The sequence below is a fragment of the Staurois parvus genome, unplaced genomic scaffold (assembly GCF_062004578.1).
Source record: "Staurois parvus isolate SC_StPar_1 unplaced genomic scaffold, SC_StPar_1.0 ptg000657l, whole genome shotgun sequence".
NCBI classification, from domain to species: domain Eukaryota; kingdom Metazoa; phylum Chordata; class Amphibia; order Anura; family Ranidae; genus Staurois; species Staurois parvus.
In genome coordinates this window covers 2,445,073-2,733,430 of record NW_028318453.1, presented here as the reverse complement: position 1 = coordinate 2,733,430, position 288,358 = coordinate 2,445,073, and the positions used below count along the sequence as shown (strand labels likewise).

The 288,358-nt window shown below is 41.6% G+C and overlaps 2 protein-coding genes across 4 annotated transcripts in view; both read left to right on the top strand.

Moving 5' to 3' along the window:
- The first annotated feature begins 53,723 nt into the window (after window positions 1–53,723).
- On the top strand, window positions 53,724–205,005 carry STRN (striatin). 3 transcript variants are annotated; one of them, XM_089694260.1, is made up of 19 exons: window positions 53,724–54,283; window positions 125,057–125,160; window positions 133,911–133,984; window positions 140,273–140,354; window positions 140,747–140,914; window positions 143,449–143,584; window positions 145,469–145,604; window positions 148,767–148,877; window positions 161,173–161,259; window positions 161,600–161,743; window positions 173,596–173,732; window positions 174,071–174,246; window positions 176,517–176,564; window positions 187,283–187,404; window positions 187,677–187,844; window positions 190,945–191,085; window positions 191,721–191,828; window positions 197,030–197,116; window positions 198,725–205,005. In XM_089694260.1, the coding sequence occupies exons 1-19, from the start codon at window positions 53,999–54,001 to the stop codon at window positions 198,892–198,894; spliced, it is 2,484 nt and encodes an 827-aa protein (XP_089550386.1). In that variant the 5' UTR covers window positions 53,724–53,998; the 3' UTR covers window positions 198,895–205,005. The 3 variants fall into 3 exon arrangements, with proteins under 3 accessions (XP_089550386.1, XP_089550388.1, XP_089550387.1); XM_089694261.1 differs by lacking the exon at window positions 161,173–161,259 and having other exon boundaries at window positions 53,725–54,283; XM_089694262.1 differs by lacking the exons at window positions 148,767–148,877; window positions 161,173–161,259.
- A 58,577-nt stretch (window positions 205,006–263,582) lies between these two features.
- PPP1R14C (protein phosphatase 1 regulatory inhibitor subunit 14C) overlaps window positions 263,583–288,358 on the top strand; it is a 91,601-nt gene continuing 66,825 nt past the window's right edge. The window contains exon 1 of the mRNA XM_089694259.1: window positions 263,583–264,036. Within this exon, the coding sequence (XP_089550385.1) occupies window positions 263,794–264,036 (243 nt within the window). The 5' untranslated portion in view covers window positions 263,583–263,793. The remainder of the gene's footprint in view (window positions 264,037–288,358) is intronic.

Sequence of the window (288,358 nt, the reverse complement as noted above, 5' to 3'; positions counted from 1 at the left end):
TGCACTAAAACGTGAGGATTGGACGCACATAGACAAAATATCCAGTGTGCAAGTAACCTAACTGAGAACTGCCGTATGGTTGTAGGACTCAGCTGTGAGTGGCAATGCACAAAAGCATCTAGAGCAGGAACATTACTTGCACACAGCAAAAAGCCTGTTGAATGAAAACAGGGACTTACTGCATGAGGATGAAACCAATTTGGTGCCTGGCATTTCATGTGTCAGCCAGCAGTTTGAAGGTAAAATATAAATGGCCTAATTGGTGCCATATCTGCTGTTGGTAAAGTAGAGAAGGAGGGTAGTGAAGTTGGCAGTTCTTCTTAGGAATATGTAAATCAAGTAAATTATGTTCTTGATCTCCCTTCAAACACTCAGGAACTTGATAGAGTTCAGTTATCCCAGTTCCCATTAATTTCTCATGACATTCTCTTCAAGCAAGGATCACATGAGGACTTGATCACTCCTGCAACCACAAACATGCAGAGTCCTAGTTAATCCTCCTCCTGCTATGAACATGTGGGGACCTAGTCTATCCATTCCTTCTTACAAACACATGCCGGCTCATTTATCCTCCTCCAAGCGCACATTCTCTGGTCTTGTCTATCCAATTACTTTGATGAAAACATGGGAGCATGTTCTTTCAATCTTACAAAACAAATACCCATTCTCCTCCTGACACAAATACACAGGGGTCTTGCATCTTTTTGGCCCTTCTCCAGTTGTGATGACACATGTTTCTGGTCTGTCATGTTTCAGCCACCAACACAAGGGCCTCATCCGTTATCCTCTTTTTCGTTCTGTGGGGGCTTCATCTGTTCTCCTTCTGATATTATTATTATACAGGATTTATATAGCATTAACAGTTTGCACAGCACTTTACAAAATGAGTACCATACAACTGCACCATATATTAACCTGCCTGAGCACATGGAGTTGTGGTGTATCTCTCTCCTGTCATAAACACACAGGGTAATGGCCACACATCCTACAGCTTCCTTTGTCCTTATCCTGCCACAAATGTGTTGGTGCTTGGTCCTTTCTCCTCCAGTCATAACCAGATTTCTTGTATGATCTATTCCTGCCTTGTCTGTCCTCCTGCTACAAACTTGTGGGTGCTTAGTCTATCATTTTAGTGCCATGAACATGTTGAGGCCTTGACTTTCCTTCTCATGACAAAAATAGGAATGGGCATTTTCCAACCCTTTTCCTGTCACAAACACGCAGTTATCTTGTCCACCCTTTTCCTGCCATGAATGCATGTAGACTTTGGTTTGTCCTCCTCAGGTCACAAATATCGGCTTCATTTATCTTCCTCTTGTCCTAAACAAGCAGTGGCCTTGTTTGTCCTCCTCCTGTCAGAAACATGTGGGGGACATGGCTGTTAATCTCCTGTCATGAATATGTGGAGTATTTTTTTTATCCTCACAAACAACCTCAGGAGGAGGATGGACCTCAGCCATCTTCCTCCTGCCATTACATGCAAGTTTGTCATCCACCCCCTCCTGCTGTGAATCCACAGTTGTCTCCACCATCCTCCTGCTTCCACAAACACACAGGTGCCTTATCTGTCCTCCACTTGCCATGCACACCTAGAGACCACATCCTTCCTCTTCCTGCTAGCAACATCCAGTTGTTTTGTTCTTCCTCCTGATACAAGTTTTGTTCATCATCCCATCACAAACCTGTGGTCTCTACCTCTGGTCTCTTCCTGTTCCAATTGGTGGTATGGTAATGCCATGTTAAGAGTAATGTTTTTGTTGTTCATTCCTAGTTTATTCATGAGCAAAGTCAGTGATGATTTCTCTCCTTTTCAAATTATAAATATACAGTATTGTCTAATAATCTTTTATAAAGTGCTAGCAGCCTTGGTTTTTGATTAAACCTGTTCTGCTTCCCATAAGGCTATAAAGCTATTTGCCACACTAGGTGCACAAGTGTGCAGGTTTTATATGGCTGTATCCGTTTTTGGTTCATTTGTTTTTTGCTCATTCAGGTTCATATCCCAAAGACACTGAAATGGTGAGTTCAATCTAAAATGTTTTGTGCTAAAAGATTTGAATAACAATCCCTCCCCCAGTAGAAGCCCAGGAGACCCAATAGAGGACCAAAAGATGGCACCATCGGGACCCCAGGCCAGTATTTGCTGTTATGACATACCACCGTAACCTGTCCACTTCTCCATCCTTTACTTCCTGTTTGGCCACTGCTTCCTTCTACCCTCAACTCCCCCCCCCCACCTTTCTCTTGCTTAAAGACACCTAAAAGCACATATGTCCCCCCAAAGCCTAGCCAGTCTAAATTATCTAAACATCAAGACACTAGACCAGCAACAGGAGGAAAGCAAGATCACTATCTGCTATTCCAAAGGTCAATACTTGCCAATAGTTCCCAATACTTCCCAATAGCAGCACACTTCATCCTCAAGAATTTTGTTTGCGTTTTGTTTTTTTTTGGGTTTTTTTGGGGACTGCTTGACTGGCAAGTCAGAGGACAGATCTACAGAATTTACCTTATCTGCCTACTCAGCACTCCTCTCTTTCCACCTTATCCAACTATAGCCAATAGCCAACAGCCAACTATATAACTATGGGCGGCACAGTGGCTTAGTGGTTAGCACATCTGCCTTGCAGTAAATGGGTCATGGGTTCGATTCCCACCCATGGCACCTCCTGCATGGAGTTTGCATGTTCTCCCTGTACTTGCATGGGTTTCATCCGGGTGCTCTGGTTTCCTCCCACACTCCAAAGACATGCTGGTAGGTTAATTGAATCCTGTCTAAAAAATTGGCCCTAATATGTGTATGTATGAATGTGAGTTAGGGACCTTAGATTGTACATATATATATATATATGTGTAAAAGCGCTGCATAAATTGACAGCGCAATATAAGTACCTGAAATAAATAAATAGCCGGACTATATTTTATTCTTGATGCAGTTTGTTCTACTGTTTTTGCTATGTTTCACTTTTTTGCATAACCCTAATAAAAACTACTTGAAAGTAAAGATCTGAATACACGATGACTTCCTTAGTATTAATTGACTTATACATTGGGGTCTCCAAGATGTCAGTCAAACATTTTTTTTAGGCACTGAGGGCTTGAATGCAGTTATTTAGGTTGCATACACAAGCTGGATTTGTCACTCTGCTGGTTATAAAGTATGACAGAGGTGTGTTTGACTCGCAAGCAGGGTGGATAAAAATCAATGATTTTTTTAAAAAAAATAAAAAAATCCGATTTTTTTTATTTAAATCGGATTTTTTAAAATAAAATGCTTTTTGAGGAAAATATATTACCATCCAAAGGTTATTCCATCATGAAATAAAGATTAGTTTTTTAATTATGTAGAATAAGGCTGTATATGTTTAATTTTTTTGGTAAATAAATTCCATTAATCCATTCACAATGTCATGCTCTTCCAGAGGTTTTTCTAAGATTATTGGGCAGTTTCTCTGCCTACAAGATATTATCACAGATGCTTGGTTTACTTTTGCAGTTCTCAAAACTGAATTTGACTCAGCGGAGATCACATGCCTCTTCTTCACACCAAAAATATTATAACATGAACAGAGTTAAGAAAAAGACCTTAATCCTAACTTCTACAAACCTATGAATACAGAATCAACCCCTTCAGTGCTAAGTTTCAAGAAGTTCAGTGAATAGAATAGAAACAATATTTTTCTGATTGTTTGGAGTGGAATAGATCTGCACAAGAAGAAAGTGAAACTAAGTGTGAGGAGGAAGGGGCTGACAGTCTAAGTTTCTTAAAATATATATATTTTGTTTAGCCAAATTAGTTACCAAACATGGATGTTTGTTTAAGCAAATAACATATGCTGTAATGTTATTGTTTCAGTTGAATAAATCTATTTAAATTGTTATTATTAAGGTAATGATTATTTTTCTCCTTCCTAAGTACAACAGAAAAGTTGTCCAAATATGAATGATTAACCTATTAAACTGGGGATAAAAAAAACTAATATGAAAAGTTGTTATTCTAAAAATCTTCATCTACTTGCATATTAAAGTTATACCAGCAAGAATTAGTCTTTATGTAGAAAACTAGGATTTAAATCAAGCCTTACTGACTAGTGATTTAAATCGTGATTTAAATCATGATTTAAATCAGTTTGATTTAAATCAAATCCACCCTGCTCGCAAGACTCTAAACCAAAGCACTACTGTTAACATTAATGATCCTTTTTTCTTTTCACCAGGTCATTTATTCTGAGGTTAATCCTAGAATGAACACATGGTCAACTGCTGTAAAGAGGGACCCCTGGGGACTCTGGTCAAGCAAGCTATGCAACCTCAGCATTTGCATAAAAAAGATTATAGGGAAGAGTTCCAGATCCGTCCATGGTAACTCTACAGCTTTATCCTCCGAAGGATGTTAGTATGAATACACAGTGCAACATCTGCATCTCTAACAACTGAAGACTAAATCTGGCTATACAATATACATTCAGATTGTACAATCTCCATTCAACTTCTTTAAGATACAATACGCTATACAATCACATTTTACATTCTCTACACAAGCTCCTTTTAGATTCACCAAAACTTTATAATATAAGGACATATCTAAACAATCTATTATATTTGTATCAAATCAAATAGGTTCTTGCACTACATAGGTGTTGGTAGATCTAAAGGAGATTGTACAATCAGATTGTAAAGTGTATGGCGAGCTTTAGGTTTATCATAATTATGTATAATAAGGGCAAATCTGCACAATCCAGTCAATTTGTATCCAATAAAGCAGAACCATGAACTACATAGATCTAAAGCTAAGCATATGCCTTATAAGTTGATTGTATAGTCTCTGTACAGTCTGCTTTTACTTTACCACAGTTATGTAACAGGAGGACAAATCTAAACAATCCATTCAATTAGCATTACATCAGACAGGCCGTATGTGATTCCAAGGAAAGCCTTATTGGATTGTTTACGTATGTCCTTATATTACATTTAAAAAAAGGATCAAACTATTTACCATATAGCTACACATTGGTTAAACTTCTATAGTTGAGAAGATACTTGAGAGTTTAATAAAAGACCAGAAGAATAGAAGAGAAGAGTTTGAAAAGAATAGAAGAGTTTTTGCTGGAAAATAATATTTTTGGCAACAGTCAGCATGGATTCACAAAAGGCCGAAGTTGTTAAACAAGTCTGATTTATTTTTATAAGGCAGTAAGTAATAACTTAGATAAAGGAGTGGCTGTTGATATCGTACTTTGGACTTTGCAAAAGTGTTGGACACAGTTCCCCACACATGGATGTGTAAAGTCTACGGGCTTGGAAAAGTTTGTAAATGGATACCAAACTGACTAAAAGATCGAATTCAGAGAGTAGTGATCAATGATTCATACTCTGGATGGTCTAGGGTTATTAGCTGTGTACCCCAAGGTTCAGTGTTGGGACCCTTACTTTTTAACCTATTTATAAATAATATAGGGTTTGGGAATAAAAGTACCATTTTAGTCTTTGCAGATGACACCAAGCTATGCCGTGGAATAACATCCTTTTAGGATGTCTCCAACTTACAAGCTGACATTAATGTACTGTTTAATAGGGCAAATATGTGCAAAGCAGGTTTAAAGTTAATGAATATAAATTTATGCACTTGAGGGCTAAAAATGCATGGATCAGAACTACGTTCTCAGAACTATATGCAAAACTATACTATATGGAAATCAGAACTATGCGCAAAAATTTTTTTTAGATTTTGGATAGAGTAAAAGGAGGGTTATAACCCCTGTGAGTTTTTTTGCCATCTGTGTCCCATTGGGGATATTTCCCACCACTTCCTATCCCATAGCCAAAACAGAAACTGAGAAGAAATCCCTGCAAATTAAGGGAATCCCTTGGGGAGTTCTGGGGAGATATAATCACCTTGTATAAATACATAGGTGATCCACATAGTGAACTTAGTGTTAAGTAATTCACATTCAGGTCATTACATTAGACAGGGGGGCACTTTTTAGGTCTGGAGGAAAAGAGATATAACCTGCACGTAGTGCAAAATAGGAGCTAAAGGCACCTGTGGGGAAAGGATTTGCAGGGCATATATCCAAATAATTATAGGTAAGCCACTTTGCATTGCTGCTGTATTCCCTGGGTTTAAACTTCAACACACATGCGCTCCTACCTGAAAGTAAGGAAAATAATGACCTGATGGTTTGTACTGGATTCCATTTGCATTAATACCAGCGGGGGTTTCTTTGACTTCTAGTTTCTTCTTTACCTATTTTCTCCATGATCTCCTCCTGATACGCTTTCAGCGATGGGAAGATGACATCAGCAATAGTAATTGAGAGACATCTTGTGGAGTGTTAGAGGTAGTGCAGTACCTTGTGGTGTATGGGAAGAATTGTGATCTCTAGTGGAGAGATGGAGGAAGTTCCAGTAAGAGAGAAGATACTAAGGTACCAAGAAGCGACCCAGAGGAGCTTTGTGCGTGCAAAGAAGCAAAGACTGTGCAGGTGAGGAATATCTGCATTCAGGGCATCCATCCTAGAACCCACAAAGCCCTAAACGTGAGTACCACTCGATACAGCTTTCAACCCCTTCCAGTCGCAGACTATTTCATCCTGCCATAGACTTTGACAGGCAGTGGGGCTGGACACTGCATCTGTGCCTTCCAGGTGCACCAAAACACCAGGATTGATCGTACAAGGGCTAAATGTCCAGTGCAGGGATTCTTAATAACACAACTCTAGACATCATATAGCATGGAAAGACATTCAGTGAATTCTGACCAGCTCAAATGTACAGAAAAACAGTTCTAAATAAAATGTATTCAGCCCTCTGACCTTTGAATTTTATCTTGACAATTCACCTCATTATTTGATTGTGATTGGTTGCTCCTGCCAAGAAGGATGGCATCATTGACATTAATTGTAACACATTATTGCTATTATTGGAAATGTGAGTTACAACATTTCAGCTGATATTACAACACTGGTTTTTTTTTTAAATGTCTTGTTCTTCAGTACAAAAACACTGAAACATTAACCCCTGATTCACATATATGCAGCCATGCGGGCCACTTTTGAATGGACTCCCGTGACACGCAGGGAAGAAGTCCCTGCACTTCTTCTGAAAACGCAGCCCACATGGGAACCTTGGTTCCCAGTACGATTGCGTTTTCCAGTGCGGGCGGCATGCCATTGGAACTGATGGCACCTGCCTGCGGGTCCACATTCCTCTGTGCGAGAGGTGCGGCTGCACAGATTTTCATGCGCATCCACTGCTGCACCACCCGCACATATGTGAACCTAGCCTAAATGTACCACTGCACCTTTGCAGAATCTTTTGTAACAATGTGTTTCTGGCAATGAATCATTACAAAAGTGAATGAATTATCCGTGGGATAATATTAGGGCTGAAACAGCTGACATACATTTTTTTATAATCGATTATGAAAATTGTTGTTAACTATTGTCATAATCGATTAGTTGGTTAACCGATTAATTGACCTGCATTCAGAATACATTATTTGTTCATATATCAGAAAATACAGTGCAGTGCACATACTGCTCAGTATACCATTCATACATATCAGTATATACAGTGCAGCACACATATAGCTCAATACACCCTCCATACATATCAGTAGGTGCTTGAGAAGTTGTGAATAGGAGAGGAGCAAAGTCTCATAGGACATGTAGTCCTGGAAAGGAGACGTAAGCAAGTGATTTCAAAGGCAGAAGGGTTTTTTTTTACCTTGCTATAAGGCAGTGATGGTGAACCTTTTTGAGCCCAAGTGCCCAAACTGCAACACAAAACCAACTTATTGATTTTAAAGTGCCAACACTGCAATTAAACCTGAATACTAAGGTTTTAGTTTAAAAATAACAACTCATACAGTTATCCGAACTAATTAACATCTTTTGTCTTAAAAGAAAAACACAACAGAGCTTTCAATTATACCATTTTTTATAGAAAAAAACATAATTTCTACAGTACATGTATGTCTGGATATGGGATACTCTACTTTTAATACGATTATATACCAGACTGAAGTTGTATGGGACAAGCCTTACTCTGGGTCATTTCCCTGCTCCTACAGGTGTTGGAATAATAAAAGTCAACCTGCATTAGGATGAGCAAGTTAACAAGAAAACTAAACTTGCTTAACCACTTGTCCTCTGCTCTATAACAGAAGTACTGCTACAGGGCAGCAGGGCTGCACAAAATCACTTATATATACATGATTTGCATTTCCGGGTAGGGGGTGCGCTGCCCTACCCACGCCGCTATTGGTGGCACTCAGAGATCATCAGGCAAAGCTGACAGGGGAGAGACCTATGTGTAAACAGCACAGATCTCTCTTCTGTCAGCATGGACATGCTGCTTTGTATCTCTCTGCAAAGCAGAGAGATACAAAACAGCATGTCTCCTTAGTAAACTCAACACAATGCACACAGTAAAACACACACAGCACACATTTAACCCTTTGATCACCCCAGATGTTAACCCCTTCTTGTCCAGTGTCATTAGTACAGTGTCAGTGCTTTTTATTAGCACTGATCACTGTATTAGTGTCACTGGAGATGTAAGTGGCAGTTAGTCAGTTCCCACCCAGTGTCAAAATGCCCTCCGCAGTCCCGCTATAAGTCACTGATCGCCGCCATTACTAGTATAAAAAAATGTTTTTAAAAATCCAATATTTACACGTACTGGGATTTTTTTTTAGCAAGACATGTAGCAGAATACATTTTGGCCTAAATTGATGCCGAAATTTGATTTTTAAAAATTTTTCTTGGATATGTTTTATAGCAAAATTTAAAAAATATTGTTTTTTTTGTCAAAATTTCAGTCTTTTCTTGTTTATAGTGCAAAAAAATAAAAACCGCACAGGCTATCAAATACCACCAAAAGACAGCTCTATTTGTGGGGAATATGGATGTAAATTTAATTTGGGTGTAGCATTGCACTCAGCTTGTTACCTGTATGAAAGACACCTGATAGCCAGAAATCCTGCTGAATGATAGGGGATCAAATACTTATTTCCCTCATGAACATACAAATCAGTGCATAATTTGTTAGACATGCATTTCTTTTGAATTTTATGTTGCTATTCTGTCTCTCAGTGTTACAATACACCTACCATTCGATTTTTAGACTGATAATTTCTTTGTGAGTGGCAAACATTCAAAATCAGCACGGGATCAAATACCTATTTGCATTACTGTATGTCCTCCTATAGTGGTAGTGCTGAAAAATGGAAGCAAATCAGATAACAAAACAGATTTTTTTTAAACGGCATAGTGTATGTAAACGTCTGTATGTAAAAATGCCTATTGATCCTGCCAGAAATCAAGTAAGCCCCTAACTTCCTGTGCATCCTGCCTGTGCTTACTGTTACTGTATTTATTGCATTGTTTTGAGCTCTCTGTGGACTACAGAACACCCCCCCCCTCTTATGTTATGGAGAAGAGGAGAGAGAGGAGGTGTTTTAAAGTCCTGCTAGGCTGACAAAGCTACTTTGCCACACGCACAATATGAGCCTTACACCCCGGTCACATCAAAGCCGATTTTGAAATCGTGCGACTTACAGTGAAGTCGCACGATTTCAAAATCGTGGGTGACCTGCTGATTTCATTGCGATTTGCAAGACATCTGACATAGATATCTAAGCAAATCGAAACAAAATTAGTGCACCCACTACTTTAGAAATCGGTGTGGCTCCTACCAAATCAGAACTTCACTGATATGACTGCTCTAATAGCAGACAATAGGGTGCAACTTGGCATACGATTTGTGAGTCACCTGGCATGCAAATCACATGACAAGTCGCACCCGATGTGACCGGGGGCTTAGCATACTAGGACAGGAAATGTGTTACTGGCAAGATCACCAGGTGAATTCAAAAGGAAGAATAAGCCTGAAAAAGAAAAACAAGTTTAGCCACCACATGGAAGGATGGGTAAACTGCAATATATTAGGTATTGTGCTCATACCTCCAGTAGCCTCCCAAACCTTCCCATCCTGACAAAATTTTGGGCCAATCTTGACACCTCTGGCATAGTGCTGAAGCATACCTGACCCTTTTCACCTTACATTGCTATTGCCGACGGAGGTTGGCCTTCATAGTAATAGATCAGTAGGAACATGGGGGAGGGTTTTAACAACTACAATACCCAAAAGTGTTGGAACGTCGCCTATCATTGAGCAGTAAGAGGAGGGTTTGAAAGCTGCTGTGGGTATGAGCACCAGGTACTTGCCCTTTAAGGCTATGGCAGTTTGCCCCTTTCTTCCCAGTGATAGAGACCATCTCAGTCCAGACTCATGAACTTTAGGATAGCTGTATTGCTGCACAGTCACCTCAACTGGCCAGCCATTCCAAAGGAAATTACTGTAGATGCTGATATGGTTTGTAACGGTTGTCATGCTGGTTGCTGTAGCCATGCACTTCCTGTGAAGGAGAACAAAATAAGCTAGGTGACTGGTCACATCAGTGCCCTTTAGTAGTTCTATGCAGGCAGCACTGATATCAGTGTTGCATGCAAGTAAACAGTACTTGAAAAGACAGGCGGTCTTTTCTTTCCTTCTACAAATAGTTCTGCCCTTTCCAGCAGTATTGCCTTTTCATATACATAAGCCCAATGCACGGCAGGTATTTCTAAACTGGTCTTTCACCGCTCATAGACTTATTCCCAGCAACACTGATACTCCAAGATCCAGCCCATGCACTTCCTGCCAATATACAGTTAAAAATTGGCTTCAAAATCAGAAATAGTGTCACACTCCACTGACAATTGCAAAGATTATGAGTGAATAAGTGTTAAATAAATAAATAACAGTCCCGCATCAAAAGCATATGTAACAATATCACTGCAATTATATTGCTACTACAAAGTAAAAACAAAGGAAAAAACAGCGCAAACCAATTAAAAGAAAAAACAAAAGACCAAATAGTCCCAAATAAAGAAAGTCTTGTGTTTCAAAAAAAACTTAATAAAATAATCTAAAACAATATAGTTCCCAAGTGTTCAAATCATCTAAACGGTACAAGTTTTAAACCACACTCCCGCAGTCAGGTGATTACCAAGTGGGAATTGACTTCAGGAATCAGACACACATTTTGGAGTTGAGATGAGATCTTCTCAATTGTATAATTCTGAGCGAATCTCCCGATTACTTCAGTATTTTCTTAATCTATGCCTCACGAATGGATAAAAGAAAAAAGAAAAAACAAATCATGTAATACTGCAGAGACAAAAAAAATTTAGCTGTTTACCATTACACTCACATTTAAAAAAATAAATTGCAAGCTCAGATGGACATAGATCCTCTCAAACGACCCTCAGCAATCCTTCCCTGGTAATCTGCACACTCTCGCTCATGGATGGATGGTGCATGCAAAGAAAAAAAGAAGGGGGAGAGCCTAATAGCATAATACTGTATAAAGCCTTTATTATAATTTTTTTTTTCAATATTACATTCACACTTTAATAGAATAAATCATGCCTTTTGATAGACACAATTTCCTTCATGCAAGCTGAAAATCCAGTTTAGCATGTATATAATCACAATGGCATGGAGAGAGATGAACTGGCAGCAATCAGGGAATTTAGCCTGACTTGCCCACATCAAAAATGGTTGCGGAATGCCGAACCAGCGCGAGTTCCACTCACCGGATGTGACGTCACACGCCGTGGATCGTAAACCGAAAATTACGTTAACGTGTTTCGCCCCTCCTCCAAGGCAGTATTACACGATTTGTTTTTTCTTGTATCCACTCGTGAGGCATTGGTTAAGAACATACTGAAGTAATCGGGTCATTCGCTCAGAATTATACAATTGAGAAGATCTCATCTCAACTACAAAATGTGTGTCTGATTCCTGAAGTCATTTCCCACTTGGTAATCACCTGACTGGGGGAGTGTGGGTGAAAACTTGCACCGTTTAGATGATTTTAACACGTTGGGAACTATATTGTTTTATATTACTTTATTAAAATTTTTTGAAACACGAGACTTTATTTGGGACTTATTTAGTCTTTTGTTTTTTCTTTTAATTGGTTTGCGCTGTTTTTTTCTTTGTTTTTACTTAGATTTTTTTTTCATCTTTTGAGCAGCAGCATTGTTTGATTGTGTGTTATTTCTTTGACACAGGTTATTTCACAAAATATTGCTACTACAATCTTGTCCTTAATGAGTCCATGCCTTTGGTACTTCTTCTATTGCTGTGTATGGATCAAATTACACCTTACCTGGATCAAGCTCATTTACTAACTACGAAAAAAATTATATATATATGTGACTTGCGAGCCAAACCTACTCAATTAATTTTAATGGATCGCCAACATTAAACACATAACGTCAACTGTGCAAATTAAATAATATACCTCTAAATGTAGCGCTCCTTATTATCAAAATACTAAAATGATATATCCCTCCTTTAATATACCACACCATTAAAAAATCAATAATAACTAGTGACAGTGTTATATATTTAAAATATTGTGACATAAAATCAATTTGAAATTTTTGTATATAAATCATTTTAGTCCCATCAATTCAAAGTAGTCCAATATTAGTGATAAGGTGATCATTAATCATCAACTTGTGACTTTCCGTGAATCCTCCAATTGATAAAGATACATGCTCACCTCCTTTAATGCCTACAATTAGGCTATACACACTTGTGGTTCACCCTCCTTGTTGAGTTATCTCTATAGTTGTAAGGTCCTTCCTTATGGATTAGTGCAGTTATCCTGTATCAGCTGCTTATCCCTGCAGGGATTGATCCCTCCTTCAGCTGTTAAATATCACCTACTAATCCTCTTTATTCGTTCCTCAGCATGCAAAAAGAGAATGGAAACATGGTGCTTTATCCTTAAAACAATTTATTCCCACAATCCAGGTAATACACTCACATTAAAAATGTATAAAAAGCACTCAGTATCATGAAAGCCTGTGCCAGCCGCCGCAGCATGTACTTGCCGTCTGCCGTTTGCTCTCTCTCTCCTTCCGAGTGATGTTGTAGCCCCACCCCTACGCGTTACGCCATAGGTCACGTGGCTTCATCAGGGGGTTGTGATAGCTATCACAACTAAGGGAGACTACTTGTTGATTAGAGATCGCAACCGCGATCCACGGCAAAATGGCGCCGATGACCCACGCATGCGCTGTGGTCCGGCAAGATGGCGCCGACGATCTGCGCATGTGCCGATAGCCGACAAAATGGCGGGCGCTTTAGGCGCGATTGTCATTAGAAAATATAAATAGCACCACTATAGATGTCCTTGCTGGAAGCCCTTATCCCTATGACTACGTGCATCGCACGAAACGCGTCAGGAGGGCTGCAGCAACAGGACATCCAACCACCGCAGGTGGACACTTTGGAATTTATGGTCAGTAACTTTTTGGAATTTCTTTGTTATTTACTATACACCCACTATCCTTGAATAAAGGTACCTTAAGCAGTATCACGTTATGTGGTCTCTTATTGGGCACTCTGTGTGAGTGCTATCATTCGCAGTGCCCATTTGGAGAAAAATATGACCCTGGTGGTGATACCTGGTAGCAGATCCTGGTGACCTTTTTCTGTGGAACTTGGATGGTGATCCGTGGGGTAACCCGACCCGAGATCTGATGACCTATCTATGGCCTGGTGACGCAGGATTATTTATTGCGTATCTTAAACGCACATCTGGTGAGTGCGTTTTTCATCCACTCGTTTGATTTGCACCAATTGTCACTCCTGGATCAGGACGTCCACTCACCTGGAATTGTGATCTCTATATGATCTACACAATCACATTGAACTAATTTTAACATTTAATGATCACCTTCAGAGTGATATCACGTATTCGCATAAGTTTGAAATAGCATATTATTGTGTGTATTAACGTGTATCATTACTTAGCACTGCACCATTTTATTTGGATATACACGGGCTATTTAAAGAGTGCCTCTGCCCATGTTAGGTGCTGACTGGTCTTCAGCTCCCCCGTGTCCTGCATATTCCTGTGTGATTCCTTTGTTTCTGACCCGGCTTGTTCCTGACCTGACTCAGATTGCTCTCCTGTTTGATACTGGTTTCTGACTTTGGCTCTGCTCCTGACTTTGGCTTTGCTTCTAATTCTGTACTGTGCTGTCCGCCTGTTGATGACCCTGGCTATTCCTATGACACTGCTCCTGTCTCTCACCCTCACTTCCTGTCTTGCTCTGGTGCACACCTGGCGATCTACAAAACCCGCTCTGCATGTTACTACTGTGCCTGAATCAGAAGATCATCAGTCTTCCAAGGTAATCATCTGCAAGAGCTGCAAACAACATCTACTGGCGCTCTTGTCCTCCTGGTCCCTAGACTCCCTCTGTTCCAACTCCAGTGGGGTCAGGGCTAGTGACACAAGTGAGGCTGACCTCGTCATTTCAGTCTCCCATCAGGTACGTGACACACAGCATGTTAGCCCCATAAAGGATGGTCGGGGTAGGATGGTTAAAAGTGACAGGGAGACGGCAAATGTATTGAATAAGTTCTTTTCCTCTGTATTCATTTCGGAAAAAGAGGATAATAATAAACAAGATGATAGTGTTAGCAACACAGCAAGCAGTGTACCCTTGTGGCTAACAAGAGCTAGTGTTCTTCAAATACTTGAAAAACTCAATGTGAATAAATCACCGGGGCCAGCTGGATTATACCGAAGAGTCCTCAAAGAACGTAGCCAGGTTATTGCTCGACCATTATTCCTAATCTTTAAGGACAGTTTACTGACTGGAATGGTAACAGTAAACTGGCAAGAAGCTAACATGGTACCAAGATTCAGAAAAAGGCAGCGATACATACCAGGAAACTAGATAAGATAGAAACGATAAGAAAGAAAGATAAGTGATATAACTATAATTCTACCATGCTACAAACTTTTAGTTCGGCTACATCTTGAGTATGCTGCTTAGTTCTGATCATCAGTCTTCAGGAAGGATCTGCTGGAATTGGAGAGTCCAGAGAGGGGCAACTAAACTAATAAGGGGATTGGAGGACCTCAGTTTTGAGGAAAGGCTACACACAAAGCTTATGTTTCCTAGAGAAGAGGCAATTAAGAGGAGATGTGATTGCAATATACAAATATATAAATGATAATGAAAGAAAAGGGAGAAAAATGTTTGGTTTCAGGTTGCTAAAGAGAATATGTGATCACTCAATGAAGTTGCATGAGAAGCTGTTTAACCTTAAACTGTGTAAGGGGTTCTTTACTGTTAGCATGGTAAGGATGTGGAACTCCCTTCCACAAACAGTGGTGTCAACAGGAAGTATCAACAATTTTAAAAAACATTTAGATTGGCATCTTAGCGTAACCAATATACAGGGATATGGGAAGTGTTAGATACATAAATGCATACACACACCCTTGCAGGTTGAACCGGATGGACTGATATTTTTATTCAACCTTACAAACTATGTAACTTCTGGTTACCTAATTTCCGGCCGTGAAACGCAGTAATGTCTCGAACACATGTTAATGCCTTATAGCTTGTGACTGACAAGCAATACTTCAGAAAAGAGGGGAGAGCAAATAAACAGCCCAAAGAGAACCCTAAAGGATAGGATCAGGAGAAGGAGCTGACTATAAAGCACAAATGACCCACTTATTTCATTTGTAAGAAAATAGGGAGGTGTATTGTAGTACAGAGTAATTTTTATTAGTTTCTGCACAATTGCACGTTGATTGGAGTTTAAATTATGCATGTACTTTATGATATTGGTTGCATAGCATAAGCACTTTTAATTATTGAACGGAGGTAAGTGTATTGCAGTTTAGAAAACATTTTAATTTTTTTATTTTTACAAAAGTTTTTACATTTCACCTAACAGCATTACCAGTTGTGGAAAATATAATGTTAATTGGTGCAGCGTTACCCCAACACTACACTACTCCCTCACTCTCTTATCCCAAAAATAGATGCAATAAACCAAAAAGCGACAAAAAGATGACGCAGGAGCTTTTGGGGGTTCCTTCAGTGGAGCTTTTGGGAAGTCGGGTGATATTGGATTTTTCGAGAACCACCTTGCTGTCGTACACTGCACAGCTGATAAAGCACTAGGAAGACTGCTGCACCTTGCAGCTTGTGCACAGTTGAGCCGACGTGCTTTATCAGTGCTTTATCAGCTGTGCAGTGTACGACAGCAAGGTGGTTCTCGAAAAATCCAATTTCACTCGACTTCCCAAATGCTCCACTGAAGGAACCCCCAAAAGTTCCTGCGTCATCTTTTTTTTTCGCTTTTTACGTCACCAGTGGCCACTACTGACTAGGAAATACCCAGACCTTTTGATGTGAGCTGGCTGTATTAAACCATAACATCCCTGTGGGGGATCCTGCTGCTTCGTTTACTAACCTGTGAAGGGGATACCACTGTTGTGGACCGATACTATCCGAGAAGGGTGGACCAGGCCATGGATGGTCATTCCTGTTATCTAACAGGTGTTTTGGCCCTTTGGGTCACTTCAAGGAGGTGAGGGGGCAATTAAGCCGTTTATGGATTATTTCCTTCTGGTTGTTATGCAAATATAACTATATCACCTGCACCTTCTGGGTCGTTGTATTATTTGGTGTTTTTCTAAGCACCATTGAACTTTATTTTTCTGGACAATTTTTATGTGACACAGGAACAGTGGTTTTTGAATATCACGTTTTGTTGTGATACCATATAATTGTTTTATTTTATTTATAATTTTATTTATTTAATTTTGGCCTTATAATCACTGCACATGTCACATTAGTGTGACATATTTAATCCCACATTCAGGGATTCATGGATTTTTTTCACTATATTTTTTTGGCTGATTTATGGTCACTATTAATATTAATGTATTTATTTATCCCACATTCAGGGATTCACTTTTTATGTTGAATATTAGTATCACTGCACTTGTCACAATTATGTGATATATTTGATCCCATATTCAGGAATTCACTATTTTTCACTAATTTTGGCTAATTTACAGCCTTTGTGGTCACCATTACTTTTAGTGCGAGTGTTGATCCCACATTTAGGGATTCACCTTTTATGATTATTATAGTTCATAAATATTGAAGTCCCATCAGGACTTTTTCTTTCACTGGCGTTTCTTTATCTACACATTATCTATTAAATTTTTGTTCCACTATGGATCACTTAGCAGATCAGCTCACTTTATGAACTGTGAAAGAATGGCTTGTTGTATTCACTGAACTGCACAGGTGGCATTGATTAGTCACTTATAAGGTTTGTATGAGTAATTTTGGATGATTCAAATTGTTTTTATGTGCATTCTATTCTATTTTACGTATTTATTGTACATCATTTATTGGTTTATTTCATCCATTTTTGGGATAAGACAGTAAGGGCTTAGTGTAGTGTTGGGGTAGCGCTGCACCAATTCACATTATATTTTGCACATTATCTATTTGGTATATGGTTGGGTGTCAGCAGCCTCCTCCCCATAATTGTTATTAGTCCATTTTTTGAGTAACACAGGAGGTTCCTATCATTTATTACCAGTTGTGGGTCATAGTGGTATATGTGATAGGGAGGGAGGTGCATTGTAGCGCTACACCTATAAAAGTCCGTTTTTTGCATCTTACATTCTATCTTGGGAATATATGGCAAGGAGCAGTGATGGGCTGAACACCCCCATGTTTGGTTCGCGGTCAAACGTTTGAATGGTTGATCGCGAACATCGAATTCAATACAAGTCTGTGGGACTCAAACTTGTAAATTCAAAAGTGCCCATTTTGAAGGCTTATATGCAAGTTATTGGCCATAAAAGGGGTATGGGGACACAGGTACTGCCCTGAGGGACATGAATCAGTGAACATTTTTTTTTCCAAAAAGTACTATTTTTAAAGGGGCAGTCATTTTGCATTGCTTAAAGTAAAAAAAATTCCTTTAAATAGCATGCCGGGGGGGGGGGGGGTCTTCTTAAACTACCTGCAAAGTTGCCCATCTGTACAATGTATAGCATCTGCTGCAGTAGGACTGACATTTGTTTAATAACATTTTTATAAAAAAAAAACAAAAAAAAAAAACAGCGTGTGGTCGCCCCCAATCCATCCTAGACCCTTTAGGTCTGATAGGAAGATTAGGAGGGACCCCACAGTATAAGATTTCTTTTTAAAAGTGTGTGGGGTTCCCCTAAAAGCCATACTGGCCCCTTAGGACAGGAATGGGCCTTGCTGTTAAAAATTAGAAAGACATTGTAATTAATTGAAATTACATGCACCTATCAAACAGGTGCAGAAAAATTAGGTCTTGGGTGTTGGTGGTGCCTGAACACTGTAACCCTTCACAGTTACTCTTGCTGGATGCAGGAATGGGCCATGTAATAAAAAATAGAAAACAATTGTAAAAAATTTAAATTGCATGCATCTGTCAAACAGGTGCAGAAAAATTGGCCCTTGGGTGTTGGTGGTGCTCTAAAACCAAAAACATTGTTGGAAGTTAGCATAATCAGGATTCAAAAATAGGATAGGCAGCATAGGCAGTCTTTAAGGGATCCCAGATCTCTAACAAATGTAATCAGTTACATCACATCAGGGGCTTGATAGCTGCTGTTGATCCAGGACTGATTCATTCTGATAAATGTCAGCCGGTCAACGAGTCTTTGGACAGACGCACTCTTTTATCCGTCACAAAACCTCCAGCAGCACTGAATGTACATTCGGAATGCACGCTGGCTGCAGGACAGGCCAGTATTGACTGCATATTGAGCAAGTTCTGGCAAGTGATCTATCTTCAAGACCCAGTAATCCAGTGGATTCTCAGTTGGAAAAGGTCTCCAAGTCTGCTCTTGCCCCCTAGAAAATTCTGCACCATATGATGCAGACGCTGCCGATGGGTGCTCAAATCTAACAGCCCTGGGCGCTGAGGACTAAAGAACTGTTTAAAGGCATCGGTGAGCTGGCCGCCTTCTCCACTGCTCTTCCTTTGACCAAATAAAGCCTCAAGAACATGTTGTCCAGGAATTGTTAACCTCCCAGTGTCTGGAAAGGTGTTACAGAAATTTTTCTTCAAGGCGTCCTGAAGATGTTTCACCCTCTGTTCCCTCTATGTAGGAAGGATGAGCTCTGCAACTTTACCTTTGTAACGTCGATCAAGAAGGGTTGCCAATGATTAATGATCCCTCTCCTTGATACCACGAATCCTTCGATCTTTTCACAGACCTTGCAGAATCAGGGAGCCCATGCAGCTCTGAGTCCACTGCGTCAATGAGGATGACACTGTCAGGAACTACCTGCCCCAGCTACGTACTACTCCTGGCTGGGTTTCTGGGGACTGAAAACCATCCCTTTAGACTGCTGTATGTTATCCTCTTCTTCCATACTGCCACAATATTCCTCCTTTGAGAACGTGCCATTGCACGAAACGCATCAGGGAGGAGCCTTGTTGCGCTGCCGCCGAGGCCGCATGTTGGTCCAGCGGCCATCTTATGCCTATTACATGTAAGCTGTATTTACATTTGCTCTATATTCTGGATATTGTGCCAAAGTCATATTAAAATATACTACACTATATTACCTATGTCTGGTGGCTTGATTACTGAGCCATTTAAGGTGGAGGATCACCATCTGGTATATTTTGGCAGAGTCTGATGTAAGGAGCTGTCCCTATATGCTGGATTGGTCCGACAGTGATGTCTGGAGTGCTTCCCTTGAGTGTGTGTGCCAGTGGAGCCCCCCTTTGTCCCTGACCAGATCCATGATGATTACCAGGGTCCCTATTGGAGATTATTATTACATGCGCATTTAACTTGCACTTCTGATAAGTGCAAGCACACCTCATTTCTCCACCATAAGAAGTGACGAGCGCAGGATTTTCATATTCAACGTTCTCGCTTCTTCTGAAAGTGTTGCTGTCAGCGAATGAGAAGATCGCCGCGGCGATCGAATCTGCACATGCGTAGAATCCTGACAAAACATACAGGCAGGCGGGCACTAGGACCCAGGCACGTCTGTCACCAATAACAGCGCCACGCAAGCACTAGGACCCAGGAGCGCCTGTCAGGAGTCAGGCAGGCTATTTAAACCCGGCTCTTGCAATGCTCAATTGCCATATGGTCTTATCTGTGTTCCTGAGTTCCTGAGAGTAGATTGTTTGTTGCTGACCCTGCCTGACCCTGATTTGCTGTCTGTCTCCTGTTCTGATCCCTGGCTTTGTTTGACCATTCTCCTGCTTAACCTCGCACGTTCTGACCTCCTGTTGACGAACCCGGCTTGTGACCTGTTTATCCCTCTGCCTGCTGGCTCTGTACTACACTGCCACCACTGTTACCGACCCGGCTTGCCCGACGCTGCTCTAGTTACCTCCTCACATCAGACTCTTACCCGCTAAACACCTTCTACGGTGCCTCTACCACAGCTGGGTGAACCCAGGGGCCGCGACCTGGTCTCGGCCTGCTCCAAGTCCATCCCCACCATCAGGGGCCCTGGTGAACAAGCAGGTCGGAGCTTAGATTCCGTGCCTTGGGGGATTCCGATCTGTGGAGTGCTAGAAGCTACCGCGGTTGGATTCCTGACAGAACCATACGGCGATGTCAGAGTCTGGAGGAGGACCTTCACCAAGGGAAGAGATCTGTGTGGCACACACACGGGCCGTGAAGACCCTGGAAGAGGGATACAAGCACCTGGAGGGACAGGTCCAGAGCCTGGCCGCACCAGCACCCACAACTCCAGGCTCAGTGGGTACGCCTCCAGCCACGGGTGCAGCGGGGTCTGCAGTTGGAGCAGCATTTACCATCCCTCCACCAGAGCCAAGAATACCGACCCCTGAGCGGTTCAGTGGGGACCGAGGGAAGTTCAGGGCCTTCCAAAATTCCTGCCAGTTGTACTTTGATCTGCAACCCCGGACCTTCTGTTCCAAATCAGTGAAGGTAGGATTTGTCATATCCTTGTTGCAGGGTGAGCCCCAGGGATGGGCTCATGGCCTGATGGAGGCCCACCACCCGCATTTAAGTACTGTCGCCACATTCTTTAAGGCGATGGCACAATTGTACGATGACCCACATCGAGCCGCCTCGGCCGAGGCAGCTCTCTACTCATTACAACAGGGACGCCAGGCAGCGGAGGATTATGCCGCTGAGTTCAGGCAATGGAGTGGAGACACACAGTGGAATGATGCAGCTTTACGCCACCAGTTCCGGTTGGGACTGTCAGAACCACTGAAGGACGAGTTGGCTAGAACAGGAATTCCAGACTCCTTGGAAGGTTTAATCGATCGGGCCATACAGATCGATCACCGACTGCGGGAAAGGAGACAGGAGAGGTCCAGCCAGGGGCAAAGAACTTCATAGACGATGCCTAGAGTACCTGTCATGCCAAGGGTCAGTGTCGGCAGTCGGAGCCCAGAGCCGTCCGAGGGGGCCGAGCCGATGCAACTCGGCCTGATGCGGCTTACTCTCTCTACTGAGGAACGACAGAGGCGTCGAGCCAATAACCTGTGTCTTTACTGCGGAGCAGTGGGTCATATGGTGCGTTCCTGTCTGGAGAAAGACTGTAAGTTCTCTGCTTTGTCTTATAATATATCTGCTGTGTGTGCAGGAAACCACACTCACTTGGCTGTACCTGTGCCTTTTCAGCTCCCTGGAGGAAGCACACAGGTGATGGCTATCATTGATTCTGGGGCCTGTAGTTGCTTTGTCGACCTCGGTTTCGCTACCCAGCACCAGATACCGTTGCTCGCCAAAGAACACAGGGTGAATATTTTTCTGGCGGATGGGTCTCGGATAAAATTGGGGACGGTAGACCGGGAGACCCCTCCTATACACACCACGGTGACGGGTTATCACCAGGAGTTTCTCCGCTTGGACGCCATCGCGTCCCCCCCTATTTCCAATTATTTTGGGGCTCCCTTGGCTACAAGCTCACGACCCCCAAATTGACTGGAAGACCGGGTCGGTCCAGTTCCACTCACAATACTGTCGGGAACATTGTCTACCTAGGGTATCACTAGATATCCCGGCCTTGTTAACTGTAAGTCCTGATGCCGAGTTAGCTCAAATGGTACCTGCAGCTTACCACCAATTCCTGGACGTGTTTAGTCCACGGGGGGCAGAGGTTCTTCCCCCACATCGGGCCTTTGATTGCCCCATCGATCTGCTCCCGGGCTCCGAGATTCCTTTCGGCCGCATTTTCCCATTATCTGAGCAGGAACTAAGGGTCTTAAGAGAATATATAGACGAGAGCCTCTGGAAGGGATTTATCCGCCCTTCCACATCCCCGGCCGGAGCAAGGATTTTCTTTGTTAAAAAGAAGGACGGATCCCTGAGACTGTGTGTTGATTACAGGGACCTCAATAAGATTACGGTCAAGAACCGCTACCCCCTTCCTTTGATCCCAGAATTGTATCAGAGGTTGAGGACGGCATCCATCTTCTCCAAGTTGGACCTCAGGGGTGCCTATAACTTGGTTCGGATACGTGAGGGGGACGAGTGGAAAACGGCGTTTCGCACTCGGTTTAGACATTTTGAATGTCTTGTCATGCCTTTTGGGCTATGTAATGCACCGGCAACCTTCCAGCACTTTGTCAATGACATTTTCAGGGACTTTCTGGATATCTTTGTCATTGTCTACTTGGACGATATCCTGATATTTTCCTCATCCCTGGAAGCACATCGGGGACATGTTAAGAGTGTGCTGGAACGCCTCCGTCAGCATGGCCTTTATACGAAAGCCGAGAAATGCTGATTTGAACAGGAAAGCATTTCATTTCTTGGTTTAATAATCTCCACTACTGGGATCGCTATGGACCCACAAAAGATCTCGGCCATGCTGGAATGGCCTGCCCCCACAGATAAGAAGGGAGTTCAGAGATTTATTGAGTTCACCAATTTTTACAGAAAATTCATAAAGAACTTCTCAGGCCTGGTAGCGCCCATTACCCAGCTCACCAAGGTAGGAGTTTGTTTCCAATGGACTCTAGCTGCACAAGCAGCTTTTGACGCATTGAAACCGCTATTCACAATGGCTCCCATTCTGAGCCACCCTGACGCATCCCTACCCTACATACTATAGGTAGACACATCGGAAGTGGCTGTAGGGGCAGTATTGTCACAGAGGGTGGGGGCCAAGGAGCTAATGCATACAGTGGCTTTTTTCTCCAGGAAGCTATCCCCGTCTGAAAGGAACTACGATATTTCGGATAGGGAGTTACTGGCCATTAAGACAGCTCTGGAGGAATGGCGATATCTGCTAGAGGGGGCCCTACACCCCATTCTGGTCTATGCTGACCACAAAAACCTGGAGTATTTAAAAACAGCCAAATGCCTCCGTCCACGCTAGGCCAGATGGGCACTGTTTTTCGCAAGATTTAGTCTTCACATAACGTATCGTCCTGGGTCAAAGAACACTAAGCCTGATGCCCTTTCTCGGATGTTTGAGGATCTTAGGGAAACGCCCCAGCCAGACACCATCCTGCCAGCAGGTAGCTTTCTATTGCTACAGTCAGAACTACTGTCTAAATTGCAGGCTGCCTCCAACCGGGTTCCTGACCTGCCTGAGGTCTCCCTACTGAACAAGGAGGGTCTTTTTTGGAGGGGGGAACAGGTCGTGGTACCCAAGGAGGTCCAATTCCTGGTGTTGGGGTTTTGTCATGACCATCCCCTAGCGGGACACTTCGGGATACATTAGATCTGACACAACGTACATTTTGGTGGACAAACATGGCCAAGGACTGTGAAGCATATGTGAAATCTTGCCCTGTCTGTAACCGAAACAAACCCACCAGAGACAAGGCCTGGGGCCTATTGAAACCTTTGCCAATACCTAACCGACCCTGGAGTATGATCTCGTTAGACTTTATTGTTGAATTGCCACCCACATGAGACCACACCATGATCTTTGTGGTGGTGGACCGCCTGTCTAAAATGGCCCATTTTCTTCCACTAGCCAAGACACCATCGGCCTCCGAAACAGCCCAAGTATTTATTAAGGAGATAGTGAGGCTGCACGGAGTGCCAAAAGAGATTGTCTCAGACCGTGGAGTACAGTTTACTTGCAGATTCTGGAAAGCATTATGTGAAGGGCTGGAGATTAAGTTATTTTTCTCATCAGCATATCACCCCCAGACAAACAGGCAGACAGAGTGTACTAATCAAACTTTGAGCAGTATCTGAGATGCTATACATCTTTCCTGCAGGATGACTGGCTGACACTTCTACCAATGGTGGAATTCGCATATAACAATGCTAATCATTCCGCCACCAACCAATCCCTTTTTTCGCTAATATGGGTTTCACCCTACCTTCCTGCCAGACCTGGTTCCTGAGAACTCAGTCCCGGCGGCTCAAGATACCTTAGAGTTCTTCACTACCAATAACAAGCTACTACAAGAGACAATGGCTAAGGTCCAAGAGGACAGTAAAAGGTTCAGGAGATTGGCTATACATCCTGGGGATTGGGTTTGGTTATCAACGGTCAACCTAAAACTGACTTGCCCATCCAGAAAATTGTCACCCAAGTTTGTGGGGCCCTTCCAGGTAGAACGTAAGATTAACGAAGTAGCGTTTAAGTTGGCTCTCCCTGAATCCCTCAAGATACACCCAGTCTTCCATGTATCATTGTTGAAGCCTGTGGTTCCAGACCCCTTTTTAGACCGCAGGTCTAGACCTCCAAAAGCCATAGATATCAATGGGAAGGAAGAATTTGAGGTGGAAGCAATTTTGGATTGTAGGAGGAGGGGTGGTCAGGTACAGTATTTAATCAAGTGGAAAGGCTATGGGCCGGAGGAAAATTCGTGGGAACCTGCCCAGAACGTCCATGCCCCCAGATTAATGTGGGAATTCCTTCACAACCAGCCTCAAAGGAGAAACCGGTTGGGCAGGCTGCCTATAAGGGGGGGGCCAAATTCAGGGAATAAGAAGATCTCCGCAGCGATCGAATCTGCACATGCATAGAATCCTGACAAAACATACAGGCAGGCGGACACTAGGACCCAGGCGCGCCTGTCACCAATGACGGCGCCGGGCAAGCACTAGGACCCAGGAGCGCCTGTCACGAGTCGGGCAAGCTATTTAAACCCGGCTCTTGCAATGCTCAATTGCCATATGGTCTTATCTGTGTTCCTGAGAGTAGATTGTTGTTGCCGACCCTGCCTGACCCTGATTTGTTGTCCATCTCCTGTTCTGATCCCTGGCTTTGTCTAACCATTCTCCTGCTTAACCCTTCACGTTCTGACCTCCTGTTGACGAACCCGGCTTGTGACCTGTTTATCCCTCTGCTTGCTGATTCTGTACTACACCGCCACCACTGTTACCGCTGCTCTAGTTACCTCCTCACATCAGACTCTTACCCGCTATACACCTTCTACGGTGCCTATACCACAGTTGGGTGAACCTAGGGGCCGTGACCTGGTCTTGGCCTGCTCCAAGTCCATCCCCACCATCAGGGGCCCTGGTGAACAAGCAGGTCGGAGCTTAGATTCCGTGCCTTGGGGGATTCCGGTCTGTGGAGTGCTAGAGGCTACCGCGGTTGGATTCCTGACAGTTGCTGCAATTTGGAGCATTGTACTGTTCACCATCTGATCTCATCCAGTCACAATTTTACTGGAGTTTTTGATTTAATAGCACTTTATTGTATTTATTATTTTTGGTATTCTATTCATATTATTCACCACTGGATTCATTTGTAGTGTATTGATTTACTTCATCCATTCACATTTTCACTTGTCACTTTGACTATATTTATACAGTCTCACTAATTTTGCGCAGTCATTTTTGCGTCTTTTGCACCAAGTCATTTTATTGTATAGCGCTGCATATTTGTTTTATGGTTTATTTGAGGATTAAGGGGTCCATCCTTTTATGCTAGCAGCTCATTTGTGGATTGTGCGCTCACCTATTTTGCCTATTTCTATCTTCCTCCTCCTGTCTGTTCTGTGGCCACACAGGAATGGTATCTGCATAAAGAAGGCCTTGAGAGGAAAGGAAGTCCTCTTCCTCCCACTGTTCTGCCTCAAGTGCCCTGTCCATGATTCCACGCAGCATGTGCTCCAGCAGGAAGACTAGAGGGATAGTGTCACTGATGCATACATTGTCACTGTTCCCCATCCTTGTGGTCTTTTCAAATGGTGACAGGACAGTGCATGCATCCTTTATCAGCAGCCACTAGTGTGGCAAAAAGAAGCCAAGCTCCCCTGAGCCTGTCCATGTGCCATACTCACACAGGTACTCATTGATGGCCCTCTTTTGCAGGATTGCCAATGTTGAGTTCCACCTGGTGGGCATGTCACAAATAAGGTGGTTGGTGGGAAGTGACTTCATCATCCCCTCCCTCCTCGTCACTGGAGCCAATTTGGCAGTGTTCTGCAGCTGGGGGAACATGACTGACTCTGTGACTCTGCTCTCTCCTGGTTCTCCTCTTACCTTTCTCAGCACACTTTCAGTGTCACATACAACTCCTCCGCTCCGCTTCCTCTTTCTGCTGGGGTACCCCAAGGTTCTGTCCTTGGCCCCTCCTTTTCACTCTCTATACCTCCTCCCTGGGCCAACTGATAACCTCCCATGGCTTCCAATACCACCTCTATGCTGATGACACCCAGATCTATCTCTCCACTCCCCAGCTCACCCCCTCAACCTGCTCACGTATCACAAATCTACTAAGCGACATATCAGCATGGATGTCACATCACTGCCTTAAACTCAATCTTTCAAAAACTGAGCTTGTAATATTTCCTCCTCCCCGATCCCCCACTCATGACTTTACCATTAAGATCAACAGCACAACCACTGGTCCTTCCCCTCATGCCAGGGTGCTAGGCGTAATCCTAGACTCTGACCTCTCCTTTGGGCCCCACATCCATTCACTGGCTAAATCCTGCCGCCTCAACCTCCGGAACATTTCCAAAATCCGCCCCTTCCTGACCAATGACTCCACAAAACAACTTATCCACGCCTTGGTTATATCCCACCTCGATTACTGCAACTCCCTCCTCACTGGACTACCGTTACACAGGCTATCCCCCCTTCAGTCTATTATGAATGCTGCTCCTAGACTCATACACCTTACTAACCGATCAGCGACTGCTGCCCCTCTCTGCCAATCCCTCCACTGGCTTCCACTAACCCAACGTAAAAAATTCAAAATACTAACCACAGTTTACAAAGCCATCCACAACACTGCCCCTAGCTACATCACCAACCTCATCCACAGATACCGCCCAAATCGCCCACTCCGCTTCTCCCATGAAATCCTCTTCTCTAGCTCCCTCATCACCTCCTCCCACGCTCGCCTCCAGGACTTCTCCAGAGCCTCTCCCATCCTTTGGAACTCCCTACCACAGCATGTCCGTTCAGCCCCCACCCTGTCTGCCTTTAGGCGATCTTTGAAAACTCACTTCTTCAGGGAAGCCTACCCCACCTCCACCTAAGAACTGTACTTGAATCACCTCCGCCAGATCATCCCCCGCAGTTATCACCTTTTGTATCACCTCCCCCTTCCTTTAGATTGTAAGCTCCACGAGCAGGGCCCTCCTATCCCTTCTGTGCTGAAATGTATTGTAATTGTACTGTCTCCCTTATATTGTAAAGCGCTGCGCAAACTGTTCTCGCTTTATAAATCCTGTATAATAATAATGACTGCCAATGTCTTGTCCGTCATTGGCACCCCCTCTCACTAGGCTCACGTCACTCCCTTACTCAACCTGGGAACCAACGTTCAAATTGCTGCGCATCCTTCAGCAGCATGGAACTGACACTGTGATCGAATAATTCAGGTGTCTCCTCCAAATAATTCAGGTGACTCCTCCGTGCATGATGGTGGGGTTACGGAAGGAGTATCTGTGGACAAGCAGCCTGTGGAATAGGCCACTTTGGCAGCTGCAGTGGAAGGCGAACTAGTATGAGCCTGGGTGATAGAGGATGAGGAGGATGAAGATAGGTTAGTTATCGACTCCACTACCTCTTCTGCATGTTGTGGCTCAATAACATGTCCAGAACCGGGAAAAAAAGGACAAGCGTGCCCTGCCTGCACAGTATACATCATGTCCAGGACCACCACTTTTCACTGTGGCTGCTTGCCCTTTTTTAGCTGCCTGTGAGTGTCTGCCGCTCCTTGTTAGCCTTTCGGACATGATGAGGATTTTTTTGGGGGGGGGTTTTTATAACTTTTTATTTTGTGTGGGATGGGTATTTGGTGTTTGGGTGCAATACTTTTGTGCTTGGTGCACTATAAACCATTTTACTCTTACTCCAAGCAGCAGGACCCTCCTAGCCCTCTTGTACTGAACTGTATCATTGCTGTATTATCTCCCTTTATATTTTAAAGTTCTGAGCCAACTTTTAGCGCTATATAAATCCTGTATAATAATAATAATATTTTTTCTTAATAAAGAAAATGGGGGGGGTACAGCAATTATGGAGAATTGTTTACTGCTGCTGCTCCTGCAAAAAATAAAAGTAAAATAAAATAAATGTAAAAAAATTAAGAAAGCCAAAAAAAACAAAAACAAACACTGGTGGCGCAGAAGGAAGAATACCTGCGACTCAGAAGGAGGAACAGCCATTATGGAGAAAATGTTTTTGCTGCTATTGGTAAAAAAAAAAATTCAGAAAGCCACATCCCAAAAAAAAAAATTAGGGAACCACTGCTGACGCAGGAGGAACACCTGTGATGCAGAAGAGGGAACGGCAATGATGCCGTAAATATATTTAGTGCTGCTGCTGCTGCAAAAAATAATACATAAAAAAAAGAAAAAGATTTAAAAATAAAATTAAAAAAGCAAAACAAAAAAAAACAAAGGAATGCAATTCTGACGCAGGAGGGGGAACAGTAATGATGCAGCAACGGAATCTGATCCTGCAAAAAAACACTGCTCTTTACAATGCCGCACTACACTGTCACTGACTACACTACACTGTCTCCTAACACACCACTAAATAAGCAGCCTTATATAGTGTGGGTTGTGGACTTAGCTCGTGAATCATGATTGACCAAAGTTGCCAAGACTTTGGCTAATCATGGCTCTCGCAGTGCATTGTGCTTTGATTGGCCAAATCATTGCACCTGACCTGTGGCCAGATGCACTGTTCTGGCCAATCATGGCCCTCAATGCACTGTGAGAGCAGAGCACATTGTGGACAGCCCGCCAAATGCCCTTACAGTTCGTGTATTCGACGAACACATGATGTTAGAGTCGAACTTATGTTCAATTCGAACATCAAGCCAAACACTACTTAAGAATGTTTCATTCATCCAGGGCTTGCATGGCCTCTCTTCAAAGCCTTCCTCACTAACAGGTACAGGCTGGTCCCCAGAAAAGGTCCTCAACTTTTTGCAGCCGAACCCTGTGTATGCCGTACTACTCTTCTGGCACTTTGCCACAAATTCTCCAAGAGCAGCAATGAATTCAGGAACTATCATAGCCATAGGAGCTGGTACAGGAGCCCCTTCTGTCAGTGCTGCCTGACTTGTGTTCTCTGAAGCTGAACTAGATGAGCCTTGACATCGTAATTGACTTTAGATTAGCTCCTGGAAGTAGGCTGGAATTCCTCTTCTCTACTCTGACCCTAGCTTAACACCTAAGCGGTTTCTGCACAGGGGCGGACTGACCATTTGGAAACTCGGGCACTGCCAGAGGGCCCGGGGTCAGTAGGGGGCCCCATGAGATGCCCCTGGTACCTTTTTCATAGGCTTTTTTGAGTTTGGGCAAGGACACAGGGGCCCCATGATCCCCTATTGCCCAGGGGCCCATGAGTTGTCAGTCCCGCCCCTGTTTCTGCAGTGTTTTTGCAGAAACGAAGTACAGTCCATTTAACATGATTTCCTATGTGACATGTTCACATATGTGTGTTTTTCACCCGGTGCGGTTTTTGGAAAGGGTCAGGGAATTTTTTCAATGCAAAAAGATGTGTTTTTGGTTCTATAGACTTCAATGGAAATGCTACAGAAAACCAGTATTGTGTTTTTTGCATTTTAAATCTGCCTAGCAAGAATAAAAATTAAAAAAAGCAAAACGCATAAAAAATGCGGCAAAAAAACACCGCAAAATGCAATGCAGAAACCGCTCAAACACAACCTGCATAGGTGTAAGGCTAGGTTCACACCTATGCAGTTTGCATTTGATCTGCGTGATGCAAAAACGTGGCAAAACCGCAAGTGCAAAAATGCAAAGCGCAATGCAGAAACAGCACAAACGCAACCTGACGATGTGTAAGGCTAGGTTCACAGCTATGCAGTTTGCGTTTGACCCGTTTCTACAGTGTGTTTTGCATTTTTGACACGCTTTTGATGCGTTTTGCTTCTTTTTTCAACTTGTTGCTGGGCAGAATAAATCACAAAACGAATAAAAAACACTACATGCTTTTCTGCAGCATCTCCATTGAAGTCTATAAAATCAAAAACGCAACGATTGAAAACGCGGAGATGTGAACCTGTCCCATAGGAAATAATGTTAAATGGACTGTAGTGTGTTTCTGCACAATGCAGTGGAAAATGCATAGGTGTGAACCTAGACTAAGGCTGCATTCACAATTGAGCGATTTGTAGCTTGAGTCTGGGTTCACACTTCTGCAGTGCAGCACAAGGCATTGCATTCCTGTGCAAACCATATGCGAATTCTGTGCGGTGTGAGCCATACATTTTGTATGGCTCAAATCGCACCACATATGCACTAAAAAGTTGCAGGACCGAACCGATTTCAGGGTGTTGTTAGTGTAAGAGGTGTAGAAAATAGGCAGCCCCATAGAATTTAAATCCAAAGCCTAATACCTAATATAAGAGTAATCTATCTTTGTCAATAGAAGATACTAGTGATTGCATTTTTATTGTACCATCACAAGAGGGCAGAACTACTTCCTGTGATAATAGGAAGACACAGAAGTAGGAACAAAAAGTCTAACACTTTGTTTCCTACAGGACAGTGATTACAGTGAACATATCCAGTCACATGTAATTAAGGGTTTTCTGTGTTTGTTACAGGTAAGCAGGAGGCTGTTTAACATGATAAATAGGACAAAATGACTTAACATGCCCTGGTGGTTAGTAAATGTCGCTGTTACTATTATACAATCAGATTACTTGTAGCATAAATGTGAATATATATTGCAGCTATGTGATTTGGCGCTAAGATACAGGGAATGTGATTTCTCTATTGTAATACGCTATTGTTATGCAGAATAGGTCACTAGCATATCTGCAGAGGTCTAGATATTCAGTATTGCAATTAAAGATGTTTATTAATGTATATGAAACTACTTATTAATGTATATGGAAATATTTAGTAATGTATAGAGGACAGTGATTACAGTGAACATATCCAGTCACATGTAATTAAGGGTTTTCTGTGTTTGTTACAGCCATTCCTAATAAAACACTTCTGGTTTCACCCGACCCATCCTTCGCACAGTTGAATTATTTACCGTATGTGCAACAAAATTGGCGCCCAACGTGGGGCCGGGTGAAAGGAACGCCAAAAGGTCCGGAAGTAAAAAGGAGTGACTACGCTGTCCGTGGTGAAGTTACAGAAAAACATTAGGAGTATGGATATCGAAAAGTTGCAAGATGAAATCAGTGAACATCTGATTCACATGACAGTCGATGATCTCATGGAGACTTGCCAGTTTTTAAAGGCCTCCGAAGCAAGTATGGCAAAAGGAAAAACCCGGCGCCATTACATGCGGATAGTGAATGAGGTGTTAGATGAACTGGTAGAGACTGAAAGTAAAGAAGTGGTGACACAATTTCTGCAGGCAACTAAGAAATTCATCGGTGAGTTAGAGAAGAGAGATAACATGGAAGCACCAAGCGATAGTGGCAAAGACCCTCAAGCAGAACAACAGTTAAAGGATTTAAAACAGCAATACTACAGTATACAGGAAAAACTTCAAGAAACGGCCAAGATGATAGAGGGACAGATGAAAGAACTTAGCACTAAAGACAAAGACTCAAAAAGAAGTCCTGCAAATCAAGACCCTAATCTAGTTGCTCAGAGACTTTCCCATACTAACTTTCCAGAAGTTACAATCAGAAAGGACTTTAAAATTGCTGGTCAGATAGGTGAAAAGGAACAGAAAGATAAGCTGTCCTATACTAACCTCATGCACCAGATTGACATGGGACTGAAAAAGGGATATTCCGAGTCAGAGCTTGTGGAAGCTGTGGTGAAAGCCATTAGTCTTGGGTCAAGTCTCAGAGGCATGCTAGAGCTGAAGAGTGGACTGACCCTAGTGCCACTCAAGAGAATCCTAAAAAGCCATTATAAGGAGGAAAATGCTTCCGAACTATACCAACAATTGATCAATATATCACAGAATAGTAAAGAGACTCCCCAGAACTTCCTATTTAGGGCCATTGCATTGAAGGACCGTTTGCTGTTTGTTTCACAAGGGGAAGGTTCAGATGAACACTTCAGCACTGAATTTATACAAAAGAAATTCTTAAGGTCAGTGGGCACCGGACTGAGAAGTGACCATATCAAGTTCCAACTAAAACCACACTTGGACGATCCTACAGTCTCAGATGAGTTGCTCATAGAGAAGATGAATGAGGCTACAAATATGGAGATGGAAAGGGAGCAGAAACAAAGAAATCTGAGCACAGTAACTTGACGAAGGGAAGAGAGTGCCAGGCCAACATCCTCCATTGTTCTCAGGTACCAGGCACCCTCCCTTTGCTTCCATCACAAACAAGTAGTCTGTCAATCCAACAGCCTTCAAAGAGTAACTCTGACCTTGAAAAGATAGTAATACAGTTGCAACAAGAAATATTCGATATGAAAACACTTCTCCAAGATTCGAGAACTCGACAAGAGCATGGCTTTGGAGGACCTAGAACAACTGTTGGACGAAGGACAGGGACTTGTCAATCTTGTGAAAAGACTGATCAGAGAACTGCATGCGACCATTGCTTTAACTGTGGTCGAGCTGGACATAGGGCGAGACAATGCAGAGCGGCCAAACAAAATCAGTTAAACGGGAGAAGGTTGCTGTTAAGGGACCGACAGTAACCTGTGCCAGAACCAAACCTGCGTCCCAACGTGCAAATGTCAGTAGTAAAGAAACCAGTCCCCAACCTACCATCAGAGCCCTGGCTGGAAAGTTAAACGCAGACTACTGGAGGAAAACGCCAACCTGCCCTGCTCAAAGACTATCCCCGGCAGCTGAAAAATTGCCAACCAATGTGAATGGCATCACTTTGAAAAAGCACAACAAGCTACTGGGTCTTATTGGAAAGAGATGCCTTGTGAACTGTGAAATAGACAACACTCCTGTCCAGGCCTTATGGGATACTGGCTCTCAGGTTAGCATTATCAATGAGGGTTGGAGACAGCGAGTACTGCCACACTCTGTGCTCCGATCGTTTGAAGAACTGCTGGGACCAGGGGTACTCCAAGGGAAAGCAGCCAATGAGACAGAGATTCCATTCTCAGGTTGGATTGAGGTAACCTTTCAGCTTACATCGAGCAGTAATACTACCAAACAGTTATTAGTACCACTAGTAGTCTCTGAGGATGAGAAAGTGGCTGAGAAGCCAATTATCGGCTATAATATAATTGAAGAAACATTCAAAGAGACAGTTGCTGATGGGAAGAAAGTTATCCCAGGTTTTGTGGACATATTAAGAACAGCTTTGGAACTGCCAACCCCCAAAGCAGAAGTCCTTGTAAGCTTACTACAAGCCAACTGTAGGGAAACCAGTGGTGCTATCGTAAAGACTGGTACTAAGATCCAAAGAATCCCTGCAAATACTGTAACATACATCCGGTGTAGTGTTCACACCAAACCATCCTTGCAGGCTCAGACAGTTTTGTTTACACCGAGTGAGGCTTATCACCTGCCGGATGGACTGCATATTGGTGAGACACTAGTCTCATTTCAAAGAGGACAATTCTCCAAACTGACCATTCCAGTTTGGAATACAACTAAACGGGACATTGTGTTACCAGGTCAAACAAAGATTGGAGGTGTAGAGCCCATAAAAACAACATATCCGGCTCAAGTACAATTGAAACAATCAGCAAATGTGTTTACTAATTCGGTGACCTCTGAACCACAGACACTCAAGGTAGGACCAAAAGGGAAAATTGGAAATCCAAATGAGACTTATCCGCAGGTGGGGGATGACAATCAGGAGTGCTGGGACCCGCCAGTGCCTTTGAAACACCTCCCTCCTGAAGATCAACAAATCGTCAAAGAAATGCTAAGGGAAGAATGCAATGCTTTTGCCAAAGATGACTCTGATGTAGGATGTATTCCTTCTTTACAGTTACAGATTCATCTCAAAGACAGTACACCAGTCACGAGAACTTACATGTCTGTGCCGAAACCACTGCACCAAGAAGTTAAGGAATATCTGCAGGATCTGATAAATCAAGGATGGATTGCAGAATCAAAATCATCATACTCATCACCCATTGTGTGCGTAAGAAAGAAAGATGGCAGTTTAAGACTGTGTTGCGATTATAGAGAGTTGAACCAGAAGTCCATTCCTGACCGTCATCCAATTCCTAGAATCCAAGACATGCTGGACAGTCTAGGAGGAAGTTCATGGTTTTCTGTGCTAGACCAGGGGAAAGCATACCATCAAGGATTTATGGAAGAAGCCAGTCGACCATTGACAGCATTCATTACACCTTGGGGTTTGTATGAATGGATCCGAATACCCTTTGGTCTGAGCTCTGCCCCAGCCGAATTCCAACGCAGTATGGAGACATGTTTAATAGGACTGAGAGATGATATTTGCCTGCCATACTTAGATGACAACCTTGTCCATAGTAAATCATTCCAGGAGCATGTGGAGCATGTCCAGTCAGTACTCCAACGTTACCAACAACACGGAATCAAGTTAACAGTCAGGAAGTGTGAACTTTTTCAAAATAAAGTCAGATTCCTGGGCAAGATTGTGTCAAAAGAAGGCCACTCTATGGACCCGGCCGACACGGCACCTGTTCTTGCCTTAAGAAACAACCAACAAAAGACTGTCGGAGAACTCAGGAAACTATTAGGATTTATTTCCTACTATCGCCCTTACGTTCAAAACTTCTCCAGAATTGCCAAACCTCTCTATGAACTATTGTCAGCAGGTTTGACACCTACCACAACCTCAACACCAGATAACCAGACAAAGAAGAGGAGGAAACCAATCCCAAAGTCAAAAGGTCAACTTCCATCCTATCAGTCTATAGCCTGGACTGACCATCATCAGATAGTACTGAACCAGCTCATTGAAGTGTTAACTCATCCTCCAGTTATGGGTTACCCCGATTATTCCAAACCCTTTGTTCTTCACTGTGATGCCTCACAAGAAGGACTAGGAGCCGTATTATACCAAGAGCAAGAGGAGAAACTAAAGGTGATTGCTTATGGGTCTAGAACTCTCACACCTGCTGAGAAAAACTACCACATGCATTCAGGGAAGCTCGAGTTTCTAGCAATGAAGTGGGCAATATGTGATAGATTCCGAGATTACCTATATTACTGTCCATCATTTGTTGTATATACTGACAACAATCCACTAACCTATGTCCTCACTACAGCAAAATTGAATGCTACAGGACATCGATGGGTTGCAGAACTAGCTGACTTTAACTTCACTATTAAATATCGTCCTGGGAGAAGGAATGCTGATGCAGATGTACTTTCTCGTATGCCATTGAGTCCTGAACAATACATGCAACAATGTTCACAAGCAGTAGACCCCAAAGTCATCACTTGCATAACCCAAGCAATTCAAGCACATCAAAAAGAAAGGATACCTTGGCTATGTCCAATGACGATTGCCAATACAACCGATGCAGCACCAAAGAAGGTAACTCAAATACCAAAAGAGACAATAAGAACAGAAGGAAGACTCTGTGATTGGAAAAGTATGGAAGTATAAAAGCCAAAACAAGTTTCCATCCAAACAGGAACGACAAGGTGAACCTGTTGATCTTTTCATACTTATGAAACAGTGGACCAAACTCTACCTCGACGACAATAAAATTTTGAGACGGAAAACATCATCTGGTTCTCAACTAGTGTTGCCAAAGTTGTACCATCACTTAGTGTGGAAGGAGTTACATGAAGAGATGGGACACTTAGGAGTAGAAAGGACTGTAAATTTAATCAGAGAAAGATTCTTTTGGCCACATATGCAAAGGGACACTGAGCATTACATCACACGTCAATGTACTTGTCTGAAAGACAAACGGCCAAATAAGCTTGTTCGGGCCCCGTTGAACAATATTGTGACAACTTATCCTTTTGAGATGGTCTCCATTGACTTTCTTCATCTCGAGAAATGTAAAGGTGGATATGAGTATATCTTAGTGGTAATAGATCATTTTACAAGATTTGCTCAGGCATATGCAACCAAGAACAAGTCCGCAAAAACTTGCTGACAAAATATTCAATGATTTTGTCTTGAAATTCGGATTTCCTACCAGAATTCACCATGATATGGGTAGAGAGTTTGAAAATCACTTGTTTTTGACATTAGGGAAGCACTGCCACATCCAAAATTCTCACACAACACCATATCACCCAGAAGGTAATGGGCAAGTTGAAAGATTTAATCGTACCCTGCTATCCATGCTTCGTACCCTGTCACCAGATTCCAAAAAGGACTGGAAAAATTCACTAGCAAAGGTAGTCCATGCATATAATTGTACTCGAAGTGAAGCTACAGGACAATCTCCATTCTTTCTACTGTTTGGAAGGTCTCCAAGACTACCCATTGATAGTATGTTTGACACCGCAGTAACTGAAAAATACAAGAACTACTCTGAATATGTGAACATATGGACAGATAGAATGTCTGAGGCCTATAAGCTTGCTTCAAAAATAGCTACTCAAGCTGCACAGAGAGGAAAAGAACACTATGACAAGAAAATTCATGGAGCTGAAATTCTACCAGGTAGCAAAGTTCTAGTCAGAAATCTTACTGAAAGAGGAGGTCCAGGAAAACTGAGATCATTTTGGGAAGATACCATACATGTTGTTCTTAAAAAGAAGTGTGCAGACAGTCCAGTGTATGAAATCAAACCAGAAACTGGAAAAGGCCGAACAAGGATTTTACATCGCAACTTACTATTGCCATGTGATTATCTACCTAGCGACCAAGGTCAACAGATACTCAAAAGAACCAATGCAAGAAAGCAAGTGAAGGATCGAACTACAACTCAACAACCTACACAGATATCTGAGGGAGAATCAGAAAATGAATCAGATCACGAACAAAGAAGCTGGAGATCTTTCATCCCAGTCACCCAGCATTACCACTCAGAGGAAAGTACAGAGCTAAATCCAGAAGCTAATGAGTTCTATCCACGTCAGCTGAAAGTAAGTGAGTATGATTTAGAAGGAGTCAGAGAGACTGAGCCTATAGATCAAATTGAACAACCTGAGTATGCATTTGGAGGTATAGAAGAAGAATGCCCAGCAACAGAGAACACAGAACAACTTGTTGAAAGTGATGTAGAGGAGAATGAGGACCTTTCAGATTCACTTCCTCAATGTAGAATACAACCCTACAGGAACAGGAGACAACCAAAGATTTTGACATATGACACTTTAGGTCAACCCAGTAGTGTTACCAGAGTTTCATCTATACAGGTTATAGACAGTATTCCTACATTACCTGTTGACTCTAGCTGGTATTTCAGTTCAGAATGTTTTGCTGAAGACTATAGAAGTTGGTAGAAGTGATTATGTCTATTGATCCATTGTTTACTATTTGGGACACTATACCAAAGTTAATTACCAAAACCAGAATAATTATATGTTACTTTTCTGTTGGTTCAAGTAAGGAATAATATAATTGCATTTGTACTGCAGATATTGTAGGTCAAGCAGAAACAGTTTTAGGTGAGGGAACTAGATGTTACAAAGAGACAGAGTCGGTCGATAAAAGTACAGAGCAGTTGATGGCAACGTTATGCTGCATTGTTGATGTACAATGGGTATTCCGCCATTATGATAAAAAGGTATAAAAGTGATAAGATGTTCCCTAGTTTCTCATCACCTTTGTCTAAACTTAGTAACCTATACAAATATGTATAGAAAGGGGTTTTACTAAATAGTTGGTTACACGCAACTATATCTTGCCAGGTACTATAGCGCTGTGGGCCTGGTGGGAAGCTGTGATGTAATAGGGAGTAGATATCACAGGGAGGATGTTTCCTCAAGTAACTTGGTTACTACTTACCATTGGCTTCCTATGGTTACTACTAGACAAGTAAAAGAATGTTTTCTTAAAAAAATTCTGCGTATGTCAGGGACGACATAACACATTTGTGGGGGAGAGTGTAAGAGGTGTAGAAAATAGGCAACCCCATAGAATTTAAATCCAAAGCCTAATACCTAATATAAGAGTAATCTATCTTTGTCAATAGAAGATACTAGTGATTGCATTTTTATTGTACCATCACAAGAGGGCAGAACTACTTCCTGTGATAATAGGAAGACACAGAAGTAGGAACAAAAAGTCTAACACTTTGTTTCCTACAGGACAGTGATTACAGTGAACATATCCAGTCACATGTAATTAAGGGTTTTCTGTGTTTGTTACAGGTAAGCAGGAGGCTGTTTAACATGATAAATAGGACAAAATGACTTAACATGCCCTGGTGGTTAGTAAATGTCGCTGTTACTATTATACAATCAGATTACTTGTAGCATAAATGTGAATATATATTGCAGCTATGTGATTTGGCGCTAAGATACAGGGAATGTGATTTCTCTATTGTAATACGCTATTGTTATGCAGAATAGGTCACTAGCATATCTGCAGAGGTCTAGATATTCAGTATTGCAATTACTTATTAATGTATATGGAAATATTTAGTAATGTATAGAGGACAGTGATTACAGTGAACATATCCAGTCACATGTAATTAAGGGTTTTCTGTGTTTGTTACAGCCATTCCTAATAAAACACTTCTGGTTTCACCCGACCCATCCTTCGCACAGTTGAATTATTTACCGTATGTGCAACATTAGCTTAACATACACACCCTCAGCGGTTCTCATGAATGGGGTGCGATTATGATGCGATGAGGAATTCGCACAGAAATCGCTGCGAATTCTGCACCGCATCAAAAAGGCTCAACATTAACCACTTGAGCTCCTGAGGATTTACCCCCCTTAATGACCAGGCCTCTTTTTGCTACTCGGCGCTGCACTAATTCAACTGATAATTGCGCCGTCATGCAATGCTGTACCCAAACGAAATTTATGTCCTTTTTTTCACACAAATAGAGCTTTCTTTCGGTGTAATTTTATCATCTGTGCGCTTTTTATTTTTCACGCTATAAACAAAAAAAGACCAAAAATTTTGAAAAAAAACAATATTTTTTACTTTTCAGCTGTGAAAAATATATAGTAAATTCAAAGTTGGTTATAAATTTAGGCCAAAATGTATTCTGCTCCATGTTTTTGGTAAAAAAAATCCAAATAAGTGTATATTGATTGCTTTGTGTGGAAGTTATAGCGTCTACAAACTATGGTATAAATACTGCAATTTACGCCATTTTTCTGCTATACAGCACTGCGCTAGTTTAACGGACAATTACGCAGTCATGCAATACGGTACATAAATGAAATTTACATCCTTTTTTTCCCCACAAATTGAGCTTTCTTTCAGTGGTATTTGATCGCCTGTGCGGTTTTTATTTTTTGCGCTATAAAAAAAAGGCTGACTATTTTGAGGAAAAAAAAACAATATTTTGGACTTTTTGCTATAAAACATGTCCAATAAAAAAACATGCAAAAATCAAATTTAGTCATAAATTTCTGCCAAAATACATTCTGCGACATGTCTTTGGTAAAAAAAAAAAAACCAATACGTGTAAATTAATTGGTTTACGTGAACGTTATAGCGTTTACAAATGGCGGGAAAGATACTGGGATTTTTAATTTTTTTTATACTAATAATGGCGGCGATCAGCGACATATGGCGGCGATCAGGGACTTATGGCGGCAATCAGCGACTTATGGCGGGACTGCAGGACTGTGGCGGACATTTTGACATGGGGGGGGAACTGACTTGGGGTCACTGACATCCCCAGTGACACCAATACAGTGATCAGTGAAAAAAACCCCACTGATACTGTACTAATGTCACTGGGGAGGAAGAGGTTAACATATTTAGTTTACTGTGTAAGGGGAGTGTTTTACTAGGGGGCGGGGGTGTGTGGGGTTTTGCCTACGAGTGCCGCCCTGCCGCCGTTTATAGGCGGTGGCTGGGCGGCAAGCGGTTAAAAAAAATCAATTTTTCTCTATGATGCCTTTTCACATCTGATCACGCAAACAGGCACCATAGAGAACAATTGATTTTTTAAGTTTAAGCATTTTTGGAGCTTCGAGATCAACAGTATGTAGGTGCGGACGTTTGCCTGGTCCACGTTATGATCCAAAATGGACACTGTTCTGGAACTAAGACCATCATTGCCTGCTGATTCTGTTCTTCGCAGTCAACTCCAGGAAAATCCAGAACTACACAACCTGCATCAGAGCATGAAAAGAACTCTGACCAATTTAAAATGATTCTAAAGGAAAGAATTAAAAAAAATAAACATGTTATACTAACCTGCTCTGTGCAATGGTTTTGCACTGAGCAGCCCCGATCCTCTTCTTTTTAGGTCCCCCACCAGCAGTCCTGGCTCCTCCTTCCTGCCGACTGCCCCCAATACCAAGCCTCTTGGAAAGAAAGAATGGGAGATAAGTTTGATTTGGCCTTCATAACAGGGTTTCTCCAGGCAACATAGGTTGGTTGAAAATGTTTTTAGGAGTCACTGGTCAATTCTGTTGCATGACGTACTGGGAAGGCTTTTACCCAGGAAACCTAAATTCATATATAGAAGACCACCTACCCTTAGAACTAGATTAGTTAACAATGTGCCAGACCCACCGTCCAAGAAGGTTACCTTTCTGGATCAGGTGGGATTTTTTAGATGTGGCAGATGCATAGCATGTAAAACCATGGGGGCAAAAAATAATAGACGGAATTTCAGTCTCAAGCGAAAGGGGATACATTTTAAAATTCGGAAATTAATTTCATGTGATAGTAATCATGTAACATACCTTTTGGAATGCCCTTGCCATCTGCATTATGTGGGGAGAACAACTAGGAAACTTGCTGTGAGATTAGGTGAACATATTAGGAATAAATAAAGGTTTCAAGCATCATAGTTTGTCCTATAACTTCAGGAAATTTCACAATCAGGATCCGTCTTTGCTCAAGTTCTGTGGTATCAACAGAATAGAACCCCATTAGCGTGGTGGCGATATGAGGAAGTCGGTCTCACAGAACAAAACAAACGGATTCTTCAGTTAGGCTCTCTGGCCCCTAGAGGGCTAAATGTTGACATAGATCTAAACTGCTTTTTATCCAATTGGTAATAATTTTTGGTAATAATTTTTGTGGGAGTTAGTTGAATATATATTTTTTTTTATCATTATTGGCTTCATTTTAGTTGTATACATATGTTTTTAATTTTCACATCTTCTTTTGTGTTTTTGCATTTTTTATTTATTTGATATTTTATTTAATTTTTTATTTATCTTTTATTAATATTAAATCTTTTTTGTTTATTATTAGTTAATTATTTTTTAGTCCTTTATATTTATTTATTTTTATATATTTTCTTTAATGTTGTTTCTAATTTTTTACTTAATTCCTATTTGTATTGATAGAAGTTATATTGGTGGAATATTTATTATTCTGATTTTTATTGTTATTTGATGCATCGGTCCTTATGATATTGCAATGTTTATGGAGGCTATTGCCATCAGAGGTGAATTTGCAGCAGGGAAGATCGCTTCCGTTAAGTGGATGATTGGGAGGGCTCTGGAGAGTGGGACCGATAAAAGTATATCTGCCCATTAAGTCTCAACGAATAAGGAGTGATGGGGAAGTATATATACAATAGGAAACAGGAGATCTCTGTCCGTGACGACGCCTTGTGGGAGGGGTGAAACGCGTTGACATTAGTTCTGACCTGAACTTATGACGTCACGTCCTGTGAGTGGAATGCACGCTGGTGCAGCGTTCCTCGGCCATTTTTAATGTGGGGAGAATAGGTTGATTTCTCCACTACTGACAATTCTTCTCTGCTTATGCTGCTTGATTGTGTTTTACATTACTGGAGAGTGCCAGATGGCTTTTTGCCTGCCTAAGGAGTTATTTTATTCTACAAAAGGCTTGCTTTTTAAGCTGGTTACAAGTTTATTCAATGTGAGTGTAATGAGGAACATTAGATCTGTTCTGGGAGTTCTATGCAGTATCACACTATTGGTATTTTTTTTCTGTGCATTTTCATCGATTTTTGAGAGATCGTGCTGGAGGGTTATTCAAGAATCGCCATAGTGGGACACATGTGGAGACTACACCCCACCTCTAAGCCTGTTTTGATTCTCAAGCCATATCAGCTTGGAAATCCACTTTATCTGATGATGTGAGCACGCTGGAAAATTTATGAACACTTTTTCTTCTTTGTTTTCTTTCTGTATTGGAGCACTGGACTTTTAGGACTTTAATATAATGTATATATTTTTCTAATTTTGTATGATTTTTTTGTGCTGTTTTTTATTATACTAATTTTGATGTTTTTTTCTTTGAGCAGCAGCATTTGATTGTGTTTTTTATCATTTCCTTGGAGCTAGTTTTTGATGATTTTCAACTCCATAAAAGCCTGTGTCCATGTCCATGCCGCGTTTAGGTGAGGTTAAACCTCCCTCTCCTGAATGCAGGAGAATCGCATTCAGGATAGGAACGTTTTGGCCACTGACCATGGGAAACTGCAAAATGCGGTACCGCAGTTTCTGCGATTTGCGTTTTCTTGCTGCTGGCTGTCAGGGTAGGCTCATGTACATGGAGCCTTAGAGTGATCTGAGCTGCTGAGCCAATGCTGGGAGGGGGAGCTGAGCTGCTGAGTCATTCTTTGTGGAATGGTTAGTTGCTGAGACACTGCTGAGTGAGAGAGGGGAGCTGCACTGCCTAATCATTGTCTCAATACTTGGAGGAAATGGAGGCAAAAGGAGCCAAGCTGCAGAGAAAATGCTTCTGGACTCAATTTTAACCACTTGATCCCCATAAAGGTTTTACACCCATCATGACCAGGGCATTTTTTGCTATTTAGCACTGCGTTACTTTAACTGGCAATTGCTCGGTCATGCAATTAAATTTATATGTTTTTTTTTTACATAAATAGAGCTTTCTTTTGGTGGTATTTGATCACTGCAGGGTTTTTTATTTTGAATTATATAAACGTAAAAAGACCAAAAATTATGGAAAAAAAAAGATATTTTTTACTTTCGGCTTTAAAACATATTCAATAAAAAAAATCTAATTTCTTCATAAATTTAGGCCAAAATGGATTCTGCAACGTCTTTGGTAAAAAAAATCCCAATAAGTGAATATTAATTGTGTGAAAGTTAAAGCATCTACAAACTATGGTATATATACTGGAATTTACGCAGTTATGATGCTTTTCTGGTAATGGCAGTGATCAGTGACTTATAGTGGGACTGTGATAGTGTGGAGGGCAGTCTGGTGCTGGCTGGGAAGTACACTGACATCAATAGTGACACTAATATAGAGCTCAGTGCTACTATTGTATACTGTCACTGTACTAATGACATTGGCTGGGAAGGGGTTAACACCTAGGAGCAATCAAAGAGGTAACTGTGCCTAACAATGTGTAATATGTGCTGCTTTTACTTTACTATCTGGCTGTTCCCTGTACACAGTTCTGTGTTTTTGTGAACTCTGTGTGTGATTGGACACAGTACATCAGCTGATTTCAACCAAAATTGTTGACTGAAATCAGCTGCCAAACTTGTGTTGTGTCTATATATATATATATATATATATATATATATATATATATATATGTGTGTATGTATATATATATATATATATATATATATATTTACTGTGGAACCTAAGAGGTTAATCCTCTGCATTGTGTAAAAAAGTTGTTTGATCCTGACTTATCTGATCCTCCCCTTCTTCCAGTGCCCCCCCTCTTATCTCCTGTTAAAACATATTGTGTGGAGACACTCTGCACATGCTCAGTTTGGTGTGTATTGCTAGAGGGTTTTTTTTTCTTGGGAGAGTGCATGTGATCAGCACAGAGCCAATCAGCACTGTCCAGACAGAGGTCAGGGGTTCTGCATCCTCCTAGAGCAGAAAGAAAACTCCTTCTACAAGTTTTACCAGTGCTCTGCTGAACACTGATAGAAGTCACAAGACTGCTCTAACTGCTGATGAGAAAAGGTATTTGGCCGTTTTATATTTAGTAAAATAATTGCACTTCCATGTAGTGTGTACTGTGGGAGACCAGATAAAGTGAATGCAGGGTCCTGGGTTTAGTAACACTTTACATTGGAATTGGGTAGTCTGCTTGAGGATAAAAGAAAGAGATGTAGATAATAAGGCAAATGTAAACATTCATTATAACAAATTGGAGAGAATTATGAAGAAAAATTGGCTCTTTTTTTTTTAAATTATGTTCTTGGTAATATTTTGAAAAGAAAAGCCAAACAATTACTTACAGCCCTGTCGCTGAGGTTGAAATTAGCCCCTAATATAATTGATCTCCCAAAACATAAAGTGATATTTCTGTATAGAAAAGTTTTTGTTTTTTGTTTTTTTTTACATATGGGAAGTGCAGTGCGTTCACAACTGTGGGGGTTACTGCTAGGAAGAGAGACACTTTTATGTCTAATACCCACAAGCAAACTAATGCAGGCCATAGACGGGTCGAAATCTGGCTGTTTAAAAAAAAACAAAAAATAACGGAAAAATCAGTCGTTTAATAGGACGATGTTACCACCAACGGTAAAAAACAATTTGGCCAATTTTCATCCCGTCTATGGCCGGCATTTAATTACTTCTGTCCCTTGCAGAGAGCTCTGCTATTATATTTGACATGAAAAAGTATTGTGGTTGCAACAATGTATCTATTTGTATCCATTTCGGATACAGATGATTTTATTCAGATACAAATAGATACATTGTTGCAACCGCAATACTTTTTCATATCAAATATAATAGCGGACTGGAATTCTTCTTCTTCTTCTTCTTTTTTTTCTTCTTCTTTTTCTTCTTCTTCTTGCAGGTCACGGCTCATGCGCAGATTTTTTTATCGGTAAAACGATCAGCCAATTTGCCCATCTTTGCCGGGAAAATCGGCCGATCGGCAAAATTGGCCGATTATTTCCAACTTTACCGATAAAATATGTGCCAAAACCCTGAAAAACGGCTGACCAATTAACCCATTAACAGTGCAAAAATCGGGCGTTTTTTTTTTTTTCTGGCCGAAAAATCGGCCGATTTTTGACCTGTCTATGGCCTGCATTATTATACTGGTTTATTATGTGTGGTATGACTTATGTGACCTACCTGCTGGACCTACCTGCTCCAGTATGTAGGTTGCCTTATTAGAAAGTTGTAATTTGGGATGGGGGAACACATTAATGATATTAAAAAAGGTTTTAACAAGCATGGTGTTTCTAGGCAATTTAAAGAAGTGCATCAGAGGAACCCAAAAGTACTGAGGTTTTGTAGGACAAATCAAGTTTTCAGGCATTGAAGGGGATCCAATATGACAAGAGGTGTAAGAGAATTAAACCAAATTGTTATTTGTATTGGATTTGTTATATTCTGAAGGTTTAAACACAGATGTGGATGCCAATTGTTTTATATATGTTATTTAGTTTTTATTTTAATTAAACTAGGTTTTATTGGTGCTTGATAATATTTAAATATTTTTATATGTTGTTTTGAGGAGGAATCATTTCCCAGGTACATAGATGAGTGTCTACATCCATTCTATATGTATAAGGCTACGTTCACACTAGCGTTGTGTGCAGGCGGCAGAGAGGCGTTTAGGAAGCATTTTTACTGCTTCCCAAACGCCTCAGACAATTCTGCACATTGCAGCACATGGTGCTGTTCTAACGGGAGCGTTAGCATTGCGTCGCTTCGCGGCAAAACGGATGCTTCTGGTCGAGTCAGGAGGCGTTAAAGCCTCCTATTCTAGTCTATGGTGCCGCTCCGCAAACGCGGTTGCAGGACCATTTAAACTTCATTATAGGTGTTTGTGGGGCATTTTTAACGCTCAGCCTAGTAACTGCCTAGCAACCACTGCTAAACCGCGCATGTGGCATTTGCGGAGCGTTAAAAAAACGCCGGACCAACACTTGCCAAACGCTATAGGGGCGTTTGGCAAGCCTTGGTAAAACAGCCAAGTGTGAACGAGCCGTAAGTCTGTGTACGTCTTTTACATTTATTGTACTCATTGAACCTATATGCATGTATGTATTTATGTTGGTGTGATTCAATAGTGGAGCGAATACCTATGATGTATCATGCTTGGATATTTGTACCTATTGTATATATATGCCTAATACAAATTTATTGCTGAAGCATTTTTGTTATGTGGCATGCTTACGCTATATATTTAAAATGAAAGTGATTCTAAAGATAATAAATAAAAGAAAAGAGTAAACATGTTATACTTACCTGCTCTGTGCAATGGTTTTGCACAGAGCAGCCCCAATCCTCTTCTTTTTTTGGGTCCCCCACCGGTGGTCCTGGCTCCTCCCCCTTTCCAGGTGCCCCTGAGTGCACTCAAGCAGGCTTGTTCTTGACCCGCACTCTGTGTCCATACAAACACCCAGCTCCCTGCTCTCTCTTCATTGGCTCACTGGCTGTGATTGCCTCAGCCAATGAGGAGTGAGAGACCTGGGAGGGCAGCGGCTCTCATTCACATTGCTGGATAGAGATGGGGTTCATAAAAGTATGGGGTGGGGGGTCTGCACATGCATAAAGGTAAAATAAACTTTGAACCTTTAAGACCACTTTAAGTTCCTGTCTTAGACCCAGAGTCCCAGGAAGTAAATGAAGCATTAACCTCCCTGGAGGTATTCCCGAGTGTAGCTCGGGGTAAAGTTTCAGCACCACAAGCGGTAACCCTGAGCTACACTCGGGAATACCTTGCAGCGTTGCTCCGGGATCCCTTCTGCACTTACCTTGTCTTGCGCTCCCGCGATGTCCTCCCTGTAGCGTCCCCGGCAATGTCCTCCGGCCGATGCCGGCATCTGTCTTCAGGGTTCCGTTCCCTGCGACTTCAGGACGTACAGGGAGGGAACTGGCGGGAAATTTTAAAACTGACATTCACTAAATTCACTAAAATCACATAGTAAAACATTACTGTATCAAACCATTTCACATACATTTTGTCCCTAGTGCTTTGTCCTGTGCCCTGCCTGCATTTTTACTGTTCTTTCTGCCTTGGAATTAAGAAATGTCCATGGTGTCCAAAAAGCATCCCTTTAAGTCAAAAGTGGTTTTAGACCAGCTAGAGAACAGCGATAGTAAATTAAAACTGCTTGCAGAATTGAATGATAATGATTCGTGGGGAAATTCGTCATCAGACACTGAAAACGATTTCGCGACTTTGCTCCGTGATGTGCGAACTTGGCGCTATATTTCAAATTTCAGTGTTTTTGGTTTGATTATATTATTGAATTAAATTTATTATATTATTTTTTCTGATTATTTACTAAATTATAATTTATGGTTTTCTGTTTCAAATTTTAACATACCAGGAATGTTTACTGGACTCTTGTTCGTACAGATTTCAGTGAGTTATTCCTAAAAATTACAGGCCTACAATAAAAAAACTACATATTTCCATGCAACAAAAATTTACCGCTTTGAGCACAGAAATATGGACATAAACAGACCGCTAGGGAGGTTAATCAGCTCTGTGAAGCATGGGGAGGAGAAAGCTTTGAAAGAACAAAAATCCTGCAATTATATCCAAGTATCTGTTTGTAAATTATTACTGAACATTTCACAGGTATCTTTTTTTTGCAATGTTTATGATAAGGGTGAAGTTCCTGTTTAAAGTGTAAATAAAGACAAAACCAGGGGCTATCTGACCATTTGGAAACTCGGGCACGGCCCGGGGTCAGTGGGGGCCCCATGAGATGCCCCTGGTACTTTTTTCATAGGCTTTTTTGAGTTTGGGCAAGGACACAGGGGCCCCATGATCCCCTATTGCCCGGGGGCCCCATGAGTTGTCAGTCCGCCCCTGGACAAAACTTTTTTTTTTATAGTATTGGATAGGGTGGAGATGGATTAGAACAGGAAAGGATTTCAAGGGAATTTTCCCAATGGGACACAGATGGCAAAAAAAAAAAAATTGATGGGGGTTATAACCCTCCATTAAACTATCTCAAATCAAGAAAATAAAGTTTTGTCTTTACTGTGGCTTCAGGCCTGGTTCAAACCAATGCGTTGTTAATTGCTTTTTACAGAAACCCACTACAGTCCATTTAACATGGTTTCCTATGAGACATGTTCACAGCTATGCGTTTTTCAGCTGCTGTGTTTTTGAAAAGGGTCAAGGACTTTTTTAAATGCAAAAGCAGTGTTTTTGCTACAATAAAGTTCAATGGTGACGCTGCTGAAACACATGTAGTGGTTTGTGCTTTTATTGTGCCAGCAACAAAAACATTTCCCCTTTAACAAAAAAAAAAAGCTGAAAAAAAAAACAAAATGCGGTAAAAATGTGACAAAAACGCGTGTGTAAAAATGCAAAGCAAAATGCAAAAAGGCCTTACACTTTTGCACTATGGTGTGGTGCAGTACACCGTACCTGCAGTTTTCATGCAGGTTACCACACTTTCCCATGGACTTCTATTAGATCGGGTGTTTTTGGTGCATTTTCTGAAAGCGCATCTTTGGTGTACTTTCAGAAAACACTTAAACACTTGATCTAATAGAAATCTATGGGAAAGCTGCATGAAAACTGTGAGTAAACTGAACCGTACCAGTGTTGAGTCCTGTGATTTGAAAGAGGCCTTAGTTCTGCTTTAACCATTGACCTGCAGAAGGTTTTACCCCCTTCATGATCAGGGCATATTTTGCTATTCAGCACTGTTACTTTAACTGTCAGTTGCTTGGTTATGCAACACTGTGCCCAAATGAAATTTATATAATTTTTTCAAATATATTTTTGCACACTGAAGCAGACCCCTTGAAGTTCCCATTCCCAATTTTGCAAGGATAGAGTCTGTGCTTGAATCAGTGAACTTCAGCTTTAAGCAGTAGCAACAAGTAGTAGAAGTAACTTCTTTGGAGCACCAGAACAGTGTGCCTTTAAGTAGTAGAAGACAAAGCTCTTTGGAACATTCTTATTTTTGAATTTCCTTAGGGATAAGGGAGATGAGTGGGATACTCCAAATTAGGAATTACAGTATGTACATTGAGGACTTTGTCAAATCTTCAGGGCAAGCTATATCAGAATCTGTGCTTGAATCAAATAGTGGACTTCAGCTTTAAGCAGTAGCAACAAGTAGTAGCAGTAATGTCTTTAGAGCTCCAGAGCAGTGTCCCTTTAAGTAGTAGTGGACAGGTGGACAAAGCTCTTTGGAACACCAGCTAGTATTCCTTTTTCTAAACCCAAAGCTTACTTCCTAGCACTAGAGGAGGTTAAACAGTACACAGCCTCTAAGAGCCTTAGGGATATTTGTATTCACAAGGCCCAAGAGCAGCTGGACGCCTTCCTCCGCAATACCAAAATAGATTTTCAGGAGACAGCCCCTCAGTCAGCATAGCAGAACGCGGGTTTCAGCAATTCAGGCCCTCGGGTAGTTCACCTGAGGCCCATGGCAGCAACTGCCTGGGAAGGCAACGTGCCCTCTCCAAGGCTTGGGCAACCCTAGCCAGGAAAGACCCAGAGCCCCATGTGCTCACTGAATAAATACAGTTACCCAGCGTGCTGTACAGTCCCTCTCTCTGTGGTAGGCTGAATCAATATTCATGCTGCCATTTGCATAGTTCCACACCTATCATTCAGAAACTTCTGCTGTTTCCTGGATACAGAGGAAGCTAGTCAGACTAGCAGCACCTGAGCACACAGAGCAGACCTCATTAAATGATCACAGCTCACTCAGTACAGTGAGCTAACTATATTTTTACCTAGCAATAATACAGCCACTCTGCCTACAACTAAATGAACCTGTCAAAAACATAACTAATCCTATCTTTTTATCTATCTAATCCTAGCACCTACCTAGGAGGCTGCTACATTTTTTTACATTGTGATTGCTTGTTACAGTGATCATCACTGTAACAGCAATTTTTTGAACTGTCATGAATGGCTTTCATTCATGGCTCATTGTTTATGGTTGTGATGCTGTTATTGGCCCACAGCTATCATTGGCCCAGGTACAGTTGTGTTCAAGATAATAGCAGTGTGTTGAAAAAAGTGAATAAAGCTCAAAATCCTTCTCTCCTAGATTGTAAGCTTGAAAGAGCAGGGCCCTTGACCCCCTTGTGTTCTGTTTTGTTACTGTATTGTCTCATGTTCCGTCCACTATAATGTGTAGCGCTGAGCAAACCTTTCAGCGCTATATAAATACTGTATAATAATAATAATAATAATAGCTTTTATTTCCATACACACAAATGCATTGGGAACACTACACATTCTATTCCAAATCAAAACATGAAGAAAAATATCAAATTTGTGTTGTCCCTCTAAAAAAAATTGAAGAAAAGTGAATATTAGACTGTTCAAAAAAATAGCAGTGTTTGTATTCTTCTTTACAAACTCAAACATTCACTATATAAACTGAAAAATGTTTGAAGATTTTGCTTTCCTTTGAATCACTTAATGAATATTTAGTTGTATAATCACTGTTTCTGAGAACTGCTGTACATCTGTGTTGCATGGAGTCAACCAACTTCTGGCACCTGTGAACAGGTATTCCAGCCCAGGATGATTGGACTACATTCCACAGTTCTTCTCTATTTCCTGGTTTTGCCTCGGAAACTGCAATTTTTATGTCACCCCCACAAGTTTTCTATTGGATTAAGATCCGGGGATTGGGCTGGCCACTCCATAACGTCAATCTTGTTGGTCTGGATCCAAGATGTTGCACGTTTTCTGGTGTTTGGGGTCGTTGTTTTGTTGGAACACCCATTTCAAGGGCATTTCCTCTTCAGCATAAGGCAGCATGACCTCTTCAAGTATTCTGATGTATTCAAACTGATCCATGATCCCTGGTATGCGAAAAATAGGCCCAACACCGTAGTATGAGAAACATCCCCATATCATGATGCTTGCCCAACCATGCTTCACTGTCTTCACAGTGTACTGTGGCTTGAATTCAGTGTTTGGGGGTCGTCTGACAAACTGTTTCCGGCCACTAGACCCAAAAAGAACAATCTTACTTTCATCAGTCCACAAAATGTTGCGCCATTTCTCTTTATGCCAGTCAATGTGCTCTTTGGCAGATTGAAACCTCTTCAGCAGATGTCTTTTTTTCAACAGTGGGACTTTGCGGGGGCTTCTTGCAGATAGCTTGGCTTCACAGAGGCGTCTTCTAATTGTAACAGTACTCACAGGTAACTTTAGACCTTCTTTGATCTTCCTGGAGCTGATTGTTGGCTGAGTCCTTGCCATTTTGGCTATTCTTCTATCCATTCGAATGGTAATTTTTCACTTTCTTCCACGTCTTTCAGGTTTTGGCTGCCATTTTAAAGCATTTGCAATCATTTTAGCTGAGCAGCCTATCATTTTCTGCACTTCTTTATATGTTTTCCCCTCTCCAATCAACTTTTTAATCAAGGTACACTGTTCTTCTGAACAATGTCTGGAATTACCTATTTTCCTCAGAATTTCAGAGAGAAATGCACTGTAACCAGCATGTACAACATTTGCTGTCTTCCTTCCTTAAATAAGGGCAATAATTGCCACCTGTTTTTCAAAGAATGAATGGCCTCACTAATAGAATTCCACACTGCTATTATTTTGAACATGCCCCTTTCAATGAGTGATTCCATTACACAGAATCAGCAGCATGCATGTCATGACTGTTGGGTCTATTGGATTTCTATTACTCTACTACACCTGCTAGTAAATTATTTGCCACGTAGACATATCATTTCTACCAAAAACAGTGATTGATCAGGTTAGTGATGTCTGACTGCTATTATTTTGAATACAACTGTACCATGTGATCACTGGTGACGAATCACAGATCACACACAGTAGTAAACAATGTTGTCACAAATTGATTACATTCATGACTCGTTCGTTAAATGACATGTGATTGCATAGCAAATGGTATCTGGGCCTCTCACAGTGGCCCAATACTAAGCAATCCGCGCATAAGCACCACAACGTAATGGTACATTGCGATGCGTGGGGGAGACACCTGCTAGCAGTAAAATTACTGTTGGCCAGTTGGCAAGTGGTTAACCACTTTCTGACTGCGCTATAGCCAAAAGATGGCCACAGAGCGGTTGGCTAGTTCTGGGAAGGGCGTCCTCCCAGAACCGTGCCCTCTGCGCACAATCTATGATTGCTGTGTCCTTCGGACACAGCTGATCACATACCTAGGGAACAGGCCAATCACACACACTTTTTCCATACGACCAGCTGTTTCCAATCGCAGCTGATCACCGGGTAAATAGGAAATGCCAGAAATCAGCAGTCCTCTCCTCTCGCTGACAATGCGTGAGAGAAAAGCCAGTAAGTTCGCATTTTGCAGGGGGACATCTACACTGATCATGAGGGCACTGATTATCAGTGTCCTGGTGATCAGTGTAGCCCCATCAGTGCAGCCAATAGTGCCCATCAGTTGAATCAGTGCCACCTAACAGTGCCCATAAGCACCACCCATCAGTGCCACCTAACGGCGCCCATCAGAGCTGCCTAACAGCGCCCATCAGTGAAGGAGAAAAATTACTTATTTCCAAAACTTTATAACAGAAACTAAGAATTTTTTTTTCTAAATTTTTGGTCTTTTTTAGTTTGGTTAGGAAAAATAAAAACCCCAGTGGTCTTCAAATACCACCAAAAAAAGCTCTATTTGCCTAAACAAATTGATAAAAATGTAGTTTGGGTACACTGTTGCATGACCATGCAATTGAAAGTCAAAGTATGAGAGCACTGAAAGCTGAAAATTGGTCCAGGCAAGAAGGGGGCAAAAGTGCCCAGTAGGCAGGTGGTTTAAGCGGTATTTCAGTCACCTGTGGAAAAAATAAAAGTCAGCAGCTACAAAAACTGTAGCAGCTGCCTTTTCATAAACAGACACTCACCTGTCCCACAATCCAGTGCTGTCCTCATTCGGCCACAATCTTCAGCAGGCTTTGGTCCCCGGCTCTGGCATACTAACTATGGGCAGGCGGCTGCTCACTGCTCAAGCTGTGCTACACTGATTGCTTCTGCAGCTTTTTGGGACCTGTGACAATTCCCAGAAAGCTGCTGGGGAAGGAGGGAGGGCAAAACTTTGGCTCAGATCATGGTGCCAATCTGGCCAGAAGTGGGGGAGCGGGTACCGGTCAAAACCAGGTGCCTGCTCCCCCCCAAAACATATTTTGTTACAAATGTAAGGAAGCAGTTGGAGGCTCTGGTGATATAACCAGGGCCTCACAGCTGCATCCTGGGAGGTTCCTACCTCAGACCTCCAGGAAGTAAAGGAAGGACTTCTCTGCTCCACTAGTGAAAGGATGAAGAGGGAAAAAAAGTTTGCAAAGCATAAATAGCCTGTGATTATCTGTAAGTATCTGTTAGCAGATTGCCATTACTAAACATTTGTAAAGGTGCCTTTGTTGCAATGTTTATGATAAGGGTGAAGTTCCTCTTTAACAATCCCCACTGCTTGTTGAAGCATTGTATGTATTTACAACTATGAATAAAGTTCTGTGAGAAAGAAGAAAAAAATCCAGGAAGGTTGGCGGGTAGGGTGGCTCCTAACTTGACGGCTTCTGGCCCTACGTGACGTCACGGCGCCGCTGTCAGAGAGGCAGGAGACCCGCCCAGGCAGCAGTAGCAGAAGCGGCGGCTTGTCTCGGTTGGAGTGTGGGCGGCAGCGGAGCCCGGGGGTTGCGGCGGCACACGGCAAGAATAGAGCGGACTTATGTGACGTCAGGCGGTCACTCCGGAATCAGCCCCTCCCCGCCCAGCCGCCCGTGTGAGGAGAGCTCTTCTTCCTGTCTCTTCCGCCTTCTCAGGAACCAGCGGCGGCAGCTCGCTGCTCACCGCGGCCCCTGCTGCGAAGGCTGCCATGGACGAGCAGGCGGGGCCCGGCGTCTTCTTCAACAACAATAACAATTCGCTGCTGTCCGCCGCCGCCGGAGCTCCGGGGGTAGCCGGGAAGGGATTCGAAGCTGGTGTTGCTGATGCGGCCTCGGCGGCCGGAGGAGCTGCAGGAGGAGGAGGCGGAGGAGGGACGGGGGCGGCCGGCAGGGCCCAGTACAGCATCCCGGGGATCCTGCACTTCCTACAGCATGAGTGGGCCCGCTTCGAGGTGGAGAGAGCGCAGTGGGAGGTGGAGCGAGCCGAGCTGCAGGTAACAACAACCGGGATGTGTCAGAGCTGGAGATCCGAGCTCATTATATATGTATGACTATTATCTCTGCCACTGACACCCTCAGTACACCTTCTGCCCTAACCTCTATGGAGAGCCGGGGCTTTCTAGACCACATATCCTGTCGGTTCTCTATTAAAGTGATTGTAAACATCAGACATGAAATCTGAACAAAGCACATCCCTCTGTAGTGTGTACTTGTCTCAGTCCAGAGCATTAAGTTCCGTTTCACACCTCGGTTCCAGTCAGGTCCACTGTTGGTTTCTCAGGTGTACCCGATCGGATGGTACATTCACTCCTATGGACTGGAGGGTGTAAACGGATGTCTTGTCCATTTACACTCCCCTACCTCTGGTCCACTAACCCCCCCCCCCCCATAAAACCAGAAGGACCCGTTCTTTTCCGTTTAGGCAGATCGGAGGGTTGTGCGCTGTAAATGGACAGCGTAGTCTGTTTTACTCCCAGCTGCCCATACAGTAGAGCAGGCTCTGTCCATATCCACTCTGCAGAAACGGAGTGTAGGGCATGTCTTAATGCATGGGCACTGCCCAGGGGCCCCAGGTGCATGGAGCCCTATGGTAATCCTAGTTGCCAATTGTTCTGGATTTGCCAAGACAGTCACTTTTTTTACTAAGCTGTCCGTGGATGGCCTGGGAAGCTTCCCAGAACCTGTACTGTGCCCTCCTGATCCCAGTATTGCGCCCTCCTAACACCCCCTGGGCTGTGCCCTTCTGCCCCCTGTGTGTTGATCAGTCTTTGATTTATGGCAGGTTTTCTTATTGTTTAAAATCTACTAATATATGTTTAATTTTATCAACTATTTTTATACTTTACTTTTTGAGAGTAGGTTCGTAAATTGGGGCAGGCTGGTAGGGGCCCCAGTGCATTACTTTGCCCAGGGGCCCATGATACTGTTAGGACAGCCCTGACTGAGTGGACATGGACCTGTCATCTGCTCGCTCTGTTCCAGCCAGCGGGGATCTATGAGCTGAACGGGACAGACTCCATCCTGTGTGCAAGGGGTCTAAGTGTTACTTCTGTCTGCTGCCTTGTTCCTCTGTTATCTGCATGAGTCACTTCTGGGAAGGTTTCCTGACACCAAAAGGAAAAAAGTGATGGGAGGTAATGTCAGGACACTGTCTGCGATTGACAGCTTCAGCTCTGTTCCTGTGTGCTGTGTGAAGGGGTAGTGTGTCTCTTCTCTCCAATCACCTGAGTGTAACTTCAGCTCTTTACTCCCTTCTTTCTGAAAGCTCAGACAAGCTGTAACTTCTGCACTTTAAATGGCTGTAGAGAAGGGAAGGTTGTAGTTGAACAGGTACAGCTTATGTAAGATGTTTTGTTTAATCTGTGTATCACCTGAGGCCAATCACTTCACTGAGTATATGTAAGGGTTTACAATCATTTTAACCAATTCCTGCTGGCCATATGCACATATGTAGCCTCTTGGCAGGTGGGCTTTAACACCATGAGGCCACATATATATTCGTCCCTAATGTAAACAATACATACAAGTCCCGTCTTCCACTGGCGCTCCCAACACAGTTACCAGCGGGTAATGTAAAGCTCCCAGTGTGTACTGGATCTTAATCAGGAGTTTTCCGATCATGTGACTGCCAACCACAGCAGTCACATGATCAGAATGCACTTCTCTGCCTTCCAGCATTCAGAACCTAATAAAGGGCCAGGAGGCAGGAAGGAGTTAATAAAACCACATCTGATGGAATTATTTATTGAAAGGATAAGTTCACCTTTTAACAAAGATTTCTAAAGTAGTACATGCACTACTTTTGGTGCGATTTGCATAGACATCTGTGTCAGATGTCTTGCAAATCGCACCTGAAATCATGCGATTTCACTGTAAATCGCACTATTTCGAAGCCAGGTTTGATGGGGGGGGGGGGGGGTAAGATGACAAAACCTCAATGCTCCTTTTTATTTAGTATCAAACCAGGCAGGACCTTCTGCTATGTAGTTTATGGTTGATCCATGGGCCTTTTCACACTGCCCTCTCAGTATATGCTCCATTTTAGTGTGCACGTAGCTGTCAGTTTTTGGATGCAGTGAAGGGGCACACTGTTTACTTTTTTTGTAACTTTATTTAAAGTGCACAGTGACACTTCATTCCTCCGCTCAGCAGCACTGTGCTGCTGTGCTTTGACAAGTAGTGCCATCCAGTGCACTGTGGTAAAGTGCAGCATTTCTGCATCTTGCCACAGCTCACTGCACTACCAGGCTGCATTGCAGTGCTAACAGGGCACACAGAAAACAGTTGTTTCAGTAGTACCTGGAGTTTATCCAGTGAGGGGAAAAATAGTAACCACACAATGCGTAAATGAGCCCTAATCCCTAGTTCACATATATATGCGGCTGTGCGGGCCGTGTTTTGCGCGGGCACGAGAACCCATTCATTTGAATGGACTCCCGTGCCCCATGACACGCAGGAAAGAAGTCCCTGCACTTCTTCTGAGAATGCAGCCCGCATGGGAACCTCGGTTCCCAGTACAGTTGCATTTTCCAGTGCGGGCGGCGTGCCATTAGAATTAATGGTACCCGCCCGTGGGTCTGCATTCCTCTGTGCGGGTGCTGCGGCTGCACGGATTTTCGTGCGGATCTGCAGACGCACCACCTGCACATATGTGAGCCCAGCGTTAGGGTTCATTCAGACAAGTGCTAAGTGCCATTCTCCACGCTTGTTGATGCTTCTGTGTTCACTTTGGAGTTGCATGCAGGCAGCCAATAGAAGTAAATGCAGACGCAGTGGTATGTCAAAATTAGATGTGGGCAGGAGCGAGCACATAAATGTGAACGCAGAGTCTGTGCATCTGCTCCTGCCATGTAAAATTTTGACATGAAACTTTCTGTGCAACTGCTGCATCTGTACACACATCCACTTTTGTGAACTTGCTGCACGCAGCTTCGAAGTAGATTCAGACACCGAAGAAAGAGGCGCTGTGAGGAGGACAGGACTCTGTGCACATCCGAATGAGCCCTAAATGAGATTATATTTATTTCAGGTACTTATATAGCACCGTCAATTTATGCAGCGCTTTACATATATATTCTACATTCACATCAGTCCCTAACCCTCAAGGAGCGTACAATCTAAGGTCTCTAACTTGCATTCATACATACACATACTAGGGACAATTTAGACCGGAGCCAATTAACCTACCAGCATGTCTTTGGAGTGTGGGAGGAAACCGGAGCACCCGGAGGAAACCCACGCAGGCACAGGGAGAACATTCAAACTCCAGGCAGGAGGTGCCGTGGCTGATTATACAACCAGAATGTATAGTTAGCCTTAGAGATCTTAAGGTACCCATAAACCCGAAGCTAAATATTTAAATGACTCCAATACATGTGAGGTTCATGACTTTGCACTGTAGACTTTTGTGATCCTGTTAGTATTGGCTCTGTATATAACTTCCTGTTAAGGGGTGACAGCGTTGCCTTAGCTCCATTTTACACAGCCTGAATCCATACACAAATTCTCTGCTGAATTAGAGCAGAACAGGACAGATGTCACTTTTGTGACATTCTTGCTCTTTCGCTGTTCACTTATATTTAAAAGCTGGAGTTTTCCAGACACATATTAGATCTATGGGCGGCTGGATGTAAATCTATTTGCATCTTTCTACCTCAGACTGCATCTGATCTGACCTAAATCGAAAGACTTTTTCATTTTTTTTTTTTGTTTTGTTTTTGGGCCTTTAGAGGTAAGCAGATGCGGACTTCTGTTCACAAGTCTGTCTGCCAAAGGATAGCTGATTGGACTACATGTGTGAAAGGCGCCTTACTGTAAATTCATGGAGGCTCAGCATTGTCACCCCATTGCTTATGTTAAAGTGCACGCTGATGTATCAATGTATAGAAGCCTGATGCTTTCAGCTTCATTTTTTTTTTCACTGAGCTTTTGCCACAGCCCCAGGACCGCTCATAGAATAGCCATGAAGAATTGACATGTACTTGTGAAATAGCTGTAAGCTAGCCTCTGAAGAATCATGCATGGACAGTCCTTGAAATAGAAAAAAGTTAATTTTTTAAAAAAAATTTAAAGTAAGGAAAATGGGTCTTTATTAAGTTCACCCTTTCTAGCATGTTACACCCGTATTTAGGATGTAACATGTTGTTTTGTAGCAGCAAACCTCCTTTTGACAGCAGGCAGGGGATCTTCTTCTTGCACCCACTGTCACATTTAAGAAAGCACAGCTGTGTAGGGCTCTGCTCACACAGCCACATCAGTCATTCAAAGAGATCTGTGAACGAGTGAACTTCAAGTCCTGTCTTCCACTGTGCCAGGCGGCTTGTAGTTCTTTAGCGAACCAAGAGAGCTTTGATAGTTGAGTTTTCCTGTACAATGCAAATAATAAATGTAAACTTTTTGCCTGCAAAATAATGTGGATTTTTTTTTTAGGGGACACTTTGCTTTTAAAATATTTGAAACCAAACTTCTGGAGTTTAAAAAAAAAAAATCCATCTTTACAGGAATCCCCCCCCCCCCCCCCCCCTCGCTCCAGCAAGCTCTGGTGCTCACCTCTGCTCCGACATGTGGGTGGGCCCTCACCATCTTCACATATAAAGTAGAATGGTTGTGCATTGTACTTGATGACAGAAGAGGCTTTGAGGGACCCATTACCCAGATGGAGGAAGCCTGCCAGAATGAGGAAGGTGAGTATTATACTTTGTTCCTTACCCCCTAGAGTTAACAAGCATTTAATCCTTGCAGTATGGGAGGGGGGGGGGGCACTGCAAACTTAACACTTGCTTATGTATCACTCCCTCACCAGCTGTGTCACCCTTTTGCGGACAATTACCATTTTGCAGTGTTTTAGTCAGTGGTGGAGCAAAATGTACAGATACATGTTTTTCCAGTACGTTTTAGTGACACTGTTACTGGTGAGAACTCCTGGGTTTACATGTTCGTGTCAGCATGTCAGTCCAGGAAGAAGATGTTGAAATGTGATCTCTGTGAGAGGTAATAAATACCTGTGTGTTATTCTCACACATTATTTAGCATATAGGCTCCTTACTGTTGTAAAGTCCACTTCAATCTGAACAAAAATATTCAGGTTATTTGACTGCTTTCCTACAGGAAACCTGTGTTGAGAGAAACCTGGAGCCTGCCATTGTTCTCTTTGTAAAATGCTAGTTGCTTGGCTGCTAATGCATTGTCTAATACATTACTAAATTCTAATTAACCCCTTGTTGCCAGAGCTGTTTTTGCTTTTTTTTGCACACTTTTAAAAATCATTTTAGACCTGAATATTACACAGAACCCCCAAATATTCTATATTTTCTGAAAGCAGACACCCTAGAGAATAAAATAATGGTAGTTCCAATTTTTTGTCACACTATATTATTGCAAAGGTCTAGGAAACACAAAATTTCAGTTAAAATCACACTAAAGTGAGTTTTTGGGCAAACATGCCATAAATGACCCAAATTTTTGGTTAAATATAAGAACGAGGTTGTGCAGAGTAAATAGATACTCAGAATATAGAACCTTAAATGAAATGGAGACAAACTTCAGTATGCTATATTTTCTATAGATGCTTCAAAAGCCCCTATAGGTCATCGTTTTAGCGATACGGAGGAGGTCTGGTTCTAGAATTATTGCTCTCACTCCAGTGTGTGCAGCGATATGTAACATGTATCGTAATCGACACTTTCACGTAGTTGCCCCTATGTGTGCATTTACGTTCATACATGTTTATATGTGGGGGTTGGATGTCCCCTAAGTGATGACTTTTTGGTGACAGATTTTCTTTTTTAAAATCCATTAGATTCTCTTTTGTGATCCATTAGATGTATTACAATGCAAACCACATTGCAATACATCTTTCCCCAGCTATTCTAGATGGGAAAATTTCAGCCGTGACCCAGAAGTGACGTCATGGACGCTGCCTTCCAGGTCACTCAAAGAAAGGGAGGGAAGTGAACCTCTCGCCTCTCTCTTTCCACCCGCTGACACTCGTCATGGCGTTCCATGGGCCTGCAGATAGGGGGCACTGGATTGGGGGGTGTGGAAGCAATCGGCGGCAGTGGAGCTCCCCGCTCCCCCCCCCCCCCCCTCGTCTTCCACAGTTTTCTGTCCTGCTGCAGAGTGAAAGCAGGGCAAGCAGTAGGGCACTTGACAGGCTAGTGCATTGGCACACATCTCCCCCATAGCCTGCCACAGTGCAACTGTATGGAGTCATCCAGGCCTGGACTGGGACACAAAATAGGCCCGGGCATTTTAGACTAATCAATCCACTTGTGGCCCACCAGGCATAATAGTCTGTTATCTATTGAAAGCAGAAGACCCAAAGTCAATTGCACTGTCATAACATGCATGGCGAGCCTTAAGCTGGCCATATTCTGTACAATCTTCTTTAGTAAATCTAAAGTCCAATCTGATTTATTTATTTTTTTGTGTGTGTTGGGCCAGCTTTATGGAGATTATACTGTCTGATTTGTATAATGTATGGTCACCAGAAAGGGAAGGGTGGATGGGGGGACAGATGTATGGAGGGGCAGATAAATGGAAGGAGGGAAGGGTGGATGGGGGGGGCAGATGTATGAAGAAATGGGTGGATGAATGGAAGGAGCGAAGGGTGGATGGGGGGGGGCAGATGTATGAAGAAATGGGTGGATGAATGGAAGGAGCGAAGGGTGGATGGGGGGCAGATGTATGAAGAAATGGGTGGATGAATGGAAGGAACGAAGGGTGGATGGGGGAACAGATGTATGGAAGGTTGGTTGGATGAATGGGGGCTGGGAAGGATGGATGGATAGGTGGATGAATGGAAGAGGAGAGAAGGGTGGATGGGGGGACAGATGTATGGAGTGAGTGTAGCTGTTGGGCACTGATCTGGTTTTCTCCGATCCAGCCTCTTCCTCCCACTGCAGAAGCAGACTTTACTGATCACCCCCAGGAAATGCTTCTCACACAGGAACTGGCCATACTTGCTGGGGCTGCTGTGTCTATTGGAGGTCACTCTTTGGATTCCTTGGCTTATCTCTTCTGTCAGAAGAAAGAGCTGGCTATAGCTGCAGCCATGGTCTGTTCTGGCAGTAGAGTCCCCCTAGAAGAAGAGCTGGGTGTCAAAAGGAGAGAAATGCTGCCAGGTAGAGAAGAGCTTGGCTGCAGGTGTGCTGAATCCTCCCCATACTTCAGTGTCCTGTGATCTCCTGCTGTCAGGTGCTGGGATGCCCCTTCACTGGTTTGGAGATTTGAAATCCCTGCGGCATCTGTACTTCTCAGCATGTATGGACAAGTGGCATTCTAATTGGGCAGCACTGTCACATGGTTGGCTCTGGCCAATCAGAATCCATCTAGCCCATCCTGTCGGCGCTGTATGCGGCCCTCCTCCGCGCTGCTGACACACACCACGACCAGTGGTTAGGGTACACGTCCCCGTATGGCCAGTCTGGACCTGGTGTCAAACGGGTGTGGTTTGCACCTCCATAGCGATACCACTGGTTTGTTAAGCCCTCCAACTAAATCTTTTGTGCAATGGTGATTACTTATGTTTAGGAGTAGAGGCTTCAAGTTTTGTGTAGCTGCTTTTTTTTTTTTATGCCAAGTGTTGTCAGCTGTGATTCTCTGCAGGGCTTATCTGGGGGATCTGCTGAGCAGTGGGTAGCAGATTTAAGACATATACCCCAGGTTCTGGTGACCCAGATGTGGCCTTTTCAGGTCTGTTTCTCTGATTGCAGTTTATAATGTACGGTACTTATCTCCTTTTCTATCCTGGGTACATTTCACTGTGTGCTTTCTTCTGTCCAGACAGTACCGGACACTCTTGCATGAAATCTTCAATTGCTTGATATTCTGGTGCAAAAAAGATACTTGACATAGTAGAGCAATACTAGATTAATGTGTTTAAAGAAGTGTGGGATTGGAAGAAAATAAACATACATACTCCCCTAGATACTTCAGCTATCATCCACCGGCTGTAAGATTAAGAACTGAGCAATCACATGGCTGCTGATCGCTCAGTTCTCAGCCTTCACTGAGCAAAGAATGGTGACTGTCAGTCACCAGCTCTATGCTCTGCCTCTCCAGCTCACTGTAGTGCTAGGCCAGTGGTCGGCAAGCCGCGGCTCGCGAGCCACATGCGGCTCTTTACACGCTTTAATGCGGCTCTTGTGTGCCAGGCGCCCGCTCCCCTCCCTCTCGGGCGGCAGGGACTCTGCAGCGTGATCCAAAAAAAAAAAACAGCCAGGGCAGCGCGCTCAAATGCAATGATTGGCCAGTCTCGCTGCCACTCACATCCTGATAGCCAGTGATTGGCTGTCAGGATGTGTGTAGGCGGGGCAGCGTGACGAACGTGAGAGGAGCTAGGCTCCTCTCACAGTCCGCCCTGAAGACCGGAACGGCGCGGGAACACGGCGAGAGGAACGTGCGGAGCAAAGGTAAGTGAATTGACACAGGGGGGACTTGGCTTACTACTTGCTACTTACTTACTTACTACTACTATATGAGGGATGAATTACTATATGGGGGATGAATTACTATATGGGGGATGAATTACTATAAAAACTTATTGAAACTAAAAACAGTGTACCATCCTATGTGTTTTCAGTTTTAAAAATGTGGCTCTCAAAATAAATTTCAATCGTGGTTTTGGCGAGATTTGGCTCAGTTGAAAAAAAAGGTTGCCCACCACTGTGCTAGGCTGTAGAGGGGCAGGAATGGCTAGCTCAGGCTCTCAGCAGTGCACCAAAGCCTGAGTTAGCTGCTGGTCAGGCATCTAGGTGGATCCTGAGCATAAAGACAGGATCCTTCCAGAGCCTGGACCGGCTCTGTGACATCAGCTGAGTCTGAGTCACAGGAGTGCAGAAATAAGTGCACTCCTGTGACCTAGAAAATAATTATGTCCAAAATAGCCATACTTTTAACAGCCTCAATACCAGAATGGCACACCCATTTCTGGTCCAGGCAATTTTTCCATATTCATTGCTGTGTTCGTTTGACAGACAATTATTCGGCCATGCAGTAGTGTACCCAAATGTATTTTATATCATTTTTTGAGACCGATAGAGCCTTGTTTTGGTGGAATTTATTAAACACTGTTTATTTTTTACTACATAAAGATAAAAATACTAAGAAATTTAAAAAAAAAAAAACTGGTTTCCTTCATTTTCTTTTTATAAGACAAGTAAAAAATGCCAATAAGTATAAAAGTGCTAAAATAGTAAAATATCCCTGAAGTGTCCCTGTTTTTGGAAAATAGGCACCCCAAGGTGATCTGTTTTATATGTTAGTATTAATTTAGCAGGATCAGGTTAACAGAGCATTTGAATATGGTTTTTAGGCAGGACTTTTGACATTTATATATGTAATAACATTTAAATTTACATGCAAAACAAATGTATTTATAAATACTGACCCTCACAATCTTGCCGGTCACAATACACAGTGCAGCATATACTGCTGCTAATCCTGACCTAGAACTTGCTGGTCAGTACAAACTGCAAAGCTCAAATGCTGCTTTGCTTTCCAGACTACAATAAACTACAAGCACAACACCAGGTCTAAAACATGAATGTAATCGGACTGCAGTGTTTACTACTGTGATTACTTTGATTGGCTCTTTAGATTTTACCTGTGATCTGAGCTGTCTAATGAAAGCGTAACCACAGGCATTGTGTAAGCCTGACACTCATATGTACAGTGCATTCAATACATTTTAAAGTGTCCAGTTAAAGCAGAACTAAATGGTTAGCACTTCCGCCTGGCAGTACTAGGGTCGGTGGTTTGAATCCCAACCATGGCATCACCTGCGTGGAGTTTGCATGTTCTCCCTGTGCCTGCGTGGATTTCCACTGGGTCTTCTGGTTTCTTCCCACACTCCAAAGACCTGCTGGTAGGTTAATTGGCTCCTGCGTAAATTGGCCTTAATATGTATATGTATGAATGTAAGTTAGGGATCTTAGATTGTATGCCCCTTGAGGGTTAGGGGCTGACGTGAATGTACCATATATATATGTAAAGCGCGTAAATTGACAGCGCTGTATAAGTACCTGAAATAATAAAAATCCTCCTATCTTTTTTCAGCTAAGGAAACTCTTATCTTAGCCTCTGTTTGATCTGCAACTGCCATGGTGCTGCACATTTGATCAGTTATGACACCAGCCATTTGACAGTTTGGTTGAGAACTCAAGCAAATGTGACAGTTACATTCCCGGAATGTGCCAGAAATGTAACTGTTTTCTGAAACCATTTAATCAATGGGTTTAGTTCCTCTTCAAGTACGGTGGCTGGTGTTAAGGGGGTAAGGAAAGCTGTTTTGAACATTTGCCAACCCAAAAATAATCTTTTGGAACGTCAAATCCCTGATTTTTTTTTTTTTTTTTTTTTTTTTTTTTTAATATTGAGTTTCAGGTGTTATTTTTCAGTGCACATTCTTTGCACGATTTTATGGTTCATTTTAGATGTATTGAGGTTTGATCCACTCATTGATTTATCATATTTTAACTGTAGATACTGTAATACTGTATATATAGTGCTCAGCATAAATGAGTGCACCCCTTTTAAAAAGTAAAATTTGATTTCATCTCAATGAACACAAGAACAATTTCAAAAATTTTGACAAAACTGAGTTTTATAGAACATTTGTTTAGCTTACTACATGAAAGGTTAATAATAAAATTTAGATTACATAATCTTCAGTTTGACTCAAATTAGTTGATGCAAAAATGAATACACCCCACAACAAAATTACTGTATCTAGTATTTTGTATGACCTCCATGATTTTAAGGACAGCACCAAGTCTAGGCATGAAATGAGCAAGTTTGCAAAATATTGCAACATCTATCTTTTTCCATTCTCCAAGAACTATCTCTCGATCTCTTTTAGATCTTGGATGCTGGATGGAGAGTGATGCTCAACTTGTCTCTTCAGAATTCCTCATAGGTGTTTGATTGGGTTCAGATCAGGAGCCATACTTGGCCACTGAATCACTTTCACCCTGTTGTTCTTCAGAAATGCAACAGTGGCCTTAGATGTGTGTTTTAAATTAGGGATGCACTGAAATTTCGGCCACCGAAACATCGACCGAAAATAGCCCTTTCAGCATTTTGCTGATAGGAAAAATTTAGCCGATACAGGAGACTGTGTGTACTGCAGATGTGAGGGGAGCGGCTGAGAAAGGCAGGAGCGGCTGAGAAAGACAGGAGCGGATCAGTGTATACAGTGACTGGCTGTCACTATATGTCAGTGCCGGTTTTTAAATGTAATTACCAGCTTTTTTTTTTTTTTTTTTTTTCTTCACTATGGCTCACAGAATTAGCTGTCTCTCCCCCCCCCCCCCCCCAGCTAAAAGAAACAAAGTTTCCTTTTAGTTTCTTCCCCAGATAAAAGAAACTAAGTTTCTTTTAATGCCAGGGAAAGTGACAGCTAGTTTTGTGAGCTATAGTGAAAAAAAAAAAAAAATCCGGCAATTGCTTTTAAAAACCAGCACTGATATACAGTGACAGCCAGTGAGGGAGCATCTCTGTATACCCTGCTCCTCTCCTGCCCCCCTCCTTGCACACGCTGCCCCCTACAAAGAGGACCTGTCACTAATGCTATCACAAAGGGGACTTTTGGTCCCCTATGTGACAGCAATAAAATCATACGTTAAAAAAAACAAAAAAAAATATACATGAAAGTGGAAAAAACATTTAAAAAAAAAAAAAAATTGGAGCCTCCCCACCCCCGTATATGCAGAAGTTTCGGTTTGGTTTTCGCCCACATGCATTCTGAATTTTCAGTATCGGTTTCGGCACCAGAATTTTAATTTCGGTGCACTACTATTTATTTCAGGTACTTATATAGCGCCCTCAATTTACGCAGCGCTTTACATATATATTGTACATTCACATCAGTCCCTAACCCTCAAGGGGTGTACAATCTAAGGTCCCTAACTCACATTCATATACAAGGGCCAATTTTGACAGGATCCACTTAACCTACCAGCATGTCTTTGGAGTGTGGGAGGAAACCGGAGTACCTGGAGGAAACCCAGGCAGGCACAGGGAGAACATGCAAACTCCAGGCTGGAGGTGCCGTGGCTGGGATACGATCCAACGACCCTAGTACTGCCAGGCGGAAGTGCTAACCATTTAGCCACTGTGCTGCATTATGTTGGAAAAGTGCACAATGTCCAAGGGCATGGAGTGATGGTAGCATCTTCTCTTTCAATATAGAGCATTCATGATACCATCAATGAAATGCAGCCCCCTGACACCAGCAGCACTCATGAGCCCCACAGAAGGACATTGCCATCACCATGTTTCACTGTAGGCACCATGCAATTTTTCTTTGTACGCCTTACCTTTGTGATGACATACAGTTTTGAAGCCAACAATTCTAAAAATATTTATCTTGGTCTCGTCACTCCAGAGTACAGAGTCCCAGTAGTCGTCTTCTTTTTCAGCATGGGCCCTGGCAAATTCTGGGTGGGATATTTTTGTGCATGGGCTTTAGGAGAGGCTTCCTTCATGGACGACACCATGCATGCCATCCCTCTGCAGTGTATGCCATATTGTGTTACGGGAAACCGTCACCCCAGTTTGGCTTTCTACCTTTTTAGCTAACTGCAGTGAACTTGCATGCCGATTTTCTTCAACCCTTTTCATCAGACGACGCTCCTGTTGAAGTGTTAACAGTGTGGACAGCCTAGACAACTCTGTGAGATGGTTGCAGTTCTATCTTTGTTCAATTTTTGTATCACTTTTGCTACAGTATTCTGACTGATGAGTAAAGCTTTGCTGATCTTCTTGTAGCCTTCACCTTTCTTACTTAAAGAAATTATTTTCTTTCTCAGGCTTTGTGAAATTTCTTTTCCATGTGGTGCCATTGCTGAGAGCATGAAATGGGAAGGGATTTTCTATACTAACGCCCTTTTATCAACTCTCTGCTGGACACCTGTTTATTGAATAATTAGACTCACATTGTTAATTTGTTGTAAAATTTAACTTTGCGCCTAGGACTTTCATTGTGGTGTATTCATTTTTACAACATGATCTTTTATGAATTTGTTAGAAAAAATGCTTTTGTGGGTGTGTGCAAATTAACAAATCTTGTTTGCAATCAGTGGCCCACATTTGTGGGATTATTTTGTAGTATTGTGTCCCATAGAAAATATTGAGTCTGAAAGGAAAGTAAAGGTTTCCTGACAAATCTGTTGGGGTGTATACATGCTTACTTACATAGTTATTTACATACTTAGTGTTTATAATTTACACTCACAGCCTCTTTATTCGGTACACCTGTTCAATTGCTTGGTAATACAGATTGTTAGTCACCCAATCACATGGCAGCAACGCAATGCATTTAGACATCTAGATGTGAAGATGACTTGCTGAAGTTCAAACCGAGCATCAGAGTAGGGGGAAATGGGGGATTTAAGTGATTTGAACATGGCATGGTTGTTGGTGCCAGACGGGCTGGTCTGAGTATTTAAAAAAAACTGCTGATCTACTGGGATTAATATCCAACAAGCGGCAGTTGTGTGGACGAAATTGCCTTGATGTCAGAGCAGAATGGGCAGACTGGTTTAGGGTGACAGGCAACAGTAATTCAAATAACCACTTGTTACAATCAAGATATGCAGAATACCATCTCTAAATGCACAACACATTAACTTTGAAGCCAATGGGCTACTGTAGCAGAAGACAACACCAGGTGCCACGACCAGAATTGGACAATAGAAGATTGGAGAAACGTTGCCTGGTCTGATGAGTTTTGATTTCAGCTGCAACATTTACAGTCGGGTCCATAAATATTGGGACTTCTACACAATTCTAACATTTTTGGCTCTATACACTACCACAATGGATTTGAAATGAAAGGAACAAGATGTGCTTTAACTGCAGACTGTCAGCTTTAATTTGAGGGTATTTACATCCAAATCAGGTGAACGGTGTAGGAATTACAACAGTTTGCATATGTGCCTCCCACTTGTTAAGGGACCAAAAGTAATGGGACCATTGGCTTCTCAGCTGTTCCATGGCCAAGTGTGTGTTATTCCCTCATTACCCCAATTACAATGAGCAGATAAAAGTTCCAGAGTTCATTTCAAGTGTGCTATTTGCATTTGGAATCTGTTGCTGTCAACTCTCAAGATGAGATCCAAAGAGCTGTCACTATCAGTGAAGCAAGCCATCATTAGGCTGAAAAAACAAAACAAACCCATCAGAGAGATAGCAAAAACATTAGGCATGGCCAAAAGAATGAACGCACCGGTGAGCTCAGCAACACCAAAAGACCCGGAAGACCACGGAAAACAACTGTGGTGGATGATCGAAGAATTCTTTCCCTGGTGAAAAAAACACCCTTCACAACAGCTGGCCAGATCAAGAACACTCTCCAGGAGGTAGGTGTATGTGTGTCAAAGTCAACAATCAAGAGAAGACTTCACCAGAGTGAATACAGAGGGTTCACCACAAGATGTAAACCATTGGTGAGCCTCAAAAACAGGAAGGCCAGATTAGAGTTTGCCAAACGACATCTAAAAAAGCCTTCACAGTTCTGGAACAACATCCTATGGACAGATGAGACCAAGATCAACTTGTACCAGAGTGATGGGAAGAGAAGAGTATGGAGAAGGAAAGGAACTACTTATGATCCTAAGCATACCACCTCATCAGTGAAGCATGGTGGTGGTAGTGTCATGGCGTGGGCTTGTATGGCTGCCAATGGAACTGGTTCTCTTGTATTTATGGATGATGTGACTGCTGACAAAAGCATCAGGATGAATTCTGAAGTGTTTCGGGCAATATTATCTGCTCATATTCAGCCAAATGCTTCAGAACTCATTGGACGCCGCTTCACAGTGCAGATGGACAATGACCCAAAGCATACTGCAAAAGCAACCAAAGAGTTTTTTAAGGGAAAGAAGTGGAATGTTATGCAATGGCCAAGTCAATCACCTGACCTGAATCCGATTGAGCATGCATTTCACTTGCTGAAGACAAAACTGAAGGGAAAATGCCCCAAGAACAAGCAGGAACTGAAGACAGTTGCAGTAGAGGCCTGGCAGAGCATCACCAGGGATGAAACCCAGCGTCTGGTGATGTCTATGCATTCCAGACTTCCGGCTGTAATTGACTGCAAAGGATTTGCAACCAAGTATTAAAAAGTGAAAGTTTGATTTATGATTATTATTCTGTCCCATTACTTTTAGTCCCTTAACAAGTGGGAGGCACGTATGCAAACTGTTGTAATTCCTACACCGTTCACCTGATTTGGATGTAAATACCCTCAAATTAAAGCTGACAGTCTGCAGTTAAAGCACATCTTGTTCGTTTCATTTCAAATCCATTGTGGTGTTGTATAGAGCCAAAAATGTTAGAATTGTGTCAATGTCACAATATTTATGGACCTGACTGTAGATGGTAGGGTCAGAATTTGGTGTAAACATAAAAGCATGGATCCATCCTGTCTTGTATCAACGGTTCAGGCTGGTGGTGGTGTAATGGTGTGGGTTTTTTTTTCTTGGCACACTTTGGGCCCCTTAACCACTTGCCAATTGTGTTATAGCCGAATGACGACTACAGCGTGGTTGTCCAGTTGACGTCCTCCCAGAACGCGCCCTACGGACACAGCTGGTCACGTGATGTGGTAAAAGGCCAATCACAGTTGCCTTTTACCACATGATCAGCTATGTCCAATGACACAGCAGATCACCAGTAAATGCAGTTCCCGGATATTGACTGCACTTTCCTCACTCTGTCACAGCGTGAGGAAAGCACTGCTGATAACTGGCAATTGTCAAGAGGATGGATCGGCACCAATCAGCAGTGCCGTCAGTCAGTGCCGCCCATCATTGTTGCCTATCGGTGCCCATCATTGTTGCCCATCAGTGTAGCCTCATCAATGCACATCAGTAAAGGAGACAAATTACCTGTTTGCAAAATTTTATAATAGAAACAAAAACTTTTTTTTTTGCTCTTTTTTGTTTATAGCGCAAAAAATAACACCCAGTGGCGAGCAAATACCACCAAAATAAAGCTCTATTTGTGTGAAAAAAATGATAAAAATTTCATATGGGTACAGTGTTGCATGACCGCGCATTTGTCATTCAAAGTGCGACAGCGCTGAAAGCTGAAAATTGGCCTGGACAGGAATGGGGTATAAGTCCCTGGTAGGCAAGTGGCTAATACCAACTGAACCTAGTTTTAACGCCACGGCCTACCCGAGTATTATTGCTGATCATGTCTATCCTTTATGACTACAGTGCACCCATCTTCTGATGGGTAATTCCAGCAGGATAATGCATCATATCACAAAGCTCAAATCATCTCAAACTGGATTCTGGAACATGACAATGAGTTCACTGTACTCCAGTGGCCTCCACAGTCACTAGATCTCAATCCAATAGAGCACTTTTAGGATGTGGTGGAACGGGAGATTCGGGTCATGGATATGCAGCCAACATATCTGCAACAACTGTGTGATGCTATCATGTCAATGTAAACCAAAATCTCTGAGGAAGATTCAACAAGGTGTTGGAAACATATGCCAAGAAGAGTTCAGGCAGTTCTGAAGGCAAAAGGGAGTCCAACCCGGTACTAGTAAGGTGTACCTAATAATAAAGTGGCCGGTGAGTGTATTGACTTGGGGTCTGTTTGTAATAATTTTTTCGCTTGTTGTGTGATGAGTGCACGTTTTGTTTTGATGGCTGCTTTGTGATTATTTTTTATATTTTTGAATAGAACATGGGATTTTTATTATACAAGTCTGCCATAGTGTATTAATATTCACTGCATACTATCACATTATGGCAAACGGCACCTAGTGGGCCAAAGTTTTCCTTTTTGTTGTGGTGGTTTATTTTTGTTTTAAAGAGGTAGTAAACACCACTTGGTCAGTTGTACCTACAGTAAAGCTTACCTGTAGGTACAGTGAATATCTCCTAACCTAAATGTGTACCGTTGAGAGACTCACATTTTTAGCAGCTGGTGATGTCTCTGGTGCATGTGCACTGTGCTCTCAATGGACGGCATGCCATCCATTGAGAGAGCTGTGCCGGCGCCATAACTCCCATGTGATTCAAATGATCAGTGCCCACAAGAAAGGGATTCCATCTTCACCTGGAATCCTATCTGCAGTGACAGGGCGCCTCTGGAGAGATCAGTTTTGTAGGTAGGCAAGTCTTTCATAATGTACTAGTATGCTCTGTATACTAGTATATTATGTCATTACCAGGGGTGGACTGACAACTCATGGAGCTCCCGGGCAATTGGGGATCATGGGGCCCCTGTGTCCTTGCCCACACTCAAAGCATACCCAAAAAAGCCTATAAAAGGTACCAGGGGAATTTCATGGGGCCCCCTACTGACCCCGGGGCCTCAGGCAGTGCTCAAATAGTCAGTCCGCCCCTGGTCATTACCTTGCCAGGAGAACTTTTTTTTTTTCTTCTTTTTTTTTTCTTGAAACCACTTTAAGCAGATTGCGTAGTTTTTATATGGGCAGTCACAGCACTACTGTATGTAAGTCTTGCTGTTGTTTTAGGCTACTGATTTACTTGTGTTTAATTGTTTTTAAATGGTATGGCAGTTGAGATTGTAGTTTTGCAGCAGACGAACAGTGAAGACTATACATGTCAGTATTCTGTGTTTTATATGCAGTTTTGTTAGATTACCTAGCGTGTTTTTCATTTGAATATAGCATGAAGGTTCTATGTCATGTGACTTTCCTGAAATGTGTGATCTAGTTTTTCAACTATATGCATGTTTAAAGGTCTAGATGTGCCAGAGATTGCTAGCAATTTGTTTGTCAGGACTGGACAAATCTAACCCAGAGCTAGGCAACAGCTCAAAAAACCTAGAATTCAGTATTGCACAACCTGCATTTATGACTTTAGAGGTAGCTGAAAGATACGTAGTTTACCTACACTGCTCCAGCTTGGTCCCATGTAAGTATCCATATCTGATTTCCAGGGGGCCACTGGAGATGATGAAAATCACTGTAGCAGTCTACACTACATCCATGATCATCTGTTCCACCAGCTTTCCCTCTGAATATGAGGGTCACTTGCTTGGCGACGGCACCATTCAGAGAATACCTCTTTATTTTTTCCAATGAATACAAAGCATTCTCTGATTTGACAAGGTGGACATCATAACAGCATCCTCCCTTCCTTTCCTCCTTGTCCGTTCATACATACATTTTCATGCATTTGCTTTAGATTCTCTAGGCCTCAAATTTAATGAAAGCGGTCATGAAAAAAAAAAAAGACCTGAGCTACTTTCAAAAGCACAGATGTGAACAATATCTATAATATTTCTTTTCACCTAGGCATTTTAGGGCATGCTGATGTGATTGTACATGGTCTTAGTTTGTGTTCTTTTCCTTACGGCAAGTTCTTTTTTTGCCTTATGTCTTGTATATTTATGCTAAAATAGAATAAATGTGTAATAATAATTATTGAGCCTAAAAAAGTAAAATATGCTTATGGTCCCAGCTCTGATGTTGGTTTGGCTTTTTCTTTTTCTACATATTCAAATTATTTTACAATATGAAGACTGTAGCAAAAAGAGTAACACTCTTTGAGTTGGCTTCATAATAGCAATGTTTGAGGCTTAAGTAGGCAATCTGGAGTCCACATGAGACATAAGCCACAAAGTGATTTGGCCAACATAAACACACACACTTTATTCCCAAAAGTATTGGGACGCCTGCCTTTACACTCCCATGAACTTTAATGGCATCCCAGTCTTAGTATGTAGCGTGCAATATTGACTGACACACCCTTTTGCAGGTATAACAGCTTCAACTCTTCTGGGAAGACTGTCCACAAGGTTTTGGAGCGTGTCTATGGGAATGTTTGACCATTCTTCCAGAAGTGCATTTTTGAAGTCAGATGAGAAGCCTTGGCTCGCAGTCTCCGTTCTAATTCATCCCAAAGGTGTTCTATTGGGTTGAGGTCAGGACTCTGTATAGGCCAGCCAGGTTCCTCCACCCCAAACTCGCTCATCCATGTCTGTTATGGACCTTGCTTTGTACACTGGTGTGCAGTCATGTTGGAACAGGAAGGGGCCATCCATAAAGTGTTCCTACAAAGTAGAGCATGAAATTGTCCAAAATATCTTGGTATGCTGACGCCTTAAGAGTTCCCTTCACTGGAACTAAGGGGCCAAGACCAACCCCTCAAAAACAACTCCACAGCATAATCCCCTCTCCTCCAAACTTTACACTTGGCACAATGCAGTTAGGCAAGTACTGTTCTCCTGGCAACCGCTAAACCCAGACATGTCCATCAGATTGCCAGACAGAGAAGCGTGATTTGTCACTCCAGAGAAGACGTCTCCACTGCTCTAGAGTCCAGTGGTGGCATGCTTTACACCACTGCATCCGCTGCTTTGCATTGCACTTGGTGATGTAAGGCTTGGATGCAGCTGCGCAGCCATTGAAACCCATTCCATGAAGCTCTCTATACACTGTTGTGCTAATCTGAAGGCCACATGAAGTTTGGAGATCTTTAGCTATTGTCTCTGCAGACAGTTGGTGACTTCTGCGCACTGTGCGCTTCAGCATGAGCTGACCCCGCTCTGTCATTTTTCGTGGCTGAGAGGTTGTTCCCAGTTGCTTCCACTTTTATAATACCACTAACAGTTGACCATGGAATATTAGCAAGGGAATTTCGGGGATGGACTTATTGCACGGGTGTCAACTTATCCTGGTACCACGCTTGAATTCACTGAGTTCCTGAGAGTGACCCATTCTTTCACATGTTTGTAGAAGCAGTCTGCATGCCTAGGTGCTTGATTTTATACACCAATGATTTGGAGGGGTGTCCCAATACTTTTGGCAATATAGTGTATGTGAACATAGGTTGGATACAGATCATGAGCAAACTTTGTGTGCACCAGGCCCTCATTCTTATTTCTGAATTTTGTCCCCACTTAACAGACACACATGCCACATATTTACCACCTGTCCACAATCCTGAGATATTTTTGTCCCTGAATCTTCTAAACCCTTGCACAAAGCACATATTTTTAACCTGTCCCCAAACACAGTCATTGGATCTGAGTTGTGACATCACACCCAGCAAACATTACTTTGAGTGTCCATGCATTGGAGTGTTTACGCATGGAAAGGACTGTTTTACACCAAGTATGAGTAGTGGGTACAGAGCAGTGGGCCTTAAAGCTCAACAGCAGTCCTTCAGGTGGCCAGATCTTGTCCTCCACCCAGGTACTTTGCTGTTATTATTTGCATCTCATGCACTCCCACCTCAGCGCCCTACACCTCACGGGGAACATCTGTCAGACTCGATTGTCCTTGGCTGGACCAGGAATTCTCCAGGCTTGTCTGTAGATTAATATTTACTGCCTTTGAATTTTTTTTTTGGCTACGGGGGTGCTCACAACTGCAGTATTGTTCGGGCCACTTTGTGGCCAGTTCTGCCAAAGTGCCCTACAGACAATGATTGCACATGGCGTTTTGTATTAATCTTGTATTACTATTTCAAGCTATTTGGAGATGCATATGTTACAGTGGTTGAATTTTGATCTAAATGTAAATGTACTTATTGGTTTGCTGTGCTTTTTGCTTGGAGTATTACAGTATCTCTGCAGTGCTGTTTCTGAACTGCTTTGTTCCTCAAGTCAAAGAAAATGTATTTCAAAGTATTATGCATTTGACTTGCTCTGTACAGCCTGCGTACACTAGTCCTAGAGTATGTAGTGAGCTGAATAGTGTTGCAGCAGTCCAACTTGAACTTGCATTTCTGGCACTGTGGTTGATTTCTCTGTGGCTTCTCCTAGCTGGCTGCCGCCCCAGCAAGGTTAGTAGTCTAGTTGTGGCAGAACTGTCTTTGCAAAAGGCTTCTCTTGAAGCAACCCTCATGGCAGCAGCCTGTGTACAACTGGCCAACTGCCTTTGCAGGTTAAGGGGAGGCAGTGAAAATGAGCCTCAATCATCTGGTTTTATTTTACTGCCCCCCCACCCAGCAATTGTAAACAATCTCAAAGATGCTTTGTAGCACAGTAAAAAATCACCTCCCCTTTTGAGTTTAGCAGGCAGTACCTCCACTGCATGTACAGTGTTTCAACAGGAAGTGATATCTCTCACCCATATGGTCAGGATCTCTTCAGAGCCTGGCCTCGCTCTGTGACACCCAGGCTGCTGCCAGCTGAAGACAGGTCACAGGAGTTCAGAACTGACTGCATTCCAGTGATCCATAGGAGTATAGCCGAAAAAGTTTTGCCTGTACTTTTTCCTTTAAGCAGACTACATATATGTTCATTCTCAGTTGAGTTTTTTTCCCCCCTTTATATACAAAATAAATAAACATATAAAAACTAACATCATCATAGCATGCTAAGATCATTATTATACATTTTGTTATGATTTTCTTACCTTCTGTGTTTGCTGATAAATTAATATCTTAATTCAAAGCCAATAGCATTTTGCCGGTAGGAAAGCAGAATTAGGCAGTCAATTTTACCTAAGTTTAAGTTCTTGCCTCAAAGTATTACACGTTTTAGAAATTCCTCAGCATGCCAGGTTTCCCTAGTAATGGTACTATATATATTGTGACAAGTCATGAAATCACTTGTATTTACTGTTTGATTCACATGCCCATGCTAATGGCAGCTGGTCTTACACTGTTACATCTAAAGACTTTGCAGCTGCCTTATGGTGCAGCTTGTGTGCTCCCTTTGACCATTGTTTAGAAAACTGTCAGGGTGTTAGGCGTACATTAGAAGGACCAGTGGAAATGTGAGTTCAAGAAGTTTATTTGTGATTTTCAGCAAGATCATGTTTGTTTATAAGCCAAGCGTGAACTCTAGGATTGTCTGTTGCTCTTACTGTAACAAACTGTCATTTGTTTTGTGTCATGGTGACACTCCTTTTTTTTTTTTCCCCTGGTTTAAGAACATTACCAAGGCAATAAAATTGCTGTTCGAAAAGGATTACATGGAATCAAAGAAAATCAAAGAAAATTAATTTTCAGTAAACATAACTACTTGATCTCTTGAAGATTTTACCCCCTTCAGGCCCAGGCCATTTTTTGCTATATGGCACTGTGTTAATGTAACTGATAACTGCGTGGACATGCAACACTGAACACAAATTCAATTTTATATAATTTTGTTTCACACAAATAGAGCTGTGTTTTTGTGGTATTTGATCACCACTGAGTATTTTACGCTTTGCTATATAAATTAAACAAGACAGAACATTTTGAAAAAACATTTTTTACTTTTTGCTATAAAACATCCAATAAAAAAAAATTTAATTTCTTCATAAATTTAGGCCAAAATGTATATTGCAACATTGTCTTTGGTTAAAAAAAAATTCCAATAAGTGTATAATGATTTGCGCAAAAGTTATAGCATCTACAATGACGGTATGTATGCTGGATTTTGTTTTTTTAATACCAGGAATGGCGGCAATCAGAGACTTATAGCAGGACTGTGATAGTGCAGATGGCAATCTGACATGAACTGATTGACACTGACTCTAATACAATGATCATTGCTAATATGCACTGTCACTGTATTAATGACACTAGGTAGGAAGGGGTTAACATCTGGAGCAATCAAAAGATTAACTGTGTGGAGACAGAAACCAGCACATCCCTGCTGTCGGTAAAGAGATCTGTGTTGTTTTCCAACACAGATCTCTCTCCTGTCATCTGCTCCACCAATCCGTGAAACCCGGCCATGAATCATTGGCCAGGACCCACTGATTGGCATCCAAGGGAGCCAGTGAGAGTGCAGCCAGGTGGACCTGGACATAAAATATATATATATATATATATATATATATATATATAATTATCTCACAGAAGTGAGTACATCCCTCACATTTTTGTTAATATTTTCTTATACCTTTTCATGTGACAACACTGAAGAAATGACACTTTGCTACAATGTAAAGTAGTGAGTGTACAGTTTGTATAACAGTGTAAATTTTCTGTCCCCTCAAGATAAACTCAACACACAGCCATTAATGTCTAAACCGCTGGCAACAAAAGTGAGTACATCCCTAAGTGAAAATATCCAAATTGGGCCCAAAGTGTCAATATTTTGTGTGGACACCATTATTTTCCAGCACTGCCTTAACCCTCTTGGGCATGGAGGTCACCAGCGCTTCACAGGTTGCCACTGGAGTCCTCTTCCACTCCTCCATGATGACATCACAGAGCTGGTGGATGTTAGAGACCTTGCGCTTCTCCACCTTTCACTTGAGGATGCCCCACAGATGCTCAATAGGGTTTAAGTCTGGAGACATGCTTGGCCAGTCCATCACCTTTATCCTCCGCTCCTTTAGCAAGGCAGTGGTTGTCTTGGAGGTGTGTTTGGGGTCGTTATGTTGGCATACTGCCCTGCGGCCCAGTCTCCGAAGGGAGGGGATCATGCTCTGCTTCAGTATGTCACCGTACATGTTGGCATTCATGGTTCCCTCAATGAATGTAGCTCCCCAGTGCTGGCAGCATTCATGCAGCCCCAGACCATGACACTCCCACCACCATGCTTGACTGTAGGCAAGACACACTTGTCTTTGTACTCCTCACCTGGTTGCCGCCACACACGCTTGACACCATCTGAACCAAATACGTTTGTCTTGATCTCTTCAGACCACAAGACATGGTTGCACTGCTGGGGGGCACTGCTGCTTACTTGTGGATGGCACTGTTAGGCACTGATCATCAGGGCACTGATCATCGGTGCCGATCTGTTTTCTGACAATTACCGGTTATCGGCAGTACTTTCCTCACGCTGTGACAGCGTGAGGAAAGTGCAACCGGCAACTGCATTTACCTGGTGATCTGCTGTGTCATTGGACACAGCTGATCTTGTGCTAAAAGGCCACTGTGATTGGCCTCTTACCACATGATCAGCTGTGTCCGTAGGACACAGCAATCACGGAGATCGTCGGGGGCGTGCGGAAGGGCGCGTTCTGGGAGGACGTCATATGATGCCTTCCCAGAACTGGACAACCACGCTGCAGCCGTCATTTGGCTATAGCTCGGTTGTCAAGTGGTTAAAGGATAATTTCACCTTTATACAAATAATAAATGCACTTTTTTTTGCAGGTAAAAAAATGTGCTTTTATTTTTTGCTTCAGGAACTTCTAAAGCATTGCACTAGCGATCAGCAGATCACTGGTGCCATGCAGGTCTCCTGCAGATCTGTCCGTTTATCTGCTTGTCCATATGAAAAAGAAGACTTGGTGAACTACCATGGCACTCTATGGCATCGTATTGAGAACTACAAGCCAACAGGCTGTTGGGACTTGTAATTAATTCACAGAACACCATGAATGAATGATGTGTCTGGGTGGGCGGAGCCCCGCACAGCCACATTTTTTTAAAATTGTGACAGCTAGTGGGGAGGAAAAGATCCTCCACTAGCTGTCAACGAGAAGTGGGGGTCGGTCCTTTCATGACATGTTACATGTTGCACCCTGAATGATTATGAACCTCCCAGTCTATCAGCCTTTAAGCCCTTAAGCTTGTCACAGAAGGGTTTTTTTTTTTTTTTCACTCAGGCATAGAATACATGAAGGGAAAAAAACCTGTCTTTAGAATCACTTAAAGAATATGTAAACCTAACATTCCTGATATGTTCCTACTGTACCATGTACTTCTATAAAAAAGTATCCTGTTTTCTTTGTATTGTGCCCTTTTTATGTGAAATCCCCGGTGTTCCTGCCAGTCCCTCCTGCTTTCCTATTGAAAACTGAACACACTAGGCTGGAGAGAACAGCATGGTCAGTTCTCTAGCTATGCTTGGAACTAGACCTGCTCTCCTCCAGTGATTGGACTAGTCCTGACACCCCCCCTCCCCCTGCACAGCCTTTAACTGTGAAGATCAGTGTACTGCTGTTTCTCTTCTCCTAGCACTTATGTAGCTGACAACAGAGGGAATGCAATCACCTGTTTAAAAAGGGGGAAAGAAGGTATTTATTTTGCTTATATCTGTACATAAATGTTTTGCCTTTTTATTTCTATTTTAGTGAATAGGTTGTTTTGCAAGGTGAGGGTTTATAATCGCTTTACATCACTTCCTCCTCCTGCCCAGGACTACATGTCCCGTGAAGCATTGTTCCTCTCACATTCATATTCACAAGCCCTCAGACACTAACTGACCTGTATGGACGATGTACTGAGCTGTATGTGTGCTGCACTGTGTATACTGATGTAAACAAATAATGCATTCTGTGGGCAGGACAACTTTTTGACTGACCAACTAATCGATAATGAAAAATGTTGCCAACTATTTTTATTATCGGCTGTAATTGATTTATGTTGATTAGTTATTTCAGCCCTTTTAGCAATTGTGTTGCATTGGTGAGCAACACTGAGATGCTTTTTTGATAAATTTGATTGTATTTCGATTAAGCAGTTTAGAAAAATGTGTGGTGAAAACAGATGGGATTGATAACTTTCTTCCTCATGTGCATCATATTGATCAAATGAGTTGTCGACAATGGATTGATTAGACCTATGGGGAGAGATCGATTGATCCAAAATAGATCAATAATTTATTGACGCGTGTATGGCCCCATTCCACAATCTCTGTATCTGCCTCTTACCAGGTGACTTGCTGTAAGGTTAGAGCTACAGTCACTGGGTGATCACTGGAAATGCATTCGTCCTGCCTGTTTAATAGACTGACATTTTCCCAGAATGCACTTCTTAGCCTAAGCACAGACATCTGCTTGGAGCTCAAAAACTGATTTTCAATAAGTTAGTTTAAAAATACGTACTATTATATAGTGGTGCACCGCAATGAAAATTCTGGTGCCAAAAAGGAAAATTCAAAATACACTTCGCCGAAAAACAAAACCGAAATGCGCAGTTTTTAAAAATGAATATATATTTTTTTGAAAAATAATATGCTTTGATTTAAACAAAAAAACAATATATACCCCAATTTTTTTGTAAAATATGAAAGAGGACGTTACGGTGATTAAATAGATACCCAACATGTCACGCTTTAACTTTAAATAGTTTTATTTTATAAAGCCACCAGTTAACGCCTAGTTCACCTTTTTTTTATATTATTCTTTGGCATTTACAGCCTTTGTGGCAGTAAAATTACATTGTTCCCTTTTCCCTAGATTGTGAAAGTAATGGCGCCTTTCTGAACCAGGCTTTTCATCATTTGCTTTGTATTTGAAATTTCAAACTGGTATCTAGATGTCATCCCTGGGCACAGTGCAGGATGGCCTGAGGGTTGGCAATGTCCAGAATGTGTAATACTTCGGTGCACGCTGATGTTGTGACAAGGATGCCCACTACTCCTGGTCACTGTTCCTGCCCACCTTGGAAGCATAGCAACTGTAATTCTCTGCTGTTCACTATATAGTCATGTGAATGACACAGAAATTCCATATCTCGATGTGCACCTTTTGTTTGAAATTGACAGCAGATGAGATGCAGAATCACTGTAGGTAAAGGGGGGGGGGAGTGCTGGTGCTAAGTGAGGAATGTTAAATAGGAAATGTTTGAGCAAAAAACACAATACTACAGTCTTCGTTGCATACTTGTAACTCCAATTCTGGTAGAAAAGGTGAAACAAGCCCTTAAATACACGTGACGTTCATCCATTGTGGCTCCAAGTGATTTAAAATGTATTTATAGTTTGCTTGTTAGGGCTGGCTTCCTTCACAAACTACAGGAAGCCGACTGTCCTGTGCTTGAGGCAGGGCTTCAGACTGGCTATATCAGGCCAAATATGTATATTATTTCCTCTCTATCCTGCACTGAGCTGTATTTTTTAAAGCTCGTTGGTGAGACAACACTGTTTTAGGGATGGAGAGGTGCAGGCTGATTTTTGCAAAACTTGACAAATGGGTGGTTGGAAGTTTAACCTGTTTAAAACAGAGAATGGGCAGATCTGGATTAAAACCATAATTACCTGTCATCTCTCATGATTAATGGATTCTCAAACTTCACTAGTAATTTTTTTATAGTTTTACACATTTGCCACAGTCTTTAAAATTAAGTCAGTAAAAGACACAATTATAATTGTTATTATTATTAGCTGGACCTTATTTTATACACCTTTTGAGAATTAAAGGTGAACTCCAGCCTTATATTCAGTTTGGCGCAATAATATAGACTGACTTTCTGCATTGACAATTCTGTACACTGTGAGCTTTTATTTGCTTTAAAGTAGTTGTAAACCCTTACATACACAAAGTAAAGTAACTGGCCCCAGGTGATATACAGAGATGAAACAAATCCTTTATCAGTTGTACCTGTTTATTTGCAGTCTTATCTTCTCTACATCCGTTTAAAGTGCTGAATTTATAAAGCTTGTCTGAAAGATCAGAAAAAAGGAGCAGAGAGCTGAAATTAGACACTGGAGGTCTCTGGTAGCATGAATGAATGTGACTAGCCATTACAAGGTAAAATTGCACCAAATCCCATATGTATGAGCCTTTACAAAATGAAAATGCCCATCGTCTACCTTTTTTCTGAAAATGCCTGTTTCTTGGCTGTTGTGCTCATCTAATGGCGTTTATCCTTTATGGGTTACTGCTCAATAACAAGTAGGTGGAGCAGAATGTAGAACAGAAGTGAATTTATTGGCTGCACGCTTGTTCCAGGTCAGGGACAGTAAAGTAATTCACACAGGCTTATGAAAATGAGCAGCATTTATTTCTGCCGGAGATTGGCAGAAAAAAACACCCCTAATGTTTCAATGTGTATGTGCATTTATGCTTGCATTGTGTTTAATTGTAATAGCATTTTTCTGGACAGACTATTAATTTATTCTGGCAATTTGAATACGCTTATGCACAAATACTTACACGCATTTGTGTGCTTTTTTGTTGCCTCTAAATGCTGCAGAGTTATGCGTGCTCCAGCAAAGCACAAAAAAAAAACTATCTCCCAATTCTTAATGGCACACTTGCTAAGGTGCATAAAGTGCTTGGTATCAAAGTACCATGCGTTTTTAATGGGGGAGGTGTCTTGCACTACTTTGTTGATTAGTACACCCCATCTATCGGCCGTTGGCCAATATGAAAATAAGCACCGATACAGATGCCAAAAATAACCCTGCCCCCTTGCTGCTGCCCCTGTTGCCACCCACTGCCACTCGGTAGTTCTCAGCCTTACCTGAGAAACCACCGAACGATCCCGGCGCTGGGCATAGAGATAAGTGAAAGAAAGATGGCCTCTACTCATCTCTATGGTCTTGGAGGATCGGAGAGATGTCACTTCTGGTTCCAGACCCTTGTAAATAAGGCCATTTGTTTTTTTGTTTTTTTTTTGAAGTTCTAGATTAATGCTTTACATTGTAGAGGAGAGATGTGGGGTCTTATTGACCCCATATCTCTCCATAAAGAGGACCTGTCACTAATTATTTCTATCACAAGGGATGCATGCTTTCCTTGTGATAAAGATATAAAAGTGAATAAAATTTTTTTTTAAAGGGACAGTGTAAAATAAAAGTTATTAAAGTGGCCTCGTCCCCTCCACCCCCCCTTGCTTGCACGTAGTGGCCATGCCCACATATGTAAATGGTGTTCAAACCACAAATGTGAGGTATTGCCAGGAGCGTCTGAGCATGAGCAATAATTCTAGCACTGGAGCGCCTCTAATTTTACACTGGTAACCTGTAGAAATTTTGAAGTGTCAACCATGGAGATTTATAAGTACCATATTTTGACACTATTCCACGAGCATGCGCAATTTTAAAGCATGACATATTGGGTATCTATTTACTTGGCGTGACATCTTTCAAATTTTACAAAAACAAATAGGGGTATATAAAGTGTATTTTTTTCCTACAAAAAAATTGCGTTTGAAAAATTTATTATTTATTAAAATCCATTTTGGTGTCGGTTTTTGGTCAAGTACATCCTGAATTTTTGGGTTCGGCACCATAATTTTCATTTCTAATTTTTTTAAATGAATAGGCTGCTGTAAACGCAGCATGGACAAATGCTCAGCCACCATCCTACCTGCATAGGTGTGAACAGAGCCTTAGGATGTGTCAAGCTTGAATCTAGGATGCCCATGAGCATGATTGTTTCATCTAGTGTTCACATTCCTTATGTGCATTATTGAATTGATTTATTGATTTGCATGCAAGGACAAGGGTGTACAAGAGTGTGGCAAGCAGTGCCAGATTATGAAAATATCACTGTGGTCTCATGGTATGTTAACGAGATTGGGTAATGTTGATAATGGAAGCAGTCTGATGTTGAAAGAGCAAGTGATAAAACTGTTATTATATGTAATTTACGTTTATAATTAAAGGGCAGAAGGTGTTACACCCTGATTGTCATCATTCATATTTCCCTATGTATTAGATGTCTAACATGAATGGTTGATGACCCATTCACACTTGTCTGTTTACTGATGAAAATGTGTTTCTTTTCTATGTGGTTAGTTTACATCTTTTCACTGCAATTTAGTATGTTACGTGTGGGTTTTTTTAATTTCTTTTTTTAAGATAAGTTTACCTTTTACAAAAGAAAATAAATTCACATTTTTTGCAGATAAAAAGTGCATTTAAGGGCAAAAAAAAAAATAAAGTGCATTTACATAAAATAAAAATCGCAGAGAGACTGACTGGCCTATATATTTCAGGAATATAACATCAATAGTATGTAAACTATTGGAGGGTATGATAAGGGACTATATCCAAGCTTTTTCTGATGAAAACAGTATCATAAGTAGTAACCATCATGGTTTTACGAAAAGTCATTCTTGCCAAACTAATCTCCTAACATTCTATGAGGATGTGAGCTAGCCATCTAGATAAGGGAAGACCTGTAGATGTGGTGTACCTGGGTTTTGCAAAAGCATTCAATACAGTTCCCCATAAATGCTTAATTTAGAAACTGAGGTCTGCAAGCATGGACCATAGAGTTTGTACATGCATAGAAAACTGGTTACAGGGGAGCGTCCAAAGGGTGGTGATAATTAGCGTGTACTCAGACTGGTCTGGAGTGTTAAGTGGGGTACCCCAGGGCTCTGTCCTGGGACCAAGTATATTTAATCTAATTATAAATGAGATAGAGGTTTGTATAAATTGTCCATCCCAGTGTTTGCTGGTGATACAAAGCTAAGCCGGGTAATGACTTCACAGCAGTATATAGAAACTTTACAAGAAGACCTCAATAAAATAAAGGAGTGGGCAAATACATGGCAAGTGAGGTTTAATGTTAAAAAATGTACTTGGGGGGGCTAAAAATATGAACACAAGTTACTGTCTGGGGGAATCCAGGATGGAAAAAGATCTGGGAGTCCTAGTGGATGACAGACTCAGCAGTGGCATGCAATGCTGGTAGAATTTTAGCAGGCATAAAAAAGATTTTCTCAAGAGATAAAACAATACTACCACTTTTCAAAACTCTGGTTCGGCCACAACCGGAGTATGCTGCCCAGTTCTGGTCACCAATCATCGGAAAAGATGTGCTGGAGCTGGAGAGAGTCCAGAGAAGGGCAAAAAAGTTAAAAAGGGGACTGGAGGACTTCAATTATGAAGAATGACTACAAACACAAAATATATTCTCCCAGGCGAAGAGACCCTTGAGAGGAGATATGATATTGATATACAAATACCTTAGTGGTGATTCTAGCATAAGGAATAAACTATTCAGTGTTGGGGAGTATAAGAAGACATCAGGCCACTCAGTGAAATTGATTGAGAAGCTGTTCAGCCTTAAACTGTGACGGGGATATTTATTATGTTAAGTTGCCTCCCATTAGTCAAATTTTTCTTGCAAAGAACTTTATTTCTATCTCCTTGGACTTTGAAACATTGTTGAAGCTGTTTGTAACATAATTTAAGACCCCGGTTTGCAGGTTGGAAATACACTTAATTTTCTTGCTGTCATTACATATTGTAAAAGTACCATAACTTCCCACAACATTTTTATTACAATAGGAATTTTTTGTGCTGTTACTTTTATGTTTACATGTGTCACTTTCAGGTTCTTGAAGGGATTTCTGTAAAAGGTTTCATTTATGTTTTCTAAAAACAAAGTTTTTAGTGAGATAAGGAAAATCATGTCTATAGGATGGACTTGTCATTTTTCATTCTGACTTACTATGTAACTATATAACTAAATAGTAGTGGTAATGGCTGTGCAATATGTATGACTGCATATGTAGTATTGAGGGGATTCATACTTTTTTCCATTACAACTAAGTGTTTGCTGTACCTTGAACATCACCTGGAACTTTTGAGTATCTCCACTGGATAGATATATAACACTTTGGTAGACAAAGAGCAGATTATACCCAAGTCCTGTGATTCTGCTACATTAATCGTCTTCTTGATGACATAGACCTCAATTGCATATGCATTGCTGATTGTGGGGTATTTCTTAGATGAATACACCATGTCACTGACTTCATACTCCTGTAGTATGCTATGTTTCTATGTGTTTTGTCTATCATTAACATACACATGAAATGTATAAATTAGGAATAGGTCCTCCTAGTTACAAAAGAGTTGTAGCATGATATAAATGGCACTGCATCTCAAAAATACCTAAATGAAAGGAGAAATTGGGTAATTTTTCAGGTGCCACAAACCCTAGGAAATGGACTCGCAGCCTTGTTTAAAAACATTACCTTTTGCATATAATAAAATGTCTATCAGTCTGATTAAAGAGTAAGTTCACCTTTAGGAACATGTTAAATGTTCCACCTGTTTTTAGGATGGAACATGTAACATGCTCCCGAAGCTGCTGCCCACTTCGCTGCATCTAGTGACAGCTAGCAGGGCATCATCTCCCCCCGCTAGCTGTCATTTTGTCATTTTATAAATTCTGTGAATGGAAAACTACAAGTACCAACAGCTTTTGTGGCTGTCGGTTTGTAGTTCTCCATGAACTACCACGGCACTGTTGTATTAAAAAGAAAAATGCCGAAGTGACTGATTTTATTTATTTTTTTTTTTACCTATAAATTTATTGTGACTTGCAATCTTTATTATTGTTAGAAAAGAGATATATAAATAAAAACATCAAATACCGAGTTTGTATGAAATGTAAACAGGTAAAGAAGCTAAATCAACATGATCCATTAATTACATGATACAAGTTCTCTGCGCAACATCTCAATGTGTTTCATGAAGCAACATTAACTTCTTCAGGAGAACACAAAGCTTGAAGGTATGGTATCACCAGTTCAATCCATATCACATGACTATGAAAAACATATGCAAGGGCTGATAAGCCGCCCAAAAAGGCACATGGTGACTGGAGGGTACCCCACCGTCATGTAACAATCTTGGCCAGCAGTTGTGATGGGACACAGACTGGCTCACTGGGGGGTGGTAACGGGGGGCACTAGTGGGAAGTGTCAGTAGAATGACAATTACAGCGTGACCACCTCCAGTGCTACCCAACATCTGCCACAGTCGAGCACGAATCAACCCAAATCAACCACCTCTTTTGGGTTGATTCGTGCTTGACTGCAGCACACTAATGCATTGGGGGCTGAGTCACATTTATCCTCACTCACCACATCCTCTTATCTTTTATTGTTACCACGGCACTGTTGAGTGCTGTGGTAGTAGTTAATTGTTTCTTCCTGTCAGTGTGTATCTACCTGCCTGTACAAGGTACGAGCAGACAGATACACTGACAAGTCTGTAGGAGTCCTGAAATGCACTGCAATCTGATCGCGGGTGCAATGCTTTCTAGGCTCCAAAGTAAAAAGAAATAAATAAATATGGCGCCACGTTACTTTGACAATTGCGCGGTCATGCAACGCTGTACATAAATGAAATTTATGTCCCTTTTTTTTCCTCCATGAATAGAGCTTTCTGTCAGTGGTATTTGATCACCTCTGCGTTTTTTTTATTTTTTGCGCTATAAACAAAAAAGACTGACAATTTTGAAAAAAAACAATATTTTTGATTTTTTTTTTGCTATAAAACCTATCCAGTAAAAAAATTTATAATTCAATTTTTTCATAAATTTAGGCCAAAATGTATTCTGCTGCATGTCTTTGCTAAAAAAAAAAAAAAAATCCCAATAAGTGTATATTAATTGGTTTACGTGAAAGTTATAGCATCTACAAATGGTGCTATATATACTGGACTTTTTATTTATTTAATACTAGTAATGGCGGTGATCAGCGACTTATAGCGGGACTGCGGCGTGCATTATAACACTGGGTGGGAACTGACTTACTGCCACTGACATCCCTATGACACTAATACAGTGATCAGTGCTAATAAAAAACACTGATACTGTACTAATGACACTGGGCAGGAAGGGGTTAACATCTGGGATGATCAAAGGGTTAACTGTGTGCTGTTTTACATAGTGTGCTGTGTGTGTTTTACTAAGGAGACATGCTGCTTTTGTATTTGTCTGCTGTGCAGACAAATACAAAGCAGCATGTCCTTGCTGGTAGGATAGAGACCTTTGTTTACACAATGCTCTCTCTTGTCAGCTTTCCCCGATGACCATCGGGTGCCGATGGGGAATCTCCTGCCGAGACTCACTGGTTGACATCCGTAGCTGCCAAGTGTGGCATGCACACTCCCTACCTGGAAATACATAACGTGTGTGGTTATATACAGTCATGGCCGAAATTGTTGGCACCCTTGATATTTTTCCTGAAAATCAAGTATTTCACACAAAAAAGGTATTGCATTAACACATGTTTTGCTATACACATGTTTATTCCCTTTGTATGTATTGGAACAAATATAAAACAGAGGCAGAAAAGCAAATATGACATAATGTCACACAAAACCCCAAAAATGGGCTGGACAAAAGTATTGGCACCCTTAACTTAATATTTGGTTGCACACCCTTTGGAAAACATAACTGAAATCAGTCGCTTCCTATAACCATCAATAAGCTTCTGACACCTTTCACCCGGAATTTTGGACCACTCTTCCTTTGCAAACAGCTCCAGGTCTCTCTTATTGGAAGGACACCTTTTCCCAACAGCAATTTTAAGATCTCTCCACAGGTGTTCAATGGGATTTAGATCTGGGCTCATTGCTGGCCACTTCAGAACTCTCCAGCGCTTCTTTGCCATCCATTTCTGAGTGCTTTTTGACGTATGTTTGGGGTCATTGTCCTGCTGGAAGACCCAGGATCTTGGACGCAAACCCAGCTTTCTGACACTGGGCCCTACAGTGCGACCCAAAATCCTTTGGTAATCCTCAGATTTCATGATGCCTTGCACACAGTCAAGGCACCCAGTGCCAGAGGCAGCAAAACAACCCCAAAACATCATTGAACCTCCACCATATTTTACCGTAGGTACTGTGTTTTGTTCTTTGTAGGCCTCATTCCGTTTTCGGTAAACAGTAGAATGATGTGCTTTACCGAAAAGCTCTATCTTGGTCTCATCTGTCCACAAGACGTTTTCCCAGAAGGCTTTTGGCTTACTCAAGTACATTTTGGCAAACTGTAGTCTTGCTTTTTTATGTCTCTGTGTCAGCAGTGGGGTCCTCCTGGGTCTCCTGCCATAGCGTTTCATTTCATTTAAATGTCGACGGATAGTTCGCGCTGACACTGATGCTCCCTGAGCCTGCAGGACAGCTTGAATGTCTTTGGAACATGTTTGGGGCTGCTTATCCACCATCCGGACTATTCTGCGTTGCAATCTTTCATCAATTTTCCTCATCCGTCCACGACCAGGGAGATTAGCTACAGTGCCATGGGTTGCAAACTTCTTGATAATGTTGCGCACTGTGGACAAAGGCAAATCTAGTTCTCTGGAGATGGACTTGTAACCTTGAGATTGTTGATATTTTGCCACAATTTTGGTTCTCAGGTCCTCAGACAGTTCTCGTCTCCTCTTTCTGTTGTCCATGCTTAGTGTGGCACAGACAGACACACAATGCAAAGGTTAAGTGAACGTCTCTCCTTTTTATCTGCTTTCAGGTGTGATTTCTATATTGCCCACACCTGTTACTTGCCCCAGGTGAGTTTACAGGAGCATCACATGCTTGTAACATTCTTATTTATCCGCAGTTGTGAAAGGGTGCCAATACTTTTGTCCAGCCCATTTTTGGAGGTTTGTGTGACATTATGTCGAATTTGCTTTCTTTCCTCCCTTTTTTTGTTTTGTCCCAATACACACAAAGGGAATAAACATGTGTATAGCAAAACATGTGTTAATGCAATACGTTTCGTGAGAAATACATGATTTCCTGGAGAAATATCAAGGGTGCCAACAATTTCGGCCATGACTGTAAGTGATTTTGCTCACCCCTGCCACCCTGTAACAGTACTTCTACTATTGGAAGGAGGGCAAGTGGTTAAAGAAGTCATAAGGTATAAAACCCCTTATAGATCATTGGTATCCTCTGCTAACAGAGCAACACCTCCTATTGATAGTAGGTTCTTGTGGATTGAATTTGGTTATGTGGCCCACTGCTCTTGCCTTGCCCTGTGTGGTATGTGGTGGTGTTTTGTGTGTTTTTTTTTTTTTTTTTTTTGTGTATTAGATTTGTTACTGTTTGTTTCCTTTTTTATTTTGGTTTTATCATTGGTTTGTTTTTTCATTGTCTCTGTTCCAGTTACTGTGGATTGTGATGGTGGGAGTATCTGTATGTCTGTGGTTATACATTTGTTTGGTTTCATGCTTTGTGGTGTTGATGTTGTTTTTGTTTCTTTGTCATTGATTATTTTCCTGGTTTGTGTCAATTGGTTCTTACATCTGTCCGCTTGAAGGGTGGCATGGCTTTGGTTTTAAGATGGCCCTTGGCGAGGTGAGACCAAAGATCGCAGTTCCCGCCCTTCCTTTCAGCACTGACGAGAGGGAGGACAGCATCATAGGAAGGGGGTGGGGAGACAGGTGAGGGACAGCGTCAAAGGAGGGGGGTAGGGAGACAAGTGAAGGGCAGCGTCACAGGTGGGAGGGCAGCATCACGGATGGAGGGCAGGTGGGGGTCAGTGTCACAGGAGGGGGAGGGTGAATACAGGTGGCAGTGAGTGGGACAGGAGGGGGGCTCTCACCTATCCAGCTGTGGCTCCTCCAGATGGTGTCAATGGAGAGGATCTGGTGCCAGGAGGAGGGTAGCCTGGCTGTTGTGGGTCAGTGGGGAATTGGTGCCGTGATGGAGGTGGGGCTGTCCACTGTCACACAGGTGGTGGGACTTGATGTCCCTGCTAACTCCCGACCTCCAGTGGGGAGCGCCAGCGTAGTTAAAGGCAGCATAGGCAGGCTACAGTGTGTGGCTGGCTGCCCTCCAAGCACTCGTCCAGTGGTGTGGATGGGGCAGTCGGTGTGGGAGGCCACATTCTTTGCTCCATGGGCTCTCCGGCAGGGATGGCTGTGTGGTGGGGGGGCAGGGCTGTGGTGTCTTCCGGGGGGAGCGCAGCTTTAGTGGGGCTATCCAGGACTCTGTTATGTTTCTTAGGCCCCTTTCACACAAGCATTCTATACGTCTGTTTTTTTATCCGTCCATTTACGGATGAAAAACAGGCACTTATGTATTTCTATGGACTAGCGGATGTAAACTGATGATCATCTGTTTACATCCGTTAATGTCCGCATTCCTTAACATCTGTTTTTTGATCAAAAGAAAACTCTATATTTCTTCCGTAAAACAGAACAGCCGAAAAACTGATGTCAACAGATGAAAAACTGATGTAAACGGAGATATGGTCTGTTTTTGCATTTTTAAAGGATGTAAACTGATGAAAAATTGATGTGAACTGATTAAAGACTGATGTGAACTGATCCTTTTTTTTTTTTTTTTCTTGGGAAAAAAATGTGACTGAACTGAATAAAAAACCGGAACGCCCGTGTGAAAGGACCCTAATAGTTGTCTTTAAGAAATGGACAGTAAGCCTGGATGGTGCACCTATGCCTTCCAGCTACAGCTAAACACCAGATCTCTATGCATGGGGGCTAATTGAGGCCTAAAGATTACAGAAATATTGCCTAGTCTTACGTAGTCACTAAGCAGTACGATGTATACAGTTGGCTTCTGGTTTATACTCATTTGAGGAATAGTTTAAAGGTTGTTATGGTTTTCTATTTAAAAAAAAAAATAAAAAATCCTCCATAAAACAGGATCTTAAAAACAGAACTAATGTAAAATCCTGCACGCAGTATACCTGATGATTTACCATTCTAATATGCAAAGTGTCAAGGACATGTACAAGTTTGTGCATGTAGACTGCTCTGGTAAACGTAATCAATGTTTTATTAAATAACTATAGTTTAGAACATTCTGTAGGTCCCAAAATGTAATGTGAAGCATCATCTCACAGGATATGCACCTGGCTACCATAATATTCCTAATGTGCGGATCTCTAACCAGTGGCAAAAAGAACTGTTGCTATGATACTAAACACACAGTGTTAATTTACATTATCCCTTCTGTTTCTGTATGAGGATGTTGGCACTGTAATTATTTCAATTAAAAAAAAAAAAAAATCTACCATTTTTCTAATCGATATACAGGTGTCACATGACCCAGCTCTTTCCCTGCCTGTCTTCAGGGAAACAATAGCTGGAGGAGCTTCTAGTTCTCTGCTGCTGGTCACATGTTCAAAAAAACAGCCTTTGGAATACTGAATAAAAATAAATATCAATAAACTGTTTTAAATTGGCAAACATATATTTAACCGCTTGCCGCCCTGCCACTGTGTATATACGTGTGCAGGGCGGCAGTGGAGCGCAAAAGCACGTTTTAAAACGTGCTCCGCGCTCCCGACACATTCGCGGGTAGGGGGCGCGCGCTCCTGCCGACCCGCGGGTGATACGATTCGATCCAGGAGGGATCAATCATTAGATTTCAGCCAGTGATTTCTGGCTGAAATCAGATGATCGGTCCCTGTCCTATCCTGTCCTGTGTTGACATTTACACAGGGCAGGATATGATGGCATTCTTCTCTGCCTGGACACATTCCGTTCCAGACAGAGAAGAAGACATCCAAACAGTGAGTAAAACACTACACGCTGACAGAACACTCTAGGTCACATTTAACCCCCTGATCGCGCCCCCCCCCCCCCAGTTAACCTCTTCACTGCCCTGTCACCAGTGTCACTGATCAGTGAAGCGATTTTTACTGATCAGTGTCGCTGGCGACTTCCGATAGAGTTAGCGCCCCTCCCAGATAGCGCCAGTTTGCCCGCTAATACACCAGTAGTCCCGTCTAACCCCTTGATCGCTCCCCCCCCCCGTTAACACCCCTTCACTGCCCTGTCACCAGTGTCACTGATCAGTGAAGCGATTTTTACTGATCACTGTATCAGTGTCGCTGGCGACTTCCGATAGTGTTAGCGCCCCTCCCAGATAGCGCCAGATTGCCCGCCAGTACACCAGTAATCCCGCCTAACCCCTTGATCGCACCCCCCCCCCCCCCGAGTTGACCCCTTCACTGCCCTGTCACCAGTGTCATTGATCAGTGAACAGATTTTTACTGATCACTGTATTAGTGTCACTGGTGACTTCCAATAGTGTTAGCGCCCCTCCTAGATAGCGCCAGTTTGCCCGCTAATGCACGGGATTTTTTTTACCAAAAACGTGTAGCAGAATACATTTTGGCTTAAATTTATGACTAACTTTGAATTTACGATATATTTTTTTATAGCTGAAAGTAGAAAATATTGTTTTTTTTCAAAATTTTTGTATTTTTTTTGATTATAGCACAAAAAATAAAAAGCGCACAGGTGATCAAATACCACCAAAAGAAAGCTCTATTTGTGTGAAAAAAAGGACGTAAATTTCGTTTGGGTGCAGCATTGCATGACCGCGCAATTATCATTTGAATTAGTGCAGCGCTGTATAGCTAAAAAAGGCATAAATTACAGTATCTATACCATAGTTTGTAGACGCTATAACTTTCACACAAAGCAATCAATTTACACTTATTGGGATTTTTTTTTACCAAAAACATGTAGCAGAATACATTTTGGCTTAAATTTATGACTAACTTTGAATTTACGATATATTTTTTATAGCTGAAAGTAGAAAATATTTTTTTTTTTTCAAAATTTTTGTGGTTTTTTGTTTATAGCGCAAAAAATAAAAAGCGCACAGGTGATCAAATACCACCAAAAGAAAGCTCTATTTGTGTGAAAAAAGGACGTAAATTTCGGTTGGGTACAGCATTGCATGACTGCGCAATTATCATTTGAATTATTGCAGCGCCAAACAGCAAAAAAAGGCCTGGTCATTAAGGGGGGTAAATCCTCTGGGGCTCAAGTGGTTAAAATAAAATCTTTTTTTTTTTTTTTTTATTATTTTGTGGCAATAACAGGAGGAGTGAGTGGGCTGTCTTTGCCACTGTGTATACGCCCATATATGTGACTTTATAATTACATGGGCTGCTCAGATGTGATAGGGAGGAAATGCTCACAATAAAAACCCACTGAAAACTGGAAAAATGTCATAGCGTCTACAAACTATAGTATACATATTGGAATTTACGTAGCTTTTACTTCCTGAATGCCTATCACATTTCTTGAGGTGCTAAAATGCCAGAGCAGTACAACCCCCCCCCCCCCCCCCCGATGACCCCTGTTTGGAAAGTAGACACCCCAAAGATTTTGCAGAGAGGCAAGTTCAGTCCATGGAACATATCAATTTTTGCCACAAATATTCTGAATGACAATTTTTTTCTTTTTTTTTTTTTTTTTTTTTTTACACAGTTGTCACTTTAATGGTATATTGCTCATGCATGCCATGGGTATATGTGGAATAACACCCCAAAACACATTCTTCTACTTCTTCCAAGTATGGGGATACCACATGTAAGAGACTTTTTGGCAGGCTAGCTACATACAAGCCCCCATAATCCAATGACCGCCTCCAGGCTTTCAAAGGGCATATTTCCTCATATCACTTCCCCACTACCTATCACTGTTTCGGAGGCTCTAAAATGCCATGACAGTACAACCCCCCAAATGACCCCTTTTTGGAAAGTAGACCAAAAGGGGTCTACCAAAATGAAAATTCTGGTACCGAAAATTCAAAATGCACTTGGTTGAAAACCGAAATGTGCAGTTTTTAAAAATTAATATATATTTTTTGGAAAAAAGTACACTTTGATTAAAAAAAAATTAGAGATCAATATATACTGCAAATTTTGTATAATATGAAAGAGGATGTTACGGCGAGTAAATAGACACCAAACATGTCATGCTTTAAAATTGCGCATGCTCGTGGAATGGCGTAAAACTATTGTACTTCAAAATCTCCATGGGTGTTGCTTTTAAAAATTTCTTCAAGTTAGCAGTGTGAAGTTACAGAGGAGGCCTAGTGTGAGAATTATTGCTCTTGCTTTGGCGTTCGTTGCTATACCTCACGTGTGTGGTGTGAACACTGTTTACAAATGTGGGCATGGCCTACGTATGCTTTCACCACTACGTGCGGGGAGAAGGGCATTTTAAACTTTTTTTTTTTTTTTTTTTCTTTGCACTGTCCCTTTTTAAAAAAAAAAAAAAGTAATCACTTTTATTCCTATCACAGGGAATGCATGCATCGCTTATGATAGAAATAATTAGTGACAGGTCCTCTTTATGGAGGGATACGGGGTCAATAAGACCCCACATCTCTCCTCTGCAATTGATCTAGTGCTTTAAAAAAATGGCCGGAACAAGAGGTGACATCACTCCGGTCCTCCAAGGGCATAGAGATGAGTGGAGGTCATTTTTCCTTCTCTCATCTCTATGCCCAGATCGTTCAATGGTTTCTCAGGTAAGGCTGGGGTTTTTCGGCACCTGTATCGGTGCTTTTGTTTATATTGGCTGACGGCTGAAAGGGGTGTTTTTGGCCGAAACGTTTCGGCCACCAAAATTTCGGTGCATCCCTAGTAGACATCCCAAGGAATTTGATAAGGGGCATGGTGAGTATTTTACAGATATAATTTTTGTCAACAGGGTTTTGAAAAAGAAAAAAAAAGAAAACATGCATTTTTTGTTTTCTTTCTTAGTTTTCCAAAAAAGTGGTTACAAATGAGATCTGCAAAACACTCACCATGCCTCTTAGCAAATACCTTGGAGTGTCTATTTTCCAAAAAGGGGTATTTTTGGAGGAGTTGCTTCTACTATCCTGGCATTTCATGGCCAACATTAGAAGCTTGTGCCACACTTCACCCACTCTTGAATACCAAGCCTTTTCTGACACTTTTTGTTAACATGAAAAAACGTTTTTTGATAGAAAATCTACTTGGAACCCCCAAACATATATATATATATATATATATATATATATATATATATATATATATATATATATATATATATATATATATATATATATATATATATATTTATTATTATATTTTTTTTTTTTTTTTTTTTTTTTTTTTTTTTTTTTCTTAAAGCCTTTACCGGTCACAAATTTATATTTATACAGGAGGTCTAGTGCTAGAATTCCTGCCCTCGATCTGACATACGCGGTGATACCTCACATGCATGGTGCAACTGCTGTTTACATACCAGCGCGGATTAAACTCTTGTGCACGCAGGTGCGCGCGCAGGGAGGCAAAGCACTTTTTCTTTTCTTTTTTTTTTTTTTCAGATTTTTAAAATTATTTTTACACTGTCCCTTTTCATTTTTTTTTATTATTTATGATCACTTTTAATGCTGTCACAGGGAATGCAAATATCCCCTGTAACTTCAATGGGCATTGCCATATATTCTTTTTTGAGAAATCTGGGGTCTATCAGACTCTAGATATCTCCTCTGTCCTTACATTATCTGATCTCGCCAAGATTGGTGTGATCAGATGCTTTCCCAATTTACAAATGGCGCTGTTTATATCCTGTGAAACTGAAGTGATGAAATGTGCTCGTAGCTTCAGGTCTCTTAGACTATAGAGATGATTGGAGCCATTCTGGTCTCTGATCAGCTCTATGATCAGCTCAATCCAGCGGAACTGCCGGCTGCATTCTCTGATTCCCCTGGATTGGCCACTAGGATTGCTTTTACATGAAAGCCGACTGGTACCAGAATGATTCCTGTAGCTGCAGGCATCATCCTGGTATAACCACTCAAAGTCCAGCGACATACCAGTACATTGCTGGTCCATGTTGGGCATATATGTAACAGCAGAGAACACAGGCATACGATGAATTGGCTCTGTGGATCAACATAACCACAATTCATTCTTTTCTGTAATGCCCATGTTGAGGATTAGGCCCAAAAGAGTTTTAATTTCAGAAACCGTGATAGGTTTCCATGCAAATTGTCTGGAAAGACAATACCATATCAGATTTCTATGAATTGCGACCCACCTCCATCAGCTTTATGTTGGTTTAGGGCATGTATTTGTGGTTTAAACTTGTTCTAGAAGTAGCCAGATATATGGGTCTTGGAGGACTGTTTACAATACATTGAGCTTTCTGTGCTAATAGCTTTGACCAAGAGATGTCCTACTGTAGGGGAAAAAACCTCCTGCGCTCAGAGCTGATAACCCTATATCAGCTGCTGACACCTGTACCTTTATTACCTAAAGTGAAAAACCAAAAAATACAAAACAATTGGTGTAGCGCTCTCTAACACAAACCGTGACACCAATCCTACTGTAGGGCCACCTTCAACACTATCACTCACACTGAATTTACCTTAAAAATATTAAAAGACACTATTAAGAATACATGTTTCCTGCGCCAGCATCCTCTCCTCCAAAGATTAACCTTTTTGTGCTCAATTCTAGTGTCAAAGCCCCAACATCAAGCCAGAATATGCTACCATGCCATTTACAGGCCTTGGTTCATGGTGATCCCACTCGCCCTGAACCCAGACTTTGAAATAACAATGGTGAGGTGACCCCCTGTGAGACACTCACTTTTTAGGCTTATCTGAAATAACCTCAGAGACCAGTGTGGGCATAGGTAATTCCATTTACAGCCATAATGTGGTAATCCACCAGGACCAATGCATTTGAGAATTCTCTATAGATGCTTTTGCAGCAATGCTAATTTTTTTATTTTTATATTTTGTAGACCCTGTAACAATATCTAGATCAGGGCTTAAGCAACCTTTTGAGCGGTGGAAATCTACCTGAATAACATGGACAAGATCAAAGATCACTGTGGTGCCTTTGCTATGTAATTTCTTTAACCTCTTCAATACAGGGCACTTTTACCCCCTTACTGCCCAGGCCATTTTTCGGGTTTCAGCTCTCTCACACCTTGAATGACAATTGCACAGTTATGCAACATTGTACCCAAACTAAAATTGTATCATTTTCTTCACACAACTAGAGCTTTCTTTTGGTGGTATTTAATCACCGCTGGGGTTTAAAAAAAACAAACAAAAAAAAACCACACTTTTTTTGTTATAAAAGTTTGCAAATAAATATTTGTTCTTCATAAATTTTAGGCCAAAATGTATTCTGCTACATGTCTTTGGTGAAAATAACACACATTAGGATGTATTTTTTAGTTTGTAGGAAAGTGATAGAGTTCACAAACTATGGTATATATCTGAATATTGATCAATCCTGAAGTACAGACAGCCAATCTAATTTCTTGAGGTCCAAGAATGTCAGAACAGTACAGATATCCTCCAAATGACCCCTTTTTGCAAAGTAGACAGTCCAACGTACTTCATAAGAGGCATGGCGAGTTTATTGAAGTTGTGTTTTTTTTTTTTTGTCATTTTTCAGAAAATGAAAAAATTAAGAAAATTATTTTTACTTTTTACATACTGTCACCAGTACAGTACAGCGTCATTTTATAACTGGCATGGCGGTGATCAGGGACACTGACTGGTGACCAGTATGAAAAAATTTCTTTTTTCTTTTTAATTTTTATTACGTTTTTTTTTTAAGCTTTTTTTTCATATTACACTATGACCAAAGTAGTACAATGTTACCATAGTAATATTGTACTACTTTGGGGAAGTGATCAGTATTTTTTTTTTTTACGCAATTTGCCTATAGCAAAGAATTACTTTGATATAAGCAAGCATTTACCTGAATGACATCGATTCATTCAGGGTTTTTTTTTTTTTTTTTTTTTTTTTTTTTTGGTGCTTAGCTGTGATTTGGCCACGGCTAATCACATGACACAGCTGGGCTGTGATTGGCCCAGCTTGTGTATGTGGTCACTGTGACCATTCACAACTAGACACACTAGTATACAATGGATGGCATGAATGAAGCCATCCATTGTATACAACTGTCATGTGACCTGCTGTGATTGGTCACAGCAGGTCACATGGTACTGGCAACGGGGCCGGTACTCAGATCTGTCATCGGCCGTGTCTAAGGTACACGGCCAGTGACAGATGGCGCGGCTCTGCAGGCGCGCAAACAGCGCATGCCCGAAAGGACGCCATATGGCGTCCACCCAGACAGGTGAGGGTTTTGCCGGCCGCCATTCGGCCATAGGCCGGGAGGGAAATAGATAAAAAATTAAGGATAGCATTAGGAAAACTTTGAAAAATATATTAGACTGTAAAAAGTTAGCTTCAATGGGAAGCTTTCAGTTTTGTTGACAGATTTTTATTTTTTTTTATTTATAATGTTGGGTGAGTAATCCCCCACAAGTCTAATGCAGAATTCAGTCACGAAGGCAGAACTTCTACTGCAGGCTGACTTGCTTGACTAGTTTCATGCTTGGCTGTCTGAGTTCTGGTCGTACTGGCTGGGATGAATTGTGACCAGTGTAAGTAGTATGTATGGCAGTGTCCCTGGGTCAGTAGTAGTTTATAGGATAGTATATAGAGGTCAGTGGAATGTTACTGCAGTGTACAAAGGTTAGTGGGATGTATTGCAGTGTACAGGGGTCATTAGTATGCCAGGCAGTGTACAGGGGTCAGTAGTTTGTAGAGTACACTTAGGCATGTCTCTTCCCTGGTGGGAGAGGAGCTTTCAGACAGGTTTGCCAAGGCAGGGGCCCAATCTACCTCTCACCTGCCCACTATCCATCGGTTGCGGATTTAGAGTAGCTCTAAATTTTAGAAATGCCTCTTTTATCTGTGTGACGCTGGTTTGCTTTCTTGATGACTATCAAATTTTTTTTGGCAGGCATAAGTAGAGATATGGGTGGTGTCCTTTGAGGAGAAGATGTGTAGTGAACAGGCCTGTAGTATCAGGTGTGGCCTTCTCTCTGCAGGCTATGCTCCTGCATATAAGCCTCTGTTTTTCCAGCAGAACTGGACTTGTTTGTCTTTGTACACAAGTAAAAATTTGAGACGAGAATGGAAAATAAACTGGAAGTTTAGTCAAAACCTAACTAATACTAAACTTACACTCTGCCTTATTCTAAGCCTAATCTATCCCTGTAAAGAAAAAAATCGCTCTGCTTACCTGTTTTGCAGCCGCCCCGGCCTGGTCTCCAGTGCTTGATACAGCACACAGCATGCAGGAGAGAACTGACAACGGCTGTGAAATGCCTGGGAAGTGACGTCACCCATAGGCTTACTATGGGGCTTCCATTGTCGGCTGCCTCTCCTGCACACTCCCACACACTGAATCTGCTGCTGATAGCTCAGAATGGGACTGGATCGGCTGCAGAACAGGTAAGTATGTAGATTGTTTTTCTTTACTGGGCTAGCTAGATTAGGCTTAGAATGTGGCAGAGAGTAGGTTTAGAGTTATTTAGGTTTTGACTAAACTTACAGTTTAAAGGATCTTTTTATGTTAATCGTACCGTATCGGACACAGGACTTGTGTTTTTAGACCATGAGTTATATGCAGGTTACTGTCAAGTGACTGAACACTGGCAAAAAAAAAACTATCTGGGGCCACTCCTAGTGCGCACAATCATTTAAATCTGCCTGCTCCTTGAGACTTCAGTTTTTTGCAAGTGTTCTTAAGTTATGGACCTGTGGAGAAGTATTTTTTCTTAATTATAAACTATTTAGTGACTGTACCTGGACCCTACTGTGTGTGTCTGCTGTCTGTAATGTTTGCTTTGGTAACTGGATTCTGTTCTTGGAGGGGACAATGGTGATATTGATGTCATTGATGATCATGAATAATGACCCACAGCCTTTTGGGATCCGATTATCCAACTTAAATATACAATATACTTCCCTTATACAGAGAAGAGAAAAGGAAAAACAATCTCCACCTCTAGTGGGAGGATTAACTTTTTCAATAATTTGTACCCAAAGGCCCCATTCACATTTGGGATCGGTAGAATTGATGCGATTCTGCCTGCAATTCCAAATCTCATTGCAATGTTGGCAAAATGCAGCATGCATGTTTTGGGTGCTGTTCATTTTCAGTGGCACCTAAATGTGGTGTTTGCCGCAATCATCACGCACGCAAAGCTTGCCCAGAAAGGAGCAGGCTTCGCGCAATGCGATTTGCCACAATTGCAATGCAATTTATTGCGCAACAATTGCTGCAAAACTGCACTGTGTTTATGTGCTATTGAAAATGAATGGCAACCAAACACACGTGCTGCATTTTGCCAACATTGCAGTGTGATTTGAAATCGCAGTCAGAATTGCAGCAATTCTGCCCGCTATTCCAAATCGGTAGATGTGAATGGGGCCTAAAGGACTTAAAATCAGAAGCATGTTGTCCGAAATGTCCAGTTATATTCGTAGATTTGTCTGTATTAATAATTGATAGAATAAGAGACCACATCTCTAATATTAATACGGACAAAAATACAAATATAGCTATTTATTTCAGGTACTGGTATAGCGCCGTCAATTTACGCAACGCTTTACATATCCATTGTACATTCACATCAGTCCCTAACCCTCAAGGGGTGTACAATCTAAGGTCCCTAAGTCACAGTCATACATACACATACTAGGGACAATTTAGACAGGAGCCAATTAACCTACCAGCACGTCTTTGGAGTGTGGGAGGAACATGCAAACTCCAGACAGGTGGTGCCGTGGCTGGGATTCGAACTAACGACCCTAGTACTGCCAGGCGGAAGTGCTAACCATTTAGCCACTGTGCTGCCCACTAGATTTTCCAACAACAATATGCTTCTGATTTACAGATCCCTAAAGGCTTAAACTATGAGTGGAACATTACTTAAGATAAGTGACATCAGCATCACCATTGTCTCCTCCCCGTCCCCATTCCCCCCACCCCCTTATTATCTATTGATTTGGCTGTCCTCTGTGCGGCGTCCCATTCTTTCTTCTCCCTTGGCTGCACATTTGTTTTTTATTCCCTTGAGTACCAGGATATTTATTAATGTACCTTGGTACACGAGTGATTAAAGGGACAACTAGGAGAGAAATGTATGCGTTACAAAGGTGCAATATAAATTATATATAGCTCCAAGGAGCCGGTCCTCCTTACCACTTTTGTACTGAACTGTATTGTTGCTGTATTGTCTCCCTTTGTATTGTAAAGCGCTGAGCAGACTGTTGGCGCTATATATATCCTGTATAATATAATTTATTTATTTTTTTATATTTTTTTTTTTTTCTTTTTTTTTTTTTTGTGCCTTGACAACTTTAATGTTCCTGAAATGTGACTGAAAAGTTGCTCTTTGGTAACTTGCACAATTTCCCCTTCCCATATGCTTTGAAAATATGAACGCTTATCTGGCAGTTAAGTATTTTATTTGTTAAGACTTGTAGACATTTTTCAATCTTTGTATAACTGTGACATTAACTTGTAAAAGGTTCACATACAGTGAATATAGGCACCCAGGCTTTCCTGTACTAATATTCCTTATTTGATTGTGCTGGGATCACACTGCAGAGCATGCTCCCAGCACAGAGACTGGGCTCTCACATTAATGCTTGGGAACCAGGCCTCCCAGCAGATCACTATGATAGCCTCTGATTGGCTATCACAGTAACCGGTCACTTTTCAGCCCGCCTTCGGTTTTCTCGTCTTGATTGAGGAGAAAAAGACCCATTGTATCCTATTTTTTCCTTTCTATAGGAGAAACATGTAAACGGGTATGTGTAAAAGAAAAAAAAAATATAGCTAAGTCTGGGTTACCTTAGGTTCACATATATGCGGGTCCGGAAGTGTGTGTAAATTGCATGCCTTCTTGCAGCCGCACACAAAATGCTGTGCTGCGCAGAAAACACGTGGGGTTGCCATTAAATCACAAAAGTACCATGTGATTTCCGTGCAGGTGCATTTTAAAAAAAGTTGCAGGGAACGTTTCCCTGCTGGAAATGCAAACACAGCAGCATATCCAAATGAATGGTCTGCCGTGGCTGCACACCTGTGGCACACAGAACCATATTTGTGAACCAGGCCTTGGGGGTCAAGGTTAGGGAGGGTCCAAGGTCATGGTCGGTGTATTTTTGGAAAAAAAAAGGCAAAATGCACACTATTGTTTCTGGGCCCTACAAACAAATAACATACACATACTGTATGTGGTTTTGCTGCAGTCATCAGGAGCAGAATTTTTTTTGGGTTGTTCTTTTGGTGGTAGGTTATGATAATGGAAATAAATATACAGTTAGTTTTAAAAAAAATTATAATTTATTGACCATTTTGTGCCAGTTTTCCTTTGAAAAAAACAAACTTGCAGTTAACCATTTCACCAAAGGAAAGCTCAATTTATCCTGGAAATAACGAAGGTATATCTACACAGTGTTCCAAATTATTATGCAAATTCTATTTAAGTGTCACAAAGATTAAATATTTTGTTTTTCAGTTTAACTCATGGATGGCATTGTGTCTCAGGGCTCTTTTGATCATTGAAAACAATCTCGGACACCTGTGATAATTAGATTGGCAGGTGAGCCCAATTTAAGGAAAAACTACTAAAGGAGGGTGTTCCACATTATTAAGCAGAGCACCATTTTCAAGCAATATGGGGAAGAAAAAGGATCTCTCTGCTGCCGAAAAGAGTGAAATAGTTCAATGCCTTGGACGAGGTATGAAAACATTAGATATTTCACGAAAACTTAAGCGTGATCATCGCACTATTAAGAGATTTGTGGCTGATTCAGAGCACAGATGGGTTTGTGCAGATAAAGGCACATTGAGGAAGATTTCTGCCAGATCCATGCTTCGGATCAAGAGAGCAGCTGCTAAAATACCATTAAATAGCAGCAAACAGATATTTGAAGCTGCTGGTGCCTCTGGAGTCCCACGGACATCAAGGTGTAGAGTCCTCCAGAGTCTTGCAACTGTGCATAAACCTTCTATTCGGCCACCAATAACCAATGCTCACAAGCAGAAACGGCTGCATTGGGCAGAAAAATACATGAGGACTAATTTTCAAACAGTCCTGTTCACTGATGAGTGCCGTGCAACCCTGGATGGTCCAGATGGATAGAGTAGTGGATGGTTTGTGGACGTCCACTCTGTTCCAACAAGGCTGCGACGTCAGCAAGGCAGTGGTGGAGTCATGTTGTGGGCCAGAATCATGGGAAGAGAGCTGGTCGGCCCCTTTAGGGGTCCTGAAGGTGTAAAGATGACCTCTGCAAAGTATGTGGAGTTTATGACTGACCACTTTCTTCCCTGGTACAGAAGGAAGAACTATGCTTTTCGTAATAAAATCATCTTCATGCATGACATTGCACCATTTCATGCTGCAAAGAAAACCTCTGCATCAATGGCTGTTATAGGGATAAAAGGAGAGAAAGTCATGGTATGGCCTTCATCCTCCCCTGACCTCAATCCTATTGAGAACCTTTGGAGCATCCTCAAGAAAAAGATCTATGAGGGTGGGAGGAAGTTTACATCCAAACAGCAGCTCTGGGAGGCTATTCTGACATCTTGCAAACAAATTCAAGCAGAAACTGTCCATAAACTCACAAGTTCAATGGATGCAAGACTTGTGAAGCTGCTATCAAATAAGGGGTCCTATGTTAAAATGTAACGTGACCTGTTAAAATGTTTAAAAAGTTAAAATGTTGTGTAAAGTTTGATTGAAATAGCTTTTGATTTCAGTGAATATGCTGCAAACACAACAAATGACAATTTTTTCAGTTCTTTACAACCTATAAAGTGTTTTGAAACTTACTGTGCGTAATAATTTGGAACAGTGCATTGTAAGTTTTTTGTTTAAAAAAAAAATACTGTTATCAGGAGGTTTGTTCAATAAAATTTGAATTGTGCTCTTGATAACATGAGAATTATACTGACTGTTATTTACATCAATTATTTAGGTAAACGAGAAAAATATAATTTGCATAATAATTTGGAACACGGTGTAGATACATTAAGCAGTTGCAATGATATGTGCAGCTTTACTTGCGCATGCAAAACTTCCATACTGAAGGGATTAAGTTTAAAATATATGTTTAGAAAAGGGATGTTTGATTTAGTTTTTTCGCAGACATGACACTTGTGATGTCTTTTTGGATTGGATGAAAATGTTGTTCTGGTTCATTGAATGACACAGAATTCAGAGATAAATTGGGTTATTCTGCCACTTACAGGAGGATTTCAGAGTCTGGCTAACAGAGTAATCAGCTTGTAAAACCATTCCCAGTATGTCATTGTTGCTAGTATCCCATGAAGATAGACCTCTTTTCTGTTCTGATAAGTTTAGCCATTTTTAATGGCCAATCTTCTTCTTTTTTTTTTTTTTTTTTTTTGGTTAAAATTTTTTTTCCTAAATTTACTTTTTCCAGCAGTGTTAGCTGCCAAGGACTTTCTAGATTTAGAGCCTTGGCACAGCTTCTTGGGTGACCCAATCTCTGCAGACCCACTTTGTGAATAGGATTAGCAAGAGTTAACAATTAGGACCATTGGACATCCTATTTGTGTGGCTTTTGTGATTCTTTTATCCATGGGGTGGACAGTTGGCAGACAGACTTCCTCTGCCATTAAAGCCTGGATTTAGGTGAATGAACACTACACTGGGTTTTTTTTTTCAAGACCAGTGTCCTTGTGGTTCAACAAAAAAACTGGACAGGTTTGTTTACAGGTACAAAGATCCTCTTGCATAAGAAGTGGATGCTCGGGTAGGTCTGTGGGATCAATTCGGCCTGATTTATGCCTTTCCTACCATAAAACTCCTTACTGTTCTACTCTGCATGATCGAGATGGAAGACATTCCACTGATACTCATGGCTCTGAAATGGCCCATGTGGAAGAGGTTTAGCCTTAAACTGTGTAAGGGGTTCTTTACTTTTAGAGGGGTAAGGATGTGGAACTCCCCACCACGGTTGGTGATGTCTGCAGGAAGTATTGAGAATTTCAAAAACTCTTAGATGGGCATCTTAGCAAACACAATACACAGAGATCTGGGAAATGGTATTAACATAAACACACATACCCTCGCAGATTGAACTGGATGGTCTGGTGTGTTTATTCAACCTTCCCTACTATGTAACTATTCCAACCTTAGCAAGCTTCTGGCAGATGTTTCGTAGGTTGTATCAGGTCTGTCTGAATTGGTAATTCCCTCAATGTTAAAAGCCAGAAAGTCTTACTACAAGGTCTACCATCACACATAGAAATGATACTTCTTGGTGCAAGGAAAGAGGCTTTCACCCCAGGAAATGTTCCATGAGATGAAATCTGACCTTTTTGCAATAGGGTCTGGAGTAACAATTGTCCTGAGTGCCATCAAAGGCCAGATCGCGATGCTAGCAATCTTGTTCCAAAAACTGCTCTCCTATTCTTTAAGACATTTATACTCTGGAGTAGCCATGTTTACTGTGACACTGTGGAATAATGAATTTTAGTTCTTTTGGCACATCAAAAACCACCTTTTAGAAATAATGCTATTTCCGCTCTTCCTTACTTTCTTTGTGTTAAGGCCTAGAGACGCCTTCCTTCCTATGCTGATTTTGGGCCTTTCACCTCAACCAGGACATTGTTTTACCAGCCCTCTGTATTTGCTCTTAAAGTGTTACTAAACCCACAACCGTAAGATCAGCTTGTATATGCAGTAAAGCATGCTTGTTATACTTACTGTGGATCCTAAGGGGTTAATCCTCTGTGCGTTGTGTAAAAAGGCTATTTGGTCCTTTAGTCTCCTCTGTTTCTCCCCCTTTCCAAGCAACCACCACTTATCTCCAGACTGAACCGTAGGCATGCACATGCTCAGTTTGGTGTATATGGATAGGTTTTTTTTTTTTTTTCTTGGGAGAGTGCATGTGATCAACACAGAGCCAATCAGCATTGTCAGGATTTTCATTCTCCCAGAGCAGAAAGAAAACTCCTCCTACAAGCTTTAGCTAGTGCTGGCCTGGACACAGAAGCCACAACTTCTGATAAGAAAAGTGTTTTCTAGTTTAAAGTTTATATTTACTAAAATAATTGCACTTCCATGTTATGTATACTTTGGGAGACCGGATATCGTGGATGCAGGGTCCTGGGTTTAGTAACATTAGGCATCAGAGATTTTCCTAATTGTATGAGCATATTTCTTGATTTATGGGTTACCTCACACTGACTGCTTTCAATATTAAGACAGACTTTTTTCTGTTCTTTCTGATGGTCCCTGCAAAGGAGAATCCGTTTTATTTTTCTCCATTTTTCGGTAGCTCAGACAGATCCTTCAAGCTTATGGTCTTGGGGATTAGGCCTCCTCCACCCTTTCTTGCAAGGTACACTACTATTATTATTATTATACAGTATTTATAAAGCGCCAACAGTTTGCTCAGCGCTGTACATTACAATGGGAGACAATACATGAGACAGTACAATAACAATACAATGCGATACACAAGGGGTTCGAGGGCCCTACTAGATTTGTAAGTGCCTCTTGGGCATTAGGCAACCCAGATTTTTAAGGCTGCTTTCTGTTCCTCCATTCACACGCTTTCCAGGTTGTACCTGGTGGATGTTCAGGCCTTATGATCCTTCAGGCAACTCTTCAACCTGTAGGCAGCCCCCAGTTTTTTCTTTTCTCTTATGCAGGCCTGATAAAACATTGTGTTGCTTCCCTCAGTTGGATTTCTCAATTGTCTTTGAATCCTGCCTCCTGAATCTTGTTTTAGAAAAATGGGTTCAATCTTACCGTCATCTATGGGAGAACCATATTGGGACTAAAGAAAGTCTTGAGTGCAATCTATCTACTTCAGAAACCTGTAGCCAAAATGACTGTCCTTACTACTAACAATTCTGAAATAATTTGAGCAGCAGATTTCGGCGCACCCTCCTCTGTGCAAGTGAGGTGAAATAGAAACTAATTTGTGTTCTATGCCAACATAAGTCCTTCACATGCCTTGTAAAAGTATTAGGCGTAGCCTTAATTCATGGTTTAACATCTATGTAAAATTAAACCAGATATTATCTCTGCATTGTGCTTTGTAGCTTAAAGTGATGCCTTTCTACAAGTGGTGGTCAACTTTCTAAGTAATAATAGGCAAACCTGGCAAAATTCGATTTGCTGGTTGTTCATTGACCCTAGTAGGAAGTTCAGAAGCATGAAATATAGCGCTGAACCCCACTAAAGATCTATCGCCAGAAGAACATTGTGGCGATATGGTCATATTACAAGAGATGGTTAGAAACTGAACATGTCTTATTCCTCTCGGAGAGCATTGCGAAATTCCTTTCCAAATCCGTGCTCACATGAGCAAGATTCCTTAAATTATCTAAAAAAATAACTGCACAATTTGTTTCCTTAGTTAAAATTTTATTATAAAAGTCCAGACTAGGAAAGACTCAGAGCATATAAAAAATATACAAAAATTTGCTTTACCAGCACACAAAGTAAGATTTATTTAAAAACAAACTAATAGAAGCCAGTGTTAGGGCTCGTTCACACATGCGTAAGAAACCGTAATAATTGGGTTGGTGAAATGTATACAACTTGTCATGTATGGCTGGCAGTACTGCTGCCAAACGAGACCTACAGTATTCAAGTGAATGGGACTGCTCTGCAACTGCATATAATTGCTATACAGTGAGGCAGGCTTTTGCTGGTTTAAATAGACATTCGAAAGATGATATATCTCTTCCAAGCCATCTGTTAAATGCCCATGCAATCCACTGCAAATCACTTTTCAGAGGGGTGGTAAGCATCAGCTTATGTGTAAAAGGAATATTCTCTTTTAGGACAGCAACATGAGACAGAGAAACTGTAAGGCTCCTTGCACACTGGGCTGTAAAAAAAAAAAAAAAAAAAAAAAAACAGTTCCCTTTAGCAGGAAAAACGTTGATATACAGTCAGGTCCATAAATATTGGGACATCGACACAATTCTAACATTTTTGGCTCTATACACCACCACAATGGATTTGAAATGAAACGAATAAGATGTGCTTTAATTGCAGACTGTCCGCTTTAATTTGAGGGTATTTACATCCAAATCAGGTGAACGGTGTAGGAATTACAACAGTTTGCATATGTGCCTTCCACTTGTTAAGGGACCAAAAGTAATGGGACAATTGGCTTCTCAGCTGTTCCATGGCCAGGTGTGTGTCATTCCCTCATTATCCCAATTACAATGAGCAGATAAAAGGTCCAGAGTTCATTTCAAGTGTGCTATTTGCATTTGGAATCTGTTGCTGTCAGATCTCAAGATGAGATCCAAAGAGCTGTCACTATCAGTGAATCAAGCCATCATTAGGCTGAAAAAACAAAACAAACCCATCAGAGAGATAGCAAAAACATTAGGTGTGGCCAAAACAACTGTTTGGAACATTCTTAAAAAGAAGGAACGCACCGGTGAGCTCAGCAACACCAAAAGACCCGGAAGACCACGGAAAACAATTGTGGTGGATGACCGAAGAATTCTTTCCCTGGTGAAGAAAACACCCTTCACAACAGTTGGCCAGATCAAGAACACTCTCCAGGAGGTAGGTGTATGTGTGTCAAAGTCAACAATCAAGAGAAGACTTCACCAGAGTGAATACAGAGGGTTCACCACAAGATGTAAACTATTGGTGAGCCTCAAAAACAGGAAGGCCAGATTAGATGCCAAACGACATCTAAAAAAGCCTTCACAGTTCTGGAACAACATCCTATGGACAGATGAGACCAAGATCAACTTGTACCAGAGTGATGGGAAGAGAAGAGTATGGAGAAGGAAAGGATATGCTCATGATCCTAAGCATACCACCTCATCAGTGAAGCATGGTGGTGGTAGTGTCATTGCGTGGGCATGTATGGCTGCCAATGGAACTGGTTCTCTTGTATTTATTGATGATGTGACTGCTGACAAAAGCAGCAGGATGAATTCTGAAGTGTTTCGGGAATATTATCTGCTCATATTCAGCCAAATGCTTCACAACTCATTGGACGCCACTTCACAGTGCAGATGGACAATGACCCAAAGCATACTGCAAAAGCAACCAAAGAGTTTTTTAAGGGAAAGAAGTGGAATGTTATGCAATGGCCAAGTCAATCACCTGACCTGAATCCGATTGAGCATGCATTTCACTTGCTGAAGACAAAACTGAAGGGAAAATGCCCCAAGAACAAGCAGGAACTGAAGACAGTTGCAGTAGAGGCCTGGCAGAGCATCACCAAGGATGAAACCCAGTGTCTGGTGATGTCTATGCGTTCCAGACTTCAGGCTGTAATTGACTGCAAAGGATTTGCAACCAAGTATTAAAAAGTGAAAGTTTGATTTATGATTATTTTGTCCCATTACTTTTGGTCCCTTAACAAGTGGGAGGCACATATGCAAACTGTTGTAATTCCTACACTGTTGACCTGATTTGGATGTAAATACCCTCAAATTAAAGCTGACAGTCTGCAGTTAAAGCACATCTTGTTCATTTCATTTCAAATCTATTGTGGTGTATAGAGACAAAAATGTTAGAATTGTGTCGATGTCCCAATATTTATGGACCTGACTGTAGAGCGTTTTTGTACACAGTTTAGGAGAGTTGACTGGTTTTTTTGCCAGAAAGCTCCAATCAAAGATGCAAACCAGAAGGGTTTTTCCTGCCTCTAAACATTGACCTTTAAAATATGCATCTAACTGTCCTAATGTCCATGGACGCAGAGTATACCATTGAGCTGCTTCTACAGGAAAAACACAAAACTCCTGTAGAAGCAGCGATTTTTAAGCCAGTGTGCCTAAACCATAGACGTTGATAGAATAAAACATTGCCATTGGCAGACCTCATTTTTTTGTTTGAATCAGAATCAAGCCACAGCATGTCTGCCTACTGTTCTTTTTTACCTACATGCCTGTGTGCAGTGGTACTTGAGTTATCGGTAGTCAGAAGTGGCAAGTGGTTGAGGTTCTGGGTTTATTGATCCCTTCTCCATTGTGCCCAAGGTTTTCTTTCAGCTGTTTGAGGAGTGGGGGCAACTTGTGCTAACCCCCTCCTTGCATAGGGAGCAAGTGTGAAGACATCATGGTTGATGCATGTCCATGGAAACATTTGTCTTGTAACTGGTTTGTGTTTGCACACCTCTTGGGACTGGCCTGTGAATCCTCTGTGTGCAGAGGCAATGATATCTTACGACTATTTATTTTATTTCAGGTACTTGTATAGCACCATCAATTTATGCAGCACTTTACACATATATTATACATTAACATCAGTCCCTGCCCTTAAAGAGCTTACAATCTAGGGTCCCCAACTACCAGCCATACATGCACATACTAGGGCCTGTTTAGACAGGAGCCAATAACTTGCCAGCATGTCTTTAGAAGTGTGGGAGGAAACCAGAGTACCTGGCAGGCACAAGGAGAACATGGAAAATCTATGCAGGTAGTCACTATCTTTATTTTAATCAGCAAAATTGTTTTTTGAGCCTTAATAAAGTAATGGATGATCCCTCCGCTACTGTTTCTGTGGTAGGTTGGGGTTTCCTTTCTCTTCTTTATTGGTCATTTGAGCTTGGGTTTATCTGCATCAGGCAGACCAGATGCTTCTAGCTTTTGGTATTTTTTTTTTTTTTTAAGCCGAACCTTTTAATACCACTTTAACAGATTTCCCGCTGCCCTATAGCGTGTGTGCCTGTATATATACAGTTGTGTTCAAAATAATAGCAGTCAGACATCACTAACCTGATCACTGTTTTTGGTAGAAATTATATTTCTACATGGCAAATAATTTACTAGCAGGTGTAGTAAAGTAATAGAAATCCAACAGACCCAACAGTCATGACATGCATGCTGCTGATTCTGCGTAATTGAATCACTAATTGAAAGTGGCATGTTCAAAATAATAGCAGTGTGGAGTTCTATTAGTGAGGTCATTCATTCTTTGAAAAACAGGTGCCAATTATTGCCCTTATTTAAGGAAGGAAGGCAGCAAATGTTGTACATGCTGGTTACAGTGCATTTCTCTCTGAAATTCTGAGGAAAGTGGGTTGTTCCAGACATTGTTCAGAAGAACAGCGTACCTTGATTAAAAAGTTGATAGGAGAGAGGAAAACATATAAAGAAGTGCAGAAAATGATAGGCTGCTCAGCTAAAATGATCGCAAATGCTTTAAAATGGCAACCAAAACCTGAAAGACGTGGAAGAAAGCGAAAAACTACCATTCGAATGGATAGAAGAATAGCCAAAATGGCAAGGACTCAGCCAACAATCAGCTCCAGGAAGATCAAAGAAGGTCTAAAGTTACCTGTGAGTACTGTTACAATTAGAAGACGCCTATGTGAAGCCAAGCTATCTGCAAGAAGTCCCCAAAAAGTCCCACTGTTAAAAAAAAAAAAAGAGATGTGCTGAAGAGGTTACAATTTGCCAAAGAGCACATTAACTGGCCTAAAGAGAAATGGCGCAACATTTTGTGGACTGATGAAAGTAAGATTGTTCTTATTGGGTCTAGTGGCCAGAGACAGTTTGTCAGATGACCCCCAAACACTGAATTCAAGCCACAGTACACTGTGAGGACAGTGAAGCATGGTTGCGCAAGCATCATGATATGGGGATGTTTCTCATACTACGGTGTTGGGCCTATTTATCGCATACCAGGGATCATGGATCAGTTTGAATACATCAGAATACTTGAAGAGGTCATGCTGCCTTATGCTGAAGAGAAAATGCTCTTGAAAGTGAATGTTTGAGTTTGTAAAGAAGAATACAAACACTGCTTTTTTTTTTTTTGAACAGTCTAATATTCACTTTTATTAAATCTTTTTAGAGAAACAACACAAATTTGATATATTTTTCTTCATGTTTTGATTTGGAATAGAATGTGTAGTGTTCCCAATGCATTTGTGTGTATGGAAAGAAAAGCAATTAGGATTTTGAGCTTTATTCACTTTTTTCAACACACTGCTATTATTTTGAACACGTGTGTGTGTGTGTATATGTATGTATATGTGTGTGTATGTATATGTGTGTGTGTGTGTGTGTGTGTGTGTGTGTGTGTGTATATATAGAGAGAGATTTTGCATATCCGGGTAGGAGGCGTGCGCAAGCCCTATTCATGGCCTCGGCTGTCAATCACTGGTTCCTGGTCAGTCATTACTCGCCGGTAATTGCCAGGAATTACCAACCGGTGAGAGAACTGTATGTAAACAATACAGTTCTCTCCCCTTAAGCTCCAGCACACTGCTTTATATGGCTCTGCATGTGGGTCAGATGGACTATGCTCTGGCCAGTCTGAGTAACTGGGGAAAGCAAGGACTACTGGTTGCTTGCCTATACAGGGCAATGTGTAAGTATCGTGGAGTTGCAGGTTATGTGAATGTATGAATATATTTTCATTAGTGCTCCATGTAGTGATCAATATAAAAGCATACCTTTGTATTATCTACTCAGCAGACAGCTGCTGAATAGATTTTTGCTGTGAGGTGAGAAAATATTAAATACGTACATTGATAAATACCTGTATTTTGAACGGTTTACTACGTAAAATGTGAATTTGAATGCAAGTTACTAAGTAGCTCTTCAGAAAAGCAAAGACTTCCTCAAATCAGTTGCACTGTCTTGTTAGTTGTCTATTCCATCAACAAAATATTCGAGGAATGCAGCATGAATGGGCCTGTGTAAACACACAAAGCTTCTTCCAACCAGTTTTTTACTTATTATATCATGGTTGTTTTTGCCAAATACAGTAAATAAAGTTCCACACATTGGATAATAGACCACTTCCTGTTGTATATGTACTTGGTTATAATCAAATTGAAAGCTTGGCATGTAGGGATACTGTTATGATGTCAGCTAGGATTAAGAATGTGAGGCTTCCAGTAGTCTGGTCAGAGTCTGGAAATAGAAACCTTCTCGACAGGCCAAAGAAGAGGAAATTACAACAATTTGTGGGAGAGGTTAAAATGAAAGCAACATAATTGTTAACATAGATAAAATGCAGATACTTGTGGGAGGCTGTTGGTATGCAAACATCATGGAATTCAGCAGTGAATTGTCGGGCATGACTAATCTCCTTGAATGCTTACTTTTAATAGAGTGAGAGAGGGTTTATATTATCTGTCAATTTTGTTTTCCTTCCTCAGCAAGATATCTCTCAACTTTTAAGTCTCTATCATCAAGACAAATAAATTGGGGTTCACTGAAGTGGGGAGATTCAACAATTTCACAGGATCCATCCCTTTCCTACAGTCTTTTTCTTGTTTTGGGGTTTATATTCCTGTACCAAGACCGTTTACAAATAGTTTGTTTAAAATTGTAATTGTCATTGGGCACTGTTTAACCACTTACCCTTCAGAGGATTTACCCCCTTAATGACCAGGCCTCTTTTTGCTACTCGGCGCTGCACTAATTCAACTGATAATTGCGCGGTCATGCAATGCTGTACCCAAACTAAATTCACGTCCTTTTTTTCACATAAATAGAACTTTCGGTGGCATTTGATCACCTGTGCACTTTTTATTTTTAACACTTTAAACAAAAAGAACGAATATTTTGAAGAAAAATTATATTTTTTATTTTCGGCTATAAAATATATATGGTAAACTCAAAGTTAGTTATACATTTAGGCCAAAATGTATTCTGCTACATGTTTTTGGTAAAAAAGAATCCAGATACTGCAATATACGCAATTTGTTTGCTATATAGCGCGGCACTAGTTTAACTGACAATTGCGCAGTCATGCAATACGGTACATAAATGCAATTTATGTCCTTTTTTTTTACACAAATAGAGCTTTCTTTTGGTGACTTTTGATTGCCTGTGCTCTTTATGTTTGGCGCTATAAACAAAAAAAATTTTAATAAATATTTTTTGGAAAATATATTTTTCTCATTTCTGTCATAAAAAATATTCAAAAAAACTAAAATTTTGCCATAAATTTAGCCCAAAATGTATTCTGCTACATGTTTTTGGTTAAAAAAATCCCAATTGTATATTGATTGCTTTTTGTGAAAGTTATAGCGTCTACAAACTATGGTATAGATAATGGAATTTACACAGCTTTTACTTTCTGACTGCCCATCACATTTCTTGAGGTTTCTAAAATACCAGAATAGTAGAAACACCCCCAAATGACCGCTTTTCGGAAAGTAGACACCCTAAGCAAACTGCTGAGAGGCATATTGAGTCCATGGAAGATTCTTCTTTTTTTTTTCCCACAAGTTTCTGGAAAATGACAAACTTTTTTTTTTCTTTTACACAAAATTGTCATTTAAATGATACATTTCTCATCCAAGACATGGGTGTATGTGGAATTACACCCCAAAATACTTGTATTCTGCTACTTCTACCTGAGTATGGGGATACCACGTGTGAGACTCTTTGGGAGCCTAGCCACATACAGGAGCCTGAAATCCAATGACCACTTTGAAAGCCTGAAGGTGCGTAACGTCCTCATTTCACTTCCTCACTACCTATCACAGTTTCAGAGGACCTGAAATGCCAGGATAGCTCCACCCCCCCCCCCATTGACCCCTTTTTGGAAAGTAGACACCCTAAGGAATTTAAAAAGAGGTACGGTGAGTACTTTGCAGATCTAATTTTTTCTCACAAGGTTTTGAAATATAAAAAAAAGTTTTTTGTTTTTTTTTAACTTTCCAAAAACTTGTGGCAACACGCGAGATCTGCAAAATACTAGACATGCTTCTTATCAAATTCCTTGGTGTCTACTTTCCAAAAAGGGGTCATTTGAGGGGGTTTGGTGCTATCCTGGCTTTTCAGGGCCTCCGAAACTGTGATAGGTAGTCATGAAGTGTAATAAGGAAATAAAGCCCTTTTAACCACTTCCAGTCCGGACACTTTTACCCCCTTCCTGTCCAGGGCAATTTTCAGATTTCAGCGCTATCACACTTTGAATGACAATTGCGCAGTCATGCAACACTGTACCCATATGAATTTTTTACCATTTTTTTGAGACAGATAAAACTTTATTTTGGTGGTATTTATTCACCGCTGGGATTTAAAATTTTTTTTTTGCTATGTCCAAAAATTTTGAAAAAGTTTTTCTTATAAAATTTTGCAAATAATATTTCATCATAAATCTTTCCATAATTTATTCCGTTTATCTTTTTAGTAAAAAAAAAGCCAAATTAGTTTATGACCAAAAATTAGAATTTTTAAACATTTTTTTTTTTTACATTTTTATTTTTTTTATATTTATTTTTATTTTTTTTTACATACTGCCACCCTAGCAGTACAGTGTCACCATAGTGACACTGTACTACTTTTGGGGGGTCATCCCATATAGGATGTAAAAGCAATCATTTCTCTTTCTCTCTGTCTGCATTCTTGCAGCCATTGAGAACTACTGAGTGAGTTGTGATTGGTCACAGCTTGTCACATGGTGCAAGGCTGTTGTGAATAGCCTTGTACCATGTGACCTCTGTGATCATTCACAGATTTCACACGTAGTAAGCAATGATGTCAGAAGTGACATCTTGCTTACTACTTTGCATGTGATCACTTATTGGCCAATCAGTGATCACATGATCAAGACCTTGTACCTCCGGAGGACACAGCAGGCACGGGATCGCGGTGCTGCGCGCTCCCGTGCCACCTTCCGGCCGTTTATATACAACGGCTGGTTGGGAAGTGGTTAAAAGCCTGAAGGTGCTTATTGGGTTTTGCGGTCCTATACTTGGTTAGACTGCCAAAACGTGTCTTATGTGGTACCCCCATACTCGGGAGAAGTAGCAGAATGTATTTTGGGGAGTAATTCCACATATACCCATGGCATGTGTGAGTAATAAATCATTTAACCACTTCCATACCGGGCACTTTTACCCCCTTAATGCCTAGGCCAATTTTCAGGTTTCAGCGCTCTCACACTTTGAATGACAATTGCACGGTCATACAACACTGTACCTAGATTAAAATTTTATCATTTTCTTCACACAACTAGAGCTTTCTTTTGGTGGTATTTAATCACTGCTGGGCTTTTTATTTTTTGCTAAATTCACAAAATAAGACCAAAAAGTTTGGAAAAAAACCCCACGTTTTTCTTTCTTTCTGTTATGAAAGTTTGCAAATAAATAATTGTTCATAAATTTAGGCAAAAATGTATTCTACTACATGTCTTTGGTGAAAATAACCCAAATTAGTATTTATTATTTAGTCTGCAGGAAAGTTAGAGTTCACAAACTATGGTATAGATCTGAAAATTGATCAATCCTGAAGTACTGACGGCCAATCTAATTTCTTGAGGTCCAAGAATGTCAGAAAAGTACAGATATCCCCCAAATGACCCCTTTTTGCAAAGTATACAGTCCGCGTATTTCATAACAGGCATGGCGAGTTTTTTGAAGTTGTAATTTTTTTTGTCATTTTTCGGAAATTAAGAAATAAAAAGATTTTCACAATTTTTTTTTTTTTTTTTTACATACTGTCACCAATGCAGTACAGTGTCGTCATATAACTGGTATGGCGGTGATCAGGGACACTGACTGGTGACAGTACGAAAAAAAAAAAAAAATTTTATTACATTTTTTTTTTTTTTTTTAATTTTCATATTTCACGATGACCATAGTAGTATGTTTCGATAGTAACATTGTACTACTTTGGGGAAGTGATCTATATATATATATATATATATATATATATATTTATTTATTTTTTTACACAACTTGCTTATAGCAAAGAATTACTTAGCTATAAGCAAGCATTTTACCTGAATGAAATCTATTCATTCAGGATTTTTTTTTCTTAACTGTGATTTGGCCACAGCTAATCACATGACACAGCTGGGCTGTGATTGGCCCAGCTTGTGCATGTTATCGCTGTAACCATTCACAGCTAGCCACACTTGTATACAATGGATGGCATGATAGAAAGCCATCCATTGTATACAATTGTCATGTGACCTGGTGTGATTGGTCACAGCAGGTCACATGGTACTGGCAAGGGGGCCGGTACACAGATCTGTCATCGGCCATGTCCGAGGTACACGGCTGGTGACAGATCACGCCGCTGAGTGACTCTGCTGGCATGCAAACTGCGCATGCCTGAAAGGACACCATATGGATTCCACCCAGAGGGACGAGGGTTTTTGCCGGTCACCATTCGGCCATAGGCTGGGCAGGAACCGGTTAAGTGACAATTTTATGTAAAAAAAAAAATAATTTTGTCATTTTCCAAAAACGTGGTAAAAAATAAATTCTATTGATTCAACATGCCTCTCACCAAAGAGTTTGGGGTGTCTACTTTCCAAAAAGGGGTTGCTTTTGGGGGTGGGGGCTTTAGAAGTTTATGTCACACATCACTCACTCTTCTAACCACCTGAAGATCAAGCCTTTTCTGACACTTTGTGTTCACATGAAAATAATTTGTATTTTTTGCTAGGAAATTAATTTAAACCCCCAGACATATATTTTTTTTAAAGCAAACACCCTAGTGAATATAATGATGGGTGCTGCAATTTTTTTATGTTACACAGTACTCACACAGCGATTTTTCAAACACAAATTCTAAAACAAAATCTTTTTTTTTTTTTTTTTGTTTTAGTTTTAATGCACAAAAACACAATATATTGGCCAATTATTTGGTGTCTATTTACTCAGCATACCATCATCTTTTATATTTTACCAAACATGACATGCTTTAAAACTGCGCATGCCCCGTGCAATGGCGACAGACTTCAAACGTCTTTAATATCCATAGGCAACGTTTAAAAGCCTTTACAAGCTACCATTTTAGATTTACAGAGGAGGTCTAGTGTTAGAATTACTGCCCTTGATCTGACGTTCACAGCGATATCTCACATGCTTGGTGCAACTGCTGTTTACATACTGGCACATGGTCAATGTTCGCGCATATAGGTATGCAGGGGGGTTAGGGTGCTTTTTTTTTTTTTTTTTTGGATCGCTTTTAATGCTCTCACAGGGAATGCAAATATCCCCTATAACTTCAATGGGCATTGTCATATGTTCTTTTTTGAAAAATCTGGGGTCTATCAAACTCTAGATATCTCCTCTGCTCTTACATTATCTAATCAAATCAAGATCGGTGTGATCAGATGGTTTCCCAATTTACAAATCGCGCTGTTTATATTCTGCCAAACTGAAGTGATAAAATGCTTCTATAGAACTATAGAGATGATTGGCAACATTCCGGTCTCCAATCAGCTCTATGGTCAGCTGGCAGAAACACCGGCTGCATTCTCTGGTTCCCGCACGGGACTGGCCGAGAAGGCTGTGGAAGGCAGCGGGGGAAAGGGGGGGCATCAACTCCCGCTGCTTGTAAAAACAGTCCTGCAGCTAATTAGCCACTAGGATTACTTTTACATGAAAACCGATCGCCGGCTGAAAAAAAAACGATACCAGGATGATGCCTGCAGCTGTAGGCATCATCCTGGTATAACCATTCAAAGTCCAGTGATGTACTAGTACGTCACTGGTCCTTGTAGGGTATATATGATCTTTTTTTTTTGTATGCAGCCTGTGGGCTGAATGAAAAAAGAGAAGAAATCTGTGCCAGAAAAAGTGTGTGGTATTCCCACCATTAGAATATACCGTCTTGCATCCACCCACATCTAATGGTGGACACACATTAGGTCGCATGGTGCCACATGCTCCAGTTCCAAATGTCTAAATAGTGGCGTGCTTGAATTAAAATGTCCACTTATAAGTGGTACCCCATATGAAAAAGGGATTACACCAAGTCCCAAACTATCTTGCCACTGCTGCCCATGTAGTCTGGGCATCCGGGGGCTCCACGCGACTATCTTTTCCCTCGTAAATCCGAAACTTAAATATACAGCCTGTTGCCCTCTCACAGATCTTCTACATCTTGGCCCCATATCTGGCACGCTTGCTGGGGAGAAATTGTTTGAATGCAAGGCGGCCAGAAAAATTAATGAGGGACTCATCAACGCAGATGTTTTCCTGGGGAGTATAGACATCTCCAAATTTTTTGGTTAAGGTGATTTACGAGGGACTGAATTTTGTGGAGCCGGTCAAATTCAGGGTCATCTCGAGGACGACAGAGTGTATTGTCATTGAAATGCATAAAACACATTATACTCTCATATCTATGCCTTGCCATGGCAGCAGAGAACTGTGGACCAATACAACCGCAGTTCTTTTTTTTTTTTTTCTTTCTTTTAGTAATGCCCATGCTGAGGGTTAGGCCCCAAAAAAATTTAAATTCTGAAACGGTAATGAGTTTCCATGTGTATGGTCTGGCAAGGTTTAAATTTCGGTTGGCGGCGATAAATTGTTGTGCATATAAATTGATTTGATCCACAATCAATGCATACAGATCTTTGTGAAAAAAACGCTCCAAAAAATAAAGGGAGTAGTTAAATCTGCTTTTTCCACCTGAATTCCAGGTTGGGCAGTGGATGGGGTTAGTACGGGTGCTGCAGAATTTGTGGGCTACCAATTGGGAATTGCTAACACGTTCGAAAGGACACTAGGGGTTCTACGGGTCTGTGTGCGAATTCTTGGTGGTTGCGGGACATTACTTGTGCTCGCCACCGCACCAGCTTGTACTGCACTTATGGGACTCGCCACATCACGAAGTGATACTGCAGCGCTGGTATGTGAAATACCAGGATATACTGGGCCACTGGTGCTCGCCAGTTCACCAAAATGTAGCGCAGCACTAGTACTGGCACTCTGCTGCATATGAGAGACATCAAAATGTACCAGCAAGTGCTAACAGAGGTCATGCCTGATTCTGTGAACACTGCGTTTTTTTGTGCAATGTATCAAGTGACCGTAACCTACTGACACTGCACTTGCTGGGGGAGGGGGAATGGTTAAGCGTAGGGGCTAAATGCAGGTGCTGGGGCTGTTGCCACTAACACTGCATTTTTGGGGACACTATACTAATGTGAACGCTGGTATAGTGCTGATCTGATCAAAGATACTGATCCGTTCAGACACTATGCTAGCAATGGAGGTTTATCGTGTAGGAGCATGTTTCTGGCAATCAAGGGATTAAATGTGATTACCGGTGTACTGACGGGCAATCTGACGCTATCTGGGAGGGGAGTGAAAACAATGGGAGTGTAAATCGCATATATATATATATATATATATATATATATATATATATATATATATATATATATGTGTATGTGATTTTGAGCTCTCGTGCCGCCCTGTAGCAGGATTTCTGCTATAGGGCGGTCAGGAAATGGTTTGTGGTACGGCGCTTCGTTACTTTAACAGGCAATTGCGCAGTCATACAACGCTGCACCAAAATGAAATTTGTCTTTTTTTTTTTTTTTTCCCCCCCACGAATTGAGCCTTCTTTCGGTGGGATTTGATCGCCTGTGTGGTTTTTATTTTTTGCACTATAAAAAAAAAAAAAAAGGTCCGACATTTGAGAAAAAAAACAATATTTTGGACTTTTTGCTATAAAACATGTCCAGTAAAAATAAATGTAAAAATCAAATTTTGTCATAAATTTAGGCCAAAATGTATTCTGCAACATGTCTTTGCTAAATAAAAATCCCAATACATGTAAATTAATTGGCTTACGTGAAAGTTATAGTGTCTACAAATTGCGGTGTGTATATATACTGGAATTTTTTTTCTTTAATACTAATAATGGTGGTGAACAGCGACTTATGGCAGGACTGCGGCGGACATTCTGACACTGGGGGGGGAACTCACTTGGGGTCATTGACATCCCCAGTGACACCAATACAGTGATCGGCGCAAAAAAAACAAAAACAAAACACTGACACTGTACTAATGGCACTGGGGAGGAAGAGGTTAACATTTGGAGGCAATCAAAGGGTTAACTGCGTGAGAGGAGTGTTTCACTAGGGGGCGGTGTGTGCTTCACTGTAACACACTGATCTGGAAGGCTGTGCTCAGCGTTCCGGATCCGTGTGCTCAAACTGACAGGGAGGAGAGCTGCAGTGTAAACACTTCAGCTGTGCTCCCTGTCAGGGTTTGCTGGTAATTGCCAGGCTCCAGTGGGTCACCAGCCGTGACCCCGTGATTGACACCCGTGGACGCAATCGGCGCGGGTAGGGCGGTCGCGCATCTCGCGCACGCCCTTTACCCGAAAGGCAAATTAGTGTGTGTATATATACGTGATTTTGCGCAGCGGTGCCGACCTGCCTCAGAAAATGTACTGTGGCTGGTCGGCAAGTGGTTAATGAAATGCCCCAACACTTCAATGTGAAGCTGCTTTGTTGAACTATACATTGCTGTGTCCAAAATGAAAATCGTGCTGGTGTATAATCTATTTAAAATACAGACATGCTTGGAAAGAATTGCTTTATGCACACTCCTCACATCTGACCTGAATGATTGTATCTGCATTGTAGAGACAAGATTGCTGATACAAGCAGCACACTGGAGCATATTATTAGCCATTATGTTATTGGCTGTTCTGTAAATAAATGTGAAAGGTGTGCAGTAGTGGCTTCTAAATGTGTATTGTTCAGTTTGTCATGTTCCTTGGATGATGTTACTTGAACAGTTGCTCAGTCTATTTACTCACAACTAAAATGGATACTTGTAAAAATAGTGTATTATTCTATTGTAAAACTGAGGAGGCTTGATTATCGCTTTAGCTCTTTAAAATAGACATTTTACAAATGTCCTACAGGGGCTCCTATTAACCCCTTCCCACCGACTGTACACATATATGCGACCTCATGGATGTGGGTCTCTATCCGTGAGGCTGCAAATATACGTGCTTGTGCCAAGAGCATACTGCACAGCGTGCTTCCAGTACAGAGACTGGACTGGAATCGGCGATGCCTGTTCACATCAGCATGGTGTGAATTTGGAAAAGGTTCCTGTACTACATTTGGTGCAGTTTCAGAATGATTTTGGTCCCATAGAATATGCAAACCACATCCAAGTTTTATCAAAGTTGCACTACATAATTGCACTGCTAATCAGGCTGCAGCAGTGTGAACCTAGCCTGAATGGGGACAAAAAGATACATTGTATTTCTTTCGCATTGCTAGAGGAGAAAAGTATTAACAAAGAACAGTGTGTTAATTATTTATTTTTTTTTTTAAAAAAGCTGGATCAAGGTTTGATCTAGGTCAGAGGTCATGGTCACAGTCAAAGGTCAGGGTGTATTTTAGGTAGGCGTAATATCAAAGTTGTAACACTGTGCTCAGGCGTTAGGATTTATTTTGCCCTCCATCATATAGGGGATAAATTTAATCCAATGTATCCTTTTAATCTGTATTTATAGCCCAACCTTTTTTTTCCCTTTTTTATTCCCCTAGGATATAATAAGGAAGGGTTAGAATATCTGCCAGTTTTTCTAATGCAACATCCCCATTTTACTGTATTTGTCCTTTTACTTTATTTGGCTATAGGTATTCATTAGGCTGTTATTACTATAGCTGTAGTAAGCTCTCGTTTAAAATTGTCATATTTCTTCATTGGGAGATTGTTCATATGAAATGTAAATCGGTAGGATGGCATTGCTTGCCTACATTCCTTCTAAATTTAATTTAGTCTTACAAATCACGCCTATCTTTTATTGTGCATGCTTTAAAAAGTTTTTTTTTTTCTTTTTTTCTTTGACTGAAAGCTATGCATGGAATGCTGGCCATGATAACGAACTGTAATCATTACAGCAGTTAATATGCAAGAGTGATCCCTGTACAGTGGACCATGAGCTTACATGTGGGTTTCGGTTCCCTCTTATAAATCTTGAAAGGTTTTCAGCAGGAGTTCAATTTGAAAAATTTGTGTTAACTAACCACCATCTGTTAACATAATATAAAGTACATAATTATGAAATTAGGATGCTGTACACTGTATGCAATTCATTATTCATATTTCATTCCTTTTAATTGAATCATACTCTATTTTTGAGAGGTGGATAAATTAGAATAGAATAAAAGAGTCCGTTGGTATATCTAGAAAGCCAGAAAGCAGCTGTAATGTGCTAGTGTAGATATGTTTTCTTTGATCACCTTAAAGTGTTTCTAAACCCAGGACCTTGCATTCACTATATCTGGTCTCCCACAGTACACAGAACATGGAAAATTCAATTAATTTAGTAACTATAAACTGCTAAATACCTTTTCTCATCAGCAGTTAGAGTAGTCTTGTGACTTCTATCAGTGTCCAGCAGAGCACTGGTTACAGCTTGTAGGAGGAGTTTTCATTCTCCTGTAGGAGGATGCAGGACCCCTGATCTCTGTGACCCTGTGCTGATCACATGCACTCAGCCAAGAAAAAATAACTCTCTAGCAATACACACCAAACTGAGTGTGAGCAGTTTGCCCTCGAGCCTCTGTTCTATCAGGAGATTAGAGGGGGTCACTGGAAGAAGGGGAGGATCAGAGAAGACAGGATCAAACATCCTTTTTACACAGTGCTGAGGATTAACCCCTTAGGTTCCACAGTGAGTATAACAAGCATGGTTTACAGCATATACAGACTGATTTTACTGTTGTGGGTTTAGTAACACTTTAACTTAAAATCTGGCACATCTCGGTATGTAAAAGTTTGAAAAATCTGAATATTCAGGAGACTTCCAACTTTTCTTTTACATGTCTAAATATACAGACTTGATTAAGAATCTTAGTTTTTGTGACTAGTGTGCTCTTCTTCAAGTGTTTGAGGTAGTGCTCCCAAGTTTTCAAACATTGCACATTTATAACTGAGCTACATTTAGGTGTCAGCGGACCCATTGTAAACAATCTATTTTGTTCTCTCTGTAAAATGATGTAAAATCTGTTATTCTCCAAAGGTCTGGGGGGAGAGCCGGGTTGCGTGACCTGTCGGTCATGTTGGTGGCCTATCCTCCAATCATGGTGTTTTTTTTACAGTAGTGTTTAGCAGATAAAATTTCAATTGAACATCACAGGCTCCACACCACTGCCTGCAAATTTATGAATGGAGTAAAAATTGCATGTCCAGTGGAAAGTGGTCTCTGTCATCTGTTAGTAGACATTTTATTTTTACTTATTACAGGTACTTATATACAGTGAAGGAAATAAGTATTTGATCCCCTGCTGATTTTGAATGTTTGCCCACTCACAAAGAAATGATCAGTCTAAATTTTGAATGGTAGATGTATTGTAACACTGAGAGACAGGATAGCAACAAAAAATTCAAAAGAAATGCATGTCTAACAAATTATGCACTGATTTTCATGTTCATGAGGGAAATAAGTACTTGATCCCCTTCACAAAACATGACTTAGTACTTGGTGGCAAATCCCTTGTTGGCAATCACAGAGGTCAGACGTTTCCTGTAGTTGGCCACCAGGTTTGCACACATCTCAGGAGGGATTTTGTCCCACTCCTCTTGGCAGATCTTCTCCAAGTCATTAAAGTCTGATGGCTGACGTTTGGCAAAATCAGCAGGGGATCAAATACTTATTTCCTTCACTGTAGCACAGTCAATATATGCAGCTCTTTACATATATTTTGTACATTCACATCAGTCCCTAACCCTTAAGGAGCGTACAGTCTATGGTCCCCAACTTACATTCACACATACTAGGACCAAATTTAGACAGGTGCCATTTCACCTACCAGCATGTCTTTGAAACGTGGGAGGAAACCGGAGTACCTAGAGGAAACCCACGCAGGCACAGGGAGAACATGCAAACTCTAGACAGGTGGTGCCGTGGTTGGAATTCGAACCAACGACCCTAGTACTGCGAGGCACAAGTGCTAACTATTTAGCCATTGTGCTACCCAATAGTATATTTAAAAGAAACAGCATATTGATTCCTAGTTTAGTTTTTTGGTTTTTTTTCATTATGCAGCATTTTGTTATTGTTTTGTCTGGTTATTTATATTACTTTTTTTGTTTTATAGGCACAGATAGCCTTTCTTCAAGGTGAAAGGAAAGGGCAAGAAAACCTGAAGAAAGACCTAGTTAGAAGAATAAAAATGTTGGAATATGCATTAAAGCAAGAAAGGTATGTATTCTTCCCGTAATTTTTTCAAAGCAATTTCTCTTGTACAGCGTTTATCTCTTTTCAGTAAATATTTGAATTGATTACTACTCTAAATTGCTTATCAAAATCTGCGAAAGAGTGCGAGGCTTTCTCCGGAGTCTCTTAAAGCTCACATCACCATGATCCTTAAATCAGCAGAAGAAAACCTTTTGACCCTCAATCTTTTCGACCGATTTTCCTGCTGAAGGGAAGATTTTTGAGCTCATTAACAACTATTTGCAGTCTCTTATCCACAGGGATTAGATGGGCTTTGTCCCAGGACGACAAGTGGGTGATAACTTACATAAAGTGATCCACCTTATAGAAATCAGCGCAAGATCCCAGGTTTCCTTCTTTTTCTGGATATTTATAAGGCATTTGATTTGGTTTGTGATGTCCCCTTGCGGATTTGGGGCCCACTTTTTGTCTTGGATCCATGCCCTGTATTCCTCACTGTCTGCCTCAGTTAAGTATGCATGATATTTTTTCGGACTCCTTTCCTATATTTGGAAGTACTCGGCAGGGTTGCCCCCTGGCGCTTTTTATTTTGAACCTTTCAAAATAAAAACCTTTAGCTGAGGCGATCAGGGACAACGAGAACATCTTCGGAGTATCTTATGCTGGAGTTTAATGCAGAACAAATTTCTTTGCGTATTATGTTCTCCTGGTTCTAACGCACATATTTCTCTTCCTAACCTGAAGCTCACTCTGGACCATTTTTCCTCCATCTCGGGGCTTCAAATCAACCCCTTGAAGATGATGGCATTGAATATTACTCTTTCTGCTGATCTTGTGGAAAAACAACAAACACGCTTTTAATATCGCTGGGCGCCCCACTCTGTTGATTATTTAGGGATCAAACTGACCACATCTTATTCCTTTTTGTATTTTGCCAATTACTACCCTCTTCTTTGCACTTTAACATCTCTCATGCATTCCTGGCAATTTCCCCCTCTTTCCTGTATAGGTAGAATTCATGCCGTAAAGATGACAGTTTTACTAAGTCCTCTACTACTTTTGCACGTTTCCACTGAAAGTTCCTTCCTTTTTTTTCCCCCCTCTTACAAAACCAGATACTCCATTTTATGTGGGCCCAGAAACATCCTACAGAATCCCCAGATCCACTCTTTGTTTACAGGCTACGGGGTGCCCTTTTGTCCATAACATATCAAGAGACTACATTACGGCCCACCTCTCTCAACTATCTATTCTCCATGCAGTTTCAGATGTCCCCCTTTGGATGCTTCTTGAACTGCCCAACTGTGCCCTGATTGCACCCCAGGCATTGCTCTGGCTCCCACCCGCTTTGCCAACCCTCCCTGAGCCCTCTGATGATAGCTTGTGTTTATGGGACTCTGTTCGATATTTGGGCAATTTGATGTCCCTATTTTTACCGCTGTTAACTACCTCCCACAATCCCTTCCCCCCCCCCCCCCCCCACCCAGACCTGGAGGAACCCCAGGCTTTCTCTTGGTGGACTTCCACAGTTTCTCGAAGGTACATCATTTCCTCTCCTCAGGCCTGGGCTTGGATGGAACACTTTCGCTTCCTCCAAATTAAACATTGGCTCTCTGCTCTTCGCCATGCATCCACCTACCCATATAGCAAGACTTATTTTGAGCACAAGTGCCAGCATGCCCCAGGGTCCTCCGGCTTTATTTCCACTATTTATGTATACCTGCATGGCCGACCGTCATCAACGTCCCTTTCCTACATGTCCCACTGAGAGCGGGATCTCCAATCTTCCATAGAATTGCAGACTGGAGTAAGGCCTGGACTACGATTGCCAAGTGCTCCTTTAATACAAATACACTTGAGGCTGCTTTATAAGGTCCTCTTGAGGTGGTACTAGGTCCATGCCCAGCTTGCCCATGCCTACCCTGGGTGTATTGACAGATGCTTTCAAAACTGTGGCCAGCGAGGGGACATGATGTTGCACAGCTGGTGGGGTTCTGGTCCAAGGTGTTTGGGCTCCTCCAGACCCTATTTCACATAACATAAGGATGCCAAATTGGCCCTTCTGCATTTCCCCATACCTGGCCTATATGCCTATCAACAAAGGCTGGCTGCCTACCAGTTCAGGTTATCTCAGCTGAACGGACCATAGCCCAGGTCTGGAAGACTCCAGGTGTTGTCTTCAGGGGGTGAAGGCGTGGATAACCGATCTGATTCCTAATGAGCAAATGTCCAGCACTTTGAAAGACTGACACTCTAAATTTCTTAGTCTGGGAACCTTGGATTTCCTATGCATTACCCATGCTTCACCTAGTCTGCTCAGGCCCCCTGTGATTGCTACCTGCAGTGCTATTGTGTCAGAGAAGTCATTTTTTTTTTCTTTACTTTCCTGATTGCTTTCTTTCTACTTCTCCTTTTCCTTCTTTTCCGGTTCTCTTCCCTCCGGAGGGGCACCCCGTGCAGCGATGGTGACCTTGCCCTGGGGCCTTTTATTGATTGCCACCAGTTGCCATCCCTATTGCTTTAAATTAGGCTTTACCTCTGAAGGCCAATCTCCTTTTTATAAATAATTTTTTCTCTGTTTATCGTACATCACGGGACACAGAGCAGGCTATTCAGGACTATGTGGGTTATATGCCACCTATAGAAGAAAGGACACTGGCCAACCAATCAGAGAGGAGTCCTCCCCTATATACCCCTCCTACACAGGAAGTACCTCAGTTTTTCTGTCAGCATCTGTAAGGTGGATGGTCACTGAAGTTGTTGCTTGTGCTCCTGCCCATATAGTACATATAGTCTAAGACTGTGCCTTTGAGAACCATGGATTTTAATCGGATCCTTTCAGAAAGCTGTTGGTCAAAATGGATGGTACCCGAGCATAAGAAGAATCCTCAGCGTTTTGCCTGTAATGCAGCTGTATGGCGCTGAACCCTGCGTAAATGGAACCCTGTGCAGTATTGAATCTGACGAAGGCGTTTTCCAGCAGAGTGCTGTACAAGTCAGAGGTAGTGGTCTCACAGTATGGGAACAGAGTCCGTGAAGTTCTACGTGATGGGTAAAGGTTGGACTTTTGGTGTGATGCGAAGTCCTGGAGCGGGAATGGTAAGTTGCTTTCTTTTTTTTTCTCTTTTTTTTTTAAAGAAGGAAAATGGAGGGAAAACAAAGGTAAGGTTTTTCACTTGTTGGTGAAGGTTGCCACTGGGGGGAGTGCTTCATTGTCTTTAAAGCCTGCCTGGTCTTATTTTTTCTGCCTCAGGGGGGAGCAGCCTAATGGTGAGACAGCCGGCTGCGGCCGCGAGGCATGCCCAGTATGGCTGGAAAAGGAAGTTGGACATTATTATTTATGTATTCGGGCACATGTGGGGGTTCTGCAGCTGGCGGTGGCTAGGACACAGAGCAGGCTATTCAATGGGCACGTAAGTACTCCCCTGGGGGTTTCAAACATCGGACAGTTCAGACAGGAGCTGTACTTTTCTGACAATCCATGGAAATCGGCGGTTACAGTGAGTGTTTTTGGTCACACTACCTGGCGTAGCTGTATCCTGAAATGTATTTGTTTCTGTCTGTATTTAATTCAGATTGAGCGCTGCAGGACGGGATGTCTTCCAGAAAGCGGGGTGGGAGATGCACAGCGGGAAAGGGCACATATGCACCATCGTCAAGTCTAGAAGAACCTAGTCGAAGTTTCGCTGTGTTATCCTCTCCTGGAAGGCCAGGAGCCTCTGGGCTGTCTGTGCCACTATGTTTACTCTGGCATTGTGGCTTCTACTGGGGCGTCCGCTTCAGTGTATGTAACCAAAGAGGATCTTGCTTCAGCCTTAGCAGATTTAGAGGATAAGATCATAGGAATGATTATTTTTCTCAGGTGAATAAGAGGCAGGAGAGATCCCATTTACCAGATCTACCGGTCCTTGAACAGGAGTGGATGGGACCAGAGGTTGAGGGGGCATTAGAGGACCTGGAAGAAGGTCAGGCAATAATCTGTTTTATCTATCTGAAGGGTCTCAGTCTGAGGAGAAGCAGACAGTTTGGCTTCTTAATCTCAAAGATTATTAATTCAGGACCTTACTGATATGGTCTGTTCAGGATTCAGGTTACCCCACATTGAGTCCTCTGAGGTTAGGTACTCTTCCCTGGGTTCTTTAAGGCCTCAGAGTATTCAGGTGTTTCTGGTGGATCCTCTCTTGGAACAAGTTATGTATGCTGATTGGGATCACCCAGATAAAATTTTTGTCCTGCCAAAAAGATTTTCTCTCCTGTATCCTATAGAAGAGATGTTTGTTAAGAAATGGGGCATGCCTGTAGTTAACTGCTTCCTGTCCGCCCTATAGCAGAAATACTGCTACAGGGCGGCATGGGTGCGCAAAATCACGCATATATATGTGATTTTGCATTTCCGGGTAGGGGGCCCGCGCCGCCATTCATGGCCGGCGATTGTCAATCACCGGGTCCGGCCCAGTGATTACTCACCGGTGCCCGGTGATTTCCAACGATCTCTGATGGGGAGGAGAACTGTTTTGTTTACGAACAGTTCTCCTCCCTGTCGGCTCGGGAACAGTGAAGAACACGGACACAGCCCCTCTAGTAAAACACTCCCAGCACACAGTTAACCCCTTCCTGCCCAGTGCCATTAGTACAGTGTCACTGCTTTTTGTTAGCAGTAGTCACTGTATTAGTGTCACTGGGGATGTCAATGACACCAAGTCAGTTCCCCCCAGTGTCAGAATGCCCGCCGCAGTCCAGCTATAAGTCACTGACTGCCTCCATTACTTGTAAAAATGAAAAAAAAAAAAAAATTCCAGTATCTATACCGCGTTTTGTAAACGCTAAAACGTTCACGTAAACCATTTAAATTACACATATTGGGACTTTTTGTAAGTAAAGATGTGTAGCAGAATACATTTTGGCCTAAAATTTATCACAATTTGATTTTGTTTTTTAATTTTACTGGACATGTTTAATAGCAAAAAGTTTAAAAAAAAAAAATTGTTTTTCAAATACCACAGAAAAAAAGCTCAATTTGTGGAGGGAAAAAAAGGACCTGGTCAGGAAGTGTGTGTGTGTGTGGGGGGGGGGGGGGGGTAAATCCTCAGGAGGGCAAGTGGTTATCCCTGAATAGGTCATACACTTTCTGTGGATAACATCCAAGTTTTCAAGGATCCAGTAGATAAGACACTGGAATCTCTACTTAAGGCCTCCTTCTCTATGGCAGGATCAGGTCAGCAACGCAGCCAGCCGTACTCTTAAGGATTCAATACAGCAAATGTAATGCATGACCTTCTTATCAGGTCACATGCACAGGGTTTTGTGGCTGAAGAATTGGTTGGCGGAACTGCCATGCAAGAACTTTTCGGCTGGTTTTCCCTTTCATGGGGAGTGACTGTTTGGGGAGAATTTGGATAAATATATTAAAAAGATTTTTAGGATGAAAGAGTTCTCTGTTGCCTCTTAAAAGGAAATCCAAGCGCACTTATTTTAAGGGATCAGGGGCTTCAGTGACTGGTCCTTCATCTGCTAGACAGTCGCTTCATCGTGCGCAGGCGCCATCCTCTAGGAATAGGAAACCCCCACTTTTTTGGGTGTGGGGAAGGCTTTTGAATTTTGCAACTGCCTGGAAGACTTTAATCCAGGACAGGTGGGTCATTTCTACAATTTCTCTAGGGTACAAATTAGAGTTTCGGGTCTTCCCACCTCCCCAGTTCCTACAGTCAAATGTACCTAAGAATCCAGAAAAAAGAAGAGGGTTGTCTCGGGATGATCACGAAAGTTCCACTGGACAAGAAGTTTCAAGGGTTTTATCAAACCTGTTCATAGTCCCAAAGCCAAATGGGAATGTAAGGCCCATTTTGGACCTCAAGGCTCTAAATTGGTTTCTATATGTTCGATCTTTTCATATGGAATCTGTCCAGTCAGTAACGGCCTTGTTGCAGGAAGGAGATTTTTTTAGCGTCCATAGGTATCAAGGATGCATTCCTGCATGTGCCAATATTCATTTCTCACCAAAACTGTCAGTGCTTTGCAGTAAGAGTTTGGCACTTCCAATTCATAGATCTGCCTTTGGCTTAGCTATGGATTCTCGAGTGTTTACTAAGGTTCAGGCTCCGGTATTGGGGCTGCTCAGAACTCGAGGGGTATCAGTCATAGGTTATCTAGATAATCTGTTGCTCAGAGGTCGGGCAGTGCCAAATATGGAGCAGGTTGGGGCCCTTAAGGTTCAGGTCCTGGTACAACTGGGCTGGGTGCTCAACTTCGAAAAGTCGGCCCTGTAGCCAGTACAAAGCCTGGAATATGCCAGCCTCTCAGGATTGGGGGTGGTCCTGGAGGAGGCCACTGTTCAGGGAACATGGCTTCCAAGAGAAAGGGTTGTACCCATCAATGTCCTGGCACTTCGGTTCAACAACAAGGTCGACCTATTTGTGTTCAGAGTGAGGGATCCATGTGCAGCAGCGGTGGATGCTTTAGTAATTCTTTGGAGGCATTTTTCGCTAATCTATGCTTTTCCCCGGTTCAGCTGTTGCCACGTCTCCTGCGCAGGATTCGGGGGGAGTCTGTTGTGATGATTCTGATTGCCCCTGCCTGGTCCAGGAGGGCTTGGTACGCAGACATAGACTGGCAGTGGACGGGCCTTGGTCCCTGCCGTCCAGGCCAGACCTGCTGTCTCAAGATCCTATATTGCACCCAGCTTTACGATTGCTAAATGTGACGGCATGACCATTGAAACCCAGATTCTAAAGGATAGGGGGTATCTGATTCTGTCATTCCCATTTTGTTTAGCGCTAGAAAGATAGTTTCTAGAAACAATTACTGGACTTGAAAAGCTTACATTGCCTGGTGTGAGGTCTGGAAATGGCATCCACGTAAATATGTGATTGGTAGGATCCAGTTTGTTCAATCGGATCTGGAGAAGAAGTTGGCCTTTGGTACTATTAAAGGCCAGGTTTCAGCGTTGGCTATTTTTGTCCCCAGAGGCCTATTGCATCTTACTCTCTAGTTTGTACTTTTTTGCAAGGAGTAATGCGTTTATCTCCGCCTGTTAGGCTACCTTTATGTCCGTGTTACTTGAACTTGGTCTTGGAAGTTTTGCAGAGACCACTGTTTGATCCCATTAGAGAGATTTCGTTAGTCCTGTTGACCTGGAAAGGTGTTGTTCCTAGTGGCAATCACTTCTGCAAGAAGAGTGTCGGAGCTAGCAGCTCTTTCTTGTAAAGAACCTTTTCTGATTTTACATCAGGATAGGGTGGTATTGCGACCTCACTTTTTTTTACCAAAGGTAGTGTCTAATTTTCATTAATTTTTTCTAGGCCATAGTCGACAAGGGAGAGATCCTAGCATACCTTGGATGTGGTATGCTCTATAAGGGTCTTCCTAAAGATGGCAGTGCAGGTCGGGAAGTCGGATGCTCTTTTTGTGCTGCCTGATGGCCCCAGGAAGGGGCAGGCTATTTTGCATTGCATCCTCTAGTTGATCATTCAAGCCTATGATTTGAAAGGGAAGGTCCCACCCTTTCGGGTAAGAGCACACTCTACCAGGAGTATGGGGACATCTTGGGCAATCCACCATCAGGCGTCAGTTGCTCAGATTTGCAAGGCCGCTACATGGGCTTCGGTTCACAAGGTTCAACCAAGTGGATGTTAAGAGTCACAGAGGAATCTGCCTTTGGTCACAGCGCCTTGTGGGATTGTTGGCGGTGGCTACAGTGGTGTCACCCTTCTCTCAAAATTTTCTTTATTGCTTTTGTGCCCACAGTCATGAGACAGCTTGCTCTGTGTCCCTTGATGTACAATAAAGAAAATTGGATTTTTTTTCTACATACTTGCCTGTAAACTCCATTTCTTGGAGTACATAACGGGACACAGAGGTCCCTCCCCTCTTTCTGGAATTTCATTGCTTGTTATAAAACTGAGTTACTTTCTTTGTAGGAGGGGTTGTATAGGGGAGGACTCCTCTGATTGGTCGGCCAGTGCCCATTCACCTGTAGGTGGCATATAACCCACATAGTCATGAATAGCCTGCTTTGTCCTGTGATGTACTCCAAGAAATGGATTTTACAGGCAAGTGTGTAGAAAAAAAAATCCAATTTTAAAATCACAATTTTTTCCCTGCACAATCTCCTGCAAAGTTCTAACAAAAGCAATCTAGCATTATCGGCTTCAGCTGCACCTGTGCTTTGCCCATGCAAATGAAACAGGTTGCACACACTCTCTTCCTGCCTTTCTGTTCAACTGCCTGGAAGTGGGGAAAAATACCCAGCACTTCTGAATATGATGTGCACATGACTTCATGTCTCCCTTGAAATGAGAAATGTGGGGGCAACAACTGAGTTGATGAAATGTTTTCTGTCTCTGTGGTTCGTGTATTTGGTTAAATTTAGGTAGGCCAATGACGAAAATTATTCTGTTTCTAGGCGGTAAATTGCTAACAAAACTAAAACTTAGAATTTCGAGGCCTGATAGTCTGCTCAATAAGCCTGAAAAAAACTTCCTGTGCTTTTTTGAGCAACAGGCATATAAGCACTCGGGTGTGAACAGGCATCATAGTAATCAATTGATTTTCTAGGGGGTTTGGGCGTTTTTGTAGTTTTAAGTTCAAATTCCCTGCTGTGAATGCAGCCTAAATGCAAAGGATATTGGGGAAATAACCTCTAAATTTACAAAAGCAGTAGCATATCACCAATATTTTTGGGGGGTAATGGAATCCTTTCCTGATAATATTTTTCAAATTAAAATGAAGTTATGAGTTCTAAAAGCTGATCTCTTCTCTTTGCTTTTCAACTAAAGGGCAAAATATCACAAGCTGAAGTATGGAACAGAATTAAATCAGGGAGATATGAAGCCTCCAAATTATGATTCTGGTAAGTTACCTTATTGTCTGTAATGTTCAGTGAGTAAAGGCTGGCAGGTGGTTCAAGCAGCTGTGTTTTGTAGGACACTTAAAAGAAAATTAACTACTTGTAAAGGTTTTAATTTTACAAGTGTGTACTTGTGTTTCTTCAGCTAATTAAGAATTCTAGAAATGTTTGAGGGATTACACAGACTGTATTTGTTATTTTGCTTTATCAGTAGTTTAAAATATGGTGAAAGAAATAAATCAAGCAGGTCGCTGACCGTTTTCAGGCACCTGTCTAGTACAGATTGGGCTACTTCACATTTTAGCATTGATTAGAATATGAACATGGATTACAAACAAATCTTGCCCTGTTTTGTGAAGTACCACATCATTGCCAAGCAGGACAACATAAAGAATGGAGTACTATATAGAATTTTTAGCATACCCCAAGTGACAATCTTCAAGTAGATTTTTGCTTAAATGGTATTTTGATAGATATGAATAAGGCTGAAATTTAGGTATGGATATTTTTGCATAGATATATTGGTCTGGCTTGAACCAATGTAAGTATGCATGTGCCATACCTGACCAGTCCTTGTAGAGGCTATAAGTCAGTTTAACAGACATCGATACTACAGTCATCGTTGCTAGCCTCAGATCCCATGCAGAGCGACTGGTCATAGGAGGCTGTCAATCAGAGAGCACTTTTTTTTCAGTGAATGCAATGCATTCTTTTATTGGATGAGGTGGGGCAATACCTTCACTGTCTTCACCTCATCCTGTCAGAGAACTCTTTGCATTAATTGAGAAAATGCAAAGTGTTCTCTGAATGGTATCTGTGCCGAGCAAGCAACCTCTCTTCACAATGCAGCAGGGCAGTGAATCCAGTGATTTTTAGGTTCCACAGAGATCAACCATTTCTGGCACATGCATACTTACATTGGTCCAGGGTCCATCTTCCATGGAACATCCAAAAATTTACACCTCCATTCCAACCCATCAACTGTATAATAATGATTTCAACAGTTAGTATAGCATTCAACATCCTTTGTTAAAGTGGTTCTAAAGCAGGGGTGTCAAAACAATTTTATCCCGGACGCATCAGCATTATGGTTGCCTTCAAAGGGCCAGCTGCATCTGTAAGACTAAATGCATCAACTCTTTTTATATTAAATAATTGTCTCTGCATTCGTTTATTACCAGTTTAGTAATAACTTAAAACTTAAGCTGTGAAGGGCGGGTGCAGACCAGCATAGTGCCCTTTTGCAAAATGATGAGGTGATGTGTCGTCATCCATCATCTTGCCTAGAGAGTTTTAGTTTTCACTTAAATCAGGACAGTGTGTTGCCTTTATTTTCTAGTCCACAGTCGGCAGGGGAAAGATCACTGTATACTCTGAATGTACTTCGGATTATCAGGATTCCTTGTTTGTGCTGCCAGAAGGGCCCAGAAAGGGAAAGCGGCTTCCAGGTCAACTATTTCTCGTTGGATCCAGCAGTTAATCATTCAAGCCTATGGTTTGAAGGATAAGGTCCCACCCTTTTTGGATGAGAGCACACTCTACCAGGAGTGTGGGGGCATCTTGGGCGATCCATCAGGCACCCATTGGTCAGGTGTGGAAGGCCGCTACATGGGCTTCGGTTCACATAGTCACAAGATTCTACCAGGTGCATGTCAGAGCCCAGAGGACTCTGCCTTTGGCCACAGCATCTTGTGAATATCTGCGTAGGTCTTGTGGGATTGTTGGCAGTAGCATCGTTTCACCTTCCCCTCAAAATCTCTTTATTGCTTTGGGACATCCCACATAGTCATGAATAGCCTGCTCTGTGTCCCGTGATGTACGATAAAAAAAAATTTGATTTTTTTCTATATACTTACCTGTAAACTCCATTTCTTGAAGTACATCGCGGGACACAAAGGTCCCTCTCTCCTCTCTGCAATTTCATTGCTTGCTGCAAAATCTGAAGTACTTCCTGTGTAGGAGGGTTATATACGGGGAGGTCCTATCTTGGATTGGTCGCCAGTGTCCATTCACCTGTGGGTGGCATATAACCCACATAGTCATGAATAGCCTGCTCTGTGCCACGTGATGTACTCCAAGAAATGGATTATACAGGTAAGTATGTAGAAAGAAAACATTTTTTAACCCTTCCCTACTCTGTCCCAAAAAAAAAGATGATTTACATGGTTGTGATAGGAACGTGTGTCTCCATTCGAAGATTTCCCCTCTATAGTCTGTCCTGGTGACAATTCAGGTTTTTGCATTTATACTCTGGGGAAATTCAACCTCTCCATCTGTCTGTTCACCATTATCCCAGACAGACAGCAATAAAAAAAACCTGACAGTTTCTGTCCCCACTCCATTTTTATCTAAATCTAAAAAAAAAAGTGCCTTTAGTTATAGTTTAAGGGCTTATCCACATGAACACCCATCCTCATATAGTGCGAAGAGCCCTTTTGTTTACTCTTTCTACTAGAGCTGACAGGCAGGCCATGTAAAGTAAATGGATACAGCTTGGCTGTAGGGACTCACCTGGACAGCAGAGTTTGACAGGTGCGCAGAGAGCGGAGCACTCACCTGGATACAGAGCCAATATGGGTGTGTCCATACAGTTGGTGGGTATCCATTGGCTATATATGGGCTGCCTGCACACAACTAGGCTCTAGTAGAAAATGTAAACAAACTGCTCTTAACACTGCACAGAACTGAAGAACCGTGTGAGTGATATACTTTAGTATATCCAAAGCCAAGCCATTTTTTTCTTTCTGATAGAGCAGGTTAAAACTGTAATCCTGGCACAAAAAAAAAAATATTGAAATGTGTTCCTCAATAGCCACAAAAGGTATGGTTTCACTTTGTGTTAACCAATTTCTTTTGCAAGATATGACCTTGTAAAAGTAGTAGTGACCTCATCACTGTGTATTACTTAGTCTGTGAAGAGAGCAGAGTTGTGGGAGGGACCCAGAAGGCTCCACCCAGTACAGGCTTCCTGCAGAAAACTACAGGAGGGGGTTGGATACAAGATCAGTCAACCTGCACAAGGAGAGAGTAGAGCAGGGATTGGCCTTTATTACAGGAAGCTCCCAGAACAGAGGTAAAGTTTCACAGTGGATTATTGCACAAATCTGGAAGGAATACACAGAACACACCAAGATTCCAGTAAGAATACCCATGACTCTTGTTTTTAGAAAGTATTTGCTTAACCCAGAGATCCGCTTTAATCTTTCAGGGGGCCCACACCTCGAGGGTTTTTTTTTTTTTTTTTTAATTTTGGTGTGGGAGTTCCCCACAAAATCCATACCGGACTCCAAGGGCTTGATATGGATGGGAGGGGGGACCCCATGCTGATTGATTTTTTTTTTTTAATTTCCAGCAATTCTTTTACATTCAGCTGTCAGTGGGGAACCCCGCTGACAGCTGAAACATTACACATGGTTGTCACTACTAAAATGCCACATGACTTGATAAAATAACTTGTGCAGTATTTTAGTAGTGTTTACTTTTTTCTGACCTCAATAACAGATTCATTGGTTTTCAATGCAATTTTTTGCTATACGAAAAGTCCCGCAGAACGAATTAAATTTGTAAACTGAGGTATGCCTGTATGTTTGGGCCAGCTTGGCCCAAATAAACAATATAAAGTGTACCAAAAGATGGAGTTCCGCTTTAAATTTTACTCTTACAACTTTTGTAAGAATACGGAGCAACACATAGATCAAGTTTTGAGTTGTTCAGTGATTTTGTATATGCGGTGCACGTGTGTAGCAGTGATATCACCTGCACAGAGGCTGAGAGAGAACTTTTTGTATTGTGTATATTCATGCACTGTTTTCTTTACTGATTTAAATACACATTTGCTGTGTCTGTGCTCACTAAGCTCCTTTTTGGATAAGCGTTTCAGCTGGTGAGAAAAGGTTTCCTTGTTGCAGCAGGAATAGATTGAGCTTCATCAGCAACTAAATCATATCATACCTCCACTTTATAATAGACATTATGGTTTGCTAAAAATAAGAATGCAGGCTGGTTTGAGTGAAGGAAAATACAATTTGCATTTGTTTAAATTTATATTCTGAAACCCTGCTTTAGAAAATAGAGGTAAAAACTATTTATAGTGAGACTTTAAAACTAACGGTAGAATTTGATTAGATTTGAGCAAACATTCTTAGGACAAACGTTTTCAATGTTCATTGTCAACCGTAGTAGAAAATTTGAAGGAGCAGGATGGGAAAACCTGGAAAAATGGACCCATTTCTAAGTGTATGTGATTTTCATTCAGGAAAGTCCATTTATTCCAAAATAAATGCTAAAGAAAAAAATATTTTGAAATCCTTTTGAAGGACGTTCCATCTTTTCATCAGATGTACTAAGAACTTTTGTACGGATTTGGGTACAAATGTTCTAAGAAATTTACACACAAACGTTTGTTTAAAATTTACCAGTGTATGGCAAGCCTAAGGCCTGAGCTCCTATAGCTACATAAACAGTCTTCAGTCACACTTGTGCTACTCCAAAGTGGCACAATTTACAGTACGACTTCGATCCGACTTTACACTCTGGCCCTAAGTTGCATCAAAGCAGTGCAGGCACCTTTTTAAAGTCACCCAGTAATCTTGGAGACCACCAACTGCCATTTTGTTACCCAGTCAGCTTCACAACAGGTGGAATTGGACAGTGGTTGTAGAGAGTGTCAACAACTGAACTGATCATGTGGATATGTGGACTATAGTGTTGGGGGGGCAGCGATTTGTTAGGGCTCATTCATACCAGCAGGTGCACATAACCTTTCCGCGCTAATGTGCATGGTGAATGTGTTCCCATGTACTTGTTGACTAGGTTACGTGTGTTTGTGAATACACCCCAATCCTTGTAAGAGTATTTACATATATCCAGCTAGATCCAAGAGTTCCTACACAAGAGGTACTTCCATCTGCAATATACATTTATTGAGAGGTACATAATATACACAAATTACACGCTTAGCAGTATTTACAACACAATGTACAGTTTAAGTCTCTTGACTTATATGATATTTACAATTTACCCACAAAACCATGTTTCAAATACAATGTACAATACAAGTATGATGTTAGTTTACCTCTCAACCTCAGGTTTAGTCATACCGCCTGCTGTGTGTGTCTCATCAAAAAGAGCTGGGTGACCAGGCCTTATATCCCCCCTCCTTTCTGTACTGTGGCTAATATAATGCTCACTAATTGGACACTGTACCTAGCCAATGTATATTGGGCACAGCCTGATTGGAAGTTCAAAGAAGGCTGCTGTTTACCACTCATGTGAGATATGCTAAGGGGACAACAAAAGGTCAGAACTTGTATAGTGGAAAACTCTATATATTTACATCAGTATGGAAGCTAGAAAGTTTGATGCTGCAAAACAATTAATGGTTTAAATACTGTATATTTTCATCTAACTAAAATATACTTGTAATTATAATATTTACATCCATTAATGGAGATTTCACATAAACTCATACACAATTACATACTCAAACTCAAACATAATTACATACAGGTGTGAAGGGAACATAAAAAAAAAAGTAAGCACCACAATGCGTTTTAATACCGCATTGCTAGATAGCAATGCGGTATTAAAACGCATTGTGGTGCTTACTTTTTTTTTTATGTTCCCTTCACACCTGTATGTAATTATGTGCAGCAGTGCATATAACAAGAATGCACTGTGCAAAAATGCAGCATTTTCTACTTTTTATTGTTTTTTTTGTTTTCCCAGCACACATGAAGCCATAGGACAAAAAGCAGACTACCTTGTTCTTGCTTTAGGACTGCATTGAGCCCTTCAACACAAGCCCAAAGCCCATTGACACAGATTTTTATGGTCCCATCATAGGAGCACTTTTGGGCAAGAGGATCAAAGATCCACAGATCTGTCCTCACAGTACTATGTGCTCCTTTTCCCTGTGATTCCCCCCTGTCATCTCTCCCCCTATCCTCAGTTTATATTTAAATGTTGGTCACCCTCATCTGTGAGTTTATGAAATTATGTACACAGCCAGCAGCCATGATTTTCTGCTCTTTGCATCCTACATGAAAGGTAGAACTTTGTGTCTGTGGGTTATCCAGTTCATCTTTCAGAAATGAGGAATTTATTTTATCACCTAGTAGCCTGAGTTTATTAGGGCCTACTTGCTTTTTATTTTAAAAAGTTCTCATATAGATTCTTATTAATCTATGCTCTTATGTTCTTGACTGATCAGATAGGAAACAAAATCTAGTTGTTGACAAGCCTTAATACTTTGCAATCAGACATTCATATTTCATGTTCTTTTCCCGTTAGATGAAACAAATGAGGCAGATATTCAACCACCACCACAGAACAGCCAGTTTATATGGAAACAGAGTCGACAGTTACTAAGGCAGTAAGTAGTTTCCATACCCTACTGATCTGACTGATCTGAAAAAGTTAATTTGTGATTTGTATTTTTTGTTCATGGAATCTTTGCCACCATCATTTTTGGAGAAGTCCAAGTGTATTCCTGTCATTGTTTTTTCCTTCCCCTTTGCCCAGCGTCCAGTGAATAGAGAATTGTACCAGTCACTACTTTCCTTTGTCTAGTGACTGTAGAGGCTGGTACAGACAACCGTTGTAACTGGTAGCAGATGGTTTATTAGCCTAAGTGCCCAGTACAGTGCTGCACTATGTCTCATCGTTATGTACATTTAAAGTGCTGATGAATGGTTTGGCACATGATTGTGATCTTTCACAATAGAAATCAATATAGATGATTGTAAAAAGCTTGCTTCTCTGTAGGTATTTGCAAGAGGTCGGCTACACAGACACCATTTTGGAGGTGAAGTCAAAGCGGGTTCGTGCTTTGTTAGGACTTTCTGCTGATTCTTCAGACAGACTTACAGATACAAATCAAGACTCAATGGTAAATGGCACAGAGACCGAGCTTCCCAATCCTCTCATCATTGGGTAAGTTTATACTTATTTTCATTATACCATGTTTTATTTTTCTAGAACTAGATACACCAGCAAGTTAGCGAGAGAAATATGTGGCAAACATTAACAGAAAATAGAAATCCTAAGTAATTTTTGTGCTAATTTTTTGTTTTACTATATGCAGTGATATAAATTCAGTTAATTTTTTTTTCACATGATTCTCCGTTGTCCTGAGATTATTCTAGGGGAAAAAAAATTATTTATTACAGGTATTTATATAGCGTCATCTATTTACGCAGCACTTTACATATATTGTAGATTCACATCAGTCCATGCCCACAAGGAGCTTACAATCTAAGGGTCCCTGACTCGCATTTAAAATTTATGTTCATTTATTTGGAAATACATCTGTCAGTGCTGTACAATATTCATAAGGGTGCAAGCTAGACTAAAATACTAAGCCTTTTTCCAGCTGACTTATTTTGTAGTAAAGGTGGCAGAGTGTTTACCAGAAAGGACTGGACAAAATCCATATTTATTAAGCAGTGAATGCAACATTCACAGGTACTTTTTGTCATTTAAAATCCATGCACAAGGAAGAATCACCTGCAGTGAATATTTACTGAATGTCATGAGTATTGCTTTACAAATGTGCCACTTGTATGACTATGAAATGCAAGTATTCAAATGTATCTATACCCGAATTTTAGTTTTTGATATGAGGAAAGTTTATAACTACCAAGTATCTCCCATTGCTCTAGGCTTACACATATCCGGTTCAAATTAGCTAAATTTTTGGTGTGATTCAGCATTGGGAATCAGCAGGGTTTTTGTTTGAATACCGATACGTTTTTTTTTTTTTTTCTGCGATTATGACACAGCTGCTTTTCCATGCGCTTTCCATAAAGTTGCTATATAATGGCAAAAACACATCACACTTATCCAAGCTTGCTTATGACCTTTTCTTCAAAACTCAGGTTGTGATTTGTCTAGTTCAAAGCACATTAAAACCCGCACATGTGTGAACCAGTGCTGAGAAAGCTTTCCCTCACTTTCTGTTTTAGGGACAGTGATTTACCAGACACAAAATGTGGGAAAATCTACAAGAGGGAAACGGACAATAAAAAGTTCTAGCATTTCTCCATTTATCTTAAATACTTCTGTGTTGCTGTTGGAGAGATATACCTCACTTTTTGTTCTGGGAACAACCTTTTTCTAGACTAGAAGTGAAGGGGTCTCTCCTCCTCTGATCACTGTAAATATGACAGGAGTTCTGATCCTTTCCCACGCTGTAAAAAAAAACCCGAAAAAAACACAGCTTTGTCATTCTTTAATAGTTGCTTTATTATTGTTTAACTTTGGATTTTATTTAATCAAAAATAGTACTTCATATGGCTTTGGTGTATTGTAATTTACCAGGTATATAGTGTTTTGATTATTTGCGCATCAGCCTGCTAATATTTTGTATGTGTAACCTCTTTTTGACTGCAAAACCAATTTTATACTTTCAAATGCAAACATAAGTTATTGTGAACTAAACTGATGCATACCAATACTGTTAAATGTGGTCTGGGAACTAAGCTACAAAATGCTGGTCATGAAATGGTTGTTGAATGAACCTGTTAATTGTAGAGCACATCTTTATTGGCCTGTTTGACTGACAGACTTGTTTAGGATCCATGTTTCTGCTCCCATTTGCTCAGAAAGCTCTCTTCCTTGTACAAATTGCAGTAGATTATAGCTTTTGTGGATTAGGTTAATTGAATTTAAACGGTGCTAATATTTAAGATTGCAGCAAATTAATCTGTTTGGTACTGTTGTCCAGGTTGTCTCACATTACCAGCCATTTTTGCACAGTTGTGCATCTGTTTTCTAGCATATGGGCATATATAGCATATAGGAGTAACAAAAATACCATTGGGTGAGTGGCATCAAAGATAAATGAAATTGTTTCTGCACTTGCAGTGTGCAGTTTTTAGGCTTTCCTAACTAGGCACCTCTTATTCTACCTCAGTATGCTGCTAATATTGTCAATACATTTCTAGTCTGGGATCCTTGGATTTATTTTCCTTTTTAATCCTTTTAAGCGATTGCAGTTGCTGAACTGAAGGTGGGAATCGAGCCTAGCTAGGTAGGAGACTGAAGAAGACTTGACAAACCATAATTAAAGTTTCATTTGATTGGCATCTACTTTTCACAGTCACATAAAAATCACAAGACGTTTTAATGTGGTAGAATGCCGTCCTTCATAAATTTACATTTAAATCAACCCTTCCCTAAGCATAATGCCTTGTGTTCCCTACCTCCTGCATCTATTATTGTCAAGATTAGCTATTTTCACTTTACACTATACCACGCACACTTGTATTAAAAAACTCAATAATGATTTGATTTGTTTAGGAATACAGTTGTAACATTTTTGTCAATTTCTGTTTTTTTTTTTTTTTTTTTTTTTTTTTTTTTAATATGATTTCAGTATCTTTTTTTTTTTTTTTTTTTTAATGACTAGGATGAAAGGTATTTTAAACATTACGAATTAGACTTTTGCTGTTTTCATTTGAAAATAGGAAACCGGATATGACAGACTCTGCTTCTGTTCTTGAGACCTTTAAATTCCTGGAAAATGCTGCAGCTGAGTTTAGTGATGAAGAGGATGATGAAGACAATGACGGCAGAGACAAGACTGTGATTGATGCTGCAACGGTGAGCCACCTTCACTTCAAGCATTTTCATTTTAAATTCCAAACCGAGATTTTGTATTTTCTGTAGCTGCAAAGCATTGTAAACAAGTAACATGTTTAACAATGATCGTATTCTAACTACATTTTCTAGCGTGCATTGCTTACCCTCCTCCCCTTGCCTTCCCAGTTTCCCAAAAGTGGAAAATTCAATGAGTGAAAATGTAATTGTCACTAGAAGCTGTTGGTATTTTTAAGCTGGTTTTTGGAAGATATCGCTGTCAACTGAAAGGCACACTCCAGTTAAGATTAAATCACTACTTATGCCAGGAAGAAAAGAAGGTTTCTACTTTGCAGCATTCCAGTTATTAGACGGTGGTTGCTGCAGTTTTCTTTTATTGGGGCCTTTTCATTTGGTCCACTTGCAAGTAACACACTTCCTGTACTAAGATGACAATGCTTACTCACTGCCCTATATCTATAGAGAAGCAGCATTGTCACCCTAGGCTGCTTGCTCCTTATTTGGACTTCAGAACACCTTCCCCTCTCCTTATCTCCATTACATATGGGGGTAGTGTTTTGTAGCCCACAGAAATGGACAGGGCAATAACACGGCTTTGGAAATTCAGTGCGAGTAAGGTAGAGTTCAAAATTAAGGTGGCTATAGATAGATCAAAATTTGGCTGTTTCAGCAGGATCTGGACAAATTTCAGTTGACATGGTCACTGCAGTTCAGCAGAAGTCAATCTACCAGTAGACTTCTGGTGAGCCGCCCGCTTGATAGCTGCTGCAGCAAAAACTGTGTATTCAGACAGCAGGGGACTCTCCCAGCTTTCAGAATGCAATGGTGCAGTGGGTAAGATTCCTCCATTCAATATGTAGATGGGAAATGACCGATACTGAACCTTTTATGGCCAACTTAAAGTGGTTGTAAATCTCAAATATGAACAAAGCATATCCCCCTATAGTGTGCAGTTGTCTCATTTGAAAGCAATTTACGTGTTATTTCTATCTGCTGCTTCATTCCTCTATCAGCATGAATCCCTTCTGACAAGTTTTCCTGACACCAAGAAAAAAAAAAAGGGGACAAGGGAGGAACCTCCAGCAGAGTGACATCCTTAGCTCTGTTCCTGTGAACCAACCTCATTGACAACATGTTCACTTGCTGTTAACATATCCCAACAACTTTCAGATGCCACTGTTAAAACACAATGTTCGTTACTTTACCTGCCAGTGGTCATGATGTTATGGCTGATCAGTGTATACAGACAGACATGCTGTAGACTTGAAAAAAAAAAATGACCGAAAATCGACAGTTTAAATTTTAAGGTTCTCACAATTGCACATACAACATATGATTTTCAATACCCTTACATACGATGGGAGCCCAGAAAACCTCAATTTGTTGCCTGAGTATATGGATCACCAGACATTAAAAGTACAAGAGGGAGAACAAATGAAATATCAATGTTCTTTAACACAAACCTGTAAGGAGAATTAGCCTGGCAAAATTTTGTTTGAAATGAAGGCTTTATCTGGTGCTTGCAGGCAGTGGTAGCAAACTTTATTGGGGGGTTTTTATAGTCTGTAGAGCTCCAGTTTTCAAAAGGCAGCAAAGGTTTTGAGATAAAATCAGTTGCTGGGGCTGCACTGATTTTTATTTTCCTTCTGTCTGAGCTTTCATAATGATTTACATTAAATAAAGAAGCAGTAAAGTGCAATCATTATGATACACTGCTATGCATAAAGCACAGTATGTATATGTGGGAAAATGTGCTGCTCTTTTTAGATATATAATTACAAACTATAAATAGAAGCATGTTTCATATACAAGTTGTCATATCATTTTATACATATTTATATTCTGTTTAATATAGTGGTTGTGTTGCATTTTTTTTTTTTTTTTTAGATTGTAAGGAGAAGAGTTATGCCTGATCCCAATGAAGACAGAGACACAGAAGAGGCTTTGAAGGAGTTTGACTTTTTAGGGTCAGATGATACTGATGGAGGAGAATCAAGAAGTGCGGGTGATGGCACTGAGTGGGGTAAGTCTGTTACTTTTTCTCTGTGTCAACTATTCTATGTAAATGCGAGATTTACTGTCTCATATGTTCCTGTATAATGAATTTAGAGGTTAAGTGTCTATATCCTTTTAAACTGTTATCACTTAAATAAAGTAGCAAGCTAGTCTTAATGTCGATTTGAAAGTGGTTCCCAATAACACTCACACATCAGAGAGAGATGTAACATGTAAGAAAATACTAAAACCTCTTTCCAAACATGCATGTGATTGCCCAAGCCTACATCTTGATGGCTAGGAATGTTTGCTAATCTGGTTGTAATTAGGTGTTGACCATATCAAATCCTGGGCTACTACAATATGCCAGACTGCTACTGAATTTGTAATATGATCACTATACTTGCAAAAGGCTGTGTAGACATAATCTGTGGTGTCTTCAGCAGTACTCAGGAAAATAGAAAACATCAGGTTATGGGCACTTTTCATTTTTTTTTTTAAATGTATATCCTTACACCAGTGACTCATGTTCAAAGGCAAGTCCATTTCTTCTGTATTAGGAGCATCTTCCTAAATTTTGTATTTTCCTTTTAGGTCATACTCAAACTCCCAAATAAATTTTTAGATAAATTTTACTGAATTGTATCTAACATAAATTTATTTACATCATGATGACCACTAATATTCTGTAGCGTATAAGCTGGGTGAGTGAAGTTTCTAAGGCTTTGGTAAAGAAATGGGGTATAACTAATAAAAAAACGAAATACATACGTATTTCTCACCATGCACGGCTTCTTCGACAATTAGCCGAAGGCTGACTCTGTGTGAGGCAAAGGCACTGACTGCCAAATTTGGTAGAAAGGCCTGCTCTGTGAGGAAGAGGACCATTTGGTTGTTTCTGCTTCATACAGAACTCACAGTTGCTTATTGCCAAAAGCTGGGATGGTTAGGCCCGAAGAAACCTTCTCCAGCAACCAGATAAGTATTTTATTGCACTATTAATTTCAAAATAAGATCAGCAAGTGAAAGAATCAGACATATAGTCAGTTTAGACTCTAGGCCCACTTTAACTTTCATTAAAGTGGCACTAAACGATTTATACTTCTCTCTAACAGTTTGAAGTCTGCGAGGGGTCCCTGACAATTGTCTTTGGCCAGCGCAGGATGACATAACCTCTTGCTCAAGAGTCAATCATCCTGGCACACCATGAATGTGCAGGTCATGTAAACTAAGCGACACGTGTGCATCTCAGTTTACATGCCACAGAAGTCTGCAAACAGGTAGGTGGGTGTATTTTTTTGTAGCATAGGAGACATTGCATGACTCCACTACAAAAAAAAGAGCCTACCTGCTCAAAGGTTTTTTTTTTTTATTTTTTTTTTTTATATGCCTTCAACTTTCGTATAAATGTTTTAAGAATAAAGTTTGCCTATAGGTAAAACCTTATTTTTTGCAGAGTTTATAAAAATGATCATCTTTATTTTATATAGTGCCTTTCAGATAGCTTCTCAAAAAGAAACTGAGAATAAATCTTTCTAACAGAGCCTCAGGTAGCAGTAAAACCTGACAGGCGGTCTAATCCTGTCCCACTCTATCCACACCTGAAAACAAAAAATAGAAAAAAACACGTGGCTATAAATACACTTTAAAGGGAATGTTCTGCTGCCACAAACTAGAAGCAGGCAGGTTCTTTATTGCACAAGAGGCATGCAGTGTCTCTTGTGCAAGAAGATACACCTACCTACCTACCTGCCTGCTTGCAGCATTCGCCACATCTCAGGTTACATCACTAGCATGGTCTCTGGGTGCTAGGATGACTGATTCCTGTGTATAAGCAGGAGTGAGTCATCCCATGCCAACCAATGAAAGACCAACACCTAGAAAACGATGCTGGCAAGGGATGGGGACTGTTGATGAATAGGATATAGCTAGATTATCCAGTTGTACAATAAAATGTGCAAACCAATAACATAAATGTAAAGTACTGTTTGTTCTAAACATGTTGAAAAGGAGCCACACTTTCAACAAGATTTTTTTAATCTAGAAAGTGTACATTTCATACTGTCCCTCCTTAGAGAGGTGGAGTGCAGCAGTTATTCCAAGTAAAATAATGGGCATTATTCCCTTTTTTGTTTGTTTTTAGTGGAAGTTTAGTTTAAACTGTATTTTTATGCTGGCAAATATGTAATTTTCCAAGACGTCCTTTGGAGCTTGCAATAGTTTAACTCTAGAGTACGATATTGTTGTAATGTGAAAATACTTGAGTTTGCTGCATTGTTAGTGACCTAATGTATTCTTGGGTGGAGTTTGTTTAATGTGACCTACTTGTACTTAAAGGAATGTAATTCCTTATATAAAACTGGGATTTTTTTTTTCTAAAGGTCTGCAGTTTTATGTGTTTACTTTTGATCTCCTTACCATAACAGCATTTATTATGCTAAACAATCAAAGCAAATAAAAATAGGCAATTTGCACTAAGATGCATCTTCCCAGTTAGTGCTGTCATTGGAACAGCATCCATGTTGACCTGTGTATAAGCTGCATTTTTCTCTAGTAGGATGCATTGTCCACTGCACTGGTCACTGCATATTGCACATCCTGTATTTACAATGAAGACTATGTTACGCTCTAAACACATGCAAGCATGCATTCAATTAACAGGCACATCTTCCTGCACAGAACTGCAGATACTGCTGTGTTCAAGGAACCGGAGCGTAAAATCTATTACATAAAGTCAGATTTCTTAAAGCCATAAATATTGATTTCATTCACCTGTAAGTGGCTATTCAGTGACCTTGATATTTTTTATATTTGAAAAGTTTGTTTATTGAAATGTTACATGGCAATATGCATAGCTTTGGAGCATATTTAACAAACGAAAATATCACTTTGTTATATGTATAGGTCCTATTTCCAGTCAAATGGTAATTTTTGGACTGGTATTTTCATATGTTATTCATGACCTAGAGCACAAATGTGTTTAATACACTGAGTACCTTTCTGCTTGCCGTTGACAAAATGGTCACATAAGCAGTATAACTTTAATGCTTTAGTCCTTCAGTGTCTGCGTGGTATCTGCAGCTGCTTTTTCTTTCGTGAAGGTTGTCAGGACAGGTTCTCCTTCAGGCATATGATCAGGTGAAGTCCATTGTATTGAAGAGGATTGTGTTTGATTTCTTTCACTGTTTAGAAAAGGAAGACCAGTGTCCCATACCGGAATCCTGGAATGTCGATCAGGGAGTAATAACCAAACTCAAGGAACAGTACAAAAAGGAGCGCAAGGGGAAAAAAGGGGTGAAGAGTAAGTGGAAAACATTGCACTTCCAAATCATCAATCCCACCTCTTTCATATCCTACCTTCCCTCCAAAGCTATTTTTCGTTATTTTCTTTCAATGTTTTCCTCAACCACTTACTCTTTTACTTTGCTGCTCCTCCTCTTTTTACCTGCTGTTCACCTTTTAACGGGCATTTGAGCTCTGTCACTTGTTAGACAAGCACATTGCTAACTCCAGCCAAGTTGATAACGATTCACACAATCTCTTGTGCTCATTCAGAATATAATATTGGTTACTGGTGTGCTGTTACCTAGTTTTTCTTTGTGATTTTATAGTGCCAAAATGTAACTTTTGATAAGTCACAATATAAACGGTTAGATTTGCATATGTGTGCTGCCATGCCTTGTTTGTTTTTTGTTTTTTCCCCTACTCCTAAAATCTGATAACTTTCACCCATGTGAATGTAACGTGTATAAATTTCATTTTAAAATTACACTTACAGTCTTCTGTACTGTTGAAGTTTTATTGCCCCTTTATCTGAAGACAGACTTGAGCAATTGAACCACTATTTTAGTGAAACAATCTTGAGTCTAATTGGCAGCTTACACTTTAACACAGTTGTGCCTGTTTTGTTTCCAGTGTGAATTGTTTTAATTGTGATTTTAGAATGTTTTCCACATACAAAAAACATGTTTGTGTCCACCAAGTCAGTAATACATTTTAACAATTAAAATTGCTGCTCCGTTATATCAAGCTTTGAATCTTTCTATAAAGTATTATGCTGTTTCCCTACTGGGAGCATGAGAAATGTTTTTATAGAGTTAAAAATTACTTTTTAGATTTACAGAATATGGCTTACCTTGAATACAGTTATCTCAAACACATTTCCCTGTTAGTGTTTAGCATATGCAAAATATAATGCTCCTTTTGCCTAGAGGTGACTAACAGAGTAATAATTACCTTAAATGCTTAGTTCACAATTTGTACCAGAATGTCAGTTTTGAAATTAAGCTTTTGTTATTGGCTTTTTTTCCCCAACCCATTCCTATTTTATTACATTTCATCTAATACCCTTGACTGCAGTGAATCTGTTCGCTGTTTTCTGTCAATTTCAAAAGATGGGCTGGGCTTCCCGTAACATGTATTTAATGTATAGAGTAAGCACACCACATAGCCAAACTGCTTTAACCATATGGTTTGTATTTGGCATATACAGTACATACAATCTCCCAGCAGGTAAAAATAACCAATAACCAAGTATGTAATCTAACATCAAGCTTAATTCAACAAAGATGTACATTCCATTGTTGAATCACAGCAAAGGACATGCACATACAGTCATGGTGAAAAATATTGGCACCCCTGCATTTCTGTCAGATAATGCACCACGTCACCCAGAAAATTGTTTCAATTACAAATGTGTAGGCATTGTCATGTTTTTCTTTTATTTGTGGTGGTATGACACAAAAATGTGGAGAAACAAAAGGCCATATCTGACACATTCCATGCAAAACCCCAAACATGGACTGGAAAATTTTTTTGGCACCTTCTCAAAATTGTAAGAAATAATTGCATTCCAAGTTTGTGATACTCCTCTAATTTGTAATTAAACTCACCTGTATCCATTAATTGACAATATAGGAATCACACCAGCAATCAGTTAAAATGGTGAAAAATTGACTCAACCTTTCTGTTGTATGTCTCTGTGTGCCACATGGAGCATGGAGAAGAGAAAGAGCAGCAAATAATTGTCTGAGGATGTGAGAACAAAAATTGTGGAAAAGCATAGACAATCTCAAGGTTACAAGTCCATCTCCAGAGATCCTAATGTTCCTGTGTTCACTGTGCGTAACATTGTCAAGAAGTTTACAGCCCATGGCACTGTCAGGGGCATATTTACTGTGAGGCAAACAAGGCGTTTACATTGTGCTGCATTTTTCAGGGGGGAGTGCCAACCCCCCGTAAGAAGTGACAGAAGATTGGGACCAGGTGGGGACGGAGCCAGCTGTGAGTGTATGACCGCCTGATACTGGAGCTCCAGCAGGGATTAGCATCTCAAAGCGGCACCTCTGCTTTCATTTACTTGAGCACTGTTGGAACTTCCTCAGCAGCTTCCAGTGATGTCAAAAACTACAGCTACCCACCGGCAGCTGGGTCCAACACAGCCTAAACGGCTGGCAGATTTCTTCCGTAGAGCAAGCAAGATGGCGCACCGGGACAGAGAAGAGGCTCTATTCTGCACAGGACAGAGCATCCACTCCTCAAAGCCACACATTTATCACAGAGAGACTATAAGGTCTTCCAGAAAAGACCAGCTATTTCCCCTGCAGCATTGCCTCTTTCTAAAGGTCCGGTGAGTAAGAAGCATTTTGCTACTGCAAATGATTACTCCTGCTACTCCTGGCACCATCTGGAGGAGCTGATACTGAACAGGAAATAGCTTGGAGGACTGGTGCTTTCCCACTCCTGTTATGCTGCACCCCCCTTCCAATCATGCTTCCTGCAACCCATCACGCTTCCTGCATCCCCCCACTGGACACGCCGCTCCCCTCCTGTCCTAAATGGGTGGATCTTAAACAGGAAGGAGTTTTAGATTAGGGGGTGCTCGATTTTAGTCTTGCCTAGGTCAGCGCAAAATCAAAATACTCTACTGGGCACTGTAGCTATTCTCTCTGGACGTGGATGAAAGAGAAAAATTGATCAAAGATTGCAATGAAGGATTGTTCGAATGGTGGATAAAGAACCTTAATCAACTTCCAGACAAATTCAAACTGACCTTCAGGCACAGGGCACAACTGTGTCAGCTTGCATTATATGTTGCCATCTGAATGAAAAGGGACGCTATGGTAGGAGACCCAAATGTCCCCACTGCTTACACAGAGACATAAGAAAGCCACATTGGAGTTTTCCAAAACTTACTTGAGGAAGACCAAATCCTTTTGGGAGAATGTGCTGTGGACAGGCTAAATAAAATTACATCTTTTTGGTAAAGCCCATCATTCTGCTATTTTCAGAAAAAACTATGAGGGCTTTAAAGAAAAGAATAGTAGTCCCTACAGTCAAACATGGTGGAGGTTCACTGATGTTTTGGGGTTGCTTTGCTGCGTCAGGCAGTGGATGTCTTGACCATGTGCATGGTATTATGAAATCTGAAGACTAACAAAGAATTCTGGGGTGCAGTGTAGGGCCCAGTTTCAGAACGTTGGGCCTCCATCAGAGGTCATGGGTCTTACAGCAGGATAGTGATACAAAGCACATGCCAAAAAGCACCCAGAAATGGTTTAAGACAAAGCACTGGAGAGTAGTGAACTGGTGGATTATATAAAGAAGACGGAGGAGTTATACCATATAGACAAAGGTAAAATAGAAAAATTTGGAAAGGAATGGGAAAGATGGTTTGACTTCAAGACATGTGGAAAATATGCAGAAGTAGTGGGCGGCCCAGTGATCTGATCCATGGTAGGAGATTTAAAGGGATTGTCTTGTATGACCGTAACAGAAACAGGAAAACGGAAAAGAGAGGTCGGAGGGCAAGAAAGAATAAGATAAAGAAGAGTAGGAAGAGAGAATTGGGGAGAAAGGGTATAGATATGAATTGGATTGTTGGAGAGGGATGGACTGGGGTGGGTTGGGCGGAGGGTGTGGACAGGAGGGCGGGTAGTGGGGGGGAGGGGGGGGGGGTGAAATTCAGGAGAATTGTTTGTATTTTAGATGTAAATGTTATAGGGTTGTGTTTTTGGAATGAAAAACGTAATAAAAGATATAATAAAAACAAAAGCACCCAGAAATCATTTAAGACAAAGCGCTGGAGAGTACTGAACTGGTCAGCAATGAGTCCAGATCTAAATCCCTGTGGGAAGATCTCAAAACAGCAGTTGGGAAAAGGAAGAAAGACAAAACAGTTGCGCCAGTCTAACCTTAGATTTCCATAAAAGGCGCGTTTAATAATACTAATGAACTCCCAAATTAAAGTAGTGTAAGTGGTGATCTTCCAGTGGTGCAGGTCAGATATTGGCAAGCCGTAGGGTCCTCCTCCACCTAGCCATGCTGATGGTTTCCAGGGCTCCAGGGGTTGCAGAGAGACAGAGTGACTGGCAGCTGTGACGTCACCAGATACCAGAAGGACAGTGGCGACACATGTTCTGAGCATGCGCCCTCCTTCAGGCCAGATGTGTCTAGCTACAACCCCTGGCCTGACAAAGGAGCGAGCATGTTCCGAACGTGCACCGCCACTGTCCTTCCAGTATCCGGTGATGGCACAGCTACCAGCCACTCTGTGTCTCTCTGGTGCCCTGGAATCCACCAGCGTGGGCAGGATGAGGACGACCCTACAGCTTGCACTATCTGACCTGCACCACTGGAAGATCACCACCGCTTGCTTGCACTTACTCTACTTCATTTTGTGAGTTCATTACTTTTATTAAACACACCTTTTATGGAAATCTACACTTAGACCTTGTCTACTCTTACAGCTAGCTGCAGGTCCATCATAATTGTCCCTGGAATACCATACAGTAGGACTTTATATAAGGACTTTATTTTATTTATGGACTATTGGTCTTTTTAATAATCAGTTGAGTGTATGTCTGATTTAACTTCCTAGCGCTCCCCATACCCCCTCCTGATGGGAAATGGAACCTTTCCAGTCTGAGAGACCTGGAGCAGTTGGCAAAAGATTGGCAAAATTCCAGTAGAGAGGTGTAATAAACTCATTGATGGTTACAGGAAGCGATTCATTTCAGTTATTTTTTCCAAGGGGTGTGCTATCAAATATTAAATTGAGAGTGCCAATAATTTTGTCCAGTCCATTTTTGGAGTTTTGGGTGGAATGTGTCAGATTTGGCTTTTTGTTCCTCCACTTTTTTGTGTCATACCAATACAAACAATAGAAATAAACATGAAAATTCCTACACATTTGTAATTGCATCACCTTTATGTTCAAAGTGGTGCATTATCTGACAGAAATGTAAGGGTGGCAAAATTTTTGTCCATGACTGTAGGTGTAGCTACACTTAAAATGTATAAGAGCTGGTGTTCAGAAATACATACAGGAACATAGTACCCAGAATAGAGTAAAAAAAGGAAAGCTGAACCAGACTCTAGTGCAAAGAGAGAGAAGGAAAAAAACATTTCGGGTATCCAAGAACCTCCTACCTAATTTCCCACTGGAGCACGTCTCTTACAGAGAATAGTTGCCATTGTCAGCTACTTCTCCCGCCGGCTGTGTATGTAATATCGCTTCCGGTTCCTGTTTCCAGGAGTGAAATCACTTCTGATTCCTCCCTGCTCCCAAGACTTGCCAATAATAGCATGGCTGGACCATGTGCCAACCACCTTCTGATATGGCAAAACTGCATGGGGCCGGGGTGAAACCCAGTTTGTCTAAGCATGACAGAAATAAAAAATAAAGATACGAATAATGCGGTACAGATAATGCTTAGCAAAAACTATGATGGGGAAGTTTCAGGGAGCAGCTTCCAAAAGATGGATTGCTGAAGATTCACAATCTAAAATATAAACAGAAAAAAAAATTAAGAAAGGAACATGTGTACAGCAGGTAAAAAATGTTAGGAAAAAAAGCAGTGTGCACCCACTTTAAAACAATCAACACATTTCATCCAAAAAATATATAAAGAGAAAACGGTAACTACATATATACAGCACAGCAAAAACCCCTCTATAGTTGGCCATACAATCAGATTGTCCACTCCGCACAATTGCGAATTACACTTCCCGTATCGTGTATCCTGCCCTCCTGACAGTGCAGAGTCTGCAGGGAAACTACAATTCCTACGATTCTAGGGTGGGCAGGAGTTATCGCAAAGAATTGGCCCAGAGCAGTGGGCAGACGTGCTACTGGTGTCACTACACTCGGGAAGTGACAATCTTTAACATTCTGCTAATGGTCATAGCATCTTGTCTGATTAGCTACCATGAAGACATTTGTAATCATAAGGCAACAGATGGGATAAGGTGGGCCTGGTGCAGAACTTAAACATTTCTTTAGCAATCCTGGGTAGGACATTACTTAGTTTCAGCTTCTAATAGAACACAGCATCTGGAACACTCTGCACATGCTCAGTTTTGTATGTACTGCTAGAGTGTTTTTTTCTTGGGAGGATGCATGTGATCAGTAGACGGCCAATCACCACTGTCCAGACAGAGGGGTGGGGATTATACAATCTCATAGGACAGTGAGAGGAGAATGAACACTCCTCCTACAAACTTTAACCAGTGCTCTGCTGGATAAAAGTCACAAGACTGCTCTAGCTGCTGATGAGAAAAGTTTATTTATTACAGGTACTTATATAGCACTGTCAATTTATATAGCTCTTTACATATATATTGTACATTCACATCAGTCCCTAACCCTCAAGGGGCGTACATTCATTCTAAAGTCCCTAACTTACATTCATACATACACATACTAGGGCCAATTTAGACAGGAGCCAATTAACCTACCAGCATGTCTTTGGAGTGTGGTAGGAAACCGGGGTACCCGGAGGAAACCCATGCAGGCACAGGGAGAACTTTCAAACTCCAGGCAGGTGGTGCCGTGGCTGGGATTCGAACCAACGACCCTAGTACTACCATCTAGAAGTGCTAACCATTTAGCAGTTTATATTTACTAAAATAATTGCATTTTCATGTTCTGTGTACTGTGGGAGACCAGATATAGTGAATGCAGGGTCCTGGTTTTAGTAACTCTTTAACTGGCACATAGTAGGGCTTTAAATGATAAAAAGAAAACAGGACTGGCTTTTAACCCACAGTCCCACAGCAGCCAGCCCTGAGATCCTCTGTTGTCCAGTGAGTGTAGGCAGGCACTTGCCATCATCACATATAATGCGTGAAATGTGATGTCACGGATCAGAGAGACAGCAATGTTAGTGGAGAAGTAGAGTGGCTTTAGGGAACTGGTCTTCATTATCGGGACCAGCAGAGGGAAGACTAGGACCATGGATTTATGGTAAGTATTTCTCTTGTAAATCATCCCCTGGAAAAACGAGCATTATCTGAATTTGCTAGACACAGGCGACACAGTTTTGTGGCCAGCACAGGAGCTGGGTTTTAATGGCTATACAAACAAAATTAAAAAGTAATTGTTCTAAGTTTTTTTTTTTTTCTTTTTGTTAATTCCTGTATGCAAACTTGAAATGTCTAAGGGATTTAAAACTGAGCTCTGTATGCCCGGGAAAAGGAAATGTAGTTTCTTGTTTTTTTTTGTTTTTTTTAAGCTATGCATTCAGTATGCATTGTTTGAGAGCATTGCAGTCTAGTTATGCATTGCCAAAAATGCCCAGGCAAAATTTGTATGATCATCTTTCCAAAAGCATTACATGCATTGCATCATATTGAAGTACTTGGGATGTCCATTTGTATGTTTTGTTTAAACTTGCTGTATGTACATCTAGTAGAATTCCATGTTTAAATGTGACTGTAGTTTGTTTGGGCCAAGCTGGCCAAATGTACTACTTCTGTTACATAACTATGCGGGCGCTGTGTTCGTTGTAATATATTGTAGTAGCATTAGTAACAGCAAATAGGTCTGGAGAAGCAGGCGAGTGACCACACTGTTTGCACCTCAAATCTTCAGAATGGTGGAGAAGCACTCTTCCCAAGTCTATTTAATTCAGGCAGCACATGTGAATTCACCTGTACTGCTGCAAGAACACAGCACCACTTACTGAATGTAGCTAAAGTTACTACTAAATATTACAGCATACACAGTGGCCTCATCATTCTGTAACAGAATTAGGTAATTTAGGACAGCTTGGCCAAAAAAATTTACAGTCAAATAAAAATGGAATTCTACTTTGACCGTAATTTAATCACATTTTTGATATGCATTACTTAAAACTGAGATTTAGTATGTTTTTTTTTTTTCTGGGTTAAATTTGTTCATTATGTTTAATGTAAATGAACAAACCATGCTGATAATGGTTTTTATTTTTTGTAACTCTCATAATGAACTTGATGTGTAGAAATAATAGTTGGACCAAGTTCATAAAGCTTCCTTCAGTAAAAGCCGAAAGCCCAACTTCAGGAAAAAAAAGTTTTCCATGCAGTGGGGCTGTGCAAGGAACAATAGTTTGTTTTTATCTGGGGGCAAGAGATATACTTACCTGATTCCCCCCCCAGCACGAGACCAGGCCCTGCAGCACGTGCCCCCTCAAACCAAAAAATGAATCACATTAAACATATAAATATATATAAATACATATGTAAATACCACCTCATGCAGAAAACATAAAGTAAAGAAAAGTATAGTTGCTTGGTAACACAGATTCTGTTGGCCAGATATATTGTTTAGTGGTGAGGCCAAATAATTCAGTTTTAGGCTCATCTGACCAGAACGCCTTTTTTCATGTGGCCTCAGAATCTTCAAGGTGCATTTTGGCATAGCTCAATTGTGACTGCATGTGGCTTTTTAATTGGAACCCTCCCATACAAGCCACATTAGTGGATAATTTGTGATGTCACATGCACACAATGAACACTCTGTCATAAATTCCTGCAACTGCTTCAGGGTTGCTGTAGGCCTCTTGGTAGCCTCTCTGACCAGTTTCCTTCTGGCTTTTTCATCCACTTTGGAGCGATTGGCCTGATCCAGGGAGGGTCTGTGTTGTACAAAATACCTTCCACTTCCTAATAGAATTCACTGTGCTTCTAGGCATTGACTGGTGCCTGTCCACAACTTTCATCTCAGGATCTTTTGACAGTGTCTTTCCACCCATACTTGATTGTTTGCTTCATTTGCGCTACCAAGGACTGAAATGCTCCAGGAAAGCTCTTTCCATGCTGAGCTAATCAAAATGACCACAGCTGATCATAATTGAAAGGCAAATGGCTTTTTTTTTCTGACATGTTGGTGTTATATCTTTCACTTGGTTGTTATAAGTTGCACAGCTTGATAAAGCAGTGTTTGTCTTCATTTCAGGCTGCAAAACAACACCGTGTGATTATTTTAAAGGGGGTGATTCTTTTCTATTCCCACTGTATATGTAATATGTTTAATGCAATTTATTTTTTGATTGCACGGAGTTTATTTTTAGGTTTAATTTGTAAACAAGCAATTAAACCTTGTAAGTGCAAGCACAGCCTCACTGCATGGGAAAAAGTTTTGCTTTTTTCGTCCGAAGTTGGGCTTGAAGCATCCACTTCGTTCGCTAACCTCATTCTTGAGTTAAGGAAAAAACGTAACCTTATTTACTATACACAGAAAGAAATGCCCTTTGAAAAGTGTTGTATTTTTTTTTTTAATTTATTATAGTTTTGCTCTTTTGATAAAACCTTCAAATAAATCCATTATAGTCAGCTTGGCTATCGATTTATATTTATGTAGCAACCATACCCTTATAGTTTGAAATCTGCTGTAATGAGAGCATGGATATTTTCATGCATATTTCATAAGTTTTTTTTCTTTACATTTGTTACCAAATGTCTGTTTTATATGCTGCAGATCTTTGGTTACTATCACTTAATCACTACAATGATCGAATGGCTAGGGGATGGATAGCAATAATAAATTCCAATACTGTGTTTTACGTCTTGAAATGGCAAGTTTATGCTGGCTGACATCTGTTGTATGTGGATTTTAATAGCTTTTTTTACATTTATTTTTGTAATTCTCACAAGCTTTAAAGTCTAGTCGAGTGCAGCAGGGATCAATAAAGCCGAGGGAGCTGTGATAAGCACTCATTAAGAGTGCCTAATTAGGCCCATCTTTTCTGCTCACCTCCTCCCTTCATTAAGGTTGTACTATAGCCTCTAGGAATGAAAAGACATATGAATGGAGGACGGGTGAATGATTCATAGGTCTTCCTTCTCCATTTTTTGATCATTTTTCATTCATAGAAGCTGTAGTTAAGCTTTTATGAATGGAGAAAATGGGCTTAAATAACGGGCATAGTCAGGCAGTCTTGGTAAGTGCCTGTCACAGTTCTCATGCAACAGCTTTAAAAACCCCTTAAGAAAAAATTCTAACAAATATTGCGTCTTTCTCATAGGCAAAGCTCTGACGCTTTGGGTGATATTGGAGCTTACAGTTAAGCCTCACCCCTCACATTCCTATTGGCCCATCAATAGAATGGGCTTGCTTACTTAACTGTAGAATACAGGGGCTGTTACCGCAGTTCAGCATTCAGCCACATCTAGTGATTTTGAAGCACTTGAGACCTGCAGCAGTTTTTCTATTTTAATTCTGCGGATGGTCTCTTCTTAACCCTGCTGGATTCACACATGCACTAGATGGACAGTTATTTCTTGGCAGACTGTTTTGTGCCGCAGTAGTAATCTAGCTTCTAACTAAGAATGCGAAAAAAAAAAAAAAATCAACATTTTGACTAAAGGCACAAATGTTGGGTTTTTCTTTCAGGTCACATATAGACAGGAGATTTCTGTTAATAAATCTGACAACCACATTGTTATTGTACTAAACAACAATCAACATACAAATGCGTGTTTGTGGTTTTTTTACCTCCAAGTCTCCTGGTTTATGCACATAGCAGATGCCTCTTCCAGACCTTCTCTCTGGGGGTACAACTCCCCTCAGAGTGAAAAATACATTTTAACAATTCTTCCTGTAGGGCCCTTTCACATGAGCATTAAGTCTGGATCCATCTGTCAGTTTTTAAGTTTCTAAGATGCATGTCTGAGTGGGTAAAGGGACTTTGGTCCATTTACATCTGCTTGCATTTAAATCCGTTTATGTTTTGGGAGGGTGGTGGTAGTGGAAACGTTTGTGCCCTTCTCCATTTTTGCAGACCTAAAGGGATGTTATCAGTTTACTTACGTCTGTTCTGGAAACGTACATTTATATCCACTCATATTCGTCTAAATGGGAAAGAATACAGCCTTCTTCTGTTTATAAAAATGGAACTGAATGGACACGGGTGTAAATGCATGATCATCCGTTTACATCTCCAAGCCTATAGAAATGAGTTGCTGTCCATTTTTCTTGGAAAACATATACGAACAGAACACCCATGTGAAAGGGCCCTTTAGATTACATTCGTCAAGGAGCCTGGCGAGGCCCATGGATATGCATGTGTTTCTACTCACCTGACAGTAGTAATATAGAATGTAGTGTATATGGAAGATTGTATCCTATGCTTTTCTGATCTTCACAGTATGGTTGAATTTACTTGCATATGCAAGTATACCAAGCAAAACAGTTGTTGACATTTATTAGTCTTCTACTGATGCAAACCCACCTTTGTATGTATTCAACGTTTGCCTGCATATCTTCATTTATACTGGTGTTTTTAGACAAAATTAATCCGATCCAAATACTGTATAGTTGAATTTGAAATGAATATTCACTGATAAGAGCTAAATAAAGTACATAATGATGGTTGCCCTGTCTAGATAATGTTTGGCTCTGGGCACCTTATTTCAAGAGATGGGTGAGGGCTCTTTCAGACATCCCAATCCCAATTCTAAAGTGCACATCTATGACAGCTGGCCATAAGTAATGTGATTGACCAGCTGAATTATGTAGGCAGATACTAGCATTGTCTAAAGCAAGTCGTTTCACAAACACCAGTGCATACATATAGGTATTTTAAGTTATTTGGCTTTTTCCTTTGTTCCAAGTACATTATTCTGGCTTGTATCACTACTTGTCATGTGGTTTTCTGCCTTTCATTGGGTGAAACCACTGTTAAAGTATTTGTTTGGAGAACCCCCCCAGCTAATAATTCTGGCATTCGTGGGTCTGTATCTATGTCCTAGATATTTACCTTTTTTATTTAGATTATTCAGTGGTTGCTCAGGTTCACATCCTGGTTTGTTGTGAATGTCCACTGTGAAATGTCTTAGATGTTTGGCTTAGATGGACAGGATTTTTGTTTAAGATCTGGGATCTCAGTATTTTGTTTCTTATAAATATACAAATAGGCCTTTGTGTTTACAGTGGAAGTGATTCTAGTTAGCGCTGTCTGCTTAATCTGTAGAGCTCTGCATGATTTTCTCATAGTGCTGCCCTTATGACATGGTCCATTAGCAGTTTTGCACCATCCTCCACCCTCATACATGAAGGGCCTCTTTAGTTATGGACCTAATGACATGCTGTCAAGAGTTTTGGCAGAGAGCACGTGTTGCTTCTTGCACATTTCAAGCACTTCCTAAATCTGTAAATGCATAGAATGTGTGTAAAAATAACACCAAATGTACTTACTGCTACCAAGTTATGCTGTCACAAAATTGCCTATGTACGTATTGTTGAAGCACTTCTGATTTACCGATCTAGGAAATGCCTTACCAATGGTTAGAGTTTCCATCTCTTAAAGAACCTTTTGTCCCTAAACTTACAACAGGAAAAACCTCAGAAGAAATGTCTCAGCCTGTGTCCCACATAAAACAATCAAAACAGGGATGTGGGAGCATGTTGGAGAAAAGCTCAGGTAAGAGTCAAGTGAAGTGTGAGGGTATTTTTATCTGTGTAAGGTAAAATAAAAATGTTGTCTTAAACACATTTCCAGGCTACTTAAATGCCACTATCTTTTATTTTTTTTATTGACTTGTTTATATTGGTCTTAGACTAATTATGGCTAATTTATGTATTGTGATTTTTACAATATTTTTATATATATATTTATATAAATGTATAAAAAAAAGTCTAACCTTAATCTGTAAGTAGTTAACTGCCTGTCAAGACTTTTATAGTAAACAATGTGTAAAAAATGTGTTTATAGAAGAAGCTAAATATTTTCTGCTCCCACTTTTCCTTATTGTTGTGGCTAGGGCCAAACAGATCAAAACTCCAAGATATGCTGGCAAACCTTCGAGATGTGGATGAATTGCCATCATTACAGCCATCCGTGGTCTCCCCTTCACGGCCAGCAAGCTCACGGCTCAGCGAGCAGGAAATAAACAGAACAGATGAAGGTACGCTCCATTGTAGTTGTATAGAATTAAACCTATATATTACTTATGGGGAACATCATATAGCTGAAATATTCATTTACGTTTTGTCATTATCTTTTTTTTTTTATAAAGGATTTCACCCTTTAATATACCTTAGCAAAATAAAACATGAGTGGTAATACTGCCTCTTGGTGACCCTTTTAAGTGAGTTTTATTGCCTGGGAGGCTGCGCATCTTCTATATCATGTGAACATTGTTATTGGGTGTCACAGTGGTTGCATGATTGGGAGCCCATCCCACGAACTCTCCATCAGAAACCATGACAGACAGAGATCTATTGGGGGCAGCTTAGTCAGTGTGCTGGGAGTGCACAGTGCGTGCACTCTCAGCACAGAAACCTCATGCTGCTGGGCATGCATATGTGTAGTGGCTGGCCATTTAAACCCACCTTTCTTGCCACCGCATACAGTATATGCATTATGCGATTGGCAAGAGGTTAAGACCTTGGTGGATCACATGTAAAGAATGGTTTGCTATGCTAATTGTATCAAGACATTGGTCTTTACCTTTATCTTTGCTCCACTTAGCATGATAAAGTGGACATTTGCCTTAGTCCTCCACATACCCAGTTCTGAGTGTTTTGGGTGGAGTAGCTGTTTTTCAACCTTCAATATGTTGCCAATTTAATGGAATGTCGAATACATAAATTATACAATAAGTGTCTGAATTGTAGTTTGTTTTTGATCATTCTTACACATACAGTGAAGGAAATAAATATTTGATCCCCTGCTGATTTTGAATGTTTGCCCACTCACAAAGAAATGAGCAGTCTAAAAATCGTATGGTAGGTGTATTGTAACACTGAGAGGCACAATAGCAACAATAATTTCAAAAGAAATGCATGTCTAACAAATTATGCACGGATTTGCATGTTCATGAGGGAAATAAGTATTTGATCCCCTATCATTCAGCAGGATGTCTGGCTACCAAATGTCTTTCATACAGGTAACAAGCTGAGATTAGAAGCAGTCTCTTAAAGGGAGTGCTGCTAATCTCATTTTGTTGGCTGTATAAAAGACACCTGTCCACAGGAGCAATCAAACTCTCCACCATGGCAAAGACCAAAGAGCTGTCCGAGGATGTCAGGGACATGATTGTAGACCTACACAAGGCTGGACTGGACTACAAAACTATTGCCAAGCAGCTTGGTGAGAAGGTGACAACAATTGGTGCAATAATTTGCAAATGGAAGAAACACAAAACAACTGTCAGTCTCCCTGGGTCTGGTGCGCCATGCAAGATCTCACCTCGTGGAGTGTCAATCATGAGAACAGTGAGGAATCACCCCAGAACTACACGTGAGGATCTGGTCAATCTCTAGGCAGTTGGGACCACAGTCACCAAGGAAACAATTGGTAACACACTACGCCGACAAGGATTGAAATCCTGCAGTGCCCGCAAGGTTCCTCTGCTCAAGAAAGCACATGTCCAGGCCCATCTGAAGTGTGCCACTGAACATCTGAATGATGCAGAGGAGGACTGTTGAAAGTGTTGTGGTCAAATGAGACTAAAATCGAGCTCTTTGGCATCAACTCAACTCGCCATGTTTGGAGGAGGAGGAATGCTGCCTATGACCCCAAGAACACCATCCCAACTGTCAAACGTGGTGTAAACATTCTGCTGTGGGGGTGTTTTTCTGCTAAGGGGACAGGACAACTGCACCGCATAAAAGGGACGATGGAAGGTGTAATGTACAATAAAATCTTGGGTGAGAACCTTCTTCCCACAGCCAGGGCATTGAAAATTGGTTGTAGATGGGTGTTCCAGCAGGACAGTGACCCAAAACATACAGCCAAGGCAACAAAGGAGTGGCTCAAGAAGAAGCACATTAAGGTCCTGGAGTAGCGTAGCCAGTCTCCAGACCTTAATCTGATTGAAAATCTGAGGAGGGAGCTAAACATTCCAGTTGCCAAGTGTCAGCCACCAAACCTTAATGACTTGGAGAGGATCTGCCAAGAGGAGTGGGCCAAAATCCCTCCTGAGATGTGTGCAAACTTGGTGGCCAACTACAGGAAACGTCTGACCTCTGTGATTGCCAACAAGGGATTTGCCACCAAGTACTAAGTCATGTTTTGTGAAGGGGATCAAATACTTATTTCCCTCATAAACATGCAAATCAGTGCATAATTTGTTAGACATGCATTTCTTTAGAATTTTTTGCTGCTATTCTGTCTCTCAGTGTTACAATACACCTACCATTCGATTTTTAGACTGCTCATTTCTTTGTGAGTGGGCAAACATTCAAAATCAGCAGGGGATCAAATACTTATTTCCTTCACTGTACATAAAGGGAAAATTAGATTGTATTTTCAGTAGTCAGTCACATTTAAATTGTTATAAGGCTTTTATATTTTTACCTGTTCATATTATGACTGGGTTTCAGTTGATTGATTGCATTTTTTAGTGGTTACCTGTATGTCAGGGAATGTGATTAGCATTCCCTGTGCAAAATCAAGATATTTATTTAACTTTTTTTTTTCCCCAAAAATCCTTGAGAAGTCTACATAGTAAAACCTTTTTAATACCATTCAACATACTTATACACTTTAGTCCCTGGCAGAGTGGCTGCACTTGAACTAGTGTTAGTGAAGGCAATGGACAGATCCATAACCAAATAGGGAGTGAAGCAAGTGATTCATCTGTATGGTCAGACCACTGGCATACATGCTTGCAGTACTGGCAGAGAATGGGTGTTTCTGGTGTCAGAGGCAGAGGAGAAGATGATATTCTCTTAGTCTCACTGTTTTCTATGTTTGTGAGGCCATGCATTGCTGCTAGTCATGTTTAGGAGCATGCAGCATAATGGGTGTACCTGTTTGTGTACATCCAAATGTGCTCTGCAACACATGGGCACGTCAAGACTTGGGAGAGATTAAAACCGTTCAGGCATGACCCACAGGCTTAAATCGGCCATAACTTTATGACCACTAACAGGGTAAGTGAATAACATTGATTATCCCATTACAATGGCATCAGAAGTTTGTAGGCTGTAAGTAAACATGTTGTCCCTGAAGTTGATGTGTTGAAAGCAGAAAAAATGGGAATCGCCGTTTGTTGTTTATAAGGGCTGTGTAGCTTCAGACTGGTCGGGGTTCCCATGCTGAACCATGTCCACAGCCAAAAGCATGTACACAGAGCAGTGGAAGGTGGTCGCCTGCTCTGATGAATCATGTTTTTTTACATCATGTGAATGGCCGGGTGCATGTTTATTGTTTACATGGGAAGAAATGGCACCAGTATACACTATAGGAAGAAGGCAAGCCATTGCAGGCAGTGTGATGTTCTGAACAACGTTCTGCTGGAAGACCTTGGGTCCCTGCTATTCATGTTGATGTTACTGGACATGTACCATCTACATAAACATTGTAGCTAACCAAGTACTCTCCTTCTTAGAAACTGCATTTCCGGACAGCAATGGCCTCTTTGAGCTGAACAATGCACCCTGCCACATTTTAAAAATGGTTTAAGAACAGTTTGAGGAACACAACAAGTTTGAGCTGTTGACTTTGCCTCAACCCAATTGAGCATCTGTGGGGTGTGTTAAAAAAATTTTGATCCATGGGGCCCCACTTCTCAACTTGCAGGACTTAAAGGATCTGCTACTGATGGCTTTATGCCAGATAATACAGCATACCTTCAGAGGTCTAGTGGAGTCCATGCCTCGATAGGTCAGGGTTGTTTTGGTGGCAGAAGGGAGACCTGCTCAATATTAAGTGGGTGGCCATAAAGTTATGGGTGTGATATCAGGGTATATTGAGAGAAAGGAGCAGTACAGCACATTCACCATGCAGCATTAGTGTTTTTCTACCTATGATTCAAACCTGTATAAATTAAGTGCAAGGTAGTAATTTTGATCAATCCTGAATGTACAACTGTAAATTTTGGCTTGCAGTATTCATATATTTCTAACATTAGGCATAATCAGTCACAAAGAAGCATAACAATTCTGTCTTTTATTATTAACTTATGTTACTAATGGATGCTAGATTCCAAGCTTTGCTGATTTAAATAGTAAGAGGTAAGAAATGTTGGTGCCCCTGGCAAATCAGTGCTCTTATGATTCATCTGACTCCTCCACACATGTGCATGTTGCAGGAAACTAGTTACTAAGCAACTACCTTCAATACATCTTTTCTTCTAATCTACTAAGCATCTGTCACATTTGTTGTGGCTGTCGATATACTGCAGCATGTTCACATTTTGAATTATTTTGTTATATTGTGTTTTTGTTTTTTTTGCTTTCTCTATTCAGTCAGCTTTCTGTCATACATGTTGTGTCAATGTATGATGCAAAACAGATTGTGGCAGAAAAAAAAAACTGTTTTGAAATTAAAGGTGAAGGTTTAAATTTTTGTATGAAGATGACTAAAACTAGCAATGAAAAAAAAAACACCATAAACAACTGTGATGGTGCAGTAGCATGCAATCAATCAAATTTCAGTTTTGAATTTCATCATGCAGAAAAGGATCAGTTGCCTTGTGTTACTAAAGTCCCCATTTTTCTTAGCACATTATTAAATAATCCTTTGTGGGTGTTTTTTTTCCTTTTTATGTGCTTTACACTGTGGGGGTTATTTACTAAACTGGAGAGTGCAAAATCTGGTTCAGCTCTTCATAGAAACCAGCTTCCAGGTTTTATTGGCAAAACTTAATTGAACAAGCTGAAGTTAGAAGTTGATTGGCTACCATGCACAGCTGCACCAGGTTCTGAGTGCACCAGTTTTAGTAAATCTCCCATGTCTGGCCCTACAGTCTCTAATACATTGAATAATTCTGATCATTAAGGTATAATCCCAGGGTAACCCAAACTAATTTTAAAAACGCTTCCACCTCCTAGCACTTTTGTTTGCTAACCTGTGCAAGAAAGATGCATATGTTTACCTGTCTTCATGCTGCTTCAGTCAGGTCATGTGATCGCTCCTGTGTGAGCTGCAGGGAAGGGGAGAGAGCACTTGACAATGTCTGGTAAAGCCTCTGGAATAAGGATGTCACCTATAGGCTGCAATGGTCCATCTATTGGCACTCCTTGTTCTCCCTTGCATCTGACACGGGAGCCCATCGTGACCAGACCATACCAGCATGAAAATAGGCAGATGTATGCATATTCTTACACAGGTTAGTAAGCATGTGTTAGGAGGGGAGGGAGTATGTTTAAGATTCGTTAAGGTTAGCATCCTCTGCTCGCCTGCTAGCAGTGACCCCTGTGCTGTGCTAGCCTGCCAGCAGTGACCCCTGTGCTGTGCTAGCCTGCCAGCAGTGACCCCTGTGCTGTGCTAGCCTGCCAGCAGTGACCCCTGTGCTGTGCTAGCCTGCCAGCAGTGACCCCTGTGCTGTGCTAGCCTGCCAGCAGTGACCCCTGTGCTGTGCTAGCCTGCCAGCAGTGACCCCTGTGCTGTGCTAGCCTGCCAGCAGTGACCCCTGTGCTGTGCTAGCCTGCCAGCAGTGACCCCTGTGCTGTGCTAGCCTGCCAGCAGTGACCCCTGTGCTGTGCTAGCCTGCCAGCAGTGACCCCTGTGCTGTGCTAGCCTGCCAGCAGTGACCCCTGTGCTGTGCTAGCCTGCCAGCAGTGACCCCTGTGCTGTGCTAGCCTGCCAGCAGTGACCCCTGTGCTGTGCTAGCCTGCCAGCAGTGACCCCTGTGCTGTGCTAGCCTGCCAGCAGTGACCCCTGTGCTGTGCTAGCCTGCCAGCAGTGACCCCTGCGCTGTGCTAGCCTGCCAGCAGTGACCCCTGCGCTGTGCTAGCCTGCCAGCAGTGACCCCTGCGCTGTGCTAGCCTGCCAGCAGTGACCCCTGCGCTGTGCTAGCCTGCCAGCAGTGACCCCTGCGCTGTGCTAGCCTGCCAGCAGTGACCCCTGCGCTGTGCTAGCCTGCCAGCAGTGACCCCTGTGCTGTGCTAGCCTGCCAGCAGTGACCCCTGTGCTGTGCTAGCCTGCCAGCAGTGACCCCTGTGCTGTGCTAGCCTGCCAGCAGTGACCCCTGTGCTGTGCTAGCCTGCCAGCAGTGACCCCTGTGCTGTGCTAGCCTGCCAGCAGTGACCCCTGTGCTGTGCTAGCCTGCCAGCAGTGACCCCTGTGCTGTGCTCGCCTGCCAGCAGTGACCCCTGTGCTGTGAGGCCGCCCCATACTGTGCACAGACATACATATATACAAGCAGTTGATAGGCTGGGAGAGGCATTTATGACAGTGAGGCAATGTGTACAGGGAGGAGGATAGTGTAAAAAGAGTGGAAGCAGTGCATACAGGAGTTCAGTATGTAGAGAAGATGGGACAGTGTGTACAGGGGGTGAATTTAAATTTGGATAATTCCGTAGTTGTGTTTTTGTTTTTAATTAGACTAAAAAGCCATGCTGTGTGTGTGTGTATATGTGTGTGTGTGTGTGTGTGTATGTGTATATATATATATATATATATATATATATATATTATATATATATATATATATATATATATATATATATATATATATATATACACACACACACAAATATACACAAAATTTATTATTTTTTCTATTTAACATTAATCACATTTATAAGACTTTATTGGCATTGAAAAAGCATACAATGAAATGTCCATTTACATTCCCTGAATGGTGCATTACATAATTAACAGTTACACAATTAAAACTACAACAATCAGTAATAACATTATGACCTCGTTACAATGCCATGTGAAAGTGGGTGGGATATATTAGGCAGAGAGTAAATATGTTGTCCCTGAAGTTGATATGAAAGCAAAAAAAAAATAGGCAAGCCTTAGGATTTCTGTGACTTTGACAAGGGCCAAATTGTAATGGCTAGATGACTGGGTCAGAGCATCATACAAAACAGCAGCTGTTGTGGGATATTCCCTATATGCAGTGGTCAGGACCTACCAAAGTGGTCTAAGAAAGGAAAACAAGAAATCTGAGGAGCAAAGGCTGACCCATGTAGACAAGTGGAACTTCCCCTTTTGGGTGAAGTCCTGCTTTAAAGGATCTGCTACTGACGTTTTGGTACCATATACCCCCGCATACACTTGGATGTCTAGTAAAGTCCATGCCACAACAAGTTATTGTGGGATGTCATAATGTTATGGCTGATTTTTAGGAAGAAGAAACGGCCAGATCGCTGTTCTTTGATTGGACACAGCCTATCAGCAGGTTTCAGCCACAATCAGTGGCTAAAACCTGTCGACAAACTCATGGTGTGTCCAATCACAGCAGGGGGCAAGCTCAAATGCTCGACCCAAACCCTAACAAAGGCTGGCAATGTACATGTACGTTGCTGTGCCTGCACTTGACTCCCTAAAAATGTAATGAAAATTTTTTTTTAAAATAACAAACGTGTCGTACTTACCTACAATGTGATTTTGCACAGAGTAGCCCCGACCCTCCTCTTCTTGGGCCCCCTGCTCTCTCCTCACAGATAGTTGCAGAAGCCAATGGCCCCTGCTGCAGTCTCTATGTCCAGTGAGGAGAGTACTGCTGCTCTTGGGCACAGCGCTTGATCGAGATCGGCCTCAGGAAAGTACATCGGGGAGCTGGTGTGAAGCAGAACACAGAAGGTTTTTTTAGCTTAATGCAGAGAATGCATTAAAGTGATACTAAACACACTGTTTTTAATGTACATTACCCCTTCTCTTTCTGTATGTGGATGATGGCACTGTAATTATTTTAATAAAAAAAAAAGTACCTCTTTCCTAATCTATATACAGCTGTCACTTGACCCAGCTCTTTCCCAGCCTGTCTGAAGGAAAACAAGCAGAAGGAGGTTCTACTCCTGCTGCTGGTCACATATTCCAAATGGGGAAAAAACAGCCTTTGAAATGCAGAGTAAAATTATCAATACAATTTTTTAAATTGCAATACATATATACATACAGTCAGGTCCATAAATATTGGGACATTGACACAATTCTAACATTTTTGGCTCTATACACCACCACAATGGATTTGAAATGAAACGAACAAGATGTGCTTTAACTGCAGACTGTCAGCTTTAATTTGAGGGTATTTACATCCAAATCAGGTGAACGGTGTAGGAATTACAACAGTTTGCATATGTGCCTCCCACTTGTTAAGGGACCAAAAGTAATGGGACAATTGGCTTCTCAGCTGTTCCATGGCCTGGTGTGTGTTATTCCCTCATTATCCCAATTACAATGAGCAGATAAAAGGTCCAGAGTTCATTTCAAGTGTGCTATTTGCATTTGGAATCAAGATGAGATCCAAAGAGCTGTCACGATCAGTGAAGCAAGCCATCAGTAGGCTGAAAAAACAAAACAAACCCATCAAAGAGATAGCAAAAACATTAGGCGTGGTCAAAACAACTGTTTGGAACATCCTTAAAAAGAAGGAACGCACCGGTGAGCTCAGCAACACCAAAAGACCCAGAAGACCACAGAAAACAACTGTGGTGGATGACCGAAGAATTCTTTCCCTGGTGAAGAAAACACCCTTCACAACAGTTGGCCAGATCAAGAACACTCTCCAGGAGGTAGGTGTATGTGTGTCAAAGTCAACAATCAAGAGAAGACTTCACCAGAGTGAATACAGAGAGTTCACCACAAGATGTAAACCATTGGTGAGCCTCAAAAGCAGGAAGGCCAGATTAGAGTTTGCCAAACGACATCTAAAAAAGCCTTCACAGTTCTGGAACAGCATCCTATGGACAGATCAGACCAAGATCAACTTGTACCAGAGTGATGGGAAGGGAAGAGTATGGAGAAGGAAAGGAACTGCTCATGATCCTAAGCATACCACCTCATCAGTGAAGCATGGTGGTGGTAGTGTCATGGCGTGGGCATGTATGGCTGCCAATGGAACTGGTTCTCTTGTATTTATTGATGATGTGACTGCTGACAAAAGCAGCAGGATGAATTCTGAAGTGTTTCGGGCAATATTATCTGCTCATATTCAGCCAAATGCTTCAGAACTCATTGGATACCGCTTCACAGTGCAGATGGACAATGACCCAAAGCAGACTGCAAAAGCAACCAAAGAGTTTTTTAAGGGAAAGAAGTGGAATGTTATGCAATGGCCAAGTCCATCACCTGACTTGAATCCGATTGAGCATGCATTTCACTTGCTGAAGACAAAACTGAAAGGAAAATGCCCCAAGAACAAGCAGGAACTGAAGACAGTTGCAGTAGAGGCCTGGCAGAGCATCACCAGGGATGAAACCCAGCATCTGGTGATGTCTATGTGTTCCAGACTTCAGGCTGTAATTGACTGCAAAGGATTTGCAACCAAATATTAAAAAGTGAAAGTTTGATTTATGATTATTATTCTGTCCCATTACTTTTGGTTCCTTAACAAGTGGGAGGCACATATGCAAACTGTTGTAATTCCTACACCGTTCACCTGATTTGAATGTAAATACCCTCAAATTAAAGCTGCCGGTCTGCAGTTAAAGCACATCTTGTTTGTTTCATTTCAAATCCATTGTGGTGGTGTATAGAGCCAAAATGTTAGAATTGTGTCAATGTCCCAATATTTATGGACCTGACTGTATATATATATATATATATATATATATATATATATATATATATATATATATACACCCCAATCTATTGTTTTTTTGGCAATAACATAGTGTGGGTGGAGATAATAACAGGGGGGTAAAGCCTCCATCAATCAAGATGCAGTAACCCATTCCATTGTGTTTGACTGGTTATGGAGGAGGGAGGGAGTGGGCTGTCATTTATCCAGACTGTATACACCCAGATTTGACTATAGTCACATGGGCTGCTTAGATGTGATAGGGAAGAAATACGAAGCATAGAAACTCGTTGACAAATGAGCATGTGCAGTAACTGCCAACACTACTCTGCAAAATCCCCAACTGCATTGGGGACATTAACTGAAGGGGGAGATAAGAGAACAGCAGGATCAACCAGGTTTTTTTGCAGTATACAGAAGACGAATCCCATAATGAATGTCAACAGCATGTACTACATTTGCATTTATTGTTAGTTTTTATAATGTGGGTTTAATTACACTTTAAGGTAAACAAAAACCTTCTGCCCTTACAACCACTTTAATGTACTGATACATAAATGGTCATGCTCTCTATTGCACAGCAGCATTTGTTGAACTTCATGTATCAATGTGTCTACCAAACTGTAACCGTCTTGAGAATGCTGAAGATCTCAAATCTAGAACAGTGCATGATAGTCTTATCTAGTTACTCACCCTTGCTTGGGTCTCATGGCAGAAGCCAGGTATAAAGCTGGGTCCACACTATGAGAAAATTGGGTGAATGATCGGCCATTTTTTCTCTGTTTCACAGCAGGTCAAACCCAAGGATGGTACTAATTGTACAAAATTTCTCAAATGATAGGTTTTTTTTTTTTTGACAATGAAACATTGTAGCACAGATTGTTGCTGATCATGCGTAGTCTTTTGTATCCAAGTTTTCTAGTATGAAAACAGTACACATTAAATGAAAGTTGTTTGTTCTGCTCATGTACGAGAACAATTTTGGAATTTGTGCCTTAGGAAATTTTTGTTTGGAAAGTCTGAATCAGGTGTTTGAAAGTTGTGTACACACTATATGAAAATCAAACGATCGCTCCTTGTGCGTAATTTTTCTTCCTATTCTTCTTCTTTTTTTTTTTTTTTTTTTGTTAGGTATAATATGGAGCTCTATGTAATAAGTAGACCTAACGTTTTAGTATAAGGTCTGCTTAACCACGTCCTGCCCGGCCCATAGTAAAATGACAGCCGGGCGAGCCTTTCGTCCCTCTGGAAGGACGTCATATGACATCCTTCCCTGATCGCGCCTTGCGTGTGCCCTCAGTGCCGTGCTGTGGCGAAATCTATCACAGGTCTTTGACAGATCTGTGTACCAGTCCCGTTGCCAGTACCGTGTGACCTGCTGTGACCAATCACAGCAGGTCACTTGACCGTTGTAAACAGTGGATGGCTTCCTTTCATGCCATCCATTGTATACAAGTGTATCTAGCTGTGAATGGTCAAAGTGATCACATCAAGAAATTCTTTGCTATAAGCAATCAAATTGTGTAAAACAAAAAATACTGATCACTTCCCCAAAATAGTACAATGTTACTATGGTAAAATGATACTACTTTGGTCATAGTGTAATATGAAAAAAGAAAAAAATGTAATAAAAATTGAAGAAAAATTATCAATTATCAGTGAAAATGTTTTTAATTTCTTCATTTTCCGAAAAATTATGACAAAAAATTACAACTTCAAAAAACTCGCCATGCCTCTTATGAAATACGTTGGACTGTCTACTTTGCAAAAAGGGGTCATTTGGAGGATATCTGGACTGTTCTGATATTCTTGGACCTCAAGAAATTAGATTGGCCATCAGTACTTCAGGATTGATCAATTTTCAGATATATCCCACAGTTTGTGAACTCTATAACTTTACTACAGACTAAATAAATACTGATTTGGGTTATTTTCACCAAAGAAATATAGCAGAATATATCTTGGCCTAAATTTCTGAAGATTTACTTGCAAACTTTTATAACAGAAACAAAGAAAAACGTGTTGAATTTTTTTTTATTTAGCAAAAAATAAGAACCCCAGTGGTGATTAAATACCACCAAAAGAAAGCTCTAGTTGTGTGAATAAAAGGATACAAATTTAGTTTGGGTCCAGTGTTGCATGACCGTGCAATTGTCATTCAAAGTGTGAAAGCGCTGAAACCTGAAAATTGGCCTGGGCAGGAAGGGGATTTATAAGTGCCCGGAATTGAAGTGATTAAAGAAGGCCTTTTCTTGACCCAAAATATATACATACACTAAATAAAACCATGGTGAATCTGAATATCTGTTTTTTTTCCCTCTTTTGTCTAGTTGAAGCATTAACATTTCCACCATCATCTGGAAAATCTTTTATAATGGGACCTGATGAAGCATTAGAAAATGAACTGGGTTTAGGAGAATTGGCAGGACTTACAGTAGCCAATGAGGCAGACTCCATGACATATGATGTAAGTTCCATGGTATATTACTCTCTAAACTGTAGGTCATGCAAATATTTATTTTTCATTTAGTGTGCTTGTTTAAAATTATAAAATGAATTTGGCTAGCAGTGAACCTATATATATTTAAAAATGAACCTGGCCATTTTTTTTTCCAGAGTGCAGCGCATGGCTTATGTGTTGTGGTGGGCTGGGTTTTGGGTTGGTTGCTCACTACAGTAACAATGCAGCAAGGTGCATTTCCTAAAGAATGGCCCCGCACTGTGGTTCATGTGGTAACTGCAGTGCTTAAGTGTGAATAGGTCCTTAGAGTCGGTAATATGTTACCTTTTTTTTTTCTTTAACAGGTTGCAAACAATAAAGATGCCCTTAGAAAAACATGGAATCCCAAATTCACTCTTAGAAGTCATTTTGATGGAATTCGTGGCCTTGCATTCCACCCAACAGAGCCTGTTTTGATAACAGCATCAGAAGATCATACATTAAAAATGTGGAATCTACAAAAGACTGCCCCAGCAAAAAAGTATGTGTATTTTGCTTTTTTTTGTTTTTCTTAACATTGCATCTGGTGATCAAGTGAAACCTTTATCCCCAACTATGTTTAGTTCTGAGTTGTGGTTTTAACTAATATAAAGCTGATAGTGTGGACTATGTGACTGGCCCAAGGTATCCTACAGATAGTGGACAAACTGTCAGTTTTTGAACATGGTTTATCTATTAATTTTTATTTTCAATGTGCAGATTCAGATGTAATAGATGTTCCACTCCTTTAGGATTTTATTAGTCATGCTTAGTGATTTTTTTTTTCTGCCACTATTTATATATCTTTATTTTTGCCTCAGAATTTCTCTTACCATTTATTTAAGGGTGGTTGTTTTTTACTTTTGTCATCTCTTTTCCATCAAGTTTTACCTTCATTGAGCCTTTGTTTTATCAGTAGGAGTAGATGAATCTGTATGATCTGGAACTGTCACTGTAGTAAAATAGACTCAATAATGTATAATTGACCAAAGCAGCCTTAATGGATGTTAATGTAGATTACAATTAGAAGTCATGCTATGGCTTCATGCACATGGGCAGACAAAAATGCAGCTTTTAGAAGCATTTTCTTTCTTTATGCCTCTAAACACAGCTCCGTATTAGTCAATGTGTTCATGAACGTTGTAGTGTTTTATATTTGTATTTTAGACGGCGTATAGGGACATGAAAAACTACCCCAAGCCTGCATTTGGAGAGAAGCGTACTGCCATAATTAAGGCATATTCACTTAATTTCAGGCTAGTGACTAGAACAAATGAATATCTTTGCCAGTTGCATGAAATTACACACACGCCTTACGCACATGAACGTGCATAAATGTGTGTTACTACGCACCAGGTTGAGAATTTTTTTGCACTGGATTTTTCTGCCAGCTCCTAGCAGAAAGCTAAAGTGTAAATGGTTATATTTTAATACATGTGCATATACCTTAAATGTGTTCAGTATTGATAAGGTTGATCTAGGGGTCCATTCACACCAGGTGCGGTGGGACGGCAGTGGGATATTCCAGTGCAGTTCCACCGCATCCCATCGCAAGGCAAAATGCCTTGTCTCTGGTTCACACCACTGTGTTGGGGTGGTGAGCAGGCAGTGTTTACTGAAAAAAGTGCTGCGTGCAGTACTTTTTTTCCAACTCCGTGCAGGTCACGCCTTCCGATTGAACTCTATGAAATGTCACTGTGTAACATATCAATAAAGTTTGCTTAAAAAAAGGGGGGGAATTGTGTGATACGCTGGTATCAGCATATGAATGCTATGCTGGCCTAGCCAGAATGCAGTACACACCAGCCCTGTATTGCAAAGCAGCGGCTGGTGCAAATGGATCCTTAGTGTCATTAAAGGTATTTTCTTCATCATCCTTTCACATAAAGCAGAGAGGGATTAGAGCTTGACAGGTTTTCATTGCTGTCTGTGTTCCTTTTAGGGAGATTCACCTTTTCTATTTGTCCTGTTTACCATTGTCATCCAAAGTGAAAGTAAAAAAAAACAAAAAAATAAACTTTGGGTTGATATCAGAACAGTAAGAGGGGAACAATCCAATGGGGGCACTAGTTCTGGTGACACCTGGGGATTCCCTCACTTTTGAGGGATTTCCTCTCACTTCCTGTTTTGGCTACCAGAGAGGAAGTGAAGGGAAATCATGATGGAAAACAGATGACGAAAAACAAACAAACAAATGACTGGCGTCATAACCCTCCTTTACTCTATTGAACACGGGGATAGTAGACCGCATTAAAAATAAAAACAAAAACCCTGCAAGGTAAAGGCATAATGTGCTAGTATGCATTGCATATACTAGCACAATATGAAGGACTTACCTTGAAACAAAGCTCTCCAGTGGAGCGCTGTCACGGCTACCCGGGGCTTCCATCTTCACCTGGTCTTCTTTCTGGGCTCATGAGCTCTGCTGAGCCACAATGATGTCACTCATGCACGTGTGAGTCCCAAGCCATGGCACAGTGCTCTGAAGGAATGGCACGGGTATGCCATTCCTTCAGAGCACATGCGCCGTCCATCAAAAAGGGACAATATCTCTTAAATGGTGCACATTTTAGGAGATATTAATTTTACATACAGGTAAGCTTTCTTATAAGCTTACCTGTAGATAAATTATTAGAGAAGAGTTTATTACCACTTTAAGTGAAAGTCTTGTCGTATTTTGCTTTTTTGTGACTTAGTGATTGTATTGACTCTTTGCACATAGCCTCACTTTTATTTACTTCTGGTATTTAATTTTCTTCTCTTCTTTTTTAGGAGCGCATCTCTTGATGTAGAGCCAATTTACACATTTAGAGCACATAGGTAAATTAAAAAAAAAAAAATGTTATTCTTCTATATAGTTTTGAATTACTGGTGTGACATTCTTACTATACCACCAAAAATGCCCAATGTATATGTAGATCTGTTGATGCTGAATATTAAAGTTTTTTGTTAGCCAACTGATTTGAAGGCTCCACGTACACTGGAACATTTTTCTAGAAAAACACTAAACACGGCAAAAATGCGTGTAAACGAGGTACCGCGTTTAGCACTTGGACATTTATTAATTTCATTGGCCAGTGCATCTGCCATTGAAATGAATAAGCACCCATGCTCTAAATACGGTTAGCACGTAGGCGTTATTACATGTTTTTGCTGCATTTAGTGTATTTTGGCCCAAACTTTCCTCTCCTAAAAGCAATTCTTCTACATTCAGGAGAGGGATGTTTAACTGGCCTTAACCCCTGCTGCTGTGTGATAAATGTCATGTGTGAATGGACACATAGGTTTTTAATGAATTGAGCTCTTGAACTCACGTTTATGAGCAGCAATGTAAATGAGGCCTAACTGTAATTAAACAATGCTTAATATTGTTGTAATATTGGAAGTTGCAGAAATCACCTTTCATACTGACAAAAACCATTCCTGAGAGAAATATGAAGGCTTTCTTGACTTATCATTCTGGAAATGCTAGTGGCATAGCTGTCATACTGACCCTGTTGTTTAAATACTTTTAAGTCATTGACCTGAATCAATTATGCAGATAAGGGCTTCTGACTCCCTGATCTGCATACCTGTTTCTGGGTCAGTGACTCAAAGTAGTGAAGACCGTGTAATAGACAGGTAACTTGCATCTGTAGTAGGAGGTTAGCAATGCAGCCTCCAATTTTCTTTCAGAAAAGATTTTTCACACAGGCTCCAGCTGGTGTTCAGCAGCATTTAGAGCAAGCTTATACAAACCATTTGCAAAACCTTTAGCTAACTTAAAGCAGCACTGCTAAAGATTTCAAAGTGGAAGAAAAGCCTAACTATAAGGGCTCATTCACACTTGGCTGTTTTACCAACGCTTGCCAAACGCCCCTATAGCATTTGGCAAGCGTTGGTCTGGCGTTTGCGGAGTAGTTTTTAACGCTCCGCATGCGCGGTTTAGCGGCGGTTGCTAAGCGTTTGCCGAGCGGTAAAAACACCCCACAAACGCCTATAATGAAGTTTGAATGGTGTTACCACTCCGCAACCACATTGCAACCGCACCGCAAACGCCGGCCGGGCATTTGCAGAGCGGCACCATAGGCTAGAATAGGAGGCTTCAATGCCTCCTGACTCGACAAGAGGCGTCCTTTTTGCCGTGACGCTACCGCTCTCGTTAGAACAGCATCATGTGCAGAATTGGCAGAGGCATTTGGGAAGCGGTAAAAACGCTTCCCAGACACCTTTCTGCCGCCTGCACACAGGAACGTAGTGTGAACGTAGCCTAACAATTCCTAAAAATGTACCCTCCTTACCTATCCTGCCTTCTCTGTATAAAAATGACCTGTGTACATATCTACTTTTAATCCGGTCTGGTCCAGTCACATGATTCTGCAGCTCCAGCACCCCTATGTCAGTGAGTGACTGCTGCAGTGGAGAGAAAGGCATGCAGATAACTGCTGGTCCATGGGTGACATCATGGCTGTGGGAATTCACAGCCGTTGTCTAGTGCTTATACATATACACACATACAGAGAGAGAGAAGGGGGTGTGAGGGTGGAGTGGAGGCATTTGCACCTCTTTGCTGGTATTACTTGATGCATTTGCACCTCTTTGTTGGTATTACTTGATGCAAAAGGTGAACTTGGCCTTTACGTTCTGAATGTCCGTGGGTGACTCCATCTTATCATGCAAAAATTGAACCACTTGTTTCCAGTATGCCTGGATATTTTCCAAAGGATATGCCACAGTAAGGGGCGGACTGACAACTCATGGGGCCCCCAGGCAATAGGGGATCATGAGGCCCCCAAACTAAAAAAAGCCTATGAAAAAGGTACCAGGGGCATCTCATACGGCCTCCTACTGACCCCGGGCCCTCGGGCAGTGCCCGAGTTTCCAAATGGTCAGTCCGCCCCTGGCCATAGTGTACCTGTGTGGTTCTCTGACATCTTGGGCATAGATTGCGAGAGAGATCATATTCTGAGAGGTATTCGCCTTAACGTGTTACTAAACCCAGGACCCTGCATTCACTATATCTGGTCTCCCACAGTACACAGAGCATGGGCATGCCATTATTTTACTAACTATAAACTGCTAAATACCTTTTCTCATCAGCAGTTAGAGCAGTCTTCTGACTTCTATCCGTGTCCAGCCTAGCACATGTTAAAGCATATAGGAGGAGTTTTCATTCTGCTCTAGGAAGATGTAAGACCCCTGACATCTGTCTGGACAGTGCTGATTGGCCCGTGCTGATCACATGCATTCTCCCAAGAAAATACACCAAACTAAGCATGTGCAGAGTGAATCCACACGATATGTCTTAGGAGATAAGAGGGGGACACTGGAAGAAGGGGGATCAGAGAAGTCAGGATCAAACCGCTTTTTTTACACAATGCAGTTTTAGCCACTTAGGTTCCACAGTGAGTATAGCAAGCATGCTTTACTGCATATACAGACTGGTGTTACTTTTGTGGGGTTAGTAACACTTTAAAGAAGTCCCAAGAGGGTATACATATGTATGAGTTTATCTGACATTTTAAGATAAATTATTTTATGGGCCTTTAGTGCTTCCTCCCATTCCTGATTTTCAGTTAGGCCGACAGTTCCCTCCCAAGGAGTCTCCCTAGAGACTGCCAGATTTCTGCCATTTGGATCAATTCGTAGGGAGTAAAAACAGATTCTTATAAAGCAAACATTCTCTCCAGTTCCAGCATGTTAAACACATTGCAAGCTTCAAAAAAGCTACAAGATGCTGGCTAAAGCTTTGCAAAATCTTCCTGCATACACTTCACTTATACAAGATGAAGCCTGTGTAAACAAAGACAACTACAGCCAATACTAGTGGTGCACCAAAATGAAAATTCTGGTGCGGAAACCAATACTGAAAAGTCAGAATGCATGTGGCCGAAAACCGAACCAAAATGTCTGCATATATGGGGGTGGGGAGGCTCCAATTATTTTTTCTTTTTTTTGTATTTTTTTTTCTACTTTCATGTAAATTTATCTTTATTATTTTTTTAACTTATGATTTTATTGCTATCACATAGGGGACTAATAGTCCCCTATGTGCAAGAATATGAGTGACAGATCCTCTTTGTAGGGGGGAGGGGGTGGGGGGGCAGCGTGTGCAAGGAGGGGGCAGGAGAGAAGCAGTGTATACAGTGAGGGAGTAGTGTATACAGAGGCTCCCTAACTGGCTGTTGCTGTATGTCAGTGCCAGTTTTTAAAAGCAATTGGCGGCTTTTTTTTTTTTTTTTTGTTCACTATAGCTCACAGAATTAGTTGTCACTTTCCCCGGACCGAAAGAAAAACTATCTTGGAAAGTAAATTAACAGGAAACTTAGTTTCGTTAAACTCAGGGAAATGAACCAAGGAAACTTTGTTTCTTACTGGGGGGAAAGTAACAGCTAATTCTGTGAGCCATAGTGAAGAAAAAAAAAAAAAAGCCGATAATTACCTAAAAACTGGCACTGACATATAGTGACAGCCAGTCACTGTATACACTGCTCCTCTCCTGCCTTTCTCAGCCGCTCCCCTCACATCTGCAGTACACAGTCTCCTGTATCGGCTACATTTTTCCTATTGGCAAAATGGCGATAGTGCTATTTTTGGCCGATGTGTTTCGGTGGCCAAAATTTTGGTGCATCCCTATCCAATACACAATGGAAATACATGTATAAAAGCCAGTTTATCTTTTGGAAAGTGTTTTTTTTTTTTTTCTTTTCTTGTGTATATGCATTTTATTTCCTCTCTGCTACTGTGCAATAGTATATAGGGAGGTTAACAGTAAATTTGGAGTTGATTTGCTGCAGGCAATTCTGATCTTGTACCAAACCCTCCCAACAACCCCCCCCCCCCCAGAAAAAAAACTGATTTTGTCAAGTGTATTAGTTGGGTAATGTGTTAAAGGGGGTGGTTACATTGAGCATTACTTTTTCAGTGTGATTAATATTCGTATGTGAAAAGCACCAAAAACAACCAAGACAGTTTTCAGAAGATTAACCGCCTGCCTATTGTAGTATTGGGAAAAAAGGCAGGTTGGTAATTTTATTTCTGGATTGTTGTTTAAAAACAGCTCTCTGTCTACTTCTAATACACATGCTAGGTGAGTGCACAATGCCTAATATTATGCTATCATCAGACTAGGGTAGACAACCTTTGGGAGGTGGAGATCTACCTAAATAAAGGATCACTGGGGTTTGATGCTCCCCCCCCCCCCTTTTTTTTTTTTTTCAAACACATAAACTATCAAGCCCTAACTACATAGGAGTGCTTAGGATAAAAATATTAAAGCAAAGGTCACTGTAAAAATATCTTAGCCTATCTTAAAAGTGGACGGTGTCAGTAGGGCAGTGGGCGCAGTGTCAGCAGGGCAGTAGACGGTGTGGGCGCAGTGTCAGCAGGGCAGTGGGCGCAGTGTCAGCAGGGCAGTGGATGGTGTGGGCGCAGTGTCAGCAGGGCAGTGGACGGTGTGGGCGCAGTGTCAGCAGGGCAGTGGACGGTGTGGGCGCAGTGTCAGCAGGGCAGTGGACGGTGTGGGCGCAGTGTCAGCAGGGCAGTGGACGGTGTGGGCGCAGTGTCAGCAGGGCAGTGGACGGTGTGGGCGCAGTGTCAGCAGGGCAGTGGACGGTGTGGGCGCAGTGTCAGCAGGGCAGTGGACGGTGTGGGCGCAGTGTCAGCAGGGCAGTGGACGGTGTGGGCGCAGTGTCAGCAGGGCAGTGGGCGCAGTGTCAGCGGGCAGTGGACGGTGTGGGCGCAGTGTCAGCGGGGCAGTGGACGGTGTGGGCGCAGTGTCAGCAGGGCAGTGGACGGTGTGGGCGCAGTGTCAGCAGGGCAGTGGACGGTGTGGGCGCAGTGTCAGCAGGGCAGTGGACGGTGTGGGTGCAGTGTCAGCAGGGCAGTGGGCGCAGTGTCAGCGGGCAGTGGACGGTGTGGGCGCAGTGTCAGCGGGGCAGTGGACGGTGTGGGCGCAGTGTCAGCAGGGCAGTGGACGGTGTGGGCGCAGTGTCAGCAGGGCAGTGGACGGTGTGGGCGCAGTGTCAGCAGGGCAGTGGACGGTGTGGGCGCAGTGTCAGCAGGGCAGTGGACGGTGTGGGCGCAGTGTCAGCAGGGCAGTGGACGGTGTGGGCGCAGTGTCAGCAGGGCAGTGGACGGTGTGGGCGCAGTGTCAGCAGGGCAGTGGACGGTGTGGGCGCAGTGTCAGCAGGGCAGTAAACGGTGTGGGCGCAGTGTCAGCAGGGCAGTGGGCGCAGTGTCAGCAGGGCAGTGGACGGTGTGGGCGCAGTGTCAGCAGGGCAGTGGGCGCAGTGTCAGCAGGGCAGTGGACGGTGTGGGCGCAGTGTCAGCAGGGCAGTGGGCGCAGTGTCAGCAGGGCAGTGGGCGCAGTGTCAGCAGGGCAGTGGACGGTGTGGGCGCAGTGTCAGCAGGGCAGTGGACTGTGTGGGCGCAGTGTCAGCAGGGCAGTGGACGGTGTGGGCGCAGTGTCAGCAGGGCAGTGGGCGCAGTGTCAGTAGGGCACTGGACGGTGTGGGCGCACTGTCAGCAGGGCAGTGGGCGCAGTGTCAGTAGGGCACTGGATGGTGTGAGCGCACTGTCAGCAGGGCAGTGGGCGCACTGTCAGCAGGGCAGTGGGCGCACTGTCAGCAGGGCAGTGGACGGTGTGGGCCCAGTGTCAGTAGGGCAGTGGACGGTGTGGGCCCAGTGTCAGTAGGGCAGTGGACGGTGTGGGCCCAGTGTCAGTAGGGCAGTGGACGGTGAGAGTAATTTTTTTGTGGTTTTTTTTTTTTTTTTTTTTTTTTTTTTGTGTGAGGGTTTTGGTGAAACTGCTTACTATTCTTCAGCTGTGAATGGGCACAGTCAGTGATTGGTACTGATCAGACTGTATCCATTCAGAAAAGGAAGGGGCCAGTAAATTACATATTTACTAGCCCCTTCCCTGCTCTCCATCCTGAAACAACCACCGCAGCAGCTGTTGAAGGGGTGGGGGGGTGAGAAGAGGAACCCAGCTGCACTGAGGGTGGTCCGGTTGAGAACAGCACTAAATGCTGCCGTCCCTCCTCTCCAGGGTTGGCAACCGAGGGTCGCAATCTACCAGTCACCTGCCCACGATCATCGGGTTGTCGACCCCATATTAGACAGTGGAGCTCAAAGGCATAATGTACAGTCAACTAGAGTGCATCTGTACCTTGTAACCACTGTGATGGCCAAATCACAGTGGTCACAAATGTAGACAATATTTCCCTTCTTCCTCTGCCACTGATCCTGTGTTAGTAACACTGCTCTCAGTGACCAACAACTAAAGGATGGGGGGCCGGGGGCTGTGGTACATTAGGAGCATGTTGACCATAAAGTTGGCTCAGTGACCACCACAAAGTGTTAAGGGGGCTATACAGGGAGCATATCGACTTTAAAGGGGGGCACTGACTACATGTTACGGTGGGGGAAAAAAACACTGACCACCAACACTAGTGATACTTACCACTGACATAAGAGGGAAACTAACCTGACCACTGAAACTTGCAAACTGTTATGAGTATTACATATTCCTGACACCTGCATTTTTTTTTAAACTGTTATATAGTATAATATAACCGTGTTTATTAAATACCACTAAAAGAAAGCTTTTTCAAAGTGATTTAAATTTTATTTGGGTACAGTGTTACATAACCAAGTAATTGTCAAACTAACTCAGCACTGAAAAATGGCCTGGTAAAGAAGGGATGTACCAAATGCGATTTTCTCCAGTGCTCCGGGACCCAGGCCGGTGGTGAGTAGATGAAATCAAAACTCCAGAAAAGCAACCACCGGAGTATACAAAGTCGTGCAGCTCCAAACCAAGGCTGGGGAAGCCCGAACAAAACTGTGAAGTGAAACAACAAGAAGCGCACCAACCTTGTGCATTACCTCAGTAACCAAAATTTATTTAGTAAAAGAATGGTACTCACAAACAGCGAATAAAAACAGGCATGTAAGTCCTCCAAGGGACTTCAAAGGCAAGAGGCCAGCGCGAATCCCATCATGGGGGTAGGCACTCAGTACAGTTGACGCGTTTCGAAGGTCATGCCTTCTTCCTCAGAGCTGGAGGAAGCAGCAGCTCTGAGGAAGGCGGCATGACCTTCGAAACGCGTCAGCTGTACTGAGTGCCTACCCCCATGATGGGATTCGCGCTGGCCTCTTGCCTTTGAAGTCCCTTGGAGGACTTACATGCCTGTTTATATTCGCTGTTTGTGAGTACCATTCTTTTACTAAATGAATTTTGGTTACTGATGTAATGCACAAGGTTGGTGCGCTTCTTGTTGTTTCACTTCAAAGAAGGGATGTATACAGGCTAGTACTCTGCTGCAGTATTTCTCAACCTTTTTTCAAGGCACCCTTTAAAATTATGGATAATCTCAAGGCACCCTTTAAAAGCCTGCTCAATCTCAAGGCCCCCCTGTACTAAAATGTAAAAAAATTATTCTACACACATCCAGTATACCCAACGTTAGATGTGATTTATTCTTCCAAAGCATATACACCTTTGCACACTGGTACTGACTAGTATTCCAGTGTGTCTGTTTATCTCCCTCACTCTGCTAATGTGACCCCAGTGCTGACAGAGGGGCAAGCAAGGATTATCTGCATACACCCAACGTCCTTAACAACTGATGTCATTGGTTGTTAGGATGCAGGCAGCTAGAAGGTCATAAAAGTGCACAATGAAAACCTGTGGCTCTGCGTACTAAAAGGCAGGATTGATCTACCTGCTGGCTTGTATACAATTTTTGGGCATTTTGTCAAGCACCTTTGAAGACGCCTGAAGGCACACCAGGGTGCCTGGGCACCCTGGTTGAGAAAGGCTGCTTTAGTGGTTAAAACCAACATACTGTATACAAATAATGTCTAGCAGAGTTATGTCATACATGCAAGCACTGATGCCCTTCTGGGACAGTGACAGTCAGGGTGCCTGTGGTGACGTGGCTGTATCTCTTCATTCAGTTTGCATTAGAAACATAGTTATTCAACTGCAGGTTAGACCCAGAGCTATTCCCAGAGTCCTTTATGTATATACATATATTTTTCATGCACGCGTGTACTTTTACTGTTGCGCGAAATAGGTTTACCATAATTCTACACATTTAGAATTTGCCTGTTAGCAGTAGTTTATTGCTTATCATTTTGCCTGAACATGTTTTGTCTCGGCTCCAAAATTGTTGAATACAGTAGAGCAAGTGCTATTTTATCAAACGTGGCCAGTTTTCTCAGAGTTATCAGTTAATTGAAAGCTGGGGCAGCATAGTTGCTTAGTGGATAGCACTGAGGACTTCTAGACTACATGACTCAAGGGCTTTTTTTTTTTTCACACCAAAGTCACTCTGAAGAGATATGGATTATTCTCCCTGTGTTAGATTCCTCTGGGTACCTCCCTGTTATCTTGGCTTTCACCCAAATCAGGGCAGCGGTTGATTGACATTGCAGGCAAAAATCCAGTTGTAAGTGTCTTCAGACCAGCAATAGATGTCAATAGCTGTGTATCAATCTTTGCAGAATATGTTGCCACTTAATAAATAAGTATAGCAAAGTGAATGTATACAAACCATAGAAGTTAAAATGGAACTGAATTCAAAAGTGAAGATTTTCTATGTGATGGGAAAGATTGAGAGATTCACATTTTATCTCTAATAGCACAAGCAGGAAACATGTTTGGGGGCATTTTGTACAACATTCAGTTGAGTAAATTACAGTGGCTTCGGATTGAATGAAAAGTTTATTTTTAGTAATATCAAAGTATATGTGTACCCTTACTTTGCAAAGCATCCTGTTGAGTTTGAAAAAAATGCAAAACATTTGTGTTTATGTATGTGTATATATATGTGTGTGTGTGTGTGTGTGTGTATATATATGTATATATATATATGTGTATATATATATATATATATATATATATTTTAGTGTGTGTATAACTTTTAGAGCTATTTTTTATATATATATATATATTTTTTTTTTTTTTGTAGGCGATCACATTACCTTTGTTCACAGCTGCATGAAAGGTTTAGAGGGATGGGGATGGAGAGTGGGGTGGGGTGTGACAGCAGGAGGCAACAGTACAGTACATTGATCCTCCCAGTGATTGGCTGGGCAGGGGCGTGTCAGCAGAAGTCTGATCATTGGAGTATGGCAGGCTGTGTTTCCATGTAGAAGGCAAAAAAGCAAACTGATCATACTGGGGTGGATGTGCTTCCATAGTGTGGTCAGTTTTAAATAGGAATGCTGGTGGACTGGAAAGATCACCTAGCATTTCACACAAAGGAAGCAATGCAAAGAACAGGGTACTGCAACTTTACAAACCGCACTATAGCCGAAAGACGGTTACAGCGCAGTTGTCCCGTTCTGGGAGGGACAGCTGATCATATGGCAAGGAAAAAGGCCAATCACAGCAGCATTTTACCATGTGATCAGCTGTGTCCAATGACACAGGTGATCTCAAAGTAAACACAGTTTGTGGTTATCGGCAGCACTTTCTTCACGCTGTCAGTGACCGGAAAGTACTGCCGATAACCGGCAAGTGTTAGAGGACATCTGCACTGATAATCAGGGCACTGGTTATCAGTGCAGCCCCAAAAGTGCCCCGCAGTACCACCCATCAGTTCCGCATATTAGTCTGCCGCATATCAGTGCAGCATCATCATTGCCTCCTCATTAAATCCCACCAGTGCTGCCTACAAGTGCCGCCTCATCAGTGCCCATCAGTGCAGCCTCAACGCACATCAGTGAAGGAGAAAATTTACCTGTTTGTAAAATTTTATAATCGAAAATACCACCAAAAGAAAGCTCTATTTGTATGGTAAAAAAATTATAAATATTTCATATGGGTACAGTGTTGCATGACCGCACATTTGTCATTCAATTGTGCAATAGTGCTGAAAATTGGCTTGGGCAGGAAGTGGGTAAAAGTGCCTAGTAGGCAAGTGGTTAATACTAGTACATGGTACCACAGACATATCAGAATTATGAAATGTTAGGGTAGTATACACTTTAAGTTACACAATTGCCCGTGCAGCACAATTATATGCTATATAATTTAATTAAATTGGAATTCTACTTTAATTATAAATGCATCTGTGCTTACATTTCTCTTTTGTTCCCCCTGCAAAGTGCCAAGTACTTGCTGATTCTGCCGGACAAATCCACCTAATGCACCTTCCTATGATGTGTGGCACTAATGCTGCACTACTCCTGAGTTCAGAGTTGCCCTACATTGGGATGAAAAAAAAATGTTGCAGGGGGCTTGACTATGCTGTTATCAATGACATGCCCGTAGCTTAGCAGTTAGCACCTGACCACACCTATTCCTGTCCTTTACTTTTTGGATGTGAGCTGCAGTGTTTGAGAGGGGGTCATGTGAGACACAAAGTAAGAAGAATTTGGCTTTGCAATGGAGGTAAAGGATGTTTTTTGTTTACGCTAAGGCTTGTGCATCACATAATAACTTTATCTGGTAATTATTAAGACTGTCATAAAGAAACCTTTAGTTGTACTTTGAATGTATGTCCAGCAGTATGGTGAGAATAAACCCTCCACCTGCTCTTTTTCAGGGGCCCCGTTCTATGTGTGGTAATGAGCAATAGTGGGGAGCAGTGTTACAGTGGAGGAACAGATGGCATTATCCAGAGCTGGAATACACCAAACCCAAATGTGGATCCTTACGATTCTTATGGTATGTTATAACAGTAATTTTCAAACCCAGGAGTTCTAATCTCCACCAACTCTATCCAGAATTGAAACAATGTCTGAACACATTTTAAACTGCTTGAGTGACTTCATGTATTTTCATTTATATCTGATGTAATTAAGCCATTTCGGTGATTCTGTTCTATATGACATTACTGTTTTACTTGTGCATTTCTCTACCAGTTATGGTACATTTTACAGTTTGAATACTAGTCAGATTCAATGCCTGACCTGAATCTTTTATTTTCCCCAAACAAGATCCTTCTGTACTACGAGGGGCGTTTGAAGGCCACACGGATGCTGTGTGGGGCTTGGTGTACAGTGCGGCCCATCAGCGCTTGTTGTCTGCCTCAGCAGACGGTACCATAAGAGTATGGAACGCTCTGGAAGCCTCTCCTGCATTAACAATATTTAACGATAACCAAGGTAACATACATGTTAGCAGTTGAACGGAATACTGTTTTTAGGCTCCTAAAGTGTTGCTTTTATGTACATGAATAAGCTCTTTCAGAAGTGTTAATGGGGACTGTTCACATAAATATTGTGCTGTCCGATGGGGTGACACCTATACATAAAGGGTATAGAATCAAAGTGAATGTAAAAATAGCATTATTTTATTAATGCAGTTTTATGTTTGGGTGTTGACTACTCCAAAAAATGTGGATGTCCTCAATATTTTTACTTCCAGTTAAAAATACTGGAGTTCAAGCACACTTGTTAATTTTGCAGCAAAAATAAGAACATTTACCCTGGCAACATAAAAGCCACTCATCAACACAGGATAACCCTACCCCACAACCATCATGCCTCAGTTTTTTGCTGGTGTCCTCAGGAGAATGGATGTTGTCCATTTATTAGATTTTTCTATCAACAGCAGCTGATAAATTCATGCTGAATATGTTAAACCCTGGAAGACGCTCCAGTCGGCCACAAAGCAAACGTTTTCCCTGGTGTCCTCTCTGCCACATGGTTTTCTACTAGATGTAAGTTCAGGTCTTGCCTTATGCCAGCTTCAGGTTTTGGGTCCTTCATGTCTCCTCCATTTTGAGTTGTTTATTTTTGGGCCTGTTGGCATTTATTGCTGTGTTGCTCATGTGGCTATTGAACTACTTTTTCATGTTCCAATGTTCTAACTTCTTTGCTCCTCAAGGAATGACAAGGAAAAAAATATCTTTGTACTTGCCATAAATTCCTTTTCTTGGAGTCCTTCAAGGTATGCAGGTCCCCTCTACTGTTTATTTTCATGCGTTTGGTAGTACTTTGCTACCTGATAGTTATGGGCGGGCTTATCCTGTGCAAGAGCTTGTTTGTTTCCAGTATCCATTTCTCCTGAAGGTTAAGAATTCCTGTCTTTTAATTGCCTAAAAAAAAAAAAAAACTTTACAGTGAGTATTAAAACCCCATTCCCCCGACCCCTTGCCTATGTTCTACACATATTTTGCATTCATATTTCTAATAGAGGCAGGGAAAGATGCAATGGAGAACGCCATTTCACAAAAGACAAAATAAATACGCTTACGCAGATTTATATAAAACTGCATATTGTGGATTAATTGTGATTTTTGCTTTTCTGCCCAAGGCTATATCTAAAAATGATGGTTTGGAAACCATGAATATGTGTGCCTTGGAAGCACAGCTTGATGAGTTATGCTGTCTTTTATGTTCGTATTTTATCTAATTAATTTAAGAAACACAACCCAGGACATGGTATATAATGTATCAGATCATTGATAAATTAGAAAATACACTGCTTTGCTCATGGTTGTCAACATTTCATATGTAAAGACAACTACTGACATAATGTGTAAAATTATATTTTCCTCCACAGACATAAGAGTTTTTCAGTACAATGATTGCCTTTTGAAAGAGTACTAATAAGTAGTAGAAGTAGATTGTGCTTTGTTATTCTAGTGATAGTCTTTGTGTATTTTGGAAACCACATATTTAGGACATACTGTAATTCTATATATCTTCATACTTTTTCTTGCTACTAGGGCAGCCCTAGCAGGTTAATGCATGAACACTTAAAATTTAGCACAACTGAACACTATTTTTCCAAATTACTTTAAAAGCTCTATAATTAAATTATAACTGAAGGCAAAGCTTTACCTTTTTTTTTTTTTTTTTTTTGTGCTTTGGATAGATGGGAGAGAAATTAGAAAACCTGTTAGGGTTTTTATTGCTGTTTGTGCCCCCTGTCACCCTCTTTGTAATGTCTCCTGTTATTAGTGAAAGTAAATGAAAATCCCAAATTTTGGGTTGTCCCTGGAACAGTAATAGAAGGGAAGTGTTGAACAAGAACACTAGTTTTGGTGTGCTTGTTGACAACCAGGGATTCCTGATCTTTGGAGGGATTTCCTCTCGCTTCCTATTTTGGCTATGGGTCTTGGGAGGGATGGGAAATCTCCCCAATGGGACAGAGATGGCAAAAAAAAAAAAAGAATCTGAAAGGGGTTACAACCCTCCCTTACACTATCCAAAATAAATATTTGCCGTTAGTTTTACTTTCGGAAACACATAAAGCAGTGTCTATACATTGGGAGAAACCAACAGTTAAATGATTGCTTAAAGTGGTGTGATGTACATGAGAGCAGCTTCTCCCCCGGGTCTCAGTCTCCTCATTGGCTGTGAGACCGCAGTGGGATCCATTGTTTCCCTTGGCTGTCAACCACAGTCAGTAAGGAGGGAGTTTGGGGGGTGGGGGCCAAGTGCTGTTCTGTGCGTCTTATGGCTTGCTGTGTGGGCACTCGGAGAGGAGGAAGACCCAGAAGCGCTGGCAGGGGACCCAAGAAGTGGAGGATCAGGGCTGCGCTGTGTAAAACAATTACACAGAACAGGTAAATATTGACCTGTTTTGTGTTTTTTGTTTTTTTTTTTTATTTACCTTTTAATATCACATATCAAGACTTTAAAAACACTTTGTTTTTATATACAGAGTTGGGTTGATCTACAGTGGGTAATGGTTAGGATATCCTTCTCTACATCATGATTAGGATAACATGCTCATTAAATGTTTTCAGTTTCTAATGAGCTCTGTTTTGCTGACTTTTTTCAGTCAGCAGTTTTTGAAATATAAGGCCATGAAGAATGAGAAACCTAGATGGTAATAAAAATGTACTGTATATGGTGAATAATTTCCATGCAGTTTAAGTTGAAGGTCTGTCCAAACCATGTGTGTACAGCAGGAAAATCAGCAAGCTGGCTGATACATGGCCCCAAAGGTGAAGGCTGCAATAGTTTGACTCTTGTAAACAATAGTGCTCGTTCCTGGGCAGACATGTCACCGTGCCCCAGAACTAGCACTTCCTCAGAGTTGGGCAGTAGCAACATCTGATGGTGAGCATTGACTTTAGCGATGAATGATAGATGATATGCATCCTTTTAACCTTCAATCAGCAGTTACTTTGATGGTATATATTGGTAAATATCTTTAACTTCAAAGCCTTCATATAAATAATTTTAAAAGTAATTGATTTTTTTGATGATGTGCTTTCTTGTACATTATTAACTTTTTAATTGTATACAGAATTAGGAGTTCCTTCATCTTTGGACCTTGTAAGTAGTGATCCAGCGCATATGGTCGCCTCATTTAGCAGTGGTCACACAAGCATCTTTAACATGGAAACACACCAGAAAGTTCTAACGTTAGAGTCTTGCATAGATACAGGTATGTCTCTCATTCTGATATTTCAATTTAATTATTACTGATGTTCTAATGTCTCTAATAAAAAAAACAAAAATCAATAAACCTACTGTAATATTGTCTAATAGTGACAGGGGAATAAGATGTTATTATTATACAGGATTTATATAGCGCCAACAGTTTACTCAGCACTGTACATTATAGATAGGCGATAGATACCTCCATTTTACACTGGATGAGGGGTTTTTTTTGTTTGATTTTTGTTTGTTTGTTTTTTTTTACAAGAACTGCACTTTTATTCACTTTTGACTGCTCAGTGCTTAGATGTTATGAAAACTAGCAAAGTTGATAATGTGTACTCAAAATATCCCTGCTAAATTTGGAGTTCTCAGTTTTTTTTCAAATGCATGCATGCGCATGATGTGACTAGATTGAAAATACTGTTTGCAAAGGTTATTTTGTCATTCCCTGCTTTGTATGACAATTAAGATGTGGTTATTGCTTCAGCCTTCTACCCCGCTCCTCTACTCAGGCAAGTGTTAGGCCTATGCTAGATAGAAGCTAGCATTTAAGTAAATAAATCATACAAAAAACTAACATTTTTCTTTAACATAGAAATGTTTATTTCAATAGATTTATGCACGCATTGTTCTCTCTAGGTGTTAATTCTAGCTGCCAGATAAATAGAGTAATCAGCCATCCGACTCTTCCAATCAGCATCACTGCTCATGAAGACCGTCACATCAAATTTTATGATAACAATACAGGTATGTGTATACTTTTTGATAAAAAAAATCAGTTATGGCCCCCCAAAAATTTCAAGGGTTCTTATATGTGGGGAATCACAAGGGTTCCTGTATGTACTAAACCTGCCCTAATGATTTTTGTTGTATACAGGATGATGGAGTTGTCCATGGATGGCCTGAGTATAGAGGTGCTCAGGAGATGGTCCCATAGAAATCTGTGGGAAAATATTTTGCAGGATTGGCCCACACAGAGGTTTTCAGAACAGAATGTATATAAACTACTGCATTTAAATAATACTGTGGAATTTATTTAATTTCTGAGATGATTTTTCAAGAGCACATGGAAAACATAAATCATAAACAAAATTAAGGCTATCTATTATATGGTTCCTGAAATAGAAATAAAAGTGGTTTAAAATATGATAGTGTTTTCAATTTAGTTGAATTGAGATGAGAATGTAAGTGTTTTGTAATATTTGACAGGCTATAGCAAAGTTGTTGCGTTTTTTTTTTTTTTGTTTTTTTTTTAATGTACCTTAAGTATTATACTGTATATGAGATCCTTTTATTAAGGTGGAGCTCTACTTAACGTGAGAAAAAATAAACAAAGCTACATCAGATTATGAAAACAAACAGAACTGATTCTGTTGTTCTTTGAAAAAATCCAGCATGTTGCAGGGGGAAAAAGTCAGATTTTCATATGTGAAATTTGGAATAATTTACAAAAACTTCCTTATGTAGAACTAACTTGCAGATTCTAAAGCTGAACATTACACTGATTTTTTTTTTTTTTTTTGTGCAGCATGCTGGCTGAACAAAAAAATAAAAATAAATCTAACATCCACGTTCCTCCAGCCACAATATACAGTGCAGATAGATACATGTCTCACTGTGGCTAACACATTTTGATAGCCAGTCCCAGCTGCCAAAATACCCTAACAGCTGCATCTGATTGGATGCAGACACTGTTCAATCAATTTTCCACCCAGCTCCTTTGAATTTTTGGTTGAAGGGTGTTGACAGGGCTACTGTCAGCCAGTTCCTGTTGAAATACACATCATGTATGGCCAGCTTTATTTTCAAAAATGCAAGGCAAGAAGCTTTGTAACATTTACATTCCTGCCAGCCCTGAAGTTTTCAAACATAGATTGAATAAATATAGACAGTTTATAGAATGCTTTGAATTTTTTATTTGCTGAATATTTGTGCATGCAATATTTTGGATACTCTTGCAATAGAACAAAGAAATAGAGATTGAAACAGTATATACAGTGGATATAAAAAGTCTACATACCGCTGTTAAAATGTAAGGTTTATGTGATGTAAAAAAATGAGACAAAGATAAATAATTTCAGAATGTTTTTCACATTTAATGTGACCTACAGTTGTGTTCAAAATAATAGCAGTGTGTTGAAAAAAGTGAATAAAGCTCAAAATCCTTCTAATAGCTTTTATTTCCATACACACAAATGCATTGGGAACACTACACATTCTATTCCAAATCAAAACATGAAGAAAAATATATCAAATGTGTGTTGTTCCTCTAAAAAAAAAAATTGAAGAAAAGTGAATATTAGACTGTTCAAAAAAATAGCAGTGTTTGTATTCTTCTTTACAAACTCAAACATTCACTATATAAACTGAAAAATGTTTGAAGATTTTGCTTTCCTTTGAATCACTTAATGAATATTTAGTTGCAAAGCACTGTTTCTGAGAACTGCTGTACTTCTGTGTTGCATGGAGTCAACCAAGTTCTGGCACCTGTGAACGGGTATTCCAGCCCAGGATGATTGGACTACATTCCACAGTTCTTCTCGATTTCTTGGGTTTGCCTCAGAAACTGCATTTTTGATGTCCTCCCACAAGTTTTCTATTGGATTAAGATCCGGGGATTGGGCTGGCCACTCCGTAACGTCAATCTTGTTGGTCTGGAACCAAGATGTTCCACATTTACTGGTGTGTTTGGGGTCGTTGTCTTGTTGGAACACCCATTTCAAGGACATTTCCTCTTCAGCATAAGGCAGCATGACCTCCTCAAGTATTCTGATGTATTCAAACTGATCCATGATCCCTGGTATGAGATAAATAGGCCCAACACCGTAGTATGAGAAACATCCCATGGATAGGCGGCACTGATGGGTGGCACGGATAGGCAGCACTGATGGGTGGCACGGATAGGCAGCACTGATGGGTGGCACGGATAGGCAGCACTGATGGGTGGCACTGCTGGGCACAGGTCGGCGGCACTGCTGGGCACTGATCATCAGTGCCGATCACTTCTCTGACAATTGCCGGTTATCGGCAGTACTTTCCTCACGCTGTGATAGTGTGAGGAAAGTGCAGCCGATAACCAGCAACTGTATTTACCCGGTGAACTGCTGTGTCATTGGACACAGCTTATCACGTGGTAAAAGGCTGCTATGATTGGCCGTTTATTGTATCGCATGATCAGCTGTATCCATGGGACACAGTAATCACTGGCAGCGCAGGGGGCGTGTTCTGGAATGACTTCCAGAACTAGACAACCATGCTGTAGCCGTCTTTCGGAAGAAGTTAAAGGTGGAAAAAGTTCTGAAATGATTTATCTTTGTCTCCTTTTTTTTTTTTCTTTCAATCACAGAAGCCTGACATGTTAACAGGGGTGTGTAGACTTGTTTTGTGAAAGCAGATATCCTGTAGAATACAGTGGTTGCAGATTCAGTTTTATATGCTTCATGTTATTTGCGCAACTGTTTATTTAATCAATATTTTCAAGAAAAAAGACTAAAATGAATCTATTTGGGATTGAATTGGGATCTAAGACCCAATTATTTGGTAAAACATAAACAATAGGGTGACATCGAATAAACAGATATCAAACATGTCAAACCTTAAAACTGCATGTGCCCGTATAACAACAAGAAACTACAGAACCCAGAACTGTCCATACGCGACTACAGCTTATCGGTGCAACTGTTTTTTACATGTACAGTTGTGTTCAAAATATAAGCAGTGTGTTGAAAAAAGTGAATAGAGCTCACATTCTATTCCAAATCAAAACGTGAAGAAAAATATATCAAATTTGTGTTCCTCTAAAAAAAAAAATGGAAGAAAAGTGAATATTAGACTGTTCAAAAAAATAGCAGTGTTTGTATTCTTCTTTACAAACTCAAACATTCACTATATAAACTGAAAAATGTTTGAAGATTTTGCTTTCCTTTGAATCACTTAATGAATATTTAGTTGTATAAGCACTGTTTCTGAGAACTGCTGTACATCTGTGTTGCATGCAGTCAACCAACTTCTGGCACCTGTGAACAGGTATTCCAGCCCAGGATGATTGGACTACATTCCACAGTTCTTCTCGATTTCTTGGTTATGCCTCAGAAACTGGATTTTTGATGTCACCCCACAAGTTTTCTATTGGATTAAGATCCGGGGATTGGGCTGGACACTCCATAACGTCAATGTTGTTGGTCTGGAACCAAGATGTTGCATGTTTACTGGTGTGTTTGGGGTCATTGTCTTGTTGGAACACCCATTTCAAGGGCATTTCCTCTTCAGCATAAAGCAGCATGACCTCTTCAAGTATTCTGATGTATTCAAACTGATCCATGATCCCTGGTATGCGATAAATAGGCCCAACACCATAATATGAGAAACATCCCCATATCATGATGCTTGCGCAACCATGCTTCACTGTCTTCACAGTATACTGTGGCTTGAATTCAGTGTTTGGGGGTCATCTGACAAACTGTCTCCGGCCACTAGACCCAAAAAGAACAATCTTACTTTCATCAGTCCACAAAATGTTGCGCCATTTCTCTTTAGACCAGTCAGTGTGCTCTTTGGCAAATTGTAACCTCTTCAGCACGTCTTTTTTTCAACAGTGGGACTTTGCGGGGGCTTCTTGCAGATAGCTTGGCTTCAAATAGGCGTCTTCTAATTGTAACAGTACTCACAGGTAACTTTACACCTTCTTTGATCTTCCTGGAGCTGATTGTTGGCTGAGTCCTTGCCATTTTGGCTATTCTTCTATCCATTCGAATGGTAATTTTTAGCCTTCTTCCACGTCTTTCAGGTTTTGGCTGCCATTTTAAAGCATTTGCGATCATTTTAGCTGAGCAGCCTATCATTTTCTGCACTTTTTATATGTTTTCCCCTCTCCAATCAACTTTTTAATCAAGGTATGCTGTTTTTCTGAACAATGTCTGGAACGACCCATTTTCCTCAGAATTTCAGAGAGAAATGCACTGTAACCAGCATGTACAACATTTGCTGCCTTCCTTCCTTAAATAAGGGCAATAATTGCCACCTGTTTTTCAAAGAATGAATGACCTCACTAATAGAACTCCACACTGCTATTACTTTGAACATGCCCCTTTCAATGAGTGATTCAATTACACAATCAGCAGCATGCATGTCATGACTGTTGGGTCTGTTGGATTTCTATTACTCTATTACACCTGCTAGTAAATTATTTGCTATGTAGAAATATCATTTCTTCTAAAAACAGTGATTGATCAGGTTAGTGATGTCTGACTGCTATTATTTTGAACACAACTGTGTGTGTGTGCATTGAGTGATGGGGTTGCTTTTCAAATTTATTTTGTAATTTAAATTTATTGCCATCACAATGGGGATGACGAGGCTTGGCTTCCACTCCAGCTGATTTAGCACACCACTGTGCTTGATCGTCTGTTTACCTGGTGTTTTAGCTGGGATTCTAACAGCTCTGAACCTGGAAATAGTAAATAGGACATATCACAGTTTACATTTTTCATATTTTGAGAATTTTTCTTCTAGGCTGGCTGTCTTAGGTAAACAGTTTCAGCTGCAGCATTAAAGCCGATAGTGCTCATCCCCTGCCCGGAAATACATAATCTCGTATATATGTGATTTTGCACACCCCTGCCGCCCTGTGGCAGTATTTCTGCTATAGGGCGGCGGGGAAGCAGTTAAAGAACCATTATTGGTGGTTTTTGCTTTGTTTTGTGTTTGTTTTTTATTATGGGTACTAACAAATTTGGCCACATCTGTATTTGCAACAAAACCTCATGCAATGACCAGCCATCCTCAGGAAGGATGACTATAGGGTCAGGTCCTGAAATCCACCAGCTATTGTTTCAGGGTCATAAATGAGGTCTGTGCTGTAAGTCTGTTTTATATTTTAATTTTACTTGCTGTTCCCATATATACCATATTTACTTTATTAACATATTCTTTTTCCATGTTTCCTATAGGAAAACTGATTCATTCAATGGTTGCTCATTTAGATGCTGTAACAAGTTTAGCTGTTGATCCTAATGGATTGTACCTGATGTCTGGAAGTGAGTATAGCTGGAATTAATTTACAATACAAAAGTTATCTTTGACCATATATAAACTCAAATACTACAGCTTTTTAACTGAACTGTCTGAGAATCTGTCTAGGGAGAAATTTGTGCAATAGCTTGGATTACAGCAATTTGAACAATCATTCCCCACCCCCTTAACTCTTTAGTTGAATCTAAATGCCGGAAGGTGGGGGCAGGCATTCCAATCATGTGACATCTGTGATACTGTCACAGCCGTCACATGTTTGAACGCTCCCAATCGCAGGTATACTTCCCATTATATTTTACATACTATTCTGGGAGCACCTATTGAGCGTGCTCTCAGCACAAAAGGCCATTCCTTGTGAACGCTTATATGTAGCTGCTCAGTGTTAAAGCCCACCCGCCGAATTTGTGAATAACCTGAACTTATCCTCTATCAGTACTACCAGCTGGTAAAGCATGGGACTTCACTTTCTAAACATCCAGCATTTATATAAAATGATACCTAGTGTCTCAAATGTTCTACAGCACAGTTCTGCTGCAGCCAACATCTATTTCAGAAAATTAAATGACACATCCAGTACATTTTGCTCATTGTGAATGCTTTAAAACCGCACAGCATGGAGGTGATTGTTAGAGTGAGGTGTATGATTGTAGTGTGTTTGTTATATACTTACTGGTTCAAGGTGGGTGAAATTGTAGGCCAAAGAGCCACATGAATGACTCTATTTGCCATTTTAACTTCCCACAGTTGAGTGTATTTTGAGCTGCTTGCGTTGATAGCTAACAAACACTGAAAATGAGAAATCGGTTATATTTTTTTACTGTGGCCTCGTTCACACTATACATGCAGAAAAACTGATGGAAACTGACATGCAGATTTCACTTGCAGATATCAGTTTACATCAGTTTTCATGTACGCTTCAATGAGGTTTATACATATTGCAGATTCCTGAGCATTATGGTGTGAACAGGGCACATAAAGAACAATTGATTTCATTATACCCTTGCCGAACGCATGCAAAAAACCTGACATCTCTGCACCATGGTGTGAACGGACCCAAAATATTTCATAATCTTTCTGTCAGTGAATTAGAGCTGAATTCCAGGAATTTAGCAACTTTGTAAAAATTGCAGGCACATGGTGAGTTAACTCCAACCAGGTGCCTGCAACATTGGAATATCACTATTATTTATATCTCAAAGGCCTATGGCTATGCTGAGGATACTCTGAGACACTGGGGGCTGAGAGAGGAGAGAAGCATATACAGCATCTATGTCCACCCCTCCCCTTTGCTGCCCATTAACAGAAGCCTTTCTGTTTTGTGAATAAGTTCACACAATACACAGGCTTCTGTGGTCAGGAGGAGGGTAGTTGTGGGCATAGTAGCTACGCTGACTCTACACTTGAAGGCGCTGATACCAGAGTTGTGCTGCATCTGATCTGCTCCAGATGTCATCTTGCTAGAGGCTAATAAAGCTGTCAGATATAAGTAATAGAGATAATTCCAGGAGGTGGCAAGGAACCTGGTTGGAGTTAACTCATTGTGTGCCTGCACTTTTTTTCAGCTTTAGGTTTGGTATTTTTTTTTATTATGGTCTTTTATACTTCTGTTACAGGCCATGACTGTTCTATACGTTTATGGAACTTGGAAAGCAAGACGTGCATACAGGAATTTACAGCTCATCGAAAGAAATCTGATGAATCAATCCATGACGTAGCATTCCACCCATCAAAATGCTACATAGCAAGTGCGGGCGCTGATGCCCTTGCCAAAGTTTTTGTATGACATCAATATTACTAGTAGCTTTTAATTTACCCAAGCAGCCACGTGAAACCAGAGACATTCAACTAATGCCAGAAGATTTGATTTAGTCGGACTTTCTTCTCTTCTTGTGTTCAGTGATCAGGATAAGATATAAAGATAACGTTTTGGGTTTAGTTTTGTTGGGTGCTGTTTTCTAATCGGATGGTTTGTTCAGGGTGCTGTGAACTCATCTGGATCTTGGAGCCAGGATTCTGTCTCGTAAATGACTTCTGAGTTACAGTAGCAGAATTTTATTTAGAAGAGTGCATATTTGACCAGGCAGGCCTGGATCAAATTAGCTCCCATCTGCCAGTATGTATTGCGGCTGTGGCAACTGGAATAGGTTATGGGAAAGCTGACCATTGAAATGGCAAGTAACTACATGATAGGAAACATAGCATGAGAGTTCTTACCATTTCTGTTCACCAACTGCTCTAGCAAGTTCTTTTTAAGAAAAAAAAAAAACATAGACCTGCCCAAATCTAATTGTGCATCTTTCTAACTGTTAGCAGCTATTTGAGCAATGGAAAATGAGAGTTCCTATCTCTTGGGGAGAGAGTAATACCTAAGATCATTGTATAAAAGTACAACAGAACATGTATTTGAGGTTTTTTTGACTACAGAGATTTGTACCCTTTTGAATGTACTACAAGAAAACATATTCGGTTTCTGAGAGGGTAAAATGCTTTTAATATATTGCCCATAACATACCCTGTCAAAAACACATTTATCTCTTCTTTAGTAGCGGCTTAAAAAATTGCTTTTTATTCATAAATGATTTTGCTGCTGGTTTTTTTTAGGGTACCTCTGGGTACCCTAAAAAGGTAGTGTTTTTAGGATTGCGTTCAGTCCATGAATCTACTCAAAACGTGACCTGTAGAGAAAAAGTCTGAAGCTGGAAAGTAAGATAATACATGAGTTTCTGAAAGCTGTTCTTTGCTAGGTTATTTTCCCAGATAATACTACATGTATGACAGGATACGAGGGGCAGAAAATATTGGCTCAAATACTTTTTGCAACGTGGTGATCAATGGAAAAAATTGAAAGGAAAAGTACTTGTACTTGACAGTACCCTAAAGGTTCAAAGAGTCCAAATCTTATGCTGGCCATGCAAGGTGACGTAAATATAGTGCAGGGTTGATGTGGTAGGTCACAGGGTTTTTTTTTTTTTCTACAGAAAGTTTAAATCACATAGGATAGGCCCATGTACCATAAAACAGTTTTTCAAACCATACTAAATTGTATAATACTTTAAACCTCCATATACTTATCCCCGTATACTACTGACCAGTTATGTATATGTAGGGAGCTGACTGTAACACAAACGCGTTGTATAAAGGAGTATATTTTTGTCCTTAGATGCTTTTTATACAGTGGGATGAGAGCATCTCAGCATGTTTCTCAGATTAAACAGGATCTACTTCATCGGTAGAGTATTGTAGGTGTATATGATGTAAGTATTTGTCAACCAATTGTATCACAGTTGAAACCATAAAAACCTTCCACAGGCGGCACGGGCAATATTTGAAAGAATGGACCACCAGGGCTCCTATACCACTTTTAAGCACTTATTTAGCAGATGTAATATGCATGGATACCTTAAGGGCAATATTATTATAGAAAACAGTGTAACAGATCATTCTTGAAAATGACAAGACCAGATTCCCAATTATACAAATGTAAAGGTGTCCCAATTTTCACTTTAGGGCATAACGAAAGTCATAAAGGTCCAGATTACCAGCGTAGAGGGAACACAAAAGCAGTCACATATGGTTCTTTATATATATATATATATATATATATATATATATATATATATATATATATATATATATATATATATATATATATATATAATGTGTGTGTGTCTAGTCCAGTTGTATATAGGGTGATTGTTTCAGCATAATACAGTTTAGCAAGCATTGAAAAAAGTTTTATGGCACATGGTCTTAAGAAACTTTAAAGTGTTAGTAAAGTCCAACTAAAAAAAAAAATGTTCCTTTCTCCTGTCCTCCTACCTATCCTGCATACACTGTATAAAATAACTTGAGAATTTACATTTTTTTTTTTTTCAATCTGGTCCAGTCATGTGATTCTGCAACTCTTTCTCCTTTGTGCAAGGGAGAGCTGGACAGTGGCTTTGAATTCCTAGAGCCATGATGCCACCCATAGGCTTCCATGGTCCATTTGTTGTCAGCGCTTCCTTCTCTCCCCTGCAGCAGCTGCTCCCTGATACTGGGGAGCTGGAGTTGATGGATCACATACTGGACAAGATTAAAAATAGGTAAGTGCACAGATAGATCTTTTTTTACACGGAGCATAAAAGCATCAACATTGTTGGCTAAACCAGCTGTAATATATCAATTAATGCATTATGTTTTTTCAGCAGAATTCTTCAATATGATTTACTTATGACATTATTTGAAAAATAGGTGCAGATTGCCAGTCCTACCATTTTTAGATCTCATTGCAGGTCCCTAACCTTTGTATACCATATTAAGTTATATCAAGCCAAAGTTTACCAAATAGTGAAGTTCCAGAGCCATTTCCACATTTCAGCTAAGGACCTAATAATTTGGCAATCACTTTTACTTATGATACTGAAAAGAAGCATATTTTGTGGGGGGTGGGGTGGAGGGGGGGGGGGTAGGGTCAAACAAGACGTTCTTTTGGTGATTTTTTTTGTTTTTTTACCTTTGTAATTATTTTAAAGGCAAAATGGTAAATGTTTTCTTTTTGACCAGCATTCATTTTAAAAAAGGGTGTTAAAGCTGAAGTTCAGGCACAAAAACTTTCACTTAAATATCTTTCTCTGTTGTCAAAAAAGCTAAAAGCCCACTTTGTGTGCACCAAATGCCATTAAAAAAGCTAAATCTTACCTTGTTAAAATATTGGTGACATCATCCGTGTGCTGCACATAAGCCTGTACAGCGAATACAGCTGTGAAAGGGATATAACTGGTCTACCCAGTACAGGCTTCCTGCAGAAAACTACAGGGTTGTGTATACAAGACCACTCACCTTGCACAGGGAGACAAAACAGCAGTGACTGGTCTAAATACAGGAAACTCCTGCAGAGGCAACATTTCACACTGGATTACTGCACACAGCTGAAAGATCGCACAAAACGCACTCAAGATTTATGCAACAATACACATGCCTCTTGCATTAATGTTCATCTCCGAACTCCGCTTTAATTTTAGTTTAATTGCTCTTTTTCTAAAGACACCACTTGGCATATGTGTTTCTTTAACTCTTATGTTAAAGACTTTTAGTTACAAAAAGAAAATGTTGGGCTTTTTTATTGTTTGCAACAAAAACTCATATGAAAAATAACAAATAAATAAATTGCATTTAGCTGTGGTGAGAGCCCAAGATAGCTACAGTGGTAGAAGTGCTTGCTTTTTACCACGCACAAAGCAGGAACTACCAGGCAGTTATATAGCAATTCTGCTTCACAAATCAGAACTTCAGTAGGTTCTTGCAGCTACACGCAGGTATAGGCTCACCAGGGAACAACTCTTAAGACATACAAGCTACAACCTGTGTTTTTAAAGTGGACCTATACTTACTTTTAGCTATGAGGAATTATTTAGCATGATATAAATGGTAGAACACTTTATTTTTTTTTTTTTAAAGAATATGTTTGAGCATACCTTTTCTGATTAGAAGCAGCAGAGCTGCTCAGATGTGACCGGGCCTAGGCACTCACCATTCTTGGAGCCTCACGGGTACCTTTAATCACTGGATTACACTGATGGCTTCATTAGGCATCCTGATCTAGGAACAAGAAGAGCTGCCTTTTGATAGTTTGTGCCTCGATTAACATGGTGGCCTCCTTGGGCCTAGACAAAGGAGTAGTTGAAGAATGCCTATTTTAAGTGCTGAATCTTTCACAACTGACTTGTATTGCAGTGTTAGAAGGATAAAGTTGCCTACATTTAGATCCAGTTTTTACTGTTTAAATAGACAGAGCAAGTAAGCCTTCACGTCTAATCAGAATTACGCTTTCTTGGAATTGGCTTCAGTTACTAGATGTTGTTACCAAGGTTTACTTTTATCATTGCTTCTTGCACAGTCTTCTTTGAATAAGCCTACTTGTATAATAAAAAAAAAAAAACAGCACTCCAAAACTTTGTAATATATTAATTATGGTAAAAGATTAGGGATTTTTTGCTTGTCCTTAAACTTCTAGTAAGTCTATTTCAGTCAATGTTTAGGCAGACAAAAACTAAGAACATGCTGAGACTGCCTGAAGTTACATAGAAAGGGATTGAATTAATGGTTGGGGATCAGCGCGCTAGTGAAAAAAGTAACAATTTAGTTATCTTGTTTCCATTTTTTGCACAAACCATTTTGTTCCGAATCATTTACCTCACTTGAATTGCTTTGTAAAGATTCAAACTGTTAATATAAGGTGAACTAAAGGGATATCCTAAAACATGGCAGCATATAACTTTATAAAGAAATATTGCAGCGTTTTGTAATTATGCATGGTTGTGCTCATGCTTACCAAAGTTCACTTGTAATCTGCTTTCAAATACATATTCAGAATAATTTCCAAGGATTTAAAAAGTATTCCCCTCTGAAAGTATATTTCAGACATTGTAAATGTTTTGATGACTGATAAATTATAGTTGTTGTCAGTTTCCCATATATCCAATTTTGCTGGACTGATATGAAGTGCTGGAACACCAATCCCATTCCAGCTAGCTGCATCGTTTTAATAAACCACATGAATTCTTTTATACTATAGAAATAGACTATAAATCAAACACACGCTGATCTTTGGCTGTTGCCAAGAGATGCTCAGAACAGCTTGGGTAATTGAGAGCCTCTGTAACGTCATATTTATGTTGAAATAAATTGATAAACATCTATGAGTATATTAACAAATTGTACTGAAATACCACTAAATTAACCTAATTTTTTTTTACTGTTTCCGGTTTGTTAAAAGGAAAGTACAGTATGTGGCTTTTTACTTAGATGTTGAACTTGTGGATAATTTTGTGTATTTGACTTTGGGTTTTTTTTTTTTTTTTTTGTTTTTTTTTTCTTCTTTCTTTTTAGATAAAGTAATTGCAAAGATTTATTTGAAAATTCTAAAAAGCTATGTATATTATATATAAATATATATATATTGTAAACATATATTAAATGTGTCTAGTATGGGATGACTCTAAGGGGTTCATTTTAATCTTTTTGTATTGAGTTCTCATGTGTACACAAAAGATGATGGTATGGGTATGAGTATTTTGCTGTTACATACTATATACAACTACAGCTGTTTCAATTTGATGTACATACATCTTAAGTTGGCATGCTTGTTTTACTGACTGTAACATTTAGTTGATTAGAATTTGAATGTAAGTAAAAACTGGCTATGTAAACTCAAACCACAAAACCACCTGTTGCTATATTGTAGTTTAATTAGAGGAGTGATTGAAGGGAATGGAAGGTGCCTTTTATTAGAAAACGCCTTATGTTTAAGGTAAACTGCTGATGAGTTTGACCATCTTCCATTAGGATTCAAAATTTGTGATGTACACATACCAGGAATAAACACAGGGAAAAAAAACATTCTCTAAAGACTTTGAAACTTGGACGGATAAATGTACACCTGCCCCGGCCACCTTATTTTTAATATTGATTAATTGAAAATAAAACTTTTTTTTTTCCAAGTGTGATGTATTGCCATATATTTTGGTTGAATCATGAATTGCACATTTCTACATCTTTCTGAAATTTATAACATGCAGCAAATGCTGCATGTTTCATAGCACCATAATTTTGTGAATCTGTACATAGCTAACATTTGAACTGTAGAAATTTGAAAGCACTGAAATTTTAGTTTTACTATCTATGATGTTAAATCGGACAGCTCACAGTTTTGTTAAAATATCCTTTTGAATTTCTGAGTATTGGTGATGTGAACTGAAATATAGACAAGCGCTGGGCTAACTGGCAGTGGTTTATTTTTAATTTGCAAATCAATAAAGGGAAAACACATTCAAAATATGTAGTCTAATCAATACACTTTTTATAGCATTTGTTTTGAAATGAATATATGTTGATAAAATGACAAGTAATGTTACATGTTCTTGTTGTGTAGTTTATTTACTTGCACACATTGGTTTTTTTTAAATGTTGTGGAGAAGCTCCCACTAGTTCATAATCACATTTTCAATTATTGGGAGGAAAAAAAAACCCTTCTTGATATATACATGGAGATAAATGATCATGTGTTTCTTTTTAGAGAAAAAGCATTAATAGACTTTAATGGAATTCTTCCTCTTACCACATAGCAGAAAATCAGTGGTTGACTGGCCAGGTTATCCACCCCTGTTCACATCCCCTAGTGGGTAGGCTACTTATTGTGCCTTACACTCAAAAAAAAAAAAAAAAAAAACTCCTTCTGATCTTTTTTGGAATTAAAGGATAACTTTTGGGAACATGTTACGTTCCACCAATTTTTATTGTGGAACATGTAACATATTCCCACTCCTGCAGTTGCTGCCTGCTCCACTGAGTCAATACCTAGAGACCTCCAAACTTCGTGTGGCCTTCAGATTAGGACAAGAGTGCGTAGAGAGCTTCATGTAATGGGTTTCCATGGCTGAGCAGCTGTATCCAAGCCTTACATCACCAAGTGCAATGCAAAGCGTCAAATGCAGTTGTGTAAAGCATGCCACCACTGTGGACTCTAGAGCAGTGGAGTGACGAATCACGCTTCTTTGGCAATCCAGTGGACATGTCTGGGTTTGGCGGTTGCCAGGAGAACAGTACTTGCCTGACTGAATTTTGCTTAGTGTAAAGATTGGTGGAGAGGGATTGTGGTGCAGGGCTGTTTTTCAGGGGTTTGTCTTGGCCCCTTAGTTTCAGTGAAGTGCCTTCTCTTAAGGCATCAGCATACCAAGACATTTTGGACAATTTCATGTTCCAACTTTGTGGGAACAGTTTGGGGATGACTGTGCATAATGCAAGGTCCATAAAGACTTGGATGAGTGAGTTTAAGGTGGAGGAACTTGATTGGCCTGCACAGAATCTTGACCTCAACCCGATAGAACACCGTTGGGATGAATTAGAGTGGAGACTGTGAGCCAAGCCTTTTTGTCAGTCATCAGTGCCTGACCTCACAAAGCGGTTCTGGAAGAATGGTCAAACATTCCCATAGACACACTCCTAAACCTTGTGGACAGCCTTCCTAGAACAGTTGAAGCTGTTATAGCTGCAAAGGGTGGACCAACTCAATTTTGAACCCTATGGATTAAGACTAAAGTTTGTGTGTGGAAAGGCAGGCGTCCCAATGCTTTTGGCAAAATAGTACATCTTCTGCTGTTCACATCCCAGGAGTAGATGGACATGGGGAACTCCAGACATCGATATCCCAGCCTCCAGGTTCAACAAGTTAACTGGGGCCAGGACCAAGGGTCCTCTAGCACTGGATTTTCTGATAATTACCTGGACTAAATTCAGGCTAATTTTATGCATTTCCTCCAGCATGAATTCTGCCTTGATCTGACGATGAGAACAAAAGAAAAACATACTCTGACTTCTTTGAGACAACCCTCATGGCCCCTGTTCCACACTACTACTACTCAGTCGTTGGCTTTAGCAACATAGCTGTTAAAGCCCAGGTCTTGTGGGAGAGTGGGGTCTCTGATTCGATCATCCCCCATTGCTAAAACTAAGGAAACCTGCCTCCAGAAAGATATACTGTTGTACCTAGAAATAATTATTTGCTTATTGTTAACACAGGCCCTTCAACCCCAGAGATTACCCTTTGCCTAACATTCTGGCCTTCCAACAATCAGGACATGTGCAGAGCTTGGTCTTGTGTACTCTGAAGGGACAGGTTTTGTAGTGTTGCACCAAAGACTCCTTTCTTCCAACAGTGGTGTCAACGTTCTGCCTCAACAAAAGACATAGCCCTTACTTCTTTGTGCTCTGTTCCTAAGGACCCTAGGATAATTGCTTGGCACAATCTGGATGTGATCAGAGTTTATTTAAAAGCTACAGCTTCTATTAGGACGACAGACTCTCTACTTGTCCTACCCTCAGGGCCATTAAAGTGACCTTTTGCTTCAAAATCCACCATTGTTACGTGAATAAGACTACTCATTTCAAGCGCTTCCACCCTAAAGTATAAACCGCTCTTCCAGGTCTGTGGGAGTTCCTTGGCTATCAAGCCTCTGTTGTCCAGCTTTGTAAAGCTGCCACCTAGTATTTTGTTCATACCTTTTCTAAGTTCTACCAGGGGGATGCTCAATCCCCTACGACTGAAGCTTCCAACCACAAGGTTCTTACAGCAGCACTCTGAGTTGGGTCTATTGACACTTCATGTTGACTCTGTTGCCACATTTCTTTTTCCTGTGTTGTTGCCCTCCCTTCTCATTCATTGCTTGGGGATATTCTAAGGTCTGTTAATATGAAGTCTGTACTGTATGATTAAGATAAAAGGAATTTTGGCTTACTTGTAAATTACGTAAGACTCACAAAGTGGGGTAGGGTTATGGGAAATGGGGGGGGGGGTGCTCAAAAGCTTTGACAGTGTCCAATTACCTGAAGCTACAAGCAAGTCAAAATTCCTTTTATCCTAATCATACAGTACAGAGACGGGCTTCATATTAACATACCTTGGGATGTTCCTAAGCAATGGATGGGCTAGAAGAGCAACATTTTATTTGTTCCAATCCACAGAGGATTGTCCCTCCCCTGTGTTTTGCTTGTGTCTTTTATAGTTACTTTGTGGTAAAGTAAGGAAGCATAAAAAATAACCTCTGTAGTATAATGTGCTTTACTAAACAAGAATGCTGTACTTACAAACTATGTAAAATTTTAGGAAAACAATACACAACATACAGAGTATCACAAAATATGAATACAATATACACGCACAAGCTTTCTATTCTTTCTAGCATGACAATATACAGGGGTTAGACAAAAAATTGGAAACACTACCTGAATTGCAGGTGTGAAAGTAACATTTCACATTGAAAGTAGAAGTGATATAACATAACATTATTTTGCTTCCGCTGTGTGATGAGACACTTAGCTAACAGGTGCGAAGCCTCAGTTTCGTCATTCATTGCATGCACTGCTAGGAATATGGAGTCATGTCAGAGCTTACTGAGCTTCAAAGAGGGCAAATTGGTGCCCCTGTGCCTGAAGTTACCAATTTACTTACTGTGTCATGATGTACAGTATCTAAAGTTATGACAGCATATACAGTTTCCAGGAAAATGTCTGATAAGCATAAGTGTGGTCTACATGGTTGTAGGAAAGAAAATCACTTGCTTCCCCCATCAACACAGTGTTTAATAGGGAAATCACTCCTGCCGAGCCAATGTGTTCTCGCGCATCTGTCCCTGCCAGAGGAAGAAAGTGATTATTGTTAGTGGGCATGTATGGGCAGTATTCAGCCTAACCATACTTGAATCGAATCTCAGCCACTTGAACCTGAACCTGTCGAGATTCAAACTGGCCGTCTTAAGGCTGGCCATACACTATACAATTTTCTGTCCAATTTCTTTTAGATTTACCTTCAACTATGTAGTGCAAGGGCCTGCCTAATTGGATACAATTGAAAGTGTCGTTTAGGTTTGACCTCCTGTTATATGGTTTTTGGTAAAACTAAACCAAAAATCTCAAGAAAATTGTATAATGTATGGCCAGCCTAAGTCTCATACTGCTGCAGCTTCTACTTCTGCCAAAGGTTGCTGAGTCCACTAAGCCTACCTACAAACCCTCCTCACAGTAAAGGGATCCCTCCACTCAAGGGGGGGAGTGAAGGAATGTCTAATGGCATCTGAGATATTCCAGATCTCTGTCCAATCTGTCATAAGGGGGAGCAAAATAATTTTTCTTTCTGCCCCCCACTTCACTATTGCCTTCTAATTTTCCAGCTTCAGACCAAGAAGACAAATTAAATGACCGTCTTTCACCAACTTCAGGCACAATGAGTGGTTGTATTGATGTCACAGATTTCTATGTGCACTAAAATTCTGGATATAATAAACAAGATCTGTCTTTGCTTCTCTTGTGGATTTCTGGCACGAGTAGACATACAAAATGCTTATTTACACATCCACATATTCCCCACACATTAACACTTTCTGCATTTTGCTATGAGAAACCAACACTTCTAATTTGTAGCAATACCATTCAAGCTATCCCCTGCACCCTGAGTGCTCACCCCACTTCTAGCTGTTTTGTGAAGCCAGAACATTCATGTCACAGGTGGCCTGGACCTCAGAACACCTCCGCTACAAATTTGTCTGCCAACTTCCAAACTCATCAGTTATTTCCAAAACTTTGGATGGATATTCAACTTTTCAAAGTGCCCTCACCCTGTCTGGAGTACCAAAGGCTAATCTTGAACAGCCCAAGCCAAAATCTCCCTTAATCCAGAAAAGTTTACATCCCTAAGGTCCCACGTGGACCCTTGGGTCAAAACTGCACCGCTCAGTTTGCTTCTACGTGAGTGTTCTGGTCTTATTATGGAAGTCTTCCTTTGCCTGGTGCGAAGACAAACCGCTAAACCTTAGGAAATACTCTCACTGGTATTTTGGCCTTTCTTTAGTGTGCACTTGACCAGAGTCTGGCCCTAAGTATCCTCAAGGGACAGGTTTCTTTTCCAGAAGCCTTATCCCTTGCAATCCCTTATCAAGACTTTTCTTCAGGGAGTTGCTTATATATATATATATATATATATATATATATATATATATACATATACACAGTGGGGCAAAAAAGTATTTAGTCAGCCACCAGTTGTGCAAGTTCTCCCACTTAAAAAGATGAGAGAGGCCTGTAATTGGCATCATAGGTAGACCTCAACTATGAGAGACAAAATGATTTGGAAAGAATTTATTTGCAAATTATGGTGGAAAATAAGTATTTGGTCAATGTCAAAAGTTCATCTTAATACTTTGACCTCTGCCATTGCCAACAAAGGATATATAACAAACGTTTCCTGTAAGTCTTCACAAGGTTGGCACACACTGTTGCTGGTATGTTGGCCCATTCCTTCATGCAGATCTCCTCTAGAGCAATGATGTTTTGAGGCTGTCGCTGGGCAACACGGACTTTCAACTCCCTCCAAAGATTTTCTATAGGGTTGAGATCTGGAGACTGGCTAGGCCACTCCAGGACCTTGAAAGGCTTCTTACGAAGCCACTCCTTCCTTGCCCGGGCGGTATGTTTGGGATCATTGTCATGTTGGAAGACCCAGCCACGTTTCATCTTCAATGCCCTTGCTGATGGAAGGAGGTTTGCACTCAAAATCTCACGATACATGGCCCCATTCATTCTGTCCTGTACATGGATCAGTCGTCCTGGTCCCTTTGCGGAGAAACAGCCCCAAAGCATGATGTTGCCACCCCCATGCTTCACAGTAGGTATGGTGTTCTTTGGATGCAACTCAGCATTCTCTCTCCTCCAAACACGATGAGTTGTGTTTCTACCAAACAGTTCTATTTTGGTTTCATCTGACCATATGACATTCTCCCAATCCTCTTCTGGATCATCCAAATGCTCTCTAGCAAACTTCAGACAGCCCGGACATGTACTGGCTTAAGCAGGGGGACACGTCTGGCACTGCAGGATCTGAGTCCCTGGCGGCGTAGTGTGTTACTGATGGTAGCCTTTGTTACGTTGGTCCCAGCTCTCTGCAGGTCATTCACTAGGTCCTGGGATTTTTGCTCACCATTCTTGTGATCATTTTGACCCCACGGGGTGAGATCTTGCGTGGAGCCCCAGATCGAGGGAGATTATCAGTGGTCTTGTATGTCTTCCATTTTCTAATTATTGCTCCCACAGTTGATTTGTTCACACCAAGCTGCTTGCCTATTGCAGCATCAGTCTTCCCAGCCTGGTGCAGGTCTACAATTTTGTTTCTGGTGTCCTTCGACAGCTCTTTGGTCTTCACCATAGTGGTGTTTGGAGTGTGACTGTTTGAGGTTGTGGACAGGTGTCTTTTATACTGATAACAAGTTCAAACAGGTGCCATTGATACAGGTAATGAGTGCAGGACAGAGGAGCCTCTTAAAGAAGAAGGTACAGGTCTGTGAGAGCCAGAAATCTTGCTTGTTTGTAGGTGACCAAATACTTATTTTCCACCATAATTTGCAAATAAATTCTTTCCAAATCAGCCAATGTGATTGTCTGGATTTTTTTTCTCATTTTGTCTCTCATAGTTGAGGTCTACCTATGATGCCAATTCTGCTAATTTGCTCTCCTGTGTCACCTTAGTATCTTAACCTGGTGCTCCTTGTTGCTCAGGGGCTCCCTTTTGAATTGATTTTTATACAGGATTTATATAGCGCCAACAGTTTGCGCAGCGCTTTACAAAATGAAGGTAGACATTACAGTTACAATAGTTTGGTACAAGAGAAAACCGAGGGTCCTGCTCATTGGAGCTTACAATCTAGGAGGAAGGGTTGAGTGATACAAAAGGTAATAGCTATGGGGGGATGAGCTGATGGAGGAAATAAATGGCGGTTTACTAGGTAGAAGCAGGATAGGCTTTAACCTCCCTGGAGGTATTCCCGAGTGAAGCTCGGGGTAAAGTTTCAGTACCACAAGCGGTAACCCCGAGCTACACTAGGGAGTACCTTGCAGTACTGCTCCGGGATCTGTTCTTCACTTACTTTGTCTTGTGCTCCCATGATGTCCCTCCTGCAGTGTCCCCTGCAATGTCCTACGGCGGGTGCCAGCATCTGTCTTCTGGGTTCCGTTCCCTGCGATGTCAGGACGTATGGGGGACGGAACTGGCAGGAAATTTTAAAGTTGTAAAAGTGACATTCACTAAATTCACTAAAATCACATAGTAAAACATTACTGTATGAAATAATTTCACATACATTTTGTCCCTAGTGCTTTGTCCTGTGTAATAATAATAGCAGTCCTGTTCCCTGCCGGCATTATTACTGTTCTTTCTGCCTGGAAACGTCCATGGTGTCCAAAAAGCGTCCCTTTAGGTCAAAAGCGGTTTTAGATCAGCTAGAGAACAGCGATAGTAGATTAGAACTACTTGCAGAATTGAGTGAGAATGATTCATGGGGAAATTCGTCATCGGACACTGAAAACGATTTTGCGACTTTGCTCCGTGATGTGCGAACTTGGCGCTATATTTCAAATTTCAGTGTTTTTGGTTTGATTATATTATTTAATTAAATGTATTATAGTATTTTTTTATGATTATTAAATTTTAATTTATGATTTCGTGTTTAAAATTTTAACATACCTGGGATGTTTACTAGACTCTTGTTCGGACAGATTTCAGTGAGTTATTCCTAAAAATTACAGGCCTGCAATATAAAAAATACATATTTCCATGCAAAAAAATGTACTGCTTTGAGCACAGAAATATGGACATAATCAGACCGCTAGGGAGGCTACAGAGGTTTTCAGGGATCGTCTAAAGGTGGATAGATTAGGAGACAGCTGGACAGTTTGGGGTAGGGAGTTCCATAGGATGGGAGAAGTCCTGGAGGCAAGCATGGGAGGAGGTGACATGGGAACTAGAGAGCAGAAGGTCTTAGGAGGATCGAAGAGAGCGGTTTGGTTGATATTTTGAGACCAGGTTGGGCAGAGTTGCGGATGGCTTTGTAAGTTGTTAGCATTTTGAATTTTATACGTTGGGCGAGTGGAAGCCAGTGGAGGGATTGGCAGAGAGGGGTAGCAGACAATGAACAGTTGGTAAGGTGGATAAGCCTGGCAGCAGTATTCATGATGGACTGGAGAGAAGATTACAGACTTTCCTTCTTTCCCTCTTTGTTCTGCCTGTAGATCCTTGTAGAGGACATCCTGTTTCTTGATCAACCATTGCCAGGTGGATCAGACAACTTATTTCCAGGGTCTATGCCCTTAAACAAATTTTCCCTATCAGAGCTCATTTCACCAGGGCTTTTTGTGTCTCTAGATTTGAAAGGCCACCACCTGGTCTTCTGTTTACAAGTTCTACCAGGTGGATGTTCCAGCCTTGAATGAACTTTGGCCAGAAAGGTGCTTCAAGCTACAGTGTTTTCAAGTTGTCAATCCTTGTGTTTTTCTTTTGTGGGATTGATATAATTAACAACGGCTAGATGTACAATGACTTGCCTAAATAAGAACCTTCACACACATACCCAAAGTGTAGGCTTCCTATTGCAGTGCTGGGGATGTTAGGCACCCTGGACAGTATATCTCACTAACTTACAAAAGAGATTACAATCACTGACGACATTTAGGCTGGTTTCACAGATATGCAATGCAGAAAAGTGCATGTTAACATGCATAGTGTGCTGTGGTGTGCCACTCCGGGGGAAAGAGGTGCATTTTTGGTCCATTGTTTTGGTAGAGGTAGGGGTCTACAGGGAAAACTTATTGCTCATTGCCATTTTATCTAGGCTTAAAGCAGTATTAAACAAAAAGCAAATATTTTTTTATATTACAGCTTACCAATTCTTAGATGTGATAGCTACATTTGTTTTCTTTTTTTGGCTTTCTTTCTTTTATTTTCATAAAGTTATGCCAGTAATTCCTTTGTTTTTCAACAGAACAATCTCTTCTTCAATTGTAGTAGTTAGAGGGTTGAGAGAAACTAACATGGGTGCTTACAATGATCAGCTTTTATTTATGTAAAATCTTTAGTCCCCCATCACACTAGATGCGAATTGGCATGTGATTTGCATGCCATGCGACCTGCAAATTGCTTGCCAAGTCGCACCCTATTGTTCGCAATTACAGCGGCCATATCAGTGCAGTTGCGGCTTTGTTGGAGCCACACCAATTTCTAAAGTAGTATGTGCGATTTGCATAGATATCTGTGTCAGATGTCTTGCAAATCGCACCTAAAATTGGCATGTCACCCAACTTTGAAATTGTGCGACTTCATTGCAAGTCACACGATTTCAAAGTCAGGTTTGATGTGACCAGGGAGTAATCCCAAAAGGAAAAAACTTGCTGTAATTGCAACATAAGCTGGAGTTTGGCTTCAATTTGTTAGTGGATCCAAATCCTCTGGTACATCTAACACTCCCATTCCCCCAGATTAACAATGTTGCTGCCCCTCTCATCCAGAGTAGACACTCTTAATACAGGAGGTGTGTTACTGCTGAGATAACCGGATGAAAAATGCAGCCACCATATCTAATGATGGTAAGCTGCAATAAATTAATTATTGGTTTTGGGTTGATTTGAGGCAGATTTGCATGTTTGTATTGTGTATTTGAGAAATTTCAAAATACATTGTGTGAATATTCACTTTAATTATCCAGTTAAGTGAATAGAAAATCCCTGTTTATTTCATTGGATAACTTCAGTGAATATTCACAATGTGTCATGAACATTCGCAAATCTTTTAGTAAATCTGCTTCAATGGTCTCTAGTGCATGTATAAATTTCCATGTTTTTTTATGTTTGTCTAATAGGTTGCCTTGTTTTCTTGTATGCAGCTATTCCAACTTTCTCCTATTTTGATACTCTACCTATGGCAAAGGTGATACAAACTGCTATGTTGTAAATTTCAGTCATATGATCCCCTATTCCCTGTGGTATATCCACCCACTGTAGTACCTTGGGTACTCACTTTTGTTGCCAGCAGTTTAGATATTAATAGCTGTGTTGAGTTATTTTGAGGGGACAGCAAATTTACACTGTGATTCTGTGTAATTGAATCACTAATTGAAAGGAGCATGTTCAAAATAATAGCAGTGTGGAGTTCTATTAGTGAGGTCATTCATTCTTTGAAAAACAGGTGGCAATTATTGCCCTTATTTAAGGAAGGAAGGCAGCAAATGTTGTACATGCTGGTTACAGTGCATTTCTCTCTGAAATTCTGAGGAAAATGGGTCGTTCCAGACATTGTTCAGAAGAACAGCATACCTTAATTAAAAAGTTGATTGGAGAGGGGAAAACATATAAAGAAGTGCGGAAAATGATAGGAAGCTCAGCTAAAATGATCGCAAATGCTTTAAAATGGCAACCAAAACCTGAAAGACGTGGAAGAAAGTTAAAAACTACCATTCGAATGGATAGAATAACCAAAATGGCAAGGACTCAGCCAACAATCAGCTCCAGGAAGATCAAAGAAGGTCTAAAGTTACCTGTGAGTACTGTTACAATTAGAAGACGCCTATGTGAAGCCAAGATACAGTTGCAAGAAAAAGTATGTGAACCCCTTGGGATTACGTGTAGTTTTGCATGAATTAGGCATAAAATGTGCTCTGAACGTCATCTAAGTCACAACAATAGAAGAACACAGTCTGCTGAACATAATACTACACAAACATTAGATGTTGCCATGGTTTAATTGCACATAGCATGTAAACATTCACAGTGCAGGGAGGAAAAAGTATGTGAGGCCCTAGCTTAATGACTTCTCCCAGAGCTAATTGGAGCCAGGAGTGAGCCAACCTTGACTCCAATCAGTGAGATGATATTGGATGTGTTGCTGACAGCTGTCCTGCCCTTAAAAAACACACACCTGTTTTGGGTTTACTGGTTTCAAGAAGCACTGTCTGATGTGAACCATGCCTCGCAGAAAAGAGCTCTCAGAAGACCTACGGTCAAGAATTGTTGACTTGCATGAAGCTGGAAAGCGTTACAAAAGTATCTCCAAAAGCCTTGATGTTCATGTGTCCACGGTAAGACAGACTGTCTACAAATGGAGAAAGTTTAGCACTGTTGCTACTCTCCCTAGGTGTGGTCGTCCTGTAAAAATGACTGGCAGAGCACAGCGCAGAATGCTGCATGAGGTAAAGAAGAATCCCAGAGTGTCAGCTAAAGACCTACAGAAATCTCTGGCACATGCTAACATTTTTGTTGACACATCTACAATAAGGAAAACATTAAACAAGAATGGAGTACATGGGAGGACACCACGGAGGAAGCCATTGCTGTCCAAAAAGAATATTGCAGCCCGTTTGAAGTTTGCAAAAGAGCACCTGGATGTTCCACAGCACTACTGGCAAAATATACTGTTGACAGATGAAACCAAGATTGAGTTGTTTGGGAAGAACACACAACACTATGTGTGGAGAAAAAAAGGCACAGCACACCAACATCAAAACCTCATCCCCACTGTAAAACATGGCGGAGGGAGCATCATGGTTTGGGGCCGCTTTGCTGCCTCAGGGCCTGGACGGATTGTTGTCATTGATGGGAAAATGAATTCCAGAGTCTATCAAGACATTTTGCAGGAAAACGTACGACCATCTTTCCGCCAACTGAAGCTCCGCAGAGGATGGGTGATGCAACAGGACAATGACCCAAAGCATACAAGTAATTCAACAAAACAATGGCTGCAACAGCACAGAATACGCCTTCTGGAGTGGCCCAGTCAGAGTCCTGACCTCAACCCGATTGAAATGCTGTGGCATGACCTTAAGAGAGCGATTCACACCAGACATCCCAAGAATATTGCTACACTGAAACAGTTTTGTGAAGAGGAGTGGTCCAAAATGACTCCAGATCGTTGTGCAGGTCTGATCTGCAACTACAGGAAATGTTTGGTTGAGGTCATTGCTGCCAAAGGAGGGTCAACCAGTTATTAAGTCCAAAGGTTCACATACTTTTTCCTCCCTGCGCTGTGAATGTTTACATGTTATGTGCAATTAAACCATGGCAACATCTAATGTTTGTGTAGTGTTATGTTCAGCAGACTGTGTTCTTCTATTGTTGTGACTTAGACGATGTTCAGAGCACATTTTATGCCCAATTCATGCAAAACTCCACGTAATCCCAAGGGGTTCACATACTTTTTCTTGCAACTGTATCTGCAAGAAGCCCCCCGCAAAGTCCCACTGTTGAAATAAAGACATGTGCTGAAGAGGTTACAATTTGCCAAAGAGCACATTGACTGGCCTAAAGAGAAATGGCGCAACATTTTGTGGACTGATGAAAGTAAGATTGTTCTTTTTGGGTCTAGTGGCCGGAGACAGTTTGTCAGACGACCCCCAAACACTGAATTCAAGCCACAGTACACTGTGAAGACAGTGAAGCATGGTTGCGCAAGCATCATGATATGGGGATGTTTCTCATACTACGGTGTTGGGCCTATTTATCGCATACCAGGGATCATGAATCAGTTTGAATACATCAGAATACTTGAAGAGGTCATGCTGCCTTATGCTGAAGAGGAAATGCCCTTGAAATGGGTGTTCCAACAAGACGACCCCAAACACACCAGTAAACGTGCAACATCTTGGTTCCAGACCAACAAGATTGACGTTATGGAGTGGCCAGCCCAATCCCCGGATCTTAATCCAATAGAAAACTTGTGGGGTGACATCAAAAATGCAGTTTCTGAGGCAAAACCAAGAAATAGAGAAGAACTGTGGAATGTAGTCCAATCATCCTGGGCTGGAATACCTGTTCACAGGTGCCAGAAGTTAGTTGACTCCATGCAACACAGATGTACAGCAGTTCTCAGAAACAGTGCTTATACAACTAAATATTAATTAAGTGGTTCAAAGGAAAGCAAAATCTTCAAACATTTATCAGTTTATATAGTGAATGTTTGAGTTTGTAAAGAAGAATACAAACCCTGCTATTTTTTTGAACAGTCTAATATTCACTTTTCTTCCATTTTTTTTTAGAGGAACAACACAAATTTGATATATTTTTCTTCACGTTTTGATTTGGAATAGAATGTGTAGTGTTCCCAATGCATTTGTGTGTATGGAAATAAAAGCTATTAGAAGGATTTTGAGCTTTATTCACTTTTTTCAACACACTGCTATTATTTTGAACACAACTGTATATTGTACATTCACAACAGTCCCTAACCCTCAAGGAGTGTACAATCTAAAGTCCCTTACATTCATACATACACATACTAGGGACAATTTGGACAGGAGCCAATTAACCTACCAACATATCTTTGGAGTGTGGGAGGAAACCCACACAGGAAGAACATGCAAACTCCAAGCAGGTGGTGCCGTGGCTGGGATTTGACCCAATGGCTCTACTACTGCCAGGCGGAAGTGCTAATCATTTAGCCATTGTGCTGCCATAAGATTGTCCAATTAATATTTGCTGACTTAAAGCGGTAGTAAGTCAAGGTAAAGGCATAATGTGCTAGTATGCATTGCATACAAGCACATTATGAAGAACTTTCTTGAAACAAAACCCTCCAGCGGAGCACTGTCATGGCGCTCCGGGGCTACCATCTTCACTCAGTCTTCCTTCCGGGTTCATGAGCTTTAGTCGGCTGCCTGGCTGAGCCGTGATGACATCATTCCTGTGCATGCGCGGGGGTCCCGGGCCACGACACAGTGCTCTGAAGGAACAGCACAGGTATGCTGTTTCTTCAGAGTGCAAGCGTTGGCTATGAGAAAGGGCTAATATCTCCTAATCGGTTCATGTTTAGGAGATATTAATTTTACCTACAGGTAAGCTTTATTATAAATTAATATAGATTCAAATAGCACCTGTGGTGGGGGTGAGTAGCATGTACATTGCACAGGAGGAAGTCTTGCAAAGAAATCAAATCAGTCCTAACATAAACCAATGATAGTGACAGCAAAAACAAGTGTGGCTTACAGAATATTTGCTGAAAAGGCTTAATATGCTTAAACACTTTAACTCATTGCCAGTGGTGTCCCTAGGGGGGTGCGGGCCGCACCGGATGACACCATCACAGGGGGTGCAGGAGCAGGATGCCAGCAGAGCTTATGGGCTCTGTGAAGGTCCTGACCAGTTATTGGAGTGATCCTGGCACAGTGACAGCTGCCCCCCCCCCCCCCCCAGTGTATCGGTAAAATGAGTATCCCGTGAAGATTTGTATCCCCTGAAGCAACTGCACATGTGTCAGTTTCAGGCCGAAGAAGCTGATCTCCGACTTTAGCACAGAGCTGCCCCAGTTAACCCCTTACAGGCTGCAAACCACTGAAGCTGATCTTACAGTTCACTATGGGTTGCAAGATCAGTTAACCCCGTATAGGTTCAACCTGATTGGTTGTGACAGATCTGATCTGACAGTTGTGGTCAACCTGATCTGACAGTGGCGGCTCTATGCTAAAGTCGGCGATCGGCTTCTTCGGCCTGAAACTGGCACATGCGCAGTTGCTTCAGTGGATACATATCTTCACGGGATGCTCATTTTACCGCTACACCGGCACCGCTCCTTCCTCTCTGGAGGGGTGACACCACGGGTTACTGCACTGGGTGACACCAACCCTAGGGATGCCTCTGCTCATTGCTACCAAAAAACTATTTTGACATAACTTTTATTTTGAAATAGTGTAGGGTAGTTATTTTTTAGCTTGTAAATTGAGTGTCTGCATAGAAAAATTCATCCAATCACATGCAAAAATTCTTATTTCTACCTTGTGCCTGATTACTAAGTGAGTGTTTTCTTTGCTAAGTGAATCATCCTGGAACTGTCACAACTTTTTTTTCACTTTGCCTCGGGGTTCTTCTGTAATGTGAATATTCACCTGTGTTTGCTTCATGTTTTGGACGCAATTGAAAGAAAAAGTTCTCCTGCACAAACATTTTGTGCCTCCAGCTGAAACAAAAAGCTGCTTGTGATATAATGATGTTTCTGTGTGCTGGGGAAACAAACTAACCACAGAATGGAATTTAATATAGCTTAGAACATTGCTTCCCAACCTACAGTATTACAAGCCATGATAATCCTCAAGTTTAGGTATGGCAATTTTTCTATAGTTCTATTGGACAGCTTGGACCAATGTACTGTATGTGCCATAACTGTGTAATTCCAGTGGAATCCAGAAACCACTCTAGAAGGCACCTCCTCTAGCTTCAAAAAGCTGGCCTGCTTCTTACTGAACACAGGTTTCCCACTCAGCACAGGTGCCATTTAGAAAACATTGTGCATTTTCTGAATTAAAAAATTTGCATTGATTGATTGGGCAAGGTACAGATCCTGATATCACTGCCCCATGCCTCCACCTTGTCCAATCAGTTACTGATTTGCATTCATACAATCTCCTGTGTTCACAATGCAGCAGGGCAGCTGAACAGCTCAGGACACAGAAGCTGCTGGAGATCACTGTAGTAGCTGTGTCTACTACAGAGGTTTTCAGCTTCCACAGGGATCCCACAGTTATGGCACATACAGTACATACTTGCATTGTTTCGCGCTTACAATTGGTTGGCCCATGTGCCTCTCTGGCACTGATTGGCCGCAGGAGGGCAGGGTTCTCGAAGGGCTCCTTAGTTTTGTGAGTTTGGCTTGAAGTTGCAAGGATCACCGGAAACTGAGAGGAGTGGACACTGCTACTTAAGGTGGATTTCACATTGATGTTTAGTATACCTGAGGCCGGGTGTAAGTAAAACCTACGAGCAGTTCCCATTACCTGAGAGGGTCCACTGAGAGGTCTGGAGTACTTTCCCTGGGTATACCAAGCGCCATCGAAGTGCCACATCCCCTCCGGCTTCCAGATGACCACTAGTGCCCTTTATACTACATGCGTAATATTATTTTACGTGTGGTGAGTGCAAGCACACCCTTCTTTCCTTATCTCGGAAGTCACAAGCACCTTATTATTATGCGATGCAAGTTTAATGGGAAAGATTGATATATTCCATACTTGGGAATACTGACGCACCTTTTGAACACTTCAATGGACTTTTATATATTTATATATAATTTTTATGCGATGTAATGTGTTTACATGAGACATTATACTGTTGCCACTTTATAATTACCTACTGTCTTCATTAAGACGTCACAGTTATATCACTTACTATGGCACTAACCTTCAGCACCAATGGAGAGTATAGGATGAAGTCTCTTTGCTCCTTGTGGATGGTGATTGTAACCTTATTAGTGTACTGAAAAAGCTTTCCAGAAAATTGTATGTTAGTGCAAATAAAAAAAAGTATCACGGACAGTAGTCAATTGTTTCCATCTACTTGTGGAACAAATGTTGTATCTTCTACCATGGAACCGTTCAGAGAATCAGTGAAGGTGATGGGATGACCCCTGCTAACCTCAAATGGCATGGACCACTTTTTTAAAAATATATGTATTTTTTTGGATTTCATTATAACTGTTGTTACATGCACTAGTGCTGCATTCTTTTTACATAATAGTTGTGCTAATTGTTAAAGTGTTAGTAAACCCAGGCCCCTGCATTCACTATACCTGATCTCCCACAGTACACAGAACATGGAAATGCAATTATTTTAGTAAGTACAAACTGCTAAATACCTTTTTTCATCAGCAGTATATAGCAGTCTTGTGATTTCTACCTGTGATACAGCTTGTATGAGGAATTTGCATTCACCTCTGTTCTATAAGGCTGCATTACCCCTGACCCTCTGGACATTACCGATTGGCCCTAGGGCCATCTCATGCACCCTCCCAAAGAAAAAAAAAAAGAAACTCTCTAGCCATATACTCTAAACTGCATGTGTAGAATGACTCCTAGAGCTCTGAACTACCAGCAGATGGATTGGGGACAGTAGAAGTAGGGGAGGATCAGAGAAGACAGAATCAAACAGCCCTTTTTACACAATGCAGAGGATTAACCCCTTACGTTCCACAGTGAGTATAACAGGCATGCTTTACTACATAGGCAGTATACTGTTGTGGGTTCGGTAACACTTTAAAGCTGAACTCCAGGAAAAGTAAACATGAATCCTTGCAGTGGGGCTGGCCCCCACACTGCAAGCATTTAAATTTTTTTTTTTTTTAGGTCTAAGGGAACAGAAAATCCGTTTTATTACCTTATCCTCCGCTCCTGCAGGCTTCTTGGGTTGTAAGACCAGTCCCCACAGTCTCTTCAGCATGCAGTATATATATATACCGCATGTTGAAATGCGTTTTTTATATTACAAAATATTTTTAAAAATATATTTTAAATATATTCTCTAGATTTTTTTAACATAAAGTCATTTTAACATATTTTTACATATATTTGTAAATGCATTCCAAAAATTTAGATTTGTATTTTTAAAGACATACAATATATTTGAAAATGTATTTTTAAATATATTTTTCATATATTTTGTAATAAAAATGCATTTCAACATACAGTGTGTGTGTGTGTATGTATGTATGTGTATGTATATATATATATATATATATCTGGCAGAACAACCAAACTAAAAATCTTAAACGACGCAGTCGCGCGCTGGAACTATTATGGCGCAAAACCAAATCCCCTTGAGCGTTCTCCCTCTACAAATCTGCCTTCCTCACCTACTCCTCCTCCCTCCACACCGCCAAACAACCCTACTTCGTAATCCTCATCAACACCCTCTCCACCTGTCCTCGCCGGCTCTTCTTCACTTTCAACTCCCTACTCTCTCTCCCACCCCCACCCAGTACCTCACTCACCGCCCACGAGATTGCCAATCACTTCCAAAATAAGATCGACGCAATCCGTAAGGACATCGCCAATGCTCAACCTACCTCCCCACCTAGCCTCCCTCCCACTATAACCCCATCAACTCTCCCCTCCTCTGACCTTGCAACCGCCCTACCCCCCACCACACATAATGTCCTGCACACTATAACCTCCCCAACACTCCGCTCCTTCAGCCTTGCTACCACTGTGGAGGTCACTAAGGTCTTCTCAGAAGCCCGCCTCACCACTTGCCCCCTTGACCCTGTCCCCACACAACTCCTCCGGTCACCCTCCTCCTCCATCCTACGCTCCCTCACCCATATCTTCAATTTCTCCCTCTCTACTGGCGCATTTCCCTCCCCCCTAAAGCACGTGCACATCACCCCCATGCTCAAAAAACCCTCCCTGGACCCCACCGACCTGAACAACCTTACACCCATCTCCCTGCCGCCACTACAGTCTGGCTTCCGTCCCCTACACTCCACCGAAACCGCCCTACTCAAAATCACTAATGACCTGCTAACTGCCAAAGCTAATGGCCACTACTCAGTCCTCTTACTCCTCGACCTTTCTGCGGCCTTCAACACAGTCGACCACCCCCTGCTCCTTAATAAACTACACTCCCTCGGCATCAGCGACTCTGCTCTCTCCTGGCTCTCCTCCTATCTATCCCAACGCTCCTTCAGCATTACCTATAACACTACCACCTCCCTCTCTCCGCCTCTCTGTTGGGGTCCCCCAAGGCTCTGTCTTCGGGCCCCTTCTCTTCGCCATCTACACCTCCTCCCTTGGCAAACTGATATACTCCCATGGTTTCAACTATCACCTCTACGCTGAAGACACGCAAATTTACCTCTCCACCCCTTGCCTCACCCCTTCAGTCTCCGCCCGTATCACCCACCTACTGAACGACATATCAGACTGGATGTCACTCCATTTCCTCAAATTGAACCTTTCAAAACCGAGCTCCTGATTTTCCCCCCAGCCCATGCCCCCTCCACCCTCTCCATCACGACCAACAACGCCACCATCAGTCCCACCCCGCAAGCCAAAGTCCTAGGTGTCACTCTAGACTCAGACCTGTCCTTCCAACCCCATGTCCAATCATTGGCAAACTCTGGCAAGCTCCAACTCCGCAACATCTCCAAAATACGTTTCGTTCCTAACCCCAGACACTACTAAACAACTCGTTCACTCCCTTATTATCTCACGTCTGGACTACTGCAACTCCCTTCTCACCGGCCTACCTCATCGCAGACTATCCCCACTTTGGTCTATCCTGAACTCAGTGGCCAGACTCATCCACTTTACCAACCACTCTGCTTTTGCCACCCCCCTCTGTCATTCCCTCCACTGGCTCTTGATTGCCCAACGCATTAAATTCAAACTACTAACACAGACATACAAAGCCATTCATAATGCTGCCCCAAACTACCTCACCGACCTGATACCCAAATACCACCCTACCCGTAATCTTCGCTCCTCACAAGACCTCCTACTTTCTAGCTCCCTGGTCTCCACCTCCCACGCCCGACTGCAGGACTTCTCCAGGACTTCCCCCATCCTCTGGAACTCACTACCCCAATCCATCTGACTGTCACCTACCCTCCTCACCTTTAGGCACACCCTGAAAACCCATCTCTTCAGGGAAGCCTACCCCTCTCTCACCTAACAGCTGATCTCCTCCACTCCTCCTACCACTCCATCCCCCACAGCCACTTCCTCCTGTACCACTATCCCCTCCCTCCTAGATTGTAAGCTCGAAAGAACAGGGCCCTTGAACCCCTCGTGTTTTGTTTTGTTACTGTATTGTCTCTTGTACTGTCCCCCACTATAATGTACAGTGCTGAGCAAACCTTTTAGTGCTATATAAATACTGTATAATAATAATATATATATACAGTTGTTTTCAAAATAATAGCAGTCAGACATCACTAACCTGATCAATCACTGTTTTTGGTAGAAAGGATATTTCTACATGGTAAATAATTTACTAGCAGGTGTTGTAGAGTAATAGAAATCCAACAGACCCAACAGTCATGACATGCATGCTGCTGATTCTGTGTAATTGAATCACTAATTGAAAGAGGCATGTTCAAAATAATAGCAGTGTGAAGTTCTGTTAGTGAGGTCATTCATTCTTTGAAAAACAGGTGGCAATTATTGCCCTTATTTAAGGAAGGAAGGCAGCAAATGTTGTACATGCTGGTTACAGTGCATTTCTCTCTGAAATTCTGAGGAAAATGGGTCGTTCCAGACATTGTTCAGCGTACCTTGATTAAAAAGTTGATTGGAGAGAGGAAAACATATAAAGAAGTGCAGAAAATGATAGGCTGCTCAGCTAAAATGATCGCAAATCCTTTAAATGGCAACCAAAACCTGAAAGACGTGGAAGAAAGAGAAAAACTACCATTAAAATGGATAGAAGAATAGCCAAAATGGCAAGGACTCAGCCAACAATCAGCTCCAGGAAGATCAAAGAAGGTCTAAAGTTACCTGTGAGTACTGTTACAATTAGAAGACTGGCCTAAAGAGAAATGGCGCAACATTTTGTGGACTGATGAAAGTAAGATGTCAGACGACCCCCAAACACTGAATTCAAGCCACAGTACACTGTGAAGACAGTGAAGCATGGTTGTGCAAGCATCATGATATGGGGATGTTTCTCATACTACGGTTTGGGCCTATTTATCGCATACCAGGGATCATGGATCAGTTTGAATACATCAGAATACTTGAAGAGGTCATGCTGCCTTATGCTGAAGAGGAAATGCCCTTGAAATGGGGGTTCCAACAAGACAACGACCCCAAACACACCAGTAAACGTGCAACATCTTGGTTCCAGACCAACAAGATTGACGTTATGGAGTGGCCAGCCCAATCCCCGGATCTTAATCCAATAGAAAACTTGTGGGGTGACATAAAAAATGCAGTTTCTGAGGCAAAACCAAGAAATAGAGAACTGTGGAATGTAGTCCAATCATCCTGGGCTGGAATACCTGTTCACAGGTGCCAGAAGTTGGTTGACTCCATGCAACACAGATGTACAGCAGTTCTCAGAAACAGTGCTTATACAACTAAATATTCATTAAGTGATTCAAAGGAAAGAAAAATCTTCAAACATTTTATAGTTTATATAGTGAATGTTTGAGTTTGTAAAGAAGAATACAAACACTGCTATTTTTTTGAACAGTCTAATATTCACTTTTCTTCAATTTGTTTAGAGGAACAACACACATTTGATATATTTTTCTTCATGTTTTGATTTGGAATAGAATGTGTAGTGTTCCCAATGCATTTGTGTGTATGGAAATAAAAGCTCTTAGAAGGATTTTGAGCTTTATTCACTTTTTCAACACACTGCTATTATTTTGAACACAACTGTATAGAACCAAAATTGTAGTATTTGAAATATATGTCAATATATTTTGGGAAGAATATTTTTAAAATATATTTTAAATATATTTTTCTTCCATGTGGGCAGGGGAAGTCTGGGTAGAATCTGAATTACTGCTGTAAAGTGCTGTGTAACTTGCAGCCACTATACTCCATACACTGGCACTAAACTCTTTTTTTTTTTTAAATCCTCTTTAACTATGTATTCCTAACTCAGAAAAGAACCTTCTATTGCTCTATGCCGCCTCCAAAACTCCGAACTCCTTTTTTTTTTTTGCTGTGATCTGACTACCTGTTAGAAGATGGCCACGTTTATTCTACATGGCCCACTATATGAAGGAAAGTAGCCCCTCCTTGCTCCTAAGATGGACTTGGGACTTGGGACTATGAACTATGGCAGGGGTGGGCAACTGTGGCCCTCCAGCTGTTGTAGAACTACAAGTCCCATGAGGCATTGCAAAACTGACACAAGCATGACTCCCAAAGGCAGAGGCATGATGGGACTTGTAGTTTACCAACAGCTGGAGGGCCACAGTTCAGGGCCCTGAACTATGGGATTTGTAGTATGAATAGAACAGTTCACATGACCACAACTAACATGTACTGCTCGTTCTAAACAGACATGGAGGGAAAAGGAGAGGTTTCGAGGCTCACAAAGGATGTTAAAAGGAGGCGGAAAAAAACAGTAATAAACAGTTTCATGAACAATAGATTACAGGGTGATTAAATAGTGGATGTGTACTGATTATGTTTTGGAGAAAAAGGATATTGTTTAGTGTCACCTTTTATTAACAAAAATGATATAAAATAAATGCTATCCATAGTTCCTCACTGCTGAATCCTAGCTGTAAAGTAGGTACAGCTTTTCCATTTGAGAGTTTGAAAGCCTCCAATCACCACCACTAGATGGAGACACCACATTAATAGTCAGAGTTGAAAATGGACATTGCGAATTTTGGTAACTAATGGTATACAAGTATAACATCTTGTTTTCTTAAAACATGGAGCATGGTAACAGTGCATTACATGCAGCGCATCATAAGGATCCATGCACACTGGGCTTGAAAAACACTGCTTCTACAGGAGTTTTGTGATTTGCCTGTAGAAGCAGATCAATGGTATCCTATGTGTCCAAGGACATTTAGAGGCTTATTTTAAACTCAACGTTTAGAGGCAGGAAAAACCTGACTGTGTTTTTGGGAGGAGTTTTCTGGCATAAAAAATCGCTAAACGCATGTACAAACATGCTCTATATAAATGTTTTTTTTTCTGCCAAGGGAATTGACGTCTTTTTTAGGCCCAGTGTACATGGAGCCTAAATGTAGAAGGAGGAGGAGGAGATGAAGGGGGCACACGACACATATAGCAAGAGGATGGAGATGAGGGGGGTCATACACTGGATAAGGAAGGCGAAGGAACTAATATACAGTTCACAGTGTATACAGACAAGCTGGAGATGAGCTCTACAGGAAATCGTTATGAGCTGAACACCCCCGTTTGCTTTGCGGTCAAACATTCGAACCTACTGAAAGTTCGACTGTGAACTTTGAACAGGGACAATTTACTGAGTGGTATCTTAGTGCATCTAAGTATGCGGTAAGATACCACACAGATACTAAAATACCGCATCAGTTATATTATTAAGTCATGCGGTATTTTAGTAGTGAAACATTCATTCATGTTTCAGCTGTCAGCGGGGTTCTCCACTGACAGCTGAATGCAGTGGTGTATTTAGGTCTTGTGCTGCCCTAAGCAACAAAAAATTGGACGCCCCCCCCCCTTTTCCCAGCAGAGAGAGAGCCTGTCACCCCCCCCCCCCGCGCAGAGAGAGCTTGACAGTGATCAACAACACCCCTGCTCTTTTGCTACATCCCGCTCACCCAAGAGAGCCTTCCACTAACAACCACCCCCCACGGTGTCCGAGAGAAAGACACTCATCTTCACAGCTCTGGACATCTCTGGGAATGACAGTTGGTCTCTGCATACACCATCAAACAGCCCGCAGCCTCTCTTGGATCCCACCTGGTCCCCATGCTGCATATGTCCCTTCTTCCAGAGGGCAGTGATGCCCCCCTAAAAAATGCCGCCCTAGGCAAATACCTTGTTTGCCTTGTGGTAAATACGCCCCTGTCTGAATGTCAAAAGAATTGTTGGCATTGTCCGACAATTTACAAATTCTTTTTAAAAATGGCATAGGGTCCCCCCTCCCATCGATACCAATCCCTTTAGGTCTGGTATGGATTTTGAAGGGAAACCCCCACACCAAAATTTTTTTTAAAAATGGTGTGGGAGTCCCCCCAAAATCCATACCAGATCCTTATCCGAGTATGTAGTCTGGCAGGTCAGGAAAGGGGGGGGTGAGCAAGTGCCCCCCCTTCCTGAACCATACCACATACCCTCAACATGGGGGGTGCTTTGGGGCAGGGGGCTCCCCCCCATAACACCTTGTCCCCATGTTGAACCACTGGCCAGGGAAGTGGGGGTCTGTGGACGGAAGCTTATCAGAATCTGGAAGCCCCCTTTAACAAGGGAGCCCCCAGATCTTGCCCCCCCTCCCCCATGTGAATGACTATGCGGTACATGCTACCTATCACAAAAAAACAAAGTGTAGTGTAAAAAAAGACAGGAGACAGTCTTTGACAAGTCCTTAATTTAAAAAAAATACAAAAATGTGCCCTGAAGTTTTTAAATAGGATGATGTCACGAGGGAGCGGGATCACCTCCGCCCCCTTGTGACATCATCATGCCCTATGATTGGCCAAAGCATTGCACCTGTCCTGGGGTCAGGTGAAATTCTTTGGCCAATCACAATGAACTGTCAGGGCGCAGTGCATTGTGGGCACACAAACACACAAAAAAACACAGTGCTGCCCCCCTAAAAAATGCCGCCCTAGGCAAATACCTTGTTTGCCTTGTGGTAAATACGCCCCTGTCTGATATGTCAAAAGAATTGTTGGCATTGTGCGACAATTTACAACATTTTTTTAAAAATGGCATAGGGTCCCCCCTCCCATCCATACCAATCCCTTCAGGTCTGGTATGGATTTTGAGGGGAACCCCCACCAAATTTTTTTTTAAAAATGGTGTGGGAGTCCCCCCAAAATCCATACCAGACCCTTATCCGAGTATGTAGTCTGGCAGGTCAGGAAAGGGGGGGATGAGCAAGTGCCCCCCCTTCCTGAACCATACCACATACCCTCAACATGGGGGGTGCTTTGGGGCAGGGGACTCCCCCCATAACACCTTGTCCCCATGTTGAACCACTGGCTAGGGATGTGAGGGTCTGTGGACGGGGGCTTATCAGAATCTGGAATCCCCCTTTAACAAGGGAGCCCCCAGATCTTGCCCCCCCTCCCCTATGTGAATGACTATGCGGTACATGCTGCCTATCACAAAAAAAACAAAGTGTAGTGTAAAAAAAGACAGGAGACAGTCTTTGACAAGTCCTTTTTTAAAAAAAAATACAAAAATGTGCCCTGAAGTTTTTAAATAGGGTGATGTCACGAGAGAGCAGGATCACCTCCGCCCCCTTGTGACATCATCATGCCCTATGATTGGCCAAAGCATTGCACCTGTCCTGGGGTCAGGTGAAATTCTTTGGCCAATCACAATGCACTGTCAAGGTGCAGTGCATTGTGGGCACACAAACACACAAAAAAACACAGTGCTGCCCCCCTAAAAAATGCCGCCCTAGGCAAATGCCTTGTTTGCCTTGTGGTAAATACGCCCCTGTCTGAATGTCAAAAGAATTGTTGGCATTGTGCGACAATTTACAACATTTTTTTAAAAATGGCATAGGGTCCCCCCTCCCATCCATACCAATCCCTTCAGGTCTGGTATGGATTTTGAAGGGAACCCCCCACACCAGGTGAGGTCAGGTGAAATTCTTTGGCCAATCACAATGCACTGTCAGGGCACAGTGCATTGTGGGCACACAAACACACGAATGGCCCATGTTCGAGTCAAAGTTGTGTTCCACTGCTAACAGGAAAGAAGATGGGGGTTGGGAAGGTTGAAAAAAATGCAGAACCAATAAAACAACCATCTTTCTCCTAGCTGAAATGAATGATATGGCAGGAGAAAGAAGGTTGTTTTATTAGGTGAAGTTCTGCATTTCTTTTACCATTGGGAGCATGCACAGATGTGCCATAGGTTTTCGAGAACTGGCGAGACCTGCAGCATATATGTGCATGCGTGAGGTTTCCCATGTATGTGTGCAAATGAAGGTACTAGGACTACAGATACCAACAGCATTTGCACATGAGCATAGAAAATTTTGCATGTGCACAGATGTGCCACAAGCCTCTGCTGGGTCTCGAAGACACTCAAAGATGGCGGTGTGGGAGGGGATAGGCAGGGCAAAAATTTGAAGTGGTTGATATTTCTCTTTAGTCTGCTGCTGCTTATTCCTTTATCAATTTTTTTCTGTCGGTGGGGGACATTCTTCTTGATTGACATTGTGATTGATTGGTGAGTGAATTTCCTTGGAACAATTTTTTCTTTTTCATTAAAGTTCTCGTCTTTAACTGTGTGTATTTATTTACTTTTTTGTGTGTAAATGAGTAGAGGTACTATGTACCCCTTACTCATTTGCATAGGAGGGGGCCAGTATCTTAGAGCCTCCTTATTGTCAAAGGTGACAGTTCGAGTTTGCAATGAGTCTCCCCGCTCACAGAATCTCACAACCACCGGGCCAGGATTGTGGGAAAGGGGCCCTTGTCCTCATCAACATGGGAACAAGGTGCTTTGCTAGGGGTAAACCCATGGTGTTTTCTTTTACTTGTTTTATTTTTGTTTTTAACTTCATATTCCAGCCGAATGGGCCAGGCAGGGATGAATCATGGTTTTTAAGCTGCCAGCTTTCTAACAAATATTCTGAGGGGAAGCTGTCATGTTTAGCAGCGGTAGTAACAAGAACATTTTTAGCAAGTACAGAAAATGCATGTTGATCTTGCCAAAATTGCAGTGTTCTTGTCACTATGGCTAACCATAGATGCCATGTTTTTTATGAAATCAGCCAGAGCTGATATAAAAAAAAAAAAAGAAAAACAGATTCCCCCAACCACACGTGGGAGGTAGATGGAGGGATCCTCCCCACTGTGCTATTGCATTCTGACAGCGGGACTCCTCTGCTGTCAGAATACACTGATCAGCGTCTGCAGCCAGCTGCTCAAGAAAAAAATTACAACAGTCCCATTTCAGACTTCTGTCGAATGAGAACAGCCATAGATGGAGTAAAATTCAGCCGGTTTAACAGGGACTGTCCAAATCTGGAACCCTCTATGGCAGTTCCAGCTCAACAGAAGTCTGCAATGGAACTTTTGGAAACTTCTGCAGGCAAGTATAATATTGTTATTTTTCTACATAATCTCCCTATCCCTATGTAATGGAGATGAACAAATGCAAACATTATTGACGTATATATTGTACATTCACATCAGTCCCTAACCCTTAAGGAGTGTACAGTCTAAGGTCCCTAACTCACATTCCTACGTACACGGGCCAATTGTTAATTTTAGACAGGATTCAATTAACCTACCAACATGTCTTTGGAGTGTGGTAGGAAACCGGAGTACCCAGAGGAAGAAAACCCATGCAGGCACAGGGAGAACATGCAAACAAGTAGGACATAACATGCAAACTAGTAGTGGGACAGGAAATGAGTTATTACCAAGTGAAAAAAAGAAAAAGAAATGTCTGTTTTGGGGTCTAGATACACCTTAGGTGATGTTGTTCATAATCTACTTGCCCTATCCTCCGTGCAGATGTTGTCAGCAGCCGACTGGCGGTAGCCTCTAGCGGCCCACTGGCCGGTGTCCCTCAGGGCGCAAAGTCTAAGCCTCAGTCTGCTGGTTCACCAGAGCCCCGATGGTGGGTATGGACTTGAAGCAGCCTGAGACCAGGTTGCGACCCCCGAGAAACACCAGCTGTGGTAGAGGCAGATGCCAATGGCGTAGAGCAGGTAAGAGCCAGATGTGAAGAGGTATGCGTGGTCAAACAGGCCGGGTTAGTAACAGCGGAGCAGACAGTACAGAGCGGCAGGCAGAAGAATAACAGGTCACAGGCCAGGTTCAGTAACAGGAGGTCAGGCAATCAGGATCAGGCAGAGAATAGTCAGGACGAGCCAGGGGTCAGAGCAGGAGAGGACAGCAGGCTGGGTGGGCAACAAGGCAATCAGGAGTACAGAACAATCAGGAACACAGGAACAGGGAACAAGACCATAAGGTGATTTGGAGATGCATAGGGCTGATTTAAATAGGACGCCCTGTGCTCTCATTGGTGACAGGCGCGCATCCGTGATTGTGAGTGCGCATGCGCGGCCGTGATCGCCTAAGTCTCAGTGCTCGCCGGCTAGTGCGTTGTCAGGGATGCGGGTGTGACCAGAGATGTGTGTACTGACACAGGGAAACGCAGGCTTCAGATATGGTATAAATAAGACAATTTATTAAGACTAACAATACAAATATAAACGCAGTGCACCAAACCTCAAGCTAACACAAATACAAACAACAAGGTGAAACAAACCCAAACCTAAACTGGTATAGATACACAGGTACATACACATATAGAGCACAACGTAGTCAGGCAGGCCGGGTCGATAACTATCGGGCAGGTAGGTACAGGAGGAGCAGGCGGAGAGAATGGTCAGGGTCACAAGCCAGGGATCAAACAGGAGAAGTCAGCAGAGGTCTGGATCAGGCAGGGTCGGCAACAAGTCAGGCAGGAACAGGAACAGGAATGCAGGTTACAAAGTACAGGGGCCCATGGAAAAACACACACCAAGGCACCGACTGCAGGTCTGGCCATCCCTTAAATACATCACCCGCAATCAGCCCAGGTGATGGCTAATTGCCAAAGTGAACCTCTGGTTGTTGAGAGCACCCGCTGGCCAGCCCTGGTACTGCAGCCCACAAGGCATCGTGAGTCCCACCACTATTGGCAAGTCCATTCCTGACATGCGTGTTGGCAATCTGCGCATGCGCGCACCTCCGAGCGGCCGGGATCCCACGACAGCCTTCGGATGCCCAACTGACCTCTCCTTTGTGGATGGTTGGCGATGAAACTCTCGAATCAATGTGGGAGTGTGGACATTCTGGGCTGATTCCCATTAATTTTCCTCCAGGCCATAGCCTTTCCATTTAATCAGGTATTGTACCCGACCTCCTCTGCTCCTGCAATCCAAGATTGCCTCTACCTCGAACTCTTCTTCACCGTCAATGTCCAAAGCTACAGGAGGGTTTGATCTGCAATCCGGGAAAGGATCTGGAGTTGCAGGTTTCAACAGAGATATGTGGAACACTGGGTGTATGCGGAAGGATTCAGGTAGTGCCAATTCGAAAGCTACCTCATTGATCTTTCGTTTTACCGGAAACGGACCTATGAACTTGGGTGCCAACTTCTTTGATGGACAGGCCATTTTCAGGTTGGTTGTTGCTAACCACACCTGATCTCCTGGGTGTATGACCAATTCCCCCTTTCTCCTTTTATCGAATGCTCTTTTGTTATCCTCCTGGGCCTTTGTTACTGCTTCTTGTAGTAATTTGTTGTTAGATGTGAAGAAACTTACGGCATCCTGAGCTGCTGGCACTGGGTTTTCTGGAATCAGATCCGGAAGGAAAGTGGGATGGAACGCATAGTTGGCGTAAAATGGTGATTGTTTGTTGGCAGAATGGTTTGCGTTATTGAATGCAAAATCTGCTAAAGGTAAGAGTGCCAACCAATCGTCCTGCAGGAAAGAGGTATAGCACCTGAGGTACTGCTCGTCTGGTTGGTTTGCTCCGTCTGCCCATTCGTCTGCGGGTGGTATGCCGAGGAGAATGACAGCTTGATCTCTAGTATTTCACACAGGGCTCTCCAAAATCTTGACGTGAATTGGACTCCCCGGTCTGATACTATGTTCCTAGGGACTCCATGGAGCCTTACTACTTCTTTGATGAAGAGCTGAGCGGTCTCGGAAGCAGAGGGTGTGTTCTTGAGCGGCAGAAAGTGAGCCATCTTGGATAGGCAGTCTACCACCACAAATATTGCAGTGTGGTTTTGAGAAGGTGGCAGTTCTACGATAAAATCCATAGACACCATACTCCATGCTCTGTCGGGCACTGGTGAGGGTCGTAGTAGGCCCCAAGCTTTACTCCGTGTAGGCTTATTCCTGTTGCATATGGCGCAGGTTTTGACGTATACTTCACAGTCCTTGGCCATACTTGGCCACCAAAATGTGCGCTGGGTCAGCTCTAACGTCTTACTTATTCCGAAGTGTCCGGCCAATGGATGGTCGTGACAGTAGCCCAAGACCAAGGTTCGAGCTTCTTCGGGAACCACAATCTGTTCCCCCTTCCATAGCAACCCTTCCTTGTTTTGTACCGAGACTCCAGGTGGGTTGGGGGCCCCCATGGATACGGCTTGTAACTTGGACAAGAGCTCTGAGTGTAAGAGCAGGAAGTTACCTGCTGACAGGATGGTATCGGGTTTAGGGATTTCCTTGGGGTCTTCAAACATTCGTGACAGGGCGTCGGGTTTTGTGTTCTTGGAGCCAGGCTGGTAGGTTATGTGAAAAGAGAACCTCGAGAAAAACAGCGCCCATCTAGCTTGCCGTAGTCTAAGGTGCTTAGCCGTTCTGAGGTACTCCAAATTTTTGTGGTCGGTGTAGACCAAGACTGGGTGCGGGGCTCCTTCCAGGAGGTGTCTCCACTCTTCTAACGCGGCTTTAATTGCCAGGAGTTCCTGATCCCCAATATCGTAATTTCTCTCCACCGGAGTGAGTTTCCTGGAGAAGAAGGCTACTGGATGCATGAGGTCTTTTACGCCTCCTCTTTGTGACAGAATAGCTCCTACTGCATTTTCTGATGCGTCTACCTCCAGAATGTATGGCTGAGATGCATCCGGGTGACTTAGGATGGGGGCAGCCGTGAACAACTTTTTCAGGGTCTCGAAGGCCGCCTGCACTTCTGGTGTCCAATGAAAGTGCATTCCCGCTTTGGTAAGTTGGGTTATAGGCGAGACCAGGCCTGAGAAATTCTTAATGAATTTTCTATAGACGTTCGCAAAACCGATAAAGCGCTGCACACCTTTTTTATCTGCTGGGACTGGCCATTCCAAAATTGCTGAGATTTTCTGGGAATCCATTGCAATTCCTGAGGTGGAGATGATTAACCCCAGGAACTGGATACTGTCTTGCTCAAAGCAGCATTTCTCCGCTTTGGCAAAAAGTCCGTGCTGGTGAAGTTGCTCCAATACATTTCTAATGTGACCTCGATGTGCTTCCAGGGATGGTGAGAAAATTAGGATGTCATCAAGGTAGACGATCATGAAGACGTCCAGATAATCCTTGAAGATGTCATTGACAAGTGTTGGAAGGTGGCCAGGTACTCAAAGTGCCCAAATCAGGTGCGGAAAGCTGTCTTCCACTCAACCCCTTCCCGGATATGGACCAAGTTGTAGGCGCCCCTGAGATCCAGCTTCGTAAAGATAGAGGCCGCCTTTAGTCTCTGGAATAGTTCGGGGACCAAGGGGAGAGGGTAGCGATTCTTATCCCTGATTTTATTTAATTCCCGGTAGTCCACACAAGGTCACAGCGACTGATCTTTCTTTTCAATAAAGAAGATTCCGGCACCCGCGGGGGATGTGGACGGACAGATAAATCCTTTTTTGAGGCTCTCCTCGATGTACTCTTTCAAGGCTCCCAACTCCTGTTCTGATAGAGGGAAGATTTGGCCAAACGGAATCTCAGAACCCGGCAGGAGGTCAATTGGGCAATCATATGCCCGATGTGGGGGAAGAATGTCCGCTCCCCGTGGGCTAAAAACATCAAGATAGGAGTGGTAGGCCGAAGGAATAGCCTGGACTAATTCTTCCTCCGTGGTTACACAGCACAGGGACTGAGTGGCCCTGGGTATCTTGAGGCAACAGTGTTCCTGGCAATAAGGGGATGTAAACTGAATTGCACCTGTTCTCCAGTCAATGTGAGGATCATGGGCTCGTAGCCAAGGAAGTCCCAGGATTACTGGAAACAGAGGGGACGCGTTGGTGTCCAAACGGAGGAACTCCTGATGGCGTCCAGCTATCGTAGTGTGGATCGGCGGGGTTTCTCGATCTACTAATCCGGACTTTATCTGGGACCCGTCTGCCAAAAATATGTTCAGACCCTGCTCTTTGGTCTGCAATGGAATCTGCTGGTGAGCTGTAAAGCCGAGGTCGATGAAGCAGCTACAGGCTCCCGAATCAATAATGGCCATCACTGGTACGAGCCTTCCGGGTAGCTGGAAAGAGATAGGCACAGCTAAGTGAGTTGCGTTGTTTAGGCAGGTAGAAGACACAGCAGAAGCAACCGAAGCACACTTACGCATCTTCTCAGGACAAGAACGGACTACTGTATATGGCCAACTTATGCAATATAAGCATAAGTTGTTCAGTCGGAGCCTCTGGCGTTCTTCAAATGTCAGAGAGGGCCGCATCACTCCAATCTGCATCGGTTCAGGCCCATCAGCCATTTCCTGACCTCGATTCCCACTTGGGGAAGTAGATTAGAGCGGAACCCGGGGTAATACCCATGTTGGTGTGGAATTTGGAATGGCCCTTTCTTGCCGACGTTCCAGCAGTCTGCGGTCGATTTGAATGGCCACTCGAATCAAATCTTCCAGCGTGTTGGGTATACCAACTCTGGCCAACTTGTCCTTAACGGGTTCGGACAGGCCCAGCTGAAATTGGTGACGTAGAGCTGTGTCGTTCCACTGTGTCCCCCCACTCCAGCGCCTGAATTCGGCCGCATAATCCTCCGCTGCTCAGCGGCCTTGTTGCAGTGTATGTAGAGTCTCCTTGGCCAAAGCGGCTTGTTGCGGGTCGTCATAAAGTTGTGACATTGCCTTGAAAAATGATGACACAGAGTCTAAATGTGGGTGACGATCCTCCATCAAACGATGGGCCCAGCCTTGAGGTTCCCCCTGCAATAGTGATATAACGAACCCCACCTTTACTGATTCTGAGGAAAAGGTTCAGGGTTGAAGGTCAAAGTAAAGCAGGCAGGAGTTCTGGAAGGCCCTGAACTTCTTCCAATCCCCATTAAAATGCTCAGCGTTGGTACTCGAGGTTCTGGTGGAGGGATGGTGAAGACTGCTCTGGCAGAGGGTTCTGTGAAATCCTGGGCCGGAGGTGCACCTACCGTGGCGGATGGCGTGGCTGCTGGTGTGGTTAGGGTCTGGATACGCCCCTCCAGATGCGTGTACCCTTCTTGAAGTGTCTTCACCGCCTGAGTAAGTGCTGCCAGGTGTTGGCATATCTCATCCAGAGGTGAGGAGCCTCTTCGTGGCTCAGTCATGGCCTTATGGTTCTGTCAGCAGCCGACTGGCTGTAGCCTCTAGCAGCCCACTGGCCGGAGTCCCTCAGGGCGCGGAGTCTAAGCCTCAGTCTGCTGGTTCACCAGAGCCCCTGATGGTGGGGATGGACTTGAAGCAACCTGAGACCAGGTTGCGACCCCTGAGAAACACCAGCTGTGGTAGAGGCAGATGCCAATGGCGTAGAGCAGGTAAGAGCCAGATGTGAAGAGGTATGCGTGGTCAGACAGGCTGGGTTGGTAACAGCGGAGCAGACAGTACAGAGTGCAGGCAGAAGAATAACAGGTCACAGGCCGGGTTCAGTAACAGGAGGTCAGGCAATCAGGATCAGGCAGAGAATAGTCAGGACGAGCCAGGGGTCAGAGCAGGAGAGGACAGCAGTATCAGGATCAGGCTGGGTCGGCAACAAGGCAATCAGGAGTACCGAACAATCAGGAACACAGGAACAGGGAACAAGACCATAAGGCGATTTGCAGATGCACAGGGCTGATTTAAATAGGGCGCCCTGTGCTCTCATTGGTGACAGGCGCGTGTCCACAATCGGGAGTGCGCATGCGCGGCCGCCGTCGTGATCGCCTAAGTCTCAGTGCTCGCCGGCTAGTGCGTGTCGGCGATCTGCGCATGCGCGTACCTCCTAGCGGCCGGGATCCCTGACAGATGTACTGATGTTTACATATTTTTGTCTATTCACACTAATCAATCTCTTCTACCTACATCCATGTTCACTCTATTTCCCTTTGTGATCTATCTCTACCTGGTCAATCTATCTCCATTCATCTTCACTCTGCGATCCCTCTCCACCAGTTCCAGCTATGTCCACTCTCCTTTGCTCTGTGTTCCCTCTCCATTGGTTCTTCCATCTAAGTCCACTCTCCTTCCCTTTGTGATCCCTCTCCACCAGTTCCATCTATGTTTGCTCTCCTTCCCTCTGTGATCCCTCTCCACCAGTTCCATCTATGTCAGCTCTCCTTCCCTCTGTGATCCCTCTCCACCAATTCCATCTATATCTTCCCTCCTTCCCTCTGTGATCCCTTACCTTAGATCCATCTATGCTCACTCTCCTTCCCTGTGTGATCATTGTCTTCCACCAGTTTTATGCATGTTTACTCGCTTCCTGTCTGTAATCATTCACCTCCACTTCCATCCATGTTCACTTTCTTTCATTCTGCGATCCCTCCCCACCAGTTCCATGTACATGTCCACTCTCCTTCTCTCTGTAAACCCATTCCGCCAGTTCCATCTATTTCTACTCTCCTTCCCTCCGCACTCTCTCGCCACCAGTTTCATATTTTGTACTTCCATGTGGATTGAAACACTTAAAAAGATTAAACAAAAAACAAAAGAAAAAGAAAAACAGGCAGACTCGATGGACCACTTGGTCTGTTTTCTGCCATCATTTTATATGTATCTGTCTACTCTCCTTCCCTCAATAATCCTTTTCCACCAATTCCATCTATGCCCACTCTTCTTCCTTTCTCCTTCACTTCCTGTATGTAATCATTTTCCACTTCCATCCATATTTGCTTTCTTGTACTCTGTGATTTCTCTCTGCCAGTTCCATCTATGGGCACCCTCCTTTCCTCTGTGATCATTCTCCTCCGTTTCCATCCATGCCCATTCTCCTCTCCTCTGTGATCATTAACCTCCATTTCTATCCATGCCCACTTGCTTTCCATCTGTGACCATTCTTCACCACTTACATCTATACACACTCTCTATCCATTTGTGACAATTGTCTTCCACATTCCTTTATGCACACTCTTCTTCCATTTGAGATTATACTCTTCCACTTTCATCTGTACGTACTCTCCATTCCATTTGTGATCATACCTGTGTTACTATCAAATCCATTCATGTCTCTGTCTATTCTTTACTTTCATCCATGTATGCTTTCCCATACTCTGCCATCATTCCTAAAACTGAGAGCAATATGCCTATATATGTATTTTTCTGCTCTTGACAGACTGTAAAAGAGTTGTAATGCCTAACTAATAGAAATGTTATCTGATCTAAAAATTGTCACTGCATGACTAAAAACTGCCGAGATAATATCCCTTTTACTAAGGTCTGAAATTCTAAATATCAATGTATGCAGTACATAATGCGTGCTGTTTACTTTTCAAAACAGAGCACAATATAGCTTCTGTTAGCCCACCAATGCTCTTATTTGTTTTTTAAAAAGTGGCTATAAAAATGACACATGCACTACAATATCAATAAAATAATCATTTAATCTCTTTAATTGTATTAGTAGACTAGTTCACATTGGTGAATGCATATCTTCATTTTACTCCCGCAATGTCTTGCAATGGGGTTTATGTGTCTAAATAACACAATTCCTCATGGCTGGCTCGGGGACAGGGTGAAATGAAACAGGGGTGGTTAGGAGGATAGCATAGGGAGTCCGCCAAACAATACAATATAAAAGTGATGATAATCATTTTGGCATGAATGCCTTTATGCCTTTAGCTAATCGTCCAGATGCTGTTGTAATCTCAAGCATATAAATAATGTCACTGGTCTGTAATGGTAATAATAGTACAAAAAGATAAAAAAATATATAAAGAGAGAGAAAGAGAGAACAAAAGATAATACTTATGTATTATTTATAGTAGCATGAAGTGTAATACAAATGTAAATGTCGCATATACAAAACAGATGTGTCATATTTTGCTCTTCCATGTGGTTTCATACACTTAAAAGGATAAAATTGCCTTGATTCGCCTAATCTCCTTAATCTCTAATTCTGAAGCTCTGCCAAGTGACCTTTATGTCATGTTTGTGTCACTTCAGTGGATTTAGATCACGTGACGCTACAAAGCTGATAGTGTCTGTCTGCCTCCTGAGAAAATGTCTTCTGCAATATTACAATTTAAATTAGTCTTTAAAAAAAATCCACACTAAGAGGAGCCTGCTACAGCGGACCTCTCTCTGAAAATTTCAAAACGTTCTTAATCAACAGCTGAGAACATGCATGCAGAACAGCATTTGTAACTTCACTCTGATTTTCTAATCTGAATGTTTGCTTCAAGTCAGTGACTCAGAAAGTAGTGCAGCCAAAGACAGGCAGGCAACTAGTAGAAGGAGGTCAATAATGGCAACCTCCATATTTCTCATAGCTTGGGTTTACTTTCATTTCTAGGTGTTTCTTTAGGACCATATTAGTATAAGAATGAAAAACATTATTGTGATAATGTAAGTTAAATATATCCCTGATGACATTGTTGCTAACGAAACATGTTAGGGGGAGCCAAGGGATCCTTAAGTAACTGAGAGACATTGGGGTTGATTTTCTAAGGCAAATAGTCTGCACAGTTCCTCTAGATCTGAGGGGAAGCTCTAAAATGAAGGAAAGCTCTGCTGATTTCTATCATCCAATCATGTGCAAGCAAAAATGCTGTTTTTTTTATTTTCCTTGCATGTGATTGGGTATTCTTTGCAAAGTGAAGCTTAAAGCGGAGCTCCACCCAAAAGGGGAAGTTCCGCTTTAAGGGATGCTCCCCCTGCTCCCCATTAAGGATTGGCACCTTTGGGAGGTGGGGGGGAGTGGGTACCCAAATTGGACAGGTACCCACTCCCACTTCCGGCCCAATCGCCTAGGTGATTGGAAGTGGAAGGTGTCCTCCCTCTCTCCCTCCCTCCCTGTAATCTTTTGGTCCCAGAAGACTACAGGACCATTCATGAAGCGCAGCGCTACTCACGCATGCGCAGTGGGTACTTGGCTGTGAAGCTGCAAGCTGTCACAGCCGGATGCCCACACTGAAGATGCCGTCCTCCTGGAATACAGGACAGCCGGTGAAACGGGCTACGGGGAGGACACTGCGAGATCGTGGAACAGATGAGTGGCAATTTTTTAAAAGTCAGCAGCTACAGTTTTTGAAAGAGTGAGTGGAACTCCGCTTTAACCTCATTTACTAAACTTGCAAGTGCATGTGCAGTAAATCAACCATTGAGTTGTGGCTTGTCAGCTGGAGGAGATCAAAGTGTAGTGAAACGCATGTATTAGCTTTTTATTATGCCTTTTTCTAGTCACTCTGTATGTGAAAGCTTGTTTAACCATTTACAAAAAGTGAGTTTATCCACTGTATTAATAAAAACTTTATAACACAGAGAGCAGTATGATGGCTTTTTCTTTTGTCTTTGAGTGGAGCCAGGTTCCATGTACACAAACACCTTTCTTCCACTTGAGAGGAGATAGTCTTGTCCTGGCTATAAAAAGGATAAGTACAATAGACCTTTTTTCCTTAAAGATCATATCAATAAGGAGAGGGAGTGGTATAGGTTTCACTGCGATCATTTACAAAAATGTCCTGATAGTGAAAGATTACAGATGTATTTATAGACAATTTATGATGATTTTTATTATGTAACTATCTGATCACATTATTATTTCCACCACTGGGTTATTTTACCTTGATGAACCAATACACTGAATATTGTGTTCAGTATCACACTTTTTTATTCTTATGTTGCACTGGTATGTGTATATACCTGTTTATATACCTAATGCATTTTTATATCTTGTATTTCACTGATCACAATACCTCAGAATTTTGATTTATTGTCTTTGTTGTTTATTGCTTTATGCTTACAGCTCTTTATTATTGATGTGCGTGAGATTATATTTCTCACTATATGTTAAATATGTGTTAGCCACACATTTCAGCACACACTATGTAGTAGGACCTGCCTGACTGGAAACAAACCGATTAAATAGTAGGGGTAGGTCCTCATATTACATAGTTTTGGTAATTCTAAAACAGATTATGTATAGAGATTGTATAGTCAGATTGTAATGTGCATGGTGCGCTTTACAGCAGTATACATAAGAAAATGATAACTTATAAAGCAGAGTTTGTATTCAAATGCAATGCTTGATTATTGTTTAAAGCAGTATTAAACCGAAAAGCAAAAATTTATTATATTTCAGCTTATCAATCTTAGATGTGTTGGCTACATTAGTTTTCTTTTTTAGGCTTTATTTCTTCTATTGTCATCTGGTGATTCAGCCAGCCCTCTGATGTTTTTCAGGTGTTCAGGTTCCAGCAGCCTGTATCATCTTACATGGATGAGACCATCCATTTACCACTTGCAGGGGTGATTAAAATGATCAGCTTTTATTTATTTATGTAAAATCTTTATCCCAAAAGGAAAACAATGTTTGCTGTAACTGACTTTAATGTGTGAGCTGAAGTTTGACTTCAATTTGTTATTTGTATTCAAATCTGCTAATACATTTTACACCCCCATCTCCACCAGACACAGCAGACTCTACCATTGCTGCTCTCTGCTGTGTGCTTTGCTCATTCCTCCAAAGTGGTGTCTCATTAATACCGGAAGTGTGTTACTGGCCAGATCACCACTTGAAAACAGAGGGAAAAAGCCAATTAAAAGAAAACTGATGTAGCCACCACATCTAATGATTGGTAAACTGCAGTATAATACATTTTTGGTTTTGGGTTTAATACCGCCCTAAAGCCCATCCCTTGTGTAAAATGCTGAATTTTTTTATGAATAAAGTTTTTCTTAACCACTTCAATACTGGGCACTTATACCCCTTCCTGCCCAGGCCAATTTTCAGCTTTCAGCGCTGTCACTCTTTGAATGACAATTGCGCAGTCATGCAACACTATACCCATATGAAATTTTTATCATTTTTTTCACACAAATAGAGCTTTCTTTTGGTGGTATTTAATCACCACTGAGTTTTTTATTTTTTTGCTAAATAAAACAATAAACACCTGAAACTTTTGAAAAAAAAATGCACTTTTCTTCATTTCTCTTATAAAATTTTGCAAATAAATAAAATGTCATCATAAATTTAGGTCAAAATGTATTCTGCTACATTTCTTTGGTGAAAATAATAATAATTGAATTTGTATTTTTTTTCAAATGTTTCTATTTTGTTTATTTTTTATTATATTTTTGCTTTTTTTTACTATTTTATTTTTCAGCACACTGTGACCAGAGCAATACATTGTTACTATAGTAACATTGAACTACTCTGGGCAAGTGATCAGGATTTTTTTTAACACATTATGATTGCTAATGCCAATGTATTTCATTGATATTTGCAATCATTGTTACTGAATGAAACTGATTTATTCAGTCTTTTGTTGTGATTAGCTGTGATTGGGCAAAGCTGATCACATGATAGAGATGGGCTGTGATTGGCCCTGTCTGTATCATGTGACTGTCTTGACCAATCACAGCTAACAACACAATTGTATACAATGGATGGCATGACAGGAAACCATCCATTGTATACAATTGACATGTGATCTGCTGTGATTGGTAACAGCGGCCACATGACACTGGCAATGGTCCTGAGTAATGATATGTAATCAGCTGTGTCTATGGGACAGATCGCGCCGCGTGAGCGGCTCGTTTTGACAGGACATCATATGATGCCCAGTCAGAACGGCAAGTGTCCTGCCCGGCCGTCAATCTGCTATAGACCGGGGGGAAGGTGTTAATTAATTATATTTGTTCATGCAAAATACATATTTTATGTGATTAATTTTCTTCTATCAGTCATATACCTAATCTTAATAAACATAAACAAATTAAATTGTTTTTACATATTATCTATAAAATTTTTGTTGATCTTGATATATGCCAAAACTCTCTTCTATCATCAGTATGTTATTCTAATAGGAAAATATATATTGTTTGACTCCCTCTATATTCTAGACATTTCATTATTGAGAATATTCTACTATTACCTCTCAATATATCAACTATAGCACTGACCTACTGGATTGAGATTTATTGACATATATTTTTCATGTCATCCCTTTGTAGCCCGGATGAACCCCAAAACACGTTGGCTGTAACAAAATATAGCTTTCAATAAAACTGATTTTCTGGACTTTAAAGAGCGTGGTTGGCACTTTTCTCACCACATACCACATACATGGTTTAAGTTAGAATTTCCCTTCACTATTTGCAGATTTTTTATCATTTAATTGTACTTTCTGGGTCCAGAAGTAAACGTAAATCTCCCCAATTAGATGCGGACACAAAAAAAAGCCCAAAAATGATAAATATTTTAACCCTTCCTTGCTCTAACCAAAACAAAAAAAGTGTATGCTGTTGATATACTTTAAGGACAGACTAGTCAATAGTGGATAAGGCACTAATGATCCCAAACCTATATACAGATTACTGTAAAATATACTTCAAATAGTGCATATGTTTGCTATTGATATGTATTGCCATTTACTTGAAATTCATTTGATTGCTAATTGACCTGGTTTTCTGAGCCAAACATGAAATTTCAGTTGACTTATTACCAATAATCATATGGCTTTGTGGCTGTTGTACCCTATAGCAATGACAGCTGCAGAGCATAAAGGAGAACAATAGACTGTATGCACTGCTGTTGTAGCAAATTATACCAACTCCACATCCTGAAATATTTTCCTATATCATTGGTCCCGAATAATGGATCCTGAGCCACCTTAAATTTTTTTGTTTTTTAATGCGATTTTGCTAACCAGACTTTTCTCTAAACATCTATATTTTTCACATGAAAGTGACAGTTAGGTTTTTTTATGTATTTATTTATTTTATTCTGATTTATTACATTGATGTTATTCCACTACTCCGCATGGCAAAGTTTCACTTGTTCAGTTTGAATGTGTTCTCTGCTGTATTAACCACTTGCCCTCCAGAGGATTTACCCCCCTTTCTGACCAGGCCATTTTTTGTGATATTTACCCCCCCTTCCTGACCAGGCCATATTTTTTACTATTTGCTATTAAACATGTCCAGTAAACAAATTTAAAAAATCTAATTTCGTCATAAATTTAGGCCAAAATGTATTCTGCTACATGTCTTTGCTAAAAAGAATCCCAATACATGTAAATTCAATGGTTTACTTGAAAGTTATATCATCTATAAATGACGGTATATATACTGGAATTTTTTTTTTTTACTAGTAATATTGACAATCAGTGACGGCATTCTGACAATGGGGGGAACTGACTTGGTGTCACTGACAACCCTAGTGACACCAATACAGTGAGTTATCAGTGCTAATAAAAAGCACTGACACTGTATTAATGGCATTGGGCAGGAAGGGGTTAACATGAGGGGCAATCAGGGGGTTAACTGTGTGCTGTATGCTGTTTTACTGTAAGGCTTTGTGCTGTGTTTCATTGTAAGCACATTGCTTTGTATGGCTCTGCTATGCAGTGTGCAGGAGCTGACAGGGGAGAGATCTGTATTGTTTACATACAGGTCTCTCCCCTGTCTTAAATCCTCAGAGATCGCTGGGTGCCAGCAGGGAATCATGTGGTGATTTACAGCCGAGGCTGTGAATGGCGGCGTGGGTAGGGCGTGGGCGTGCCCCCTACCCGGAACTGCAAAATCATGTATGTATGTATATATATATATATATATATATATATATATATATATATATACAGTGGGGATCGAAAGTTTGGGCACCCCAGCTAAAAATTTGTATTAATGTGCATAAAGAAGCCAAGGAAAGATGGAAAAATCTCCAAAAGGCATCAAATCACAGATTAGACATTCGTATAATATGTCAACAAAAGTTAGATTTTATTTCCATCATTTACACTTTCAAAATAACAGAAAACTTTTGCAGACGCCATTTGTTTGTTTTCTGTTATTTTGAAAGTGTAAATGATGTAAATAAAATCTAACTTTTGTTGACATATTATAAGAATGTCTAATCTGTAATTTGATGCCTCTTGGAGATTTTTCCATCTTTCCTTGGCTTCTTTATGCACATTAATACAAATGTTTAGCTGGGGTGCCCAAACTTTCATCCCCACTATATATATATATATATATATATATATATATACGTGATTTTGTGCACCCGTGCCACCCTGTAGCAGTATTTCTGCTATAGGGCAACGCAGAAACGGTTCAACAGTGTTAATCCTGGCTGCAAGGGATTACTTTAACACTGCTGTAAAATGTGATATTTTGTATATGTAGATGTAAAGTAAAATCATTTGTTTAACACCTTCAGCGAGTGTCCCGCCAGGCCGTCAATCTGCTATAGGCTGGGCGGGGCACTCGCTGTTGTGACTGGGCGTCATATGACGTCCTGTCAAAACGAGACGCTCATGCAGCCGTGGGGCCGAGCAGCGGCGTGATCTGTCACCGGCTGTGTCCACGGGACACAGCCAATGACATATCACTACACCAGCCCATTGCAAGTGTCATGTGACCTCTGTGACCAATCACAGCAGATCACGTCAATTGTATACAATGGATGGCTTCCTGTCATACCATCCATTGTATACATTTATGTTGTTTGCTGTGACTGGTCAAGGCAGTCACATGAAACAGACAGAGCCAATCACAGCCCATCTGTATCATGTGATCAGCTTTGCCCAATCACAGCTAATCACAACAAAAGACTGAATGAATCAGTTTCATTCAGTAACAATGATTGCAAATATCAATGAAATACATTGGTATTAGCAATCATAATGTGTTAAAAAAAAAATCCTGATCACTGCCCAGAGTAGTTCAATGTTACTATAGTAACATTGTATTGCTTTCGTCACAGTGTGCTGAAGAATAAAATAGTAAAAAAAAGAAATAATATAATAAAAAATAATAGAAAAGTTTGAAAAAAAAATACAAATTTAATTATTATTATTTTATTATAAGGAATGTAGCAGAATTAATTTTGACCTAAATTTATGAAGAAATGTTATTTATGTGCAAAATTTTATAACAGAAACAAAGAAAAGTGTGTTTTTTTTTCAAAAGTTACAGGTTTTTTTGTCATTTTTGTCATTTTTTTCATTAGCAAAAAATAAAAAAAACTCAGTGGTGATTAAATACCACCAAAGGAAAGCACTATTTGTGTAAAAAAAATGATAAAAATGTCATACGGGTACAGTGTTGCATGACCGCGCAATTGTCATTCAAAGTGCGACAGCATCGAAAGATGAAAATTGGCCTGGGCAGGAAGGGGGTATAAGTGCCTGGTATTAAAGTGGAAAAAGGAATATGAGGCACTTACTTTCGAATGCTGCTCAAACCAAGAGTAAATCCTCTCCCAGAATATTAAACAAGCATCAAATGAATAGCACCCAAAGTTAACATAACAAATGTATATTTTATAGTAGTGCTCCATTAAAGTCTTCTCAAAACAAACTTTAAATGCAGTACTTACCTAATCCTGCACTTCAGTCCTCCTGAGCCTCCTAAGCCTCAGTATTGATCAATTATTATGCTAGGTATCATCAACAGCCAATTCTAAGGCTTAGGAGATAGGATGGAGTGGGTCCTGGTGCTTGACCCTATCAGTCCTGGAGACATATCTGTGCTCTTGGGCATTTTGGAAGTCCTTGGGGCTTCAAATAAAAATTGCCTATTATGCTGCCATTCGGAGATACCGGCTACTTACTGCCAGTGCTGGACTGGAGAAATATTTAGCATTTTACTTTGCTTTAATGGAATGCACCTATTGCCTGTTATTGTGATCACTGATATGGAACCTTCTCTGCTTTCAGACAGCTATAATAATGTAGACCCAGGAATTTAATAAAATGTTGTACGTCACTATACACTATTTTTGGAAATACGCAGTCCATTGATGATCTTTATTTGTTTATAGATGCATGACTAAATCTGTAAATGTTCACTTTGAGAATTATCAAACCAAATGTGCTATACATCAGCAGAACCTATTCCTCTTAGTCTGGCAGAAGAACCTTTCCTCCTTTGCTAATACACAAATCACGGTTCTACAAACTGCAGAAAAAATGTCTAGAAATAAATCACGCTAGGATAGGGATGAGTGAATCTGTCCAGATTTGATTTGCTGAGGATTTGGTGAATCCTGCTTTAAATTCTTCTAACCTGAAATTAGCAGCAAATCCCAATGACGTCTATAGGAAAGAGGGGGAATCCTATGAGTAAATGTGCTACTGACATGGGAGGCTGGGCACTGCCATGGGGAATATTTACTGACCTCAAAGATTTTTCTTTAAATGTTGTACAGAAGGAAGAAGATGCTTATCATGCGACTTCGAGTGCATTAAAAAAAAACCACCAGTCCTGTAAATTACAGGCCTGGGGGGTGGCTAAGGCTATACATAGCATTTTGGCACCGAAGTTTTTTTTAACTAGCATGAGCAAAAGCATTCTGTGGTAGCACATATTTGGCTATGGAATTAATTTTCATCTATTAAAGGGGGTCTTCAGCCTATTTTTAACATTGCTGTTGTTGGAATCCTTTCCCCCTCCTATAACTAATGGATAGTAAAAAAAAAAATGTTTTTTTAAATCTCTACATACCTTTTGTTTAACCGCTTCCCGGCCATCCTATAGCAGAACTACTGCTACAGGGCAGCAGGGCTGTGCAAAATCATGTTTATAGACATGATTTTGCATTTCCAGGTAGGGGACGTGCACCACCCTACCCGCGCTGCCAATAGCAGCTACAGCTGTCGATCACCAGGTCCCGGATGGAGATTCCTCACCGGCATCTGGCAATCGCCAAGGAGCACAGACAGGGGAGAGGTCTGTATGTAAACAATACAGATCTCTCCCCTGTCAGCACCAGCATGCTGCTTTGTGTTGCTCTGCATAGCACAGCAATACAAAGACTGACAATTTTGACATAGTAAAAGACACACAGCACACTTAATAAAACAGCACACAGAACACAGTTAACCCTTTGATCGCCCCAGATGTTAACTCCTTCCTGCCCAGTATCATTAGTAAAGTGTAAGTGGGCTTTTTTAGCATTGACCCCTGTATTAGTGTCACTGGGGATGTCAGTGACAGTTAGTCAGTTCCCCCCCCCGTGTCAGAATGCCCGCTACAGTCCCGCAGTCCCACTATAAGTCACTGATCGCCACCATTACTAGTATAAAAAAAAAATTCCAGTATATATACTGCCATTTATAGACGGTATAACTTTCACGTATACCAATTCATTTACATGAATTGGGATTTTTTTTAGCAAACATGTGTAGCAGAATACATTTTGGCCTAAATTTATGACGAAATTAACTTTTTTTACTGGATATGTTTTATAGCAAAAACTCAAAAATATTGTTTTATTTTTCAAAATTGTTGGTCTTTTTTTTGTTTATAGCACAAAAAAATAAAAAAAGCACAGGTGATCAAATACCACCAAAAGAAAGCTCTATTTGTGGGAAGAAAGAGACTTAAATCTCATTTGGGTACAGTGTTGCATGACCGCGCAATTGTCAGTTAAAGTAAAGCAGCGCCGTATCGCAAAAAATGGCCTGTTCAGAAAGGGGGTAAATCCTCTGGCAAGAAAATGGTTAATTTTCCCTCTCTACTTCCTGCTGTGATCGCCTAGGCAAAAGACATAGTGGGGTTCATTTACTAAAACTGAAAAGTGCAAAATCTTGTACAGCTCTGCAAAGAAATCAATCAGTTTTCAGTTTTTTTATCAAAGCTTAATTGAAAAAGCTGAAACTAAAAGCTGATTGGCTACCATGCACAGCTGCACCACATTTTGCACTCTCCAGTTCTTGTAAATCAGCCCCAGTGTGTGTTCCTGTTGACTCTTGTTGCTCTCCCCTGGCTTCTCAAAGACTGATCCATAGCCTCTGGACATGCTTTTCTGGCCTCCTGCCCCGTCCCGCTCTGCCCTCTGAAGCACAGAACACTCAGGAGAAGAAAAGAAGCTATCTGAAGACTCCTGGGATTTGTGATAAAGATATCCCAGGAGTCAACAGGAGCATATACTATGTCATTCACCTAGGCCAGTAGTCTCCAAACTGCGGTCTTGGGGCCTGATGTGGCCCTTTACTTACCTTTATTTGGCCCTTGGGGCACTGTTCCTCACTGATCCAAGAGACTATTCCTCCCACTGACACCGACTATGGAGCACTATTCTTCCTACTGGCTCCAATGATGGGGTATTATTCCTTCTACTGACACCAACGATGGGGCACTGTTTTTCCAACTTACACCAATGATTGAGCACTATTACTCCCACTGATACCAATGATGGGGTACTATTCCTCCCACTGACACCAACATCTAGCCCCCCTAAAGTCTGAAGGACAGTAAACTGGACCTATGTTTAAAAAGTTTGGAAGCCCCTGGCCTAGGCAATCAGAGAAAGAAGTATAGATGGAAAATTTAAAAGAAAAGGTATTTAGAGACCTACATTTTTTTTTTTTTTACTATCCATTATTGTTATACATGGGGGAAAGGATTCCAATACAAAACAGGCTGAAGATCCACTGTAATGGATAAGCCACTTTATACTATATATTCCAGATACACTAAATTGCCATGAACTTTAATGGCATCCCAGTCTTAGTCCATAGGGTTCAATATGGAGTTGGCCAACTCTTTCCAGCTATAACAGCTTCAACTCTTCTGGGAAGGCTGTCCACAAGGTTTAGGAGTGTGTCTATGGGAATGTTTGACCATTCTTCCAGAAGTGCATTTGTGAGGTCAGACACTGATGTTGGAGGAGAAGGCCTGGCTCACAGTCTCTGCTCTAATTCATCCCAAAGGTGTTCTATTGGGTTGAAGTCAGCACCAAGTGCAGACCATTCAAGTTCCTCCACCCCAAACTCTCTCATCCATCCATTCACTGAGTTCCTGAGAGCGACCCATTCTTTCACAAATGTTTGTAGAAGCAGTCTGCATGCCTAGGTGCTTGATTTTATACACCTGTGGCCATGGAGGTGATTGGAACTTCTGAATCCAATGATTTGGAGGGGTGACCCAATACTTTTGGCAATATAATGTACATCACTGTGTGTCTTCCTTGAATGCAAAATGTAAAGAGCCAGATCAAGGGCCAGGACACATTTAATTGTATGCAGCCCATGAACTCTCCCTGATGTTTTCCTATCTGTCCATGTACACTATGTCATTTACAGTTGTTTACAGGCAGTTGAGTTTATAGTCATTTTTTTGAACGCACCAAACATGCGTTCAGGAGTAGATTCTATCAGCATTTCAAGCGTTGGAAATTTTTTTTAACTCTTCCATTTCCAGATGCTGTCCAGAGCCTTTTTTCATCATGAAAAATGCATACAAAGCATTTTCCCAGTACTCAAATGGACTTGGTACACCATACTTTGAGGTTTTGCATGAAAGAAAATATGTTAGACACTGCTGCAATAATTTCTGCACAGAAATGAGCTGGAACACATCCAAACACCACAAAAAAAAAAAAGACAGCTAATCTCAGCAAATACTGCTCTCTCTGCTTATGCTCTCTCTATTTCTCTCAAAATGTCTGAAATAGTTAATTTATTTACTGTTTTTAGTGCATTCTGGGCATTTTGGAAAGTCTCCTGAGGTTATCGTTAAAAAACGCTTCTAAACGCAAACGCTCATAAACGCGATATGCAAACGCCACTAAACAGGCGGTTTTTAACCTATGTTTTCCAGCAGTCAGTTTCCATCGTTCAGAAGTGTCCCGTGTACATAGAGCCTTAATGTTTTTTCTCTTAATGCACTTTCTCTGTGTTTTGTAAAAGTTTGCAAGAAAGAAGAATGTCTTTCTTTGCAGTTACTGTTAATTTTATTATGTTACCATGCATGTATAGAACACATTTCAGCATGGCACTGCACTGTACATAGAGCACATGCATTGTAATAACTCATACATTTTATGGCAGACCTAAGCAGGGGCGGACTGACCATTTGAGCACGCGGGCACTACTCGAGGCCTGGGGTCAGTAGGGGGCCCCATGAGATGCCCCTGGTACCTTTTTATAGGTTTTTTTGGGTGTGGGCGAGGACACGGGGGCCCCATGATCTCCTATTGCCCGGGGGCCCCATGAGTTGTCAGTCCGCCCCTGCACCTAAGTGTGAATGGGCTCTTAGGCTGATAAACTCATGTTTGGGAGCTTTTCTGATTTTTTTTTTCAGCAGCCCCTGAACTCTCCGTAATGTTTTCCTATAATATTTTTACTATGCACTTTCTCTGTGTTTTGTAAAAAGTTTACAGGAAAGAAGAATGTCTTTCTTTGCAGTTACTGTTCATTTTCTTATGTTACCATGCATTCCTATGAGCCCCTGTTACTGCAGAAATAATAACGCAGGCACTTTTTTTTTCCACTGCAATGCAATGCGGTCTTTGAAACAGCCTACATAGACAATAATTCTTTTTGAAGTGTCTCTGTGTTTTTCTACACTAGGAAACATGTATCACAATGCAAGAAGATGCAAAATTATGAAAGGGTCCTTGTTCTTTTGATTTGTTGGTCAATCTTTGCATCTCCCTCTTGCGATCTTGATCAGTTCTATAGTTTATGTAAATTTCAACATCATGTCTAAGCAGATTATACTCAAAAGTATCTCTTGGCTCTTATATTATGTCTCATAGTTTTTATTTCTTTAAACTTAACATGGATAAAACAAAACTTTCTTTTATGCACATCAGGTAAAAAAAATATACAATTCAAAGCAGTTGCGTATTCATTACAATTTTTAAAGCGTAGGCAGGGGTGGACTGACCATTTGGAAACTTGTGCACTGCCCGAGGGCCCGGGGTCAGTAGGGGGCCCCATGAGATGCCCCTGGTACCTTTTTCATAGGCTTTTTTGAGTTTGGGCAAGGACACAGGGGCCCCATGATCTCCTATTGCCCGAGAGCCCCATGAGTTGTCAGTCCGTCCCAGGGGCGGACTGACCATTTGGAAACTCGGGCACTGCCCGAGGGCCCGGGGTCAGTAGGGGGCCCCATGAGATGCCCCTGGTACCTTTTTCATAGGCTTTTTTGAGTTTGGGCAAGGACACAGGGGCCCCATGATCTCCTATTGCCCGAGAGCCCCAAGAGTTGTCAGTCCATCCCAGGGGCGGACTGACCATTTGGAAACTCGGGCACTGCCCGAGGGCCCGGGGTCAGTAGGGGGCACCATGAGATGCCCCTGGTATCTTTTTTCATAGGCTTTTTTGAGTTTGGGCAAGGACACAGGGGCCCCATGATCCCCTATTGCCCGGGGGCCCCATGAGTTGTCAGTCCACCCCTGGTCCGTCCCTGAGCGTAGGTTTAGTTACCATTTGTGTTAACCCCAGCAGCACGGGAAGACCATAGCTACAGTGGTGTTTAGGGCTGGGCATGTAGGCAGGTGTAAGTTAGGGTTCCCCTTTATTTAGTGAGCACTCCTGCACTAGGTGGGCTTTTGGGATTTGCCCTCCTCTCTCTCTTTATCTTGGAAGGGAAAGCCTTGTAGCGGAATGATGTTTCTGTGGGCGCGGGAGTAGAGGAGTAGAGGCTTGGGAATTGAGGCTGGTGTGAATTGTACCAGCAGTTGTGGATGAGAGCAGCTAAGTGCAGCTGCTGGCCCTATTTACTTTAATGAAAGATCAGCGGCGGATGCAGCTATTCGCAGCCCTCCTCACACAGCCAGTGATTACCTGTAATGATCGCTGCTGGATGCACACTTTTTATATCATATACATATATTTGATAAAGATTATACTGTGATTTTAGTGATTGGGTTTACATATACTTGAGCTGTATTATTATTATCATTATACAGGATCTATATAGCACCAACAGTTTGCTCAGCGTTTTACAATATAAAGGGAGACAATACAGCAACAATACAGTTCAATACAAGAAGGTTAAGGTAAGCTCCTTGGAGCTTACAATCTAAGAGAATTCTGAATTTGACTATCCTCTTGCAGTCCTCAGTACAGCAGAGCTAAGACTAGGAGAGGGAGAAGCAGCACAAGGAAACAGTCAGTGCTCATGTTCTAACAAGGGGCATGTTGATAGAAGGAGACAGCAGAGTGACCATCAGTCTGCTGATTCTCCTTCAATGTTGGATAATAGACCGCGAGCAGGAAAAGACCTAACTATATTAGGTGACGCCCAATTATTTATAGATAAATATGTAGAAGTACCAGGTACTTTTGAAAAAGTAAGAAATCAAATGAAATATCTTGCTGAGCAAAATAAATGTGAACTCCTTTCACCTTATGTATGAACAAGGCTCTGAAAGTAGAAAAAAAATCTAATTTCTTTATGAATATTAATACTTTAACATACATGTTTGTACCAATCATCAATAACCGCTTTTAGTTTTTTTTCTTTAAGACTGTCTCTGTCCTGGTATGTGTCAGAACAGAAAGTGTGGGGGAGGGGTGATTCTCCCAAACTGGGAAACAGACAGTAATGTACCACTGATAAAAGTTCTAACCTTTTCCCTTCTATCCAGATCAAAAACTTTGGTGTGATGTTAGATTCTAAACAACTCCTGGAATTTTTTTTTCCCCATGCAGTGGGGCTATGTCCGCACTGCATGGGTTAACTGCTTGTTTTGTCTAGGAGATTGAAGAGCTGAGATGTACTTGCCTAATCCTCTCAGCGCAAGACCAGTCCCTGACGTTCCTGCCCCTCCCCCTCCCCCCGCGGTCTAGCAGACTTGTGCGGTAGACCGTTCCTGATGTCATCACGCCTATAGACTGGCTCTAGATGTGAGCATGGTAGGAACAGTCCACTGCTGAACGTGGGGGAGCTCTATTTTCTAGAGGATTGAAAGATTGGGTGATTATAGGGTCAAAACAAGCTACTCCTAGTCAAAACAAGCAGTTAACCTCCCTGGCGGTATTCCCGAGTGTAGCTCGGGGTAAAGTTTCAGCACCACAAGCGGTAACCCCGAGCTACACTAGGGAATACCTTGCAGCGCTGCTCCGGGATCTCTTCTTCACTTACCTTGTCCTGCGATGTCCCTCCTGCAGTGTCCCCGGCAATGTCCTCCGGCGAATGCCAGCATCTGTCTTCTGGGTTCTGTTCCCTGCGACGTCGGGACGTACGGGGGACGGAACTGGTGGGAAATTTGAAAGTTGTAAAAGTGACATTCACTAAATTCACTAAAATCACATAGTAAAACATTACTGTATCAAACCATTTCACATACATTTTGTCCCGAGTGCTTTGTCCTGTGCCCTGCCTACATTTTTACTGTTCTTTCTGCCTGGAAACTGAGAAATGTCCATGGCGTCCAAAAAGCGTCCCTTTAGGTCAAAAGCGGTTTTAGACCAGCTAGAGAACAGCGATAGTAAATCAGAACCACTTGCAGAATTGAGTGAATGATTCGTGGGGAAATTCGTCATCAGACACTGAAAACGATTTTGCAACTTTGCTCAGTGATGTGCGAACTTGGCACTATATTTCAAATTTCAGTGTTTTTGGCTTGATTATATTATTTAATTAAATTTATTATTATTTTTTATGATTATTTCTTAAAATATAATTTATGATTTTGTGTTTAAAATTTTAACATACCCAGGATGTTTACTAGACTCTTGTTCGAACAGATTTCAGTGAGTTATTCCTAAAAAATACATATTTCCATGCAAAAAATGTACCGCTTTGAGCACAGAAATATGGACATAATCAGACTGCTAGAGAGGCTACTCCATGCAGTGGGTCTGTGAAAAAAACATTTCCTGGAGTTCTGCTTTAGGTTTATTCTAAGGTTTCTCCCATTATCCTTCACCTGAGGACTGAGCTGTACCCCCCTAAACGTCATCTGAATAGTAAAGTATGTCCTCACTAAAGCAGAGTATTAAAATGCAGCCACAAAAATTTCACCTGACCATTAAAGCATACTCCCTAAAATTTTACCTGAACGCTATGGTATGTTTCCTTAAACTTCACCTGAATACTATGGTATACCCCCTAAAATTTACCAATGAGTAACAAGGTGTAGGGATCTGGTGCCCTCTACTGTTAGCTGCTAATATCACAGTGTTATGTATAATTATGTATTAAGGCTTCCTGTCTCTGGGAGGGGATTTGAAAACCCCAGAAGCAGGAAGTGGAGAGAGACAGAAAACTGAGACACATGGCGTTGTACACACAGGGGCTGCTACTGCTGCTGTATTTTCACCCAGATCAGAAACAAAGACCATTATGCAAGTATTCCTATATTATAATAGTTTACAGCTGTCCATAGCTTCTTGTGTTTAAATCTACAAACACTTCTCAACTAGGAGGTTTTTCCGCTACCCAAACCACAAATGTAAATGAGCCCTTACTGTCCTGAGCCCTCTATAAGTTTGCTTTCACACTGATGTGCTGAGGTTTATCCATACCGCGGGTGCAGCACAGTGCACTTGCAGCTTTCCTATGGGTTAGCTTGCGCTTTGCCATAGACTTCTATTATATCTTGCCAGGTGTGGTGCACTTTCTGAAAGCGCACCAAGACTCCTGCATTGAGGGTTTGGTGCACTTTCAGAAATTGCACCAAACCGGATATAATAGACGTTTATGGCTCAGTGCAGCTAACCAGCAGGAAACCCACAGAGGCACTGCACTACACCCGTGGATCAGTGTGAAAGCAGCCTGATAGTTAACCATTTTATAGGTGCTAATATGCCAATTGCAAAAGAACAGTGTATGTGTTGTTTAATACGCTGACCTTTTTTTCCTCTTCCAGCTTCTGCTGACATTGCTCTCCAGGCTGCTAGAAAGGTTTCAGAAGAAAGTGCTCTTGGTATCACTCCACCTGGAACAGGAGCCAGTGCAGAGTAAGCATTGACTTATGCAACTCCTGCTCTCTCCTTAGCTACCTGCTTCCTCCACTGCTGGCTCGATGCACTCTGATGCTCTAGGATGGCAGGTCGGAAAGCCCAATTGTGATCAATGGGTTGCTGGCCCTGTGTATGGGCTTCCTGGTTTGAGGTTGAAGGCAACATCAGAGGGCTCCGGGGGCAACATATGGCCCGTGTGCCACAGATTGAACACCCCTGGAGTAGACTCTGAATTCCAGTGCCACATCAAATTTCCTGCCGGTGAAAAGCTGTGTTCCAAGCTGATTGGACAACAGTTTGAGGATCTCCCCATTATCCGTGATCCTGTCTTCAGATCTCCAACACAAAGACAAATGCAGCATTGTAATCATCCTTGGGTATCCTGCAACTGGGCTTTGCTGCAACAATCAACTGGAGGTATTTGTATTAATAACTGTATATACACAGGTATATGTGCAAATTTCCACCAGGACTCTTTTTAGGCCCTGATAATACATGTTTGCAGGGGCGGACTGACAACTCATGGGGCCCCCGGGCAATAGGGGATCATGGGGCCCCTGTGTCCTTGCCCAAACTCAAAAAAGCCTATGAAAAAGATAACAGGGGCATCTCATGGAGCCCCCTACTGACCCCGGGCCCTTGGGCAGTGCCCGAGATTCCAAATGGTCAGTCCACCCCTGCATGTTTGTACTTTAGATGTATGTACTATTATCAAACTTTTCTTATATAAAGCTTGTATTATTTCCATACTGCTGTTTGGTCTTCACCATAGTGGAGTTTGGAGTGTGACTATTTGAGGTTGTGGACAGGTGTCTTTTATACTGATAACAAGTTCAAACAGGTGCCATTGATACAGGTAATGAGTGCAGGACAGAGGAGCCTCTTAAAGAAGAAGGTACAGGTCTGTGAGAGCCAGAAATCTTGCTTGTTTGTAGGTGACCAAATACTTATTTTCCACCATAATTTGCAAATAAATTCTTTCCAATTCAGCCAATGTGATTGTCTGGATTTTTTTTCTCATTTTGTCTCTCATAGTTGAGGTCTACCTATGATGCCAATTACAGGCCTCTCTCATCTTTTTAAGTGGGAGAACTTGCACAATTGGTGGCTGACTAAATATTTTTTTGCCCCACTGTACTTATGGTTAATATTATATGCTAGTTGCAGTAGTTCCATCGCTTCCAATTACTCTGATTAGATTACTGGTTAACTTCCCAGGAAGGGAATCCCCTCTGTTCATAGAGGAACTGTCCTGGGTGGAGGCACTGCCAACTTTATTATCAAACCCACTCTTCCACTTACCAATTATGGTTCTCTTATTTAACTACAAGTTTAGTGCAATATCCTGCTTGGGGAGGGCCATTTGTAATAACCCCCCAAAAGAGGGCTAAAAGGGTATAACCCCTAAAACATCTCCCGAGTACTATGCTCCCTACAACTTCACCTCAGCACTTAGGTATGCCCCTGAAACATGACCTAAGCACTAAAGTATGCCCCCTAAAACTTCACATGAATACTAGATTGCTTAGGCCTGCCCCCTAAGACATTACATAAGTGCTAAAGTATGCCCTCTAAACCTTCATCAGAGCATTAAGGTGTGCCCCCTAAAACTTCACCTGTGCATCAAGGTTGCCCCATAAAGCTTAAGCATTATGGTACAACTTCTAAAACTTCATCTGAGTTCTAAGATATGACCTTTTAAAACTTCAACTGAACACTAAAAAATGCTTCCCAAAGCTTCACTTTAGCACAAATGTACTGTGTAGGCTCTTAAACTTCCCATGAAGACTAGGAATGAATGCAAAGATCACTGGCTGCCTTAAGACCAAAAAAAAGTAACTTTTACTCGCTATGTCATCTGCCTAGACTAAATGAGCATTAGGACCCAAACATATGGTTATATGTTACTCTAACTCTGGTCATATGTTACTCTATGGTCATATGTTACTCTACTCTATGTAACTCTAAAGAAAACCTGTCAAAAGACATACAAGGATGGTCACCTCCTTCTGAAAATACTATTTTATTATTTACAGGTATTACCCTAACTGTCTTTAGTACTTTTTGAGTAGCCTAACCTGAATAGGTATGCAACTTGGGAAAGTCAGAGGTCCTTTATCTTTACTTGTTCTACCTTACTGACTGAAACTATTGAAACAAATGGCTTAGCAGCCAGGCAAATATCATCTTCTGGCAAGGTCAATAGTTGCTGCCTCCACATTTCTCACATAACAGGTAAACAGCTTTGAGAACTGACTGCACCCATTTGGTCACCTATTCTGTGCTTGAAAGGAAACCTAGACTGAGAATTTTTGTGAAGACTGCTACTTCTAAAAATGTTAACTGTCTATTGATCATGAAGCCAATGGTTTCAGTAGTTTTTGACCCAGAAGAATCGCGATTAAGAGTTCTGTCTTTTCTCTGACCTAATTTACAGCAAACGTACTTCAGGCAGCCAGGTAAGTAACATTTTACAGGGAAAATCAGAAATGGCAGAAAACATGCTTTCTCAGCACAAGTTTCTTTGAGTAGCTGCTTATTCACTGCCAGGTAGGATAATAGGTTCCAAAGGGATACATCCAAGAGACACTGGGACTTCAATGCTTATTCAGACAAAGCAGTAAATGGAAAAAAGACAGTCATTCAGGGAGCTCCCTGGTTCTGGTAAATCAGCTCTCATACAAACAGGGCTATCCTCCAATGGGTGCAAAGGCACAGCACTCAGAGCATAAATCAACAAAATTAGATCTAGATCAAATTCATAAAGAAGTCAAAAACAGCTTTAATACTTCACAGAATACCCAAACTTTTTTGACGACAAAACATGCTCCCCCTTCATTAAGAGTCAGTGGTGTTTGCGAAACAGCTGGTTTGTTGCAGCCATTTCACTGGCATAATTCTGGCCCAAGCAATCAAGCTGCATGATTAATATGTATCTGAAATCTGCTTGCCTCAATCAATTTAAACATTTACAAACCATAAAGAAGAGGAGCAAGTTTACTAGCGAAACGCGTTAGTGGTGTGAAGTATTAAAGCTGTTTGAACTCTATTATGAGTTTAGTCTGGTGCTCTGTCAGTTGAAATATACTCTGAAATATAATAAAAAGGATGTGGCAAGCATTTTTTCTATTCTTATAGAATTGGCATTATCACAGCTATTTTCTAATGCTTTTTGCATTGCTCACAATTCTGAGAAAGCTGTACTGAAAAAATCGATGTACTGATGTTGGCTTCCATAGCTGACCTTTTTTTGAAACTACTAATGCCCTAGCTATCCCTGGCATCACAAACCTGGATCAGGTATGCAGCAAATCAGATCAGAGTGAAGCTGAAACTGGTTAAAAAAAGTCCAGAGGTGGGGAATCCTGCTGGAGAAAGGCTGGTGTGGAGAAACCCTGATAGAGAAAGCTGGTTTGAGAAATCCTGGAAAAGTAAGGCTGTCATACAGGAACCCTGGTGGGAAAGGCCCATATGATTCTGGTTAGCCTCCTTTTGTTGTACACCAAGGTGCTGTGTGGTTCATCATTAAGAAGTTATGGTGGCGTTTGGTATCCACATCTGTCATTTCCTTCATAATCAAAGAACCACTGAATTCACAGTTTTTAGCTTCACATTTGGATTCCTTTATTTTTTCAATTTGTGGTGACGCATAAGAGTTTGATATATTTGAATTGCACTATTGTATTGCACATACAGTACATTTTAATTTATCTTAGCGCTACACTATTGTTTTGTGCTTGGTGGAGAACAGCTGGTGTGCAGAAAGCCTGGTGTAGAAAGGCTGATATGAAGGAAGCCTGTTAGAAAAAGGCTGGTATAGAGGAACCAAGGTAGAGATAGACTGGTATGGAGTAATCCTGGTATAGAAAGGCTGAGTAATGAGTAAACCCTGGTAGAGAAAGGCTGGTATGGATGAACCCTGGTGAAGAAAAGCTAGTTTGGAAGAACCCTGGTAGGGAAGAGCTACAGTGGAGGAACTCTGGTGGAGAAAGGCTGGCATGTATGAACATTAGGAAAGAAAGGCTGATGTGAAGGAAACCTAGTACAGAAAGTTTGGTATGCAGCAACACTGGTAAAGAAAGGCTGGTATATAGGAATCCCGGTAGAGAACGGTTGGTGTGAAAGAACAATGGTAGGGAAAGGTTGGTGTAAAGGAACACTGGTAGAGAAAGGCTGGTATGGAGGAACTCTGATAGGGAAAGGCTGCTGTGGAGGAACCCCAATAAAGAAAAGCTCATATTGAGGAACCCTGATATGGAAAGGCTGGTGTGGAGGAACCCCGATAAAGAAAAGCTGGTGTGGAGGAACCCTGGTAGAGAAAGGCTGGTGTAGAGGAACTCTGGTAAAGAAAGGTTGGTGTGGAGGAACCCTGGTAGAGAAAGGATGGTATGGAGAAACCCTGGTAGAGAAGGGCTGGTATGGAGAAACCCTGGTAAAGAAAGGCTGGTATGGAGAAACCCTGTTAGGGAAAAGCTGGTGTGGAGGAACCCTGGTAAAGAAAAGCTGGTGTGGAGAAGCCCTGGTGGGGAAAGGTTGGTATGAGGCAACCCCAGTAGAGAAAGGCTGGTGTGGAGGAACCCTGGAAGAGAAAGGCTGGTATGAAGGAACCCTGGTGAGGAAAGGCTGCTCTGGAGCAACCCTGGTAGAGAAAGGCTGGTGTGGAGGAATCCTGGTAGAGAAAGGCTGGTGTGGAAGAGTCTTATAGAGAAATGCTGGTATGGAGGAGCCGTGGTAGAGAAAGGCTGGTATGGGGAACCCTGGTAAAGAAAGGCTGGTGTGGGGGAACCATGGTAGAGAAAGTTGTATTGGAGAACCCTGGTAAAGAAAGGCCTGTGTGGAGTGGAGAAACATTGGTAGAGAAGGGCTAGTGTGGAGGAACCGTGGTACAGAAAGGCTGGTGTGGAGGAACCCTGGTAGAAAAAGGCTGTTGTGGAGAAACCATGGCAAATAAAGTCTGGTAAGGAGAAACCCTGGTATAGAATGGCTGGTGTAGAAAAGCCCTGGAAGGCAATGGCTGGTATGAGGTAACCCTAGTAGAGAAAGGCTGGTGTGGAGGGACCCTGGTAGAGAAAGGCTGGTGTGGAGGGACCCTGGTAGAGAAAGGCTGGTATGGGGAACCCTAGTAAAGAAAGGCTGGTGTGGAGGAACATTGGTAAAGAAAGGCTGGTGTGGGGGAACCATGGTAGAGAAAGGCTGGTATTGGGTAACTCTGGTAAAGAAAGGCCTGTGTGGAGAAACATTGGTAGAGAAGGGCTGATGTGGAGGAACCCTAGTAGAGAAAGACTGGTGTGGAGGAACCCTAGTAGAGAAAGGCTGGTGTGGAGGAACCCTGGTAGAGAAAGGTTGGTATGGGAGAACCCTGGTAAAGAAAGGCTGGTGTGGAAGAACATTGGTAGAGAAAGGCTAGTGTGGAGGAACCTTGGTGGGGAAAGGTTGGTATGGGGGATCCCTGGTGGGGAAAGGCTGGCGTGGAGGAACATTGGTAGAGAAAGACTGTTATGGAGGAATCCTAGTAAGAAAAGGCTAATATGGATGAACATTGGTAGAGAAAGGCTGGTGTGGAGGAATCCTGGTAGAGAAAGGCTGGTGTGGAGAAAACATGGTAGAGAAAGGGTGGTATGGATAAACCTTGGTACAGAAAGACTGGTATGGAAGAGCTTTATAGAGAAATGCTGGTATGAACGACCATACTGGTAGAGAATGGTTAATGTGCTGAAACCCTGGTAGAGGAAGGGTGGTATGGGGGAACCCTGGTAAAGAAAGGCTGGTTTGGAGGAACATTGGTAGAGAAAGGCTGGTATGGGGGAACCTTGGTAGCGGAAGGCTGGTTTGGAGGAATATTGGTAGAGAAAGACTGGTGTGGGGGAACCCTAATAGAGAAAAGCTGGTATTGGGGAACCCTGGTAGAGAAAGGCTGGTGTTGAGGGACCCTAGTGGGGAAAGGCTGCTATGGGGGAACCCTAGTAGAGGAAGCTAGTGTGGATGAATATTGGTAGAGACAGAATGTTATGGGGGAACCCTTATAAGGAAAGGCTGGTGTGGAGGAACAATGGTAGAAGGTTTTGTATGAAGGTTCTTTATGCTGATTTTGAATCTTTGGCTCTGGTAGCACTTTAAGCCTCCGTCCTACCCCATCGTCTGTTTTGTGGCCTCAAAGGACCTCCACTCCACCACAGAAGAAAATGGAAGCTTGCCGTTCCCTGGCAGGAGGAAGGAATGTGCAGGTGCTAGGTGAAGAAGAGCCGAGTTGGTGACACGAGTGGGAATCTCCCTGGTAGAGAAAGGATGGTATGGAGAAACCCTGGTAGAGAAAAGCTGGTATGGGGGAACCCTGGTAAAGAAAGACTGGTGTGGAGGAACATTGATAAAGAAAAGCTGGTGTGGGGAAACCCTAATAGAGATAGGCTGGTATTGGGGAACCCTGGTAGAGAAATGCTGGTGTGCAGGATCCCTGGTAGAGGAACCTAATGTGGAGGAATATTGCTAGAGAAAGACTTTTATGGGGGAACCCTGGTAAGGAAAGGCTGGTGTGGAGGATCCCTGGTAGAGGAAGGCTGGCGTGGAGGAACCCTGGTAGAGGAAGGCTGGTGTGGAGGAACCCTGGTAGAGGAAGGCCGGCGTGGAGGAACCCTGGTAGAGGAAGGCCGGCGTGGAGGAAACCCTGGTAGAGGAAGGCTGGCGTGGAGGAACCCTGGTAGAAGAAGGCTGGCGTGGAGGAACCCTGGTAGAGGAAGGCCGGCGTGGAGGAACCCTGGTAGAGGAAGGCCGGCGTGGAGGAACCCTGGTAGAGGAAGGCTGGTGTGGAGGAACCCTGGTAGAGGAAGGCCGGCGTGGAGGAACCCTGGTAGAGGAAGGCCGGCGTGGAGGAACCCTGGTAGAGGAAGGCCGGCGTGGAGGAACCCTGGTAGAGGAAGGCCGGCGTGGAGGAACCCTGGTAGAGGAAGGTTGGTATGGAGGAACCCTGGTAGAGGAAGGCTGGTATGGAGGAACCCTGGTAGAAGGGTTTGTATGACGGTTCTTCATGTTGATTTTGAATCTTTGGCTCTGGTAGCACTTTAAGCCTCCGTCCCACCCCTTCGTCTGTTTTTTGGCCTCGAAGGACCGCCCCTCTTCCGCAGAAGCCAATGGGAGCTCGCCGTTCCCCGGCAGGAGGAGGGACTGTGCAGGTGCTAGGTGAAGAAGAGCCGGGCTGGTGACACGAGTGGGAATCTAGAGGACGATAAGACGGCGGAGAAGGTGGGGGTGACCGCACGGAGCAGACATGGTGATGAAGAATTAGAATTTAGCGAAGAAGAAGGGCGGTCAGAGCGGACGTGTGACCGAGGCTCGCAGTGTTCCGGGGGGCTCTCTCAGGGAGATGTCTGCACTGAGCGGCACCGAGCCCACAGCCGGGGGAAGGGTCTTCTTCCAGACCCCACTGGCACCTCACGAATCCCGGGACGACTCCCCGCCGGCGGTGGTGGCTCAGCACAAGCAGCAGCAGCAGAAGCGGCAGCAGCAGGGCAAAGTGACTGTGAAATACGACAGGAAGGAGCTGAGGAAGAGGCTGGTGCTGGAGGAATGGATTGTGGAGCAGCTCAGTGAGCTCTATGGATGCCAGGTACACGGGGCACAGCTTCTGTTCTATGGATGGCATTATATATGGAGGGGGGATTTATATATATGGGGGGTGAATGGGGTGTATATGGAGGGGAGGTATGTATGGGGGGTGAATGGGATTTATATATGGAGGGGAGGTATATTTGGGGGGTGAATGGGGTGTATATGGAGGGGAAGTATGTATGGGGGGTGAATGGGATTTATATATGGAGGGGAGGTATATTTGGGGGGTGAATGGGGTGTATATGGAGGGGAGGTATGTATGGGGGGTGAATGGGATATATATATGGAGGGGAAGTATGTTTGGGGGGTGAATGGGATATATATATGGAGGGGAGGTATGTTTGGGGGGTGAATGGGATATATATATGGAGGGGAAGTATGTTTGGGGGGTGAATGGGATATATATATGGAGGGGAGGTATGTTTGGGGGGTGAATGGGATATATATATGGAGGGGAAGTATGTTTGGGGGGTGAATGGGATATATATATGGAGGGGAGGTATGTATGGGGGGGGGGTGAAGGGATATATATATGGGGGGGGTGAAGGGATATATATATGGAGGGGAGGTATGTATGGGGGGGGGGCTGAAGGGATATATATATATGGAGGGGAGGTATGTATGGGGGGGGGGGGGGCTGAAGGGATATATACATATGGAGGGGAGGTATGTATGGGGGGTGAAGGGATATATATATATATGAAGGGGAGGTATGTATGGGGGGTGAATGGGATATATACATGGACGGGCGGTATGTTTGGGGGGTGAATGGGATATATACATGGACGGGCGGTATGTTTGGGGGGTGAATATGATATATATATGGAGGGGAGGTACGTATGGGGGGTGAATGGGATTTATATATGGAGGGGAGTTATGTATGGGGGGGGTGAATGGGATTTATATATGGAGGAGAGGTATATATGGGGGGTGAATGGGATATATATATGGAGGGGAGGTATGTATGGGGGTGAATGGGATTTATATATGGAGGGGAGGTATGTATGGGGGTGAATGGGATTTATATATGGAGGGGAGGTATGTATGGGGGGTGAATGGGATTTATATATGGAGGGGAGATATGTATGGGGGTTGAGTGGGGTATACATATGGAGGGGAGGTATGTATGGGGGGCTGTATAGGATTTAGGGGAGGTATGAATGGAGGGCTGGACAGAAATATATATGGAGGCAATGTATGTTTGGGGGATGAATGGGATCTATATATGGAAGAGAAGTATATTTATTGGGGGCTGTATATAATTTATGTATGGAAGTTGAATGGGATTTAAATATGGGGTGTATGGAACACAGGGGAGCTGCTTTCTTCCAAGGAGGTGAATGTCTCCTGCAGTGCAGTGCACCCCAAAGTTCTCTTCTGTGTACTGATCTCATATAGTGGTTCATGGAGAGATGACAACAGTATTGGGGGGATGGGGAGCACCATTGGATAAACAGTTCTCATTTTGCAGACAGGGCATTGTGTCTGATTTGTCAGCCTTTTAAATGCCATCTATCTGTGCTGACAGATGGAATTATGAGCTGACCGTCATATAACCCCCCCCCCAATCATACATGGAGGGCTGGGGGTAAAGTAGACCTTCACTTCCAAAATGCAGTTTGCATATTTTCATCCTTCTCCCTTGACAAACCTAAAAGTCAATTTTTTTTAGCTTTTTTTTATTTATTTGCTCTGGACCCCCCCATTCCATCTTTATTCTTACCTAGCCAAGGATGACCCATTCCCAGGAGGCATCAGCTTATAGACAACAATTAGAGGAGGACAGACCTGGTGGCACGACAGAACCTAGAAGAGACAACAGGCTCCTGATGATGTGAGAAAGGAAGATGGCAGCGTGGGATCCAGGGTGCAGCAGTGGATCAGGACAGGATATTGCTGGATTCACTGGCTGATATGTTTTTTTGAGCATAACCCAAAAAAGACATAAGGGGGTTTAACAACAAAGTAAAACTTGATGTGGGGGGTATTTCTCTAACATGCTAAAAGGAACTTTTCCGCCTTTTCTTAATTTTTTTTTCTTTAGTCCTGTCTTCCCTTGTCCATTGGGTTGTCCTCAAACACATACTCACACAACCAGTGAATCCAGCGCTGCATGCCGGGTCCTGTGCCTCCATCTTTCTTTTAAGTTATTGGGAACCAGTGACCTCTTTCAGGTTCTTGCAGTTGGCCTCTGATGACATGCTGCCACGCATGCAAAATGTGTTGTAGACACCCTGAAGCCTATAGCGTCATGTGGTGAGTAACTCAGGAGGCTGCGAGAAGCATGGGCTACATCATTCTCACCAGGAAATGTGGGCTTGGGTTGATTAAAAAAAAAAGGTGTGTACAAAAATATGTTTGTGTATCTGAGGTTCTGATAAAGGATGGGGTAGCAAATATGTAGTAAATGTTCCGTGTCGGCCACCCGTCTCTGACAATCTCTCCGCTGGCTTCCCATTGCCCAGTGAATAAAATTCAAAACATTAACAATAACATATAAAGCCATTTTCAAATCCGCCTCAAACTACATCCCCAATCTTGTCTCCAAAGATCACACAAACTGTCCTCTCCGCTCCTGCCAAGACCTCCTGTTCTCTAGTTCCCTTGTCTCCTCTTCTCATGCTCATCTCCAGAGCCTCTGCCATCCTCTGGAACTCTCTACCTGAATCTGTCCAACTATCTCCTACTCTGTCCAGTTTTAGGTGATCCCTGAAAACCTTTATCTTCAAGGAAGCCTATCCTGCCCTCAGCTAATAAACAAATCTTCTATTTCTCCCATCAGTTCATCCCCCAGCGTTAGTACCTTTTGTTCCAACAGCCCCTCCCTATTAGATTGTAAGCTCCCAGGAGCACAGCCCTCCTACCCCTCTTGCATTGAACTGTATCGTTGCAGTATTATCACCCTTTATATTGTAAACTGTTGGCGCTATATACATCCTGTATAATAATAATAAATATAATAGTAAAAGAAGGGGGTGAACGTTTACTTTAAAAGAGAAATGCACTTTCAGAGAAAGTGCACTTGTCCTGTTTGCACCTCTGTCACTGGCTGGAAGACGGGTCCCATAGACTCCTACTGCACAGGTTTAGCCAGGACATAGGGAGGACTTGCAGCGTGGGATGTAAACAATCCTTGGAGGCTGCAGCTGTCAGATCAAGGTAAGTATGCATCTCTGGAGGGGGGAGGGTGAGATCGATTAGGTCTCCCTAAAGGGGCAAAAGGGCAAAACAGTGCTCTTATCCTTTAATGTTTATTTCAATATTTTGTACCGTGTCCTTTTTAGTCTTTATACAACTAATCCTGCTATGAAGGTCCTTGCCCAGGCATTTCTTGTTATGGGGTTGACAACACTTTTCCTCTTTCCCAGCTGTGCTCCTGTGTTGTCACACTTCAGATGAAGACTACAAGTGGCTGTTGCCACATACATTATGCAGGCATGGTCCACAGTTGTAATCATCAAGACAAAAGATGCCATGTAGCTATTGTAGCTATTGCTGGAGTGAACGCATGTGAGGCTGGAGGAGATCAGCAGCACTGAGATTCAACAAAGGACTAAATTGATCCACAGTGCTTTAGCAAATTCCCTCTTGTATCACATAATTACAGATACATTTTTTTTAATAAATACCTTTTTTTTGTGACTTAGCCAGCATTTCCGCCTTTCTCGTCTAGGCAAGAACAACATAGCCCCCAGCTGCCTGCAGTCTCTTGGAATATTCACATTATATATCCCAGGAATGTACAGACGCTGCTCATGCGCCATAGTGCATCATCAGTGGGGTGACTGACTCTTCCTGGTTCTTGCAGCCAGACCCCTGATGACTTGCCACAGCGCATGCACATCATCAGGGGAACCTGGGAGAGACAGCCAGCTCCTGGTATTGTAAGCAAAGATGGTAGCTTGGGACTAAGGGCAATGCGGTGGATTTCAGCAGGACAACGCTGGATTCGCTGGGCATGTAAGTGGAGGGGGTTATGTTCCTTTGTAAGGTTGAATTTACTTACATATCCAGAGAGAGCCAAAAGTTTAATGACAGAAGTAATGTGCTGTCATTTCAGTTTATTCCTGGACTTGGTGATACATGTCAAGCATCGCCTCTGGGTCACCTTCATTTAATGCCATAAGTAGTACGTACTGTCTGGGTAAGGCTATTGTGTCTGGCTCTCACTTCTGCATTAGATCAGATTTAGAAAGCGTTGACTGTATTTCATTTGTGCAGATGACTTCATGTTATTTATAAATTCTCTTATGGTACTAAGAGCTGGTGGATGTTGATCTGGCGTATGTAAATAGGAGTTGGGAGATGTTATTTAAATACATGTTGTCTCCTTGTCCTCCAACAATTTGGAGGCACTTATGATTCTGCGCTTTTTGATATAAATTTGTGGTTTCGGAAGTGATCTGATTTGTAAATGTCTATTCTTTGTACTGTATCTGCATTCTCATGGCTGGGCAATAAACCACTGATGTCATTGCTATGAAAACTGCAGGATGATGTATGATACAGGCAAACAGACCTCCTTGCTTTACAAAAAGCAGCATCTTTCTCTTATCTCTATGTGGAGACTGGAAGAGAAAAGAATGAAATATATAGGCATCCTACACACAGTGTAGCTGGGGATACGTATGACACTAAAGAACACAAGCTGCACTTATCTTTTCATTGATACTGCTTTAGTCATTGCTTTCTTCCCAGTGATTATCTGATGCCAGGCACTTCTTGTTTGTTTCCGTGTTTTTTAGTAAGAATTGCAGTGTGGGGATAAAATAAGAGATTTATTATCCATGAAGTTAAACATAACATGCAAAATACACGTCTGGTATACCTTAAAGTGTTTTGCAAAAATCATATAGTACTGTAGACCCCAGCATGTACCTAGTTTGCTGTGTGCTATTCCTTGCAAACCTGGGGTTGCTTTGCTTTGGTTTTGGTCTCCAAAGATGGTTCCTGTTTTCATGTCGCTGCGTCTACTTACCTTGTCCCGTGGAGCCACCACTTCCACCTCAATCAAAGGCCACCAAATGAGTGATTATGAGTGGGTGGAGCCTGCACTGTCACCAGTTCTGTGAGTACTTTAAGCTCTTGGGGCATTCCCTCCCCTACCAGGTTACTGCCCTTCAAATATTAGGAGGACCAGAAGAAAATAAACTGGCATTGGTGGGAGTAAAAAATGCCATAGGCTTGGTGGTCAATGGGAGTAACAAAATTAAACAATTGGTGTCAGTGAAAGGTATAGTGGGAGGAATAGCATCCCATTGACACCATTGGGAAGAATAGTGCTCTATCATTGGCACCAGTAGGAGGAATAGTGTCCCATCATTGATACTAGTGGGAGGAATAGTGTCCCATCATTGGTACCAGTGAGAGGAATAATCTCCCATCTTTAGCACCAGTATGAGGAATAGTGTCCCATCATTGGTACCAGTGGGAGCAATAGTGTCCCATCATTAGTACCAGTGGGAGGAATAGTGTCCCATCATTGGTATCAGTGAGATGAATAGTGCCCAATCATTGGTGTCAGTGGGAGGACGAGTGCCCAGTCATTGGTGTCAATGGTAGGAAAATGACCCATCATTGGTGTCAGTGGGAAGTATAGTGCCACATTGATGGGGTCAGTGGTAGGAACAGTGCCCAACTGTTGATATCAGTGACAGGAATTATGCACTAATGTTGGTTTCAGTGGGAGGAAGTGTTCCCCAAGGGCCAGATAAAGGCAAGCACAGGGTCACCAGTGAGAGGAATAGTCTCCCATCATTGGCACCAGTGGGAGGAATAGCTTCCTATCATTGGCACCAGTGGGAGGAATAGCTTCCTATCATTGGTATCAGTGGGAGGAATAGCTTCCTATCATTGGTATCAGTGGGAGGAATAGCTTCCTATCATTGGTATCAGTGGGAGGAATAGCTTCCTATCATTGGTATCAGTGGGAGGAATAGCTTCCTATCATTGGTATCAGTGGGAGGAATAGCGCCCTATCATTGGTATCAGTGGGAGGAATAGCGCCCTATCATTGGTATCAGTGGGAGGAATAGTTCCCCTTCATTGGTATTCTTAGGAGGAATAGTGCCCCATTATTGGTGTCATTTGGAGGATCAGTGCCCCATCATTGGTGTAAGTGGGAAGAATGGTGCCTCGTATCGGTGGAAGGTATAGTGCCCCAAGGGCCTGATAAAGGCAAGCAAAGCACCACATCCGGGCCGCAGTTTGAAGACCCCTGCTCTAGTCCTCTCCCCCAGGATGTTAGGTGGGTTCAGTTGTTGGTTCTCTGGTGTTAGAAGTTGTTAGTCCCATCTCATCTGTGTCACTGTCACTACCCTCTTTCCTATGTGTGCACTGTTTCTTAGAGTCCCCTCTCCTTTGTGTGTGCCGTCACTCAATCCTAATTGATAATTTGTCTCCTGGTAAGCAGAATAGTTGAACATTAGTGGTGGAGGGAGGGGTGTCACAGTTGTCCACGCTAGCTCAGCAATCATAGATTGCATGAGCAACAGGAGCAAGTGTGCCCACAAAAGCAAACACTACGTTTGAAGGAGAGGCAGGGCTAACCCAGTAGCATTAACTTTTCTATTTTCGATGGCCATTATCTGCACCTTTTTTTTTTCAGGAAAACACTGGTAAACCTACCGTATTTTTGGCTGATACATTTTGGCAACTGATATACTGGTGCATCCCTACATGAAAGTGTTTAATTTTCCGACCCAGATGATTATTCCGGACTGCTGTGGTCATACAGCACTTCATTCATATCAGCACCACTGCCTACTTACTCGGAAACATCTCCTAGCTGTGTGCTATCCATGGACTCAAATGTCAACCAAAATATGAAGGCATTTATTTGGTGTGCCAGAGTTGTGCTGATGCACAGCCCATTCCCTGTTCCCAATTTGATTACCTTTGTTCAAAATGTTGCTCGGCTATGCACATCATGAGAAAGTTAAAGTATACCCAAAGGCAAAACTTTTTTTGGGGGGGGGGTTGGATAGGGTGGAGGGGGATTAGAACACCTGCCATTTTTAATGCTGTTTGTGCCCCCATTAGAGAGATTCACTCTCTATTAGTCCGGTTTACCTTTATCACTGAGAGTGAAAGTGAAATAAAATCCCAATTTTTGATTGTCAGCATACCAGGAATAGAGGGAAAATCTTCCAATGGGGAGTTGTATTTTGATACATGAGCCATGACATTTATGTCATTACATTATTATTATTATACAGTATTTATAAAGCGCCAATGGTTCGCTCAGCGCTGTACATTACAACATGAAGGTGAAAGTGTTCTTGCTGCCAAATTAGATAAAGAAGCCTTGGCGTTCTCAGTTTGCTACCTGTCCACCAACATGCAGGAAAAATATTAAGACTGTGATGGTGGTTGAGTCTGAGTTCATACACATGGGTGTCAATTCAGCTGTCAAACAGTTTCCATTACTCGAAAGCGCTTGGTGCCTTGTTTACTTTGTGCTCCACCAGCCTGGAAACAAAATCTCTTCTGTGTCATGAAATCATTGATGCTTTGGCTGCAGTTGTCCTCGGGGGAATGCACCAGATGAAAAGCTGGCTCAGGAGAACAGATGAGTGCCGGGTGAACTGTGTACCTTCTACTCGCCTGTATGTCCCGTTATAGTCCAGTGAGTGTTAGTGAGAAGCCCTGTGTCCTGCAGAATGCGGCACCTTTTACCTTTGGTGTGCGCTGTGAAAGGGTGGTGCAGTGTATTGTTACAACGCATCACACTGTTTTCCTTTTTTTTAACCACTTGACCTCTGTAAGGTTTTATCCCCTTCATGACCAGGACATTTTTTGCTATTCAGTGTTCTACTTCTTCAACCGGAAATTGCTCAGTCATGCAATGCTGTACCCAGATGAAATTTATATAATTTTTCACACAAACAGAGCTTTCCTTTGGTGGTATTTGATTACCACTGTGTTTTTTTTATTTTTTACTATATAAACTAAAAATGACTGATGATTTTAAAAAAACAAACAATATTCTCTAAAAAAATACAATTTCTTCATAAGTTTAGGCCAAAATGTATTCTGCTACATGTCTTTGGTAAAATAAAATCCCAGTAAGTGTATAGTAATTGGTTTGTATGAAAGTTATAGCGTCTGCAAACGATGGTATATATACTGGAATTTACGCAGCTATGATGCTATCCTGATCAGTGATTTATAGCGGGACTGTGATAGTGTGGCAGCCAATCTGGCGCTAACAGACCCTCGCTGGGAGGATCAGATATAATACTGTACACTGTCACTGTACTAATGACCCTGGCTGGGAAGGGGTTAACATCAAGGGGCAATCAAAGGGTTAACTGTGTGCCTAACAAGTGTAATGTGTGTAATATGTGCTGCTTTTACTTACACTTGTAGCCAGGGACAGCATGGGTTAGCTGTGGGTGCTCACATGCGTTACCCAAATCCAGAAGAGGCTTGATGACGTACATGTAGGTGATACAGCCTGCACAAAGATGTACTGTGGATGAGCAGGAATTGGTCACACAGTGCAGCATGTTGTGATGCACTACACCACATCGTGACATGCTGCGCTCCATAAAATGCAACATGTCCTATTTTTCTCAGCACACATCAATGCAGCATATTGGTGTAAACTGAAGAAATAGAATATAAGGCAAATTGCCTTGCCTATGCATTAGACTGCCCAGTGCATATGATGTGAATGGGCCCTAAAGCTTCCAAACCTGTTTATCTTCCCCATACTCAAGCCAGATGATTCTGCTGGTATTCCTAGATATTTATTGTCACTAAGATTTCTACCTCCACGGTGTAAAAAATCATGCTGCTTCTAGGTATGGGAAATCATATGACACTCCAACCGTTTCCTCACAATGCAGTGCTTGGGGTATTCTATTCACTGTGACAGTCGTGCCGCCTGTGATTTCCGAGGCTCTACAGGGGCGGCAGCTGTGCATCAGAACAATGAGGGAGTGGCAGTTGTTTTTTATTTTCCAATAGGTTTACTTTAAGGTAGAAAATCCTGTTCCAAATCTACAGATTTTATTCCGGGTTTCACAATATGGTACTTGTCATATAATGTTTGACACATTAACCTAAGTGTAGCTGAATAGTTTAGAGATGACTAAGAATACTTTTTAAGCACTATTGGAGGAAAATGAGTTACGTTGTTTATGGGTGTGTTTTCCCACAGGCAAGAAGCATGTTTTGTACTTGCCTGATTTACTTATAGGGATAGGGTTTGCTTGTTTGGATTATTCTTCATTCCTTGCAATTTCAAGTTTATTGTGCTGTTAAAATGTTCATGTATTTGTAATAAAGTTACTTAATCCACATTGATATTTTGCTGACATGTAGACGCCAGTGGGTTGGCGTATCTGTTAGTATCCTATTAGTGTCAGATAGCAGGAAGATTTGTCTAGGTTGCCCTGGTCACTTCTGGGGGACTGGTCGCTTTACAGTTTATTTTCTTTATTTTAATTTTTTACAATTCTTATTTACAAAAAAAAAGCAGCATATTTATGCATTTTGTGATAATGTACCCAAAACCAAGATGTACACACACAATAAGAATAACACAGAATAAGAGACAAAGAGAACATGTTATTTACCAAAAAACTTGGGATACTGGAAATTGATGCTCTGGCCCAGATGCACTATTTCAAAGGAGCATATCTGTGCGATTTTTGGTGCGACTTGGATGACATCTGTGACTTCACTTGAAGTCACAGGACTTCAAAGGAGCATGTCAGTTCAATTTCAGGTGCAACTTGGATGACATCTGTGGCTTCACTTGAAGTCATACGATTTCAAAGCCGCATGTCAGTGCAATTTCAGGTGCGACTTGGATGACATCTGTGTGACTTCATGCACAGATGTCTATGCAAGTTGCACCTGAAATTGCAAAAAATAGTGCAGGAACCTTATTTCAAATTCGTGCAGCACCGCAAAGTTGGAATTGCACCGATTTGAATGGTTCTATTGCCAACTATAGGGTACGACTTGACATGCAATTTGAAACTGTCAGATTGCATGATAAGTCACACCGGTGTGAACCAGGGCTAATACAATGAAGCCAGCTGCTTGGTAATATCCATTGCAACAATCCTTTGTTGGCGAATCCTTACTCATAGAATCTTGTGCTGAATAAGAGACATACCCGCACACAACCACACATGCATTCATAGGAGAAAAAATTGGGGAGGTCTGAGACTCGGAAAATGCACTTATCACCTGAATACCAGTCACAGGCCCATTTTATCATCATTCTGCCGAATCAGAGCACCAAACACATGAATCACTGTTGCCAAATTCAGCAGACATTTTTGGGGATAGGCCCTGCTATGATACATTATTTTGAAGGGAAACTTCACTCTCGAAATCGACATTGAATATTTATAATCCTTATGCTGCTAGCATTAGTACATAGACAGGAAAGTATATCATATTTACTTGCTTTAAACCTTATGTCTTCGTTACCATGCTTGAAAAATTATGTCATACATCCCAGGGGTCTTCAGGTGGGGAAGAGGGGTTTTCTCAGCTAAGCATGCCTGACTGTCTGCATGCCTGAGCTAAGGGCAGATGGATTCCAGTAAATGAAACAAATCATTTGCCCTTACTGTAGATGGCCGCGGCTAGAAATGCGAGGCAGTATTTTTCAAAGTGATTTCTCAGCATAACAAAGTATGGAGACATGGATGGATGGGGGAGTTTGCTTTGAATAATAACAATTAATGAGCTAGTGTTTTTGGTTTGTGGTGCTCAGATGCAGTGTAGTTCCACTTTACCTTAGATAAAAAGACCATGAATATGCCTCACCTGCTGAGTGAGCCAAAGAGGAATTACGGTCTTCCAATTTAAAAGAATAATTTTCCTAGTATATCATAGTACCAAACAAAACAATGTTTTTAGGCCCTTCGAAGATTCAGAGGCATCTTGTAGTGTAGACCAGCTTCCATGAAATAAACATTGTCAAGAGTGGAGATATACAGTATGTACATGTCCAAAATATGTGGAGCTTGTCTGTGTGTGGTACGGAGCATCTGGGGCATGTAGCATCAACTAACAAACACATTTAGTGTAATATCTCTGGAGCAGGGGTCTCCAAATTTTTTAAATATTGGGCCAGTTTACTGCCCTTCAAACTTTAGGGGGGTTGGACTGTGGCCAGTGGGAATAGAAAATGGTGGTCAGTGGGAGTAAAGAAATTACATGTTTGGTATCATTGGGAGAAATAGTTCCCTATCTCTGGTGTCAGTGGAAGGATTATTGTCCCATCATTGGTGTCAGTGGGAGGAATAGTGCCCCATCCTTTGTATCAGTGGGAGAAATAGTTCCCGGTCAATGGTATTAGTGGGAGGAATAGTGTCACATCATTGGTATCAGTGGAGGGAATAGTGTCCCATCTTTGCTGTCAGTGGGAGGAATAGTGCCCCATCATTTGTAATTCTATATAACAACACTTAACCCTATAGTATCCCAGAAAAGTAATCTACCTCCACCCTTGAAGGCCAACTAAACAAAATATATATGACTTTCCTTTAAACAAATAAAATAAATAAAATAAAATAAAATAACACCGACACAAAACATCAAACCATGCAGAATTGTCCAAAATCCCACAGTGTCCAAAAACAATTCAAAATATAAAAATCAAAAATCAAAAAATTATAACAAAAATAATCCCCACAGGTGTAAAGTAAAAAGTAATCAGTTTTTTACTTTTTACTTTACACCTGTGGGGATTATTTTTGTTATAATTTTTTGATTTTTATATTTTGAATTGTTTTTGGACACTGTGGGATTTTGGACAATTCTGCATGGTTTGATGTTTTGTGTTGGTGTTATTTTATTTTATTTATTTGTTTAAAGGAAAGTCATATATATTTTGTTTAGTGCCCCATCATTGGTGTCAGTGGGAGGTATAGTGCCCCACCCTTTGTATCAGTGGGAGAAATAGTTCCCAGTCAATGGTATCAGTTGGAGAAATAGTGTTACATCATTGGTGGCAGTGGAGGGAATAGTGTCCCATCTTTGCTGTCAGTGGGAGGAATAGTGCCCCATCATTGGTGTCAGTGGGAGGAATAGTGCCCCATCATTGGTGTCAGTGGGAGGAATAGTGCCCCATCATTGGTGTCAGTGGGAGGAATAGTGCCCCATCATTGGTGTCAGTGGGAGGAATAGTGCCCCATCAATGGTATTAGTGGGAGGAATAGTGTCACATCATTGGTATCAGTGGAGGGAATAGTGTCCCATCTTTGCTGTCAGTAGGAGAAATAGTGCCCCATCATTGATATCAATGGGAGGAATAGTTCCCCATCTCTGGTGTCAGTGGGTGGAATAGTTTTCCATCTTTGGTGTCAGTGGAAAGAATAGTGTCCCAATTGCCACATGAAGGTGAACCAAGGGCCACATCTGTCCCATGGGCTGCAGGAGACCCCTGCTCCGGACTGTAAAGTAACTGATGTAGGAATTTAAAATGAATAAGATTGTCAGTGGTGTTTATAAATTCTTGAAACCAAACTAGTCCAAGATCTTCCCATAGGTCATCCTTCAGCACGAGGATTAGATGTGACCATTCACCTGGGGCAGCTACCAAAAAGGGTGAGATCCTCTAGATTGTAGGTAAATATACTGTATATTCGAAGCTTCTCCAGAGTCCCATAACTCATAAAAGACTCCAGCTGTAACTTAGATACATTCTATGCACCAAATTTAGACAGCACCACAATCTTGTATTTGATTTCTATTACGGAGAGTGTAGCCAGATCGTCATTCTCCTGTAGTGGAAGTATGATTGCATGTTGGGATGCTAGGGTGGAGCAATGGGGAGAATTTACTAAAACTAGAGCACTCAAAATCTGGTACAGCTGTGTATGGTAACCAATCAGCTTCTAACTTCAGTTTGTTCAATCAAGCTTTGACAATAAAACCTGAAAGCTGATTGGTTTTAATGCAGATTTGCACTCTCCAATTTTAGTAAATCTCCCCCGATGTTTCCACTGCAGTCCATAAGGAATATATAATGTTTCTAAAAATAATGTATTTCAGGTGGGAAGGGTTTGGACGGAATGGCAAAAAAGGAATACATTTGTAGTTCAGTTCTGTACAATTTTATTCTTTGGCTATTGCATGTTTTTTTCCAACATCAGCTTGGGTGCCATATCCTCTGTATTACTAAAGGACGGACAGTCTTGTGTGGGATATAGCATTTTCTTATCATTTTTAATTTCACAAATCTTCCATTGTGTTACCGTCCAGTGGCTCATTCATATAAAGCTATGATAGTTATTTTATATTGCCTTTTTTTTTTCTTGCTCTGCAACACTAACCAAGGTCATTCTGAATGGTTTGTGCTTCCTGGCCTGCCAAGCATTTGTCCAGCAGAATGAAGTTTAATTAGTTAATACAAGTTGAAGGCTGATCTTAAGTGGCCTGAAATATGACCTCCTTGTAGGAGACATCTGGCAAGGGGAGCAGTTTTGGTGATGGTTCAATTGTCCTTTTATTCTGTTCTCTTGTCATGAGGAATAACACTTACAGACAGACAAATTATCCCCTATGATAGTGACATGTTTAGATTATTTATTTTGTGATCTTATATTTTGGGAAACCATTTTAATGTCTGGTTTTCAATGTTTTATGAAGACTGTAAATGCACAACAGTCAATACTGGGACATAGATGGGGAAAATAATTTGAAGCAACTTTGGATCTGAACTAATCGGGCATGCTGGAGGAGCAGTGATCATATCAATAGGAATGGACTAAAATGCCGTCTCCCTGCATATCTGACATCTCTTTGAAATCAATGGGCACATTTACCTAGAATAGCATTGGCGGTCAAGTGTGGAAAGCTCATTGTAAGCAGTTTGTTGCTGTTCTGTTTGACCAGAATTGAGATAAGAGGGATATAGACCAGACTGAAGTCTTATCCTCCACACATAGGTCTTCTCCTGAACAGATATCTCTGCCAGATTGGCAAATTCACTCTTAGGAACACTACATACAGCATTTTTGTGCTCTGAGTAAGTCTAGGCTCATAGTAGCCTAGTAAAATGCACCTTTATTTCTGTACAGGCTAGTACAACTTCGGTTCCATCAGTTCATCGCTATGTTCACTAGTGGTGATCTGCGGTTGAAAAATGCCAGCGGCGGACTGACAACTCATGGGGCCCCTGGGCAATAGGGGATCATGGGGCCCCTGTGTCCTTGCCCAAACTCAAAAAAGTCTATGAAAAAGGTACCAGGGGCATCTCATGGGGCCCCCTACTGACCCCGGGCCCTAGGACAGTGCCAGAGTTTCCAAATGGTCTGTCCGCCCCTGGTCACTGCACATGTACAAGCCTTTTAGGTGTTACTAAACCCACAACAGTAAAATCAATCTGGATATGCAGTAAAGCTTACTTGTTACACTCACTATGGAACCTAAGGGGTTAACCCTCTGCATTATGTAAAAATGCCGTTTGATCCCGTCTTCTTTGTTCCTTCTCTTCTTCTACTATCCCCAATCCAGATCCTGATAGAACAGAGCCTTGGAGGCAAGCTGCACATGCTCAGTTTGGTGTCTTCTGTTTTTTTTTTTTTTTTTTTTTACTTGAGAGAGTACATGGGATCAGCTCAGGGCCAATCAGTGCTGTCTAGACAGAGAGTCAGCGGTCCTGCAGCCTCATAGGACAATCAGGTGAGAATGAAAACTCCTCCTACAAGCTTTAACCAGTGCTCTGCTGGACACTGATAGAAGTCACAAGACTGCTCTAACTGCTGATGAGAAAAGGTATTTAGCAGTTTATATTTACTAAAATAATTGAAGTTCTGTGGGAGACCAGATAGAGTGAATGCAGGCTCCTGGGTTTAGTAACACTTTAATGTGTATGTTTGGGTAAAATAAATATAAAAACAAAACAAAAAAAACAGGTAGAATGAAATTCGTCACGAGTGGTCCTCCAGCCTGTAATTTCTGGCTGAATAAAAATGTTTTCATGTGGAGTGATATCATCAGTGTGGGGCCTTCTGTTAGATAATTGCAGCAGTCCTCTTTTTTTTTTGCCTGAACGTTGAAAGTAATATACAATATATTTTAACCTCAAGTGTATCTAAACCCAAGGAGAAAATGACATTTTTTTTTTCAGGCCAGTAACACACTTTCTGTCCTAGGGTGACAATGTATTGTACTGTATCTGAACTGTGTTGTTATCTTAGGACAGCTACATAACATAGGGGAGGTGTGCTGTAGTCCATAGAGAGGGCTGGGAGCAATGCAGTTGATAGAAGTGCAATGCAGGCAGATATTTCAAAAACTCGCAAGATTATCTTGCAGGACCAACTGATAATTTTTGGCCTAAAAAGTAACAAAATGCTGTCAATGGTACATTAAACAGACCAAACAGAAACAAATAATAGATATTTATTGTCAGGTTTTACATACAATTTAAAGATCCATTTACAGTTGTGGAAGAACTGACACATTTACAATTCCCAAAAAAATGTTTTGCTCCAGTCTTCCTCCATTGCTGCTTATGATGAAAGACACAGGCTTTCTGTCATGTGATCCCTGCAGAAGGAAAGGTGATTAGCTTGCCTGCACATAACCCCTTTCCCTACTTTCCCTAAGAAAAGATCACAATTGCATAGACTTCTAGGTTCACACATGTGGCATTGCTTTCCACCCCTCTGAAAAAACAAACTGCGGTGTAACCACAGAGGCATTTGACAGGTGGTAGTGATATGTTTCTGCCACACCACTGGGCCGCAAATGCATGCATGACATGTTTTGCAGGGCAGTTGCTACGCATCACCATTCATTAGAATAGGTTGTATTTGATGGTTGTAGTGCCTGCTGAAAGCAATCTTGGAATCATTTTTGCTGTGGTTGCAGCATGTGTACATTCCCTTCTGTGCATGAAGGTAAAAGAAAACCTTCTGTGTGCAGCAGCTCCCCCCCCCCAATACTTACCTAAGCCCTATCTCAATCCAGCATTGTGCACAAGAGCCTCGGCTCTCCTGGGTCTCTCCCTCCTCATTGGCTGAGACAGTTATTGGCTCCTGCTTCTGTCAATCACAGCCAGTGAGCTAATGAGGAGAGAGCCAAGAGTTCGCCGGTCCACGTTTTGTGTGTGAATGGACAAACAGTGCAGTGGCTTGGGAGCGAGCCTGCTTGGGTGCGCCCATAACAAGCTGCTTTCTCTGGGGGTGCATGGCAGGAGGGAGGGACCAGGAGCGCTGGCAGGGGACCCAAGAAGAGGAGGATCGGGGCTGCTCTGTGTAAAACTGCTGCACAGAGCAGATAAGTATAACATTTGTTTTTTTTTTTTTTAATATGCCTTTAATATTGGCCATATGAAGAATTTTAAAAAACTGGGAGAACAGTGTCATGTTAATTGCTAAAATGATTCCTTGCATGTACAATCATGGACTATAAAAATGAAGTGCAATCAAGAAAGATTTTGGAATTCCTTTTTTTTAACCCTCAATGCTATGGATTTTAGTTGCTCAGTATTCCAAACAGTGGCTTATATTCTCACCTGTCTACTGTTTGGACATTACAGTTAAAGAATGTATTGTTGGCCAGCTGTGAATGATTGTAGATGTGAACATGCAAATACACTAGTTCACACAAAGTTCCATTCAGCATTCATGTGTATCTTATCTAACAATACAACCAGGGTTTTATCTCTCAGAAAAATGCTGAATGTGGGATCCACCCCTTTAGCTTGTTGTACAGTATAATTTTTTAAACTACTTGTACATGCATATAATATACCACACTTTAGTTAATGGTGTGCCTAATTGTGGGATGTTTCCTTTAATTGTTAGTCTTGATTGTAGTGTGATGCCCATGCGAGTATTGTCACTGGACACAGTTATTCTTATATATAAGCAGAAACGCCAGTTGATTATCATAATTTTAGGGTCTTTATTTATCTCCTACAATATTGTTGGAACTTTAATCATCCTACATGGGTACACTTGCCAATCCCCAAGAAATAATCTTTTTTAGGGCTCCACCATCTGAAAGATGACTACAGCAACAAATGCTACCAAAGTTCAGTTTTCTTTGCAACCTTTTGTTTTCCAGCCTGCTAATTAACAAATGATGGGTCAGCATTACTCCTTATTATGATCTTTGCTCAAAAAAAACAAATCAACAATGTGCAAAGCTATAGTCTGCTGTGCTCAGGTCGCTGGTCCTCCCTTGCTTAGTCCTGGTCTAAAGGAAGTTTTTAGGTAGAAGAAATATAACGCCATCCTCTGCCCTCAAAGTTAGCCTTCCTGCTGTCTCCTTAACACTGGATGCCAAGGTTGAAACAGCCATCAGTGGAAATGAAAGATGGCCTCGCACTGATGATGTCACAGTGTTTGCCAGTTTATTCCCCAGCCAGCTGAAGACCACCCTGTCTAATGTTTTATATCCAGCAGGGCTTAGTTTTGAAGAAACGACTCAACAACTAAGTCCTGCTGGGTGAAATATGTTAGAGGATGTGTTCTTCAAGCAGGGACTACAGTTACGGATGTCAGTGAAATAAACTCTCAAGCGTTGTGACGTCATCTGTGTGCTGGTGTCCTTTATTTCCTCAAGGTTTTCAGGTACTTGTGAAAAAAGGGACAGGTCCTCTTTATGGACGTTTGTGACCTGGAGGTTTTAGCATACAGGGAGCGGGCCTGGCTACTGATTGGTATGAGGTTCTTAGATGAGGTGCTTCGCAAATAAACAAGGATAATAAGTTCCTTTGGCAGTACAGGAAAATGGAACACCTGCCGTCAGGATGCTTGTGTAGTGAACCTTCTAGGCCAGGAATAAACCCTGCATTGCCAAATTTTGGACAGGGCTACTGCCTGGATGGTATGTCAGATTACATATTCTTATGAAATATTTTTCCCAAGTGAGCCAAAGAGTTCTTTTTGTGCACAGCTACCAGCCTGTTGAAGGGCTTGCTCTCACCAGCAAACTGCACTGATCGCAGGGCTGCTGGTATACACTGGGAGTAAACAATGCCAATGCGCTTTTTCTTTTTTTTGTTAGAACTTTTTTGAAATGTCACAAGTGACTTTCTATTAGGTTCTATTCTCGCTGCATGACGTACAGTACGTTTTACAGTACATGCGACCGCATTTATAAATATCTGTTTACTGTGAACATATTGCAGCTGTTGGTATTCATGTTGGCCTCTGTAGCCCACCATTTGGAACCTTTTTGTTCTCCCTAACCCACAGTCATTCTGTTCCTTAACCCAGCCAGCTGTGTTTCACAGCCAGCGTGCTGCTTCACTGGGTAGGCTCGAGAAAGGGGGAGCTGTCCTTAAAATGCGTTGCCACCTACTATCCTCCCCACAACTCTATGCATGATGTGTAAGGTGTAAAGGATGCAGCCGTAGACACCGCCAGTTGCCATTCAGTGGAGCAGGTCCAGCACTACAAAAACCAAGGCTTTTCGACCATCCTTGCTGCTTTCTTTGGTTGCTGCTGTATTCTTCTCCTTTGCACCTGGAGCTGGACACAGGCATTTCATATATGAGTGATATTATTGTAACTACTAAATGTGTTGTTACTCATTTCTGCAGCCTCACTACTTTTGTTTTTACATGTCCTGATTTGGATTGATCCCAGGATCTGTTTTAGAGGACCTGCAGGATTCCTTCCACTCCACCTTGAATCATCTATGGACTTTTTAGTTCTAGCATGACTAAAGCAGTGTGTTCTTATGCGCAGAATTTCCATATGTACTTAAGTCATTTTATACTTACATTTTCTTCTTTTGAAGACTGCTCTAAAATTTTGCATTTCTGCTTACTTTCTTTATTGGTGACAGTTGTTATCAGTACAAATAGACAGTGAATCTCCCCAATTGGGAGTAAAGTGGTATTAAATAAAAAATGTGATATATTGCAGCTTACCAATCATTAGATGTGGTGGCTGCATTAGTTTTCTTTTCTTAGGTTTTTTCCCCTTGTTTTTACCTGGTGATCTGGCCAGTAACATACCACCTGTATTAGAATACCTCCACTTTTAAAATCACTAACAAATTGAAGCCAAACTCCTCTCCACTTTAGTTACAGCAAACTGTTTTTTTGGGGAATAAATAAATAAAAGCTGGTTATTGCCAGTGCTAGTATTAAATGTTTTGTCTCATCTCTGTAACTCAGGGATCTCCAAACTTTTTAAACAAGGGGCCAGTTTACTGTCCTTTAGGTTTTAGGGGGGCTGGACTGTTGTCATCAGGAATAGAAATTGTCCTGGTATCAGAGGGAGTAGACAATGCATCTTTGGTATTAGGGGGAGGAATATCACCCCATTGTTGGTTTCACTGGGAGGAATAGCGCCCCATCATTGGTATCAGTGGGGGGAATAGTGCCTCATTGTTGGTGTCAGTGGGAGGAATAGTGCCCTATCATTGATGTCAGCGAAAGGAATAGTGCCCTTTCATTGGTGTCTGGGGGGGGGGGGGAATATTGATCTATTGTTGGTGTCAATGGAAGGAATGGTGCTCCATGATTGGTGTCAATGGGAGGAATAGAGCCCCATCATTGGTGTCAGTGGAGGAATAGTGCCCCGTTGTTGGTGTCAGTGGGAGGAATAGTGCCCTATCATTGTTGTCAGTGGGAGGAATAGTGACATATTATTGGTGTCAGTGGGAGGAATAGTGCTCTATTGTTGGCAGTGGAAGTGTCAGTGGGAGGAATAGAGCCCCATCATTGGTGTCAGTTAGAGCAGTGGTCTCCAAACTGCTTGCCTGGGGCCAGATGTTGCCCTTTGCTTGCTTTTATCAGGCCCCTGTGGCACTTTCCCTCCCACTGATACCAACTATGTCCTAATCCTTTAGGGTTAGGGACTGAGGTGAATGTGCAATATGTATATATGTAAAGTGCTGCATAAATTGACAGCATTATATAATAAATATAATATATATATATATAATTACATATTAAAAATAGCACAGGAGACCTGATGTAGGGTTCATGTACACTGCAGCTCCTAAACTGACGTTCAGGAGCTGTTCAACGTTTTTTTCAGCAGCCCCTGAACTCTCCCTATTGTTTCCTATGTGTCCATGTACACTATGTCATTTAAAATCGTTTACAAGCAGTTGAGTTTACAGTCATTTTTTTTAACTCACCAAACTTGCATTCAGGAGTAGATTTTACTGGCGTTTCAAACGCGTGTAAACACGGTTAACCGTGTTTATAAGCTTTTGCATTTAAAAGCGGTTTTTAACTGTTCCATGTCCAGATGCTGTCCAGAGCCTTTTTTCATCATCAGAAATGCATGCAAAACGTTTTCCATGTATTCAAATGGACCTAGTACACCAGTGCAGTCAGTTCAAGGTTTTGTGTGAAGGAAAAAATGGTAGAACGTGCCACATTATTCTCACGATGGGATCCATAGTGACTACAACCAGAAAAGACAAGCCATCTCAACACATACTGCTCTCTCTGATTCTGCTCTCTCTATTTCTCTCAAAATGTCTGAAATTGTTAATTATTTACTATTTTTCAATGCATTCTGGGCATTTGAGAAGGTCTCCTAAGGTTATCTTTTAAAAACGCTTCTAAACGCACATAAACGCGCATAAACACAGTATGCAAACGTGGCTAAACTGACATTTTTTAACCTACGTTATCCAGCAGTCAGTTTCCATCGTTCAGAAGAGTTTTCCAAACTCCCCGTGTACATGAGCCCTTAAAGTAACTTTACAAGTCTGCATGAATAAATTCCCACAATATTCAGTGACCATAGTTTTTTGTTTTTTTATAAAAGCTCTACTTTTGCATTAATATAAAGCAGTATCTGTGTTTTATTCAGCCTGCTGTAGGCAGGAGGAAGCTTTTCTTCAGTCTTCTCTCCCCTAATGATCTGACTGCAACATTATAACTGTACCAAATCATAGTGTAGGAGGCTGCAGCAGAGTCTGACCTGTGCCAGACATTTGTGAACTGGGATTTAAATGATTTTGTCATGTTGCAGATGTTACACTTACACATTACTTAACTTGCATACACCTAACATTAAACAAATTATCAAATCTAAGTCCACTTTAATGTGAATTGGTAACATTTATTTTTGGTAAATGAAGCTATCCGCAGTGGCAAAAGCACTATGGAGAGTGCACATACCCTTTGTCACCATCTAATTAAAGTGATATTTGCTTGCAAAAAATAGAATTTTATTGCACAGTGTTGATTATTTTTGCTCATTTGTGAATGATAAATCATGAGAAAATATAGAAGCAATCCCACATGGAACTGTGTAATGTAGTGAACTTTAGTGAATTGATTCTTTTCTCGTGCTGATCTTATCTGGATGGAGCACAAGCTTGCTGAACAATCCATGGCACAGAAAAGGCATCAACTGCTGAAGTGCTGTTAGCAGGATTCAGTGAACAGAAGGTCTGTAAGTTTTCTTTCTGTCTGGAAGCAAACAATTTCATTTTTGGAAATCCACAGTATATAACGATGCTTCTGAATTTTATTTTATTTGAAAAATAATTGATGTACTAAAGGAACAGGAACTGTTCACTTAGCAAAGTGAATTTTTATTCAGCTCAGTAAATAACGTGAAGCTTACCTAGTAGTCTTTAGCCACATTTGACTGAATGAGTACTATACTTTTGAAGCCTTTTCACTACTACAAGTAGCTTCCCACTGGACTTTTTTAATGCTGCTGTTAGGGTCGCCTGGCGTTTTTTTTCTGCCTTTAAACGCCCTTACATTTTAGCCCATGTGCCTAAGCAGACATAGGCTTATAGAGGAGTTTGGAGGCAGGGGCATTTAGAGGCAAAAAAAAAAACACTGCCAGCGTGTCCGGGAGCAGCAGTGTTTTGTCAGAAAAAAATGCTTGACATTTGTAAAAGCTAGGCATGTTTAGCACTTTGATTATCCTGGTCAGTGAAATTAATTAACACCCAAGTACCTGACACCCTTAAACTCGTTACGCGCATTTACAGGCATCAGTCATTTTTATGCGAAAATGATTCTGCCAAGAGGAAAGGCCAGGAGGAAATGGCCAAACATCCAGTGTAACGAATGCCAGGAACATACCCCAACATTTATAGGCACACGGGTAACTCACAGTAACATAACCGGCATAGTTTTGATCCCTTTGAAGCTTTTGTAGCAAGTATGTGAACCTAATAGTTGTCTGGTTACATGCTTCTGAATGCAGAGAATACACGACTAGAACACTTATGCAGAATCTTAAATTATAAAGCTAAAAAAATACTTGTAGATTTACTTGAATTTGTTTAGTTGGTCTAGTTTAGTTGATTAAATTTACCAAAGGTTCCTAGAGACACCAACTGTATTCCATGTACAGTGAAAGAAATAAGTATTTGATCCCCTGCTGATTTTGCCCACTCACAAAGAAATCATCAGTCTAAAAATCGAATGGTAGATGTATTGTAACACAAAGAGACAGAATAGCAACAAGAAATTCAAACGAAATGTCTAACAAATTATGCACTGATTTGCATGTTCATGAGGGAAATAAGTATTTGATCCCCTTTACAAAACATGACTTCGTACTTGGTGGTAAATCCCTTGTTGGCAATCACAGAGGTCAGACGTTTCCTGTAGTTGGCCATCAGGTTTGCACACATCTCAGGAGGTATTTTGTCCCACTCCTCTTGGCAGATCCTCTCCAAGTCATTAAGGTTAGGTGGCTGACGTTTGGCAACTCGAAATTTCAGCTCCCTCCACAGATTTTCAATCAGATTAAGGTCTGGAGACTGGCTAGGCCACTCCAGGATCTTAATGTGCTTCTTCTTGAGCCACTCCTTTGTTGCCTTGGCCGTGTGTTTTGGGTCATTGTTATGCTGGAACACCCATCCAGGACCCATTTTCAATGCCGTGGCTGAGGGAAGAAGGTTCTCACCCAAGATTTGATGGTACATTGCCCCGTCCATCATCCCTTTGATGCAGTGCAGTTGTCCTGTCCCCTTAGCAGAAAAATACCCCCAAAGCAGAATATTTCTACCACCATATTTGACAGTTGGGATGGTGTTCTTGGGGTCATAGGCAGCATTCCTCCTCCTCCAAACACGGCGCGTTGAGTTGATGACAAAGAGCTCGATTTTGGTCTCATCTGACCACAACACTTTCAACCAGTCCTCCTCTGCATCATTCAGATGTTCAGTGGCAAACTTCAGATGGGCCTGAACATGTGCTTTCTTGAGCAGAGGGACCTTGCGGGCGCTACAGGATTTCAATCCTTTTAGGCGTAGTGTGTTACCAATTGTTTTCTTGGTGACTGTGGTCCCAGCTGCATGGAGATCATTGACAAGATCTTCACGTGTAGTTCTGGGATGATTCCTCACCGTTATCATGATCACTGACACTCCACGAGGTGAGATCTTGCATGGTGCACCAGACCTAGGGAGACTGACAGTTGTTTTGTGTTTCTTCCATTTGTGAATTATTGCACCAACTGTTGTCACCTTCTCACCAAGCTGCTTGGCGATAGTTTGGTAGCCCAGTCCAGCCTTGTGTAGCTAAGCAGCACCATACACAACAAACTATGATGCTCACTTTTTCTGCTTTAAACACATCAACATAGATAACATGTTTACTTGTTGCCCAATATATCCCAGTGACTTTTATATTCCATTTTAACGGGAAAATCTTATGTGCTTAACATGCCAGTAGTCATAAAGTTATGGCTGATTAGTGTATATGAGTTGCCTGCAAAATGTTAGCACATGTACACTTTTCTCCAAGTTATTCACAGCCTAATTTCTAAGAATCTTCTGCCCATCACCCTGAGCATGGCAACAATCTCCAAGTATTCCTGTCTACATGCAATGGATCAAAAGAGCTTAATAGAGACTTTCCATCTGTGCTGACCCTGTCCCATTTAAACATCACCTCTAGCAGTTTATGCATTTCAGCCTTGGAACCTTAGTCATAGCTTGACTAAGGCTGCAAAGCTGAAATGCATAAGCCGGTCTGTAGACATGAATTTTAATCCTAAATCCAGAAGTTTTCAATGCCTTGAGATCCTGCCGAGTGCTGACTATTTTTGTGCTTACCTTGAATAGTATAGTCTTTCAAAAAGACTTATTAAGCTTTTTTGACCTATATACACTTGACTGTATAAGGCGAACAGTAATTGGTGAGTGTTCTGCTTTCAAGGTGATTGGTGGAGCAATCTCTCAAAATTATTTTAGGTAATCATGAATGCTGGTCACAAGAGACGGGAATGGTCTGGCTTGTTTATGCTTTTTGTCTTGGTACTTGTAACTTCAAATATTTCCCATTGGTATGATTTGTAGATATCAGTTTGCATGGGTTTAAGCACAGTTCATAACCCCCCGTTCTCACTGATCTTAACACAAAGTATTTCTAAATTAATGAT

Coding starts and splice junctions, on each gene's coding strand:
- STRN (XM_089694260.1), top strand. CDS start 53,999: ATGGACGAGCAGGCGGGGCCCGGCGTCTTCTTCAACAACAATAACAAT. Junction 54,284..125,056: donor TGGAGCGAGCCGAGCTGCAG/GTAACAACAACC, acceptor TTTGTTTTATAG/GCACAGATAGCCTTTCTTCA. Junction 187,845..190,944: donor AATATTTAACGATAACCAAG/GTAACATACATG, acceptor AATTGTATACAG/AATTAGGAGTTCCTTCATCT.